Source organism: Sphaerodactylus townsendi, linkage group LG08 (assembly GCF_021028975.2).
Source record: "Sphaerodactylus townsendi isolate TG3544 linkage group LG08, MPM_Stown_v2.3, whole genome shotgun sequence".
Classification (NCBI taxonomy): Eukaryota; Metazoa; Chordata; class Lepidosauria; order Squamata; family Sphaerodactylidae; genus Sphaerodactylus; species Sphaerodactylus townsendi.
In genome coordinates this window covers 15,335,031-15,615,771 of record NC_059432.1, presented here as the reverse complement: position 1 = coordinate 15,615,771, position 280,741 = coordinate 15,335,031, and the positions used below count along the sequence as shown (strand labels likewise).

The 280,741-nt window shown below is 51.0% G+C and overlaps 4 protein-coding genes across 8 annotated transcripts; 2 read left to right on the top strand and 2 right to left on the bottom strand.

Moving 5' to 3' along the window:
* Positions 1-3,554: 3,554 nt before the first annotated feature.
* On the bottom strand, positions 3,555-42,140 carry MMRN2 (multimerin 2). Of its 2 annotated transcripts, none has more exons than XM_048506818.1 (7): positions 41,767-42,140; positions 18,130-18,252; positions 17,199-17,305; positions 13,264-13,338; positions 12,087-12,257; positions 9,391-11,298; positions 3,555-3,982 (listed from the first exon to the last, which is right to left on the bottom strand). In XM_048506818.1, exons 1-7 carry the CDS (start codon positions 42,006-42,008, stop codon positions 3,606-3,608), a joined length of 3,003 nt encoding a protein of 1,000 aa, XP_048362775.1. In that variant the 5' UTR covers positions 42,009-42,140; the 3' UTR covers positions 3,555-3,605. The 2 variants fall into 2 exon arrangements, with proteins under 2 accessions (XP_048362775.1, XP_048362774.1); XM_048506817.1 differs by having other exon boundaries at positions 12,087-12,260; positions 41,767-42,139.
* Positions 42,141-132,590: 90,450 nt separating this feature from the next.
* LOC125437411 (adipogenesis regulatory factor-like) lies at positions 132,591-145,875 on the top strand. Its single transcript, XM_048504889.1, has 3 exons — positions 132,591-132,824; positions 143,261-143,323; positions 145,586-145,875. Exons 1-3 carry the CDS (start codon positions 132,764-132,766, stop codon positions 145,711-145,713), a joined length of 252 nt encoding a protein of 83 aa, XP_048360846.1. The 5' UTR covers positions 132,591-132,763; the 3' UTR covers positions 145,714-145,875.
* A 6,218-nt stretch (positions 145,876-152,093) lies between these two features.
* Positions 152,094-203,104, bottom strand: GLUD1 (glutamate dehydrogenase 1). Of its 2 annotated transcripts, none has more exons than XM_048505066.1 (13): positions 202,455-203,104; positions 182,021-182,101; positions 180,197-180,252; positions 175,095-175,158; positions 171,971-172,065; positions 165,586-165,765; positions 161,483-161,620; positions 160,033-160,170; positions 159,422-159,502; positions 157,394-157,517; positions 156,201-156,292; positions 154,455-154,517; positions 152,094-153,877 (listed from the first exon to the last, which is right to left on the bottom strand). In XM_048505066.1, exons 1-13 carry the CDS (start codon positions 202,876-202,878, stop codon positions 153,758-153,760), a joined length of 1,656 nt encoding a protein of 551 aa, XP_048361023.1. In that variant the 5' UTR covers positions 202,879-203,104; the 3' UTR covers positions 152,094-153,757. The 2 variants fall into 2 exon arrangements, with proteins under 2 accessions (XP_048361023.1, XP_048361024.1); XM_048505067.1 differs by lacking the exon at positions 202,455-203,104 and adding an exon at positions 195,102-195,108.
* Positions 202,732-269,412, top strand: SHLD2 (shieldin complex subunit 2). 3 transcript variants are annotated; one of them, XM_048505062.1, is made up of 9 exons: positions 202,732-202,872; positions 229,320-231,727; positions 231,862-231,969; positions 239,811-240,005; positions 241,712-241,846; positions 245,674-245,880; positions 247,706-247,940; positions 266,658-266,773; positions 269,161-269,412. In XM_048505062.1, exons 2-9 carry the CDS (start codon positions 230,065-230,067, stop codon positions 269,331-269,333), a joined length of 2,832 nt encoding a protein of 943 aa, XP_048361019.1. In that variant the 5' UTR covers positions 202,732-202,872; positions 229,320-230,064; the 3' UTR covers positions 269,334-269,412. The 3 variants fall into 3 exon arrangements, with proteins under 3 accessions (XP_048361019.1, XP_048361020.1, XP_048361022.1); XM_048505063.1 differs by lacking the exon at positions 202,732-202,872 and adding an exon at positions 203,185-203,306; XM_048505065.1 differs by lacking the exon at positions 202,732-202,872 and adding an exon at positions 203,437-203,548.
* The last annotated feature ends 11,329 nt before the right edge of the window (positions 269,413-280,741 follow it).

Genomic DNA, 280,741 nt, shown 5'->3' with positions numbered 1-280,741 from the left:
TAGGCCATTTCCGCACGGCCAAATAATAGCGCCCTAGGGATGGAAAAAACGCTGACCCTAGGGTGCTGTTCGCACAGGAGGCGCTGCTGCATTGCAGCAGCACCGTCCTCACCTCCCCCAAGTGGCGTGAAGATGCCTCTTTCAACCCTCACTCCCTGAGTGAGGTTTTTGAAAAGCGGCGTTTTCCCGCCGGCGCAGTGCAAACCGCACTGGCATGAGGGCGCTGCTTTTGGCTCCCACTCACCTCTCGGTCCCGCGCAGCTCCGCAGGGCTGGAGGGACACGCCTATGCTGCCCTCCGACCCCTGGAGGTCGGAGGGTAGCTTGGGCGTGTCCCTCCAGCCCTGCAGAGCTGTGCTGAATGGAGAGGTGAGTGAGCTGGATGAACTGGGGACGGCTCCATGTGGAGCCGCCTCTCCGGTTCATCACATCTTCAGGGCCGCACGCACGCTACCGTGTGAACGGCCTCCGAGCTTCCACCGGCACAATTCATGCCAGTGGAGCTGTGTTTACGCCACCGTGTGGAAACAGCCTTCGCATAACATGCTTCTGAAGTTCCAACCATAGATGCTGGCAAAATGTTCGGAGCAAAAACTACCAGGCCACAGCCACACACCTTGAAAAATAGACAACAGCTGCTTACCATTTCTGTGCATCTGAAAGGGAAAAGAGAAAGTGATGTTTGGAAAATGTGCAGTGGCTTTGATGTTTGTGGTACTTCGCACATTTGTCCCTGGATATCCAAACCAGACTATGAAATACCTTATGGGAAGCTGTCATATTCTATCTTGACGAGAGACGGAAGACCACTGACTCCCTGTGCAAAGCAGTGCAATATTGAGCTTCTGCTCACAACAGCATCCTTCTGTGAAGTGTTCTCTTTTTTTCATAGCGTCTAGAATGATTTCCCCCTGTTTACGACATCTTGCTGTCCTTTTCCTCCACCTCTCCCCAACAGCAGTCAGCACGGAGCAAAGGCAAGACGCAGATTGATCACAACTCAGCATGGATCCTTCTGGTTACAGGGGGCAGGGGAAGAAACAGCGCTAGGAGTGTAATTTTTGTGATGCTTTTATATTGCGGGCTCTGCCAAAGTGGTTGGAGCCTCGATGGTATTACACAGTGATGGTCAAGCTTTCCACCTTCAGAGGTTTTTCCATGTTGATTTGTCAAGCAATGTGAAATATCTAGCCGGGGAGACCCAATGTGTTGCACACTCCCTTTCCACACTAGAAGGCCCAGGCCGACTGGACCTTACTGTGTTAAGAGTTTGACCTATAACACAACTTCCCCTGTTCTCCCCTGACCCGGAGGATACCTTGTGGGTGTTTCCCACCATGCAATTAGGGAGGCAGGAAATGATTTCAAACTTCCTCTTCCCATTGGACTGGGAATGCCCCCCTTTGTTAAGTCCTTTTCCGTCCTCAAGAGGAGAAGAAACTAACAAGGGTGCCTGTACTTCTGTTCTCCTACTGCTAGACCTTTTCGGCATACAAGAAGAAGAAGAAGAAGAAGAAGAAGAAGAAGAGTTTGGATTTATATCCCCCCTTTCTCTCCTGCAGGAGACTCAAAGGGGCTTACAATCTCCTTGCCCTTCCCCCCTCACAACAAACACCCTGTGAGGTGGGTGGGGCTGAGAGAGAGCTCAGAGAAGCTGTGACTAGCCCAAGGTCACCCAGCTGGCGTGTGTGGGAGTGTACAGGCTAATCTGAATTCCCCAGATAAGCCTCCACAGCTCAGGTGGCAGAGCTGGGAATCAAACCCGGTTCCTCCAGATTAGATACGCGAGCTCTTAACCTCCTACACCAACAGTTGGTAGAGTCCAAACCATCCACTAGGCTTTATGCACTAAATTTTCAGGAGTTTATTCCAGTTCCTGGGTAAACATGGGTTTGGGAGGAGCAGATGGAGGTGTCTACCTGCTTCTCTGACATATACATCAGCCAGAATTCAATTCATAGATGCCCGTAAGCCCAATGGAATGAATGAGTTTAAGCACAGCAAACTCTTGTGTAGGACGGTGGCCTGTTTCTTTAAAGAAAGTGTAGAGGTAAAACTGCTAAAGCAAAAACGGAGCCTCAGGAATCAATATGAAACAGAAGCCTTTATTAAAAAATAAGGAATAGTTTAATTTTCTAAAAGTATATGTTGATGTTAAACTACTGATCACAGTGGACAGGGTTTAGCTTTATGTGTTACTAAAAATGAGCTTGGAAGCATGTCCTGTAAGGATTTGAAGTTTAATAATTCCTCCTAAAGGGGTCTAGAAGTCAGTATTTGAGGCTGAAAGTTTTCTGTGCCCGTAGGGAACAGCCTAAATATTTATAAGAGGAGAGGGCAATGGAAGCCTTTATGAATTGGATGAGACACTACGAAGCAAACCACAGTCTGGATATATAAGGAGGGTATCAAATATGTATTATAAGTTCTATTACTCTCAACATGTAATTGGGTTCTGTGATGCTACAGCATACACTTGTTAGGAATGAGAATGACTTTTTTAGTTTGCTTGAAAGGTTAAATTGGTAATTCTGTATTTGTACACTGATCATGTGGCCAAAGAATTTTAATCCCCCACCCCCACCCCGCCCATGGCAGGTCCCTTAGCAAATGTCTGAAACTCAATGACGTGCCTTTGTGTTAGCTTAGTTTTTTTGCTGTCGTCCCAGTATCCAATTAATAGTACTTCGGTTAGTAGTTAAGCCGCTTGCAGTACCAGTTCACACGGTCAGGGAGTTTCAGCCTCGCGTGGGTCAGGGAATGTGGATATCCTGGCAGCTGCCTGGCGCGTCAAACTTTGTGCCATCCATCCGTTCCTCGTTCGGTGAATGAGTACCTCCAGCACAAGGCGTTAGGGGGTAAAGAAATAATGGGAAAGCAATGGCAAACTACCCCACAAAAACGGCTTGCCTATGAAATCTCTGCTCGCAGTGGTACCCCAGGATCAAACCCGACTGAAGGGGAAACTTCACCTTTTTAATATATCTAATTAATGAAGTTTATTGCCATGTGAAGACACACAGTTCAAATACTTGATAGGTTCAGCCTCCCTTTTAATAGCATCCTAAGTAGTCATTGACTAGCCATGGATTTTTCTAGCGCTAGGTCTTACAGGGTTGCTAGTCTTTCAGTTACTCATTAAGATGTTCCACTGGATTAAGAAGCCAGGAAAATTGTATGAAGACACTTAGGATAGTTCCATTAGCACCAGTCACCCCACCTGTGGTATGCTGGTAGGGAAAGGAAGTTAGGCGCCTGTGCTGAATTACATAAAAATGCATCTGCTTGCAATTGTCTTTCTATTAAAAACGATTGTTTCCTTTTCTGCAAAGCGTCGATAGCAGTTGTCCTAAGGCCGGGGGACCTCTAGAACGGAAGATATGGTCAATTGCTGGAACCTACGCTTTCTTAGGTGTTTGGAAGAAATGTCGGAAGTTCCATCGCCTCTTTCTAACGCTGCACAACAACATTAAGCAACTGCTGAGCTATTTCTAGAAAGCAGAACATTGTCCAATCGAGGGCAGGTCTATCTTTAAAAATATGCACACTCAGTAGTAGTGTATGGCTTATGGGGAAAATCATGTTTATTACCTTAGTGGCCCTTTTTCAAGTTTTGAATATCAGAAATCCAACCATGCTCATCCCGGCTGGGTTCCGTGTCACCGTGGAGCCCTGCAGCAGCTCAAACCACATGTGCTCTTCCTTTTTGAGCTCCACTAATGCAAAAGCGGTCATGGTGCCTCCTCCGTAGCCCTTTTTCTTCTTGCTGCCCGTGACTGTCATTCTGTGCCCGTTGCTAAAAACCAGCTGGGCAGTTCCTGGGCTAAATTCCATGCTGACGGCAACCATGTAAACACCACTGAGAGGAGACTTGAAGTAGCCGTGTTCGGGAAAATACCCGTCTCCGTAATTGAGATACGTTCTGTTGAGGCTCAGTCCTTCTCTTCCTTCTGGGTACTTCACATAAAATGCCACTGGTGAGTCTGGGAGGGGGAAAAGGAAATGGTTACACAGGGCAACAACATGATGCTGTAAGATCCCTGGACCCTTCCCAAGTGATCAGCACATTATGGCTGACAGACAGTAGGAAAGTTCCACAGGGCCTGCAAGACCAAGCTGTTCCACCGGGCCTTCGGAGAAGCCAGCCGCTGATGGCGCCCCTTCCCTCCCTCTTTCAACTTCTGCGGCCCTTATTACACCTATGGGCCCTTCCGTCTCCCTCTCAAGTGGGGTTTTTAAATTGTCTGGACGCTGTATTTTGTACACTGTATTTTAAATGGTCTTTATTATTTTAACGTTTTAGAGACCATATTTATATTATATTTCGATTTAAAATTATGAGAGTGCTCTACTTGTTAAGTTATGTTATTTATGTTGCACAGTGCTCTGAGCCCTTCGGGGGTGGGCTGTATAAAAGTTTAATAAATAATAATAATAAAGACACTGGGACCTGATATTGCCAACTCCAGTTTGGAAAATTCCTGGAGGTTTTGGGGTGGAGCCTGGGGAGTCTGGGATCAGGGAAGGGGAGAGACCTCTACAGCATAGGTGTCAAATTCGCGGCCCTCCAGATGTTAAGGACTACAGTTCCCATCATCCCCTGCCAGCATGATGCTGGCAGGGGATGGTGGCAACTGTAGTCCATAACATCTGGAGGGCCACGAGTTTGACACCTGTGCTCTACAGGGGTCACTCCAAAGCAGCAGCCATTTTCTCCAGGGGATTTGATCTGAAGGTTAGCTGAAATTCCGGGTGGCCTCCAGTTCCCACCTGAAAATATGGTTACCAACTCTCTGATGGGAAATTTCTGAGGATTTGGAGGTAGATCTTGAAGTCAGCAAGGTTTGAAGAGGGGAGGTATAATTGGCAAGGTATAATTCCATGAAGTCCTTCCTCCAAAGCAGTGGCTCTCAACCTTCCCAATGCCACAACCCTTTAATACAGTTCCTCATGTTGTGGTGACCCCCAACCCTAACATTTATCCATTTTACAGATGGAGAACACTGATGCAGAGAGTCTTAGGCAACCCCTGTGAAAGGGTCGTTCGACCCCCAAAGGGGTTGCTACTCACAGGTTGAGAACCGCTGCTCCAAGGAACCATTTTCTCTAGGGATAGTGATAAGCTCTCCAGGTGGCAGCTAGAGGTCTCCCAGAATTACAGCTGATCTCCAGACTGCATCAATCACCAATTATTATTTCCCTATATAAAACATTCTATTTCCCCTGGAGAAAACTGCTTCCTTCCCTAAAACCACTTTCCCAGACTCCCATCATCAAATCTCCAGGTACTTCTGAACACAAAGTTAGCCAAAGTTAGTTAACTACTGATACCTGACAGGTTATAATTCTGGGATCTCCAGGTCTCCCCTGGAAGTTAGGAACCCTAGAAGCAGCAATCATTGTCTAGGTTGCCCGGCAATTTCCCAGGAGCTTGTTTGTCACTGAGGTTTCTCCTCAACAACGTTTATTCATGTAGCCTGAGCCACTGCTGAAGTTTGGGAGAATCTCCAAGTCCGCTTGTGGTGCAGGAATGGCACAGAAGGAGAACTGGATGAAAATTTCCTACCAGTAGGTGGTGCTACAATGCAATACAAGACAGCAAAAAAAATTATCCAAGCTCCTTTGAGAAACAAACTTCCATGGAATCATAGAGTTGGAAGAGTCCCCAAGGGCCATCAAGTCCAACCCCCTGCAATGCAGGAACTCATGATCAAAGCACTCCTGACAGATGGCCATCCAGCCTCTGTTTAAAAACCTCCAAAGAAGAAGGAGAAGAGGAGGAGGAGTTTGGATTTATATCCCCCCTTTCTCTCCTGTAGGAGACTCAAAGGGGTTGACAATTTCCTTGCCCTTCCCCCCCCTCACAACAAACAGCCTGTGAGGTAGGTGGGGCTGAGAGAGCTCTGAAAAACTATGACTAGCCCAAGGTCACCCAGCTGGCGTGTGTGGGAGTGCACAGGCTAATCTGAATTCCCCAGATAAGCCTCCACAGCTCAGGCGGCAGAGCAGGGAATCAAACCGGGTTCCTTCAGATTAGAATGCACCTGCTCTTAACCACTATACCACTGCTGCCCACCCACCTCCTAGGTAGTGCAACTTTCTCAAAACAGATGTCCCCAAGTTCTGCTTAAAGCAGCATTGCCTGTTTTGGGTCATATGTGACCACCAGTCATTACCACCTTGTTCAATACATACTATTTTTTGAAAGTTTTACATTACAGTGCCAGGCTTTTCCTTGGGGCCAAAGTGTCCCTGAGGTTTCTTAAGGTGGCAGTGGCGTCGGAGGTGAAGAGCTCGTGTATCTAATCTGGAGGAACCGGGTTTGATTCCCCGCTCTGCCGCCTGAGCTGTGGAGGCTTCTCTGGGGAATTCAGATTAGCCTGTACACTCCCACACACGCCAGCTGGGTGACCTGGGGCTAGTCACAGCTTCTCGGAGCCCCACCCACCTCACAGGGTGTTTGTTGTGAGGGGGGAAGGGCAAGGAGATTGTCAGCCCCTTTGAGTCTCCTGCAGGAGAGAAAGGGGGGATATAAATCCAAACTCTTCTTCTTTTAAACCTCCCTCCTTTTCTTCTTCTGGCTTGCTTCCTGTTTCTCTTGCAGCAGGCTGCTTCTCAAACGTCATTAATCATTTGTAAATTACCAGTTCCTGTTTGGTGGGGCTTCTTTAGGCATCCTATTTAAGTGCTGTACCTTATGATTCTTGACAAATGTATTTTCTTTTATGTACACTGAGAGCATATGCACCGGAGACAAATTCCTTGTGTGTCCAATCACACTTGGCCAATAAAGATTCTATTCTATTCTATTCTATTCTATTCTATTTTTCTACAGCCAAAACTGCTGTTCATTTTAAAAATATTTTCGATGATATTTTTCACAGTTTCATCATTACGACCATCGTTTCAGAAGGGCAGCTGCGTTAGTCTGCAGTAGAAGAGTTGGATTCAAGTCCAAAAGCGCCTTACAAACCAATACAATTGTGGAGGTGCAAGCTTTTGAGAGTTAAAACTACCTTTGCAGTCATAAAACAAAATTATGACCAGTGATATTGGCTAGCTGTGCTTAACCCCTTCCCTGAGAAAACCGGGGTTGCTAATTACTACTGATTTATGATGGTGGAAATTGCTGTGAAGTCACAGGGCGGCTTCTCACAGGGTTTTCAAGGCAAGGGACGGAGGTGGTTTTGCCTGCCTCTGTGTAGAGACATTGGACTCCCATCCAAAAACTAACCTGGGCCTACCCTGCTTAGCTTCCAAGATGTGACAAGATGGGGCTAGGCTGGACTTTAAGAACATAAGAACATAAGAATTAGCCTGCTGGATCAGACCAGAGTCCATCTAGTCCAGCATTCTGCTACTCGCAGTGGCCCACCAGGTGCCTTTGGGAGCTCACATGCAGGATATGAAAGCAATGGCCTGCTGCTGCTCCTGAGCACCTGGTCTGCTAAGGCATTTGCAATCTGAGATCAAGGAGGATCAAGATTGGTAGCCATAAATCGACTTCTCCTCCATAAATCTGTCCAAGCCCTTTTTAAAGCTATCCAGGTTAGTGGCCATCACCACCTCCTGTGGCAGCATATTCCAAACACCAATCACACGTTGCATGAAAAAACGTTTCTTTTTATTAGTCCTAATTCTTCCCCCCAGCATTTTCAATGGATGCCCCCTGGTTCTAGTATTGTGAGAAAGAGAGAAAAATATCTCTCTGTCAACATTTTGTACCCCATGCATAATTTTATAGACTTCAATCATATCCCCCCTCTGACGTCTCCTCTCCAAACTAAAGAGTCCCAAACGCTGCAGCCTCTCCTCATAAGGAAGGTGCTCCAATCCTTCAATCATCCCTTTGTTGCCTCCCTTCTCTGCACTTTTTCATTCTCTTCGATATCCTTTTTGAGATGTGGCGACCAGAACCGAACATTGCACTCCAAGTGCTGCTCGCACTACACTGCTTTCATATATAAGGGCACGACAATCTTTGCAGCTCTTATTATCAACTCCCTTCCTAATGATCCCCAGCATAGAGTTTGCTCTTTTTTCATTAGCTGCCATGCATTGAGTTGACATTCCTATTGAACTAATTATCCATCAATTAAGACTTAAATCCCTCTTCCTCTACTAGACTGATAGCAACGTTCCACCCTCGTAGCGTGTATGTGAAGTTTGGATTTTTTGCCCCTATGTGCATCACTTTCCAGGTCAGGGTACTTGTCCATGAGTGCCCCCCCTCCCCCAAACATACTCCTGTAACAGGAAAGAATTGTAGGGAGATAATGGACTTCCAACAGCCCAAAAAGATCCTCAATGGAACTGCTCCAAATCCAGCTTCTCAAAGTGCTTTCATTATAAAGGCATAATGTCTTTATAAGGGGGATGCGTTCTGTTCAGAATGTTGTCAAAGAGCAGACTGCTTGAGACGGGAAGCGTCAAAGTCGACAGGCTTCAGTGGTTCAGAGGAGGAGGCGGAATTTTGAGACAGAGACTAAAAGTGCTGCTGTAGAGTTCCATCAGCCTGAAACTGACAGGCTGTAACTGATCGAGCTAAATTATATTTTCATTAAATCTGGACACGCGCAGTGTCTTTTGCTTAACTGCCAGGCAAAGAGATTCTCTGTTGTCCTAGTCGCTCACACGTTGCTGTTGCTTTCCCAAACGGCCTCCCCATAAATACAATAAAATATTCTTTCCCTCACGATGACATCTGGAAATACTTGTTTTGACTTCCTTCAGCTCTGAGCCAGGCTGCATAACAATGAATGATGCGTAAGCTTTCCAAATATTCTTGACAATCGTGAATTTTTCAGTTTAGGTACAGCCACCCTGTTAACAAACAGCAGACTTGGTTTTGATTACTTATACACTTGCGTATAAGTCGGCCCGAATATAAGTCGAGGCACCTAATTTTACCACAAAAAACTGGGAAACTTATTGTCTCGAGTATAAGTCTAGGGTGGGAAATGCAGCAGCTACAAGTGCAATGGAATCTCTCTCCAAGAGGATGCCATGCCTGTCAGAACACAGATTTCAAGGGCACAGAGGTACCTAACACGGCAATCAGAGCCAATGGAGCAACTCTAATTGCAAAGACTATGGCTTTATCAAAGCTGGAGGATTTACAAACCTAGCTTTGCATAAAAACACAAAAGGGAATGGTGAATTTAATACTCAAAGTTGGATGCAGGCAAAATGCTTCTGCCACAGTTGGTATGATCTCCTTTCTCTGTGTGCCTCAGCTCCGGCGGCCATCTTGGAATTACCATATATACTCGAGTATAAGCCGAAGGGGCTTTTTCAGCATTAAAAATGTGCTGGAAAAGTCGACTTATACTTGAATATATACGGGTAGTTACTATCTGAATGTGCAGAAACGATATTTGAGAGCACTCACCTGTCTCCAAGCTCTCTGTCTGTATCTTGTTTCTTCCATTCAAAGTTCCTTCTCCGTGGTGGTTGGCTTCATTCCTGTCCCTCGTTTTTTGCCGCTCCTGAACTTTAAGCTGCTTTCTCATTTGTCTGCCCATCATCGACTGAATCTTTGCCACATCCAAACTTACGTTAGTGGAAGCTAACTCTTGGTTACTTCCAAACAGCTTTTGGAATATCTGCAGATGCTCATCAAAGGTTTTCTTGGTCAATTCTAGTTCTTCCCTCAAGTTCTCCAATGAAACATTGAGTGGATCCACCATGTTGACCACAGTGTGATTACAGCAAGGATTGGCCCGATCCCTTTGGAATTCATATTTCTTCATTTCCCTGCTAAGGTGTCCAATCTCCTTCTTTAGGATCATGATGTCATGGTATGCCGGATTATCCGGGATGTCCTCCATGGCAGCTTCATGGTTTGGCTCCATATGTTCCACACTGCCATGTTGAACACTGTCTTCTTTCACTGTGTTCTCTATTTGTTTTTCAGGGGTGGGATGCATATGAAGTTTATAGTCATTGGGGATGGTCCCTCGAGCCATCTCTAAAGAGTGCATTTTCTTCATAAGGGATTCCATGGTGATATTCTCTTTCTCAAGGTTGTCCAAAATTAGTCTGAAAACCTCCTGAAGTTGATCTAGAGAGGATATTAAGGAGCTAGGATCTTCTTCGGTCAAACGTTCCATAATTTCTTCTCCAAGCAAGGCCTCTAGTGCTGTTTCATGTCTCATGGCATCGACCAACAAAGAGTTGAAAGAGCTGTTGAGATACTTGACTTGCCAGTGCACCCTCTCGTCCGTTTTCCTCAGGACACCGATATCCTCAGACAGAGCTTCAGTCTGGGCCTTAAGAAGAGAGACTTCACCTTCCAGCTCTCGGCTTAGTTTTTGCTGGAAATCGAGAGGTTGATGAAAAAGGCGGAAAGCAGTCGCGAGATCGTCGATTTCATTTTTGAGAGCTTTTAGACGTGCCTCAAATTGCTTCATTTCCTCTCTGATTGCGCGGGTGGCGTTCGCGTGCTCTTCACTGTCAAGGTCTGAAGGTAGCTTTATGCAATGGCATGCTCTCGTAGACCTCTCTAGATCCAAGTGGCTCTCTCTGATGTTTTCCAGACTATCGTTGAGGGCCAGGATCTTCCTTTCCAAGTCTTCCTTGTATTCCTCGATAATGAGACTTTTCTCGATCAAGGCCACTCTAAGCTCTTCCATTTCGCTCTTTGAACTGGCTTTGAACGCATTCATGGAAACCTGTAACTTGTTCATATCATCGTAGAACTCATCAGTTTCTTCATAGAGCTCCTTTAGCTGTTGTGTATGCCCTGCTAGGGTCTGGTTTAGTATCTGAACGCCAGTCTGGGTGGTCTCCTCATTCTGGTTGCTGTGTTGCGCTGGGAATCCGGCCAAGTTTCTGTTCAGGGTCTCCAGGTCATTACGAAGATAGTCTTGTTCTTGTCTCATGTCTGCCAGGCTGTTGTTTAAGGCTAACAAGGAAGAGTGTTGTATCTTGTGGTATCTCTTCAGCTTCGTGTCCGTGTCTGCTTTGATCATGGTAAGATTGTAATGCATCGCTGTCCGTTGCAAGTGTAAATGAGCGTCTATGTCTCTCTTCATCTGGTCCACTCGCCATACGTTTTCCTGAATTTTGGATTCAAACTTAGTTCCAAGTTCTTGGAAATCTTTCTTTGGCACAGTGCTTTCTTGGAATTTCTCAATGCTTTTCCGATTGGCCTCAACATCCTGTGAGAGATTTTTCAACATAATGGAAAGATCCTGTAGACTTTTATTGAAGCTGGACCAGACCGGGTTGAAATGTTCCTTTAAGAAACTCTCTACGTGGGAAGCAACTATTTGCTGGAGGAATTGTTCCTGTGCTCCTGAAACAGCATAAAATCAAAAGAATACAAGCAAACATTTATTATGGGTAATGATCCAGATAACAGATGGATCCCAAAATTGCACAGGAAAAAATAACCCAGGAAGAGCATACAGGAAAATAAAATACCACATTAAAAGTCACATAAATATTCCTTTCCTTTGGCAATGCATATATCAACCTCAAAGGTCACCACAACATATATTTTACCATGGTTGCTAAAGGTGCTGAGCTTTGACCCTCTGCTACTTTTGGAGTAGATGGGGAATGAGAGGTCCACTTTGTGATCTTCACAAGCTGTGCTCCACATGTCGATGTCACTGGAGAAAAGTCATGGTCTCTGCTCTAATGCCGCCCTGCAATTAGGCTGAAAGACTACCAAGATCTCCCAATAAGTTTCTTAACTAACACAGGTCTCCCCATTCAAACTCATCTACATTCTGCTCCCAGCATCTGAGTGTAGAACACACAAGTTTTATTTATCGTAACTGATAGCTTTGAAGAATTGGCCTCCGTCAACTTAAAAGTCATATATGTTAGGATCCTCTCAAGACATCAAGGCACCCTACAGAAGAGTTCAAGGACCAACCCATCGTATCTTTCATAATGCATTTGTATGCTTAGGGCAGGGCAGGAGATGGAGAGATAGCATGATATGATTTATGGGATAATGAGATCCCGATGGGTCTAATCCCAGCTGTCCAGCCGCATCATAAACATTCATTCCTTTCCACTTAGTCCCATGTCATTGATTTGTTTGCACATATTTTTCTCTGGCTGAATTCTCACCTGTTTGGTTGCGACTCGCTTCAACTCGTGGGCGACTGATGTTGTAGTGAAATGCCTTCTGCAAGATGCCCAAGTTGCTCGTTGCCTGGTGGATATCGTTCTGCAGATCCTCCAGCTGTGCTTCGTGGCTCTGGTGAGCTTCCAGGAGGTCTTGGGATTCCAGTGTTGTGACTGCTAGTTGCAAACATACCCATTTAAAAAAAGCCCAAACAAAATAGCAAGTGATAAAACAGTTTCTGATAGACCTCAGTGTGGAAGGCAGTCTTTCCAATGAGGATAATTATAGTTAAAAATAAAGTAATCTCAAACCACAAGCGGGTGGCATGGTGACCTCTCACGGCGTTTTCAAGGCAAGAGAAGAGCAGAGGTTGTCTGCCGTTGCCTTCCTTTGCATAGCAACCCCGGTCTTCTTAACGGTCTCCCATGCAGGTGTTACCCTCTAAAGCCCTAAATGATCTGTACCTACAGAACCATCTCTCTCACTATAACCCAGTGATGGTGAACCTTTTCGAGGCCGAGTGCCCAAATTGCAACCTAATACCCACTTTTTTATTGCAAAGTGCCAGCACGGCAATTTAACCTGAATACTGAGGTTTTAGTTTATTACAAAGATCAGGTCCCCTTAAGGCACAGGTGTCAAACTCGCGGCCCTCCAGACGTTATGGACTACAGTTCCCATCATCCCCTGCCGGCATCATGCTGGCAGGGGGTGATGGGAACTGTAGTGCATAACATCTGGAGGGCCACGAGTTTGACACCTGTGCCTTAAGGTAATGGCAGTTTCAGATGGCAGACTCCTTGGCATTATATCCTGTTGAGGTCCATCCTCTTCCCAAATCCTGCCTTCCCAGCCCCAAATCTCCAGGAATCCCCTTCCCTGGAATGGGCAGCCATCACTGCAGATCTCAATTTGCAAAGCACTGGATCCAACCCACACGGTTTTGATTTTCCACTGAACTATTCACTACTGTGACTTGCGTACGGAAAGCTATGTTGTATGAATAAATAATGTATTAATGTTAAAATACCGGGCATGTCTTTTAGCCTAATGGGCCTTCCACATTAGGAAAGCTTTCCGTCAAGAAGCAGGGGAGAGTGGAGAAGAATAAACATGAGGTATAATTGTCAGCAAGAGGGGAAGAGTGTTGTTCAAAGAGCAGGGAGAATTTAAACCTACTTTGGCTCGAGAATGCTTCTTTTGCTGCTTCCCAGCCTCCTGGCTTAGTGGTAGGCGCTGGAAAGAAATTAGGGTCTGCAAACAAAAAATGGATAAATCAGCGGATTTTTTTTCCCCTGTAGAACATTTCAGAAATGGAACGCTCCAGAAATTTTTTTATTTATTTTATTTATTTATTAGATTTTTATACCGCCCTATCCCCGAGGGGCTCCGGCGGTGTACAACAATAAACATAATATAACATAAAATGGCTAAATCTTTAAAAGCAGTGATAAAACAGTAAAAGCTAAATCTTATAAATACAATACAATAAAATACAATAAAAATACAATAATAAATATAAATGGCGTCCAGCAGCTCCATATTCAAAATCCTCTCCCCAAGAGGGAGGAATGGCAGGTCCCAGATGTAGAGGGCCATGAGGTAGAGGGCCATGAAAGGGGGGGAGGGGGCACCATCAGCGGCCGGTTCCTCCAAAGGCCCAGCGGAACAGCTCCGTCTTACAGGCCCTGCGGAACTCACCAAGGTCCCACAGGGCCCGGACAGTTGGAGGAAGAGCGTTCCACCAGGCCGGGGCCAGAGCACATGTTGCACATGGATGATGAACAGTATTACATAAAAAGAATCTCGTAAGCAATAGTAGCGTTTCTGGGTGCTCAAGATACATTACTTCGCTTTCAGTAATCCTCAATGATGATATACTGCTGGACTTCAATGTGGGTCATGGCCAGGGGAGGGGAGGATACAGGCTATAACTCACAGATTCTGTTGTTCGCAGTGGAACTTCCTTCTGAGTAAATATGCATAAAATGCTATTACACCATATTTACCTGTGTAACGGCATGAGACAGATTTCTTGAATGTTCAGTCTGGCCTTCAAATTGGAATCACACATTAGAATCTAAAAGGGGGACTTCCTTCAGTTCGCAGTCTGCAATCATCAACAGCACCCATAAGGACAAGTCTGCTGGATCAGACCAGAGTCCATCTAGTCCAGCACTCTGCAACTCGCAGTGGCCCACCAGGTGCCTTTGGGAGCTCACATGCAGGATGTGAAAGCAATGGCCTTCTGCTGCTGCTGCTCCCGAGCACCTGGTCTGCTAAGGCATTTGCAATCTCAGATCAAGGAGGATCAAGATTGGTAGCCATAGACCGACTTCTCCTCCATAAATCTGTCCAAGCCCTTTTTTAAAGCTATCCAGGTTAGTGGCCATTACAACCTCCTGTGGCAGCATATTCCAAACACCAATCACACACTGCGTGAAGAAGTGTTTCCTTTTATTAGTCCTTATTCTTCCCCCCAGCATTTTCAATGGATGCCCCCTGGTTCTAGTATTGTGAGAAAGAGAGAAAAATTTCTCTCTGTCAACATTTTCTACCCCATGCATAATTTTATAGACTTCAATCATATCCCCCCTCAGACGTCTCCTCTCCAAACTAAAGAGTCCCAAACGCTGCAGCTTCTCCTCATAAGGAAGGTACTCCAATCCCTCAATCATCCTCATTGCCCCTCTCTGCACTTTTTCTATCTCTTCGATATCCTTTTTGATAACTCTTCAATCTACCCAATAAGATAGCTGGGTATTGTTTTTATTTGTTTGTTTATTTCTACCTTGTTTTTATTTATTCATTTATTTTTGCAGAACTCCTGGAGGCTTGCAAATGTAAGTAAAACAACAATGATAAAAAATATATAGATCACAGTTTAAAATGGCAATTAGGACTGCCAATAAATTAAAAAAAACCTAAATGAGTCCAATGTGGCCCTACTTAAAATGTAAAGATTGAAAGTGAGGGGGCCAGACAGACAAACTTTTCTGGGGAGGTTATTCCATAATCACAGGACTGCCCATGAAAAGGTCCTTTCTCATGTGTCCAACAGATGATATTCTTTGGTTGATAGGATGGTTAGGAGGGTCTCTCCCTGTGGTCTTGATTCCTGGGCAGGAACATTTGGGAAACACCAGGTCCAGGCCATACAGAGCTTTGAAGGACAAAGCCAGCACCTTGAATTAGGCTTGGGAGTGGGTTGAATGTCGGTGTAATTGCTGTAATATTAGGGGTGGGGGTGATCTCCTTCCAGTAGCTGGCCCCGAGCTACAGTCTATCTACAGCAGGGGTTCTCAACCTGTGGGTCGCGATCCCTTTGGGGTCACAGTTTAAACTGTGATTTTAAACTGTGGTTCTCAACCTGTGGGTCACGACCCCTTTGGGGGTCGAACGATGCTTTCACAGGGGTCGCCTAAGATAATCAGAAAACACATATTTCCAATGGTCTTAGGAACCGAGATGTGTGTTTACAATGTATAATGATATATAGATGGATAGTGCTGGGATACAGGAGAGAGATCTGCATTCTTATTTTGTTGTAGATATTTTTACTAAATTGGAGATTTGTAATATATTTGGTCATTAACTGTAAATAAAGTCTTCTTCTAGGAACCGAGACACAAATAATTTTATGGTTGGGGGGTCACCACAACATGAAGAACTCTATTAAAGGGTCACGGCATTAGGAAGGTTGAGAACCACTGATCTACAGCATTTTGCACTAGCTGCAGCCCCAAACACTCTTCAAGGGCACCCCCCTACGGCAGTTTGCCCAATTTCACCCTGGTGGCGAAGATGAGCCAAAATCTTCCTGCTCTACAACTCAGCCAGCACACTTTGCTAGGCTACCACATCTTGTCCTTCTCCCTGCTTTATAAAGATGTGATTAAGGTTTCCCTTTTTAATTTTTTTAATGACATTAAATAGATACACATGCATGGCAAAAAAAAAACCCCAACTACACTCCAAAGCAAACAAAGAACTGTGTAACTTCACATCCAATATGACATGATACCATCAAGTTATGGTAAGGGAAAACATGCACACACATATAAAAACATTTTAAAAGAGCGGGGAAAGGAGGTACGGGCTTTCCTCTAAAATGGCTGAGACATTTCATGTCAATTTCAAAATCCTTCCAAGGTCGGTAAAATAAGTACCCAGCTGGCTGGGGGGTAAAGTGTAGATGACTGGCAAAGGCAGTGGCAAACCACCCCATTAACATAGTCTGCCTAGTAAATGTTGTGATGTGACGTCATCCCATAGGTCAGTCACAATCTGGTATAAGGGATTACTCTTGTGCGTAACACACACACACACAACTATTCAATGCCTTTTCAAAAATGTACATGTAAGCAGTGGTGGGATCCAAAAAATTTTAGTAACAGGTTCCCATGGTGGTGGGATTCAAACTGTGGCGTAGCGCCAATGGGACTGGGCGGGGCACGACGGGGGCGTGGATGGGCATTCCGGGGGCGGGGCATTCCTGGGCAGGGCTGTGGCAAGGATGCAGCCGCTGCGCTGGTCCTTGTGTGGGAAACGAATGCACGCAGGCGCAGGCTGTCATGCACGCCGGTGCACCTCCTGCTAGACTGCTTCAAGTTCTGCGCGCTACTGCTGAGAGGAGGGGCATAACTAAGGCAAAAATCACGTGGCAAAATCACCAATTAGTAACCCCCTCTCGGCACACACAAATAATTAGTAACCTACTCTCGGGAACCTGTGAGAACCTGCTGGATCCCACCTCTGCATGTAAGGCCCTCCAACCATTAAAGAAATTATTTAATGAGCTATGTTCTTGAAATCCTATTCAGTAAATTATAAAACTATTCCAAATCATCTTAACGTCCCTTTTAGCCCCTGAATGAATCTAATCCTATTTGTTACACTTTCAAGGGCCACTATATTCCTTAATGTATCCCACCACCTGTCTAAGGAAATCCCACTGGCATTTTTCCAACACGGGGCAATAAGCATTCTAGCGGCATCTAATAAACAGTTAATAAGTGCATTTTATGTTTGCACAGACTGAAAAGCATCCTTGCACAAACTGAGAGGGTGCCCTCGAGCTCTTACGTTCTTTTCCCATGCCAAGGTTTCCTTACCGTAGTGTTCACAGTTCTTGCCAGTGTATCCTGGGCAACACTTCCAATGCACCGAGCTTTGTACTTTTTGCTTTATCTGATAGATTGGCCTTACAGCTGTTCTATACCTAGCGAATAAACAATATTTAAAAAAACCTTTAGAAATTACAGATCAGCAACATTTTCGACATTGACAGAAGAAGAAGAAGAAGAAGAAGAAGAAGAAGAAGAGGAGGAGGAGGAGGAGGAGGAGGAGGAGTTTGGATTTGTATCTCCCCTTTCTCTCCTGCAGGAGACTCAAAGGGGCTTACAATCTCCTTGCCCTTCCCCCCTCACAACAAACACCCTGTGAGATAGATGGGGCTGAGAGAGCTCCGAGAAGCTGTGACTAGCCCCACGTCACCCAGCTGGCATGTGTGGGAGTGTACAGGCTAATCTGAATTCCCCAGATAAGCCTCCACAGCTCAGGCGGCAGAGCGGAGAATCAAACCCGGTTCCTCCAGATTAGATACAGGAGCTCTTAACTTCCTACACCACTGCTGCAAGGGCATTTCTTTGGCACTGAAGTTGGTTTCATAATCTGTCCTTCTTGCCAGGGAATCCCACAAACGACAATTCTCAGGATTCCTTTGGGGAAGCCCTGATGAGCCAACTAAAACTAGTAGGGTATATAAGCAGGGCCTCTATCAAGAAACCTTAAGGCTTTATTGAAACCAAGAGCCAGTGTGGGGCAATGACTGGAGTGTCAGACTGTGACAGGATTTGAAGCCGTACTCTACCATGAAAGCTTGTTGGGTGGCCTTGGTTCCAGACACACGCTCTCCACTTAACCTACCCCAGAGGGTTGTTGTGACGATAAAGCCGAGGAAAGGAGAACAGTGTAAATCAGTGTAATTTCCTTTTTGGAACAAAGGTGGGTTTAAATGAAGTAAGCAAATAAACAAATACTTACATGATCTTCTGGCAGTCCGGAGTCCCATGTGGACACGGTTGCTGCGATTTGATTACGTATTTCTCTGTAGTGCAAACACCGACATATGTCACCAGCCGGGACTGCGTGTAAGAGCACCAGTTTCTAGTAGGGAAGAGAGAAGCTATGAAACTATCCACCATCAATCTCTATTCCACTGTAGCACCATTTTTCAAGCAGACACGCTGTACCTTCAGTGAGAATATAAGAGGCAGAAATCCACAAAGGAAGCTTTTTGCTATCTGCATATTTGTGGTTTTCCTTGCTGATTGCTGACAAGCACAGCAGACAGAACAGCACTATGACTCTAGCCACCTTCTGTACCCGCTGCCAAGCCAGGTATATGTAACACCCTTTTAGCATTAGGTTTACCAACTGGTATTAAACTGATCTAGTAAGAAAAACTGTGCTCTATCAGGTCTCCAGCACTAGAGAAGCTAGTGACTGCTGGATTCTGCTCTTTTATTATTAGTTTATTTTGCTCTACCATAGTTAGGTTGTCCTGACCTGGATAGGCTAAGCTCATCAGAAGGAAGCTTATACAGGTTCTCAATAAAATAATCCATAAAGTACAGCTTTTGGGACTCACTCAAGCTAAGTCCTTTAGTAGCATACAGTATGCAAATAAACACAACTCAGAACCAAAAGTTTACATACTAAAAGGATGGAACAGTCTAAACATTAACTTCAAAAAAGTATGCCTGTTATTCGAATTAGATCAGTCCTGAACCCATTCATTCAGAATAGTTCCAGGACTGGATCGTGGTGTTTTAGCACCCATGAGATGAACGTTGCTGCTGTTTCTCACTTTAATATGCAACTTATCCCTGAAATCAGGCTCTATCCCTGAAGACTGGAAGATGGCCAATGTAACACCAATTTTTAAGAAAGGATCTAGAAAGGACCCGGGAAATTACAGGCCAGTCAGTTTGACATCTGTTCCTGGTAAATTAGTAGAATCTATCATTAAAGATAAAATTATCAAACATGTAGAAAAGCAAGACCTGCTGAGAAAGAGTCAGCATGGCTTTTGCAGAGGCAAATCCTGTCTTACAAACTTACTAGAGTTCTTTGAGGATGTAAACAGGCATGTGGATAAGGGGGAACCAGTGGACATAGTCTACTTGGATTTCCAAAAGACAAAGTTCCTCACCAGAGACTATTGAGAAAACTCAGCAATCAAGGAATAAGAGGGGAAGTCCTCCTATGGATTAAAAACTGGTTGAGAAACAGGAAGCAAAGAGTGGGTGTAAATGGGAAGTTCTCACAATGGAGAGATGTAGGGAGTGGTGTCCCCCAAGGATCCGTTTTGGGACCAGTGCTCTTTAACCTATTCATAAATGACCTGGAAGTAGGGGTGGGTAGCGTGGTGGCCAAGTTTGCAGATGATACCAAATTATGTAGGGTGGTGAGAACCACAAAGGATTGCAAAGAGCTCCAAGCGGACCTTGATAAATTAGGTGAGTGGGCTAAGAAATGGCAAATGCCGTTCAATGTAGCTAAATGCAAAGTGATGCACATAGGGGCAAAAAATCCAAACTTCACATACAAGCTACAAGGGTCAGTGCTATCAGTCACAGACCAGGAAAGGGATTTGGGCGTTTTGGTTGATAGTTCCATGGGAATGTCAACTCAATGCATGGCAGCTGTGAAAAAGGCAAACTCTATGCTGGGGATCATTGGGAAAGGAATTGATAATAAAACTGCAAGGATTGTCGTGCCCTTATATAAAGCAGTGGTGCAACCGCACTTGGAGTACTGTGTCCAGTTCTGGTCGCCGCATCTCAAAAAGGATATTGAGGAGATAGAAAAAGTGCAGAGAAGGGCAACAAGGATGATTGAGGGACAGGAGCACCTTCCCTATGAGGAGAGGCTGCAGCGTTTGGGACTCTTTAGTTTGGAGAGGAGACGTCTGAGGGGGGATATGATTGAAGTCTATAAAGTTATGCATGGGGTAGAAAATGTTGACAGAGAGAAATTTTTCTCTCTTTCTCACAATACTAGAACCAGGGGGCATTCATTGAAAATGCTGGGGGGAAGAATTAGGACTAATAAAAGGAAACACTTCTTCACGCAGCGTGTGATTGGTGTTTGGAATATGCTGCCACAGGAGGTGGTGATGGCCACTAACCGGGATAGCTTTAAAAGTAGCTTGGACAGATTTATGGAGGAGAAGTCGGTCTATGGCTACCAATCTTGATCCTCCTTGATCTGAGATTGCAAATGCCTTAACAGACCAGGTGCTCGGGAGCAACAGCCGCAGAAGGCCATTGCTTTCACATCCTGCATGTGAGCTCCCAAAGGCACCTGGTGGGCCACTGCGAGTAGCAGAGAGCTGGACTAGATGGACTCTGGTCTGATCCAGCTGGCTTGTTCTTATGTTCTTATGTTCTATCATCCTGTTGTCTGAGCCTAAAATGACAGCAGGTAATCCGCTGAGTAGGCTGGGAACTTGTTAGCTCTTTGCTTACAGGAAAACAAAATGTGTAATAAATTCAACAGTCTGACTTCCAGAGGGTCATAACCTCTGCTCATGTAGGATTCCCCTAAATCTACCACTTAGCTCTGTGAAAGGGAACATGTTAAAACAGGCTGAAGAGAACAATTTACTATAAGCAGGACCCATGTAGGAGAAGGGATCATGAAGGCACAAAACCCAGATAAATAAGGCCCCGTCTATGTTTTGATTGTAAAAGGGGGGTACTTCACTCACCATATGGTTTTGTGCTTTTGTGAACATAGGAAAGCCGTCCCTGCACAAAGTGTTACAAGACAAAGTCTCCCATCTATTTCAGCAAATAATTGTGTTGGTAATGCATCAGTCACTAACTATGACCAATCCATTCTTTCAAGGGATGGGAGCGGGAATGTTGCTCCCTTCATATTATGTGGACATAAATACATGTTTCTCAGAGAAAGGCAGGTTCACAAACAACATAATAAAACATAAAAAGTCTCACAATGTCACTCGCGTCATGTGGGGAATTTGGAAAGGTCATGATGCTTTTCTATTCTGATAGTTTCATTAGATTGCATTGAAATAGGGTGGGGTTTGCCGGGAGCTCGGCTTGCACTTTCAAAAGAGTGGCCAGACTTTCTGAAATCTTTGTCTGAGTGAGAACAGAGGAACTGAAATGCAGATAACCACCATTCAGGGGGACTTTTTGTTTCTTGTTTTGGAGACCCAGAGAGAAACAATGGAAAAGCAAGGGAAATACTCAGAAAGCTAAGCTGGAGTCTGAGGTTAGCAGAGTTGATGGGGTAGGGGGAAGCATAATGACAAGCGTGGGAGGAAATTAATGAGAAAAATCACCCAGATAGCCAAAGCATGGGATATTTAGTTACAGGGGGAAAAAACCCATCAAAGATAAATTCAGAGAAGTGCAAGCGAGTTTATTGTTATTTATCTATTTATTCTATTTATATGCTGCCCTTTCCCGTGGCGGGCTCAAGGCGGCTTACAGAAACCAGTTTCAAAATCCCATTTCAGTCCTTAATAGTGCCACAAAAACATTCTAACTAAGAGGGCTGAAGGTGAATAGGAGATGAAAGCTGAATGAACAGGGAAAGGGAGGCCAGATCGGTGCCTATTTATAGTTTGTCAATAAGTAAGGTGACCAGACGTCCCGCTTTTAGCGGGACAGTCCCGCCTTAAACCAATCTGTCCTGTGTCCCGCGGGGTTTTTTAATTGTCCCGATTTTGCCTTCTGGGGCGCTCCCGTTTCCCTCCCTGTCACAGGGCGGGAAACCGGGGAGCGCCCCAAAAGGCAGTGTGCTCCCACAGCTGCCGCATGCGCGCACCCCCCATCCCAGTTTAAGAAGGTGACAATCTGGTCACCTTATCAATAAGCCAGATCCACATATCTCAGTAGCTAAGCATCACTTGTTTTGTTCAGAGTTAAACCTTCCAGTAGCACCTTCAAGACGAACAAGATAAGCTTTCGAGCAACGTCCCTGTTAGCTGCATGGCCAGGCAGATGCTGTGTTGGGGCTGTGCAGATTGGGCAGCTGCTGTCAGTGGGAGCTCCTGCAGCCGACTCGGCTCCACGCAGCAGTAGTGTGGTGCCCAATATTTCTTTACCAAATATCAAGTCTACAGAAAAGAGTTTTAAGTAGCTTTATTTGCAAAGAAAGGGAAGCTATCCCCACCTGGGCAGAGTCCACCAAAACAGTACAGTGGAACCTCGGTTTTCGTTGGCAATCCGTCCGAAAAGAATCGATGAAAGCCGAAACCGATGAAAACCGAGGCAAACTTTTCCATAGGAATCAATGTACATCCAATTAATCTGTTCTAGGCACTCCAAAAAACATTCCAAAAACACATTTTTGGGTGAATAAACATAGTGTTCAATGCTGAAAACAGTAACAAACAATAACACTAGGACCAGCTTCAGAGCCAGTGGACCAATGTCGCCCCAGAAAGCTGTCCAAAGAGGTCTGTTTCTGACGCCTCTTTAAGATTTGTCTGAAATGGGGCAAGATATTGTCATTAAACAAGTTGCAGACATGGCCTGCAACAGCATTGTCCGGGTGATTTTTCTCCACAAACCCCTGCACCTTACTGCAAATCAATGTAAACCGAGGCAAATCGATGAAAACCGAGACAAATTTTTCACTGAAAAAATCGATGAAAACCGAAACCGATGAAAACCGAAACCGATGAAAACTGAGGTTCCACTGTATATCCACCGCATGTTTATCCCCCATCTTCTGAATTCACCACACCCTCTCTGTTCCCCCATTGGCTAAAGGTACTTAAAGTCACAACTTTCTGGTCTGACTATTTACATGTTCTTCCTTAATATTTGGCCTCCTCCCATAGTCTTCCTGTATGTTCATTATCGACGCCCCTTATTCAAGCTGGGGCATAAAAGTTAATATGCATTAGCTCATTAAGCATGTGTACAATCTGATGCAAGCCTTGCCCTTCGGCCTAGTCATCCAGCGGTCTTATCTTGTCCTGCCACAAGCATCCTCCCTTATGACTCATCTCCTCATTCCTAGCAGAAAACACATTTCTCGTCTATCACAGTAGGGAACTTTGGTGCAGTTCCTACCACTATTAGAGAGACCATTGCTTTCAAGAGTTAAAGCTCCCTTCTTTACCTCCAAAATCTTGTGGGTCTCCAGGGTACTACTGGATAGTCTCAGAGGGTAGCTATGTTGGTCTGCAGTAGAAAAGCTAGATTTAAGTCCGGTAGTGCCTTAGAACACTGATTTGGGATCTCCTGGCATTACAATGGATCTCCTGGCTACAGAGATCAGTTCCTTTGGAGAAAATGGACACTTTGGAGGGTAGACCCTATGATATTGTACCGCACTGAGATCTCTCTCCTTCCCAAATGCCACCCCCCCCCAAAAAAAACTCCACCCCAAATTTTCAGGAATTTTTCAACCCAGAGTTGGAAACCCTAAGACAGAATGGAATGTACTGGCTTTGGAAATGGTAGCAGAAACACTTCTTTATAAAAAAAGGGTCCACAGGGAAAAATTCTACCAGCGCCAAAGGCGCCGTTTCTGAAACATTAACAAAACCAGAGTTCGTAAGACAGCAGACAGAAATGGATTTTTAAAAATTTCTGACATGAGTCCAAGCTTCCACAGCACCAGAACGCTCCCATTATCAGCCTCCCTCTTCTGAAAGCATCTTTAGTTCCCGTTTAATTCACATTATCATCACCACAGTGGAAAAGTGGCAGCCAATTCAAAGAAGCATTCTGCTTTCATTTCTATATGAAGGGCCAATCCCCCAGAGTAACCCTGCGGCTTATATTTCAGATGTTCCTTACGTAAACCACAGACAAATGTGTTCCAGGGCCCCTTTTTGTATGAATCGAGCAAGTTCATTTTCCCTTCTAAGTCAAGTGAACTTGCATCTCTGCTGTGTTTGCCAAGTTCTAGAATGCCATGCTGACACAGTAGCAACATTTCTGGTAGTTCCCTGGAACATTAGTCCTCATACTCCCCCCGCCCCTGGGTCTCTGCTGGTAGCTGGTACTGCTGCCTCACATCATGGCGCAAGTCCAGGGCTGTCAATCCCTGGATGGGAAATACCTGGAATTTTGGAGGGGGCACCTGGGGGTGTATGGACCAGAGCAAGCAAGGGGGGGGGGAGGAATCTCTGCTGGGTATAATTATCAGCAGAGTTTAAAGCGGAGTCACTCTGGTAAGATGAGAAGGTTTAGTAGTCCTCTTGCACTCACTGCAACCTTCTACCACACTTGGAAAAGAATACTCTCCATGCAAGATGTTCTTTCCATAGGAAGGTTTTACTTTAGCAGTTGCAAGGTTACACAAGTCTATTCTATGTAAGACTATAAGACTATACAGAACTCTTAAGTAAGAATAAAGTTCAACACACACAGAACTCAAACTCTCTATCTCTATCTCAACTTAGCATAGCATATACAATACATTGTTTATACATCCAACAAAGATACTTTTCCCGCACCCAGGCAACAGCCTCTCATTGGTCTAGAGCAGGGGTCTGCAACCTGTGGCTCTCCAGATGTTCATGGACTACAATTCCAGCTGGCAGGGGCTAATGGGAATTGTAGTCCATGAACATCTGGAGAGCCTCAGGTTGCAGACCCCTGCTCTAGCGTCACAGTTGAATTCACCAATCATGTTAAAGGTTAACTGTCATTACTTCTTGCCGCTAGACTGACTGTCTCCAGCCTTGGGTTTGCAAACTTCTGCTAACTTAGAAGATGACCTTTTTGTGAACCTTTACTCTCTTTTGTATATATCATGACAATAATGCCATGGAGTCTGCCCTCCAAAGCAACCATTTTCTCCAAAGGAACTGATCTCAGTTGTTTGAAGATCACTTGAAATTCCAGAAGACTGCCTACCTGGAAACTGACCATCCTACCTTTGTCTGAATCGGACCACTATGCATGTGATGAAATATTAAAAATGGAGCTCTACATGCATCTTCCAATTGAAGCATACAATTAGGCCAGGGGTCTTCAAACCATGGCCCTCCAGATGTTCATGGACTACAATTCCCATCAGCCCCTGCCAGCATGGCTAAGTGGCAGGGCTGATGGGAATTGTAGTTCATGAACATCTGGGGGGCCATAGTTTGAAGACCCCTGAATTAAGCCTTCTGAGTGGTGGTGATTCCATTTTTCTTATAACATCTCATCTGACAAACAATATTTGCTTATTTGCTTCTTCTGGTCCGTATATACACTCATGTCAGTTTTGCCTTGGAGCCAACCCCTTTGGCAGTTTTTTACATGTCACCAGAGAGACAAAATTAGTAGCAGAAGAAGAGTTTGGATTTATACCCCGCTTTTCTCAACTGTAAGGAGTCTCAAAGAGGCCTACTAACTCCTTTCCCTTCTTCTCCCTGTAACAGGCATCCTGTGAGGTAGGTGGGGCCGAGAGAGTTCTGAGAGAACTGTGACTAGCCCAAGGTCACTCAGCAGGCTTCATGTGTAGGAGTGGAGAACCAAACCCAGTTCTCCAGATTAGAGTCCACCTGCTCTTAACCACTACATAATGCTGGTGTACACCCCTCCCTCAGCCAACTCTGCTTAAAAAGTCTAAAAACAATTTGGGCCTATCTGCACTTCTGTTTATACAATTTCCACTGTATTATCCCAGAATTAATTGCTGACCCTGCCTACAATATTCCAGCCACAAACTAGGCAGCATGAAGCTATCGCCTGATAAGAGCAGAGAGTGTTTTCCGGCACAAATCAAGCAAGGCAAACAAGCTGCTAAGGCTGAACATTGTTCTGATTTCCTCTGAGGGTGTCGGGGGTTTGTCACACTGCTTTTATCTGCTTCCAACACCGTGGTGAGTTCTTCCATCCTCCATTTTTCACCCAAGCAGAGCAGTCAGGAAAAGGTGGCTGAGTGGCCTGCCAGGGATGTGGAAGCGTGCGTGATTTGGGAGATATCAACAGCACACCAGAAATAAATCTTCACTTCCATGAGCAATGGGAAGCTTGGGGCTAGTTGCCACAGGGTCCAATGTACTAGAGGCTTTGCTGCCATGTTAATTGACATGCAGATAGACAGTATTAATATGCACAACACCATCAGCTCCCCAAAAGCAAGTGATTAAGACAATTTGAGCTGTATCAATTCACACAAAGAGAAAATAAAAACTAGGTGTCTAAAGCCCTTGTGGATGGAGCGGCATATAAACCGAATTAAACAAATAAGACATGGAATACAACTTTATTTTTAACAGTTGTGTGACCTGATTCAAGCTGCTGCTGTAAGATGCTCAAAGAATATAATTATCAATTGAACAAGGAACTATACAGTGAATAACATGTTCCCAAAGAGTGCAAAGCCTGACCTGGCTTTAAGCCCCGGTTGGCTGAGCCCTGGTTGACATTTGGATGGAAGACCACCAAAGGATAGTGTGACCAGATGTCCCGCTTTTGGCGGGACAGTCCTGCTTTTGACTGATTTGTCCTGCGTCCTGTGGGGTTTTTTAAATGTCCCGATTTTTGGAAGGCTGCCGCACTGCCTTCTGGGGCGCTCCCCTTTTCCCGTCCCACTTTAAAAAGGTGAAAATCCTGTCACCTTACCAAAAGAGTCCAGAATTGCTACACTGAGGCAGGTGATGGCAAACCACCTCTGAATGTCTCTTGCCTTGAACACCGTGGGATTGTTCTGAGCTGCAACTTGACAGCCAAAAGAAGGGATCAGAGCTACTGATTAATCCTCAGATGATTGCTTTTCCCAGTAAGAATCCTGTTCTGTTCTAAACACTCTGTCCTAATATGTGTTTTTAACTCTTATTTTTAGCACCCTTGGGAAAAACAGTGGCTCAAAACATACATTTCAGACATAAAGGTATTCTGTACGACACTTCTGAATATATCCCTTTATTTCCCCCCCCCTTAAGGAGTCATGAGTGGCTGCAAAAACTTGAACATCTGCCTCGCAGACTGGCATGCCCTGTTTCTAAGCAGTCCCTTCTGCACAAATCAGCAACGAAATGCCCGTGGAGACAGACTGATTATTATTACCAGTTAATAATGTTGGCCTGTTAACATTGTCTTACAGAATCAGGCAGTGGAACAGTTTAACATTGGCCCCCATGTTATAGTGCTAAAGGCAGGCTGGCTCTGAAAGTGGCAGAGGGCTAGAAGAAGAAGAAGAAGAAGAGTTTGGATTTCTACCCCCCCTTTCTCTCCTGCAGGAGACTCAAAGGGGCTGACAATCTCCTTGCCCTTCCCCCCCCTCACAACAAACACCCTGTGAGGCAGGCGGGGCTGAGAGAGCTCCGAGAAGCTGTGACTAGCCCAAGGTCACCCAGCTGGCGTGTGTGGGAGTGCACAGGCTAATCTGAGTTCCCCAGAGAAGCCTCCACAGCTCAGGCGGCAGAGCTGGGACTCAAACCCGGTTCCTCCAGATTAGATACACGAGCTCTTAACCTCCTACGCCACTGCTGCTCCTGAGTGCCGAGAAGGGGTTACTAAAGCAACCTCCCTGCCCAATAGGGACTGGAGGTGCGTGTGTGTGGTGGCGCCACTGTTTGAATCCCACCACCACCGGAACCTGTTATTAAAATTTTTGGATCCCACCACTGCCTTGAGGCTCTTTAGTGTGGCTGTTCCATAAGACAGGAACGGTCACTGAAATACCTGAGCTGAGGCTGAAGTGATCCTTGCTGCTGCAGGTGGAAGAACAATTATCATTCCCTTGCAGCGTCCCCAACCTCTTCCTTCTCTCCAGCTCTCTGTACCTGTCAGAGGCCTTTGTGCTGGCTCTGAAGAACGCAGAAGAAACTCAAGCAACACGGCTACTTGTATCCTTTACAAAAGCCCTGTGTCAGATGAGATCTGGATGAATGATCCCCAAGGTGCTTGTGGGGGATCCCCAGTGCCTGATGATTCTTTTCTGAGGCCCGCTTGATCCTGCTCCAAAGCAAAGAAGCAGCTGCTGTTTTATGTGGAGTAAAAGATGCTTCTGAAGGTCTGAACATACATAAACATAACAAGCCAGCTGGATCAGACCAGAGTCCATCTAGTCCAGCACTCTGCTACTCGCAGTGGCCCACCAGGTGCCATTGGGAGCTCACATGCAGGATGTGAAAGCAATGGCCTTCTGCGGCTGCTGCTCCTGAGCAACTGGTCTGCTAAGGCATTTGCAATCTCAGATCAAGGAGGATCAAGATTGGTAGCCATAAATGTTGAAAGGTCCCATGGGAACACATCTTTCCCCAAAGTTTTAGTTTCTTCCTTAGTTGGTGCCGTTGCTAATATCCAATGGGATCGGGGTTCACGTGGCTTGCATTGAGCCACATCTGCACTTACTGGAGTCATCATCACATGTGGTTCCATTATCATAACAACTGGATTGACACATCCCAACGTTTTGTGCTCCTCCCTTTCCCAATTTGTCTTGTCTTCCCTGACAGCTATTTTGGGGTGGCTTCCAGTTCCTTTTCTCAAAATTCCAAGAATGCTGAACAAGTTTGGAGATCCCCCCCCCCCCAGCTCACTCTTCCTCCTTCGGAATGTAGGGGATTTGGAAGAGAGATAGGGTTTTCTTACACCACCCTAACACCTTTGTGACAGAAGAAGAACGGGAGGGAGACTTGTCCTGTCTCTGATAAGGAAAGGAGATCCATTCTTCTCTTGAGTCCTCCACAATTCCATTCACACATGACGACAGGGTTTGGGAGAAGCAACTACTTCCAAGGAGGGCAGTCCTTAGAGACTTGGGGAGGGAATTTGGTTCTACGTTGGCAAATCTACAATACAGACTTTGACTGGTTGTAAACCCAGGGGGTGCCAACTCTGGTATGGGAAATTCATGGAGACTTGGAAGTGCAATTTGGGGGAAGGAAGGGTTGGAGGAAGAGAGGGACCACTGCAGATTATAATGTCATGGTGGTCGTAGACTCCGCCCTCCAAAGCAGCCATTTTCTCCAAGGAAACAGACCACTGACACCTGGAGAGCAGGTGTAATTCAGGAGACCTTCAGGCCCCACCTTGACATAAGAAGAAGAAGAAGGAGGAGGAGGAGGAGGAGGAGGAGTCGTTTGGATTTATATCCCCTCTTTCTCTCCTATAGGAGACTCAAAGGGGCTTACAATCTCCTTGCCCTTCCCCCCTCACAACAAACACCCTGTGAGGTAGGTGGGGCAGAGAGAGCTCCGAAGAACTTGTGCAATCTGAGCACTGCTCATGTGTAGGAGAGAACAACGGTGAGATATTTGTGACTGAATGAACATCCTGGCTAATGTGGATTTTTACATCTGAATTACTAAACAAAATAAAAGATCAAGATGCCCTTTGTGCAATACCGGGGGGCCCTCCCCACCTTTCTTCTGAAGATTTCCTATTCTTAGAACTCCCTCATATCCGGCCACGTCACCCCCGTTGCTTTTGTGAGTCTTCCTTGTCGCTAGACGAATACAGGAAACCTGATAGAAATAGCAGACCACCCTGCTTCTCTTCCAGACATACATCGAACCACCTGTTGTGAGAATACAGCAAATGCTGTATAGAAGGCACGACCCTGTACGGGAAATTGTCCAAAGATGGGCATTTGTTTTATATATAGACAAATAATGTCTCCATCTGGCGACTGGATGGTTTCCTCCGACTCTACTCTCATGCCTATACTTGGGCCTGTTTTAGATATTAGGTATTTCTGACATAGAAGTCATTTCCATGTGGGAGACATGGTGACACAGATACCACATGAAGATCACTTCGTGTGACAGCCAGTGGTGGGATTCAGCAGGTTCGCACCACTTCAGCAGAACTGGTTGTTAAAATAGCGCTGGTAAACAACCAGTTGTTAAATTATTTGAATCTCACCACCGGAACCGGTTGTTAAATTATTTGCATCCCACAACTGGTGACAGCCGTACATGCACATACATGTACTGGAAAACTGTGCTTGGTTAAGGTTTCCTTTAAAAAAAACAAAACACCCTTTGGTGTTGTCTACCTCTAACCACAGACAACAGAATGTGTGTAACAAATCATGATGTAGGTTGGACATGCACATTCCCAAACATGGCATGCATGCATGCATGCATGCATGCATGCATGCATTCATTCATTCATTCATTCATTCATTCATTCATTCATTCATTCATTCATTCATTCATTCATTCATTGGACTTGTACCCCGTTCTCCCGCACAGGGCTCAGAGCGGGTAACAACCAACAAAACAGAATAACAGAATCAAATATGAACACTAAATAAATATGAACAGCAACAAGTACCCCAAAACCATAGTCCCAGCTTATCAAACATCAAACATCACTAAACATAGCATATCAACAATGTTAACATTTCTTAACGGAATAACAAATAGCAAAAACATATTAGCATGTAGCATAAAATATAACTGGATCATACACATCATAATATAATAATCAGAGAACAGCTTGGCCTCATCAGCAATCATATAGCAACAAGTATGAAATACCAGCAAGACATATCACCACAGCATAATACTATTCCTGCATCTTACCCCTCTTTTAAAGGAAGTCCAATATGTTAAAGTTCGGAACATTCATTCTTAAAAGATGGCTTTCTTGTCACTCAATACAATCACAAAATCACAATCCAAATCCCACTAACTAGCCAATAACCTGAAAACAATATAACACAATACAAACCTAACTCAGTAACTAATACTAAATCCTATATGCTAAGTTAAGCTAATTCCATCTTTAAGCTAGCACTACCATTCGATGTTTATTTCTCCCTTATGAGATAGGAAAGCGTTTTTTAAAAAGTAAACCATTACAAGGCAGAGAAGGCAGCATGGTATAGCTCGAATTTGTCAGATTTCGGAAGCTAAGCAGGTTCAATACTTGGATGTGGGATCACCAAGCAAGACTCTGTAGAGGAAGGCAATGGCAAACCACCTGCGGTTCTCACTTGCCTTGCTGCTTTGGACACCTCCCAACAGGGCTACTGTAGTGCATTCTGTATAGTGCTGCCCTTGAATGTCATTCAGATGCTTCAGATATTGCAGAATGCCCCGATCAGAATACTTTCTGGCATTAGCCATGGACAACCTGTAACAGTGATTCTTGTAGGAGTTTCTCTGGGGCAATTTTTCCTCCCTGAGCCCAACTCCTGGGGCTGGTATCTATCTTTAGGGCCTGATATGGACATATAGTTTATGATGTTTTAAGCCATTGTATTTAATCATACAAGTTATATTAGAGTAATTCACTGGGTACCAAGCACTTCGAAAACTTACTTTCGTTGGAAGAAACGAAACTCATAGAGCAGCCTGACACTGAGCTTTGATTTGTGAAAACAGGGCCCCACCAAGGAGATAAGGAATTAGCAGAAGCTCACAAATACAGATAAGGGTGAAGTAAAACTGGGTTGATATAGCAACCAAGATCTCTGAACGGGGCAAGATGACATAAAGAATACACGCCCAATTGTAGACAGCAAGGTGGGCTTTGGAGAGGAGTGGAGATTCAAATGGCAATGTGTACGTATTCCAAATCTAGCCAATGGTCAGAAGACAAGGAGGGATGTTTGTAAGAGGGTATAAATTATGTTACACAAGCAACAGCCCCTTGAACCTCTTCCCTGTTGCTAACAGAGGAGAGTTCCCTCTTCTGCGCAGAATTGAATGAAAACAATACATCTCTGAACACTGAAGAAGCTTTTGGATGGTTATTTTTGTAACCGGTCAGAGTCTTTGCTCTGTGGACAGGGCCTTGCCCTGTGCCTATCAGGCCTAAGACTAGGAACCTTGAAGGAACTTAACCGGGGCTAACCCTGCCAAGATGGGACTAGCCAAGACCATCCAGGTCAGGGCAAAAACAGGTCATAGAGACCTTTGTTTAAAAAAGGATGAACATTGGGCAATCACTATGTCTTGATTCTGATTTATATCAGCTAATGTACAGTCTTCTCTTCGATGTGTTCTTTAACGACCTTTTGACATTGTTGAGTCACATTTTGTTTTATTTATTGTGCCCTACCCTCAGAGCCCTTTCACTGAAGGCATGGTATACATTTGCCAAATAAATCAAGTTTTCCATCTGATTGAATAAAGTGTCTCTTGACTGCAAAGATGACATTTTTGGTTCATGGAAAAGGCCTAAAAGCATCGTATAATGTACTGGTTGAAGGGACTTTTTAAAAAAAATAAAATCTGGCTCTGGTCCTGTGAACATTAATTAGGTTTAAACTCTACTCCTGATGAGACACGTTTAATGCAATGTATTGATTTTTAGTGGGACAAGTATTTTATCACATGCCCCCAGTAGCACAGAGACCCCATTCTGTTTGTGCTATTGCATCAGATATCTGCTGTGGTTGTTGACTACGGGAAATAAAACGATGCATGGCATAACTGAACTTTTGACTGTTGTATCAGAAAAAGTCAGGAGCAGCACTAGATGAGTAATTTTTGGTCGTTCTTCCTCCAATCCTGACCCAAATCCACCTTCTCCATCAAGACTTTATCCTAACCTCATAGAATCATAGAGTTGGAAAAGACCACAAGGCCATCAAGTCCCATCCCCTGCAATGCAGGAACACACAATCAAAGCACTCCTGACATACGTTCATCCAACCTCTGTTTAAAAACCTCCAAAGAAGGAGACTCCACCACTCTCTGAGGCAGTGAATTCCACTGTCGAACAGTCCTGACGGTCAGGAAGTTCTTCCTAATGTTTAGGTGGAATCTCTTTTCCGGCACCTTGAATCCATTACTTCATGTCCTAGTCTCTGAGGCAGCAGAAAACAAACTTTCTCCCTCTTCGACATGGCATCCTTTCAAATATTTAAACATAGCTACCGTGTTTCCCCGAAAATAAGACAGTGTCTTATATTAATTTTTGCTCCCCAAGATGCGCTATGTCTTATTTTCAGGGGATGTCTTATTTTTCCGCTCCACAGCTGCATGCTCTGGTGTTCTGTTCGACGGGCATGCTTCCAAACAAAAACTTTGCTACGTCTTACTTTCGGGGGATGCTTTATATTTAGCACTTCAGCAAAACCTCTACTACGTCTTATTTTCAGGGGATGTCTTATTTTCGGGGAAACAGGGTATCATGTCCCCCCTTAATCTATGCTTCTCCAGACTAAACATCCCCAGCTCCCTAAGCCTCTCTTCATAGGTCATGGACTCCAGACCTTTTGCCATTTTTGTTGCCCTCCTCTGGACCTGTTCCAGCTTATCAATATCCTTTTTGAATTGCAGTGCCCAGAACTGTACACAGTATTCCAGGTGAGAGATAACCAATGCAGAATAGAGAGGTACAATTACATCCCTTGATCTTGACTCTGTACTCCTATTGATACAGCCCAAAATCGCATTGGCTTTCTTGGCTGCTGCATCACACTGCCGACTCATGTTTAGTTTATGGCCTACTTACTAAGACTCCCAGATCCCTTTCTGGGATGTTGTCAAGGCAGGTGTCACCCATCCTATATCAGTGCATTTCATTTTTTCTGCCTAAGTGGAGTATCTTACATTTATCTCTGTTGATCATCTCTTAGTCATGCCCACAGTAGCTAAGCTTAAGGACCTGTAGTCATTCATATCATCTATCATTTCTGATCCTGGTCTCTCTTTCCCAACTCTTAAAGGTAAAGGTTGTCCTCTGTGCAAGCACCAGATTGTTACTGACCCATGGGGTAGTATCACATCACAATGTTTACTAGGCAAATTCTATTTACAGAGTGATTTGCCATTCCCCAGTCATCTACACTTCACTCCTAGCAACCTTGGAAGAATAGAAGGCTGAGTCAGTGGCGTAGCGCTCACAGGGAAAAGGGGTGCAATGCCCCAGGTGCGCTCCAATGTGGAGGTATGGCAGGGTGTTCCGGGACGTTCTGGGGGCGTTCCAGGGTGGGGACAGGGGTGGGTTGTGCTGCGGCAGGGGTGCAGGGCACGTGCCCCGGGCGCACGTGCCCCGGGCGCAGTTCCCCCTCACTCTGCCTCTGGGCTGAGTCAACCTTGAGCCAGCTACCTGAACCTGACTTCCATCGGGACCGAACTCAGGTTGCGAGCAGAGCTTTGACTGATGTACTGGGGGTCTTGCACACTGTCAAAAGTCACCTGTATTTATTTTCCTCATTTGTACCTTTCCTTTTCCCCCATCGAGGCCTCAAAGTGGCTTCCATTCCTCTCTTCCATTTTATCATCATAGCAACCCTAAGGGGCCTAGGTTGTGGGATAGGCCCAAGGTTGCCCAGAGGGGGATTCAAACCTGGGTCTCCCAGATCCTAATCCGACACTCTATCCACTACAAACTTCCAAAACTATATAAAGAACTGTGTATATCAGTGGTTCTGCACAGAAAGATTGAGGCCATCAGCATGTATCCTACTACTCCAGTGACCAAAATTCGGAGCCTTCCTCCAGCCTTAAGCAGTCTTCCTACAACTTGAGTGGCTCTTCTTCCAATGGAGGAATAGGACAGATATGATGGTGATGGTGGTGATGGTGGTTGTTTGGGGTTTTATGGGATGACCCCTGGAAAACATTGCAGGGCAGAAGACCGAAGCCCCTCTTCCATCACTGTTGAAGAGTTTGGATTTATATCCCCCCTTTCTCTCCTGCAGGAGACTCAAAGGGGCTTACAATCTCCTTGCCCTTCCCCCCTCACAACAAACACCCTGTGAGGTAGGTGGGGCTGAGAGAGCTCCGAAAAGCTGTGACTAGCCCAAGGTCACCCAGCTGGCATGTGTGGGAGTGCACAGGCTAATCTGAATTCCCCAGATAAGCCTCCACAGCTCAGGCAGCAGAGCGGGGAATCAAACCCGGTTCCTCCAGATTAGATACATGAGCTCTTAACCTCCTACGCCACTGCTGCTCCCGAACGACATTGTACAACAGAGTACTTTGGAAGGTGAATTCCCCATAGCTGGGACTGCAAGTTGGGACAGGGGACCCCAACTTGACTCATGTTACCTGTGACTTTAAGTCTGACCCTGAGTAGTTGCTAGCTCCATAACCAAGCACATGACCCTCTCTCTGAACGCATGGTTTGATTGCCACAGTTGTAGAAGAGGGCGGTGAGAAGGCTGCCGCAGTTTTGGGGAAGTCAACAGGTTCTGATCTGTCCCATCAGCTTGCAAGGACAGCGTTGAGGTGTGTCAGCTACTCTCTGCTTTTCAGGAAGGATTATCCCAAATGCTCTGTCATGGTGATTTAGATGTCAACACTGCTAAGAGGCACATTCATCATGCTGCATAGATTAGCAAGGATCACTGCTATGATTTACAGCTCCTCGTATGCACAGCCAAGTGAAATATCACCAACATCATTCAGGTTTGTAGCATCAATGCAACCGTGAATGTGTTCCACAGACATCGCTGGGCCAACGTAATTGAGGCACGTGTTTAATATGCTGCATGCAGAGGACACACCCCCCCCCCCGGCATCTCCATTTCAAAATGGAGTCTGAGTCAACCTTGAGCCAGCTACCTGAACCCGACTTCCATCAGGACCGAACTCAGGTTGCGAGCAGAGCTTTGACTGATGTACTGACTGCCCAGAGCCCCTTGGGGATGGGGCGGTCTATAAATCGAATGAATGAATGAATGAATGAATGAATGAATAAATAAATAAATAAATAAATAAATAAATAAATAAATAAATAAAAGAATCTAGGTAGCAAAACCTCTGGGTGTGACCTTAGAGAGCTGCACCTGGTTACCTGTATGAACAGGTGGACTAACTCAGTATCAGACAACTCCATAGGTTTGTGGGTGAACCAAGCCAATGAGTAGAACTTGTTATGCAAAGATGTGGTTGATAGTATTGTATTGCAGGTGGGGCTTATCAGTTCAGGGAGCGATACAATACTATCAACAATACAATGCTATCAACCACATCTTTGCATAACAAGTTCCACCCAAACACTTACTGATTGGTTCCCCGCCCTGGGACATGGACAATATATACCCCAAACATTCCCTTCTCACTGGACACAGGGTGTAACAGACTTCCTTCTGTGCTACACCTCTGAAGATGCCAGCCACAGATGCAGGTGAAACGTTAGGAACAAGATCCACCAGACCACGGCCACACAGCCCGGAAAACCCACCACAACCAGTATTCTTCCTATAGTCTTTACTAGAAGAAGAAGAAGAGTTTGGATTTATATCCCCCCTTTCTCTCCTGTAGGAGACTCGAAGGGACTTACAATCTCCTTGCCCTTCCCCCCTCACAACAAACACCCTGTGAGGTAGGTGGGGCTGAGAGAGCTCCGAGAAGCTGTGACTAGCCCAAGGTCACCCAGCTGGCGTGTGTGGGAGTGTACAGGCTAATCTGAATTCCCCAGATAAGCCTCCACAGCTCAGGCGGCAGAGCGGAGAATCAAACCCGGTTCCTCCAGATTAGATACATGAGCTCTTAACCTCCTACGCCACTGCTGCTCCTACCAGTGAAACCTTCTTTCTCTTTAAGCCATAGGTGTATTTTCTAAATATTCCACACAGCAGACACTGGTCACTATCCAATGGAGGTAAAGCAGAGAAAGGAGGAATGCCGTCTCCAGAAGAGAAGCAAATAGGCCATCAGGTTGCCAGCAAGATATCACTTCCAGGTAAAATCAGGAGATGACGGGATGCCTCTCCAGTTATTGCCAGAAACTGTATATTGAAACCAAAGAGTTTCTGATGATTCCTAGAGAGGTCAGAAGCTGGGGGTAGAGGACTCCCCATTCCCAGAGTGCTGACAAACCTGTGCAAAGTAAAGTTGTGATTTGGCCAGGAAAAAAAAGGAATCCCTGTCATTCAGGTTTAATATGCGCAGATCTAGAGTGACTTTGTTCACGGCAGGGAGCTAAACGACATCACCAGATAATTGCAGGATAATAAAATGATATTAAGGGGTCAGTCAGATGTGCCAGTTTGAAATCTGGCAATCCCAACTAGAAGATGAAAAGGACAACCAGCTGGCAGCAGATGGTTGGAAGACTCCCTGCCCATCCTTGGCAAATGACATCCTCTCCCATCTGTGGTTGATGGTGATGCCGGGGCTGTGGCTCAATGAATAAAGCATCTGTTTCACATGCAGAAGGTCGTAAGTTCAATCCCTGGTTTCTGCTGTTAAAAGGATCGGGTCTGACTCAATATAACACAGGACTGTGTGTTTACGTGATGCACTCCAGAGGAAATGGCGGCACTTATTGTCACATGCAATACTGAACTTATGAGCGAGCCAGTTCTTTCAATGCTCCTAATGAATAAAAGGGACACAACCTCAAGCAAGGCTGAATGAGAAGGGGCAACAGTTTCGTTCCTCTGGACAGGTGGCAATTGCCCAAAATGCAAGAACATATTTCTAAAACAGCCCCCCCAAAGACAGAGATCCAGCAGACATTTCTATTTGAGCTAGCACTGCTTTGAAGAAGAAGAAGAAGAAGAAGAAGAAGAGTTTGGATTTATATCCCCCCTTTCTCTCCTGCAGGAGACTCAAAGGGGCTTACCATCTCCTTGCCCTTCCCCCCTCACAACAAACACCCTGTGAGGTGGGTGGGGCTGAGAGAGCTCCGACAAGCTGTGACTAGCCCAAGGTCACCCACCTGGCGTGTGTGGGAGTGCACAGGCTAATCTGAATTCCCCAGAGAAGCCTCCACAGCTCAGGCGGCAGAGCTGGGAATCAACCCCGGTTCCTCCAGATTAGATATATGAGCTCTTAACCTCCTACGCCACTGCTGCTCCTTTGCAAGTAGAAGTACACGGAAAAGACCACTTGTATCCCCTCTTGCATTCAATCTTGTGCAATGACATTTCTGGACATTATAATGGATGGGGAGGAAAATGTTGGGTGTTACATAAGATCTTATACAACCAGAACTCCACTAAGAATGTTTGTTTACCTGCGCTGCTGCGCGTCTCTGGATCCAAGCAGTGATGGGATTCAAACAATTTAACAACTGATTGTTTACAAGCACCATTTTAACAACCGGTTCCGCTGAAGTGGTGCGAACCTGCCGAATCCCACCACTGGATCCAAGTCACTGGGCCTCCCACCAAGACCCACCTCAAACACACTACTTGAAGTGGGGTAGTGGTTAGTGTTATGGAGTAGGACTTGGAGAATACAACTCTCCAGTCTGTCATGAAGGTCACAGAGTTTCCTTGGATGGCTCTTTCTCTCTCTTAGACTAATCTACCTTACAGGAGCAGCAGTGGCGTGGGAGGTTAAGAGCTCGTATATCTAATCTGGAGGAACCGGGTTTGATTCCCAGCTCTGCCGCCTGAGCTGTGGAGGCTTATCTGGGGAATTCAGATTAGCCTGTGCACTCCCACACACGCCAGCTGGGTGACCTTGGGCTAGTCACAGCTTCTCGGAGCTCTCTCAGCCCCACCTACCTCACAGGGTTTTTGTTGTGAGGGGGGAAGGGTAAGGAGATTGTCAGCCCCTTTGAGTCTCCTGCAGGAGAGAAAGGGGGGATATAAATCCAAACTCTTCTACTCTTCTTCTTCTTCTTACAGGTAGTGAAGATAAAATGGAGGAGTTGCCAGAACCACGTGTAGTCCCTGAAGTTCCTGTGGGAAGCACAGGATAAAAAGGTGCTAAATACTTCAACATGAATGCAAATTACAGGACTTCCCCAGCTCTGAAGTGACTAAGGCACCCCAGGATTTTGTCCTCCTTGTAACTCCCCTAGACAATCCTGGAAAAGAGCCCCCCACCCTTCTCCCAAGTCTGCTGGAGGATGCTCCTTGGGAGCATGAGACTTCCAAAGAGGAGGAACAAAACATCAGGAGCTGAAAAGGCCAAAGACTGGCCGGCTGCTGCTGCTGCTCAGCTGTAAGAGGTTCTGCTATAAAAAAATCATTAACCTGTCTACTGGCATTTTAAGATTTTCCCAGTTTGACCTACTTACAGGCCGGCTGTGCCTGAAATGCATGGTCTTTGGGGACCTTGAGAAGAGACATCTCTCACACTGTTCGGCCTTCTTTCCTTGGTTTGTTTATGAAAAATCAACTCTTGCAAATCCTAGCTCAGTCTACACTCTGGCCCCTTCCGCACACGCAAAATAATGTGTTTTCAAACCACTCTCACAACCGTTTGCAAGTGGATGTTGCCATTCCGCACAGCTTCAAAGAGCTCTGAAAGCAGTTTGGAAGTGCATTATTCTGCATGTGCGGAATGAGCCTCTGTCTCAGATAAAGATGCCAGTACGGTCAGTTGAAGCACGGCAGTTGAGCAAATGGTATGCTTCCGCATTGGATTATAGTCCCAAATGAATATGAGGACTTTGATTCATTTTGATTTGCTGCCTTTGTCAAAACCATTTTGTGTATTATTGAGCATGATACTTTGCTAAACGTGCATTTATAGTTCATTGAACAACTGCCACCAACACTTGCCTTTTGCAAACCAAGTAGGGCTAGGTAGGCACTAAGATCCAGGTGGAGCATTCTACAATGAAGACTGTACAGCCCTACTAACATCTTTTTGTGAGACGGAGTGTAGTCTCGCAGCTGGAATTCAGGAGACACAGACGCACACACATACATATACATATATTTTATTAAATTATATACCATATAAACTTAAAGGATAATGATGAAGAAGTTGAAATTGTTGAAGATTTTCTGTTCCTTGGCTCCAACATCAACCAAAAGGGAGACTGCTATCAAGAAACCAAGGCCCCTTCCGCACACACAAAATAATGCATTTTCAAACCACTTTCACAACTGTTTGCAAGTGGATTTTGCCATTCCGCACAGCTTCAAAGAGCACTGAAAGCAGTTTGAAAGTGCATTATTCTGCATGTGCGGAATGAGCCCAAGAGACTGAGACAGGGAAGGCAGCTATGAAGGAGCTAGTCAAAATACTTGTGTGTAAAGATGATGTTGCTGGCAACCAAGATCAAGATAATTCATACCATAGTATTCCCCGTTATTATATATGGGTGTGAAAGGGACAGCGAAGAAAATGGAAAGGACAAAAGTGGGTTCATCTGAAATACAGTGTTGTAAGAGAGTTTTACGGATACTGTGGACCACCCAAAAGGCAAATAAGTGGGATTCCAGATCAAATCAAGCCTGAACTGTCTCTAGCAACTAAAATGACCAAACGGAGATTATCGTACTTAGGTCACATTACGGGAAGACAAGAGTTCCTGGAAAAGACCACAATTCTAAGAAAAGTCAAAGGCAGCAGGACAAGAGGAAACCCCGGCATGCAGACATGTATTCATTGGGGGGGGGGGGACAGAGGGGGCTGATGCCAGAAGCACCACTTGTGTATGTTATGTGGGATGCATTTGGTTGCCCCTTCCCCCCCAGTTGTGTTTATTCCAGATTCATTCCCGGGTTTGGAAAGGTTGCAACACATTGGGATAAAGTTGCAACTCTGTCAAGGAAGTTTATCTGGAATTCTCAGCTATCCCTTGGGATTTAGAAGAAGAAGAAGAAGAAGAAGGAGGAGGAGGAGGAGGAGGAGGAGGAGGAGGAGGAAGAGGAAGAAAAAGAGGAAGAAAAAGAGGAAGAAAAAGGAAGGAGGGGGAGGGGGAGGGGGAGGAGTTTGGATTTATATCCCCCCTTTCTCTCCTATAGGAGACTCAAAGGAGCTTACAATCTCCTCACCCTTCCCCCCTCACAACAAACACCCTGTGCAAGGTAGGTGGGGCTGAGAGAGCTCCGGAAAGCTGTGACTAGCCCAAGGTCACCCAGCTGGCGTGTGTGGGAGTGCACAGGCTAATCTGAATTCCCCAGAGAAGCCTCCACAGCTCAGGCGGCCCAGCTGTTAATCAAACCTGGTTCCTCCAGATTAGATACACGAGCTCTTAACCTCCTACGCCACTGCTTCTTAGGATTGCCAGGTTTCCTCAGCCTCTTGCAGGGTAACCAAATCCAGTCTGGGAAATGCCTGGAAATTTGGGGATGCAGCCTGGGGATGACAGGGACCTCCGTGGGGTACAATTCCACAGAGCCCATCCTCACAAGCATCCCTTTCCCCCCAGCGGAACGGATCTCTGTAGTCTGGAGATGAGCCGTAATTCCAGGGGATTCCCGGGTCCCACCCTGGAGGCTGGCGTTCCCACCTGGGATGTAAGTCAACAATTTCCTTTTCTCTCTTTCCCCCTCTATAGACAGCACTTTACGGAAGACTAAGTATTAGTTGTTTCTTTTATGTATAGATAATATGTATTGATGTATGTATTGATGTAACAACCCTTATTCAACTTCAAATTATTAAGGAGGAAATATTAGATTTAAGGAACAAAGACGAAGTATATCGATATGATGGACTAGTTTATATGTATCTCAGGTCATCTAGTTAGAATTTAATATACAAATCTCTTTCTGTATAAAACAGCAACAAGTATATATACTAAATAGATAAATCAAAATTGAATTGACTTATATGTGTTAGATTATATGTATCCTAGCTGGAAGTATATTAGTTTAAAAACTGTAATGCATAAGTTAGAATGAGTTGTTTTTAAATGGATAGATTTTTTCGTGCGATAACTTTATGTAAAAACTTATATGCAACAATTTCTGTTAATGCTGCAATAACTGAAATTCAAATTGTCAATTTTTCTTACTCAATAAAATTTAATTTAATTTTTTTAAAAACCAATTTCCTTTCAGGGACATTTTTGGGAGTCATCTGCAAATCCTAGGATTGAAACCTTGATCCACAGTGAACAGTGCCATACTTACTCTTGTCTGAACTGTTGGGTGACCGCTTCATAATCATCTGCCTCTCCCTGGCGTGACGTTGGAGGGGTGGAAGCTTGGTCCCAGGTCTCCGCGTGGAGAAACTCTCTTGGCCTGTGGTGCTCATGCCATGAGTTTGTTGGCAATCTGTGCTCCGGAGTCCCGTGGCGCAGATGTCTTAGGTGCGCAGTGTCTGACTGCACCAATCCAATCGTTCCGCAAAGAAGCAAAACGGCAGCTATCATCGTGTGTTCCTTTGAGCTGCTTACACCTCCCAGGACTTCAAACTGTGTCACTCCTAGAACTCCCCTCACACCGTTCCTTCCCTTAAAACTTGGAAGGAGGACTGTTAACAAAGAGCGGAAGTGGAGTGCTCGGCTCTCCCAGCTCCAGTGGAAATGTCAGAGGCCATCAGACAATGAGGAGGGGGTTCCTGTGGGCCCAGAGGACCACAGCGGGGGAGCTGGGGAGGGGAGGGTCGGTCAAAAGGGTCATGCTTTATTTAAGGGAGAACAAGAATTCTGATCTTCGCCTGCCTTGTGAACTTATCGGCGGGCAGGAACCAGGGCTTTTATCAGCAGCCTTCTTGCTGGGCTGCAGGAAAAGGATGTTAGTTTTAGTAAGAAGGCGAGGAAAAAGAAAGGAAAATATTGAGTGATGCAGACGGTTCTCAGGCCGTATGTCACACTAGCCCTCGTGATTTGGAAGCATGGGATATGCTGATATTGGATTGCAAGGGACAGAGGGGCTGGCAGTGTGTTTTTCCTGGGGTGGTGGCCACATCGGACAGAGAGGCATCTTCTGAAGGCCCCTACCACCCAGAGGCACTTAAATATAATTTGGGTTGGTATCATGGCATTCACAGTGGTTTCGATCACCCTCTGCTGTTTTTCTTGACCTGAAAGAAGTCTGGGGCATTTGCCCCACGGTTGAGGCACGACATGTAGCCCAACAATGGGACAAAATAGTAACCTCCAGGACTGCTCCACTCTGGGGAAATGTTTGTTATGAAGAGGGGGTCTAAAGTTTTCAAAGAAACCTGGAAATACCCACTTAAGCTACTTCAGTTTATTTTCAGGAAGGGGAGATCAGCAAATTGCTTAGTTAAAAGCAGAAGGGAAATTGTGGTGAGGAATGGGCCTCCCCCCCCCCCGCATGCCGATGATCCCAATGACCTGAGGTTGTCCAGCTGTCCTTGACAAGGGCCAAGGCCTTTCCATCATTCCATCCGTTTGACTTCCCCTTATTCCTCCCCTCATTCTTCTCTTCCCTTGTGGTCCTTTTCCTTTCTCCCGGAATGAAAGTGGCTGACGGGGGTTAGTACCTATTTTAATTATCCTCTCTTAGGTCGATTCCGCACTTGCGTCATCGACCTAAGTTCGAGCTGCGTTCGACCTAAGTGCTCTGCACAACCACTGGGATCGACGTGGTTTTGTACCAGCTTCGCCCCGTGTAACGGTCAAATTTCCGACTCCAGTTGGGAACTACTACTTTTTCAGGGAACCACGCTCGAACTCAGCTCGATTCCAGTAAAGCCTCTGGTGCCAGGAGTCCCCCATTCAGCCAATCACAGCTGAGTGTTTCGGGCATGCGTATAGCTGGCCAATCAAAAAATGCCACATTCATCCCTCCATTCCTGTGGCAGTTTTTTAATAACGTGTGTGGGGATAGACGGAACATGGCCGTAGAACAGTAGCCAATCGGAATGGAGCGGCGAAGAGGCACAGGATGATTCCGCCCTCCGAGCTGGGATCAAGCTGGTTGCAGTGGGGAACAACAATGGCTTCGACCTAGGTTAGTACCCTTCTCAGGGAACTGGGTTGGACCTATTTTACTCATGTGCGGAATCGCCCTTAGTAGATTGTATTGGCACTATTGTATTCGTCTCTAGATTTTATTGGATTTGCCCCCTCTCCCCAACCCTTCCCTTTCCCTCCCTCTCTCCCTCCCGAAGCCTTCCTCCAGGGTGGGTGGGCCCTGACTGGATGACAGACATCTTCCCTCCTCCCCTTCCCCCCTCCCCCACCCTCCCCCCAGTGTGAGTGGGCCATGACCAGATGATGGGGTCTTTCCCCTGCACCTTCCCTAACTCTCCCTGCAGGGTGGTTGTACAGTGCCCTCCTTGGGGGAAGGGGCTCTTATAAATTGAACAAATGAATAAATAAATGAATAAATAAATGAAATCATCCCTCCCAGTCAGGAATGGTTTTCCTGTTGATCAACAAGGGTGTCTCTCTGTGATCACCGCCGTTAACCCCTCTGTTGATAAGGATGGAGAAAAATGTTGATAGGGCCAAACCCATCTGAATTTCAGTTACACAGCCGGTGACTTTGTGTGCCAATCAAAACAGAAGAGCACCAATCAAAACAGAATTCTCACTTTATTTATTCAAAAGCTTGCACAAGGGGCTTTCCCCACTACAGAAGGGAGCTAAGGTCGACTCGGTTCCCTTCAGTGGAGGGCGATTCCAGCATGTCCCCACAGCAACTGAGTTGGCTCCCTGGAACCGAGCTAAGTGGGTGGGATCATCTTGGTGCCTGTTTCGCTCCTCGATCGTGATTGGTGCTTGTGTTACCGTGGGAAACGGGAGCATTCTTTTTTTTTACAGTTTACAGTTACATGCGCTTTCTGCCTGCCATGACTCTCCCGTTCTGCACATGCCACAAAAGCGGCTCGTGATTGGTTGAACGGATGAGGTGTCGTTTCAATGCTTCCCCACTTCGAAGCTTTGAAGCGGTATCGACCTTGTTCCAGCAGAAAAGTGTAGTTCATAACTGCGACAAGGATGTCGCAGTTCTGGGGGGGGGGGGGCTGAGACAAAACAATGTTGAGCTCGGTGGCAGTGGGGATTCACTGAGGCGAACCTAGGTAGAAACCAGTTCAACTCTGTCAGTGGGGAAAGCCCCCAAGACAGAGGTGGGAGGGGCAGTTTCCAGCCAGTTCTTCCTCCTGCCTATGTTTTTAAATGTATTTTTATTAGTTTCATAGTATGATACGTAACACATAAACTACACATTAACAATCTATTCCTGACATCCATTTGAAAGAGAAGAATCAAAGAAGAAAAAAGAGGGAAGGAATAAAAGAAGGGAGACATAAGATATGGTGATGCTAAAAATAAGTAAAAAATATTTATGTGAAAGAAAAAAGAAAAAGAAGGGAAAAGAGAAAAGAGAAAAGAGGACTAATTTTCATATATTTTTAAGGGGGGGCTTCCTCAACCTAACCAAAGAATCTCCAATCAGTTTCCCGAGTTACTAAGGTAGAACTTAAGAATCATTATGATTATTCTTCTGGTATGATTCTTATTTTATAACTTACCTGTAAATATCATTCTTGCAACATTTTCATAATCAATTGTTCATTGTTATTGTTTCCCAAATATATTACGAAGTCCTTCCAAGTCTTTCGAAATTTACTAAAAGGTAGGTCTTAAATTCTTGTGGATAGTTTATCGGTATAGAAAGAATCCATGATTCGAAGAAGAAGAAGAAGAAGAAGAGGAGGAGGAGGAGGAGGAGGAGGAGGAGGAGGAGGAGGAGTTTGGATTTATATCCCCCCTGTAGGAGACTCAAAGGGGCTTACAATCTCCTTGCCCTTCCCCCCTCACAACAAACACCCTGTGAGGTGGGTGGGGCTGAGAGGGCTCTGAGAAGCTGTGACTAGCCCAAGGTCACCCAGCTGGCCTTCCTCCTGCCTATGGTTGCCAACCACCAGGTGGGGCCTGGAGTTCTCCCAATTGCAACTGATATCCAGATATGCCTGTGGTGGCGAACCTTTGGCACTCCAGATGTTATGGACTACAGTTCCCATCAGCCCCTGCCAGCATGGTCGAGGTGGCCCATGCTGGCAGAGCTGTCTTAGTCCTGGAGAGTATTATAGGCTCCTACTGAGTCTGGCAGGGATCAGTTCTCCTGGAGAAAATTTCAGCTCCAGAGGGCGAAGTGCATGGGATCATGTCTGCTGAGATTCCATTACTCCCCAAACTCTGCTCTCTTTGGACACCACCTTCAACTTCCCAGGAATTTCTCGGTCCATAATTGAGAGTTCATGCCAGGTCAGGCACAACTCTCCCTACGCACCGTCTTACACCATTCCTCAGGGGTCCCTAACCCTCACAAGCACTTTCTCAAGAGGAAGTGCCCAGAGTGTGAGGCGTTAGCGGGGAGGAGGGGGGAAGGAATCCCTCCATGTACCCTGCTCTCTGAGATCCAAGGATCCCAACCTACATTCATAATGAGACTTCAGAACTGACCATGTGGAATACCATGTCAGAAAACCCACGTGACTTTTCTTAAGGTACCAGGAGAAAAAATCACTTTTTACGCTAATGGACATCTAGTCAATAGCAATATGGCAATGATGGAAATTGCAACCCCAGCATGGGCTGATATTTTATTTATTCCGCTCTCTGTGCTGATCACCCAGGGCTGCTTGCCTCTGAAGCCTGGAAACAGATTGTGCAGCATTCTGGGGGCTAAAAACAAAGAGGTTTCCCAAGAAATCCACATCTCGGTGGCTGCAATTAAAAAACCTTCAGTATGTACAGACTGAGTAGCGTGCCCATTCTTATGCACATGGAAAGGAAGAAGAAGCAAGCCTTTATTGGCACAGACAGCAGTACAACAATAATAAAAACAGATTAAAAAGCATATACAATACAGGATATACATGTGTTAGGACAGAAGGGGAAATCTACTGGCGTTTAGTAATTTCCAGGGAGAAAAGTCTGCCCCCTATCCTACAGAGAGAAGGATCAGGGTTGTCCAACAAGTAGTGTAATCCTAAATAAATCGAGAGTGAATGGGGTAAATGTGAGGAGTAGAGATTCACGTACTCGGATCTGATTCCCTTGAATCTGAGACAGTGAAGTGAGTAGGTGGAGGCCAGAGATTCAACTGAGCCGTCGTTACATGGGCACAATCTTTTAGCCTTTTTCTTGCTTATTAAATCTGCCATGTAACAAGGCAGAAGGCATAACATTAAACCTGGCAAGCATTATGGCTCTCATTTGAACAGGGTTTATTAAGCAATGCAGGTAGTGTGCCAAGTGGCCCTGTTCAAATGGGAGAGGAAAATACAGGGGACATGGAAAGGAAGAGGTTGCTTCATTCTCTTTACCCCTGAAATGAGTGTTTAGCCAACTTAGGAATTTTTATTGTTTTTATATTTTCTTGGTGTTTGCCTCATAGGCGTAGCTACCACGCAGGAGGGGGGATCGACACTCCAAGAGACCACCTTTGGGGTCACGATTTTCCACCCCCCACCCCCCTCGCCCCACCCAGCCAGGCTTGGCAGAGGCCACTGTTGGGCACCCCTGCCCAATCCCACCAGAGCCAGTGGAGGCCACTGCATGTGCCCCTGCCCCCTGCCCAGCCGTCCCCTGCCAGGCCCTGCTGCTGGCTCAGGTAAGTGGGGCACAGGAGGGCTAGGAGGGGGTGAGGTGAGAGTGGTGCAATGGAGGGCTGGGGGAGTGGAATATGGAGTCTGCCCCGGGCTCCACTTTCCCCAGCTACGCCTCTGGTTTGCCTTGTACCTTGTGCCTTTGAGCCAGCATGGTGTAGTGGTTAGGAGCAGGTGCGCTCTAATCTGGAGAACCGGGTTTGATTCCCCATTCTGCCACTTGAGCTGTGGAGGCTTATCTGGGGAACTAGGTTAGCTTGTGCACTCCAACACACGCCAGGTGGGTGACCCTGGGCTAGTCACAGTTCTTCTGAGCTCTCTCAGCCCCACCTATCTCACAGGGTGTTTGTTGTGGGGGTTGGGGAAGGGAAAGGAGACTGTAAGCCTCTTTGAATCTCCTTACAGGAGAGAAAGGGGGGACTATAAATCCAAACTCTTCTTTTTCTTCTGTGCTGGTGTTAGCTGATGTTGGATCGCAGTAAATGAGATGATGATGATGATGATGATGATGATGATGATGATGATGATGATGATGATGATGATGATGATGATGATGATGATGATGATGATGATGATATGGAAACATGTTCATTGCCGCTGTTCATACTCAATGGTGATTACAACTTTGGGCAGACGTACAGATAGAGTGTGCTTCCACTAGACATGGTTGATAGACTTCTGGTATTGTGATTGTAGTAATGCTATTTGTCCAGTAAGGCAAATGTCTCTACTTCCATCCCCTGCCAGTGCTCAATGGAGACTCAGGGGAAATGGGGGGGAGGGGGGATGATGATGTTCAATGTGGCAATATCACTTCCTGGTAACCTCCAGGAATTTTCACAATCTCTCTGCTTTTTACCATAGAAACTGTGAAAATTCCTAGAGCATCATTGGAAGTGGTGAAGTTGCCATGTTGCATTATACTCCCCAAGCCCCTCCTCCCACAATTCCCACAAGGCTAAGCATGCCTCTGGCATACCTATGTGGTTGCAACATCTGTAAAAACACTAGACCAGTTAGGGTGTCTAGTGTGTGGGAGAAAAGCCTTTACAGAGTCATGACATTGGGAAATAGGGAATAGCATGTCTAGCTCACCACATGAAGATGTGACATGGAGAGTTCACTGCGCAAATGGGATTGTTGAACCACTAAGCATACCAAAATGCAGTTAAACGATACAGAAGTCCTTTTCCCTTTGGAATGAGCCTCCCAGAGCAACTCCTTCACCCAGCCTTGTTCTCAAGGGCAGGTAAACATCACCAGCGGGCCATCCCTTGAATCCCGGAGCACCTCTTAATACATTATCAAAAGCCAAATCATAGTTTCTGAAGAAACAGCATTGTGGAAAATTTCATTTGAATGCTGATATAGACCTTTTTCTACCGATATAGTCAATCAGTCATCACTTAATGCAGGTAGCCAAAGGCCATTACAATTTAAAAACAACACATACATGCATGCATATATAGAAAACAAGAAACGCATATAAAACTGACAGTTCCATGTGTATATAACTGCAAAAATCTTAGTCTCTTAGGGTCACGATTTTCTGCCCCCACCCCAATACACACACACACACACATGTATGTGTGTATGTGTGTTATTATGATATTGATAATTCTTCTTCAATATATATATAGATGTATGTATGTATATGTATATGTGTGTGTGTGTATATATGTGTGTGTGTGTGTGTGTGTGTGTGTGTGTGTGTGTGTGTGTGTGTGTGTGTGTGTGTGTGTGTGTGTGTGTGTGTGTGTGTGTGTGTGTGTGTGTGTGTGTGTGTGTGTATGATGCAGCATTTTGGGGTTGGGGGCAGAATATATATATGTGCATTCTAATTATATATATTGGGGTGGGGGCAGAAAATCGTGACCCCAAGAGGCTAAGATGTATATATATATATGTATGTATGTATATGTATATATGTATGTATATATGTATGTATATGTATATGTATATGTGTATATATATGTATGTATATGTATATATATGTGTGTGTGTGTGTATATATATGTGTATATATGTGTATATATGTATATATATATATAAACTGAAAACAGCATAGCAACAATGTATAGATAAAATTGCCCTCTAAAACTGTTAAAAAAGGAAGTCGTGCCTTCTTTACTTGCATTATGTAGCCGTAATCTTTTTTTTGCAGGCAGAGCAAAACGTGGTATCTTGTGTCAGGGTCAGTATCGGACAGAATACATTATCCTTCATCTCTTCTTCATGAAAAAGAAGAAGCAAAGAATCTGGACAGGACGCTCTCCCCAAAAGGAAAGAATCGTCCGTCTTTACCCGCATAATTTTCATTCAGCTCGTTTTTCAACATCGTTTTTCATTCAACTCTTGTCAAGAAACAGTGGTGGACTGGCTAGCAAGTGAGCATCGCTCCTATTGCGTTTTTTACTGCACAAGTGATTTTCGGGCCCTCGTTCACTTTGCTGCAGCATTTTCTCCTTAGCTGGCCTTTCTGCTAATGCCTCCAATTTCTGTCATCCCAAAAAGACGTCAGCCAGAAACGTATTTATGGAGACTGATGATTTATTTTGCTCCTAAGCAAATATAATAAAAGAGACCTGGCATTTCTTATAATCCCTGCACTTCTACTTTGTGTGGGGATTCAGCATACTGGTGGCTGTCCACCTTGTTCACTTTTATTTGATGCAGCATCTCTCATGAGCAGTTGGGGGGGGGAGGGGGATGTGCAATTTAAAAGACAACAGACAGCTGCTGCCCAATCGGCTGCTGCCAAATCAACAGCCATGCTGATGAGTCGACCTGTCTCTGCTCCTTTCCCCTGTTCCGTGAAGAACCCTACAATGGGTGGTAGAAAGTGCAGTCAATTCTCAACTGTTGGGATCTGCCAGTGTCTGTCACAATTCAGACATAAAAGGGTTAACTATGTGCATGCTAATTAGTTACTGAGGTCAGAGTTTTATGACCAGTTCATTGATTAAGCTATTGGGTCATCCCACAACCCCGCCCTCCGGCATTGCTTATGTGAGACAAGTCACCTAGTCAGAGGTTATAAAGTTAAGTATGTTTCTTTGTCTCCCAGACACTACAGACACATGTTCTTTGCTACAACAAGATTCCCCTTAAGAGGTGAATCTCTGCCTTGCTAGATGGGCACCACGTGGGCTCACATGCAGTGGTGGGATCCAAAAATTTTAGTAACAGGTTCCCATGGTGGTGGGATTCAAACTGTGGTGTAGCACCAATGGGGCTGGGTGGGGAACACGATGGGGAAGTGGCTGGGCATTCCAGAGGTGGGAAGGGCATTCCTGGGCGGGGCTGTGGCAAGGGCCTTGGCAGCTGCTCATGAGATCCTTGAAGGGGGGCTTGAATGCAGTAGGCGCGAGGCGCCTGCAGGCTGCCGCATACCGTGCACCTCCTGCTAGACTTCGCTTCAAGTTCTGCGGCGTTACTGCTGAGGAAGGAGGGGCATAACTAAGGCAAAAAATCACGTGGCAAAATCACCAATTAGTAACCCCCTCTCAGCACACACAAATAATTAGTAACCTACTCTCGGGAACCTGTGAGAACCTGCTGGATCCCACCTCTGCTCACGTGGTCCTAAGCAATGTAACCAAGTTAGTTCCAGAATAGAAAGTTGTTCTTTTATTTTCTTCCATGTAAAGCCTTCCCTTATTAGTAAGTAAACTCTATTATATAATAACAGCAACTGTCTCATGGTCTCTTATTCCACACTCTGCTAAATATCAAGTTTAACAATCCAACAACAACCAACCAACGTTGGCGGCAGAGTGTTTTCAAGGCAAGAGAGGAACAGAGGTGATTTGGCCTTGCCTGCCTCTGTGTAGCCATCCTGGACTTTCTAGTTCGTCTCCCATCTAAGCACTGACCAGAGCCAACTTTGCTTAACTTCCAAGATCTGATCAGATCAGGCTAGCCTGGGCAGTTCAGGTTAGGGACAGCTCCCATCAACTGTGCGGGAAAGTGCCGTCAAAGCCACAGCTGACTTATGGTGATTCCGTAGGGTCTTCAAGGCATGAGATGTTCAGAGCTAGGTTGCCATTGCCTGCCTGTGTGTGGGAATCCTAGATTTCCACAAGTACTAACAAGAACCAACCCTGTTTAGCATCCAAGAGCTGACAAAATCAAGCTAGCCAGCCAGCTCCGGCCAGGTTAGCTGCATTTACCTTGCAGAATTCCACCCTCACCCATGGGCCCAGGCAGACAAGTGAGCAAATCCAAGTTGTGACCCAAACAATCGTGTTGGCACATCTGAGACTCTTGAACATGAAGCACTATCTTAAGGAGATAAGCCCCATATTATTTAAAAAAAATCAATGGATATTGATTTCCCCCCTGCTCAGCCTTAAGTTGGCAGATGTCGTTTGCTACCTGCACTGAATAAAGGAAAGCAGAGTACAAAATCTCAATCAAGGAATAGTTGAGGGAAGACTGCAGCTTGGCTGACCTTGAGGTTATTCTCTAACGCCAAGCCAAGTTGCCACTGAAGTTTCCACTTGGAATGAAACAGGAAGCTAATTTGGGGGTTCCCCCTCAGGCAAAACAAGAATTCCAAAAGAACTCAAGAGCAACTTTGGTTCATGAGGTTCTCCAAGTGGAGCCACCCATCTGTAGACTGTTGCTTGATTTCACCTCAAGTGCCAGTGGAATAGACACGGGGCAGGGGGCAGGGTCCTCGTGGCAAAGGCCATGCCTGGCAATGACTCTCTTTACCCCATACACTGGAATATCCAGAGGTAGCTTTCCTACAAAGATCTCAGCAGTCCAGCGGATTCGGTAGGAGGTACCGTAGCTTCCTTTAGATCTTCTTAAAGTTGAATAGTCCAAGTATATGAAATGAAGCTTGGAGTAGCTTTAATCTTCTTAAAGATTCCTCAGCGGGAGTTTAGCAAAGAGATGGCAGTCTGTCTCGGGCCTTCAGCCCTGGGGCGAGGAAAAAGAGCCCTCCGGCTCTTCTTCCTCTCGAGGAAACCCCTCCCTGAGAGACGTGGGTTACCATAACTCCCCTCCTTAATCTGGAGGTGACAAGTCAGGTCTGATAGCCCCCAGACCTGAAAAAAACCCCTGTTTGGATCCTCTGTTTCCACAGAGGATGTTCAGCTGCTCCAAGTTCTGGACCGGACTTCCTGGCAAAAGGCTTCCTGAAATAGTACTTGTGGGGGACATGGGACCCCCTCTGGGGCCAGCATGAGAGGGTATTGAAAATTGTGCTACAGGAGGCAGCATCCTAAAAAATTGCTCCTGTTTCAAAGGAAATTCCCATTGGATCTAACCCTCCTGGGTCCCAATCTACTTTTTAGGTCAAAGCCAGCCCAGAAACAAACCGTTCCAATGCTGCCAAGATACATTCATTCCTGTATTGTTGAAGGCTTTCATGGCCGGAATCACTGGAGTGCTGTGTGGTTTCCGGGCTGCATGGCCGTGTTCTAGCAGCATTCTCTCCTGATGTTTTGCCTGCATTTGTGGCTGGCATCTTCAGAGGATCTGATAGTAGGAAAGGAAAGCAAGTGGAGTATACATACCTGTGAGTAACAATGAAGATAGCAAGGTCAATAGGTGAGGGCATCTGAATAGAAGTAGCCTGGCATGTGAGGTAATATTGAAATTATGTCTTAGCATGTGAGTAACAATGAAGATAGCAAGGTCAATAGGTGAGGGCATCTGAATAGAAGTAGCCTGGCCTTTGTTCCCTTTGATTGTTTATTGTCTACAGCCGTGGTGGTGAACCTTTGGCACTCTAGATGTTGTGGACTACAATTCCCATCAGCCCCTGCCAGCATGGCCAATTGGCCATGCTGGCAGGAGGAACTGATGTATGATCCAAACTCTGGAGTGGAGACCACCACTGATCTATCGAATCATCACTGTGTTTATTAGTGGAGCTGATTCATTCCTGTTTGTTCTACATTCATTCCTGTTTGTTCTGCAGCTGAATTTGGGATCACTGGATATTTCCCCCCAAAAGTCTCAGAATCTGTCACCCAGTACCAGGATCTAGCCTTGACATGTGGAGCATTAATGGATGATGATGATGATGATGATGATGATTGTTATTATTATTGTTTGTTATTATTATTATTATTATTATTATTATTATTATTATTATTATTATTATTATTATTATTATTATTATTATTATTATTATTATTATTATTATTATTATTATTATTGTGGTGGTGGTGGTGGTGGTGGTGGTGGTGGTGGTTATCGATCGATCGATCGATCGATCGTTCGTTCGTTCGTTCGTTCGTTCGTTCGTTCGTTCGTTCGTTCGATTTATTTATTTAACTTAATATACCACCGCATCCCCGAAGGGCTCTGGGCGGTGTACAACATAAAAACCATACATAAAATCATCATACAGAGCTTCCATAAATATAATATACCCTCATATCATACCCTCATATCAAATATCTCACATTCTCTGCCAGTCCACTTTCCCACACTCTCCTGGCTCTCTTGTTCTTTGTATCTAAACAGCAATATGGAATACAATCTACTTTCACTATAGCTGGTCTGCCTCCAGGGAAACATAATACATTCTCTGCCAGGAGGTCTAGGAGCCAAGTGGTTTGGGTGCTTAATTTTTGCTGGGCGTCAGGCACTGGGATCACGAACCAGATGGCTTGAAGCCCTAGTTTCCCATTTATCACACAAGAGGAATATTTATTCTTCCTCATCTGCAGACTAGTAGAACAGGAAGAGACTCTTTGAACACCTGCTGTGCGCTTATCCTTCGCCGCTAAAAATACATCTAGGATCGACGGCACGTCGCTGTTCAGGATTTTCTACTTTCTATATTAAGCATCAGTGAAATCTCATGCCCAAGAAACCATCATTTGTTGAAAATACTTAGTTTTGTTTCTGTTAACGATAATTGCCGATCTGCTCATTGTGGAGCACACAAGTTGGGTCTGGGGTCTTCCATCCTGCGTAACAGTCAAATGTGAGTTGCAGGTTCTTCCCAGTTCCAGCACGTGCTGTGTCCCTTCTGGATCTGGGCCTTAAGCTATATAGAGAATGGGCGTCAACTTCCTTGGTCGTGCCATTTTCCTTACTTGAAATTATCCCCCAGAGGGCTCTTTGGCCTCCTGGGGAAATCTTTACGCCCCCTGAGATGCACATGGCTGAATTACTGTGTTGACCCCGATGGCAGACAATCTCTCATGCCAGCCCTCCCTCAGTGGAGCTGCAGGAACAAAAAGGGATGGGAGGAAACATGGCGCTGCACAGTGCTAATTCTCCGTCATCCTTCCACAAAAGCTCCTGTCTCAAGACTATCCTGGCTGGGAAACCTCAAACTGATTCATATCAGGAAAACAGTGCAGGGTGAGGCAAAACACTCCATGGACACTCTTAATTGGGCATTATACAAGTGGGGACTGGGGAAAGTCACTACCAACCCCTAATTGTTATACAGGCAATCCACATCGACATCCTGACCTTTTTGTTGCTGTTTCATCACTCGAGATCATTCACACATCACAAGGTTGTTGTGGATGTTCTTGTTGCTTCAGAAACCCCTTGGTTTTGCATTGCCCTGGAATGCAGTACAAACAAGAGTTCCGATGTGACGTGACAACGTGATAACGACATTCCAGTGTTCCCATTGGCTAACGTTACCTCGAGACATCTTGCAGTGAGTGTGGCGGGATCTCGTTACCATTGGCGACTGCGAGGAGGGGCGGGAAGAGAGTGAGATGGAAACGAAACAGTGAAATGTGCGTGTGCAACTGTCCAGCTCTACTGCATCTTGATTGGTTGGAGGAAATCACATCACACAGTGGGCGTGATCCCTCGCAGTCGCTTGTTCGAGTTGCGTTTTGCACCTAGGCACCAGATTGTGGGTGGAATCTGTTTTATCCAAAAAAGTTGCACAATTATCAAGCGACAGGAAAAATGTGAGACAAAGGCTGAAATGAGCGACAGATTAGGGGTCAGGGCACATTACGGCTCAAGTGTGTGTGAAAAAAAGGCAGAAACCGTGACGACCTCATATATTAAATCAAGAACAAACCGTGTATGCGAAAAAGCCCACAGTAAGGTTGCCAAATTCCTAGTGGGAGCTGGTGGAGATACTCAGGAATTACAACTAATCTCCAGATTACATAGGCAGCTTATCCTTCCTTCCTTCCTTCCTTCCTTCCTTCCTTCCTTCCTTCCTTCCTTCCTTCCTTCCTTCCTTCCTTCCTTCCTTCCTTCCTTCCTTCCTTCCTTCCTTCCTTCCTTCCTTCCTTCCTTCCTTCCTTCCTTCCTTCCCTTCCTTTCCCTTCCTTCCTTCCTTCCTTCCTTCCTTCCTTCCTTCCTTCCTTCCTTCCTTCCTTCCTTCCTTCCTTCCTTCCTTCCTTCCTTCCTTCCTTCCTTCCTTCCTTCCTTCCTTCCTTCCTTCCTTGAGAAAATGGCCATTTTGGAAGGTGGACTGATAAGCATTGTATCCTACTGAGGCCCTGCCTATCCCTAAGCCCCACCCTCCCAGGCTCCACCTTCAAATCTCCAGGTATTTCCTCACTCACAACTGGCAGCCCTGTGCCAGAGTGGGAACCCCAGAGTCAATGTTCCCTAAGCCATTTTGGTGCCGTGCAAGTCAGGGGGTCGTCCAGTAGGGGGAGCTCTCACTGTGACTCAGTTCCACGGTGAGAGCTAACTTCTGCGCAGCCCTACGGAAGCCTTAGAGCAGTGGTTCTCAACCTTCCTAATGCCGCGACCCTTTAATACAGTTCCTCATGTTGTAATGACCCCCAACCCTAACATTTATCCATTTTACAGATGGAGAACACAGATGCAGAGAGTTTTAGGTGACCCCTGTGAAAGGGTCGTTTGACCCCCAAAGGGGTCACGACCCACAGGTTGAGAACCACTGCCTTAGAGGGACCATTGCCCAGAACCAACCTTTGCCCTTCATATAAGAATTAAGCATATCCATGTCCTTCCTTGGCTCAGATCTCCATTTCAGCAGGGGTGGGCAATTATTTTTTCCATGGAGCCGCATAAGAAACAGAAAATATTGTGGAGGGCCGGGCCCTCCTCCTGTCCAGAAGGGGCGTGCTCAGGTCAGCCCTTACCACTCCTTGCCCTTTGGCAGCAGTTCTCATAGCAACAGTCACTCGCTCTCGCCACCCTCCCCACCTTTTCCTCTCACGGCGCTTGCGCAATGTGGTGGGGCTCTGAGGGTGGGGAGAGAAGTACAGCTTTTGTTTAACTCTCTCGCGATCATCCCCATCTGTTGCTGACACCGCGCCTGCGTAAGAAGGCGGGGCTCCCAAGAGGGGGAAGTGCGCACGCGCGCGTGAATGACCGAGAGAGGCTTTTTAAAATAATCCCAGTCTCGCGCCACTTTTCCCGGCCGCCATTTTGACGACGGGTTCTTCTAAAGCAGGGGCCAGTCAGGGTCATCTGGCGGGCCAGATGTGGCCTGCGGGCCATATAATGCCCAGGTCTGAACTAGACCCTCAGAAAAGCCCTGCTGGAGAGTCCAATAAATTGCCACGAAGGGCTGAGGCCTTCCCTTGTTGTTGCCTATTAGCCCTGGACTTCAGAGGTTTACTGCCTCTGCATATGGAACCCTGAACTGGATAGCCTGATCTCATCAGATCTCAGAAGCTACACTTGGTCAGCCCTGGCTAGTATTTGAATGGGAGTCCTCCAAGGAAGACCAGGGTCGTGATGTGGAAACAAGGAACGGAAAACAACCTCTCCACTTCTCTTGCCTTGGAAACCCCACCTGGGGCCGCCGTAAGTCAGCTATGACTTGACAGGGGGAAAATGGCGGCATTGAGAAGGGCTGGGTCAGTGATGGTGAACCTTTTCGCGACCGAGTGCCCAAACTGCAACCCAAAACCCACTTATTTATCTCAAAGTTCCAACACGGCCATTTAACCTGAATACTGAGGTTTTCGTTTAGAAAAAATGGTTGGTTCCAAGGCACGCAGTACTCGGGAGTAAGCTTGGTGGTACTTGGTGGGGTTGCTTTGAAGCAACCGTGCAACGCTTTGGATGGGTGAATCACGACCCTAGGAGGGTTTAGAAGCAAGCCCCATTGCCAGCAACTGAGTTTACTGTCAGGTCAAGGATTGTGCTTTAGTTCTTCCCATGAAAATCAGTGGGGTTTAACAGCACTTAACAGGGTTACCTGCATGTCGTGCCCAGTGGCCCAGGCCAGCCTAGATGTGAGTGTCTGGGGGGAGATTTTCTCCCCCCCCCCCGATAAACTCTGTGCACACGTGCCCACAGAGAAGGCTCTGAGTGCCACCTCTGGCACCCGTGCCATAGGTTCGCCACCACTGGGCTGGGTCTTCAGGCCTGCCTATATATCATGCTCTGTGTTGTGAGCCCCTGGCATGTCCCGCACCCAGCACTATTTTCCTTCACAGACCTCAGAACGGAAAGCTAATTTAGCAGCACCGGCAGGCTCTGGCTCCGATGAATCCCTAATTGAAAGAGGACCTTTTTCCCCCCCTCATCGCTGTTGAGAAAAGGAGGGCAGCCGACTTGCCGCCCTTCCAGGCCTTTCAGGCCTTTCCATTTGTGTGTGCCGTGACCACAGCGTTCGACATCTTGGCTTTTCAAAAAGGTCTTGGCGGCTCCCTGGAGCTGGGCGGCTGAAACCTCCCTCTCTTGTCTGAAAGCATCCAGAGCGCGTCCTTGAGAGAGCACTGCAGCGCATCTTTACAGGCTACTGTCTGGCTGCTTTCCAAAAAATCTCTCTCTCTGACTTCTCCATCCTCTCTCTCTCTCTCCCTCTCCCAATCACTCTCTCTCTCCCTCTAAAATCCTACCAGGCAAATCCAGTGCATGAATATTTCAGCATCAGCCGCAGGAGCGCATTGGCTACGCGGCAAGGTACCTCATCAATAAGAGCAGGCACAGGCGGTGCGCTCCGCCAGAACACGGCTTGCGCCCAGCAGAGGACTCAGAGAGACCTCGCGAGCTCTCCCCTGCAGGGCCAGACTGCAGCAAAAGAAGCAGCAGCACCTGCCCCCGTCCAGAGGTCTCAGCCGAAAGCCCCATCTGCAGGCAAGACTCTTGCAAGCCAGCCAGCCAGCATGGATGTCTTTAAGAAGGGCTTCTCCATTGCCAAGGAGGGAGTGGTGGCTGCGGCCGAGAAGACCAAGCAGGGGGTGACGGAAGCTGCCGAGAAGACCAAGGAAGGGGTAATGTATGTCGGTGAGTGACCTTCTCTTTCCTAGGCCGCTGACGCCGTGGTGCAAAGAAAAGCCGTGTTTTGCTGTGTGACCTTGTGCGGAGGACGGGGCTGCTAGGGGTTTTCCGGGAGGCAGAAGTGAGGGTGACAAAGTACATTGCATGGCTAGGATCGGGGCCCCACCCCACCCCCCAAGACCTGCTTCTGGGTTTTGAAGCGTTTCCCGATGACACTGCAGATGTTGGGGCTGCAGGCAGGACTCAGGGAGTGTTTCCCTGAAAGGCTGTTTTCTGAACGCGCCCCCCCCCCCCCCGGGGACCGCTTCCAACCCAACACAGAGGATGAGGCTGCATGGAGCCAAAGCTGGTGCTGAGCTCGGTGCCAACCCTGCGCTACACCTGCGGCCAAGCCTGTGGTTCAAGGCAGGGGGAAAGGGAGGGGAACAGGTGATAGCTCCAGGTAGCTTGTTGGCGGTTTGCTTTGAGGTAGAGCTTGGTGTCTCGGCGGCACTGGGTTGCAAGGATGTTGCTCTGTTTAGAATTGCATTCTCACTCACCTGCGTCATGATTCTTGGCTCCCCATCATTTTTTCCTGGAGGTCCCCTGGAATCCCAGCTCATTTCCAGACAACAGAGGTCAGCTCTCCAGGAGAACACGGCGGCTTTGGACGCTGGACTCTGTGGCATTGAGCCCCTCTGAGGTCCCTGCCTTCCCCTGGCTCTATCCCAGGAGTCTTCAAACGATGGCCCTCCAGATGTTCATGGACTACAATTCCCATCAGCCCCTGCCAGCATGGCCAAGTGGTAGGGCTCATGGGAATTGTAGTCTATGAACATCTGGAGGGCCATCGTTTGAAGACCCCTGCTCTATCCCCAAATCCCTGGAGTTTCCCAACCCGGATCTGGCCATCCTATTCCCCTCCATCTCCCAATGGTGGCCAAGGGGGTCCTGGCAGCCTATCTCTACCAAAGAAGTAGATGAAGAGTAAATCACAATTGGGGAATCCAGCAGCTTCCCTTCCTTCACCTAGAAGAAGAAGAAGAAGAGTTTGGATTTATATCCCCCTTTTCTCTCCTGCAGGAGACTCAAAGGGGCTTACAATCTCCTTGCCCTTCCCCCCTCACAACAAACACCCTGTGAGGTGTGTGAGGCTGAGAGAGCCCCGAGGAGCTGTGACTAGCCCAAGGTCACCCAGCTGGCGTGTGTGGGAGTGCACAGGCTAATCTGAATTCCCCAGATAAGCCTCCACAACTCAGGCGGCAAAGCTGGGAATCAAACCCAGTTCCTCCAGATTAGATACACGAGCTCTTAACCTCCTACGCCACTGCTGCTCCTACTGAGAGATACTCACAAAACTTTGTGCACGTCAATTGTACCAGGGAAGGGGTGGCCAATCTATGGTGCTCCAGATGTTCATGGACTACAATCCCCATCAGCCCCTGCCAGCACGGCCAATTGGTTACTGAAAACGCAATTGGCAGTGCTGGCAGGGGCTGATGAGAATTGTAGTCCATGACCATCAGGAGCACCATAGGTTGGCCAACCCCGTACTAAGGGTGGCCAACTCTGAACTGGAAAATTCCAGGAGGTTCAGGGTCAGAGTAGGGATGCCAGCCTCCAGGTTTGGTCTGGAGATCTCCTGGAATTACAACTGACCTCCAGGCTACAGAGATCAGTTGCCCTGGAAGAAATAGCTGCTCCACAGAATTATACCCTGCTGAGGTCTCTCCTAATCCCAAATCCCACTTTCTCCAGCTTTCACCCACAATTGTTCAGGAATTCCCCAACTCAGAATGGGCAACCTTAGGGCAGAGCCTGACGAAGGTGGAGTTTGGGGTCGGGAGCTCAGCAGGGATTGTGATGCCGTGGAGTCCGTCCCTCAGAGCAGCCATTTTCTCCGAAAAACTGATCTCTGTCGTTTGGACATCAGTTGTCATTCCAGAAGATCTCCAGCCCCCACCTGGAGGTTGGCAATGCTCCTGATGCTCCTGGGTTCATTCTCTCTCTCCACTCGTTCAGTTGACCATCAGTCTTCTTGCTGAAGGAGCTTGGGAGGAGACTGACATGTGTCAAATCTCTCTTGGGTGACCGCCATGGCTTAGGTCCGTGGTGGCGAACCTTTGGCACTCCAGATGTTATGGACTACAACTCCCATCAGCCCCTGCTAGCATGGCCAATTGGTCATGCTGGCAGGGGCTGATGGGAGTTGCAGTCCATAACATCTGGAGTGCCAAAGGTTTGCCACCACTGGTTAGGTGATGCCATTAATTACCAGTCGCTGAAGAGTTCTTAGCACTGCCTGAAAACACAAAAGGTGTCTGTTTCCACTGGGGGGGGGGGGGGGATCCAAGATGTCCTTGAAGCATAAGAACAAGTGGAACGGTGTTTATGAACCTCACCATTCACTTGATTCTTTTCTTGTTTTCAAAGTCCGTCCCTCTGTTGTCTCCCAGTCTTGCAGGGTTTATGACCCTCGCTAGATACGTGCTGCAGTTTTTAATTAAAAACATTGGCACATGCCCTGCACTGACAGCCGGTGTTCACTGTCAGAATGCTCCTTGACATGTTTCCAGTGGTGGGATCCAAAAATTGTAATAACAGGTTCTGATGGTGGTGGGATTCAAACAGCGCCGCCGCCGCACACACGCACCTCCAGTCCCTATTGGGCAGGGAGGTTGCTTTAGTAACCCCTTCTCGGCACTCAGAAAAAAATTACTAACCACTTCTAGAGAAGTGGTGAGAACTGGCTGGATCCCACCAATGCATGTTTCAGTCTTTTCCCAAGCTCCTGTAGCAAGGAGAGCCAGCATGGTGTAGTGGTTAAGAATGCTGGACTCTAATCTGGAGAACTGGGTTTGATTCCCCACTCTTCCACACGAACGGTGGACTCTTATTTGGTGAACTGGGTTTGTTTCCCCTCTCCTCTGCATAAAGCCTGCTGGCGGACCTTGGGCAAGTCACAGTTCTCTCAGAACTCTCTCAGCCCCACCTATGTCACAAGGTGTCTATCGTGGGGAGAGGAAGGGAAAAGGAGTTTGTAAGCTATGTTGAGTCTCCTTACAGGAGAGAAAGAGAGGGTATAATTCCAAACTCTTCTTCTTCCCGGTTTCTGTGAGGAGCCAGTAGTTTGTTATGGTTGAAGCCGTTAGAAATCTTTTTTGGTAGCAATCTTAGCAGGCTTTCTGATTCCAGCAGCGGAGGCTGCAGTGGGATTCAGCCGGTTCGCACCACTTCGGCAGAGCCTGTTGTTAAAATGATGCTTGTAAACAACCAGTTGTTAAATTATTTGAATCCCACTACCAGAACCGGTTGTTACATTATTTGAATCCCACCACTGAGCGGAGGTAGTTCCTTTTCAGTTCCTTTGGGGCAACGTCATGTCTGAAGATTCCCAAAATGAAACTGAGCATTGAATATGGGCCCTTTCCCCACTCACTGTTTGCTGCGCGCTACTCTCGCCGAGTAGCGCGGGGTCCAACTGCACTCCCCACTACAGGGGCGGCTACAACGCAGCCACCCCGACTCTGCTGCTCTTGCGCCCCCTCAGCGCAGGTCATTCTGGCGCTGCTCATTCTGGCGCCTTTTGATGACCCCGCGCAGGGCGCAGGGCAGTGGGGAAGCCCGGGGAACACGACCCTTGCGCTAAAAAGGTCCTGGACCAGACAAAAAGGTCCTGGACCAGACGTCATTTTAAAAGTGGGGAAACGGCCATGTTCTTCAAGGTAGCATCTTCTTTAAAGACCCCAGCAATTAAACTGAGATTTGTGTCCCATCCCACCCTGTTCGTAAGTCCAAGTTGCCAAGTTCAGGATCTTCATTTAATTCTATCACCAGAGTTGTGTTAGTTTAAAAAAGTGCCAATAGGCATATATAAGACTGCACCAGTTCCCATCAACTCTCACCTCAAGACTTGGGGGAGGCTCCCCAGGGTGACCAGTTTCCGGGGGGTAGCTGGAGATCCCCCTGGACTTCAACTGGCCTCCAGGTCACAGAGGTCAGCTCCTCCAGATGAAGCTGCCGTTTTGGAGGGTGAACTCTATGGCATTACACCTCACTCATGTTCCTCCACTATCCAAACCCCAATCTTCTCAGGCTTTATCCTCAAAATGTCTACTCTCAATTTTCAGGTTTCTCTAGAACAGGGGTCTTCAAACTATGGCCCTCCAGATGTTCATGAACTACAATTCCCATCAGCCCCTGCCAGCATGGCCAAGTGGTAGGGCTCATGGGAATTGTAGTCTATGAACATCTGGAGGGCCATCGTTTGAAGACCCCAGCTCTAGAAGTAGGGCTACCAGCTATGGTGGAGAAATTCCTGGAGGTTTTGTGGGTGGAGCCTAATAGTAGGGCAGGGTTTGGGGGGAGGGGCTTCACCGGGGTATAATGCCCCAGAGTCCACCTTCTAGAGGGGCCATTTCTCCAGGGGAACTGACCCCCCTCGCCTGGAGATCAGCTGTAATTCCAGGAAATCTCCAGCCACCATTGGGCAGTTGGCATCCCTGTCCCTTCCCCAAATTCTGACCTTCCCAGGCTCCACCCCAAAGCTCCAGGAATTTCTCAACCCGGAGCTGGCAACCGACCCCCATACGTGCCAGAACTGGTGAGGGACAGCCACAAAAACCAGATCACTCAACATACTTTGACCTCTCTCCTGCAAATCTGTCCATCTTTTCCCCTCTCCCCTCTGCTTTTCTCACTTCCTCTTAGGGCACAACTGCAGATTACCTTGGAAAAATACCCCCCATAGACTTGTGCGGGTGGCCCCAAGGCTGCCCCCCCACTGGCCACTGGAAGGGGATGTTGGGTGGAGCAGAGGGGTAGGAATTCATGTGTGGGTCAGATAGGAGGCCAGGAGAGTATCGCATTTTCAACTCCCTAGCCCCGTGGTGGCGAACCTTTGGCACTCCAGATGTTATGGACTACAATTCCCATCAGTCCCTGCCAGCATGGCCGCCATGCTGGCAGGGGCTGATGGGAATTGTAGTCCATAACATCTGGAGTGCCAAAGGTTCACCACCACTGCCCTAGACTTACAACTGATCTCCAGACAACAGATATTAGTTCCCCTGCAGAAAACCGCAGCTTCAAAGGCAAACTCTATGGCATACCATAGAGTTTATCTGAAGTCCCCCAAATTCTCTCTTCCATAGGCTCCGTCTGCCAAATCTCCAGGAATTTCGCTGTCCAGAATTGGCAGTTCTAGTTATGCCCGCCTGAGTCCATGGAAGCCAATGGGCTTAGAAGGGTAGGTCAACGTCTAGAATGGCACTGGATCCCCACCACTGCTCTCGATGCACCTGACCTAAAACCACTCTCGGATCATGATGGCTGGAGCCAGTTTGTGAAAATCACACGGAGGAGCACGTTGTCGAGAATTTTTTTGAAAGGGCCGTTTCTGCGGCCAGAATAGCAGAATTGAGGTTTGCAAGAGATGTTGAAACTGCATTTAGGAAATTAATACAAGATCGGCACGATATGTTTTATGGCCATGCATGTCCTTCCTCTAGAATTTCCAGCTTCCAAGTGTTGGTTGGAGATCTTCCACTATTACAACAGATCTCCAGACACCAAAGATCAATTCCCTTGGAGAAAATGGGCATTTTGGAAGCAGGATGGTATGGCATTATACCCTCCTAGGATCCTTTTCCTCCCCAAATCCCATTTTCCCAAGGTCCCACCCACAAAATATCTGCGTATTTCCAAATCTGGAGCAGGCAATGTTAGCAGTTCCTGGTGGGATTCAAATCATTTAACAACTGGTTCCGGTGGTGGGACTCAAATCATTTCACAACTGGTTGTTTACAGGAACTATTTTAACAACTGGTTTCTGCCGGTGCGAACCGGCTGGATCCCACCACTGAACTCCACCCTTCTCTGTCATGCACAGTAGTCTGCTTTTCTGACTACCGGCACCCATTTGATTCTTTGGTGATGGCGGGTGAATCGCTTTGAGAAAAGCATACCCCTTGACTAGTCTTGTGTAGCTGCCGGAGTTTATCTGTGTTAATTTAATGAGCCAAATTTGCTCATTTTAACATAATCTCTCTCTCTCTCTCTGTGTGTGTGTGTGGAGGGGTTAACGTAGCATTCTTGATACCATATTTCCTTTTGCAGTGGCGTAGGAGGTTAAGAGCTCGTGTATCTAATCTGGAGGAACCGGGTTTGATTCCCAGCTCTGCCGCTTGAGTTGTGGAGGCTTATCTGGGGAATTCAGATTAGCCTGTGCACTCCCACACATGCCAGCTGGGTGACCTTGGGCTAGTCACAGCTCTTTGGAGCTCTCTCAGCCCCACCTACCTCACAGGGTGTTTGTTGTGAGGGGGGAAGGGCAAGGAGATTGTAAGCCCCTTTGAGTCTCCTACCGGAGAGAAAGGGGGGATATAAATCCAAACTCTTCTTCTTCTTCTTCTTCTTCTTCTTCTTTGACCATCATAAACAATTTCTTCCTCCGTTCCTTCAACGGCAAACCCATACTTCATTTGCGATGACTAGTCTTGAATCCGCCAACTCATTGGTGCATACAAAACCTCTCCTTAGCTGTATCTCTGAAGGTATTGCGAAGCATAGTCACTTCCTCATCCTTTATTGAGAAGGACGGAGCCTGTTTTAGTTCCTATTCATACAAAACAATGAATGATAGATAGCAGGTATGACTCTTTGACCTTCTGAAGGGCAAGCTGTACTTAACGCTGGCCGTTTCCCCACTTTTAAAATGACGTCAGTTTCGTCTGGTCCAGGACCTTTTTAGCCCGAGGGTCATGTTACCCGGGCTTCCCCACTGCCCCACGCCCTGTGCGGGCCATCAAAAGGCGCCGTTTTGAGCAGCGCCAGAATGACCCGCGCTGAGGGTGGGGGGGGGGGGGGGTGCGGGGGGGGGGGGGTGGGGGGGGGGGGGGGTGGGGGGGGGGGGGGGTGGGGGGGGGGGGGGGTGGGGGGGGGGGGGGGTGGGGGGGGGGGGGGGTGGGGGGGGGGGGGGGTGGGGGGGGGGGGGGGTGGGGGGGGGGGGGGGTGGGGGGGGGGGGGGGTGGGGGGGGGGGGGGGTGGGGGGGGGGGGGGGTGGGGGGGGGGGGGGGTGGGGGGGGGGGGGGGTGGGGGGGGGGGGGGGTGGGGGGGGGGGGGGGTGGGGGGGGGGGGGGGTGGGGGGGGGGGGGGGTGGGGGGGGGGGGGGGTGGGGGGGGGGGGGGGTGGGGGGGGGGGGGGGTGGGGGGGGGGGGGGGTGGGGGGGGGGGGGGGTGGGGGGGGGGGGGGGTGGGGGGGGGGGGGGGTGGGGGGGGGGGGGGGTGGGGGGGGGGGGGGGTGGGGGGGGGGGGGGGTGGGGGGGGGGGGGGGTGGGGGGGGGGGGGGGTGGGGGGGGGGGGGGGTGGGGGGGGGGGGGGGTGGGGGGGGGGGGGGGTGGGGGGGGGGGGGGGTGGGGGGGGGGGGGGGTGGGGGGGGGGGGGGGTGGGGGGGGGGGGGGGTGGGGGGGGGGGGGGGTGGGGGGGGGGGGGGGTGGGGGGGGGGGGGGGTGGGGGGGGGGGGGGGTGGGGGGGGGGGGGGGTGGGGGGGGGGGGGGGTGGGGGGGGGGGGGGGTGGGGGGGGGGGGGGGTGGGGGGGGGGGGGGGTGGGGGGGGGGGGGGGTGGGGGGGGGGGGGGGTGGGGGGGGGGGGGGGTGGGGGGGGGGGGGGGTGGGGGGGGGGGGGGGTGGGGGGGGGGGGGGGTGGGGGGGGGGGGGGGTGGGGGGGGGGGGGGGTGGGGGGGGGGGGGGGTGGGGGGGGGGGGGGGTGGGGGGGGGGGGGGGTGGGGGGGGGGGGGGGTGGGGGGGGGGGGGGGTGGGGGGGGGGGGGGGTGGGGGGGGGGGGGGGTGGGGGGGGGGGGGGGTGGGGGGGGGGGGGGGTGGGGGGGGGGGGGGGTGGGGGGGGGGGGGGGTGGGGGGGGGGGGGGGTGGGGGGGGGGGGGGGTGGGGGGGGGGGGGGGTGGGGGGGGGGGGGGGTGGGGGGGGGGGGGGGTGGGGGGGGGGGGGGGTGGGGGGGGGGGGGGGTGGGGGGGGGGGGGGGTGGGGGGGGGGGGGGGTGGGGGGGGGGGGGGGTGGGGGGGGGGGGGGGTGGGGGGGGGGGGGGGTGGGGGGGGGGGGGGGTGGGGGGGGGGGGGGGTGGGGGGGGGGGGGGGTGGGGGGGGGGGGGGGTGGGGGGGGGGGGGGGTGGGGGGGGGGGGGGGTGGGGGGGGGGGGGGGTGGGGGGGGGGGGGGGTGGGGGGGGGGGGGGGTGGGGGGGGGGGGGGGTGGGGGGGGGGGGGGGTGGGGGGGGGGGGGGGTGGGGGGGGGGGGGGGTGGGGGGGGGGGGGGGTGGGGGGGGGGGGGGGTGGGGGGGGGGGGGGGTGGGGGGGGGGGGGGGTGGGGGGGGGGGGGGGTGGGGGGGGGGGGGGGTGGGGGGGGGGGGGGGTGGGGGGGGGGGGGGGTGGGGGGGGGGGGGGGTGGGGGGGGGGGGGGGTGGGGGGGGGGGGGGGTGGGGGGGGGGGGGGGTGGGGGGGGGGGGGGGTGGGGGGGGGGGGGGGTGGGGGGGGGGGGGGGTGGGGGGGGGGGGGGGTGGGGGGGGGGGGGGGTGGGGGGGGGGGGGGGTGGGGGGGGGGGGGGGTGGGGGGGGGGGGGGGTGGGGGGGGGGGGGGGTGGGGGGGGGGGGGGGTGGGGGGGGGGGGGGGTGGGGGGGGGGGGGGGTGGGGGGGGGGGGGGGTGGGGGGGGGGGGGGGTGGGGGGGGGGGGGGGTGGGGGGGGGGGGGGGTGGGGGGGGGGGGGGGTGGGGGGGGGGGGGGGTGGGGGGGGGGGGGGGTGGGGGGGGGGGGGGGTGGGGGGGGGGGGGGGTGGGGGGGGGGGGGGGTGGGGGGGGGGGGGGGTGGGGGGGGGGGGGGGTGGGGGGGGGGGGGGGTGGGGGGGGGGGGGGGTGGGGGGGGGGGGGGGTGGGGGGGGGGGGGGGTGGGGGGGGGGGGGGGTGGGGGGGGGGGGGGGTGGGGGGGGGGGGGGGTGGGGGGGGGGGGGGGTGGGGGGGGGGGGGGGTGGGGGGGGGGGGGGGTGGGGGGGGGGGGGGGTGGGGGGGGGGGGGGGTGGGGGGGGGGGGGGGTGGGGGGGGGGGGGGGTGGGGGGGGGGGGGGGTGGGGGGGGGGGGGGGTGGGGGGGGGGGGGGGTGGGGGGGGGGGGGGGTGGGGGGGGGGGGGGGTGGGGGGGGGGGGGGGTGGGGGGGGGGGGGGGTGGGGGGGGGGGGGGGTGGGGGGGGGGGGGGGTGGGGGGGGGGGGGGGTGGGGGGGGGGGGGGGTGGGGGGGGGGGGGGGTGGGGGGGGGGGGGGGTGGGGGGGGGGGGGGGTGGGGGGGGGGGGGGGTGGGGGGGGGGGGGGGTGGGGGGGGGGGGGGGTGGGGGGGGGGGGGGGTGGGGGGGGGGGGGGGTGGGGGGGGGGGGGGGTGGGGGGGGGGGGGGGTGGGGGGGGGGGGGGGTGGGGGGGGGGGGGGGTGGGGGGGGGGGGGGGTGGGGGGGGGGGGGGGTGGGGGGGGGGGGGGGTGGGGGGGGGGGGGGGTGGGGGGGGGGGGGGGTGGGGGGGGGGGGGGGTGGGGGGGGGGGGGGGTGGGGGGGGGGGGGGGTGGGGGGGGGGGGGGGTGGGGGGGGGGGGGGGTGGGGGGGGGGGGGGGTGGGGGGGGGGGGGGGTGGGGGGGGGGGGGGGTGGGGGGGGGGGGGGGTGGGGGGGGGGGGGGGTGGGGGGGGGGGGGGGTGGGGGGGGGGGGGGGTGGGGGGGGGGGGGGGTGGGGGGGGGGGGGGGTGGGGGGGGGGGGGGGTGGGGGGGGGGGGGGGTGGGGGGGGGGGGGGGTGGGGGGGGGGGGGGGTGGGGGGGGGGGGGGGTGGGGGGGGGGGGGGGTGGGGGGGGGGGGGGGTGGGGGGGGGGGGGGGTGGGGGGGGGGGGGGGTGGGGGGGGGGGGGGGTGGGGGGGGGGGGGGGTGGGGGGGGGGGGGGGTGGGGGGGGGGGGGGGTGGGGGGGGGGGGGGGTGGGGGGGGGGGGGGGTGGGGGGGGGGGGGGGTGGGGGGGGGGGGGGGTGGGGGGGGGGGGGGGTGGGGGGGGGGGGGGGTGGGGGGGGGGGGGGGTGGGGGGGGGGGGGGGTGGGGGGGGGGGGGGGTGGGGGGGGGGGGGGGTGGGGGGGGGGGGGGGTGGGGGGGGGGGGGGGTGGGGGGGGGGGGGGGTGGGGGGGGGGGGGGGTGGGGGGGGGGGGGGGTGGGGGGGGGGGGGGGTGGGGGGGGGGGGGGGTGGGGGGGGGGGGGGGTGGGGGGGGGGGGGGGTGGGGGGGGGGGGGGGTGGGGGGGGGGGGGGGTGGGGGGGGGGGGGGGTGGGGGGGGGGGGGGGTGGGGGGGGGGGGGGGTGGGGGGGGGGGGGGGTGGGGGGGGGGGGGGGTGGGGGGGGGGGGGGGTGGGGGGGGGGGGGGGTGGGGGGGGGGGGGGGTGGGGGGGGGGGGGGGTGGGGGGGGGGGGGGGTGGGGGGGGGGGGGGGTGGGGGGGGGGGGGGGTGGGGGGGGGGGGGGGTGGGGGGGGGGGGGGGTGGGGGGGGGGGGGGGTGGGGGGGGGGGGGGGTGGGGGGGGGGGGGGGTGGGGGGGGGGGGGGGTGGGGGGGGGGGGGGGTGGGGGGGGGGGGGGGTGGGGGGGGGGGGGGGTGGGGGGGGGGGGGGGTGGGGGGGGGGGGGGGTGGGGGGGGGGGGGGGTGGGGGGGGGGGGGGGTGGGGGGGGGGGGGGGTGGGGGGGGGGGGGGGTGGGGGGGGGGGGGGGTGGGGGGGGGGGGGGGTGGGGGGGGGGGGGGGTGGGGGGGGGGGGGGGTGGGGGGGGGGGGGGGTGGGGGGGGGGGGGGGTGGGGGGGGGGGGGGGTGGGGGGGGGGGGGGGTGGGGGGGGGGGGGGGTGGGGGGGGGGGGGGGTGGGGGGGGGGGGGGGTGGGGGGGGGGGGGGGTGGGGGGGGGGGGGGGTGGGGGGGGGGGGGGGTGGGGGGGGGGGGGGGTGGGGGGGGGGGGGGGTGGGGGGGGGGGGGGGTGGGGGGGGGGGGGGGTGGGGGGGGGGGGGGGTGGGGGGGGGGGGGGGTGGGGGGGGGGGGGGGTGGGGGGGGGGGGGGGTGGGGGGGGGGGGGGGTGGGGGGGGGGGGGGGTGGGGGGGGGGGGGGGTGGGGGGGGGGGGGGGTGGGGGGGGGGGGGGGTGGGGGGGGGGGGGGGTGGGGGGGGGGGGGGGTGGGGGGGGGGGGGGGTGGGGGGGGGGGGGGGTGGGGGGGGGGGGGGGTGGGGGGGGGGGGGGGTGGGGGGGGGGGGGGGTGGGGGGGGGGGGGGGTGGGGGGGGGGGGGGGTGGGGGGGGGGGGGGGTGGGGGGGGGGGGGGGTGGGGGGGGGGGGGGGTGGGGGGGGGGGGGGGTGGGGGGGGGGGGGGGTGGGGGGGGGGGGGGGTGGGGGGGGGGGGGGGTGGGGGGGGGGGGGGGTGGGGGGGGGGGGGGGTGGGGGGGGGGGGGGGTGGGGGGGGGGGGGGGTGGGGGGGGGGGGGGGTGGGGGGGGGGGGGGGTGGGGGGGGGGGGGGGTGGGGGGGGGGGGGGGTGGGGGGGGGGGGGGGTGGGGGGGGGGGGGGGTGGGGGGGGGGGGGGGTGGGGGGGGGGGGGGGTGGGGGGGGGGGGGGGTGGGGGGGGGGGGGGGTGGGGGGGGGGGGGGGTGGGGGGGGGGGGGGGTGGGGGGGGGGGGGGGTGGGGGGGGGGGGGGGTGGGGGGGGGGGGGGGTGGGGGGGGGGGGGGGTGGGGGGGGGGGGGGGTGGGGGGGGGGGGGGGTGGGGGGGGGGGGGGGTGGGGGGGGGGGGGGGTGGGGGGGGGGGGGGGTGGGGGGGGGGGGGGGTGGGGGGGGGGGGGGGTGGGGGGGGGGGGGGGTGGGGGGGGGGGGGGGTGGGGGGGGGGGGGGGTGGGGGGGGGGGGGGGTGGGGGGGGGGGGGGGTGGGGGGGGGGGGGGGTGGGGGGGGGGGGGGGTGGGGGGGGGGGGGGGTGGGGGGGGGGGGGGGTGGGGGGGGGGGGGGGTGGGGGGGGGGGGGGGTGGGGGGGGGGGGGGGTGGGGGGGGGGGGGGGTGGGGGGGGGGGGGGGTGGGGGGGGGGGGGGGTGGGGGGGGGGGGGGGTGGGGGGGGGGGGGGGTGGGGGGGGGGGGGGGTGGGGGGGGGGGGGGGTGGGGGGGGGGGGGGGTGGGGGGGGGGGGGGGTGGGGGGGGGGGGGGGTGGGGGGGGGGGGGGGTGGGGGGGGGGGGGGGTGGGGGGGGGGGGGGGTGGGGGGGGGGGGGGGTGGGGGGGGGGGGGGGTGGGGGGGGGGGGGGGTGGGGGGGGGGGGGGGTGGGGGGGGGGGGGGGTGGGGGGGGGGGGGGGTGGGGGGGGGGGGGGGTGGGGGGGGGGGGGGGTGGGGGGGGGGGGGGGTGGGGGGGGGGGGGGGTGGGGGGGGGGGGGGGTGGGGGGGGGGGGGGGTGGGGGGGGGGGGGGGTGGGGGGGGGGGGGGGTGGGGGGGGGGGGGGGTGGGGGGGGGGGGGGGTGGGGGGGGGGGGGGGTGGGGGGGGGGGGGGGTGGGGGGGGGGGGGGGTGGGGGGGGGGGGGGGTGGGGGGGGGGGGGGGTGGGGGGGGGGGGGGGTGGGGGGGGGGGGGGGTGGGGGGGGGGGGGGGTGGGGGGGGGGGGGGGTGGGGGGGGGGGGGGGTGGGGGGGGGGGGGGGTGGGGGGGGGGGGGGGTGGGGGGGGGGGGGGGTGGGGGGGGGGGGGGGTGGGGGGGGGGGGGGGTGGGGGGGGGGGGGGGTGGGGGGGGGGGGGGGTGGGGGGGGGGGGGGGTGGGGGGGGGGGGGGGTGGGGGGGGGGGGGGGTGGGGGGGGGGGGGGGTGGGGGGGGGGGGGGGTGGGGGGGGGGGGGGGTGGGGGGGGGGGGGGGTGGGGGGGGGGGGGGGTGGGGGGGGGGGGGGGTGGGGGGGGGGGGGGGTGGGGGGGGGGGGGGGTGGGGGGGGGGGGGGGTGGGGGGGGGGGGGGGTGGGGGGGGGGGGGGGTGGGGGGGGGGGGGGGTGGGGGGGGGGGGGGGTGGGGGGGGGGGGGGGTGGGGGGGGGGGGGGGTGGGGGGGGGGGGGGGTGGGGGGGGGGGGGGGTGGGGGGGGGGGGGGGTGGGGGGGGGGGGGGGTGGGGGGGGGGGGGGGTGGGGGGGGGGGGGGGTGGGGGGGGGGGGGGGTGGGGGGGGGGGGGGGTGGGGGGGGGGGGGGGTGGGGGGGGGGGGGGGTGGGGGGGGGGGGGGGTGGGGGGGGGGGGGGGTGGGGGGGGGGGGGGGTGGGGGGGGGGGGGGGTGGGGGGGGGGGGGGGTGGGGGGGGGGGGGGGTGGGGGGGGGGGGGGGTGGGGGGGGGGGGGGGTGGGGGGGGGGGGGGGTGGGGGGGGGGGGGGGTGGGGGGGGGGGGGGGTGGGGGGGGGGGGGGGTGGGGGGGGGGGGGGGTGGGGGGGGGGGGGGGTGGGGGGGGGGGGGGGTGGGGGGGGGGGGGGGTGGGGGGGGGGGGGGGTGGGGGGGGGGGGGGGTGGGGGGGGGGGGGGGTGGGGGGGGGGGGGGGTGGGGGGGGGGGGGGGTGGGGGGGGGGGGGGGTGGGGGGGGGGGGGGGTGGGGGGGGGGGGGGGTGGGGGGGGGGGGGGGTGGGGGGGGGGGGGGGTGGGGGGGGGGGGGGGTGGGGGGGGGGGGGGGTGGGGGGGGGGGGGGGTGGGGGGGGGGGGGGGTGGGGGGGGGGGGGGGTGGGGGGGGGGGGGGGTGGGGGGGGGGGGGGGTGGGGGGGGGGGGGGGTGGGGGGGGGGGGGGGTGGGGGGGGGGGGGGGTGGGGGGGGGGGGGGGTGGGGGGGGGGGGGGGTGGGGGGGGGGGGGGGTGGGGGGGGGGGGGGGTGGGGGGGGGGGGGGGTGGGGGGGGGGGGGGGTGGGGGGGGGGGGGGGTGGGGGGGGGGGGGGGTGGGGGGGGGGGGGGGTGGGGGGGGGGGGGGGTGGGGGGGGGGGGGGGTGGGGGGGGGGGGGGGTGGGGGGGGGGGGGGGTGGGGGGGGGGGGGGGTGGGGGGGGGGGGGGGTGGGGGGGGGGGGGGGTGGGGGGGGGGGGGGGTGGGGGGGGGGGGGGGTGGGGGGGGGGGGGGGTGGGGGGGGGGGGGGGTGGGGGGGGGGGGGGGTGGGGGGGGGGGGGGGTGGGGGGGGGGGGGGGTGGGGGGGGGGGGGGGTGGGGGGGGGGGGGGGTGGGGGGGGGGGGGGGTGGGGGGGGGGGGGGGTGGGGGGGGGGGGGGGTGGGGGGGGGGGGGGGTGGGGGGGGGGGGGGGTGGGGGGGGGGGGGGGTGGGGGGGGGGGGGGGTGGGGGGGGGGGGGGGTGGGGGGGGGGGGGGGTGGGGGGGGGGGGGGGTGGGGGGGGGGGGGGGTGGGGGGGGGGGGGGGTGGGGGGGGGGGGGGGTGGGGGGGGGGGGGGGTGGGGGGGGGGGGGGGTGGGGGGGGGGGGGGGTGGGGGGGGGGGGGGGTGGGGGGGGGGGGGGGTGGGGGGGGGGGGGGGTGGGGGGGGGGGGGGGTGGGGGGGGGGGGGGGTGGGGGGGGGGGGGGGTGGGGGGGGGGGGGGGTGGGGGGGGGGGGGGGTGGGGGGGGGGGGGGGTGGGGGGGGGGGGGGGTGGGGGGGGGGGGGGGTGGGGGGGGGGGGGGGTGGGGGGGGGGGGGGGTGGGGGGGGGGGGGGGTGGGGGGGGGGGGGGGTGGGGGGGGGGGGGGGTGGGGGGGGGGGGGGGTGGGGGGGGGGGGGGGTGGGGGGGGGGGGGGGTGGGGGGGGGGGGGGGTGGGGGGGGGGGGGGGTGGGGGGGGGGGGGGGTGGGGGGGGGGGGGGGTGGGGGGGGGGGGGGGTGGGGGGGGGGGGGGGTGGGGGGGGGGGGGGGTGGGGGGGGGGGGGGGTGGGGGGGGGGGGGGGTGGGGGGGGGGGGGGGTGGGGGGGGGGGGGGGTGGGGGGGGGGGGGGGTGGGGGGGGGGGGGGGTGGGGGGGGGGGGGGGTGGGGGGGGGGGGGGGTGGGGGGGGGGGGGGGTGGGGGGGGGGGGGGGTGGGGGGGGGGGGGGGTGGGGGGGGGGGGGGGTGGGGGGGGGGGGGGGTGGGGGGGGGGGGGGGTGGGGGGGGGGGGGGGTGGGGGGGGGGGGGGGTGGGGGGGGGGGGGGGTGGGGGGGGGGGGGGGTGGGGGGGGGGGGGGGTGGGGGGGGGGGGGGGTGGGGGGGGGGGGGGGTGGGGGGGGGGGGGGGTGGGGGGGGGGGGGGGTGGGGGGGGGGGGGGGTGGGGGGGGGGGGGGGTGGGGGGGGGGGGGGGTGGGGGGGGGGGGGGGTGGGGGGGGGGGGGGGTGGGGGGGGGGGGGGGTGGGGGGGGGGGGGGGTGGGGGGGGGGGGGGGTGGGGGGGGGGGGGGGTGGGGGGGGGGGGGGGTGGGGGGGGGGGGGGGTGGGGGGGGGGGGGGGTGGGGGGGGGGGGGGGTGGGGGGGGGGGGGGGTGGGGGGGGGGGGGGGTGGGGGGGGGGGGGGGTGGGGGGGGGGGGGGGTGGGGGGGGGGGGGGGTGGGGGGGGGGGGGGGTGGGGGGGGGGGGGGGTGGGGGGGGGGGGGGGTGGGGGGGGGGGGGGGTGGGGGGGGGGGGGGGTGGGGGGGGGGGGGGGTGGGGGGGGGGGGGGGTGGGGGGGGGGGGGGGTGGGGGGGGGGGGGGGTGGGGGGGGGGGGGGGTGGGGGGGGGGGGGGGTGGGGGGGGGGGGGGGTGGGGGGGGGGGGGGGTGGGGGGGGGGGGGGGTGGGGGGGGGGGGGGGTGGGGGGGGGGGGGGGTGGGGGGGGGGGGGGGTGGGGGGGGGGGGGGGTGGGGGGGGGGGGGGGTGGGGGGGGGGGGGGGTGGGGGGGGGGGGGGGTGGGGGGGGGGGGGGGTGGGGGGGGGGGGGGGTGGGGGGGGGGGGGGGTGGGGGGGGGGGGGGGTGGGGGGGGGGGGGGGTGGGGGGGGGGGGGGGTGGGGGGGGGGGGGGGTGGGGGGGGGGGGGGGTGGGGGGGGGGGGGGGTGGGGGGGGGGGGGGGTGGGGGGGGGGGGGGGTGGGGGGGGGGGGGGGTGGGGGGGGGGGGGGGTGGGGGGGGGGGGGGGTGGGGGGGGGGGGGGGTGGGGGGGGGGGGGGGTGGGGGGGGGGGGGGGTGGGGGGGGGGGGGGGTGGGGGGGGGGGGGGGTGGGGGGGGGGGGGGGTGGGGGGGGGGGGGGGTGGGGGGGGGGGGGGGTGGGGGGGGGGGGGGGTGGGGGGGGGGGGGGGTGGGGGGGGGGGGGGGTGGGGGGGGGGGGGGGTGGGGGGGGGGGGGGGTGGGGGGGGGGGGGGGTGGGGGGGGGGGGGGGTGGGGGGGGGGGGGGGTGGGGGGGGGGGGGGGTGGGGGGGGGGGGGGGTGGGGGGGGGGGGGGGTGGGGGGGGGGGGGGGTGGGGGGGGGGGGGGGTGGGGGGGGGGGGGGGTGGGGGGGGGGGGGGGTGGGGGGGGGGGGGGGTGGGGGGGGGGGGGGGTGGGGGGGGGGGGGGGTGGGGGGGGGGGGGGGTGGGGGGGGGGGGGGGTGGGGGGGGGGGGGGGTGGGGGGGGGGGGGGGTGGGGGGGGGGGGGGGTGGGGGGGGGGGGGGGTGGGGGGGGGGGGGGGTGGGGGGGGGGGGGGGTGGGGGGGGGGGGGGGTGGGGGGGGGGGGGGGTGGGGGGGGGGGGGGGTGGGGGGGGGGGGGGGTGGGGGGGGGGGGGGGTGGGGGGGGGGGGGGGTGGGGGGGGGGGGGGGTGGGGGGGGGGGGGGGTGGGGGGGGGGGGGGGTGGGGGGGGGGGGGGGTGGGGGGGGGGGGGGGTGGGGGGGGGGGGGGGTGGGGGGGGGGGGGGGTGGGGGGGGGGGGGGGTGGGGGGGGGGGGGGGTGGGGGGGGGGGGGGGTGGGGGGGGGGGGGGGTGGGGGGGGGGGGGGGTGGGGGGGGGGGGGGGTGGGGGGGGGGGGGGGTGGGGGGGGGGGGGGGTGGGGGGGGGGGGGGGTGGGGGGGGGGGGGGGTGGGGGGGGGGGGGGGTGGGGGGGGGGGGGGGTGGGGGGGGGGGGGGGTGGGGGGGGGGGGGGGTGGGGGGGGGGGGGGGTGGGGGGGGGGGGGGGTGGGGGGGGGGGGGGGTGGGGGGGGGGGGGGGTGGGGGGGGGGGGGGGTGGGGGGGGGGGGGGGTGGGGGGGGGGGGGGGTGGGGGGGGGGGGGGGTGGGGGGGGGGGGGGGTGGGGGGGGGGGGGGGTGGGGGGGGGGGGGGGTGGGGGGGGGGGGGGGTGGGGGGGGGGGGGGGTGGGGGGGGGGGGGGGTGGGGGGGGGGGGGGGTGGGGGGGGGGGGGGGTGGGGGGGGGGGGGGGTGGGGGGGGGGGGGGGTGGGGGGGGGGGGGGGTGGGGGGGGGGGGGGGTGGGGGGGGGGGGGGGTGGGGGGGGGGGGGGGTGGGGGGGGGGGGGGGTGGGGGGGGGGGGGGGTGGGGGGGGGGGGGGGTGGGGGGGGGGGGGGGTGGGGGGGGGGGGGGGTGGGGGGGGGGGGGGGTGGGGGGGGGGGGGGGTGGGGGGGGGGGGGGGTGGGGGGGGGGGGGGGTGGGGGGGGGGGGGGGTGGGGGGGGGGGGGGGTGGGGGGGGGGGGGGGTGGGGGGGGGGGGGGGTGGGGGGGGGGGGGGGTGGGGGGGGGGGGGGGTGGGGGGGGGGGGGGGTGGGGGGGGGGGGGGGTGGGGGGGGGGGGGGGTGGGGGGGGGGGGGGGTGGGGGGGGGGGGGGGTGGGGGGGGGGGGGGGTGGGGGGGGGGGGGGGTGGGGGGGGGGGGGGGTGGGGGGGGGGGGGGGTGGGGGGGGGGGGGGGTGGGGGGGGGGGGGGGTGGGGGGGGGGGGGGGTGGGGGGGGGGGGGGGTGGGGGGGGGGGGGGGTGGGGGGGGGGGGGGGTGGGGGGGGGGGGGGGTGGGGGGGGGGGGGGGTGGGGGGGGGGGGGGGTGGGGGGGGGGGGGGGTGGGGGGGGGGGGGGGTGGGGGGGGGGGGGGGTGGGGGGGGGGGGGGGTGGGGGGGGGGGGGGGTGGGGGGGGGGGGGGGTGGGGGGGGGGGGGGGTGGGGGGGGGGGGGGGTGGGGGGGGGGGGGGGTGGGGGGGGGGGGGGGTGGGGGGGGGGGGGGGTGGGGGGGGGGGGGGGTGGGGGGGGGGGGGGGTGGGGGGGGGGGGGGGTGGGGGGGGGGGGGGGTGGGGGGGGGGGGGGGTGGGGGGGGGGGGGGGTGGGGGGGGGGGGGGGTGGGGGGGGGGGGGGGTGGGGGGGGGGGGGGGTGGGGGGGGGGGGGGGTGGGGGGGGGGGGGGGTGGGGGGGGGGGGGGGTGGGGGGGGGGGGGGGTGGGGGGGGGGGGGGGTGGGGGGGGGGGGGGGTGGGGGGGGGGGGGGGTGGGGGGGGGGGGGGGTGGGGGGGGGGGGGGGTGGGGGGGGGGGGGGGTGGGGGGGGGGGGGGGTGGGGGGGGGGGGGGGTGGGGGGGGGGGGGGGTGGGGGGGGGGGGGGGTGGGGGGGGGGGGGGGTGGGGGGGGGGGGGGGTGGGGGGGGGGGGGGGTGGGGGGGGGGGGGGGTGGGGGGGGGGGGGGGTGGGGGGGGGGGGGGGTGGGGGGGGGGGGGGGTGGGGGGGGGGGGGGGTGGGGGGGGGGGGGGGTGGGGGGGGGGGGGGGTGGGGGGGGGGGGGGGTGGGGGGGGGGGGGGGTGGGGGGGGGGGGGGGTGGGGGGGGGGGGGGGTGGGGGGGGGGGGGGGTGGGGGGGGGGGGGGGTGGGGGGGGGGGGGGGTGGGGGGGGGGGGGGGTGGGGGGGGGGGGGGGTGGGGGGGGGGGGGGGTGGGGGGGGGGGGGGGTGGGGGGGGGGGGGGGTGGGGGGGGGGGGGGGTGGGGGGGGGGGGGGGTGGGGGGGGGGGGGGGTGGGGGGGGGGGGGGGTGGGGGGGGGGGGGGGTGGGGGGGGGGGGGGGTGGGGGGGGGGGGGGGTGGGGGGGGGGGGGGGTGGGGGGGGGGGGGGGTGGGGGGGGGGGGGGGTGGGGGGGGGGGGGGGTGGGGGGGGGGGGGGGTGGGGGGGGGGGGGGGTGGGGGGGGGGGGGGGTGGGGGGGGGGGGGGGTGGGGGGGGGGGGGGGTGGGGGGGGGGGGGGGTGGGGGGGGGGGGGGGTGGGGGGGGGGGGGGGTGGGGGGGGGGGGGGGTGGGGGGGGGGGGGGGTGGGGGGGGGGGGGGGTGGGGGGGGGGGGGGGTGGGGGGGGGGGGGGGTGGGGGGGGGGGGGGGTGGGGGGGGGGGGGGGTGGGGGGGGGGGGGGGTGGGGGGGGGGGGGGGTGGGGGGGGGGGGGGGTGGGGGGGGGGGGGGGTGGGGGGGGGGGGGGGTGGGGGGGGGGGGGGGTGGGGGGGGGGGGGGGTGGGGGGGGGGGGGGGTGGGGGGGGGGGGGGGTGGGGGGGGGGGGGGGTGGGGGGGGGGGGGGGTGGGGGGGGGGGGGGGTGGGGGGGGGGGGGGGTGGGGGGGGGGGGGGGTGGGGGGGGGGGGGGGTGGGGGGGGGGGGGGGTGGGGGGGGGGGGGGGTGGGGGGGGGGGGGGGTGGGGGGGGGGGGGGGTGGGGGGGGGGGGGGGTGGGGGGGGGGGGGGGTGGGGGGGGGGGGGGGTGGGGGGGGGGGGGGGTGGGGGGGGGGGGGGGTGGGGGGGGGGGGGGGTGGGGGGGGGGGGGGGTGGGGGGGGGGGGGGGTGGGGGGGGGGGGGGGTGGGGGGGGGGGGGGGTGGGGGGGGGGGGGGGTGGGGGGGGGGGGGGGTGGGGGGGGGGGGGGGTGGGGGGGGGGGGGGGTGGGGGGGGGGGGGGGTGGGGGGGGGGGGGGGTGGGGGGGGGGGGGGGTGGGGGGGGGGGGGGGTGGGGGGGGGGGGGGGTGGGGGGGGGGGGGGGTGGGGGGGGGGGGGGGTGGGGGGGGGGGGGGGTGGGGGGGGGGGGGGGTGGGGGGGGGGGGGGGTGGGGGGGGGGGGGGGTGGGGGGGGGGGGGGGTGGGGGGGGGGGGGGGTGGGGGGGGGGGGGGGTGGGGGGGGGGGGGGGTGGGGGGGGGGGGGGGTGGGGGGGGGGGGGGGTGGGGGGGGGGGGGGGTGGGGGGGGGGGGGGGTGGGGGGGGGGGGGGGTGGGGGGGGGGGGGGGTGGGGGGGGGGGGGGGTGGGGGGGGGGGGGGGTGGGGGGGGGGGGGGGTGGGGGGGGGGGGGGGTGGGGGGGGGGGGGGGTGGGGGGGGGGGGGGGTGGGGGGGGGGGGGGGTGGGGGGGGGGGGGGGTGGGGGGGGGGGGGGGTGGGGGGGGGGGGGGGTGGGGGGGGGGGGGGGTGGGGGGGGGGGGGGGTGGGGGGGGGGGGGGGTGGGGGGGGGGGGGGGTGGGGGGGGGGGGGGGTGGGGGGGGGGGGGGGTGGGGGGGGGGGGGGGTGGGGGGGGGGGGGGGTGGGGGGGGGGGGGGGTGGGGGGGGGGGGGGGTGGGGGGGGGGGGGGGTGGGGGGGGGGGGGGGTGGGGGGGGGGGGGGGTGGGGGGGGGGGGGGGTGGGGGGGGGGGGGGGTGGGGGGGGGGGGGGGTGGGGGGGGGGGGGGGTGGGGGGGGGGGGGGGTGGGGGGGGGGGGGGGTGGGGGGGGGGGGGGGTGGGGGGGGGGGGGGGTGGGGGGGGGGGGGGGTGGGGGGGGGGGGGGGTGGGGGGGGGGGGGGGTGGGGGGGGGGGGGGGTGGGGGGGGGGGGGGGTGGGGGGGGGGGGGGGTGGGGGGGGGGGGGGGTGGGGGGGGGGGGGGGTGGGGGGGGGGGGGGGTGGGGGGGGGGGGGGGTGGGGGGGGGGGGGGGTGGGGGGGGGGGGGGGTGGGGGGGGGGGGGGGTGGGGGGGGGGGGGGGTGGGGGGGGGGGGGGGTGGGGGGGGGGGGGGGTGGGGGGGGGGGGGGGTGGGGGGGGGGGGGGGTGGGGGGGGGGGGGGGTGGGGGGGGGGGGGGGTGGGGGGGGGGGGGGGTGGGGGGGGGGGGGGGTGGGGGGGGGGGGGGGTGGGGGGGGGGGGGGGTGGGGGGGGGGGGGGGTGGGGGGGGGGGGGGGTGGGGGGGGGGGGGGGTGGGGGGGGGGGGGGGTGGGGGGGGGGGGGGGTGGGGGGGGGGGGGGGTGGGGGGGGGGGGGGGTGGGGGGGGGGGGGGGTGGGGGGGGGGGGGGGTGGGGGGGGGGGGGGGTGGGGGGGGGGGGGGGTGGGGGGGGGGGGGGGTGGGGGGGGGGGGGGGTGGGGGGGGGGGGGGGTGGGGGGGGGGGGGGGTGGGGGGGGGGGGGGGTGGGGGGGGGGGGGGGTGGGGGGGGGGGGGGGTGGGGGGGGGGGGGGGTGGGGGGGGGGGGGGGTGGGGGGGGGGGGGGGTGGGGGGGGGGGGGGGTGGGGGGGGGGGGGGGTGGGGGGGGGGGGGGGTGGGGGGGGGGGGGGGTGGGGGGGGGGGGGGGTGGGGGGGGGGGGGGGTGGGGGGGGGGGGGGGTGGGGGGGGGGGGGGGTGGGGGGGGGGGGGGGTGGGGGGGGGGGGGGGTGGGGGGGGGGGGGGGTGGGGGGGGGGGGGGGTGGGGGGGGGGGGGGGTGGGGGGGGGGGGGGGTGGGGGGGGGGGGGGGTGGGGGGGGGGGGGGGTGGGGGGGGGGGGGGGTGGGGGGGGGGGGGGGTGGGGGGGGGGGGGGGTGGGGGGGGGGGGGGGTGGGGGGGGGGGGGGGTGGGGGGGGGGGGGGGTGGGGGGGGGGGGGGGTGGGGGGGGGGGGGGGTGGGGGGGGGGGGGGGTGGGGGGGGGGGGGGGTGGGGGGGGGGGGGGGTGGGGGGGGGGGGGGGTGGGGGGGGGGGGGGGTGGGGGGGGGGGGGGGTGGGGGGGGGGGGGGGTGGGGGGGGGGGGGGGTGGGGGGGGGGGGGGGTGGGGGGGGGGGGGGGTGGGGGGGGGGGGGGGTGGGGGGGGGGGGGGGTGGGGGGGGGGGGGGGTGGGGGGGGGGGGGGGTGGGGGGGGGGGGGGGTGGGGGGGGGGGGGGGTGGGGGGGGGGGGGGGTGGGGGGGGGGGGGGGTGGGGGGGGGGGGGGGTGGGGGGGGGGGGGGGTGGGGGGGGGGGGGGGTGGGGGGGGGGGGGGGTGGGGGGGGGGGGGGGTGGGGGGGGGGGGGGGTGGGGGGGGGGGGGGGTGGGGGGGGGGGGGGGTGGGGGGGGGGGGGGGTGGGGGGGGGGGGGGGTGGGGGGGGGGGGGGGTGGGGGGGGGGGGGGGTGGGGGGGGGGGGGGGTGGGGGGGGGGGGGGGTGGGGGGGGGGGGGGGTGGGGGGGGGGGGGGGTGGGGGGGGGGGGGGGTGGGGGGGGGGGGGGGTGGGGGGGGGGGGGGGTGGGGGGGGGGGGGGGTGGGGGGGGGGGGGGGTGGGGGGGGGGGGGGGTGGGGGGGGGGGGGGGTGGGGGGGGGGGGGGGTGGGGGGGGGGGGGGGTGGGGGGGGGGGGGGGTGGGGGGGGGGGGGGGTGGGGGGGGGGGGGGGTGGGGGGGGGGGGGGGTGGGGGGGGGGGGGGGTGGGGGGGGGGGGGGGTGGGGGGGGGGGGGGGTGGGGGGGGGGGGGGGTGGGGGGGGGGGGGGGTGGGGGGGGGGGGGGGTGGGGGGGGGGGGGGGTGGGGGGGGGGGGGGGTGGGGGGGGGGGGGGGTGGGGGGGGGGGGGGGTGGGGGGGGGGGGGGGTGGGGGGGGGGGGGGGTGGGGGGGGGGGGGGGTGGGGGGGGGGGGGGGTGGGGGGGGGGGGGGGTGGGGGGGGGGGGGGGTGGGGGGGGGGGGGGGTGGGGGGGGGGGGGGGTGGGGGGGGGGGGGGGTGGGGGGGGGGGGGGGTGGGGGGGGGGGGGGGTGGGGGGGGGGGGGGGTGGGGGGGGGGGGGGGTGGGGGGGGGGGGGGGTGGGGGGGGGGGGGGGTGGGGGGGGGGGGGGGTGGGGGGGGGGGGGGGTGGGGGGGGGGGGGGGTGGGGGGGGGGGGGGGTGGGGGGGGGGGGGGGTGGGGGGGGGGGGGGGTGGGGGGGGGGGGGGGTGGGGGGGGGGGGGGGTGGGGGGGGGGGGGGGTGGGGGGGGGGGGGGGTGGGGGGGGGGGGGGGTGGGGGGGGGGGGGGGTGGGGGGGGGGGGGGGTGGGGGGGGGGGGGGGTGGGGGGGGGGGGGGGTGGGGGGGGGGGGGGGTGGGGGGGGGGGGGGGTGGGGGGGGGGGGGGGTGGGGGGGGGGGGGGGTGGGGGGGGGGGGGGGTGGGGGGGGGGGGGGGTGGGGGGGGGGGGGGGTGGGGGGGGGGGGGGGTGGGGGGGGGGGGGGGTGGGGGGGGGGGGGGGTGGGGGGGGGGGGGGGTGGGGGGGGGGGGGGGTGGGGGGGGGGGGGGGTGGGGGGGGGGGGGGGTGGGGGGGGGGGGGGGTGGGGGGGGGGGGGGGTGGGGGGGGGGGGGGGTGGGGGGGGGGGGGGGTGGGGGGGGGGGGGGGTGGGGGGGGGGGGGGGTGGGGGGGGGGGGGGGTGGGGGGGGGGGGGGGTGGGGGGGGGGGGGGGTGGGGGGGGGGGGGGGTGGGGGGGGGGGGGGGTGGGGGGGGGGGGGGGTGGGGGGGGGGGGGGGTGGGGGGGGGGGGGGGTGGGGGGGGGGGGGGGTGGGGGGGGGGGGGGGTGGGGGGGGGGGGGGGTGGGGGGGGGGGGGGGTGGGGGGGGGGGGGGGTGGGGGGGGGGGGGGGTGGGGGGGGGGGGGGGTGGGGGGGGGGGGGGGTGGGGGGGGGGGGGGGTGGGGGGGGGGGGGGGTGGGGGGGGGGGGGGGTGGGGGGGGGGGGGGGTGGGGGGGGGGGGGGGTGGGGGGGGGGGGGGGTGGGGGGGGGGGGGGGTGGGGGGGGGGGGGGGTGGGGGGGGGGGGGGGTGGGGGGGGGGGGGGGTGGGGGGGGGGGGGGGTGGGGGGGGGGGGGGGTGGGGGGGGGGGGGGGTGGGGGGGGGGGGGGGTGGGGGGGGGGGGGGGTGGGGGGGGGGGGGGGTGGGGGGGGGGGGGGGTGGGGGGGGGGGGGGGTGGGGGGGGGGGGGGGTGGGGGGGGGGGGGGGTGGGGGGGGGGGGGGGTGGGGGGGGGGGGGGGTGGGGGGGGGGGGGGGTGGGGGGGGGGGGGGGTGGGGGGGGGGGGGGGTGGGGGGGGGGGGGGGTGGGGGGGGGGGGGGGTGGGGGGGGGGGGGGGTGGGGGGGGGGGGGGGTGGGGGGGGGGGGGGGTGGGGGGGGGGGGGGGTGGGGGGGGGGGGGGGTGGGGGGGGGGGGGGGTGGGGGGGGGGGGGGGTGGGGGGGGGGGGGGGTGGGGGGGGGGGGGGGTGGGGGGGGGGGGGGGTGGGGGGGGGGGGGGGTGGGGGGGGGGGGGGGTGGGGGGGGGGGGGGGTGGGGGGGGGGGGGGGTGGGGGGGGGGGGGGGTGGGGGGGGGGGGGGGTGGGGGGGGGGGGGGGTGGGGGGGGGGGGGGGTGGGGGGGGGGGGGGGTGGGGGGGGGGGGGGGTGGGGGGGGGGGGGGGTGGGGGGGGGGGGGGGTGGGGGGGGGGGGGGGTGGGGGGGGGGGGGGGTGGGGGGGGGGGGGGGTGGGGGGGGGGGGGGGTGGGGGGGGGGGGGGGTGGGGGGGGGGGGGGGTGGGGGGGGGGGGGGGTGGGGGGGGGGGGGGGTGGGGGGGGGGGGGGGTGGGGGGGGGGGGGGGTGGGGGGGGGGGGGGGTGGGGGGGGGGGGGGGTGGGGGGGGGGGGGGGTGGGGGGGGGGGGGGGTGGGGGGGGGGGGGGGTGGGGGGGGGGGGGGGTGGGGGGGGGGGGGGGTGGGGGGGGGGGGGGGTGGGGGGGGGGGGGGGTGGGGGGGGGGGGGGGTGGGGGGGGGGGGGGGTGGGGGGGGGGGGGGGTGGGGGGGGGGGGGGGTGGGGGGGGGGGGGGGTGGGGGGGGGGGGGGGTGGGGGGGGGGGGGGGTGGGGGGGGGGGGGGGTGGGGGGGGGGGGGGGTGGGGGGGGGGGGGGGTGGGGGGGGGGGGGGGTGGGGGGGGGGGGGGGTGGGGGGGGGGGGGGGTGGGGGGGGGGGGGGGTGGGGGGGGGGGGGGGTGGGGGGGGGGGGGGGTGGGGGGGGGGGGGGGTGGGGGGGGGGGGGGGTGGGGGGGGGGGGGGGTGGGGGGGGGGGGGGGTGGGGGGGGGGGGGGGTGGGGGGGGGGGGGGGTGGGGGGGGGGGGGGGTGGGGGGGGGGGGGGGTGGGGGGGGGGGGGGGTGGGGGGGGGGGGGGGTGGGGGGGGGGGGGGGTGGGGGGGGGGGGGGGTGGGGGGGGGGGGGGGTGGGGGGGGGGGGGGGTGGGGGGGGGGGGGGGTGGGGGGGGGGGGGGGTGGGGGGGGGGGGGGGTGGGGGGGGGGGGGGGTGGGGGGGGGGGGGGGTGGGGGGGGGGGGGGGTGGGGGGGGGGGGGGGTGGGGGGGGGGGGGGGTGGGGGGGGGGGGGGGTGGGGGGGGGGGGGGGTGGGGGGGGGGGGGGGTGGGGGGGGGGGGGGGTGGGGGGGGGGGGGGGTGGGGGGGGGGGGGGGTGGGGGGGGGGGGGGGTGGGGGGGGGGGGGGGTGGGGGGGGGGGGGGGTGGGGGGGGGGGGGGGTGGGGGGGGGGGGGGGTGGGGGGGGGGGGGGGTGGGGGGGGGGGGGGGTGGGGGGGGGGGGGGGTGGGGGGGGGGGGGGGTGGGGGGGGGGGGGGGTGGGGGGGGGGGGGGGTGGGGGGGGGGGGGGGTGGGGGGGGGGGGGGGTGGGGGGGGGGGGGGGTGGGGGGGGGGGGGGGTGGGGGGGGGGGGGGGTGGGGGGGGGGGGGGGTGGGGGGGGGGGGGGGTGGGGGGGGGGGGGGGTGGGGGGGGGGGGGGGTGGGGGGGGGGGGGGGTGGGGGGGGGGGGGGGTGGGGGGGGGGGGGGGTGGGGGGGGGGGGGGGTGGGGGGGGGGGGGGGTGGGGGGGGGGGGGGGTGGGGGGGGGGGGGGGTGGGGGGGGGGGGGGGTGGGGGGGGGGGGGGGTGGGGGGGGGGGGGGGTGGGGGGGGGGGGGGGTGGGGGGGGGGGGGGGTGGGGGGGGGGGGGGGTGGGGGGGGGGGGGGGTGGGGGGGGGGGGGGGTGGGGGGGGGGGGGGGTGGGGGGGGGGGGGGGTGGGGGGGGGGGGGGGTGGGGGGGGGGGGGGGTGGGGGGGGGGGGGGGTGGGGGGGGGGGGGGGTGGGGGGGGGGGGGGGTGGGGGGGGGGGGGGGTGGGGGGGGGGGGGGGTGGGGGGGGGGGGGGGTGGGGGGGGGGGGGGGTGGGGGGGGGGGGGGGTGGGGGGGGGGGGGGGTGGGGGGGGGGGGGGGTGGGGGGGGGGGGGGGTGGGGGGGGGGGGGGGTGGGGGGGGGGGGGGGTGGGGGGGGGGGGGGGTGGGGGGGGGGGGGGGTGGGGGGGGGGGGGGGTGGGGGGGGGGGGGGGTGGGGGGGGGGGGGGGTGGGGGGGGGGGGGGGTGGGGGGGGGGGGGGGTGGGGGGGGGGGGGGGTGGGGGGGGGGGGGGGTGGGGGGGGGGGGGGGTGGGGGGGGGGGGGGGTGGGGGGGGGGGGGGGTGGGGGGGGGGGGGGGTGGGGGGGGGGGGGGGTGGGGGGGGGGGGGGGTGGGGGGGGGGGGGGGTGGGGGGGGGGGGGGGTGGGGGGGGGGGGGGGTGGGGGGGGGGGGGGGTGGGGGGGGGGGGGGGTGGGGGGGGGGGGGGGTGGGGGGGGGGGGGGGTGGGGGGGGGGGGGGGTGGGGGGGGGGGGGGGTGGGGGGGGGGGGGGGTGGGGGGGGGGGGGGGTGGGGGGGGGGGGGGGTGGGGGGGGGGGGGGGTGGGGGGGGGGGGGGGTGGGGGGGGGGGGGGGTGGGGGGGGGGGGGGGTGGGGGGGGGGGGGGGTGGGGGGGGGGGGGGGTGGGGGGGGGGGGGGGTGGGGGGGGGGGGGGGTGGGGGGGGGGGGGGGTGGGGGGGGGGGGGGGTGGGGGGGGGGGGGGGTGGGGGGGGGGGGGGGTGGGGGGGGGGGGGGGTGGGGGGGGGGGGGGGTGGGGGGGGGGGGGGGTGGGGGGGGGGGGGGGTGGGGGGGGGGGGGGGTGGGGGGGGGGGGGGGTGGGGGGGGGGGGGGGTGGGGGGGGGGGGGGGTGGGGGGGGGGGGGGGTGGGGGGGGGGGGGGGTGGGGGGGGGGGGGGGTGGGGGGGGGGGGGGGTGGGGGGGGGGGGGGGTGGGGGGGGGGGGGGGTGGGGGGGGGGGGGGGTGGGGGGGGGGGGGGGTGGGGGGGGGGGGGGGTGGGGGGGGGGGGGGGTGGGGGGGGGGGGGGGTGGGGGGGGGGGGGGGTGGGGGGGGGGGGGGGTGGGGGGGGGGGGGGGTGGGGGGGGGGGGGGGTGGGGGGGGGGGGGGGTGGGGGGGGGGGGGGGTGGGGGGGGGGGGGGGTGGGGGGGGGGGGGGGTGGGGGGGGGGGGGGGTGGGGGGGGGGGGGGGTGGGGGGGGGGGGGGGTGGGGGGGGGGGGGGGTGGGGGGGGGGGGGGGTGGGGGGGGGGGGGGGTGGGGGGGGGGGGGGGTGGGGGGGGGGGGGGGTGGGGGGGGGGGGGGGTGGGGGGGGGGGGGGGTGGGGGGGGGGGGGGGTGGGGGGGGGGGGGGGTGGGGGGGGGGGGGGGTGGGGGGGGGGGGGGGTGGGGGGGGGGGGGGGTGGGGGGGGGGGGGGGTGGGGGGGGGGGGGGGTGGGGGGGGGGGGGGGTGGGGGGGGGGGGGGGTGGGGGGGGGGGGGGGTGGGGGGGGGGGGGGGTGGGGGGGGGGGGGGGTGGGGGGGGGGGGGGGTGGGGGGGGGGGGGGGTGGGGGGGGGGGGGGGTGGGGGGGGGGGGGGGTGGGGGGGGGGGGGGGTGGGGGGGGGGGGGGGTGGGGGGGGGGGGGGGTGGGGGGGGGGGGGGGTGGGGGGGGGGGGGGGTGGGGGGGGGGGGGGGTGGGGGGGGGGGGGGGTGGGGGGGGGGGGGGGTGGGGGGGGGGGGGGGTGGGGGGGGGGGGGGGTGGGGGGGGGGGGGGGTGGGGGGGGGGGGGGGTGGGGGGGGGGGGGGGTGGGGGGGGGGGGGGGTGGGGGGGGGGGGGGGTGGGGGGGGGGGGGGGTGGGGGGGGGGGGGGGTGGGGGGGGGGGGGGGTGGGGGGGGGGGGGGGTGGGGGGGGGGGGGGGTGGGGGGGGGGGGGGGTGGGGGGGGGGGGGGGTGGGGGGGGGGGGGGGTGGGGGGGGGGGGGGGTGGGGGGGGGGGGGGGTGGGGGGGGGGGGGGGTGGGGGGGGGGGGGGGTGGGGGGGGGGGGGGGTGGGGGGGGGGGGGGGTGGGGGGGGGGGGGGGTGGGGGGGGGGGGGGGTGGGGGGGGGGGGGGGTGGGGGGGGGGGGGGGTGGGGGGGGGGGGGGGTGGGGGGGGGGGGGGGTGGGGGGGGGGGGGGGTGGGGGGGGGGGGGGGTGGGGGGGGGGGGGGGTGGGGGGGGGGGGGGGTGGGGGGGGGGGGGGGTGGGGGGGGGGGGGGGTGGGGGGGGGGGGGGGTGGGGGGGGGGGGGGGTGGGGGGGGGGGGGGGTGGGGGGGGGGGGGGGTGGGGGGGGGGGGGGGTGGGGGGGGGGGGGGGTGGGGGGGGGGGGGGGTGGGGGGGGGGGGGGGTGGGGGGGGGGGGGGGTGGGGGGGGGGGGGGGTGGGGGGGGGGGGGGGTGGGGGGGGGGGGGGGTGGGGGGGGGGGGGGGTGGGGGGGGGGGGGGGTGGGGGGGGGGGGGGGTGGGGGGGGGGGGGGGTGGGGGGGGGGGGGGGTGGGGGGGGGGGGGGGTGGGGGGGGGGGGGGGTGGGGGGGGGGGGGGGTGGGGGGGGGGGGGGGTGGGGGGGGGGGGGGGTGGGGGGGGGGGGGGGTGGGGGGGGGGGGGGGTGGGGGGGGGGGGGGGTGGGGGGGGGGGGGGGTGGGGGGGGGGGGGGGTGGGGGGGGGGGGGGGTGGGGGGGGGGGGGGGTGGGGGGGGGGGGGGGTGGGGGGGGGGGGGGGTGGGGGGGGGGGGGGGTGGGGGGGGGGGGGGGTGGGGGGGGGGGGGGGTGGGGGGGGGGGGGGGTGGGGGGGGGGGGGGGTGGGGGGGGGGGGGGGTGGGGGGGGGGGGGGGTGGGGGGGGGGGGGGGTGGGGGGGGGGGGGGGTGGGGGGGGGGGGGGGTGGGGGGGGGGGGGGGTGGGGGGGGGGGGGGGTGGGGGGGGGGGGGGGTGGGGGGGGGGGGGGGTGGGGGGGGGGGGGGGTGGGGGGGGGGGGGGGTGGGGGGGGGGGGGGGTGGGGGGGGGGGGGGGTGGGGGGGGGGGGGGGTGGGGGGGGGGGGGGGTGGGGGGGGGGGGGGGTGGGGGGGGGGGGGGGTGGGGGGGGGGGGGGGTGGGGGGGGGGGGGGGTGGGGGGGGGGGGGGGTGGGGGGGGGGGGGGGTGGGGGGGGGGGGGGGTGGGGGGGGGGGGGGGTGGGGGGGGGGGGGGGTGGGGGGGGGGGGGGGTGGGGGGGGGGGGGGGTGGGGGGGGGGGGGGGTGGGGGGGGGGGGGGGTGGGGGGGGGGGGGGGTGGGGGGGGGGGGGGGTGGGGGGGGGGGGGGGTGGGGGGGGGGGGGGGTGGGGGGGGGGGGGGGTGGGGGGGGGGGGGGGTGGGGGGGGGGGGGGGTGGGGGGGGGGGGGGGTGGGGGGGGGGGGGGGTGGGGGGGGGGGGGGGTGGGGGGGGGGGGGGGTGGGGGGGGGGGGGGGTGGGGGGGGGGGGGGGTGGGGGGGGGGGGGGGTGGGGGGGGGGGGGGGTGGGGGGGGGGGGGGGTGGGGGGGGGGGGGGGTGGGGGGGGGGGGGGGTGGGGGGGGGGGGGGGTGGGGGGGGGGGGGGGTGGGGGGGGGGGGGGGTGGGGGGGGGGGGGGGTGGGGGGGGGGGGGGGTGGGGGGGGGGGGGGGTGGGGGGGGGGGGGGGTGGGGGGGGGGGGGGGTGGGGGGGGGGGGGGGTGGGGGGGGGGGGGGGTGGGGGGGGGGGGGGGTGGGGGGGGGGGGGGGTGGGGGGGGGGGGGGGTGGGGGGGGGGGGGGGTGGGGGGGGGGGGGGGTGGGGGGGGGGGGGGGTGGGGGGGGGGGGGGGTGGGGGGGGGGGGGGGTGGGGGGGGGGGGGGGTGGGGGGGGGGGGGGGTGGGGGGGGGGGGGGGTGGGGGGGGGGGGGGGTGGGGGGGGGGGGGGGTGGGGGGGGGGGGGGGTGGGGGGGGGGGGGGGTGGGGGGGGGGGGGGGTGGGGGGGGGGGGGGGTGGGGGGGGGGGGGGGTGGGGGGGGGGGGGGGTGGGGGGGGGGGGGGGTGGGGGGGGGGGGGGGTGGGGGGGGGGGGGGGTGGGGGGGGGGGGGGGTGGGGGGGGGGGGGGGTGGGGGGGGGGGGGGGTGGGGGGGGGGGGGGGTGGGGGGGGGGGGGGGTGGGGGGGGGGGGGGGTGGGGGGGGGGGGGGGTGGGGGGGGGGGGGGGTGGGGGGGGGGGGGGGTGGGGGGGGGGGGGGGTGGGGGGGGGGGGGGGTGGGGGGGGGGGGGGGTGGGGGGGGGGGGGGGTGGGGGGGGGGGGGGGTGGGGGGGGGGGGGGGTGGGGGGGGGGGGGGGTGGGGGGGGGGGGGGGTGGGGGGGGGGGGGGGTGGGGGGGGGGGGGGGTGGGGGGGGGGGGGGGTGGGGGGGGGGGGGGGTGGGGGGGGGGGGGGGTGGGGGGGGGGGGGGGTGGGGGGGGGGGGGGGTGGGGGGGGGGGGGGGTGGGGGGGGGGGGGGGTGGGGGGGGGGGGGGGTGGGGGGGGGGGGGGGTGGGGGGGGGGGGGGGTGGGGGGGGGGGGGGGTGGGGGGGGGGGGGGGTGGGGGGGGGGGGGGGTGGGGGGGGGGGGGGGTGGGGGGGGGGGGGGGTGGGGGGGGGGGGGGGTGGGGGGGGGGGGGGGTGGGGGGGGGGGGGGGTGGGGGGGGGGGGGGGTGGGGGGGGGGGGGGGTGGGGGGGGGGGGGGGTGGGGGGGGGGGGGGGTGGGGGGGGGGGGGGGTGGGGGGGGGGGGGGGTGGGGGGGGGGGGGGGTGGGGGGGGGGGGGGGTGGGGGGGGGGGGGGGTGGGGGGGGGGGGGGGTGGGGGGGGGGGGGGGTGGGGGGGGGGGGGGGTGGGGGGGGGGGGGGGTGGGGGGGGGGGGGGGTGGGGGGGGGGGGGGGTGGGGGGGGGGGGGGGTGGGGGGGGGGGGGGGTGGGGGGGGGGGGGGGTGGGGGGGGGGGGGGGTGGGGGGGGGGGGGGGTGGGGGGGGGGGGGGGTGGGGGGGGGGGGGGGTGGGGGGGGGGGGGGGTGGGGGGGGGGGGGGGTGGGGGGGGGGGGGGGTGGGGGGGGGGGGGGGTGGGGGGGGGGGGGGGTGGGGGGGGGGGGGGGTGGGGGGGGGGGGGGGTGGGGGGGGGGGGGGGTGGGGGGGGGGGGGGGTGGGGGGGGGGGGGGGTGGGGGGGGGGGGGGGTGGGGGGGGGGGGGGGTGGGGGGGGGGGGGGGTGGGGGGGGGGGGGGGTGGGGGGGGGGGGGGGTGGGGGGGGGGGGGGGTGGGGGGGGGGGGGGGTGGGGGGGGGGGGGGGTGGGGGGGGGGGGGGGTGGGGGGGGGGGGGGGTGGGGGGGGGGGGGGGTGGGGGGGGGGGGGGGTGGGGGGGGGGGGGGGTGGGGGGGGGGGGGGGTGGGGGGGGGGGGGGGTGGGGGGGGGGGGGGGTGGGGGGGGGGGGGGGTGGGGGGGGGGGGGGGTGGGGGGGGGGGGGGGTGGGGGGGGGGGGGGGTGGGGGGGGGGGGGGGTGGGGGGGGGGGGGGGTGGGGGGGGGGGGGGGTGGGGGGGGGGGGGGGTGGGGGGGGGGGGGGGTGGGGGGGGGGGGGGGTGGGGGGGGGGGGGGGTGGGGGGGGGGGGGGGTGGGGGGGGGGGGGGGTGGGGGGGGGGGGGGGTGGGGGGGGGGGGGGGTGGGGGGGGGGGGGGGTGGGGGGGGGGGGGGGTGGGGGGGGGGGGGGGTGGGGGGGGGGGGGGGTGGGGGGGGGGGGGGGTGGGGGGGGGGGGGGGTGGGGGGGGGGGGGGGTGGGGGGGGGGGGGGGTGGGGGGGGGGGGGGGTGGGGGGGGGGGGGGGTGGGGGGGGGGGGGGGTGGGGGGGGGGGGGGGTGGGGGGGGGGGGGGGTGGGGGGGGGGGGGGGTGGGGGGGGGGGGGGGTGGGGGGGGGGGGGGGTGGGGGGGGGGGGGGGTGGGGGGGGGGGGGGGTGGGGGGGGGGGGGGGTGGGGGGGGGGGGGGGTGGGGGGGGGGGGGGGTGGGGGGGGGGGGGGGTGGGGGGGGGGGGGGGTGGGGGGGGGGGGGGGTGGGGGGGGGGGGGGGTGGGGGGGGGGGGGGGTGGGGGGGGGGGGGGGTGGGGGGGGGGGGGGGTGGGGGGGGGGGGGGGTGGGGGGGGGGGGGGGTGGGGGGGGGGGGGGGTGGGGGGGGGGGGGGGTGGGGGGGGGGGGGGGTGGGGGGGGGGGGGGGTGGGGGGGGGGGGGGGTGGGGGGGGGGGGGGGTGGGGGGGGGGGGGGGTGGGGGGGGGGGGGGGTGGGGGGGGGGGGGGGTGGGGGGGGGGGGGGGTGGGGGGGGGGGGGGGTGGGGGGGGGGGGGGGTGGGGGGGGGGGGGGGTGGGGGGGGGGGGGGGTGGGGGGGGGGGGGGGTGGGGGGGGGGGGGGGTGGGGGGGGGGGGGGGTGGGGGGGGGGGGGGGTGGGGGGGGGGGGGGGTGGGGGGGGGGGGGGGTGGGGGGGGGGGGGGGTGGGGGGGGGGGGGGGTGGGGGGGGGGGGGGGTGGGGGGGGGGGGGGGTGGGGGGGGGGGGGGGTGGGGGGGGGGGGGGGTGGGGGGGGGGGGGGGTGGGGGGGGGGGGGGGTGGGGGGGGGGGGGGGTGGGGGGGGGGGGGGGTGGGGGGGGGGGGGGGTGGGGGGGGGGGGGGGTGGGGGGGGGGGGGGGTGGGGGGGGGGGGGGGTGGGGGGGGGGGGGGGTGGGGGGGGGGGGGGGTGGGGGGGGGGGGGGGTGGGGGGGGGGGGGGGTGGGGGGGGGGGGGGGTGGGGGGGGGGGGGGGTGGGGGGGGGGGGGGGTGGGGGGGGGGGGGGGTGGGGGGGGGGGGGGGTGGGGGGGGGGGGGGGTGGGGGGGGGGGGGGGTGGGGGGGGGGGGGGGTGGGGGGGGGGGGGGGTGGGGGGGGGGGGGGGTGGGGGGGGGGGGGGGTGGGGGGGGGGGGGGGTGGGGGGGGGGGGGGGTGGGGGGGGGGGGGGGTGGGGGGGGGGGGGGGTGGGGGGGGGGGGGGGTGGGGGGGGGGGGGGGTGGGGGGGGGGGGGGGTGGGGGGGGGGGGGGGTGGGGGGGGGGGGGGGTGGGGGGGGGGGGGGGTGGGGGGGGGGGGGGGTGGGGGGGGGGGGGGGTGGGGGGGGGGGGGGGTGGGGGGGGGGGGGGGTGGGGGGGGGGGGGGGTGGGGGGGGGGGGGGGTGGGGGGGGGGGGGGGTGGGGGGGGGGGGGGGTGGGGGGGGGGGGGGGTGGGGGGGGGGGGGGGTGGGGGGGGGGGGGGGTGGGGGGGGGGGGGGGTGGGGGGGGGGGGGGGTGGGGGGGGGGGGGGGTGGGGGGGGGGGGGGGTGGGGGGGGGGGGGGGTGGGGGGGGGGGGGGGTGGGGGGGGGGGGGGGTGGGGGGGGGGGGGGGTGGGGGGGGGGGGGGGTGGGGGGGGGGGGGGGTGGGGGGGGGGGGGGGTGGGGGGGGGGGGGGGTGGGGGGGGGGGGGGGTGGGGGGGGGGGGGGGTGGGGGGGGGGGGGGGTGGGGGGGGGGGGGGGTGGGGGGGGGGGGGGGTGGGGGGGGGGGGGGGTGGGGGGGGGGGGGGGTGGGGGGGGGGGGGGGTGGGGGGGGGGGGGGGTGGGGGGGGGGGGGGGTGGGGGGGGGGGGGGGTGGGGGGGGGGGGGGGTGGGGGGGGGGGGGGGTGGGGGGGGGGGGGGGTGGGGGGGGGGGGGGGTGGGGGGGGGGGGGGGTGGGGGGGGGGGGGGGTGGGGGGGGGGGGGGGTGGGGGGGGGGGGGGGTGGGGGGGGGGGGGGGTGGGGGGGGGGGGGGGTGGGGGGGGGGGGGGGTGGGGGGGGGGGGGGGTGGGGGGGGGGGGGGGTGGGGGGGGGGGGGGGTGGGGGGGGGGGGGGGTGGGGGGGGGGGGGGGTGGGGGGGGGGGGGGGTGGGGGGGGGGGGGGGTGGGGGGGGGGGGGGGTGGGGGGGGGGGGGGGTGGGGGGGGGGGGGGGTGGGGGGGGGGGGGGGTGGGGGGGGGGGGGGGTGGGGGGGGGGGGGGGTGGGGGGGGGGGGGGGTGGGGGGGGGGGGGGGTGGGGGGGGGGGGGGGTGGGGGGGGGGGGGGGTGGGGGGGGGGGGGGGTGGGGGGGGGGGGGGGTGGGGGGGGGGGGGGGTGGGGGGGGGGGGGGGTGGGGGGGGGGGGGGGTGGGGGGGGGGGGGGGTGGGGGGGGGGGGGGGTGGGGGGGGGGGGGGGTGGGGGGGGGGGGGGGTGGGGGGGGGGGGGGGTGGGGGGGGGGGGGGGTGGGGGGGGGGGGGGGTGGGGGGGGGGGGGGGTGGGGGGGGGGGGGGGTGGGGGGGGGGGGGGGTGGGGGGGGGGGGGGGTGGGGGGGGGGGGGGGTGGGGGGGGGGGGGGGTGGGGGGGGGGGGGGGTGGGGGGGGGGGGGGGTGGGGGGGGGGGGGGGTGGGGGGGGGGGGGGGTGGGGGGGGGGGGGGGTGGGGGGGGGGGGGGGTGGGGGGGGGGGGGGGTGGGGGGGGGGGGGGGTGGGGGGGGGGGGGGGTGGGGGGGGGGGGGGGTGGGGGGGGGGGGGGGTGGGGGGGGGGGGGGGTGGGGGGGGGGGGGGGTGGGGGGGGGGGGGGGTGGGGGGGGGGGGGGGTGGGGGGGGGGGGGGGTGGGGGGGGGGGGGGGTGGGGGGGGGGGGGGGTGGGGGGGGGGGGGGGTGGGGGGGGGGGGGGGTGGGGGGGGGGGGGGGTGGGGGGGGGGGGGGGTGGGGGGGGGGGGGGGTGGGGGGGGGGGGGGGTGGGGGGGGGGGGGGGTGGGGGGGGGGGGGGGTGGGGGGGGGGGGGGGTGGGGGGGGGGGGGGGTGGGGGGGGGGGGGGGTGGGGGGGGGGGGGGGTGGGGGGGGGGGGGGGTGGGGGGGGGGGGGGGTGGGGGGGGGGGGGGGTGGGGGGGGGGGGGGGTGGGGGGGGGGGGGGGTGGGGGGGGGGGGGGGTGGGGGGGGGGGGGGGTGGGGGGGGGGGGGGGTGGGGGGGGGGGGGGGTGGGGGGGGGGGGGGGTGGGGGGGGGGGGGGGTGGGGGGGGGGGGGGGTGGGGGGGGGGGGGGGTGGGGGGGGGGGGGGGTGGGGGGGGGGGGGGGTGGGGGGGGGGGGGGGTGGGGGGGGGGGGGGGTGGGGGGGGGGGGGGGTGGGGGGGGGGGGGGGTGGGGGGGGGGGGGGGTGGGGGGGGGGGGGGGTGGGGGGGGGGGGGGGTGGGGGGGGGGGGGGGTGGGGGGGGGGGGGGGTGGGGGGGGGGGGGGGTGGGGGGGGGGGGGGGTGGGGGGGGGGGGGGGTGGGGGGGGGGGGGGGTGGGGGGGGGGGGGGGTGGGGGGGGGGGGGGGTGGGGGGGGGGGGGGGTGGGGGGGGGGGGGGGTGGGGGGGGGGGGGGGTGGGGGGGGGGGGGGGTGGGGGGGGGGGGGGGTGGGGGGGGGGGGGGGTGGGGGGGGGGGGGGGTGGGGGGGGGGGGGGGTGGGGGGGGGGGGGGGTGGGGGGGGGGGGGGGTGGGGGGGGGGGGGGGTGGGGGGGGGGGGGGGTGGGGGGGGGGGGGGGTGGGGGGGGGGGGGGGTGGGGGGGGGGGGGGGTGGGGGGGGGGGGGGGTGGGGGGGGGGGGGGGTGGGGGGGGGGGGGGGTGGGGGGGGGGGGGGGTGGGGGGGGGGGGGGGTGGGGGGGGGGGGGGGTGGGGGGGGGGGGGGGTGGGGGGGGGGGGGGGTGGGGGGGGGGGGGGGTGGGGGGGGGGGGGGGTGGGGGGGGGGGGGGGTGGGGGGGGGGGGGGGTGGGGGGGGGGGGGGGTGGGGGGGGGGGGGGGTGGGGGGGGGGGGGGGTGGGGGGGGGGGGGGGTGGGGGGGGGGGGGGGTGGGGGGGGGGGGGGGTGGGGGGGGGGGGGGGTGGGGGGGGGGGGGGGTGGGGGGGGGGGGGGGTGGGGGGGGGGGGGGGTGGGGGGGGGGGGGGGTGGGGGGGGGGGGGGGTGGGGGGGGGGGGGGGTGGGGGGGGGGGGGGGTGGGGGGGGGGGGGGGTGGGGGGGGGGGGGGGTGGGGGGGGGGGGGGGTGGGGGGGGGGGGGGGTGGGGGGGGGGGGGGGTGGGGGGGGGGGGGGGTGGGGGGGGGGGGGGGTGGGGGGGGGGGGGGGTGGGGGGGGGGGGGGGTGGGGGGGGGGGGGGGTGGGGGGGGGGGGGGGTGGGGGGGGGGGGGGGTGGGGGGGGGGGGGGGTGGGGGGGGGGGGGGGTGGGGGGGGGGGGGGGTGGGGGGGGGGGGGGGTGGGGGGGGGGGGGGGTGGGGGGGGGGGGGGGTGGGGGGGGGGGGGGGTGGGGGGGGGGGGGGGTGGGGGGGGGGGGGGGTGGGGGGGGGGGGGGGTGGGGGGGGGGGGGGGTGGGGGGGGGGGGGGGTGGGGGGGGGGGGGGGTGGGGGGGGGGGGGGGTGGGGGGGGGGGGGGGTGGGGGGGGGGGGGGGTGGGGGGGGGGGGGGGGGGGGGGGGGGGGGGTTGGGGGGGGGGGGGGGGGGGGGGGGGGGGGGGGGGGGGGGGGGGGGGGGGGGGGGGGGGGGGGGTGGGGGGCGGGGGCGAGGGTGCGAGTGTGCGGGCGGGGGCGGGGGGGGGGGGGAGCCGGGGGGGGGGGGGGTGCGGGGGGGGGGGGGCGGGGGGGGGGGGGGTTTAAAGCTATCCAGGTTAGTGGCCATCACCACCTCCTGTGGCAGCATATTCCATTGACCTGTGGAACGTTATAGAATCCCTACGATTCATTTTCATACAGATCTATGCTGAACAAGCAGTAATTATGTTTAAAAACTGAGAAGTTGCAAGGCACTCTTGTAACCAACTGAGATTTGTTTTGAGTCAATGGGGGAGGGGAGGTGGTGGGCCAATAGCACGCTAGTGTCAGGGTTGTGATGTCATGTCACCCCCTCCCTTATTACACCTCCTTGAGCAATACAGTCTAGTCATTAACTTGATTGCGTGTGCTTGAGTGTTCCCATGCACAGTTAAGGCCAGCCAAAATAGTTATTATTTATATTTTTTTTTTCAAAAGGACAAATGGCCAACATGTACAAACACAAGTCAGGATTTTGAAAGAGAAAAGGAAGAACAATTGTGCTGGGAGAAAAGAGGTCAGCAGACTTGCAGTATATATTGCAGCTGGGTATCAGTGTTGGCATGAATATTGAAAGTGTGAATGATGGCATAAGAATGCACTCTGCTTCCCAAATGTCTGAAAGCCTAGGGACCAGGAATGGGTAAATGTGGCTTTGGATCCCCTCCACTATGTACTTTTTTTTCAACCAGAGTCTTTGTTGGCGACCATCTTGGAGGAAATGAACTTCATGACCCTCTACACATGTTCCCCCAGTGACTTCACATTGTCCTTCAAACTCTCACGACTGGGAATAGCCAACATTTAAAGACACGGGCCTATAGTTCTTGATATGATTGCATGCAAGCACTAGTTTTGTCTGCTGAAAGGTTGGTACAAAAATGGAGTCTATCATTTAGAATTGTTAGCTGGCTGTAAAGATGAGTATCCACTTTCAGAATGTCCCTCAAGCGAAATCCTACTGTTTGGAGATTTCAACGCCAGAGTGGGCTCTGACCTACTAACCCTCCTAGCACACGAGGGGCTCGACGATGCCTCCTCCACCTCCCTCCTACTTCCCGCTGCTCGCAAGTCAAAGGACTCTTGCATAAATGCAGCTGGCAAGAAACTAACAGAACTGGCAATCAACCACAACAAACTGTGGTTAAACGGCTTGACAACTTACGAACATTCTCAGGACTTTACTTTTGTTTCCTCTATAGACCATAGTGTGGTTGACTACTGTCTGATCTCTCCATACATGTAATCTAAAGTGCATTCTTTTCAAATCGGAGACCTTCTGCTAGGCGACCATCTCCCAATCCATCTTATATTATCCCTTAACCAGGAGGTCTGTGGAGAGGAAATGCCATCAAATGAGTATCTACCCCGGTTGACTTGGTCCCACAAGCTGGCGTCTTCTCTTGAGGTCCTGCTTGGCTCCCTCAACCAATCTAGACTTGTTTCCCTTGTTACCAATGCTGACTTCCCAGTTGAGATGGTCACCAACTTTGAACAACTAATCAAGCATGTAGTTAACTCCTTACTAAAATATGATACAAAGAAATTTAAGCCAGCCAGCAACAAGTCCTCCTGGTTCGACTTTCAGAATGCAGGATTAGCAACATGCAACCAAGAACATGACATATATTAAGGAGAAGGACATCAGTGCAAAAGATAGGAACGGGAATGGTTTGGGAGAAGTTGATTCTAGGTGAACATAGGCCATGAAAAACCTGGAGCAAACCAGAGCACCATTTTGCAAAAATTCAGACCAAGCTGCACTAGCCCAGTTTTTGGAGAATGGTGAGTTTGGATGCTCAAAACCTGGGTTTAACCCTGAAGCTTGCTGGATGACTTCCAGAGGGACACTAGCCATCGCTTAACCTACTTTGCACTGTGGTTAGGGTAATGTGGGACAACACATCTTGTCTCTTTCCCTGGGCTTCTTCAGAGAAAGGCAGGGCAGAAATGTGATAAGTTTCAGCAAAAATATCCTAATTTAGCCATTAGGAATCTCGCTATCAAAGATAACAAACTCCACTTCAGTGGATTATAGGAACTATAAAACTGGAAGAGACTTAAATGTGCATTCTAAACTAAGGTGACCAGATTTTCATCTTTCTAAACAGGGACACAGGCGCGTGCATGCGGCCGCAAGAGCGCACTGCCTTTTGGGGTGCTCCCCGGTTTCGGGCCTGTTTCTGGGGAGTGCCCCAAAAAGCAGTGCGCTCCTGTGGCCGCGTGCGCGGGAGGCTGCCGCACTGCCTTTTGGGGCGCTCCCCTGTTTCCCGCCCTGTGACAGGGTGGGAACCGGGAGCACCCCAGAAGGCAGTGCAGCAGCGCGGAAGGCTGCCGCACTGCCTTCTGGGGCACTCCCTGGCGGGAAAAGGGGAGCGCCCCAGGAGGCAGTGCGGCAGCCTTCCAAAAATCGGGACAGTTAAAAAACCCCGCGGGACGCGGGACAAATTGGTTTAAGGCGGGACTGTCCCGCCAAAAGCGGGACGTCTGGTCACCTTATTCTAAACGCAAATTCATACATCAGCAGTCGGACAAATCAATTTCACTAGGCCTAGCCTGAAGCAAATCACCACAGAGGCCAGTTAGGCTGTTCTGCTAGAAGAATGAGGATGCAAAAGAAAGTAATTCCTATGAGTGCAATTTTGCAGTGTTAGTTAACCCTGCCTTGGAATGCCTCTGGAGCACCCTGGAACACCCCTGCCATGCCCCCTCCATAGCCTGCCCACGCCTCTGCTGCAGCTCCACCCTGGGGTGTCATGCCCCCCCCCCATGGGCGCTATGCCACTGAGTTACTTGTTTCTTTAAAATATTCACACACTATTTACCGCAATCCTGTTAAAATGTATATCGTACTAAAAATAGTATTAACTGTATGTAGTCAAGTCACAGTGGGATTTTCAAGCAAAGAGATGTGCAAAGGTGGTTTGCCATCTCCTGCCTTTGAGTAGCAGCCCTGGACCTCCTTGGTGGTCTCCCATTCACAGACTAGCCATGGCTAACCTTGCTTGAGCTCAGCTGGGCTGTTCAGTCTTCTGTCACCATTTCAGAGCCTGAAATAATTACACTGAAGTGGCAATAAGTCCTCGCGAACAAACCGCACATGTTCAACAGATCCTCGCGGACAAACCGCAAATGCTCAACGTTGTTCAACGTTGGCCAAACCAACGTTCAAAAGCCATCTGAACGAAAAGTAAGTTTCACATGGCTGCCAGTGTTATCTTACTTTCTATTTCACTGAAAGGCTTCGTGCCATTGCAACAGAAATTCTGTCCCAGCAACAGAGTTTAGCAGGAGAAAAACAAAATTGTCCTTGTGAACCAAATCTCTAGATTTAAAGCTATTCTATCAGTGTCATAGCCAGACAAGATTTGCATGGTGAGTCATCCCAATCATAAATGCACTCACAGTTTTCGTAAGAGAATTAACAGAGATCTCTCTCTTTTTTTGTGGTTAAGAATAGCTAGGAATGAGGGGCTTGCAAGAGACACTCATACAGCAGAGAATGATAAAAATATCAGTATAGTTTGAGCATAGCGAAATGAGAGAAAGGATTGCAGAGAAAGGATTTAAAACTCTTGTTTCGGCATTGGTGTGTGAGATGGTATGGTTTCCCATTTGTTTCCCGCCCAAGGACCGGCGCAGCGGCTGCATCCTTGCCACAGCCCCGCCCAGGAATACCCTGCCCCCAGAATGCCTGGCCATGCCCCCATTGTGCCCCGCCCAGCCCCATTGGCCCTATGCCACAGTTTGAATCCCACCACCATGGGAACCTGTTACTAATTTTTTTTGATCCCACCACTGGGTACACCTGATCTTGTCAGATCTCGGAAGCTAAGCAGTGTTAGTACTTGTGGGAGAGACCACCAAGGAAGACTCTGCAGAGGGTGGCAATGGCAAACTACCTCTGCTAGTCTCTTGTCTTGAATGCCTGCTGCTGCGGTCACTATAGGTCAGCTGCAACTGTACAGTGCTTAAATACATGTTTAAACATTTGTGTTGCTTTGATCTGGCATCCAAACAGGAGTGGGTGTTTCAAAAGAACATGTGGATGACATTGCCCCTCATTTCTCTATTTTTCCAGCTTCCCTTTTATTGTTCCAGTCTTTTCCAGAGTTGGTTTGATGTGATCCTTTTCAGAAAGAATGCAGTCCAAGTGTGTTTGGTACCTGTGCAGGCAGGAAGGAGCATGTTTTAATATCAGTGTCATTTTCATGCCCTGGCCCCACCTCTTCAGCCCATTGTTCCCCTCCCCTTAGTACCAGAGGTCTTTGAAAAAAAAGTAATTGCTAGTTTGCTATTGCATTATAATGTTTTAACAACCTACTGCCATGTTCTAATAGTTCCTCTGAATTTCCAGTTTTTATTTATTTTAAAAAGCTACTAGCCCATTTCATTGTAGAAATCCATCTTTCTATTTACAGGCCCAGTTACTTATATATGTGTGTGTGTATATATATGTGTTTATGTGTGTGTGTGTGTGTGTATGAGTGTGTGTGTGTGTGTGTGTGTATCAAGGTGACCAGACGTCCTGCTTTTGGTAGGACAGTCCCGCCTTAAACTAATTTGTCCCACGTCCCGCAGGTTTTGAGTTTTTTACTGTCCTCGGATTTTTTTGAAGGCTGCTGCACTGTCTTCCTTGGGCGCCTCCCCTTTTCCCGCCACCTGTCACAGGGTGTCAGGGGAGCGCCCCAGAAGGCAGTGCGGCAGCCTCCCACGCACGCGGCCGCAGGAGCGCACTGCCTTTGGGGTGCTCCCCGGTTTCCCGCCCTGTCACCCGCCCACCCTGGTCCCGGTTAAAAAATGTGACAATCTGGTCACCTTAGAGTATATATATATATATATATATATATATATATATATATATATATATATATATATATATATATATGGTAGGTATGGTATGGTTATATATATATATATACACACACTGAGAAATCAAGAGAACTAGTGGATTGTGACAATAGATTGTCATAATGATACAACGCTATAGTGCAGTTACTGACTTCTTAAAAAAAAAGCTCTCTGGGGGTGATGGCAAGAAATGCAGGAGAAATTATGGCCAATGGAGGAATGTGTGCATGAAACTCTGGTGTGGATATTCTACTACCAATACAAATATGTCTGCATTTGCAGTGTTGATGACAGAGAAACTGAGAATCCTCACCATGGCTAACACTGGCCCAGGTGACCCGGGTTAGCTTAATCTTTTTTCAGATCTCAAAAACTAAGCAGGTTTGGCCCTCATTAGTTCTTGGATGGGTGATCACCACAGAAGGCCACGGTTCCTACTCAGAGTACGGTAATGGTTAACCACCTCTGAATCTCTCTTGCCTTCAATATCCTATAGGGTTGCCCTAAATCATCAGCGAGCGGATGGCATTTTCCACTATCACCACATGACTAACACATTCAAGACATAGCAAAATTGTTAGACAACTTTCGAAACAGACAGAAAGCTGCCCTTTAGTTGGACAACATAACAAAATACAAGGCGGGTCTGAAACTGGGGCAACGTTATGTCAAACGATGGCGGATTCCGCATGGGCCAAAACCAGCGGTCTGAAAACGGTGTAAAAGGGTTTAAAACGGTGTAAAAGGGTTTTTTGGCCCATGCGGAATTCACCTACGAGAACCAAAGTAGCATTCCCGTGCAGAACAAACCAACCCATACTGGGAAAGATTATAGATGAAGGGGTGGCGGCAGCGGCCATTTTATACTTTGCCAATCCTCAAATTGATAGAAGTGGGATTTCCGAGACACCTAGAATTCAAGCACTGTGCACCAATGCAGGACAAATTCAAATCCACACGTTTGTCGGCGATCTTCTCTTTGTATTCTGAACGTGAGCGCGGTTTGCCATTTTCCTGGGCGAGATTGATTTAAAATGTTCCATCCCTTTCCGATGAAAGGCGCGTGACATCCACAACAAGCGGCGCTGCAAAGGTCTTTCGACATCGTGCATTTCAGTTTCAGGATTCGCTGATTCGCTGTGTTTTGTACAGAGGACGTTGGGCGGAGCCAAGCTTTTCATTGAAGAAAGCCAACAATCCAGAACACACACCGCAGATCACAGTGAATCATTCATTTTCCCTGACTGTAACTTCACAACAAAATACCTTTAAATACTACTTCAGCCTGCTATGTGGAAAGCCCTGGGTGTGGCAAGAAAAATCCGCACACACACACCCCCCCCAACATATTGTAATGTTACCCACTTATTTCTAGACCACACAGTTGAGTCCCTTGGGAGAAAATGGCATCAGAAGGGTGGTCTTGTCACAAGCTACCTCCCCTCCCCAAACTCCTCCTTACGCTAGGAGCTGTGCCTAAATCTCCAGGAATGTCCCAAGGCAGAGTTGGCAACCCAAAGTCATAGGTGGAAGGTGTCTACCTCATCTGATCCTTTGATGTAAAGATTACAGGGACTGAATCTGGGATCTTCTGCATGGAAAAACTGATGCTGTACACAGTGTGTAACAGACTTCCCTCTGTGATACACCTCTGAAGATGCCAGCCACAGATGCCAGCTGCAGGTGAAACGTTAGGAACAAGAGCTACCAGATCATGGCCACACAGCCTGGAAAACCCACCACAACCAGCTGATGCTGTATTATCCCTGAGTTGGGGTCTGAGAATCTGAGAGCCAGCATGGTGCTGTGGTTAAGAGCAGGTGCAGAGGTGGGATCCAGCAGGTTCTCACAGGTTCCCGAGAGTAGGTTACTAATTATTTGTGTGTGCCGAGAGGGGTTAGCTAATTGGTGATTTTGCCACGTGATTTTTGCCTTAGTTACGCCCCTCCTCTCAGCAGTATGCTATAAACCCCAAGCAGCTCATGGCAGGAGGTGCACTGAAGGCATGCAGCAAAGCCTGGGCGCTCAGCAAGGTGGCATTCTGGTTTCCCACCCAAGGACTGGAGCAGTGGCTGCGTCCTTGCCACAGCCCTGCCCAGGAATGGCCCACCCCAGGAATGCCCGGCCACGCTTCCATCGTGCACCACCCAGCCCCATTGGTGCTATGCCACAGTTTGAATCCCACTACCATGGGAACCTGTTACTAAAATTTTTGGATCCCACCACTGAGCAGGTGCACTCAAATCTGGAAAACCGGGTTTGATTCCCCACTCTGCCACTTGAGCTGTGCAGCTTATCTGGTGAACTAAATTAGCCTGTGCACTCCAACACATGCCAGCTGGGTGACCTTGGGCTAGTCACAGTTCTTTGGAGCACAGTTCTTCTCAGCCCCACCTGCCTTACAGGGTGTTTGTTGTGATGGGTGGGGAGGGAAAGGAGTTTGTAAGCCCCTTTGAGTTTCCTTACAAGAGAGAAACAGGGGGAAACACATCCAATTCTTCTTCTTCCCAAACACTTAAGATTCACTGAGGGGATATATAAGAAATTCCCTTTCTTTTGTTAGGTGCTGGTTTCTCAAAAGCACGCCCATTCACTGAAACCGCACACTCTAGCTGTGCAATATCTCTGGCAAGATCCAAATGATTTCATCGCTCTCCAGCACTCTACCATGTCTCATCTCGAGAGGGATTAACTAGAGATATGTAAGGGAGGGGAGTGAGTGAGGGGTGGCATGCAAGGGAGGGGAGGGGGCCTGGCATCTGGACCTGGCCCACCCACCCTAGTGAAGGGAGGGAGAGGGGAGGGAGGGGTGACATGCAAGGGAAGGGAAGGGGAGGGAGGGGTGGCATGCAAGGGAGGGGAGGGAGGGGTGGCATGCAAGGGAGGGAAGGGGGCCCGGCATCTGGACCTGGCCCACCCACCCTAGTGAAGGGAGGGAGAGGGGAGGGAGGGGTGACATGCAAGGGAAGGAGAGGGAGGGGTGGCATGCAAGGGAGGGGTGGCATGCCATGTCTCATCTCGAGAGGGATTAATCTTATCTGCTTATCTTCCTCTATAAAGCTCCTCAACCCCATTTCATCGTTGTGTGTCCCAAACATATAGTTTTTTGGGTAGGTTCGTAGTTACACACTGCAGTGCCCAAGTTCCATGTCCCAAATCCAGTTCCTGAGGTTAGGGGGCAGTGATATGGGGTGCTACTGCTCCAACAATGGCATCAATGGCATGCCATCGTTTCTGGGGCTACCCTGGAAGGAACATCATGTCACTGTAAGATTGTGGTCGTTTCCCCACTTACCATTGACCACCCTTGCTGCGCGCTACTCTCAGCACGCGTCATTTCTGGCGCGCTCCCCGGGCTTCCCCACGACCCCGTGCTCTGCATGGGGTCATCAAAAGGCGCCGTTTTGAGGGGCGCCAGGAATGACGCGCCTGAGGGGGGCGCGAGAGCGGCAGCGTCGGGGCGGCTGCGTTGTCGCTGCCCCTGTAGTGGGGAGTGCCGCGGGACCCTGCGCTACTTGGCGAGAGTAGCGCGCAGCAGATGGTAAGTGGGGAATCGACCTCAGTGGAAAATATGGGGCTCTATATGCTTGAGAACAGCGTGCTGCAGTGGTGAAGAGTGACAGACTGTCATCTGGGTTTGATTCCTCACTCCTCCATATGAAGCCTGTGGGGCCAGGCTCACCCCCACCTACCTCACAAGGTCCCTGCTGCAGAGAGAGGAAGGGGATGTGACTGAAAAATCCTTTGAGATTCCTTTAGAGAAAAGTGGGGCATAAAAACCTACTCTTCTTCTTTTACCATCAAGTTTCCGCTGAATCCTAGAGTGACACAACCTCATTTCAAGTTTTGTTTTGGAAATGATGCCGTGCCCTTGGCGGGATGGTGGTGGGAAGGGGCAGCTACTGGTGGGAAATCTCCCTTTACCGTGTGAGACCTGGCAGCCCTACCCCTAAACGGTCCTCTTTTCCAAGCAACTTCTGTATCAGAAGGTCAACCTGAGAATCGTCTGCCACAGTGACGCCTTTTCAACTCTGAGCCAGAAGAGGGCGCTGTTTCTTGTCTCTTATTCGAAGCGAACAGGTTGCCTTCCAAGCTCTTCTGTTTGCTCCCTCCAGACTGTATCCTCAAAAGCTCATCATGTGTATTTGCCGGCTGCTGGTGTCTGTTTGCTGTCTTCACTTTTTAAAAGCCAAACTCAAGAGATAAGAGACATTAGCAGCCAGTCCCATGCTGAGCAAAGAAAGCACGCCTCATTGGTTCAAATGCAGCCGTTCCACAATGCAACACCATGGTGAATACGAGTCATGTCGCAACAGCAGGAAGCGAACGTAAATGTTGACATAAACTCCACAGGCTGCATGACTGGATTGTAAGAAACTGGACAGAAATCTGAACTCACCAGCATATAGATCAGTGGTTCTCAACCTTCCAAATGCCGCGACCCTTTAATACAATTCCTCATGTTGTGGTGACCCCCAACCCTAACATTTATCCATTTTACAGATGGAGAACGCTGATGCAGAGAGTCTTAGGCGACCCCTGGGAAAGGGTCGTTCGACCCCCAAAGGGGTCCTGACCCACAGGTTGAGAACCGCTGCCTTAGAGGGTTTTCTCTGTGATACACCTCTGAAGATGCCAGCCACAGATGCAGGCGAAACGTTAGGAACAAAATCCACCAGACCACGGCCACACAGCCCGGAAAACCCACCAGAACCAGTTGAATCTGGTCGTGAAAGCCTTCGACAATACATTTAATATGAAACTCTCCAACTCAAAGTAGCTGTTTCAGTCAACAAACCTGCAGCAACAATTTTTTGATGGGTACACTCAGTCAGTTTCAAATGAAGCCAACGGAGCAGAAACTGCTGACGTAACATCCATGGTGTGCATTCAAATAAGAACGCTACACTTACAAAAATAATCCCCCCTTTCCTCACTGTTAGATACAACAGCTAAGTTCAAACATGATGCAAAAATATGACATTCACCCAGACCATAGATTCCTACCCTGACTTGGCTGATCTGGCCATGTGGATCTCTGCCATAATGACCTCAAGGCTAGACTACTGTAATGTACTCTTACGTGGGTCTGCCCTTGACGTCAACTCAGAAACTCCAGTCGGTACAGAATATTGCAGCTCGGTTACTATCCGGCGCTAAGCAGAGTATGCTTCTTCTGCCCATTCTTCAATGACTCCATTGGTGACATATCAGTGATAGGGTTCATTTCAAGGTAAAGTACAAAATAAATAACGAAACTAACTTTGCTGAGAATTTAATAAAGGGCATTAAGGCTAAAATAAAGTACACAAAGATAAATAAAGTACAAAATAAATAATGAAATAAAGTACACACATCAAAATAAATAATGATGCTAACTTTGACTGTTGTGATTTTAATAAAGGGCATTAAGAATGTAGTATAATGGAATCATAGAGTTAGAAGAGACCCCGAGGGCCATCAAGTCCAACCCCCTGCAATGCAGGAACACATAATCAAAGCACTGCTGACATATGTTCATCCAGCCTCTGTTTAAAAACCTCCAAGGAAGGGAGACTCCACAACTCTCTGAGGCAGTGAATTTAGGGTATTTTTCTATCAGGAATGTGAATTAGGGTTGCCAACCTCCAGGTCGGGTTTGAAGATCTCCCAGAGTGACCACTGATCTCCAGACAACAAAGATTAGATCCCCTGGAGGAAATGGGTGAAATCACATCATATCCCTGCTAAACTCCACCCCCCCTTCCCAAGCACCCCCCTTCCATATCCCAGGAATTTCCCAATCCAGAGTTGGCAACTCTAATATATGATTGTGATCTGTTGTGCTCTATTATCTTGCTCTTACTACATTTCCTTCTACTTCTGCAATTCCATTCTTATTTTCCCCTTGTGTACGACATATCAGTGGCTATTTAAAAACATTGTTTGCGATCCTAGTCCTGTTTCATGGGCAGGTGACTCATGCTGTTTGCATTGTGTTACTGTATATAATTTGCCTTGAGTTTCAGTTTCAGTGAGAATGACAGGCTATAAATAATGGACATGAATAAAAATAAATCAGTAAACCAATTTTGGCTGCTGCAACTGTCTGAAAGTAGAGCATTCCACTAACCATGGTTTGTTAGTATCTGGTCGAATCCCCACTACCATCTTAGCCAGGTTTCAGAACACAAACTAGCCAGGTTTGAGGGACAGCCTCCCCGGTCGAATCCCCACTACCGTCTTAGCCAGGTTTCAGAACACAAATGACCTCAAACCTGGCTAGTTTGTGTTCTGAAACCTGGCTAAGATGGCAGTGGGGATTCGACCTCTGTTAACCAAGGAACTGAAGATATTGTTTGAAGCTGGTTTATTATCCACTGTTAATCTTAACTATGGCTTATTCGTGGCTTGTTCTCCGCACACAACGGTCATGTACTTCTGGCTATAGAGACTCCTGATGCGGGTGATGAACCGACATATGTGAAAGCAAACCAGGGCTTGTTCATAAATAGAATGCTGGTTTCACAAATTAACTGTAGTTTAGCTGTAGTTAAAGCATAATATGATTTTGGTGTTATATCAGAAGTGAACCAATCTCTTCCAGTTGATAAGATACACACTGAATAGGCAAAATTTGTGTTCTTCTTGACAGTGAACCAACTAGTGCAGTGATGGCGAACCTATGGCACGGGTGCCAGAGGTGGCACTCTGAGCCCTCTCTGTGGGCACACGCACACAGAGTTCGTCATGTGGGGGGCAGAAAATCACCCCCCCACACACACCCACACACCTAGGCTGGCCTGGGCCACTGAGCACGATGTGCACGCACTGTAGTGAGCAGGGAGGACTCAGCTGGTGAGTTTGGTGCCTGTGCTCCAGGTGGTTGCTGCCCAAGGGGGGGGGGGCACAGAGGAGGCAGAGATGCTAGAGAGGCACAGAGCGGAGCGCGCGGGACTTGCTGGAGGCTAGAGCAGGCTGGCCCCTGCTCGAGCGGGTGGGGAAGAGGAAGAGGGAGCCAACTGATTTTTTCTAAACGAAAACCTCAACATTCAGGTTAAATTGTCGGGTTGGCACTTTCCGATAAATAAGTGAGGTTTGGGTTGCAATTTGGGCACTCGGTCTCAAAAAGGTTCGCCATCACTGATCTACGGTAACTTTATTTCCTGCTCTGCTTTACTATCTCTGCCTCCCCAACCTTTACCTCAAAAAACTGCAGTATTTCGCCACAGTGGGGACCAAAGCAACTTACATTAGTCTCCTTTCTTTCTTTGCATCCACCCAACAACCCTATGAGGTAGGTTAGGCTGAAAGTTTGTGACTGATCCATGTTCACCCAGTGGGCTTCCAAAGCAAGACCCTGCTCGATAGCTCTAACAGGTGCGCCACACTGGCTTTCCTAGGGTGGCTACTGTTGGACAGCAACAAGCAGCCAGGCTTGGTGGAGTCGTTAAAGCTGGGTGGTATCAAGTCATCCACAGGTTGCTGCCAGGCCTAGGGATGCCAACCTCCAGGTGGGACCTGGAGATCTCCACAAAACAACGGAGCCCCAGACAACAGAGATCTGTCTTCCTGCAGAAAATGTCTGCTTTGGAGAGTGGACTTTATAGCATGATATTCAGCTGCAGATTCTTCCCTCCCCAAACCCTACCCTCCTCAGACTGCACCAAAAGATGTCCAGGAATTTCCCAAACCTGAAGCTGGAAACCCTAGTCAGGTCTGTTCCCCATGAGTCCTCTCTCAAAGGTAAAAATAGGCCTGGAAATGTCCCTGAGTTTTATGTACCTGGAATCTTTGGTTGCCTAGGAACAGTCACTGAGAGGGCCACTCCCCACTCACCATAAGCCGCGGGGTCACCTCTTTAAAAGACATGAGGATCCTGGACGTTCCCCACGTCACCAGCGCCCACTGAGCAGCTGCCCAGAATTTGCCGCTCTCCCACCTCCTTGCCCGTGGTGGCAGTGGAATTAGGTCTCTCCTCTGCAAAAGAGCAACATTTTTTCAAAAAACCCCGCTGCGCCGCTTGGTCAGTGAGGAACCGTTCAGCTGTTAACGCAGCGGCTCATTAAGCTGTGATGCACAGCTTCCAGCTTCCAATCAGTGGGGAAGCAGGAAACCACCGGCATTTTGTTTAGCAGGAGGTGTCCCCATCGAAAGTGGGGCGACATGGAAGCTGGCCGTTGATGATGCTAGACATCGTAGGTGACATCCTCTTTTACACTGCACGCTCGCGGAAATTGAGACGTGTGCACAACGCGATGTGCCAACATTGCTCCCTTTGCTGGAGCTTTACGGCTTTGCGGGCGAGCCTATCAAAAACAACTTCTCGTGTCAGCCAATCAAAATGGAGGCCTGCCTTCAGCTGGCGTGGCCACTTCCATCGCGGTCCATGACGACATCGTGTGCCAGCCGCCAAATCAGAACAGCTCGGGATTGTGCCACGGAACTCCTCCTCTTGCTCCCCCGCGTTATTTCCTGAATGGCAAATTAGTGGGGAACAAATGTCTCCGTGGTCAAAAGCCGCAGAGGCTTTTCTACACGGGGTCGCTGCGGCGTTGCACTTAGAAGAGGTAAGTGGGGAGTGGCCCAGAGATTCTGTTGCTTAAAGCTACGGTGATCCTTTTATTATTTTTGGCTTTTTAAAACTCCCCAACATTTTTTTTAAAGATTTCAAATTTTCCTGCAAACCTGGGACCCTTTTCAGGTTTGTTTAGTTAAGTTATTTCAGTTTATTTCAGTCACCAGATTTAAGTATCTAAAGATTTGCCAACTTTGCTATTAGAAATATAGATTAAATACTCATGGTGGAAGGTCACAGACGGCTTATGGCAATCCTGTAGGGTATTCACGGCATGAGGTGTTCTCACAGCAATGGCAAAATTGACAAGCTTGGCCAACAAAAGATCTAATCAAGAATTTCAAGACAAATGGAAAATGTACTTCTCATATTATTCAAACATGTAGAAAAATGAATGAAATGTAAATAAAGAAATGTGTTTCTTTATAGAATCATTAGTAGGTGTCAGTATCATTTGACACTTGCGCTGTAGCGTAAATGAAATGTATAACTGGATTCCATAATTTGGGGTAATCATGGGAGTATAGTAATAATTGCAATTAATATCAGTTGTTTCATCTATGTCTTTATAGGACATCACCAGCATACATTCCATTGATGCTCTCTTTAGATACTTAGAATTGTGATTAGGCCATGTTTCATTCTCATTTTCCATTCTTTTGTTGTTCAATTGTTCCGGTATTGTGGTTGTGAAAAATAAATATATATTCATATATATATTTAAAAGGCATGAGATGTTCAGAGGCTTCTGCAGAGCAGCCCTGGACTCCATCCATGGTTTCCCACCCATGGTTTCCCATCCAAGTACTAACCAGGGCCAATCTTGCTTAGCTTCCAAGATCTGATGATCCCTCTAGCCCAGTGATGGCGAACCTTTTCGAGACCGAGTGCCCAAATTGCAACCCAAAACCCACTTATTTATCGCAAAGTGCCAACACGGCAATTTAACCTGAATACTGAGGTTTCAGTTTAGAAAAAACGGTTGGCTCCAAGGCGTGCGTTACACGGGAATAAGCTTGGTGGTAGTCGATGGCTTTGCTTTGAAGCAACCGGCAACTCTTCCAACGGGTGAATCACGACCCTAGGAGGGTTTACTCAGAAGCAAGCCCCATTGCCAGCAACCGAGCTTCCTCCCAGATAAAGGATCGCGCTTTAGTTCTTCACATGAAAATCAGTGGGGTATAACAGCGCTTAACAGGGTTACCTACACTGCTTCCCCAAAACTAGGTCTTAGGTTTAATGCTAATAGAGCCCAGCGGCCCAGGCCAGCCGGGGGGGGGGGGGGCAACTCTGTTTGCGCATTCCCACAGAGAGGGCTCTGAGTGCCACCTCTGGCACCCGTGCCATAGGTTCGCCACCACTGCTCTAGCCTGAGCTGTCCAGGTCAAGATCAACAATACAGAACACAAACTTTTATGCTTCTTTATCTTTGCGTGTGGAGGATAGCAACGGTGCCTCTGCCACAAATCTTTGGCTGACCTCCTAGCCTTAGTTTGCTCAGTTATTTTCCACTCAGAAATTACTCAAAGCTGTCCAACTGTAATGGCATCGAGGCAAAAAGGAAAACGCCAACTGAGATACACCCTTTGCTTGGGAAAACGGAAGAGTTCATCAGTTCAGCGCACACCTTTCAGATTCCGTTGAGAAGGTTAATCCCTGCTGGAGCTCCACCCCTTGAAAATATCTGCCATCTGGGCATGAGGCAGAGCCCTGAGGATTTGTATAAAACCAGCACGCCGTAGAGAACCCCCACCTGTGTTTTCAGACAGCAGTCACTTTGTCGAAGATCCACTGAAAGGCACTGAACGGAACTATGTCTGGAATAAATTTTCAGAATATTGCTCAGCAAACTCAGGAGAAGTTGAAGGAGGATGGTAAGTCGGCCTTAAGATTCTTTCCATTTTGAAGATGTTGTTCTTGTTGAACTATTTCCATACAGATCAGAAATAATGCATATAGGTCTTCCTGGACTACCTCATAGGAGGCTGTCAGAAGGTAGGGTAGTTTGCAAAATGGAATGTCTGTACCCCACCCTGGAAACATTTATTTGCACATGGGAAGCTGGTACACCAGAAGAAGGCAACATACAACCCCCCCCCCCCGCCCCCAAGTGTGCTTGTTTTCTGTATGCAAGGAGATTTCTTAGAATATTACCCAAGGGGACACTGAAATGGAAGGGGCCGCCTTGGCATGCAGATACTTCCAGGTTCAATTCCCGGTGTCTCCAGTTAAAAGGACAAGGCAGATGTGAAAGACCTCTCTACCTGAGACTTTGTAGAGCTGCAGCCGATCTGAGTAGATCAGTGGTTCTCAACCTTCCTAATGCCACGACCCTTTAATACAGTTCCTCATGTTGTGGTGACCCCCAACATTTATCCATTTTACAGATGGAGGACACTGATGCAGAGAGTCTTAGGCGACTCCTGTGAAAGGGTCGTTCGACCCCCAAAGGGGTCCTGACCCACAGATTGAGAACCACTGGAGTAGATGGACTTTGATGGACCAAGGATCTGACTAGTAAAGGCAACTTTATGTGTGAAATGTGTGAAGCCGCTTAAGTAAAGCCACTTAACTTGAAGCCACTTAAATAAAATCTATAGAGACTGGCAGGAGCTGATGGGAATTGTAGTCCATAAACATCTGGAGAAAATGGAGCCCGGTGCAAAATCTGAGTTTTGCGGGGGGGGGGCGGGGCATGGGCAGCCACTGTGATGCTGGAATCCACCCCCAAACAGCATCACTTTCAATGGTGTTTAAACTAAAGAGCCTTAATTCTCCTTTTAAATCCTCCTTAAAGGGAAAATCTGGGGTCCCCAGTTAAAACAAAATTTAAAGTGATGCTCTTTTGGGGTGGATTATCCCCCACCCTTAAACAGCATCACTTTCAATGTTTAAACTGGGGACTTCAGATTCTACCTTTAAATCTATGCTGAAGGGGGTGGATTTAAAAGAAGAATCTGGGGAAATTTGGAGGGTGCCTGCTGTCAGGAGTGCAATTGTTAAGATAGCAGCACCAAACTTTCAGGTTATCTTTAGGAGACTCTCCTAATGATACCACCCAGGTTTGGTGAAGTTTTGTTCAGTGGGTCCAAAGGTATGGACCCTCAAAGGTGTAGCCCCCATCTTCTATTAGCTCCCATTGGAAACAATGGGAGATGGGGCACCCCCTTTGGGAGCCCATAGCTTTGGACCCCCTGAACCAAACCTCACCAAACATGGGGAGTATCATCAGGAGAGTCTTCCAACAAATCCCTGAAATGTTGGTGTTGCTAGCCTAAAAGATGCACCCCCTGCAGGCCAAAAACCAAAAATTAAAAAATACAAAAACCACACAAACAGGGGGCGGAGCTTCGGACATGCAATGGGGGGGGGGTTGAACCCGAGAACCCCCTCCTTACCTACGTCCTTGCAGGCTTCCATCCTTTCAAGGTGGGTTAAATTACACCACTGGGAAGGGCAGTGGCAAACCACCCTGTAAATATAGTTGGCCTAGTAAACATCTGGATATGTCAGCTCCCCACGTATTGACCTGGTGTTTGCATGGAATATTTGGCCTTTGTCTGCTGCTATGTAGTTCATATCTTACCATTTGCACTCTGTATAGCTTCTACGCTGCTTGTGACCCACCAAGCTAAATGTAAGTATGGGAAGCATTCAGCTTGTCTGACCAGGAGTTGTGCAAGTCTATTGTGATGGTTTCTCCTCCCTTCCATTGTTCATTTTCTTTCCTCCTGCCTGCATCCCTTCCTGTTTTGTACAATCCACTGACCAACTCTGATTTTCCTGAATTCAGCAACCAAGGTGGAATGTGCCATAAAGGATGCCGCGGATCAAGCCACACAAGCGTGTAAAGACGGTAGGTGAGAAACAGGATGGTGTTCACATTGTACCTGTTAAGAGAACAAGCTTGGTAATCTACGCTGCATGCAAAATAACAGCTAATTGGTTTGGGCCAGGGGTCCCCAAACTACGGCCCGGGGGCCAAATGTGGCCCCCTGAAGGCATTTATCTGGCCCGCCAGGCATGGCGGCGATGGCTCCATTCATGTGCAGTGGGGGCTCGAGGGAGAGGAGGAACCGGCCCCAACGGCTGTTGATTGCAGTTACATGATGGCACCCCCAAATCTCCATGAATTTTCTGACCCAGAGTTGGAAACCTTACATGTGGCAACACCTGCTCCGCCCTTCCCTCTCAGCTACTCCATGTGTTGCTCTCAGGCTTTCTGTTCCACCTCACTCCCACTGGCATCAGCCAGGCTGGCGAATCACTCACTGGCTGCTAGGGAGGAAGAACCCAGGAAGATACCTGATCCTGGGTTAGATGGGATGCTTCATTGGGAAAGTTCTGCTTTTTTTTTTTTTACAGGGGAAGGTATTCCACAGCCTCCCCAACAATATTTGGAGCCCACCCTGTACTTGACATACTTTGGTCACTGTTCTAAAAATAGACCATGACAGAAAGGCTGAAAGGTGAAATCAAACATTTTACAATCATTTGTGCATAGGAATTTGTTCATAGTTTTTTTTAGTCCGGCCCTCCAACAGTCTGAGGGACAGTGAACTGGACCCCTGTTTAAAAAGTTTGTGGACCCCTGGTTTGGGCCATACTTAGTCGTTCCTGCCTGCTCGGTTTGTAATCTTCCTATATAGCTTTTGATTCCAGACAGACATTTGTGCAGCCCCACAGGGTGCTGGCAAGGTACCCATCATGTTCAAATCCTCATACTTTGAACAGGGTGGGGAAAGATAGGTTGTTTCCCCACTTACCATCGACCACCCTTGCTGCGCGCTACTCTCAGCGCACGTCATTTCTGGCGTGCTCCCGGGCTTCCCCACGACCCCGCGCTCTGCACAGGGTCATCAAAAGGCGCCGTTTTGAGGAACGCCAGGAATGATGCGCGCTGAGGAGCTGCAAGAGCGGCAGCATCGGGGCGGTTGCATTGTCACCGCCCCTGTAGTGGGGAGTGCCGCAGGACCCCGTGCTGCTTGGTGAGAGTAGTGCGCAGCAGATGGTAAGTGGGGAAACGACCATAATCAACATTGGAAGTACAAATACCAGACAAAGAACCCAAAGGAAGCCACAAAGATGGACTGCAAATGAACGACTAGATCTGTAGCCAGTCATGCCCGGAACGTGTCTGAGGAAGATTCAAAACAGGAGGGCAGCCAAGCATCTTGTGGTGTTTTAATGCACAGGGGGTGCATTCATCAGATAGCATGTTTTAATATCTTAGTTATATCGGTATATTTTAGCCAACCAGCTGTGTATTTCACATGGAATACATGTATGCTGCGGTATTTACTCAAATGCAAGGGTAGACTCTCCCCCCCCCATAGGCTGACAAAAGAAAAGGGGGCCATCTTCAACTCACATACATGTTGTCAATATGTCCAGCAATAACATTTGTGTGTTTGTACTATTTTTAAGTGGGCTGCTGTACATTTAGGGTTATCTTCTTTTGGATCAAAAATGGCATTTGGTCTAAGGCCTTGCTAAAAAAAGGACCTCAGTTAGTTGCAGAATCAGAATGGGAATAATTTGTGCTTGAGATACTAGAGATCCACAGCCATTTGGAGTCATCAGCTGGATTAACTAGCTTTATCATATACGAGAACATCATGTATGCATAGAGTCTTGAAGCAACTGGTATTTAGCAAAGAATTCAGAAACAGGGGCGAATTTCCAGTCCTCCTGTGTCTAGCAGATGCTTCATATCTTCCATTTTAATTCTGTCTTGTTTTTCAAAGCAAATACTTTTAGGAGATAGCTAGTAATAGGTCCAGCAAGAGCCCCCTTAGACAGAACTGACACAGTTGGTCCTTGGTGGTATAATTTGGGCCATCCAGTGACAGGGCTTTGGGGCAGGAACCCCATAATAAAGTTTAATTCGCAAGAGGCAGATTTAGCTTAAACCAGTGATACTTAGAGGTTTGGGAGCTATATTGGCTCTTCTGAGCACCGTTCTCCCAGCACCTGTCTGATGTTCCAGGAAAGTGGGCATTGAATAATTTCATCACCACTGGGTCCAAGGTAAAATTGTTTAATTTTTAAAAAGCAACACAACTTGCTCATGATAATTATATCAAGGTTGTATAGAGGAAGGGATTTTGTGAGTCAACATATGTAGTGGAATGGGAAGTGGGTTAACATGTACAGCTAAATAAGGCAGAGGAATGGGGCAAACAAACCCCTATTGAATGCTAGTCCATGAAGCAAAACTCCCACTAGTGGGGAAAGGCAAGTCTATATTCTCAGAGGCACTCTGGTTATTGAGAGGGTTGTTAAATAATATTGTTTGTGCACATTTGAGGCGGTGCCCAGGGCACACGGTAGTCTCATCATTTTTGTTTGTTTGTGGGAACTATCAACGTGACTCTGTGATCTGCAGAGTATCTCTTGGTTAAACATTTGGACAAGGCCTCAGACTTTGAGTGGTGGGGTAGGATATAGACCATTAGCCTGAGAGGGGAAGTGAAGAACCTGTGGAAAGAGTCTTCTGACCAAGCTCATACTATTTGTGGGAGGACCTCTGAAACGTCTTTGCTCAGAAGGAGGTTTTGGGATTGGAACCTGAAGAGGGTGGAGTCTGGGGAAGGGAAGAACTTCAGTGGGGTATCATGCCACAGAGTCCAACTTTCAAAGCGGCCATTTTCTCCAGATTTACTAATCTCTGTTCCCTGGAGATCAGCTGTAGCAATGGGCAGTGCTACAGGCTTGGCAAACTGAAGCCGAGGGCCTCAAAATCTAGGGGGGCTTCAGCCAAGGTGTGTAATATTTTTGACACCACCATAGGCCTTTCTTACACATGCTGTCATACCAAACTGTGGTCACTAAACCACCCTTCAGGAATTTTCCTTGCACTCCATTTCAGAATAATACTGTCTCAGGATAACTTGACTCTAGCATTGATTTCCGTATTGATTTTGCCCTTCCAGGGGGATTGGGAGGGGCCTCACAAGTGGAATAGCCTAGGGCCTGTTTTCATCTAAATCCGGCATTGGCGGCGGGAGATCTCCAGTTTTCACCTGGAGGTTGGCACCTGTACTAAAAATCACAGATTGCCAATCCCAAACTGGAAAATCCCTGGAGATTTGGGGGTGAAGTTTGGCGAAGACAGGGTTTAGGGAAGAGAGGCATCCCAGTGCAGTATAATGCCAAGGAATCCACTCTCCAAAGCAACCCTTTTCTCTAGTCTAGGGACACTGATCTAGGTAATCTGGAGCTCCATTGTAATTCAGGAAGATCTCCAGGCCCTAACTGGAGGCTTAGTCCCATCCCTGAAGCCTAACTGATTTGCAAAACTGAACCCTAATACTGCAAAGAGAAAAAGGAGGAACGCCAGGAGGAAATCGCTGTGTGCTACCCAAGGGAGGAGACGTCTGAGGGGGGATATGATTGAAGTCTATATAAAATTATGCATGGGGTAGAAAATGTTGACAGAGAGAAATTTTTCTCTCTTTCTCACAATACTAGAACCAGGGGGCATTCATTGAAAATGCTGGGGGGAAGAATTAGGACTCATAAAAGGAAACACTTCTTCACGCAACATGTGATTGGTGTTTGGAATATGCTGCCACAGGAGGTGGTGATGGCCACTAACCTGGATAGCTTTAAAAGGGGCTTGGACAGATTTATGGGAGTGGAGAAGTTGGATCCATGGCTTCCAATCTTGATCCTTCTTGATCTGAGATTGCAAAATGCCTTAGCAGACCAGGGTGCTGCCGGGAGCAACAGCCGCAGAAGGCCCTTGCTTTCACATCCCGGCAAGGTGAGCTCCCAAAGGCACCTGGTGGGCCACTGCGAGTAGCAGAGAGCTGGACTAGATGGACTCTGGTCTGATCCAGCTGGCTTGTTCTTATGTTCTTATGTTCTTATGAGGGCTAGACAGAAGTACAGACGAAGGGTTGGAGGGCGTATGTGCAAAACAGTGCACAAAACACACGCGCAAACTGGCATCAGTGGGGAACACTGGTTTATAGACCCCTTTCTTTTTTCAGGCTTCAACAAGGTCTGCACGCAGGCTGAAGAGGGTTATGCCAAAGCAGCTGAACAGACCACAAAGGCGACATCTGACCTGCAGAAAAAATTTCAGCTTTAGAAATGGTGGCCCTCAGAGCTGAGAAGCACCACCGGACGTCAAGAGTCTTCCTCTTCCCACCCTTTCGTTTTGTCACTAATCATCACCTTTGCGGGAATTAACCTTTTCTTCCATTTCTGAAATTTGCATTTCAGGGCGGCGGCCGGGAGTTGGGATCATTTAATTGTTCCCATCAGGTTGGGATCACTTAAATGTTCATTGCAAACCTGTTCAGTTTGGGTGTATTTCAGCACCTAGCTAAGGCGGGGCCATTCTGCAGAACGGAGGGTTTTTGTTGGTTTGTTTTTGCATAATAAGGGCAAAAAGCACCACTGCCCTCTCTGCAGAACCCAGCTGTCAATCACTCCTGCCCTCTCCATTTTGAAAATGCCCCAGTCCACTTCACTACATCAGGGTCACGGTAAAAGCCTACATGATTTGTCTGACTGCGCCAAGTCCCCAAACGCCGAAACTCAGAGTCAGCGACAAGGAGCCCCTGGCCCGAATCTGGCCCCGTCATGGAAGGGTGTCCGTGAGCAGTGAATGTGCAGTGAAATTTGGGAGCAGATCTTTTGGTTGAGCAGAACACGATGCTTTGACTCACCGTCCCTAGTTCAAATAGCCCTTTGAAGAAATGTTTTTCCGGGTTCTTTTTTCCTTACTCAAACTGGTTTCCTCTGCCCTGTGAGTGCCTTTTCTTGAGAAGGTTCCAATTCCAGAATTGTGGACCGGCTTCCCAAGTAACTAAAATGGTGCAAGCCAACAATGCGACACAGCACTCTGCGCTTCCACATGAACAGGGTCAACGTATAACCCGCAGCGATGCCTATATCGACCTGTAATGCAACATGGCTAATGCATAAATAATATTGGCAGCCTGGTTTGAGTTTGCCTTTCCGAAATCTGGACAATCACCCTGCTCCCTGCCAACCTGCATTGTTTGTGTGCCATTCAGCATATCTTTTTTTTATTTCAACCATTAAACCGGAGTGTTTAATGGGATATTTAGACAGGTCTTTCCTTTGCCTTAAGGATCAATCCTGTGAGATTGAGAGATTGTATTGGACTTGAAAGAGCAGTCTGATGGGATTGAACTCCACAGAGGTATAATGCATCAATAATCCCACTGTGGGGTAAGAAGGGGGCAAACTGGCAGTGTCACACAGAATTGTTCACTCTCCCACCAAACAGTGATCAGCCAGGGTCAAACTGCAGCCATTTCTGTAACTCACCATCACTAAGGCACAAATAACCATTATTGCCTTACTTTTTGAGAACGGAACAATTGCTTTGCTGGTGCCAATTTATTCCAAGTGCAGCTTTGCGCAATTGATGCAATCAAAGGCATATCAATAAACCAGTAGTGGGGTTTTTTTGTATGTTTTGATCGATGTAGTTCAAAAGGCCTTCTTTTGCTAAAAAGATGTCTTAGTTTTTTTGAGTGCTGTAGGAGTGGAACGGCGGGGACCGTTACAAGACTACAGAGCTTGCTCAGAGGTGGGCAGGTGGGCAGGGAAATGTGAGATTGTTAGCTCTGCTCCAAACCAGCAGGATCAACCAACCAACAGGCAAACTGTGACTGTATGTGGAATTCACCCTTGTTAATGGGCACACGCTCTTTGTTGCTGTAGCTTTTTGTTGATTTGCATTAAAAAAATTTAAAAATACATGAAAATCTCAGTGTCGTCAGCAGTTTCAAAGAGTATTACTACTGCATTCATTGGGGGCATTCATTGAAAATGCTGGGGGGAAGAATTAGGACCAATAAAAGGAAACACTTCTTCACGCAACGTGTGATTGGCGTTTGGAATATGCTGCCACAGGAGGTGGTGATGGCCACTAACCTGGATAGCTTTAAACAGGGCTTGGACAGATTTATGGAGGAGAAGTCGATCTATGGCTACCAATCCTGATCCTCCTTGATCTCAGATTGCAAATGCCTTAGCAGACCAGGTGCTCGGGAGCAGCAGCAGCAGCAGGCCCTTGCTTTCACATCCTGCGTGTGAGCTCCCAAAGGCACCTGGTGGGCCACTGCGAGTAGCAGAGAGCTGGACTAGATAGACTCTGGTCTGATCCAGCAGGCTAGTTCTTATGTTCTTATGTTCTTATGTTAGGTGCCTTTCTTGTGGGCGGAATCAAAGATGCTGTCATGGATGACAGATTGTCCAAGATACTCTATCCCAGTGATGGCGAACCTATGGCACAGGTGCCAGAGGTGGCACTCGGAGCCCTCTCTGTGGGCACGCGCACACAGAGTTCATCATGGGGATGTGTGGAAAATCACCCCCCCACACACACACACACACACATCTAAGCTGGCCTAGGCCACTGAGCATGACGTGCGTGCACCGTGGTGAGCAGGGAGGACTCGGCTGGCTGGCTGTGCTCCGGGTGGCTGCTGCCCGAGGGGGGGTGGCAGAGGAGGCAGAAATGCTAGCGAGACACAGAGCGGTGCGTGCGGGACTTGCTGGAGGCTAGAGCAGGCTGGCCCCTGCTCGAGCGGGTGGGGCAGGGGAAGAGGGAGCCAACCGGTTTTTTCTGAACTAAAACCTCAGCATTCAGGTTAAATTGCCAGGTTGGCACTTTGCGATAAATAAATGGGGTTTGAGTTGCAATTTGGGCACTCGGTCTCAAAAAGGTTCGCCATCACTGCTCTATCCTGTCCCATTGCCCAAGACACCCTAATTATTGTCACCATCTTCTTTGTTTCATGTGTGCCCCGTCTTTCTCTCCAACGGAGACCCCAAACCCCTGACATGATTCTCCCCATCTCCATTTTATTCTCACAGCAACCCTGTGAGGTAGGTTAGGCTGAGACTGTATGACTGGTGCTAGGTCATCTAGCTAAATTCCACAAGAGAGTGGGCATTCAAACCTGGGTCTTCCAGATACTAGTTCAGCACTCCCTATAGTTCAGTGGCAAGAACAGGAGTTGCCAAGTCACCCTGGTCACCCTGGTGTGTGGGTGTGTGGTTACCAGATCCAGGCTGGGAAACTCCTGAAGGTTTGGAGGCAGAGTCAGGGGAGGGTGGGGGCATCTGTGGGGTACCATTTCGCAAAGTCCATCCTCACAAGCACCCCTTTTTCCCCAGGGGAACTGATCTCTGTAGTCTGGAGATGAGCTGTAATTCCATGGGATCCCCAGGTCCCCCCCTGGAAAATGGCACCCCTAGCTGAGAGCTCGTGTAATGTGCAGAACTAGGAACAGCCTGGTTCAAATCTCACCTTGGACAGCGACTCACTAAGACTGAATGGTCGAATCCCCACTTGAAATTTGCACACAGATCCAAACCTGTTCGTTGTGAAACCGTGTCCTCTTCATCGGAGTTTCTCCCTCCCCACTGCAGCAAGCACACAGCAGACACACCCAGCTGCAGAACTCTTAGCAATCCCCAACACCAGGCGAGCTCGCTTCGCCGGTCTCCCCTGATTGGCTGGCGTGCCTTGTTGGGGCGGGACCTTTTCCCACTGCGGAAGCGTGTAAAAGTTTAACGTTTGACTGTTTAACTGTGCAAACAGTTAATCGTTACCTGTGTAAACCATGAATGATTCAAAGTTACGCGTTTGACTGTTTAACATTTGCGTCCTCTTCTGCTGGCTGATCGCAAAAGCAGAAACGAAACTAAGGAAAGGCTGCGTGAGCATCGCAGTGCTGATTGGTTGCCCAAATTCCACGTCACACTCCAGGGCGGGAAACGAGTCAGGGTTTCAACCCTCATCCCTCCCTTCGGATCAGCTCTGAACCATGTTAATGGGGTCTGTGCCACTTGCAACCAGGTCCTGCCGGAACGCGGATTAACGGGGAGAACGAGCACCAGAAACGGAATCTGCCACGCAAACAATGGGGAGGTCGTCCCTCATACCTGGTTAGTTTGTGTTCTGAAACCTGGCTAAGACGGTAGTGGGGATTTGACCAATATTGTTGTTTCACAGCGTTCATTTGCAACTGGATTTTCTTGTGTCATAAAAGATTGCTATTGTAGATCTTTAGTACATTGTCTGGTGATGGTAGGATGCAGCTTCAACAGTTTTAAACAAGCTACTATCTCTTCGCCTCAACCTATCATCAGCAGTATGGTGATAATGTTGGCCAACCTTATAACCTCAAGAGTTGGTGTAAGGATGGCTAATATAAATTACGTGATTTGGTAGCATATGGAAATGTACATACATACATACATACATAAGCCTTTATTGGCATAGTAAGAAAGAAATACATAAATCAGGAGCAAATGCATGAATACATGATGGATAAAAAGGCCCCACGGGGAGCACAACAAGTATGTTCTACTGAGAACTCTCAACTATCTCCACAATGAAATTGGCGACCTCTTCACAAAGACCAGGGTCCAAGTTGTTTAACAATAGAGATAACCTAGTCAGGCATATGGAAATGAGGATTCGATAAGTCTTAATCCAGAACACACTATAGAATCACAGAATTGGAAGAGACCACAAGGGCCATCCAGTCCAACCCCCTGCCATGCAGGAATACACAATCAAAGTACTCCTGACAGATGGCCATCCAGTCTTTGTTTAAAAGCCTCCACAGAAGGAGACTCCACCACACTCCGAGGCAGGGTATTCCACTGTTGAACAACCACTGAAGAAACTGACCTGTGTAGTTTGGAGATCAGTTGTAATTCTGGAATAGCTGCAAGACTTACCTGGAGTTTGGTCACATTGCCAAAAGCAGCCATTTTGAATGCAAGATCTGCTATCAGTAGAATCAACAGAGCCCCATAATAAGTCAAAATTCTGCTCGCAACCTGAGTTTGACCCTGACGGAAGTCTGTTTCAGGTAGCTGGTTCAAGGTTGACTCAGCTGATTCAAGGTTGACTCAGCCAGGTCAGTAAAAGGAGTACCCATCTTGCTGAAGGTAAAGTGTCAACATCTGGGGGAGGCAATTGTAAACCGCCCTGTAAACGGCCTGCCGAGCAAACGTTATGATGCAACATCACCTCATGGGCCAGTAATGACCCGGGCAACATTTTTCTCTAAGAAAAACGTCACCAACTGAATCCTGCATGTCAAGCTACTACGAAAGACATGGTGGGAAGCCCCCTCAAGCCCTTTACTATGTTTTTAGGTCTTCAGTAGATGGGGGCAATCATCACTCCCCACGCCAAATCAACCATCTTGTTGCCACCCAGTGCATCCAGCTGACTAAGACAGGGGTCTACAACCTGTGGCTCTCCAGATGTTCATGGACTACAAATCCCATCAGCCCCTGCCAATTGGCCATGCTGGCAGGGACTGATGGTAATTGTAGTCCATGAACATCCAGAGAGCTGCAGGTTGCAGACTACTTGACTAAGAGAACAGAAGCACCAGGGAAGTTATTTAGTAGGGTCTCCATGCGGCTCCAGATTAGGAATTCATACTCATCAGTTTTCTCACCAGCATGGCCAATTGGCCATGCTGACAGAGGCTGATGGGAATTGTAGTTCCTGAATATCTGGAGAGCCGCAGGTTCCCTACCCCTGATTTGGGGGAATAGGAGAGCAGCTAGCTCTGAAGGGGCTGGGTAGCTTTAGTCTTTTGCCTGTTGCCTTGTTCAGCAGTCCTTTATTGGCATAACAAGCAAATAAAACAGAACATCTAGAAAAGGAATCACATCACACAAAACACACAAACATAAACCATCAGCATAGAAGTAAAATAACACTAAATAAATCCGGATAGACATAAGGGATCACACCAAGACCCTATGAGATCACAGCTGCATGGTCTCCTTTGCTTTCAATGTACATTCCCTTTGGGTTGGATCCTTGGTTGCACACATGTTTCCCCCTCTTCAGGACTCCCTGCGCTTCAAATTAGACTCTACACAGTTTCTGAAACCAGTTGAAGTGTGACTTTTTGTCTCCCTTCACAGGGACAGCAAAGGGGATCAGTACCTGTGCAGCTTCCATCAGGTTTTCCCTTCTCCCTGCCTTCCCCACCCACCCACCCACCCTCCCACTTCACCCCTGCCTTCCCCACCCACCCACCCAGTTCCACCCACTCCTTTGGCTGGCATTTCAAGAAGAGCGCTGGGGTTTCTTTGTTTTGTTTTTATTTGAGCGTTGTAGGTCTATTGCAGAAGTGATAGAAGACTGAAATGTCTCCCCTTGCCAAAGGCAGCAGGAAATCTGTTCCATTGGAGACTGCAGAGGTGCAGGGAGGAGGGTGGACAAAATGGCGGCTCAGCTCAGCAGAAATACTATGCAAATGAAAAAACACTGGAAAGCCCCACTGTGGAACAAACAGCCTCGGGGAAGTTTTGCAAGTATAGAGCCTCTGACTCTTGCAATCTTCCCCTGTCATTGAGGCAGGAGACCCGCACAGTCCTTCTCTTCCAATAGTTTTCTCATAATGTGACCAAATTACAATGGCTTAATCATGCTTCTTCTAGGAAGAGTTCAAGCTTTATTTGATCAAGAACCCACGGATTTGCCTTTTTGGTGGTCCACAGTATCCAATAGAGCACAGGTGTCAAACTCGCGGCCCTCCAGATGTTATGGACTACAGTTCCCATCATCTCCTGCCACCATGATACTGGCAGGGGATGATGGGAACTATAGTCCATACCATCTGGAGGGCCGCGAGTTTGACACCTGTGCAATAGAGGTTTCAGAGAATGTTATTTACCAGGTGATGGTCTTTACCTCCATTTGCAGACATTAAGTCTCTGCGGAAACAACAACAACAACAACAACAACAACAACAAAACAACAACTACTACTACTACTACTACTACTACTACTACTACTACTAGTAGTAGTAGTAGTAGTAGTAGTAGTAGTAGTAGTAGTAGTAGTAGTAGTAGTAGTAGTAGTAGTAGTAGTAATTTTGGATTTATATCCCATCTTTCTCTCCTGTAAGGAGACTCACGGTGGCTTACAAACTCCTTTCCCATCCTCTCCCCACAACAGCCACCAAGGTGGGGCTGAGAGAGTTCTGAGAGAACTGTGACTAGCCCAAGGTCACCCTGCAGGAATTCAGGAGTGCAGAAACACATCTGGTTCACCAGATAAGCCTCTGCCACTCAGGTGGAGAAGTGGGGAATCAAACCCGGTTCTCCAGGTTAGAATTCACCTTATCTTAACCACTACACCACGCTGGACAGAGCTTTCTTCTCTAGGCCTTGTGGGCAACGCTAGTATGCATTTATGCAGTTTTTTAAAAAATAAAAAACACACACATACATTAACACATTTTCCATGCAAGAATGCAGATTGGTCCATTTTTAATCATCCTGGGTTGCATGATTGTATCTATTTGGTTAACAGCCATATCATAGTTTTGCCAGCAGATGGAGACAGTTCTGAGATCTCGCGTTTCATGGCATAAACTCAGTAAACTTCTGGCAACAGACCACCAAGTGGTTGGTTATAATTTGTCCCAGATGTTTCCAGAGCAACTGTGGCTGAAGCATACGTATTTGGAAGTAGGCTTCTCTGCAGACAGATCTACAGGGAAATGAATTACAGGGTTCCTTTGAACTGAGTCATTTTTTTTACATATTTCATTTGGAGAGAGATTTCAGGTTGCTGTAGAAAGCAGGAAGAGATCTCAGCAGAGAATCTTGCCTAGCCCCATTTATGCAAGGGGGATGATGCAGTCAAGTACAATCAACAGGACGGGATGTCCAGTGAATAATGCAATAGGACTTGGACTGGAAATCTCAAAACAAACAGAATGTTGAAATGTGAAAACAGAGCTGAAAACAAAGCATAAGCGTTTAAACAGGTTATGCGGAACGATTCAGGAATCACCTGGTCTGAAGCATCCTTACAGTGATAGTAGTATAGCCACAGACCCATGGGTAAGCTCCCTTATTTTGTCCCTACTCTGGCTTCTTACACTCCTCCGCCACATTTCTCTACCATTTCCACTGCCACCTCACGTTCTCTTCTGACCATTGGTAGTCGACAAACCACACTTGAAGGAAGCCTCTGCCTAAAGAGACCCCCACCTCAGTCATAAAACAACTTCCTGGAATAAACCCCCACCTCAGTCATAAAACAACTTCCTGGAATATGAGAGCAGCAGTGGCGTAGTGGCAAAGAGCAGTGGCTAAGAGCAGGTGCACTCTGATCTGGAGGAACCAGGTTTGATTCCCAGCTCTGCCGCTTGAGTTGTGGAGGCTTATCTGGGGAATTCAGATTAGCCTGTACACTCCCACACACACCAGCTGGGTGACCTTGGGCTACTCACAGTTCCTTGGAGCTCTCTCAGCCCCACCTACCTCACAGGGTGTTTGTTGTGAGGGGGGAAGGGCAAGGAGATTGTAAGCCCCTTTGAGTCTCTTACAGGAGAGAAAGGGGGGATATAAATCCAAACTCTTCTTCTTCTAAACGTCGAGTAAGTGTGAGTAGGAATCTGAGTAGATCTCCATAGGATTGTTCTCTCAGTGTTTGCTGAGCACGGATGACATGGAAGATGTCCTCTCCTACAACCCCATTTGTGGATATTTTATATTCCATCACATGGTCTCCATAGGCTCTCAGAAGAGCTTTGTGACAATGGAATAATTCTATTAAAAATCAGGAAAGTGGAAAAATGAAAGGTTATCTTAGGGTGATTCCCCACTGGCAGAGTCGACTCAGTTTAGTACTAGCTTCAACCCAGCAACTCCCCACTACCACTGAGTTTGTCCTTGTTCTGTACCAGTTTTGTCCCCCTCAGAACTGGAATATCAGATTGCAGTTATGAACTACTACTTTTTCCCTGTAACTGAGTTGAACTCAGTTGTAGAAAGTCAATGGGGAATCGTCAGTGAGGCGACTCTCTGTTTAGCCAATCAAATCCTGGTTTGTGAGCATGTGCAGAACGATTGCCTTTTGCCCGCCATTTTTTCAAGCTACGCTGCTATGCAACGGTAAAATGCCTTTCAGCCAATCAATTGCGTTGGCACGCCATTGAGCTACAGCTAATGCAGCTGCAGGGACATACAAAGACGTAAAAAAAAAAAGGACGACGCCACGCTTCCCGCCATAAAACGGAGCTACCGGGAAAACGACACGCAGCACCCGCACCACAGACTACCTCACTCTCTTGTCACAGTGCCATTGTCACAGTATTGTCAGAACACAGTGGCTGTGGGAGGACTGGAGTCACTCTCTTATGTACAGGAACTGAGTTTTAACCTAGCTGTTCAGTGGGGAATCACCCTTACTCGGCAACATCCAGCGCTCTTTGTTTGCACAATTTGGTGTTTTAGGGATATGGTATGTCACATATCTGAAAAAAGTGTTCAGATCCTCAGCCTACACAGGAAATAAGCTCTGCTGAAATCGATATATAATACATTCATAGAACAAAATACATTTTTGTAGAATTTTAGAATACTTTACATCGTTTAATTCAAATTTTTTTGTTTATTTTGTTTTTTAACTGAACAATGTTCAAGGCAGCGTGGATGTAGTTTTTATACATGCATTTATTTCAATATTTTTATTTAGAACAAATGAGAAAATGTCCAAAGAACATTATCTACATTGAATCTTGAGCTCAGTGGTTTCTGAATGTTTGAAAAATCTTTTGGTACATATTCAATTAGCTTTACCATTTCTGCATCTTTAAACTTTAATTAGATTTATCATGTCTTCCCCTCACACCAAAGATTAAGAGAAACAATTGCATTCTCAAAATAAAATGGAGTAATTGAAACTTTTTAAGGCTTGGGTTCACTTTTACTTCCAATATGGAACATACTTTTTCATTTTTTACTGTGCATGCCAGCTTTCCTCTTCTTCTATTTTTCTTGTTTTATTTCCTATTTATTTTTCTTCATCTCCCATTTTCTCCTTCTCTAAGGAAACCCTAACTGAAAAAGGACTGAACTTATTTCCAGTCTGATAACTGTCACAAGATTTTTTTAATGAGTGAACAGTGGGTAACTAAAATCTTGGGCTACATTAAGTTTCTAAAATTGATATAAGAGTAAACATGGCTGGGACAGGAATTTTAGGAAAAGTGGAAAGAGATTATTATAGTTGGAATAAATCCCAGAATAACATGATCATTATACGGTTACAATTAACTTCACGTCAAAGAAGATAGTTACTGTTTATACTTTTATAAGAACTGTATTGTTTGTTGTTGTTTTCGTTTGTTTTTTCGTTACTATCAAATTATCAAAAAGTTACAACAATAAAGAGAAAATGATTATACATTATAACAAACCAAAAGACGTGGCTGACTTCCAACTTGAAATATTCTGTTTTAAAACATATCATTATTAATTAAGCCTTTGGTTATCAAGCACCTTTGAGGTCTTATATAACATGGTGATTGTATCATTCATTTTTCTCATATTTTGAACACCATTCTATAATCAAAGGCGGTATTGCTTTTTTCCAATTGTTCGCAACACCAGAAGTTTGTCTTCCCAACCACCACTTTGAGGTCAATCTCCTCGTGAGACCCTTCAGAATAGAATATGATTATCTTAGGAAATTATACCAATAAGTAATTGGTTATAAACTGTTCCTATAAAATTGGACCCAAGACATTTCCATTGGTTGACACCACCAAAATACGTGCCCCAGTCGGCTCTACTTGCTGGACCTCTCCAGCAACAGTCTAAAAAACTGGAGCATTTTCTAAAAAGGTGGGAAGTTCGAAAATACTGTCCTTTCCGAGTGTTTTCCTTTAAACCAGTGGTGGCGAACCTATGGCACGGGTGCCAGAGGTGGCACTCAGAGCCCTCTCTGTGGGCACGCGTGCAGAGTTCGTCATATGAAAATAGTGTAATATTTCAGGGAGATTATTAGCATTAAACCTGAGACCAAGTTTTGGGGAAGCAGTGTAGGTAACCCTGTTAAGCGCTGTTAAACCCCACTGATTTTCATGGGAAGAACGAACGTGTGATCCTTTACCTGGGAGTAAGCTCGGTTGCTGGCAATGGGGTTTGCTTCTGAGTAAACCTTCCTAGGTTCGTGATCCACCCGTTTGAAGTGTTGCACAGTTGCTTCAAATCAAAGCCACCGACTACCACCAAGCTTCCTCCCAAGTAATGCGCGCCTCGGAGCCAACCAGTTTTTTTATACTAAAACCTCAGTATTCAGGTTAAATTGCCACGTTGGCACTTTGCGATAAATAAGTGGGTTTTGGGTTGCCATTTGGGCACTCGGTCTCAAAAAGGTTCACCATCACGGCTTTAAAAGGATAGAAGTCAAATTCCCCATCCTGGATTGCCTCTGGAATCATCTGATGGATGTAAATCCAGGAACAATCTAAAGTAAGAGTGACTGCACCATAGGACTGTTCATTTTTATTATTGTTTAATTGATATTTATGTAGATTGTATGTACTAATGTGTGCAGCATATTCTTATAGAAACAGTGGCATATATTCAACCATGAAGTTCTTTGGATATAGCGACATTTGCAGAAGAAGAGCTGGAGATTTCAATCAATGTTTCCCTTTCCACGCAGAATCCCACTTTGCCCCCTGTGCATTTCTAGCTTGCCATATTGCCCCCCAGGAACAAAATTTTGGGACTAGGGTAGAGTGGAAGAAGCCTCATTTTGCAAAGTCCCGGGATGGCTAGATACATCCCTAGCTATTTTTTAAAACCAGTTTTGTGCCTGTCTTAACCCATTAACTGCACGATTTTATGCGCCGAGTCATTTCTCTCATTCAATTTTTGCTATTGTTTTCAGATCATGAAGCACAAAAATGAAGTGATAGATAATTAAAACGGGCCATTTCGATTTGAAAACTAAACCAGAAAGGAAGAGACGGCGAAGTCCATTGCATTCAAACATGGAACTTCTCTGCTGAAACCACTAGCTTAATCCCAGCTGCTGAAAAACGATCTATCTAGAAACTGTGTGTTAATGGAAGGAAAAGGAAATGACTATGAAATACTTTCCAGCCTTTGAGAACAGTGTGTGTTTTAATGTCTAGTGCAGGAAAAACAGTCTTGTATCCTGTTGATTTTGCCAGTGGATGGTGGTTGGTATAGGCCACGGTATAGAATCAGGGATGCGTTGTTGTTTTTCTTTTTCTTTTTTAATTTTTTATTGATATTTTGGATCTTTTTACATTTCTAATTTCAACATTATAATACCTCCATAATATCATTTCACGCCTTTTTTCCCACCCTCCCCCTCAATCTTTTTTCTCCTTTTCTTTTAAGCGTGCAGCAGCAGGTTCCTTCTTTCCATTCTCCTTTCCCAATATTCTTCTTTGATTCCAACTTCACTTAACCATTCTGTAAAGTCAGCCTAAATCCTCATCATGTCCATTTGTTTTTCTTGCCATGTTTGCTTTCTTGACATGATTCCAACATTTTTAGTTGTACTTGTTCCCATACGTATTCCAACCACTTCTGTATATCTTTCCATCCCAACGCTATTAAAGCGTGGGCTGCTCTTATCATTTAAAAAAATGTCCTCGTCCTTTGTTCTATTTGTTTGTTTTCCATTATACCTATAAGTGATAGATCTATATTTACCGTTATTTTAACTTTGACATATTTCTCTATATACAATATAATTTGTTGCCACAATTGTTTAACCCAGAGGTGGGATCCAGCAGGTTCTCACAGGTTCCCGAGAGCAGGTTACTTATTATTTGTGTGTGCCAAGAGGGGGTTACTATTTGGTGATTTGGCCATGTGATTTTTGCCTTAGTTACGCCCCTCCTCTCAGCAGTAGCGCGCAGAACTTGAAGCAGTCTAGCAGGAGGTGCACTGCGGCGGCAAAGCCTGCCTGTGTGCATCCGCTTCTCGGCCCATGACGCGAGCGGCCGCGCCCCCCCTGCTACGCCCCCGCCCAGGAATGTTCACCGAATGCCCCACCACTTCTGAATGCCCCTCCATCCCCATTGGCACTACGCCACAGTTTGAATCCCACCACCATGGGAAGAACCTGTTACTAAAAATTTTGGATCCCACCACTGGTTTAACCTCTTTGCATTCCAACCACATATGTATGTAAATTGCATTTTTTTCACCACAGTGCCAACATTTTGGACTGCATCCACTTATCATATATGCCAGCTGCTTCGGGGTTCTATACCATTTTAACATTAGTTTCCTCTCTAGTGATGCATATTTTTATCTTATTTATACTGTCTATTATTTTTGGGATAGAATCCTGGTCTTTTACACCATCCTGTTCTTATCATGAACTCTTTCTCATCCGCCATATATTTATATGAATCCCCCAAAATCCTCCCCTCCATCTTGTCATATTTTGTCATGCATTTTCCCATTATACTTTCTCCTTTTATACTTTACGGGTTGCGTTTTTTTGGGTAGGAATTGTGAGCATGAGGTCTTAATGGGCTTTGTTTTGGGATTTGCTCCGGACTTGTAGGTCTACAGCCGAAATCAGAAAAGTGACGTGGAGTCTCCCTTCCATTCCTAACGCCATGGCCCTTTCCGCACCGCAACGGTGCGGGGGCGCGTCAGCATAAACAATGCGGATGCACCCTCCTGGGACCATTCGCATGGACGGTCCCAGGAGGGCGGCAGGCAGCGGCACAGCCTTCGCACAGGGCTGCGCCATCGCCGAATGCCTAACTTGTCTCCTGGCTTCCAGCTCATTACAGAAGCCAGGGGACACGCCCCGCAGCCTGGAGCAGCAGCTCTGGAGTTACAGGTCAGGGGGGCGTGTCCCCTGGCCTCTGCAATAAGCTGGAAGCCAGGAGACAAGGTAGGCGTTCAGGAAAGGGGGGGGGAAATGGCGCCTTCCAGTTGCTGCTGTTTGCACGGCAGCGTTTGGAAGTCGCTGGCCAAATAATACCTCGCCAGGGAGCTTGTGGTTTGAAACAGCAGCTCGCCATCGGGTTGCGCTGTTGCAATGGCGGCGCAGCCACGTGGAACCTCCCCAGGGACACTGTTTTAGCACCCTGTCATAGGTATTCAATCTGCATGAAATAGCCCATGTTTCAGCGGGTGCCACCCGTCATAGCTATAGGGCCAAACCAAACACAACCCAACAGGAGATCCAGGTATGTTGGAGGAATAATTAACTTCCCCCAGGTAATCGCCCCAGCCATTCCATGATCTGAATTCACATTCCTCATTGTGATTCTTTTGCCAGCAAGTCACACAAGCGAGCTTGTGGCAATCCCATAGAGTTTTCAAGGAAAGTGACATTTGGAAGTGGTTTGACAATGCCTGCCTCCATGTCACACCCCTGGGGTTCCCATCCCAAATATATGGCAAGGCCAAAGCTGACACCATATGACTGGCCTGCAAGCTTCCATGGCAGAGGTGGGATTCAAACTTGGTTTTAACAGACCCTGGTCTGGCTCTTTAACCACTATACCTGTGGTGGCAAACCTATGGCACTCCAGATGTTCATGGACTACAATTCCCATCAGCCCCTGCCAGCTTGGCCAATTGGCCATGCTGGCAGGGGCTGATGGGAATTGTAGTCCATTGGCACCTGGAGTGCCATAGGTTCGCCACCACTGCACAATACTATGCTGGCTCTTGCATCTGATTCTCATGCCACTTGTTCTTGCCTTTGAAGGCACCTCATCAAAAATCCCCCCCCCCAAAAAAAACACTAAATATTGCTGGAATTGGCAGGAAATGCTGAGTTGAATCAGGTACGCGCAGTGATCTCTGCAGAGCAAACATCCTGAGGCAGCTTTAGCAAATGGCAGGCAGACCGGAGGAGTCAAGAGGCAGAAAATGGGAGGCGCGAGGAAGAGAGAAACCAAAAGTGGGTGAGGGGAAAAACCTGCTGTCTCCTCCGATGCTTTTTCTTTTTGTCTGTGCTGTCTGGACAAAAAACGAGGTGACAGGTTTTTTGAGATGTCCCCAGAACATCTTATTTTGTTTGGGCAGAAAAGACCTACGAGTACTTTTAGCCACACAAGAAAAGTTCACCCGATCTCCCAGGACTAGTCATCTTCTGCCTTCAACTTCACAGGGCTAAAGTTTAAGCTGCGCTACTTTTGCCAGCAGCACGGGTCTCAGCGGCATTCCCTCACTACAGGGCAGCGAGCAACACAGCCGCCGGGACTCTGCCGCTTCCGCTGCCTCAGCGCTACGGGCCATTTCTGGCGCTAAGCAAAACGGGCGCTTTGATGACCCCGCGGCAGAGCGTGGCAGTGGGGAAGCCGTGGGGAACACAAGGCCAACTCACTGAAAGGTCCATGCCGGATGAAACCGACGTCATTTTTAAAAGTGGGGAAACGGCCATAGTAAAAATATTGCCCTCAACCAACATCCTGATCTCTGTCTGTTTATTGTGACCTGTATGTGTGCATTCTTCCTGGTCTGCCAATGCAGAATTCCTAGCCACTATGTGTCTTCACTTTTTAATAATCCCCTTTTTCTATCCAAAGGGCAAACATAATAATAATAAAAACGAGCATAATTTGGAATCCCCCACAAACCAAGGGCCGCTCCCTCCTGCCTTTGAATTTCCAGACAGCCATAAAAAATGAAGTGGTGCTCAGCAGCTTGAATAGTTCCCTCTAGCCTTGTCTGAGCTTGCAAGCTAAGCAGTTGCTGGTGTCAGTACATGGATCGGAGACCTCCAAGAAAGCCCAGAGTTGCCTTCTTGAGGCAGGCAATGACAAACTGCCCCGGCCTATCTCTTGCCTTGACAATCCTTCGAGGGGTTGTCGGAAGTCGGTTGCGACTTGACAGCTCTTTATTATTGTTATTATCATCGTCGTCACAGTTGGCCACCGTGGACTAGATTCCGCTTCATGGGCCCAAATGTTTTTGGCTGAAACATTTAGGCACTCTGTCAAACGGAGCAGTTATAAACCATGTCTGAATCATGGATCGCCCTCCCTGGGCCCCTCCGGCAGATTTTTTTTTTCCTGCTCCACAGGCTAGAGGACTGTTATTTTGCTGTGATCTTACTCATCCGAGCTATTCTGTGAGTACTCATTATAAAAATGTTTTGTAACTTGACCCGTCATTCCATGCAAAACAAAAGCTTTCCCTGTGCAGCAATGGAAAAATACTCAGGATCCTTAGAAAGCCAAAACCACACCTTCCCCTAGGGAGGGGGCTACAGTGATTCTAAACATCCTTCCATTGCTTTTGAAGTCCGGAGTTAGTTGCACACAACTGTTTTGTTGGGTTTTTCTGGGTCCCAGCTGGGAGGAGTTTTGCCTATAAAAGCCAACACGCCGTGATTCAGTTAAACAGAACATTGTTTATCCATAGAGGAGGAGAATCATCTACACACGATCCAAGATGTTTAAATTGAATCTTGCAGAGGACACAAAAGTGATTGGAAACAAAGCACAAGAAGCAGGTAAAGGACCTTTATTCTCCTTTTCCTTATTACCTTTTAAACTACCTTTTAAACCAGAGCAGCAGCGGCGTAGGAGGTTAAGAGCTCGTGTATCTGATCTGGAGGAACCGGGTTTGATTCCCAGCTCTGCTGCCTGAGCTGTGGAGGCTTATCTGGGGAATTCAGATTAGCCTATGCACTCCCACACATGCCAGCTGGGTGACCTTGGGCTAGTCACAGCTTCTCGGAGCTCTCTCAGCCCCACCCACCTCACAGGGTGTTTGTTGTGAGGGGGGAAGGGCAAGGAGATTGTCAGCCCCTTTGAGTCTCCTGCAGGAGAGAAAGGGGGGATATAAATCCAAACTCTTCTCTTCTTCTTCTTCTTCTAACCCTCTGCCACTTTCAGATCCAGCCTGCCTTTAGCACTATAACATGGGGGCCAATGTTAGCGACTTTTTAACTGTTCCACTGCCTGATTCTGTAAGACAATGTTAACAGGCCAACATTATTAACTGGTAATAATAATCAGTCTGTCTCCACGGGCTTTTCGTTGCTGATTTGTGCAGAAGGAACTGCTTAGAAACAGGGCATGCCAGTTTCTAAAAAATATCAGCAGCTCAACTTTTCTTTTTACCATATATATTCATCTTCTGTTTCTTAAGGTCTTCAGACGCAAAAGAGGGATGGGATTCTATTGCCAAAAAGCTGATTTATCGTTGTTAGTGGTTTGAGCTGTGTGGCCATGATCGGTAACCATATCACAGCCACACAGCCCAGTAAACCCACAACAGCCAAGAATAGAATTTGTTGCATCTATAATAGGTATATAGAAGGGATTTGTGAAGTTGCTGATGGTTGCGCAGGGTTGTGAAAAGTTGCAGTTGCTGATATTTCCTCTGGCACCAGCGGTAAAAGAGCTCTCTACTGCCTCGGGTCTGTACACCTTGTCCTTTGTTTTTCTTACACAAATGTAGTGATGTTTACTGGGGACTGAACTTAAAATGAGGCAAAGATCAGTTTTCTGGGATGGTAAAGTCATCGAGATTTGTGGGTGAAGTCTAGAGAGAACAGGGTCTGGGGAGGGATTTCAGTGGGGTACAATGCCATAGAGCAGTGATGGCGAACCTATGGCATGGGTGCCAGAGGTGGCACTCAAAACCCTCTCTGTGGGCACGCACAAACAGAGTGCCTCCCCACACATCTAGACTCACGCTGGGCTTGGTTTGATTATTAGCATTAAAACCAAGACCTACTTTGAGGAAGCAGTGTAGGTAACCCTGTTAAGCGCTGTTAAACTAAAGCGCAATCCTTTACCTGGGAGTAAGCTTGGTTGCTGGCAATGGGGCTTGCTTCTGAGTAAACCCTCCTAGGATCGTGATTCACTCAATGGAAGAGTTGCACGGTTGCTTCAAAGCAAAGCCACTGACTACCACCAAGCTTACTCCTGAGTAAAGCACACCTTGGAGCCAACCGTTTTTTCTAAACAAAAACCTCAGTATTCAGGTTAAATTACTGTGTTGGCACTTTGCGAAAAATAAGTGGGTTTTGGGTTGCAGTTTGGGCACTCGGTCTCAAAAAGGTTCGCCATCACTGCCATAGAGTCCACCTCCTGGAGCTAAACCATTTGTCCCAGGGAAAAAATATTCTCGCCCACTCTGGGAGATCAGGCCCTCCTGGAGTAAGTTGGCGCATCCTATATAGAGCCTCAAAATTCCTCTCCAGCCCTTTTTGTTTGCATGTTTCCAGGTAACGCTTCAAACACAGACGGAGTCACAACTTTAGGAATCTTAGATACCGAAATACCTACGAAGGAGCCCGAGGCCCACCATTACACGCTTTTATGGCAGTGAATAGGCTCTCACCAGGAGCTCTGGGGTTGGAAATACCTGGAGATTTTGAGGGCAAACCCTGAAGATGGAGGGTTGTGGAGGGAAGGGGTTGTGGAGGGATAGAATGCCATAGATCAGTGATGGCGAACCTTTTTCGGAAAGTCCTGGAAGCTCCGCTCTAGGCAACCCAAAACCCACTTATTTATTGCAAATAAATCGGGGATGGGGCAATATAAAAGCCTAAAATATAAATAAAAATAAATAAAAATACGGCAATTTAACCTGAATGCTGAGGTTTTAGTATAGAAAAAAACAGTTGGCTCCAAGACAAGTGTTACTCGGGACTAAGCTTGGTGGTAGTCAGTGGCTTTGCTTTGAAGCAACCGTGCAACTCTTCCAATGGGTGAATCATGACCCTAGGAGGGTTTACTCAGAAGCAAAGCTCCCATTGTCAAAGGCAAACTGCTTACTCCCAAAAGTAAAGGATAATGCTTTAGTCCTTCCCATGAAAAATCAGTGGGTTTAACAGCACTTAACAGGATTACCACACTTCCAATGTTCAGGCTTAGGCTTAATGCTAATTGCTCCAGCCCAGCCTAGATGGGGGGTGGGTGGGTGTGTGACTCTGCCCACAGAGAGGACTCCTGAGTGCCACCGTGCCATAGGTCCACCACCACTGCCATAGAGTCCGCTTCCAACTAACCATTTTCTCTGTAGTAGCCTGGAACTGGGTTGTAATCCCAGGAGATCTCCGCCACCTTCTAGAATCAGTGGAGGCGATTTTACATCTAGATAAAGGGACTGTTGCCACTCCCATCAGCCCCTGCCAGCATGGTCAATTGGGCTGATGGGAATTGTAGTCCATAACGTCTGGAGTGCCAAAGGTTCACCACCACCGCTCTAGAAGTTGGCAACTCCTACTATGAAGGGCAGAGTCTAGAGCAGGTGCCCTAACTCTGAGAAGCCAGATTATGGATCAGACTCCCATCAGGCCACGTCAGCTGGTAGGCCTAGATGGGAATTGTAGTCCATGAACATCTGAAGTGCCGGTTGGACACCCCTGGTCTAGAGGAATCATCTGAAAGCGTGGAAGGGGTGGCATCCTTCCCAGTTGCCCTCTTCCCAGTTTTCACCTCGCCTTTTGCTGTCTGCGCATCATTTGGTTCTATGTGCCTGAGGAGACGGTAGGGTACTTACTGCAAGCTGTAGTAAATGAAGGGCAGGATTGCCCATTGGGAACGTGGGGAGAAGCTTGAGGGCACCTTGGCTACAATGAGAGCCAGGAATGCCGGTTGACCTGCCTGGACACCACTGAAATGAATGACAACACAAAAGCAGTTGAAATGAAAATATGGAAAGGGTTTTGGATGAAGTCGTGTGGGCCCAGATAAGACTGGTCTGCCACTGGAATGACAACCTCTGGAAGCAGCAGAAGAGTTCTGGGCCTGGAATTATGGTCTCTGGGGGTAGCATGAGCCTGGAATTACAGCCCTCATCGTATCAATGAAGATGAGGAGGCTGCACTTCTGGATAAAACTTCTACGCCTACCATGCTAGTTTTGCCAGAGTTGATATCTATTGTTGTTGTCCAAGGATGTCCCTTTAGAAAGCTACGGTCATCACTCTGTTGTCACCTGGTGCAAGGATGTCAGCTTCCACAAGGGTGGTGGAGGTGACCTGCACCCCAGACCTTAATAGGATATATAATGTTTATAGATATGGTGTGGCGACCTTTTGGTAATTCAGGTGTTAAGGGATACTATCATTGCCTCCCGCCAGCATGCTTTCAGCGGCCAACACGCAGGGGCTGATGGGAATTGTAGTCCATAACACCTGGAGTGCCAAAGGTTCGCCACCACGGCCATAGGATCTATCTTCTGAGGCAAATTCTGTCACCTGGAGATCAGTTCAATTGTGGGAGATCTCTCAGCTTCACTTGAAAGTTGCATTCTTGAACGACAGCCCAAGAGTAGAAGTACTACCACCGACTCCTCGAATAATGATAGCCCAGACTGTTCATCACGCAGCCCGGCATGGAAAATCCTACGCTGATTCTTACCCAGAGTCCCTCCAGGGTAGGGCTGTATAATTAAATCACAATAATAATACTCTTAAGTTTGGCGACATGGTCACAAATGGCAGACGGGCCAACACCATTCTACCCATGGACCTGTCATTCCACTTCTGCTACTGCCAGAGTCTGTCACTCCACTTTGGGGACTGTCATCCCAGACCCAAAATGCTTCTTCCTGCTCCCCGGGGCTGTCATTCCACTCTGTGCTGGTAAAGACCAGGAATTCAGGCACCACTGCCTATATGCCTTTGATACTGAAGAGCTGACACAGAGCTGCGATGGCTCAGCACCATTTGGTGACTCTCCAAGATTTGCGTCCAAAAAGGATAACAGAAGTTCTCCTCGGGCGGCAAGACATTTTCATTTCTAAAAACGAGAAGGGTTTTAAGCTTCCCAACTCAACAGCTTTTTTTTTTTTCAAAATACACTGAGAAAGAACACTCTGCCCGTTGAAGTTTCCTTTGCTTCACGAGCTGTTGCCAGCACAAACCGTTTCGCTAGAAAAACATGTTGCTGACCTGAGAATGTCCTTTTGAAAACGCTAGGAATGAAGATTGGCCTGACCTCCCACTGCCGAGAGGAATTCTTGGCTCGCGCAAAAACGTTATGAAAGACTTGGATGGCACCGCAACCATCTTCCCTTGTAAATATGACCCCCACCGAAAGAGGAATAAAACCCCCATGTTTGCATAACTCTTGCAGAACATAGGGTTATGGCAGACCCAAATGGTAGGAATTGCTTCACATATGGCGTAGTACACCTTAAACATACTTAAGTCATTGATATGCTATAATGCATTCCTGCATCTCAGATAGGTTGCCAGCTTCAACGCGAAATCTTGAGATCTCCTGGGATTGCAACTGATCTCCAGACAACTGACATCAGTTCACAGGGATCATTAGAAAAGGAATTGATAATAAAACTGCAAAGATTGTCATGCCCTTATATAAAGCAGTGGTGCCACCGCACTTGGGAGTACTGTGTTCAGTTCTGGTCGCCACATCCCAAACAGGATATTAGCTTATTAGGAAAAAAAGTGCAGAGAAGGGCAACGGTGATGATTTAGGGGACTTCGAGCAACTTCCGTAAGGAGGAGAGGCCGCAAACGCTTGGGACTCCTTTTTTTTTTAGTTTGGAGAGGAGACGCCCTGTATGGGGATGCATGATTTGAAGTCTATAAAATTATGCCCGGGGTAGAAAATGTTGACAGAGAGAAATTTTTCTCTCTTTCTCACAATACTAGGTCCAGGGTATCCATTGGAAAATGCTGGGGGAAGTATTACGCACCAATAAAAAAGGAAAACACTTCTTCATGCAACGACGGTGATTGGTGTGCTTGGAATATGCTGCCACAGGAGGTGGTGTGATGGCCTACTAACCTGGATAGCTTTAAAGTGCCTTGGACAGGATTTATGGAGGAGAATACGGCAAGCTACTCATATGCATACCACCCGGTCCTTTTTGATCTGAGATTGCAAAATGCCTTAACAGACCAAGCGACCGGAGCAACAGCCGCAGAAGACCATTGCTTTCACATCCCGGTGCATGTATTCCTTAAAGGTGTGCTCTTGTGGGCCACTGCTAGCAGCGGTGAGAGCCGACCAGATGGACTCTGGTCTGATCCAACTGGTTTGTTCTATGTTCTTAGGGGAGATTAATGTGGGGCACCAAAGGCGCACTTGAGCATTATATACCACCGGAAGTTCCTCCCCAAACCCCACTCCTACAGCGCTCCACTCCACAAAAAAAAAAATCTCTAGATGTAATTGACTCGATTTCCTGTGGGAAGCCACAAGGACAGATATATGTCTCTGTGAGTTACCTTCTTCTATCAGCTACCCTCTTGGACATTGTGTAGCTCTAGTGAGCATTCTCATTCGCTCCTTTCATAGCTGGGATGAGTTACAAAATTCAGGTTTAAAGCACAACTGGTGTCATGAGTTTGGCAGAAGAGCTATACGAAGCTGCTGAACGTTGGACTGCCTTTCACGCTTTACACCGGGCAGAATTTCGGGTCTGTTAGGCAAGATGGTCATCCCTAAGTGTGCCATATGTAGTGGCTCAAAAATACTATCAGAAAGACACTTTCAGTTGGGCGCTTTTGAACTTGTTGTGACCCTTTGGTGGGAGGAGAGGAAACGTCTTCCATTCTGGAAAGGCCAGCCACCATTTTATACTTAACAGGCGCGGAAAAGAAAGCTCTCCGCACTGCAGGAAACAGCAAAATGAATTTGGTTAAGCAGAAACAAAACCAAGAAGCTAATTTAGGACATATGACCGCGATCTAAACTGACTTCATTGTTTGACAAAAGACTCCATTTCTGCCTTCTACAGCAGAAAATGCACCATTCCCTACTAATTATCCTGGACCTTCGGTAAGAAAGGCAGAGAACTGAAGGAAAACTTGACTCTTAGGTTTTGAGGCATTTGATATTTCAAGCTGCCTGGAATTCGGCACCAAGTTTAGCTTTAGCTGCTCTAGTACCGGTTAAATCTTTACTTAATGGAAGTCATTCCCATCCAAACCCATGTTCCATTTTTTTTGGTAGATTAGGGCTGCCAAATTGCCCATGTAAACTTGGTTTCTGTGTCAGATCAGCCTGGTTCACGTTCTTTTCTTTTTATTGACTTCTTGAAAATTGGCTAAGGCTGTGTCCAGCATCGAGATCTCCAAGAGCCAGCATACGATTCTCTAATGCGAGAATTCAGGAGTACCCCTGCATAATCCAAAACACTTTGCTGGGATCTCATAGTTAGGAAGTACGTTTGAAAGTGTGGAAAACTTTCTTATGAATCTATATACATAAAGCAACAGTGACTTTGTTAGTCACTCTCTAACGCTTCAAAACGGGTTGGACGGATCAGCCTCTAAATTTTCTCACATGATGTTCTTCCTGCTGCGGCAGGCAATGGAACTCCTCTCAAATCGCCTCATACCTGAGCCAGGTGGAAACGCCTTTTTTTCCCAGCCATCTGGTGCCATGAAGCTGGCTGTGTTTAACTGTCACCCTTGGCACACAGCAGCCTGTCTGTTCGTGGCTCGAGTGGGCCTTTTAGCCCGTGCAGATGGGCAGAGATGAGCAGTGAAACCAGTGAATAGGCAATACTGTTAGGTGTTTATGGAGGCATGGAACACGGGATACACACTTCGTTGTGTGAGAGACGCCAGGTAAACCTCCCCCCCCTCACAGGCAGGTAACTTTCACTCCTCTGTGCCTCTTCACCAATACTACCACGCAACACACATCCAGCCTCTTCCTCACACACACCTCACTCTGCCCCTCCCCTACATCCAACCACCCTTCACTTACCCACTTCCTCACCCATATTCGCTTACAGCTCTCTTTTCTACTAAAAAAAGCGAAGCTGGAGTTTGCCTTTTTTTCTTTCTTAAGAAAAAATCCATGGGTGGGGCTTAACCACCACTCACCGGCTCTGTGCTTCTTTTGCACATGGGCCCCTGCAGAACCCAGGAGCTGGCCTCCAATCGGAGCATCTCACCACCCCTGCCTCTGCTGCCTGACTGGAATAGCTTCCTTGCCCCCAGTTCTGCCTCTTTACCGGCCAGACTGTGCATGTCAACCAGCCTCATGGACAGTGGGATTCGACTCTGGACACGCCTGCCATAGGGAATGGAAAGGGTTACCTTTTAAATCCAAAAACACAAGGCACCCACCATATAACCATGCATTGAAAAAGGGAAAGAGGATTCCATTTGACCACTCCCAAAAAGGCTATGCTGTGGATCATTGGACCTGCATGACACATCTGTGTAAGCAATAAGTGGACTGTGATGAGAAGGACAATTGCCACAGCAACGCTGGCTGGGCCCCCACTCAGTAGTCTGCTAACAAACTGAAATGCTTGATAGGCTGCCACAGGAGGTGGTGATGGCCACTAACCTGGATAGCTTTAAAAGGGGCTTGGACAGATTTATGGAGGAGAAGTCGATGTATGGCTACCAATCTTGATCCTCTTTGATCTGAGATTGCAAATGCCTTAACAGACCAAGTGATCGGGAGCAACAGCCGCAGAAGACCATTGCTTTCACATCCTGCATGTGAGCTCCCAAAGGTGCCTGGTGGGCCACTGCGAGTAGCAGAGAGCTGGACTAGATGGACTCTGGTCTGATCCAACTGGCTTGTTCTTATGTTCTTAGGGAGACAATGGGTAATTTGGAAGGTGGACTCTAGGGCATTATATGTCACTGAAGTTCCTCCCCAAACCCCACCCTACAAAGGCTCCACTCCACAAAATCTCTAGATGTACTGACTCGATTTCCTGTGGGAAGCCATGACAGATATATGTCTCTGTGAGTTACCTTCTCTATCAGCTACCCTCTTTGACAGTAGCCTAGTGAGCATTCTCATCTGCTCCTTTCATAGCTGGGATGAGAAGACAAAATTGGCTGAAGTACAACTGGTGTCATGAGTTTAAGTAGCTATACGCAGTTGTTGAATGTTGGACTGCCTTTACGCTTACACCGGCAGAATTTCGGTCTGTTAGGAAGATGGTCATCCCCTAAGTGTGCCATGTAGTGGCCTTGCACAATATCAGAAAGACACGCTCTTCAGTTGCGTTTGGAACTGTTGTGACCCTTTGGTGGGGAGGAGAGAAACGTCTCCATTCTTGGTGCGCCGCCACCATTTTATACGAACAGAAAGTGCGGAAAAGAAAGCTCTCCGGCACTGCAGGAACACAAAATGAATTTGTTACAGAAACAAAACCAAGAAGCAATTTAGAACAGAGGATCAAGATCAAACTGACTTATTGTTTGACAAAAGACTCATTTTGCCTCTTCTATGGCAGAAAAATGCACAGCCCCCATAATTATCCTGACCTTCAAGTAAGAAAGGCAGAGAACTGAAGGAAAACTTGATTCTTAGGTTTTGAGGCATTTGATATTTCAAGCGTCTGGAATCTTGGCACCAAGCGTAGCTTTAGCTGCTCCAGGAAAATTGTTAAATCTTACTTAATGGAAGTCAGTCCTCGGATCCAAACCCACGCTCTTTTGGTAGATTAGGGCTGCCAAATGCCCAGATAAACTTGCTCTTGTGTCAGATCAGCCTGGTTCACGTTCTTTTCTTTTTATTGACTCTTTGCACCAAGGCTGTGTCCACATCGAGATCTGGAAGAGCCAGAATATGATTCTACGCAGAATTCAGAGCACCTCAGCAATCCAAACACTTTGCTGGATCTCATAGTTAGGAAGTAATGCTTGAAAGTGTGGAAACGCCTATGAATCTATATATATAAAAAGCAAACAGTGACTTTGTTAGTCACTCTCTAACGCCAAAACGGCTGGACGGATCGCCCCCAAATTTTCACATGATGTTCCTCCCTGTTGCGGGCAGGTAATGGGACCTTCAAATCGTCCATACCTGAGCCAGGTAAAACGTCTTTTTCCTGGCGCACCAGGCTATGAAGCTGGCTGTGTTTAACTGTCACCCTTGGTATGTTTGTGCAGCCTGTCTGTCTGTGGCCTGAGGGCTTAGTTCGTGCAGATGGGCAGAGATGAGCAGTGAAAACAGTAAATAGGTAATACTGTTAGGTAATATGAGTGGAAGTGAAACACATACACACTTTGCTGTGTGAGACGTCAGGTGGGGCTCCCCCCCCCCTCACAGGCAGGTAACTTTCACTCTCTGTGCCTCACCCAATACTACCACACAACACACATCCAGCTCTTCCTCACACACCTCACTCTGCCCTCCCTCACATCCAACCACCACTTACCCACTTCCTCACCCATATTAAGCACAGCTCTCTTTTTTTACTAAAAGCGAAGCTGGAGTTTGCCTTTTCTTCTAAGAAAATCCACGCAGGAATTGAGGCGAAACCAACACTACTGGCTCTGCTTCTTTTTGCACATGGCCCCCCAAGAACCCAGGGAGCTACAGCCTCCAATCAGAGCATCTCACCACTCCTGCCTCTGCTGCCTGACTGGAATAGCTTCCTTGCCCCAGTTCTGCCTTACCGAAGCCAGGACTGTGCATGTCAACCAGCCTCATGGACAGCGGGATTCGCACTCTGGACAGTTCTGTTGTGGAATGGAAAGGGTTACCTTAAACTAAAAACACAAGGCACCACCATATAACGATGTGCATTGAAAAGGGAAAGAGGGATTCCATTTGACCACCCCAAAAGGCTATGCTGTGGATCATTGGACCTGCATGGACATCTGTGTGGGTTGCGGACTGTGATGAGAAGGACAATTGCCACAGCAACGCGTGGCTGGGCCCCACTAGTAGTTCAATAAAACTGAAATGCTGAGGTGGGAACTGATGCCCAAGAAAATCAGGTTTTGCACTAAGTAGCAAACATTGTGAAATTCCACAAGAGGCCTCTGTGGACATTTACTCAAGCTGCACGATTTATGATTGTTGCAGAACTGATTTGCAAAGGGCAGTGTGATCATCGTGTACCTTATTTTCATGTTAAATGACCACCTTTTTCCAAAGAGCTTCATTATTACAATATGTTTTATAAAAGTGATCTTTGGAATCAGAACTATTTTTTAAATTCGCTTCTCTTTTTTTTTGTCTAATTGCAGTTAATTCGGCAGGGGAGGCCATACAGCAAGCCATAGACCAGGCAACAGAAGCTGGTCAAAAAGGTAAGAACAAGATACCTTACTAGAAAATTTGCAGCATGTTTGCAAGGTATGAAAGACATAAGAACATAAGAACATAAGAACAAGCCAGCTGGATCAGACCAAAGTCCATCTAGTCCAGCTCTCTGCTACTCGCAGTGGCCCACCAGGTGCCTTTGGGAGCTCACATGCAGGAGGTGAAAGCAATGGCCTGCTGCTGCTGCTGCTTCCGAGCACCTGGTCCGTTAAGGCATTTGCAATCTCAGATCAAAGAGGATCAAGATTGGTATCCATAAATCGACTTCTCCTCCATAAATCTGTCCAAGCCCCTTTTAAAGCTATCCAGGTTAGTGGCCATCACCACCTCCTGTGGCAGCATATTCCGAACACCAATCACACGTTGCGTGAAGAAGTGTTTCCTTTTATTAGTCCTAATTCTTCCCCCCAGCATTTTCAATGAATGCCCCCTGGTTCTAGTAGTGTGAGAAAGAGAGAAAAAAAATCTCTCTGTCAACATTTTCTACCCCATGCATAATTTTATAGACTTCAATCATATCCCCCCTCAGCCGTCTCCTCTCCAAACTAAAAGAATCCCCAAACGCTGCAGCCTCTCCTCCTCGGAAAATTAACTCAAGTCCCTCAATCATCCTTGTTACCCTCTCTCTGCTACTTCTCTTTTTTTTCTATCTCCTCAATATCCCTTTTTTGGAGATGTGGCAACCAGAGCTGAACACAGTACTCGAAGTCTTGTCGCCTACTTCACCGTTTCTTTATATAAGTGCATGACAATCTTGTGCACCAATTCAATCATCAATTCCTTTCCTAATATCGATCCCTGCAGTATAGAGTTTGCCTTTTTTTCACAGCTGCCATGCATTTGAGGTTGGCATTCCCATGGAACTATCGAACTAAGGCGGCTCCAAATCCCCTTTCTGGTCTGTGACTGATAGCACTGACCCCTGTAGAATGTATGTGAAGTTTGGATTTTTTGCCCCTATGTGCATCACTTTACATTTTGCTACATTGAACTGCATTTGCCATTTCTGAGCCCACTCACCTAATTTATCAAGGTCTGCTTGGAGCTCTTCACAATCCTTTGTGGTTCTCACCACCCTACATAATTTGGTAAACTAAATTTGGTAAACTACACTAAACAGCCCTAAATATCAAGCGGAGGGGAAGGGAGCAGTTTGCTTCCTTCCAAAGTCCAGGCCTCTTTTCCTAATAAGAGCATATCATGTTTGGAATAGAGTCTAACTAGAGAAATCAGTTTTATCAATCTGAGCAGTAAACCTGTGTTCAAGTAACCAGTGCTAGGAGGCCAAAGACCCAGTGAACTTCAGATTTTACTCCTGCCAAGTTCAGGAGAACTAACAAGTTGGATGCAGCTAGCATTTCCTCTCTTCCCCACATTCTCCTTCAATTGCATTGTTTAGTGCAGTGACGGCGAACCTTTTCGAGACCGTGTGCCCAAATTGCAACCCAAAACCCACTTATTTATTGCAAAGTGCCAACACGGCAATTTAACCTGAATACTGAGGTTTTAGTTTAGAAAAACCGGTTGGCTCCGAGGCGTGCGTTACTCGGGAGTAAGCTTGGTGGTAGTCGGTGGCTTTGCTTTGAAGCAACCGTGCAACTCTTCCAACGGGTGAATCACGACCCTAGGAGGGTTGACTCAGAAGCAAGCCCCATTGCCAGCAACCGAACTTACTGCCAGGTAAAGGATTGCACTTTAGTTCTTTGCATGAAAATCAGTGGGGTTTAACTGCGCTTAACAGGGTTGCCTACACTGCTTCCCCAAAACTAGGTCTTAGGTTTAATGCTACATGTCGAGTTGGCAGCGCTCAGGCCAGCCTAGATATTATTGTGTGGGGGGGGGGGGGTTCGACTCTGTTTGCATGTGCCCACAGAGAGGGCTCTGAGTGCCACTTCTGGCACCCGTGCCATAGGTTCGCCACCACTGGTTTAGTGGATGTCCTTTTCTATATGACTATTTTTCCTTCTGCAACCCATCTCGAGCGTGAGAAAGATAGGTTATATAACTATGTTATGATCCCCCAGTCTTTTTTGAGGGACTAAGGAGAACCACACAACTATTTTTAGTAGCAGAAAAGCCGTTTGGATCCAGGCCAACATTTCCGAAAGAGCGAGCAGCCCCCTTTCATGCTTTCCACACTAGTTTCTTCTAGACACTGGGCCGTTTTGCTACGTAGTTCTCTCCATGCAGACTGCAGCTGAAATGCTGTTTCACTGTTGGATCAATCTCTGTTTCTCTTTGTTTTGAAGCTCTGGATGACGCCTGCAAATCTGCTCAGGATGCTGGTGACAAGGCTGTGCAAAATGTAACAAGTCAGGTCTCTGCCTGGGGCAAGAGCTTTGGAAAGAGCGAGGAGAAGAAGGAGGTTCCAAAATAACCACGTGTGTGATCTTTTTGTTCCATTGTGTAACTTTGTACAGACACGTACGTACACCAATGCATCAGCTCTTTTACACACTGGAAATGCTTCTCTGAATACTGTTCAAGTATAATATGCATTTTACATACCAATTAAAAGTAAAACTGTAGATCTTCTAAAGAATGTGTGTTCAGTAGTATCTTAGAGACCAAGATTTTTGAGGGATAAACTGAGAATCAAAGTTCCATTCATCAGGTAGTTCTGACTCTCAAAAAGCTGATATGTCAAATTTTGTTCGCCTCTAATCTACTCCCGGGCTCAAATCTAACACTTCTACTGCAAACCAACACAGCTACACTTCTGAAAATATATTTTAGATAGTGACACCTGCTTTGTAAAATAACTGCATCGTACCAGTTACATGAAGATGGTTTCAATCAGCCCGGTGGCTCTGCGCAGGCAGGGGTGAGGTACAAGAGACGAGGAGGGACTGGAATTCAAACCCACATTCATATGCCTACTAGATATAGAATATGTGAACTTTATCCCATCTGCCATAAGAAATGCAGGTAGATGTGAAATGTTTTACCTCTCCATTCTATTATGAAGAGTATTATAAGGTACTATATGAAGAGTACTATAAGGTCTTATTAACAAGAGTACCAGACAGTGGTGGGATCCAAAAATTTTAGTAACAGGTTCCCATTTTGGTGGGATTCAAACTGCGGCGTAGCGCCAATGGGGTTGGGCGGGGCGTGGTCAGGCATTTCGGGGGCGGGGCATTCCTGGGCGGGGCTGTGGCAAGGACGCAGCCGCTGCACTGGCCCTTGGGCGGGAAACAAATGCACGCAGGCGCAGGCTGCCACGCACACCGGTGCACCTCCTGCTAGACTGCTTCAAGTTCTGCGCGCTACTACTGAGAGGAGGGGCGTAACTAAGGCAAAAATCACGTGGCAAAAACACCCCCTCTCAGCACACACAAATAATTAGTAACCTACTCTCGGGACCCTGTGAGAACCAGCTGGATCCCACCTCTGGTCCCAGATGAAACTCCACACTAATCATTTTGAAAAAAATCCAAGAGATTACAGTTGATCAGATGACCACTACAACACAGAGACTAGGTCTAAGCAGAGTTGTCATTGATTGACAGTGCACCTGTGTGCCAAACTAGAACAGAAACATTAAAAGGCAAAAAGAGTGCAGGGAAAGATCCCCCAAAAGGATCGTATTGGAAAGGAAGAAATCCCCATATGCATATTTGGCCATGATACCTGCAAGTATGCAAGCAAAGCAGCACTTTAGGCATGTAGGGAAACCTTACCACAGCTGCTCTTGCGAGAGGATGGGACATCATAGACTGATGTCAACCATCTGCTGGTGATTGTCTCTGAGGTGGATTCTGCACAGCATAATAATAATGGGTTACATCCACTATTTTTACACTTGGGACTATTTTATTGTTTTTGTCCTTTGTATGTGTGCCCATTTCTCAGGAAGCAATTTTCAACTTCACTTTATTACAGTCAAAGACCAGCAAATTACAGTCAGAAACCGACAAATTCTATACAGCAAATTACAGTCGAGGATCAACAAATTCTATACACACTCTCAACCTTAATTCCCCGTGTAATTGTAATATATAAATACCCTAAAAACAACACTGAGGCCTAATTTGTTTCACTTTTGTCCCTTATCATAATGATAACTTAGCTGTTAAAAAATACATTCAGTCCATAACTTAGCGTTAAAATAAATCCAATCTATAACGGCATTAAAAATAAATCCAATCCATAACTTAACGTTAAATTAGTCAATCAATAACTTAGCATTAAAATATATTCAGTCTATAACTAGCGTTAAAATGGATTCATTCCATAACTTAGCATTAAAATAGGTCACTAAAGTTAAAATTATCTCATATATGCATGGGCTTTTCTGCTCTACTGTATTGTCTTTTGGCCTGTTTGCACTCCCATTTACTCAATCCTAGATTAAAATAGTAATAATATTATTAATAATTAATAATGATTATGAGCCATATATATATATATATATATATATGTATCTCTAATACAATATCAGTTGCCTGCTCACTGGTCTGCGTTTCTTTATAACAGATGTACAAAATTTGGCAACCAATCTAGACCAGTTTGGATTTTTGTCTTCCAGGAGCTTCCTTATACATACATTTTCTGGATAGCCCCTGAAATTATTTAATATTGGGTCTAGTATTTTGGCTCTTATTTCTGTAAAGTGAGGGCAGCGAGGAGGAGGATGTGGCTCTGTAGTGTCCATTTCTTCTAAATTACAGGAACAGATCCTCCTTTCTTTTAGGTATCTTCTTATATCTCCCTTCTAGGATCACAGGCAGGGGCTTGATGCACATCTTCACCAGGGTAAATGCCCTTCTGAGTGTATGTGTATTTCAATGTTGGATACATATGGGGCTGAGTGACTGTATGTATTCACGTAGATGCCTCTAATGTAAAATCCGGATACTTATGCAGATCTTGTTGTCTAAAGCTTAATATCCTGTACCCTTTGCTTAGGGAGTGCTTTTGCTGTAAATATGGGTTGGTGCCTAAGTAAGTGATAAGCCCATCCTTATTTGCCTTCTCATTGACTTCCGAATCCATCTGGGTTGAAAGAAGTCACTGACAATAAAGTGGCCATAATCATACGATTACTACATGTGCCTCTTCAACCATAGATAGGGCTGTTTGAAGGAAGATTCTATCTTCTATCCTTGATAATCCGGCTTCTAGCCTTAAAAGGCGTTAGCCACTCCCAGATACTTCCTTGCAAAATAGCAAGCTCTTAGGAATTTCATTTTGAGTTCTCTCCAAGATCTTTATATTTGTCATGCACTGGTTTGAGTATACTCCATATGTATAAGTTGTGGAATGATTTTTAACCTGATACAATTTTAGTGAAGGCAGGAACATAAAATTTGCCCCTTGAACAAGAATTTCGCTGGCGTGCATAGTTCTTTCAGCAGCCCTTTCTGTTACTAATTTTAAATGCTTTCGCTGTTGGATCCGAGGAGATTGTATTACCACTCCCAAATATTTAAAGATGCTTTCTACTTGTTCAATTTTGTTGCCTTTTATATTCCAAGTTCTCTTCTTTTTAGTTTCACTGCCAAATTTCATAATTGCGTTTTGGAAAAATTTATGACCAGTTCTTCCTTTTCACTGTGCTCTGTGAAGCTCCAGGAGAGCTCCTCTTCTAAGTCCTACTGCTGTTCTGGACAGGGGAGAACAATATCATCTGCATATAAGAGAGTATTGCCAGATGTTGTAGAGACCAACTTGGGTGGATGGCTATCAATATTTTCCAGTTGTTTTGTGATTCCATTTATGAAAAAAAAGTTGAATAGAATTGTGGAGCTAATAAGCATCCCTGTCTGACACCCTTATTGTATGTTGAGTTAAGGTCAGTGGAATGCCCTTTAAGGATTGCATCGAATTTTTTCATTCTTGGTGCTATGCAAGGCCGCGTATCAAAAGTAAAGCCTCTTATCTATGCTAGATACCTCTAATTTCTGCCAAAGCTTGTAGGTCTGGAGATGGAATCAAAAGCGGATCTCTCAGATCAATGAATCACGGCAAATAGAGATGTTGGACCACTTCTGGCATATTTTTTTCAATCAGATGTTGTATATAATTCAGTGAATGCTCAGTAGTGGAGCGTCCCTCTCTGAAGCCAGTTTTGTGCTATATCTATTAGATCTTCTCTTTTCAGCCAGTCGTTTATTTTTCTCCAGCAGATGTCTTGAATATAATTTACTTAATACGCTAAGGAGGCTAATTGGCCTGCAGTTTTCAGGATCTTTTTATCACCTTTTTTTATGGTGTAGGGGAACAGTAATCGCCATTCCCCAATCTTTGGGGATCCGTCCCATTCTGTCAATGTAGGTAAATCGTTGGCCAGAAGTGGAAACCCACTCAATCAATGTTCCCTTTCAGGACTTCTGTTGTAATTCCGTCTAAGCCAGGGGCTTTCCCTGCTTTCAGCCTGTTAATATGGTCTTTTATTTCCCTTGTACTAACTGCAGGCCATGTCTGAATGTTTGTTAAAAAGTCCTCATGTAATGGTGGCTCTTCATAGTCATTATATAGCCTCTGGAAGAACTCAATCCATTTATTAGGTGGTATATACATTTCAAGTTGGGTCGATGTCCTTTGCTTTGCAAACAAATCATTTTCTTCCTGCCCCTTCGAATAAACCCACTATCTTTTTTTGACAATGCAGACTAGGGTTTGGGTGATTTGGCTTGGCCAAATCAACAATTCGGTCCGAATTGCCTCCAAATCGGACCGAACTAGGTCTGAATCAATGGCGTTTGGATCGGAATTGTCCGAATCAATGGCGTCCGATTCGTCGCCATTACCTAATCGGGCCTCGGATGGCCCAACTCATTTTAAAAGAAAAAAGTGCTCCAAAAAACCCCTTCCCTCCTGAGTCCCCAGCGGAAACCTTCCCTCCCTCTGCCCCAGCCACGCTTCCCACCCAGTTTCCAACCCCTGAAAAAACAGACCCCCCCCCAAAAAAACCCATTCACCCACAGTCGCTCTCATCACCTGCTTGATTGATTTGCTGGCACCCCACAGCCCTCCCCCAGAAATTTCCTATTGGCTGCAATGGAGTGAAGTCACTGCAGAGCACAGAATCTGGGGAAATGTCTTGGGTTGCCTGTCAGGAGCGCATTTTTTGAGGTAGTGGCACCAGGGTATCTGGTGGCTGTCCTGATGATACTCTCCAAGTTTGGTGAAGTTTGGTTCAGGGGGGCCAAAGTTATTGACCATCAAAGGGATAGCCCCCATCTCCTGTAAGCTCCCATTGGAAACAATGGGGGCACCCCCTTTGGGGGTCAATAACTTTGGCCCCCCTGAACCAAATCTCATTAAACTTGGGGAGAATAATCAGAACAGTCTTCGGTTGATATCCTGAAAGTTTGGTGCCGCTAACATTAAAACTGCGCCCCCTGCATGCCCAAATGTGTAAAAACACCAAAAAAATTTAAAAATTAAAACGGACCTGAATTTTTTGGATTTACCTGAATTTTCGGGAATATCCAAATTGGCTATGATTTGGATTCCAGCATACAGATAATTTTATGCCCCCCAAAAATCCGAATTTTACCGAATTTTTTGGGTTTCGACCAACTCTAATGCAGACACGCAGGCGCAAACGTCCTGCTTTGTCTGTGTTTTGACTGGCTGCTCCACCACCCAAGTCACCCTTCCACCAGCTCCCGCCCTCTGCTAAGGGAATGCTTCTGGTTGATGGAGAATCTACAGCAACCCCAGGAGCCCAAGCAGGACCTCACAGTCTCATTTCTCCAGTGTGGGAAAAAAGTTTTGGGCTTTGAAACCATGACACATGTAAATGTGAAGCATGCATCCCCCCCCCCTTAACATTGTGACAGACAAAATAATAAAATCTGCCCCAAAAGGGAGCAAAGCAATATGTCCCATCTACATCCAAAGGTGTGCATTTGCCTAGCTACCTGCTCTAAGCACCCAAAAAATAAAAAAGGAATCCATTGCTGAACACATGTAATCCATTGTGAATCCATTGCTGTACACATTTGGGAAAAATGGCGTTCACAAGTGGTGCCAAGTGGAGGAAAAGTGCTTGTGGAACGTTTCTGAAATGGTGAGCTGTCACGCTGGTCAGCAGCTCAGCAGAAACAAAACTGACATGACGTAAGGCAGGGGAACGGGTGGCAGGGCAGGGAAAATAAAGCGGGTGGGCGCCCGTGCCATTTCCTCGGTAGAGGGTTCAACCCAAGATTGTTCGAAAACATCACAATCTTGACTTTTTTTGAAAAACCCGGGTTGAGGAAAATAGAATGGGTCAATCCTGCTTTGAGGAAGGGTCCCATGCAAAGTTCTTTTCCAACCGGGATATTTCCCTTCATCAACACATTATATTTCTACCATGTGGAATCCATTTGGGGCATGTGATCATATGCAGCCAATGTCCAGTTAGGAATACTTTCCAAGGCACCCCTGTGAAGCAATTCTTATGTGCCCAAGACCCCAAAGCATTCTTGGTTCAAACAGAACTATGAATGCAGGGGCGCTTTCCAAAGCTGGAATCATGGCACGAATTATACATGCTACTAACATGGCAAGAGAACCACAGGTCATGGCGAGGGGGGGGGGAGAGAGCAATACACATAATTTGTAACAACACTCCTAGAAATGTAGACTCATAAAATGTCTGGTCATGCCTTGTTCCATGCACTCTGCCACTGCAACGGGACACTACAAATCTGTTCAGCTGAAGTCGGAACCCAATTTCATTCCATTTAGACCTAGAAGCTTCCAGCTGCCCCCTCAGACGTGTCAGGAAGAAAAGCCGCCAGAAACAGAAGCCAGCCCACGTTTGGAAAGGTCAAGTTTTAATTGCTTTCATTGCCAGGTTATAACATGAGTTACAAAGTAGTTAGAAAAAAGGGATGAGTTCCTGGGAGGGCTGCGGTTTGCTTTAAAAAACATCTAGATCCGTTACATAAATACATCTGGCACTAGAGAGGAGACCTCCAGATTGTGGACCTCGTCAAGCAGGCTTCCAGCAAACGTGTGATCCGATCTTGCTTCAAGGTCCCTCTTTATTAAACTCTGCATCCAAACTATGCAAAAACCTCCAAATGAGGAAAAAACACAAGGTCGGTGTGATAAGACACTACCAGAGGCATATGGCCTATAGGGACATGGGGTCACCCATGCCCCCAGGCGCACATCGTTGAGCCCCCCCCCCCCCCGCAGGCCAGCTCAGGAGCTGGTCTGCAGGGAGATGGGGGCGAGGCTAGGCAGCAGGCAGCCACAGCACCTGCCTGGGCTGCCTATTGCCGCCGAGCTCGGTCCTCCATGAAGGAGGCTTTTGCCCTCCTCAGGCCCTGCCAGCCTGCACGGAAGCCGCAGGGAGGGGGGGCCTCGGTTTGCATGGAGGCCTGGGGGCGAGGCTTGGCACCCCCAAGCCATACCCCTGAGCACAGGGGGAGGGCGTGGGGGGCACCTGGAGAAGGAGTTGTCTCCGGGCACCATTTCCCCCAATACGCCTCTGGACACTACACAAGGTTTGTAGCAACAGCCCGACTCCTCGTTGCCAATTACTTCTGTTGTAATTGTTCTTTGAGGCAATGGCCCACGCTGAACATGCCTTGAAAAAAAAACACACAACCAAGGCGAATAAAATGTGACACAAATTCTTTGGACAACCTGGGGGTTATGCTTAAGAACACGTTATCGTCTCTTTTAAAAAGAAGCTAACTGGATAGGCAGAGATGCAATTAAACACACTAAAGAGGTCAGTCCGATGGGTGCCTGTACAGTGATAACTGCTCCAGCTTATAAAAATATTAGTTCCTGCAACCCATTCTCTATATGAGCACCACAAAGTGCACGAGCCAAGATGCAGCAGAGTACATGATTTAAAGGCAGTCTAACAGGAGCACAGATTGTAAAAAAAAAAAGGGGGGGAGGATACATATTTGCCAAAGAGAACTAGGCCTATGGCTCTGTTATATGTAAAAATTAGAATCAAAGTTATTCCCTGCAGGGGGCCCCCATTCTGTCTTTGATAATGCCACTGCACTGTTCCTACAAGGCCTTTCCTCAAAAAAGTGCCAAAGCTAAGGTTAACATCATCTGAAACCAAAGTGCATGAACAGTTCACTGTTTGCTCCAACAGTACGCTGTATGTGTGGATCTGAAGCTTCGCTAAGATGTGTTTCACGGTAAGACCACAAGATCTTGCAACACAAAGGTACCTTTTTGAAAAAAATTTCAAGATGGGGGACACGCCATCTTCTCCTCCACCCCAAAAACAAACATTTCCTTTAGGTACGTCTCAGCAATAAGCCCTAAATCCATGGTTTTTTTCTTTTATTATAAAAAAGGCTAGCTCTGACAGAAGCTAATTGAAAATCATATCCGCTATAAGGAATCGAGAAAGAAAAGTGATTTGTGTGGCTATGTAAACTTGTGATAAGCTTGCTGAAGAGGATATGCAACAGGTATCCAGGTGGAGGCGGATGACTGTCCGTTTAGGCGAACGCCAGCCCAGCTTCATTATACACCTTGAAGACCTTCTCAATCGCGTTGACGTAGGCAGCTGTCCTCAGGTCCAGACCCAGGTTGTACTTCATGGCGGTGCGCATGATTTGCTAGAGAACACACAAAGACACACACACAAAACATGTCGCTAAGTGCTCAATATTTACTAAGCCCTTCTTTAAAAGGCACGCACAGTTACAATGAATTTTTGACTTGGAGGAGCCACTGAACCACAAATTAGCTTTGTATTCATTTTATAAAATGTACTGAGGCAGCCAGGAAAGTAGGATGCTTCAGATTTGTTAAATTCGGGGGCTCTAGCCCTTCTGCAGCAAAAATGTCTAGGTCTGGAGGCAAGAGGCTCCAAAATCTACACCACGGATGATGGTACACAGATTTCTTTCAGTAGGATAGTTGTGTAGAACTCCAGAGAGCAATTAAGAGCTTTGCATCTTCATTTCATCTCCGAGGCCCCTTCCGCACATGCAGAATAATGCACTTTCAATCCACTTTCAATGCATTTTGCAACTGCATTTTATTGTGCGAAACAGCAAAATCCACTTGCAAACAGTTGTGAAAGTGGACTGAAAGTGCATTATTCTGCATGTGCGGAAGGGGCCCAAGTTTGGCTCTTGAAAACCTTAATCCACACACCCTCTGCCACAACAGTGTTGACACAATGCATACCCTGGCAGAGCGCTCCATGGTGTAGGCCAGTCCAGAATGAACGATGTCTTTTTCAGATGCACCCTGAAAATTGAAACACAAAGAGAAACCTCATGGCAATCTTAAAGACAGACACGCTGTTGTGCTGCACGGCCTGCACACTGAAACATGCGATCTGCAGTCAACCTGAAGGAAACCATGTGCTCGGTTTTTCTGTTTGTGCACGTGTGCGTGTTCAGTGCTGGTTAGAAAAAGCAATTGAAATAAGAGTGTGGCGATCCCCCTCCCGCTCCTGTAGCTGGGGCCGACAAGCCGTCCCACCGTCCCTTTCCGAGGTGCTGGTCTCCTCGTCTGTATCCCCGGTCTTTGGGGTTCTTAATGTCATCAGCTGCCTAAACCACAGGGTGCCCAGGGGAAGGAGGGAGAGAAGCCCCCTCACTTTCCACGGGTGGCACGCCTTACTTTGGGCTTGGGCTCTCGACCCCTCTGCTGAGGATGCCGCCGTCCCTTTCCCCCTCGGGCATAACCGACCCCCTCGGTAACCACAGGTGGCGTGTCCCCGGGGTTCGCCCCCGTCTAGCCTCTCCTCCCTCTTTCCTCCTCTCCTCTTGTCTTCCTCCCTTCCCCCGTTCCACTCTTTGTTCGCCTCTCCGTTCTCTCTCTCTCTCCTCTTCCTCTCCCCACTCCGCCAAGTCACCTCCTTGCTACCCTCCAGACTCCTTTCCCCCCGCTTCCTCCTTCCTCTTGCTCCGTTCCTTCCCCTCTACCTCCCAGCTTCGACAACTCCCTCCCTTGGCCCCGTTTTGCCAAGCCTCGCCCGCCCGTCCGCCTCCGCCTTATAAGCCCTCGCCGGGGCTTCTGGGGCGTTCCCCGGCTCCGCGCTGCGCCCAGCTGACAGCTTGACGAGCCTCAGTTGTGCCGCCCCGTTGCGGCCTCCTTGCTGTTCTGGCCCCCTGCCGGCACACCCACGTCAGGGCAGGTCTTCACAGGGTTCAGCTCCCGGCTCCCGGCTGTCCCTGCCCCCCGGCAGACCGAGTCCGGGGTGAGCCGTCGCGGCGACCCCCGGACAAAGAGAGTGGCTATTTACGGGTTTCACAGTTGTTTAGACTGTGAGTCAAACAGTAGCTTCATACACGAGGCAAATACTTTGCGTGGAATGTAAGAACACATGAAACTGCCTTGTACTGAATCAATCAAGGTCAGTATTGTCTTCACAGACTTATGGTGGCTTTCCAGGGTCTCAGGCGGGGGTCTTTCCCATCACCTACTGCGTAGTCCTTGTCAGCAAGAGATGCCTGGGACCAATAGTTCCTCCAACCATGGTAGGGAACTGCGTGGAAGTTCCCTACCACTGAGCGGAACAGAGCCGCCTGCAAGAGCTCTTCAAGAGCTCCCGCTATTGGCTGCAGCCCGATCTGCATGACGCCAATACGGTGTCTGCGCAACTTACAGGGAACGTTGCTTGCCACCAGCCTGCCCTGCAGTGCTGCTAAAGGACACTATGTTGCTAAATATACACTGTTTGGAGCGGAAATTTAAGGGTTGCCATAATTGCAGTCCCAAGTGAGAACTATAATCTAGCCAAAGAGGCTGCTGAGTACTACCTTACTCTATCATTGCCTTGCTCGCTTCTATAAATATCAGGGTATATTTAGATGAGCTTGATAGTCATTCACTTGTTTCACAGAAACGTTTCTTTTGGTAACAGGTTTTTTTGCCATTTTTATGCTGTACATAATGCTGGGCAAAACTTCTCCAACGACTTACAGATATCCTATCCTGGAATTCAGCAGTGGGCACAACTGGAATAGCTCCTCCGTGTTTCCCGAACTTCCTTTCCAAGCTCTCCTGGACTGACACTGGAAGGAGAAGCAACGAAAGCAGTTAACCTCAAAGATGGCAAAATTCGTTTTAGTCTTTTTTAAGCCTTAAAACAAACACCAGCTGTGATATTTAGAGTTCAAATCCTACCCACTTTAACTCTGGAATAAGTGTATTCCATATGATTTGCCAGAAGTGCGCAGTTAGACTTGCTCAGAAACTCAACAGAAGCAGAAACTCTGCCATTTCTAACATATTGCTTAAAAATGTTTCCTGTATATGGATCCTAAGTTCCTATACTGTTGGCACGGTAACAGCTTCTCCTGCAGTACAATATTTCTATTTGAGAAGGGAGATAAATTTTCACCAGCCCCCTGTTCCTGTTGGTCATCTGACATGTAGGGGTCACAATTTCGGGAGATGCAAAAGGCTACAGAGCAAAGTGGGAAAGTCACCTTCATTTAGAACAGGGGTCTGCAACTTGCGGCTCTCCAGATGTTCATGGACTACAATTCCCATCAGCCCCGTCAGCATGGCCAATTGGCCATGCTGATGGGGCTGATGGGATTTGTAGTCCATGAACATCTGGAGAGCCGCAGGTTGCAGACCCCAGATCTAGAATATCACCTGTGCCACCTATGATCCAAATCTATGTTTCCAGACACAAGAGCAAATGCCAGGAACACACCAAACCTAACCAAAGAGATGGCAGCAAAGTCAGAATTGGCATAGGACTTCAGCAGCATCCAATACAAAGGCTAGCAGACATCTAGGCTCATTCACTTCAAATTTTCTTGCCCAAATATGAAGACCACCACATGTGAAAGTGGAACTTTGAAAAAAAACAAAAACAGATGCTTGCTATTGCCTGTTAGAGTATCAAATAACATCTCACTGGAGAATAACATTTTCATTCTTCAGGGTTTTTAAACTTACAGCTATTATTGCATTATTCCATACAAGAATGCATTAGAAATAAACCAAAAGAGAAGTTTGAGGTGTCGGCCTAGATTACCGAACATCCCACGGAATCAAGGCCTCTTCAGGTTTTAGCGTAGCCTGGCAGCTTCAGAAATAATGTAAATCAACAGGGTGTGGTGCCTTTTCTCCAGATGAAATAAAGCTGTCGTTCAACTTACTGAGCAAGTGGTAGTTTGAATCCCTTTCGTATTTAAATGTCAAGCGTCCATAGCTGACGTGGTTCAGGTTCTTCAGCCACTCGAAATAAGACACTGTTACACCACCAGCATTTAAATACAGATCCTGCGCAGAAACAAAATCACGTGTCTTGAAACTGAATTAACACACCTAATCATGCGCTTTATCGCTTCTAAAACAATCTGCGAATGATGAGATTTGGAAAAGCAAAATACAAGAGAGAAATTATTGCCACTGTGACTCTAGAAGGGTCCAGTGTGCTCAAGAGTAAAATGGAGGAGGGGAATAGAGTGTATGCCACTTTGGTTCCCCATTTGGGGGAAAAGTGGAATATAATGAAGTAAAATAAAATAACAGCAAAGTGGCTGAAAATTAATTCAATGCATGTGCATATGTGGGATCCAAAAATTTTAATAACAGGTTCCGATGGTGGTGGGATTCAAACAGTGGCACCGCCACACACACGCACCTCCAGTCCCTATTGGGCAGGGAGGTTGCTTTAGTAACCCCTTCTTGGCACTCAGAAAAAATTAATAACCACTTCTAGAGAAGTGATGAAAACTGGTTGGATCGAACCTCTGTGCATGTGACATCATTTATCACTGAGTAATGGTTGTAACTCAGAGTGTGCACCACACTTCAATTCAGGTCCTACTACTGGGTAGTAAGGTAAGTATTTCTAGATACCCTCTATACCAGTCTGACTACACCATAATCCAATCAGCAGTCAGTGGACTTATCTGGGACTCAAAGCAATAGGGATCATGGGTGTTCATGAAGAGGTGGCAGTTAGGAGGAAAGGGAGAAATCAAGATGGCAGCCACCAGACCAATTTTCCTAAGGATTAGGGATCCCTTTTAAATGTACATTCCTCTGCTTATAGCCACTTCAGCCATTCAAACTATAAATGCAACTGAGCAACTTAAGATGTAATCCCATTTTGAATGTACCTGCTTACACCACCCTGCACATATTTGTGTGTGTTTTTCTGAGCAGGTAGTACTACCACCCACAGTCCATTTGCTGCTGCTATTCTGGAATTTAATACAGGGCAAACCTGTGAAGTAACCTGGCGGCCAAGTTAAAAGAGCTTCTTGATGGTGAAGAAGAAGAAGAAGAAGAAGAAGAAGAAGAGGAGGAGGAGGAGGAGGAGGAGGAGGAGGAGGAGAAGGAGGAGGAGGAGTTTGGATTTATATCCCCCCTTTCTCTCCTGCAGGAGACTCAAAGGGGCTTACAATCTCCTTGCCCTTCCCCCCTCACAACAAACACCCTGTGGGGTAGGTGGGGCTGAGAGAACTCCGAGAAGCTGCCGACTAGCCCAAGGTCACCCAGCTGGCGTGTGTGGGAGTGCCCAGGCTAATCTGAATTCCCCAGATAAGCCTCCACAGCTCAGGCGGCAGAGCTGGGAATCAAACCCGGTTCCTCCAGATTAGATACACAAGCTCTTAGCCTCCTACGCCACTGTTCATGTCTAGTCTGAACTGTGAGCCAGTGCATCATCTGTACAAACCAAGTTTTATTTTAAAGTGGGAATAAGTCAGATCCTCTTCTCTACTGAAAGTTTGGCACGCTTCCATAAACTGTTACATAGCAGCTGACAGGACAAATTCTTCCACAGAAGCAGTTTTCTCCATAAAAGCTTGATATGTGTCTGCACACCAAATGAACGATCATGGGAATTTGGTAGATGTAGCCCAGCTCCAACGGGAGTTTTTTGCCTCTCCCTTTGGTAGGTTCTGGATTTCAGACATTGGCTTGAATGCGACAAAGGATTTCCACACATGGAAGGACTGACGCCTGCCGAGTACAATTTCTCACCTTCCCTCCCGCTAAAGCCCAAATTGCCCCACCCACATTCAAGCCACTGTTCAGTATGTCGCTTTTTATACTGAAGAGCTTTTGTCCTCTGAAAGCATTTGTCCTCTTTGAAGAGCATTTGTCCTCTTAAGGTATGTTTCAATTTTAACAAGAACCTCTGCTGAAAATTATTGTACGTAAGGGAGCCTTACTGGAATAACCATGATATTCCGTTCCAAGAAGATTTTATCCGCTTCAGGGGTTGTGGGCCCATTTGCACCTTCAGCAATGATCTGAGAAAAAGAAGAAAAAAAAATCAGAATACTACAGGTTCAGCAACAGAAAGTTTACGTGAATATGCCGTAACTCCTCCAAACTTATGAAGGAAGGCATCCACAATTTACGCTCCCATTTAAAAAGGTAAGCTCCGAGTCATACCGATCCACATCACAATTTACGCTCCCATTTAAAAAGGTAAGCTCCGAGTCATACCGATCCACATCACAATTTACGCTCCCATTTAAAAAGGTAAGCTCCGAGTCATACCGATGTCACATCACACTGTTTACTAGGCAGACTGTGTTTACGGGGTGGTTTGCCACTGCCTTCCCCAGTTGCCTACACTTTACCCCTAGCAAGCTGGGTCCTTCTTTTGCCGACCTCGGAAGGATGGAATGCTGAGTGAAGCGTGGGCTGGCTGCCTGAGTCTGACTTCTATCAGATCATGAGTAGAACTCTGACTACAGTGCTGAGGCTTCCCACTCTGCGCCACACGGCTCCCAAGGCCCTGTTACCAAATGTTTCATGCGTGCGTTCCTCTTACTTTTGCTTTGACTTTATGAGCGTTGGCTTTTGTTAGCTGTTTTTCACTGGCGGCTGGGATCAGGATGTCACAGTCGGCTTCCAGGATGTGGCAGTCCAGGGCCTGGGCCTTCGGGTAGGTGAGAATCGATCCATGTTGCTGTTTTGACACGAACAAAGAACATTGATGCGACGTATTTCAAAAGGTATTGAAAATACAAGAGGCTTCAATTTGAGGTAAATGACCCTGATGGATACGAATCCAGGAACAATCTAAAGTAAGAGTGACTGCATCATAGGACTGTTCATTTTTATTATTGTTTAACTGCTATTTATGTAGATTGTATGTACTAATGTGTGCAGCATATTCTTAAAGAAACAGTGGCATATATTCAACCATGAAGTTCCTTGGATATAGCGACATTTGCAGAAGAAGAGCTGGAGATTTCAATCAATGTTTCCCTTTCCACACAGAATCCCACTTTGCATTTCTAGCTTGCCGTATTGCCCCCCAGGAACAAAATTTTGGAACTAGGGTAGAGTGGAAGAAGCCCCATTTTGCAAAGTCCTGCGATGGCTAGATACATCCCTAGCTATTTTTTAAAACCAGTTTTGTGCCTGTCTTAACCCATTAACTGCACGATTTTATGTGCAGAGTCATTTCTCTCATTCAATTTTTGCTATTGTTTCCAGATCTTGAAGCACAAAAAGGAAGTGACAGATAATTAAAACGGGCCGTTTCTATTTGAAAACTGAACCAGAAAGGAAGAGACGGTGAAGTCCATTGCATTCAAACATGGAACTTCTCTGCTGAAACCACTAACTTAATCCCAGCTGCTGAAAAACGATCTAACTAGAAACTGTGTGTGAAACTGTACGGTGAAACTTCATATTCTTTCAGAGCTTCATTGGAGGAAGCTGAACTTGGTGACAGTGTTCAAAATGCACATCAAATGTTTACTGCAATTCTACGAGAATGCTACATTCAGAATCATGTTAAGCTCTCCCCCTTCCTTTCAACCTTTTTAGCAGCACTGGGAAGGGAGATCAGCAGCTATATCTCATTCCTCAAAAACAGGAAATGTTCCGACGCTGCTGTTTTAAAATGCTGAAGGTATCAAGAAGCAAGGCTTTAAAGAAAAAATGCTGGCTATGTTTGGATAGAGACTAAATATTAACTAACAAGCACTGGTCACATTAATACCAGCCACAGTTTTCTTAATGTGCTTGCATTCAAAACATTCCTAATCAAAAAATACAAATCATCATCTCTATAAGGTGGAAAGACAGTCACGGGATACTACAAACCAATTTGCCCAACCTTACTCAGTGCACAGTTATGCTTTAGTTTGATTAACTACAAAACACAACTTAAATGCTTTAGCCTAATAGCATTCTTACTGGCAAGATTTTACATACCAATTTTGCAAAACTTTGCAATAAAACAAATTCTCAACTGACAATTTGCGTACCAGTTTGTAATCTTCCAACTCCTTGGGGTCAAGCCCGTCGGGATTCCATATAGCACCATCCTTTTCCCCAATGGCAACACATTTCGCCCCGTACCGATGCAGATACCTCATCGAATGCAGGCCCACGTTGCCAAATCCCTGTTTAAAACAACAAAGAGAAGGTACTTAAACTCAGCACAGCTCCAAAACTGCTCCACAAGGACACGAAAAAGATAAGGTGTACGAAGTACTCTTGCCAGTTACAGGCACTTGCGTGGTTTGCAGTATCAACAGAATGACACGCATCTGGGTCTTTACAGAAGGCGACATAATTCCAATATCACTAGCTTATGGATACAGCCAGACAGCTGGCTTTCGTAAAGTTAATATCTCGGTACCTTGGTGTTCGCCGGTAATCTGTCCGAGGTTTGCGTAGCCTCGGAAGTCAGCGGAAACCGAGGCTACTGACGACTTCCGAGTGCAGAAGACATCGGCCGGCACTTGGCGAACACTGAAACCCGAAGGCAACGAAACCCGAGGTATGACTGTAATTCTATTCATGATCCCACAAGAGCCTGAAACACTCTTTAAACTGGAAGCTGGGTCCTGCCTGGCCCAGCTCTTTAAGCTGGGTCCTGCCTGGCCCCACTGGCTCACCACCTGCTTGAGATACATCCCACTGGAATGCCTGAGCTCAACAGACAACAGCACTGAGGGTCAAATATTTGCCCAGAACTGCCAGTTAGCTATCCTAGGTTAGAAAATCATGAAACTGCTCCAACTGTACAAAGAACTGGCAAGTAATCTCCCCACGGTCAAAGTCTATGTACAGCTGGGATTGAAATCCGACAGAGAGAACAATGGCATTTTATAGAAGTGTTCATGTTGGGAGAGCATACACTGTTTCTGACCACCATCCAGATATAGTATAGTATCACTGTACCGTTGTACTGGACTTCCCATCTTCAGGAACTTTAAAAGAAATAAAAGAACTCAAAATAAAAAGGCCTGCTTATGCTTATAAGACCGCTTATTATGTCTTCATGTTTCTTTGATCACTTTTCTGAACTTTTTGTCCAAGATTTCCATTTGCCATTTAAATTTGGGCAAGGGCCTAACCCAGTCCAGCTCTGCCAACGCTAACAGTCCAAACAGTGACCGTACTGGCTTCCTATTGCTTTCCCACAGGGTCAGTGTGGGTCTCAGCTCAATTAATTGGACAAACATACAATAGGTTTTAGACAGCTCCCTCATTAGTATAATTTTAGTTGCGACAACTGTCAACACAGCCATAGTTCCAAATAGAACATTGCATCTACAAGTAATATTCTGGGCATAAGACTGAAAGATCACTCTGGCCATGTGCGTGCGCATTACGTGCCGTCAACTCCCTTTGAACTCAGGGCGACCCTATGAATCAATGTCCTCTAAAACATCCTATCATTAACAGCCTTGCTCGGGTCTTGAAAACTGAAGACTGCGGCTTCCTTCATAGAATCTGCTCATAGTGAGATTCAAAAAGCTCTTGGATGAAGAGTGATTGATCAGAAATGTACTTTAAGGTCGCACTGACAACATGGTACTTTCTGCCTTATGAAACCGGAAGGGTCAGTGAAAAGACACATGTTTGTGAAAGTTCTGCTAAGGAGCTGAAAGCATAAACTGGCCAGGGTAGGAAACTGGTAACTGTAAAAATGAAAACAAGAATTCACTTGTTAGCAAGGCACTATGTTTTGCCCATACAAAGACTATAACTATTGCCCAAACTGGAATTTCCTTATATGGGTGGATGGAATTGGACCATCTTTGATAAGCCAACAGGGTTTTCTACTGGAACTTAAAACAGTGTCCAGATCTGCAGAAAATAACTATGGAACAAATCAATGTGATTGCTTTGAATGAAAGAGTACAAGATTTTGAATTTTGAATTGCGTTCTAAAAGATGTCACAATCAAACTAGTCTGAAATTAAGATCTTTGAACTGAGATGTTAAAGACATCTAAGTGGATTGTCAGTGTGTTTCTTGAACCATGAAAGAAGAAATTCAGTGGCTAAGGTTGGAAAAATGGTAAGGATCTTGCCATATATTTATATTCAGCCCAATGAGGGCCAAAATGACTCAGAAGAAAGCTATCAAGAGAAGTTTGGGGGAGGTGTTAACTTCACAGAAGCCCATCCCATGTCCCAAACTGGCTGACACTTGGAGCTGTAATATGCAGAACATCTCAAGCCCCTACAACAGTGATGGCAAACCTTTTCGAGACCGAGTGCCCAAATTGCAACCCAAAACCCACTTATTTATCGCAAAGTGCCAATACAGCAATTTAACCTGAATACTGAGGTTTTAGTTTAGAAAAAACGGTGGGCTCTGAGGCATGCGTTACTCAGGAGTAGGCTTGGTGGCAGTCGGTGGCTTTGCTTTGAAACAACCGTGCAACTCGTCCAATGGGTGAATCACGACTCTAGGAGGGTTTTCTCAGAAGCAAGCCCCATTGCCAGCAACCGAGCTTACTCCTGGGTAAAGGATCATGCTTTAGTTCTTCGCATGAAAATCAGTGCGGTTTAACAGTGCTTAACAGGGTTACCTACACTGCTTCCCCAAAACTGGGTCTTAGGTTTAATGCTAATAATCGAGCCCAGCAGCCCAGGCCAGCCTAGATGTGGGGGGGGGGGGGGTACTCTGTTTGCGTGTGCCCACGAGAGGGCTCTGAGTGCCACCTCTGGCACCCGTGCCATAGGTTCGCCACCACTGCCCTACAACTATATTTAAACATGGGCTTTGAAGGCAGGGTATCCCCAGAGACCATGGAAAGGGCACCTGAAGTTGCTGAGGTTTAACAAGGGGTAGAGCACAGGAAAGAGTATGAAAAAGCCTGAAATTCAAGCCAACATCAGCAGTGGCATATAAGCCAACCTTGAGTGTTTGCAATGCCTGTGGCTTCCTGACAGCTACTGGGGCTTTAGAAGTGCCTCATTTTCATACTTCGTGAAATTCATTGTTCTACATCCGTGATGGCGAACCTATGGCATGGGTGCCAGAGGTGGCACTCGGAGCCCTCTCTGTGGGCATGCACACACAGAGTTCGTTATGTGGGGGGGTGGAAAATCACACACCCCCACACACATCTAGGCTGGCCTTGGCCACTGAGCACAACATGCGTGCACTGTGGTGACCAGGGAGGACTCGGCTGGTGGGCCTGGGGCCTGTGTTCCAGGTGGCTTATGCCCAAGGGGGGGGGGGGGGCGCAGAGGAGGCAGAGATGCTAGAGAGGCACAGAGGGGTGCATGCAGGACTTGCTGGAGACTAGAGCAGGCTGGCCCCTGCTCGAGCGGGTGGGGCAGAGGAAGAGGGAGCCAACCGTTTTTTTCTAAACTAAAACCTCAGCATTCAGGTTAAATTGCCGGGTTGGCACTTTGCGATACATAACTGAGGTTTGGGTTGCAATTTGGGCACTCGGTCTTAAAAAGGTTCGCCATCACTGTTCTACATACAACCGCCCAACGAACAGGGAAACTGGGTCAGCCTTCACCTGACGCCCATGTACTGGAGCAGGCCCTATTTATACCATCAAAACTGAGCTGCGAAGATTGACCTTTGAACCTTGTGCCTGCATAACTCCCATCACCTGCACGGGACCTGAACGCTCAAGTGTTTAATGAATTAACCTTTTCTCCAATACCCTATCAGACCTATAAGGTAACAAATCACTGAATATGGTATGTTAGAATGCCTATCTTCCTTGCTGGGTGAACATGGACCATTAAAACACAAACACACGAACAGACACACAGACCGAGTTACACATGATGTTCTTGCAAGGATAAAATGGAGAAGAAGAGAAGGTTGCAAGCCAAATTGGGTCCTTTTTGAGGAGAGAAGTGGAGTATAAGTGAAGTAAATACTTTGGTGAAACCTTAATTCTACAGAGTGCTAGAACATATTCACCAGCATGAACTACTGAGAAATTATGGGCAACTCATAGTATAAAACATAGCTCTGTTGGCTGAAGGGTTTCAAAGTGTCTGTCTGACAAGCATCAGTTAGGAATATATCACACTGCAAAGGTTAGCAGTAAAGCAAGATGCATTTTGCACTTTTCTCCCCAATAGGGTGATTGTTCTACCTGAATAGCAAATGTCTTATCTGCAAATCCTGGAGTCATTCCCAAGAGGCTCATATAGGACGCTTCATTGATGAAGTTCTCAATTCCATGGAAGACACCACGGCCTGTGGCAGATATACGCCCATGGATGCCACCTTGGCTGATTGGCTTTCCGGTGACACAGGCATGCGCATTGATATCCTGCAAGACAGTGAAGGACATTAAGAGTTTTCAGTAGGACATTTTGACTATGCCAATGAATTTTCATCAGTTAAGGACCTGCCAAATGAAGTTCAGCTCCACTAGAGGTAACGAAATACCCAGGTATCTCTTGCTCAGTTCACTGACAATACTGTATTTTAATTTTTTTTAATTTCTCTATCAAGGTAAAATGCACTTAACTAATAATCAGAAGAATGATTAACAGAATGAAAAATTCCAATCAGTCAGAACTTAATCCTGAAATCACTGTAAGGCTTTTTAAAAAATGCATTTCCCATCAAAATAATCTCCTGCCAAAGGCAGCAATGACAGGTGGATTAGATACAGAGCACACTTTTCCAAGTAGAAGAAGAAGAAGAGTTTGGATTTATATCCCCCCTTTCTCTCCTATAGGAGACTCAAAGGGGTTTACAATCTCCTTGCCCTTCCCCCCTCACAACAAACACCCTGTGAGGTGGGTGGGGTTGAGAGAGCTCCGAGAAGCTGTGACTAGCCCAAGGTCACCCAGCTGGCATGTGTAGGAGTGCATATGCTAATCTGAATTCCCCAGATAAGCCTCCACAGCTCAAGCGGCAGAGCTGGGAATCGAACCCGGTTCCTCCAGATCAGAGTGCACCTGCTCTTAGCCACTATGCCACTGTAATTTCAGTGAATGGAAATGCTATTTGCTTGTCAGTTACACCATTAACTTAGCTGGCACTAAATACTTAGTGGTACATCCAATATATTTCATTCGCATTACAGTGTTAAGTTGCAAAAATATTTTTTTGCACACAGAACTAGTTAATACTCCATAGGAATCAAGATGTGATATCCTACACTGGTTTTAAAAATGACAAGAAACAAAAGGGCTGGGTCTTGCATGCCCTTTCTGTTAGCAGAGGCACTTCCTGCCAGTGGTGGGAGCTTTCCCACGAGGCAAGAAGAAGAGACTCTTGCATCAGAGGAAGGCTGTTACTGCCAGAGAAAAGCCCCTCTGATAGTGAAATAGACCCACAGCATCCAAGTCCAATTCGTGAAGGGTTCGTATACAATAATAGGAACCTCCATGGACAGAGTCAGTACAGCTGTGAAGATCAGATATTGGCTTGGATGCACCATAGGGTTTGCCCTGCGGAAATTATTCCCTTCAGCAGAACATGGTGTCCCTGCTTCCCGATCCTACTCAAACAGGTGTTTCTGCAGGACCCCCAGGAAGTACATGAAAAGGAAGTCTGTGAAATCCCCACCCCCTCCATTCACAAAAATACTCCAGTGGATCCAAGCCACAAGCATTAGAGCAGAAAATGGTCTTCACGTCCTATCTGTGAGCTTACGGAACTGTGTCTTCATGACTCCTCTTGAAGCCAAGACTGAATGGATCTGGGTCCAATTTAATAAGGCAACTCTGAGCCCTCCATGGCAGGGCAGAACAGGGTAATAAGTCAGATTTTTAAAAAAATGCAAAAACAAGTTCTGATGTTATTGGAGATGCATAATTGATATCTGTGCATGGTCACAATCTTGTGTTGTTACAGACGAAATGCTGAGGCCACGTATAAGGACTGGACAGTGGAACTGTTCCATACACTTGTGTCACTCCTTCCTTCAAGATATTATCCTGTGTGCTCCTTCCACCCAGCCTCCGCTTCTTAAACCTTACAGGAGCTGGGTGAGAGATCAGAGTAAGTGACCACCTCACAACCCAGGAAACAACTGGCTTAATATTAGTTTAATATATTTTAAACAGGGTATTAACCTTAACAGTGTATTTGCTAACCCTTTTCAAGTTTAAACCAGATTATATGGGAATTTAAGAAATCCCTATTAACTGCACTTAAGGTATTTGCTCCAACTAGATTGTACGTGCTTTGCCATAAAACATATAAGAGGATTTAAAGCTAAAGCTATTTAGCCACTTTTGAAATAATCTGGCAACAGAAACTCTGAATATATTTGAAAACATTGGCACAATCTTGCTAAGAATAGTAACTAGCTGACTCTAGAAGAGACGCTATTCCTCTTTTTCAGATAACTGCAAAACTAAGCAGCAAGCTTCTTAACCAACTTGCTCCATCTTGCTCATTTTTACAAGAATGCTATTTGACTTCGTAATAATCTACTGAATCGATTCTTTTGTTGTAAACTTCTAGTTCTCCACAAAACCTCTAAGTACGCACAGGAACACGAAGCAATGGACAAGAAAGTTCATACGAGGCGATCGTTTCCCATCTAAGCGACACAAGCAACGTTGGTTGCTCCAAGAACTTGAGTCGCCATCAGGGCAAAGCCAACTCACTGGAAGCTAGAAATCAATTGGGCTGGTCCAGAAACTTACTGAGAGTTTCTCCTTGAAGGATAAACCTTGCCATTAGTTGCTGAGCAAGAGGTTTTGCTACCTCCAACTGATGCTTTAAAATATGAACGCCTCCAGCAAAGTTTAAGCGGAGTGAACACAATAATGAAGAGCTGCCTATTCTGGACATTGGATGCCTGGAAAAAATACGCAACACCACCCTCACCCCACCTCCCCAACGGAGAAAGAAAAACGGCACAGAAACTCTGGCTTGCTGGCCTGAATACTGAAGAGTTTAGTGCATTGGAACTGAACTCATCACTGTAACATGTTTAGAGACCGCGAAAGTGCCCTAGCCCTCTTCACAGTTTATTTTTCATAGGCTGCCTTTATTGCTTCGTACCCCAAACTGTCCCCACCCCTCTTTTTTCTTTTGGCAAACAAATCTAGATTTAATACAGCGGGCCTCAAGAAGGGTGCAAAGAGACCCCATCAAGCTGCTCAGGAAACTGTTTCCATAGACACCCTGAACAACCAAAGTGCTAACTCCAGCTCAGCCGAGCCAAAGCGCGGTGGAATTATTCAAAAGCTTTCCCATGCTTGAATAATTAACTGTGCTCAGAGCAGGCTGAGAAGCAAAACACCACCTATTGTTTTATAAACCCTGACAAGAGGAGTCTGAGAAAGTTTGCCAAGAGGGAGACAGAAGCGGGGACTGCCTTTTGAAGACTTGGGCCCCGCTAGTGAGCGATGAGCATGCATTGAAATGGAAGCAGGCACCCACAGCAGCCCTACGGGACTTATCACCCCCCCACACACCCCGCTTTTTTACAGAAACAAAACTTTAACATCAGTGACATAAGAACAAGCCAGCTGGATCAGACCAGAGTCCATCTAGTCCAGCTCTCTGCTACTCGCAGTGGCCCACCAGGTGCCTTTGGGAGCTCACATGCAGGATGTGAAAGCAATGGCCTTCTGCGGCTGTTGCTCCCGATCACCTGGTCTGTTAAGGCATTTGCAATCTCAGATCAAAGAGGATCAAGATTGGTAGCCATAAATCGACTTCTCCTCCATAAATCTGTCCCAGCCCCTTTTAAAGCTATCCAGGTTAGTGGCCATCACCACCTCCTGTGGCAGCATATTCCAAACACCAATCACACGTTGTGTGAAGAAGTGTTTCCTTTTATTAATCCTAATTCTTCCCCCCAGCATTTTCAATGAATGCCCCCTGGTTCTAGTATTGTGAGAAAGAGAGAAAAATTTCTCTCTGTCAACATTTTCTACCCCATGCATAATTTTACAGACTTCAATCATATCCCCCCTCAGACGTCTCCTCTCCAAACTAAAGAGTCCCAAACGCTGCAGCCTCTCCTCATAAGGAAGGTGCTCCAGTCCCTCAATCATCCTCGTTGCTCTTCTCTGCACTTTTTCTATCTCCTCAATATCCTTTTTGAGACACTACGATATACGACCATGATAACTCCAGATAGGTAGCCATCTCAGCTTGTAGCAATAATCGGAGACAAGTGGCACCTCACTGGCTAACAACATTTATCCCAGAATAAGCTGTTGAGTCTCAAACCTCGCTTCATTGTCTAGCTTGCTTTCCGACAGCACATTTCTGAGTGATAGTAATGCAAGTGAAGTGGAAGGAATTACTGAAAGGGACCACGGGAAAATTCTTCTCCTATACCTAGCACCATACAGGGAGACCGGAATGAATTAGGAGCTTCTTGCACATCTAGCTCTGAAGCTCAGCAAACACAGTGCTATAGCGCCATTGTCCTAAAGCAGTGGTGGCGAACCTTTGGCACTCCAGATGTTATGGATTACAATTCCCATCAGCCCCTGCCAGCATGGCCAATTGGCTATGCTGGCAGGGGCTGATGGGAATTGTAGTCCATAACATCTGGAGTGCCAAAGGTTCGCCACCACGGTCCTAAAGTGATAACTTCAGATAATGTGAGCAGGAAGCTGTTTACTAGTCCCAAGATAAAGTGAGCAGGAAGCTGTTTACTAGTCCCAAATCTGTGCAGTGTAGTGTGAGATCTGAGAGAGTTTCACCTCCTGCTTTCTGTGCGGCATGGGAATGGGGGCGGGGGGAGGAAGAACGCCTCATGGCATGTATCCACTAAGCCTATTTATACTCCCTGGTCTAGGATACTTCAAGCTGTTTAGGGGGGATCAGCTGAAAGGACCCCGTGGCTGCGCATGCATCTACTATTAATTAGGAATAAAGGAAGGACTTCCCTTCCAATCCTAATTAATTCTTTCCCTTTGAATCTTTTAGCTTCAGTGGCGAGAGCCAATACAAGCTTATAATGAGGTGGCCAAGGGCCCGAGGGAGCGGCCACAAGCATGCCAAACAGCACTGTTTCCTTATTCTACTGAAAGAAGCAGCGGGAAGGTTCCAACTTCAATTTCTCACATGACTTAGTCAACCAGGACAAACGAGTAGAAGAGTTTATATGGAAGACGAACCAGAAAGGTCAGTCTAATTCAGTTGTATATCTCTGGAAACAAGCATTTTTCTAACTTCTTCCTACACTTCCTTTTAGCCTGTTACTCTCTCTTGCGATAAACAATTTATTTCAGTTGAATCTGTGACGTTCGTCTTCCTTACTAGTCCAGCAACTGTCTACCAAGCCAATAGAAGGACCTCCCTTTCATGAAGTCTCTCCCACTTACTGAAGATGTTGGTGCTCAAATCTGTATATCTGTGCACACAAGTAAGTAGTTGCATTAACTTGTGGCTCATTTTTTAAGGGACGGCTGTGATTATTTGTGCTATACAGAGGTGTGACGCAAAGTCCTAAGCAGCCTTAATCTTCTTTTTCATTTTAAAACTAGGAACTAAGCCCCGAAACTTACTAAAGTAGCTAGAAAATCACCCTTTCTCTGTGTAATATACATACATTCAACAAGTACCACATGGAACAACTTTCTCCCACTTGTACATTTCCAATAGAAACCTGCCATCCTGCGCCCACGCACCAGACAGCAAGCTCCAATTAGCAAGAGCCATTTTCAAGCATGCACAGCACAGAATCAGGTGGAAATCTGGCTGAAATACAATTGCCATCATTGCTCTGTCCTGCATACACAAACCCATTAGACATATAAACACACGAAGCCACTTTATACTGAATCGGACCATTTGTCCCTTGAGGTCACTACTGTCTACTGCAAAAGGGCAATGGCTCTCAAGCAGAAGTCTTTCACACCGCCTCCCACCCGGTTCTTTTAACTGGATTGTTCAACAACACAAGCCTTTATTGGCATACAAAACAGGACAAAATTTGAAAACAAAACAAGGTTAAGAAATACAGTTAAAATTACTGATTTCCAGTATAAAATTTGCAACAGTTTCACAAAAGAGTACATCAGAGCTGTTCAGGAGGTTGGGTATCTTATAACACTCGTGCCACTGAGAGCATTGCAAGAAAATGGAATCCATGTATTTCGTGCGTATCTTATTGTATTTAGGGCATAGAAACAGAGAACAGTCAAGTGTTTCGACCGTAGTCATATCACATGAACAAACTCTTTCAGCACGTTCCATATTCTTAAATCTTCCCTCCAGCAGAGCTGATGGCAGCACATTACATCTTGCAGTAGCCAAGGCTCTCCTCCGGGTGGGATTAATCAGCAGACGAAGATATGCTGCCATAATTCCACGCTCGCATGGGATTAACAGTGTAGTCGGAGAATCTGGATTGAACAGGGACTGGACTTGGGATTTTCTGCCTGCCAAGTAGGTTCTTTGCCACTGAGCCACAGTCCAGCCTACCATTTCAGGCTCAGTGGACTGAATTAGAACTATGGTAATAGTACACTCTGCTCAGCTGGAAGACTTGAGCTGGCTATGCCCGTGTCTCTGTCCTGAAACCTTCACTCGGAACAACTTACGTGGTGGCCGATGGTGGTGGCATAGGTGTCGGCAATCCAGGACATCTCCCGCTCTCCCGTGCTCATGTCAGGAGCAGGCACGTCAATGCCGGGACCTGTGGGCAAGATCGAGAACGTTCACAGGATGCAATTATCTGTCTGGGTTATCTCCGCTGACTGCTAAGCTCTGAATTCAAGTGGCACAGCAGCTTTTAAAACTCTGGGTTCTGCTGGGCCGGTTTGCCCTTTACAACTTCCTTTCATTCTAGCCGCCATGCCAAGAGGCGGCCTGAAGGGCTTCTGAACTCTCCCTGCATGCTGATGCTGCTTTACTAGGCAGCGCGGCCACAACCACAAAGGGAAAATTGGTCTGCGACACTGAGAAGTATGTCATTTAAGACCCTGCTATTCAAGGCTGAGCTTTCTTTCAGTGCTCATCACCATTTGCTCTGGGAAATTATTATTATTATTATTATTATTATTATTATTATTATTATTATTATTATTATTATTAATAATAATAATAATAATAATAATAATAATAATTTAATATACCGGCCTATCCCTGAGGGGCTCAGGGCGGTGTACAATATAAAACTTCATATAAAATCATATACATACAGTTTAAAACAACTATTAAATCCTAAAACAGCGTCCCACACAACCCTTACCTAACCCTTCCAGAACAGAATAATGGGTCCCGGTGGCATTAGGGACCCATATGGAGCCAGTGGGGAGGGCGGGGGGGTTTGGAGGCACCATCAACGGCTCATCTCTCCAAAGGCCCGGTGGAACAACTCGGTCTTGCAGGCCCTGCGGAATTCTCCAAGGTCCCGCAGGGCCCGGACAGTAGGTGGTAGAGTGTTCCACCAGGCCGGTGCCAGAGCCGTGAAGGCCCTGGCCCGAGTGGAGGCCAGCCGCGTCATCGAGGGGCCTTTATTCTGAACACAGTTTCTGGGACTATCTGGAATTATATGCAGAACAACCACCATCACTGTATTACAAGCGTCCTTAAAAATACTTTTTTCAAATAATGGAGCGAAACAAAGACAACTTTATATTCATTTCTAAAAAAATATTTTCCCCTAGGCATTTGGACAGCCCCAGAAGCTGTAAAAGTACTCCATAATTTGGAGTTGAATTTCTTTTAATGCGACATACTTATGGATATTTTATTCAGATCACGAGATGAGACATAAACCCACCACTTTCATTCTGCCCGTGAGATCCAAAGAATATTTTTCTGGGCGCCACCGGATCTCAATAAAGGGTTTTTTTGCAAGTGGTCATTAAAACAAATTGAAGCTTTAGTACAAGTTAATATGGGACAGGGAAGGCTGGAAAGAACATGCACAATATAAAGTTTAAGATCCGTTTAGTGCCGCGCATTTATTCTGGAAAGCTATTATAAAAAATTGTTCTGGGGATGCTACAAGGGGGAGGTTGAGATTTCTTTCCTCAGCTTTCAACAGAATAAAAAAAAAAATCAACGGAGAAGCAAAACTGCTATGAAGATCCACCTGACCAGTTTTAGGAGGACAACACTATTAAAGGAACAGGGTCAGGGTCACAGTCGTGTGCAAACAAAGCAAGTTTGTTTTGGACATCAGGAAAGGGAGCCAGGGCACTATAGAAACCAATGCTATATCCACATAGTGAATACATGAAATCCTCAACTTGGCAAAAAATGTATAGCGGAATTGAGGAATATACAAAAAAAGAAATATCCTGGGCAATCCAAGAAGTACGCTTCAGACTACAAGGTACGCTTCAGGCTTAATATCATCAGAGACAAATGGGGCTGCCAACCCAAGCAAGGAAAATTCCTGGGCATCGGAGGGTGTTCACTGGGGAGAGAGCGCAACAGAAACCTGATACCATAGAACAGAGGTGTCCAACTCTGGCGCTTCAGATGTTCATGTCCAACTGGACATGCCAACAGGGGCTGATGGGAATTGCAGTCCATGAACACCTGACACGCCAGAGTTGGACACCCCTGCCACAGAATATGTTCTCCAAAGCTGCCATTTTCCCGGAGCAACTGATCTCTGCAGGCTGGAGACCAGTCGTCATCCCAGGAGAATTCACCTGAAATTCCAGGAGACCTAACCAGGAGAATTCACCTGGAGGTTGGTCACCCTAGCAGCAAATAAGGCTCAAAATGACCTGCATAGGAAATGCGTTGGAATAAAAAGATTGTAAAGCACTCCTGTACAGAGAAGAAGAAGAAGAAGAAGAAGAAGAAGAAGAAGAAGAAGAAGAAGAAGAAGAAGAAGAAGAAGAAGAAGAAGAAGAAGAAGAAGAAGAAGAAGAAGAAGAAGAAGAAGAAGAAGAAGAAGAAGAAGAAGAAGAAGAAGAAGAAGAAGAAGAAGAAGAAATATTTGTTGTGAGGGGGGAAGGGGAAGAAGAAGAAGAAGAAGAAGAAGAAGAACAAGAACAAGAAGAAGAGTAAGAAGAGGAGGAGGAGGAGGAGGAGGAGTTTGGATTTATATCCCCCTTTTCTCTCCTGTAGGAGACTCAAAGGGGCTTACAATCTCCTTGCCCTTCCCCCCTCACAACAAACACCCTGTGAGGTAGGTGGGGCTGAGAGAGCTCCGAGAAGCTGTGACGAGCCCAAGGTCACCCAGCTGGCATGTGTGGGAGTGCACAGGCTACTCTGAATTCTCCAGATAAGCCTCCACAGCTCAGGCGGCAGAGCGGGGAATCAAACCCGGTTCCCCCAGATTAGATACACGAGCTCTTAACCACAGAGGCAATACATACAGTGATTACAATAAAGGCTGCTACTTTTATTTTCTTAGCAACCCTTTAAGGAGGAAAAGAAATACAGGCCAAAATTTTAATGCTAACTTGTAAACGTAACCTGTCATGCTTGAATTTTATTGTTTTATATTGATTTGTTGGTAGAGATATTGTACCAGTGTATGCAGGGGATTGCACTGTGTTATGATATTTTATGTGATTGTGATGGCCGGTGGTTTGCAATAAATTACAGTACTGCTCCTACAATGGTTACAGGATGGTCTATGAGTTGCTGAAAGCATGCCAAGCCACCACTACAACTTCTTGGGAGGGGCAAAAACGGAGGATATTATTTTACCATGTCTTACAGAATGTTTGGTTCCACAGCTGCCACATTACATACCGATAAAGCCCTTCTTTGCTAGCTCTATGGTAAATCGCCTCGTGATTTTTTCCAACTCGTTATCCTGTGAAAAAAGTAATCAGAGAAATTCTCATTACTATACCATAACCGCTCATTTCCTATTCTTCTTCGGTCGTTCTGTATTCTCATTGTTTTAATTCACTATACGTCTTGTTTTATTTGTTCATATTGCATAGTAATAGATGCAAGCTGCCACGAGCGCCATATTGGTGGATGAAAGGCAGTATGTACATTTTTCTCAAGGAACATATTTTAGTGTTGTGCATGTAGAGCAGGTATTTCCACACTCACAACTGGCAGCCCTGTGCCAGAGTGGGAACCCCAGAGTCAATGTTCCCTAAGCCATGTTGGTGCCATGCAAGTCAGGGGGTCGTCCAGTAGGGGGAGCTCTCACTGTGACTCAGTTCCACGGTGAGAGCTAACTTCTGCGCAGCCCTACGGAAGCCTTAGAGCAGTGGTTCTCAACCTTCCTAATGCCGCAATCCTTTAATACAGTTCCTCATGTTGTAATGACCCCCAACCCTAACATTTATCCATTTTACAGATGGAGAACACTGATGCAGAGAGTCTTAGGCTACCCCTGTGAAAGGGTCGTTCGACCCCAAAGGGGTCGTGACCCACAGGTTGAGAACCACTGATGTACAAGAATGCAGCAGCAGCTTCTACGTGTTCTGTATGTAACGGGCAGGTACCTGGGCATTTTAATGTACTGCAAATGCCAGGATACAAAAATAATAATAAGAAGTGTGTACACATACAGTTAGAGACAGATGCCAACACGGTTTATTGCTTCTGCACAACAAACTCAGTTTTCCTCTGCTGAACGATGAAATTAGGAAAAATTACATGAGTGCTATTTGAGGTTCGCTCACTACACCAACCCCAATGGTTCAAAAAACAATTCCCCCATTTCTGTTACTGAAATGGCATTGTCAAGATCCAGCCTGACATATCTTGGGTAGCAAAATGTCAAACAACATCTGCTTGTGGTGGCAAGTGGCAGTGCTTCACAATGGCCAGAGACTGTTCATGAACATCTGTAACTGTCACTAATATTTTTGCATTAGCAGAAAAACTGGAGAAAGCAATGTTCGTTTTTGAAAACAATGCATCTCCCAGAGAAGAAAAACTGTTAAAGAATAGAAGTGACATGGGGGGAAAACACAGTACAACTTCTATACGAAGAGGCGTAAGGGCATTAAACAGCACCTAGGGACAAGGCCTTTTTTTTGCTCCTGGCTCACCGCCCGCTGCTGCTCAGCACCCCCCCACCTGCATCAGAGGCCACAAGCGGGGGGGGGGGGGCAGCACCCTGGCATGGGGCCAGCCACCGGGTGCCCCATCCCACATGACAAAATGGTGTGCACCCAGGAACATGGGATACCCCACGTCCCCACTGACATTACGCAACTGTTTCTTGGTTACAGTAATTACTTAGACCAGGGGTCGGGAACCTGCGGCTCGCGAGCCGCATGCGGCTCCTTCCCGCTTGTACTGTGGCTCCTGGCACGGCTGCCCCTTCCAGAGGTGTACCAGGTCCAAATGGTGCCCGGAGACCAAAAAACCCTCCGGGCACCCCCCCTGCGGAGCCCCGCTTACTCACGAGTAAGCGCGGCTCCTTACTCACGAGTAAGCACTGCAGCGCTTACTCGCGCAGCCTGGCCTCCTCAGCAGCCACCCCGACTTACCCAGGCTAGTTCCAAGCTGCTGTTCCAGGCAGCCAGCCAGCCTCTATGACTTTCTTAAAGAGGCAATTCCCCAAAAGATTGCTTAAAGGGGAAAGCAATCTTTAATCAATCTTTGGAGAATTGCCCTTTTAAGAAAGTCACATAGAGGCTGGCTGCCAGAAGCCGAGCCTCAGAGCCTGCAGTGGGAGGGTGAGGGGAGGAGGGGAATGACGGCTGGCTTGCCAGTTGGTGGGGGTGGGGGGTAAGGGTGGGGGGTAAGGGTGGGGGGCAGGAGCCTGCTGGGGAGGAGGCACTCTCCCCCTGTTCTGGAAGGGGGGAGGAGGTGCTCTGCCGTCGGCGGCAGCTGGAGCTGCAGAGCTAGGGCTGGCTGGGGGTGGGGCAGGGTGGAGCAGCACCGCGAGGCGGGGGTAAGGCTCCCCAGCTGCTGCCACCGGGTCCAAATGGCTCTTTGGGTAGCAAAGGTTCCCGACCCCTGACTTAGACCAATCATTCAGTTTGATTCCTTGATAAAATGGGAGAAAGAGAAGAAACTACGGGCATTAACCATGCCCACTTGATTAAAGTTTCAATACAGCTATTGAGTACAGCTAAGTATCCTTCTATAGTACGGCAGAAGCTGCAGTGTTCGAAGCAGCAGCGAATTTGAACACTGTTTTAAATATCACTAGCTTAATCGCACTGATGGCACACTTCATCCTCATAAAATCACTATCACTAGCATTTGGGGAATCTGCACTTTTTTTTCTATCCTAAGCACCCACCCACCTGTGCCTGTTACTTTTTAAACTTTATTTTGGGCTTGTATTCTCCGCAGCCCAGCCAAAGGCTGAGCTCAGGGCGGTTCACATACAAACAATATACGATAAAATCCAATCCGATTTTAATTAAATTCCAACTCTTAATATAGCATTTAAAAAGTTTTGGTGCCAGTAAAATTTCCAAGTAAATTTTCCAATGGGTGGAGACCATGTAGTAGAAAACCCAACCAAGCTGAAAACCAACAGCCCATTTCCAATGGGGGGGGGGGGTTTGCATCTTGGAGGCCGCACAAGTCTGTGCTGGTGTGTTTGCCCCCTCTGCTGGAGCAAGTCCACGCTGCTGAGGAGTTGTGATGTCATCTTATTAGATGCCTCCTGCTGTGGGTGGCGCAGGGCGTTCCTGTGGATGTTAGTCAGCTTCCACCTTGGTGGCCCGGGGCTTGGAGGGAAAGCCCTCTGGAGGTAGTAGTGTGGAACTGCAGTGGCACCATCCCCGGCCGCCTTGGGGTGAGGACTGGGCTGTAAGTCTCCCCCCACACCCAGAACCTACTTATGCAATAAAAAGGAGGGGGAAGGGGGGAAAGGGAGGGAAGAAAAGGGAGGGGAGGAGAGGGGATGGGCTGACGATTCCAATGAAGCTCATTATTCATGCCAACGTACATACAATTGTAGCACTTCGATACTGGATCAGTTTTTCTTTGCAAAAGCAAATGGGTCGTTTTAAAATCCCAACATGTTACATTTGCTGGGATGAAAAAAGGGTTTTGAGGGGTTATTTAATGGGCAGTGTTTTTCTGTTTAGAGAAAGACAACTAAGTGGCTGTATCTTGGGGACAAAGTCACCCGCACATTAGTCAACAAGTCCTCAAAGCTGAGCTATATCTCTATATGTTCCGCCAAGAAAAAACGTCACTGGCCTGACATTATACCCTAGAATGCTTACTTAAGGATTTAACACACTTACCTGCATTCTCTGAAACTGTGAATCTCATGCCAGTTTCCTCCTCCTTTCAATGCATCTGAGGAACACCCCCTCCGCCATATTGGGAATCTAGGACACCGATCCGGACATGCCCCTTTGGAAACCTACTCTAAAATGGGACATTTTACATCTAGGTCAGGGCTTCCCCTGGTGCCTGCCGAGTCTTTCTGAAAGTGAGCATGGCCGTTGCCTGGCCCTTTCCTTTTCTCCCTTGGCTTGCCTTTATTTGCTTTTATTTTCCTTCTGCATCCCTTTTGTAAAGCGAAGAAGGAGAGATGGTCTCTGGCTCTGCCTCCTGTGCCAGCCACTCTGAGTTTGTCTCTACCTCCTGCAGCTGGCATTTTAGGGTGAGGATATGATTGAAGTCTATAAAATTATGCATGGGGTAGAAAATGTTGACAGAGAGAAACTGTTCTCTCTTTCTCACAATACTAGGACCAGGGGGTATCCATTGAAAATGCTGGGGGGAAGAATTAGGATTAATAAAAGGAAACACTTCTTCACACAACGTGTGATTGGTGTTTGGAATGTGCTGCCACAGGAGGTGGTGATGGCCACTAACCTGGATAGCTTTAAAAGGGGCTTGGACAGATTTATGGAGGAGAAGTCGATTTATGGCTACCAATCTTGATCCTCTTTGATCTGAGATTGCAAATGCCTTAACAGACCAGGTGATCGGGAGCAACAGAAGCAGAAGGCCATTGCTTTCACATCCTGCACGTGAGCTCCCAAAGGCACCTGGTGGGCCACTGCGAGTAGCAGAGAGCTGGACTAGATGGACTCTGGTCTGATCCGGCAGGGTCGTTCTTATGTTCTTATGTGGTGCTTGCTCCCCCCCTCTCAAAACTCCACAGGCACAACCATTTCAAAGTGCTAATTTATTCCCATTTTATTACTTTTAACTGTATTTTTTTAAAAAAATATATTATACCAGTACATTAAACCAAATTGGTTCATTATTATTTGGCACAGACTCAAATTTCTAAATATCAAATATGATACATAAAACAAACGTAGAACTTCTTACAAAAGATAGGTATCTTCTCCAATCTGTCTAATATTCGGCATGGTAGGATGCCCATTGCTGTATTATTTTGCTTTTAACTCGCCAAACAGATCTATTTTTATTGCAATTTTATATCAGATTGTATTTTTACATTGATGTGTCGGGGTATTTACTGTCATTTGCTCTGGCTATTTCTTTTTTTTAAAAAAAACCTGAAGTGATTTGAATCCCTCGAACTCATCCGTCAAGTTATGTGGACTATTTCCTTGCTACTGAACTATACTTGAGACTGCAGAATGTGTCTGTGTAAATCTTGGCCATGCTGGTAGGGGCTGATGGGAATTGTAGTTCCTGAACATCTGGAGAGCCGCAAGTTCCCTACCCCTGATCTATGCCTATTAAAGGTTAATAAAGATAAAGATAAAGAACTCCACAGTCACCCACAAGGCTCAGGAAGGTTGGAGACGCCCCGCCAAGATGTCTGGAAACTGCAGATGTCGAATGAGTTGCTGTTCAATCTCTCCATTGCTCTCAGTGCACAGACGACTATTCTCTTAATATGATCTCACTACAACAGAACAGGTTCCGAAAAACAAGCAGCCTCAGCACCCCGGTTAAAAGCAGAGCTCTATGAAGTTTAGACTTACTGTATAATTCCTAGGATTGATCTTAACACCAGCCTTTGCACCACCAAATGGCACATCTGAAAACAAAATTTTCATCTTCAGTTTTGGAAAGTTGACAAACGCGCTAAATTATTAAAACAACAGACGTTCCTGATCGCAGGGGTAGAGCTGGTGAGCACACAGTTCATCCGCACGCGGGTTCCGTGACCACAGCTGGGGGGAAAGAATGTGCGGGGGAAGAAAAGGCCAACGCATTTGATGACGAGCTGGCAGCAGAAAAGAGCCAGTACAGGGTGGTGTGTGGTTTCCGGGCTGCATGGCCGTGTTCTAGCAGCGTTCTCTCCTGACGTTTCGCCTGCATCTGTGGCTGGCCTCTTCAGAGGATCTTGCCATAAGAACATAAGAACATAAGAACAAGCCAGCTGGATCAGACCAGAGTCCATCTAGTCCAGCTCTCTGCTACTCGCAGTGGCCCACCAGGTGCCTTTGGGAGCTCACGTGCAGGAGGTGGAAGCAATGGCCTTCTGCGGCTGTTGCTCCCGAGCACCTGGACTGTTAAGGCATTTGCAATCTCAGATCAAAGAGGATCAAGATTGGGAGCCATAGATCGACTTCTCCTCCATAAATCTGTCCCAGAACCTTTTAAAGCTATCCAGGTGAGTGGCCATCACCACCTCCTGTGGCAGCATATTCCAAACACCAATCACACGTTGCGTGAAGAAGTGTTTCCTTTTATTAGTCCTAATTCTTCCCCCCAGCATTTTCAATGGATGCCCCCTGGTTCTAGTATTGTGAGAAAGAGAGAAATATTTCTCTCTGTCAACATTTTCTACCCCATGCATAATTTTATAGACTTCAATCATATCCCCCCCTCAGACGTCTCCTCTCCAAACTAAAGAGTCCCAAACGCTGCAGCCTCTCCTCATAAGGAAGGTGCTCCAGTCCCTCAATCATCCTCTTTGCCCTTCTCTGCACTTTTTCTATCTCTTCAATATCCTTTTTGAGATGTGGCGACCAGAACTGAACACAGTACTCCAAGTGCGGTCGCACCACTGCTTTATATAAGGGCATGACAATCTTTGCAGTTTTATTCTCAATTCCTTTCCTAATTATTCCCAGCACAGAGTTTGCCTTTTTCACAGTAATAAAAGCTCAGCCACAGATGCAGGCGAAACGTCAGGAGAGAATGCTGCTAGAACACGGCCATACAGCCCGGAAACCACACACCACCCCAGTGATTCCGGCCGTGAAAGCCTTCAACAATACAATAGCCAGTATGTTCACAACTGTTCTCCCCCCTGTGCACACTCGCTTGTCCTGCCACGTCCCGTGTGTACGTGGTTGCTGAAAACAAAATATGACTTCAGTCAGCTCTGAAAAACTGGTGAGTTGGATATACTTTAGGAGTTACCGGTACTTTGATTTTGCTTAATTTTCAAAAATGCTCGTAATTTCTGCTCCTTTGCCTTCCAGAAAGAAAGCTTTTTAAGACCAGCTTCAGGAAGCATTTCTTCATGGATCAAAACCAACATGTACCTAAATGGCTTCTTTTCAAAACTTGCCAGCTAAGGATTTTTGGTTCCAAAGAACTCTCGACTCTTGATCACTACTGACTGATTCACTGCTAAGTGTTAATTTGTTCTCCTCTGAAGCAGAACACCGCTTCACTTTTTTAAAAAAATAATCACATGAAGCAGGGAACAGAATTTCAATATTTTGTGCAGGGTGAATTTCGTTCTGGACTCCGAAGAAGTAATCTTTTGAAGATTTTAAACAAGCTCAATTCCAGATTCAGTTATCAGCATCGACTGAGTCTGCAGGGGTAACTTTATAAGTATTACTTACCGACCACGGCACATTTATATGTCATTAAAGAAGCTAAGGCCTTGACCTCGTCAACACTCACATCTGTGCTGAAACGAATACCTGTTGAGAGAAAAAGAGAAAGATGGGCCACTGATGGTCTACCACGTAACTGACGCTTTCATCTAGTCATAGGATTAATCCTCAGAACTTCAGAACAAATTATTTGATTAGGAAGCCCTGCAGAGGATTTCCTCTCTGGGCAGAGTTCCCTGCAACTGATTTTTCAAGCTTTTCCGGAGACAAAAGAGCCCCCAGATTGGTATGCAGAACAGTAATCCCAGGGCTACATTTGAATAGCCATGGTTGATTGAGTAGCAATTAGTGGCAAGCACTTCACAAACGTAATAGGTCTAAGTACCTGTGCCAGCAGGCATATCCACAGTGCCACCCCTGAAACTCCAGGTTTTGTTTTGCAGAGTTACACAGGCACAGCAATTGGTAAGTCCAAGCATTTATGTGCCAGTGGACCAGATATTAGGACTGGGCTACTAGCGGTTTGTCTGCAGACAGTTCTGATGCTCTACTTGATGGTCCATTACCTCCAACCACAAAGTAAATGGACCACTTTGCATGCCTGTAGATTAGAAGGCTGCCTTGCTGGCAAGTGGTGGCAAACCACTACAGGGTCTGCAACCTGTGGCTCTCCAGATGTTCATGGACTACAATTCCCATCAGCCCCTGTTGTAGTCCACGAACATCTGGAGAGCCACAGGATGCAGACTCCTGCACTATTCAAAAACATAGGATACTTAGAAAGCTTCATGCACTTGTAAGATGCTTCAGTGGCCTTGAAAATGAAAAAGCACCCCAGATTGATACGGCAGATGTCTACTTGTATTAGTTTGTAATGTCCATATTGTGGCTTCTACTGAACATAGGACAGGAGCTCAGGCAGACCCACACCTCGTTCCTTGAATCCAGAGATCAAGGAGGTTTATCGCCTCTCGCTTTCCGTGAAAAGTGTTCACGAGTAACATGAAAACGCCTTGATTTATTAAAATGTTGGTTGTTGGAAAGAAAGAAAGAAAGAAACTGGCACTTTCCTCAAGATAAACTACTGAACTTCATATCTATTCTTGGAAGTCTTTTCAGAGGATTTATGCTTACAAAGGATGTTTGTCTAAATTAGGTAAAGTTCTGAGCCGGAACTGTTCCTACTGAATCATTTCTGGATATTCCAAGGACAAAAAACCCCCCTGATCGCATGATTTCTTATCCACTTTCCTTTCCTTTCTTGATATGGTTTGGTATCAGTCAGAGAAAGCAAGGCTGGTCTGACTTCTTTCAGAGAAGAACCTCCCCTCCCCCCCCCCACCCCATTTCAAGTCAAGTTGCAAAGTTCTGCCTATTAGTATGTAAAGCTGGCTATTTGCAATTTACTACAGAGGCTGTTTTTAAGTATTTTAATATCTTTGGTATTTTTAATGTTCCCATCCTTGCTGTCTCGGTTTATGGCTCATTTAGAATGTTATTTTTATCTGCTGGTTAAAGACCATAATAACAAATAACAACAACAATAAGAGTTCATGCAACTATCAGGAAGTTTTTCCCAAGGTAACTATGAAATTGAACTGCATTACAGAGTTTCTATAATACTCTCCCAGCTCCCGCTTTTAAAATGCAAATCACTGAAAGACAGTATTATGAAGTAAGACATCCAGATGACTGGGTACGGCTGCTACCCCTTCTCAAAATGTATTCTTCAGCACAATGTCAAACTCGTGGCCCTCCAGATGTTATGGACTATAGGTCCCATCATCTCCTGCCAGCATCATGCTAGCAGGGGATGATGGGAACTGTAGTCCATAACATCTGGAGGGCCACGAGTTTGACACCTATGCAAGGGCAATCTGGCAATTCAGATGCAGGAATAACAGTGCTCAGCTTACATCACAGGTGTCAAACTCGTGGCCCTCCAGATGTTATGGACTACAGTTCCCATCACCCCCTGCTAGCATCATGCTGGCAGGAGATGATGGGAACTGTAGTCCATAACATCTGGAGGGCCACGAATTTGACACCTACAGCTTACATCCTCACCCATTTCTCTGGTCAAGCCAGCAACTGCTTGTGTGGAAAGATGAACAGGATTTGGACTGTCACACTCCTGAAATATACAAAAGCGTATAACAAAGTCTGCCATTGATGGTACCTGTATTTCAGCCTTACAGACGCCTTGGGAATGCAAAGAATGCCAGCGCTGAGTTAACTTTCTTGGGAATCGCCAAATCATGAACAGCTAAAGCAGGTGGGAACCTGTCAATAACTGCCACGATACTTTTTTTTATTAATATGTCATCCCAGGATCCATAAGGAAACTTTCAGGATATTCTTTTGCACCTGCAATGCCTTTTGCAGAACTTTAAAAAGCAAAAGCAGCAACTCACTACTTCTTAACTGGGGCTCTTTCCGCACATGCAGAATAATACACTTTTAAACTGCTTTCAGTGCTCTTTGAAGCTGTGCGGAATAGCAAAATCCACTTGCAAACAGTTGTGAAAGTGGTTTGAAAACACATTATTTTTGACTGTATAATATACTTAATGCAACTCCAGTACCTTCCAGTTAAAAATACAGACTAACCTGAGTTTATTGAATGAATAGAGAACTGCTCAGCTTTAGAGAGGAAAAGGAAGAAACTGAAATTGTTCAAGACTTCCTATTCCTTGGCTTCATCATCAACCGAAAAGGAGACTGAAACTAAGAAATCAGAAGGAAATTGAGACTAGGAAAGGCAACCATGAGGGAGGCAGAAAAAATTCTAAACTGTAAGGATGTGTCACTGGCAACCCAGATCAAGTTAATCCATGAAATAGCATTCTTTATTATTGTACAGTATATACTCGTGTATAAGCCGAGACACCTGATTTTACTGCCCAAACCTGGGAAAACATATTGATTGGGGCAGTGACATCAGGGGGAGTCACTGCCCAAATAAGGAGCTCCCTCTGCCTCCCAGGGTGCCTCCCTGCCAGCCAGGGTGCCTCGGGGTTCCCCCTTCACTCTCCGAGGAGGGCAGCAACAAGCAGCTTCCAGGTGGCAGGGAGGTTGTCCTGGCCCTGCCCCCAGCCTCCTTGTGATGGATAGAAAATGGTGACTCCCTATCTTTGTCCAACCCTGACAGCGTTTAAGAGAAGAAGTCAAGAAAGCTACAGGGCTAATTGAAGACCTTGAATTGGGGGAAGTGCTGCTTTGGATCCTAGCCAAGGGCTGAAATAATGTCTCCAGTTCTGAACTTTAGCACAAAGCATTTAGGTGCAGATTCTTGCAGAGTAGAAGGGGAGGGGGAGCCTTTCAGGTACCTCAGCTTGCTGGAGTCTGTTCAAAACTTTTAAAAAACCCAGTTAAGTCAGACTACTTGATGAACTGCACTTTGAAAAGGAATCACTTCAACAGCTTTTAACTGCACATTTTTCATTTGCTGCTGGATGCCTACGAAGCTTCTGTCTTTGCAGTTTTTGTCAGCCACCGTGAAGGAGATAAGGCAGGATATACATCAAATAACAAATCTCTTGGCCATCTAAAAGGAAGCTCACTAATATCCTATGGTACACAGAAGAATGGGCCAGACTGAAGTTGGGGTGGGGAGGAGAGGAGAGGAACACGATGACATGGAAAACGTTTCCTCTCCGGATTTTCCTAAGGGCCTTTTTTTTCAATGCAAGAATCACAAAGTTTTGGAAAGTACTAAAATCTCGTATGGAATGTTTTCTGTTAGAATGGGTGAAATGTTGAAGACAAGAGCAGCTTCCACTTGGAGACTCTGGCTCTTTTGGTTGCTGAGGTGCAGAAGCGTACCAGGGGTAAATGGTGCCCGGAGACAACTTGTCTCCAGGATGCCCTTCAGGCCCTGCCCCCCACCACCCTAGCTCCGCCCCCTGATGCCCCAGGCTCCACCCCCACTGCCCTTGACCCTGCCCATGATACCATGGACATGGGCAAGGTCTAGGGTCCCCACCTCCCCCCACAGACTCCCTGCTCCCCCAGCCCCACCCCAGCCTCAGTGCTTATAAAAGAAGGTCTGCTCGGCCGGGACTGCAGTCTCTTCTGGCCAGCCGGCAGGGGGCGTTGAGGGCGCTTGGAGGTAGCAGGAAGTTCTGCTGCCTTGTCATTTTTTGCGTGCCTCGGGCTGGTGGAGGCACTCGAAAACAATGAGACAGCAGGACTTCCTGGTCACGTGGGGGCCCGATTTTGCCAGAAGAGTGGCGCCCGGGGACAAGGGGTACCCCTTGTCCCTCGGCAGATACGCCACTGCTGAGGTGTAAAGGTACAGACTGCACCTTTCCCTTTATATCTTTTGGACTAGTCTCCATGTAGCTCTTGCCACAGCTGGGAATTAAGAGGTATTAGTAGCAGCAACAAAACATCCACAGGGAATCTCTCCCTCTCGCACGTTCTTTCACCTCAGCCTTCTGCAGCTGCTACCCCTTGACTGACCACAGGATGACTTCTTAATAATTAGAAATTGCTAGATTGCTATTATTAGAAATGGCTTCTTCTTAACAATTAGAACTTCTTAATAATTAGAAATTGCTAGACTGCTATAACATAGTAATGATCTTGTTCCCAGCTTTCATTTTTTTTAGAAGTCTCTGGCTCTTTTGGTTGCTGATGTGGAAAGGGAAAGGTACAGACTGCACCTTTCCCTTTAGATCTTTTCAATCAAAAGTGCTGCAGATCTACGCCAGAAAAAAAACAGCTAATGGGGAAATGGCAGCCATTGGCACTGGGCCACAGAAGTCAGCGGCCTACGTTCAGTCTGATTTCTTCCATTAGGCTCAGAGGTCTTCCCCCGGCGGTTGTGATCATGCAGCGCACTGGGGTTTAGAAAAGTGGAGTGTGACAAAAAATGCCCAACATTGATTACATTCATGAGCAAAATTAGTACCAATATCCTTATCAACAGTTTACGATTAAACAAGCAAGGATACTATGTCTGTTGGTCGTCCATCGCTATTTTATGTTTTCAGCTGAATCGCCCAGAAATGAAAAATGGTTTTATGGAACTGAGACAAAGTGCCATTAGAAAACTGCGAGAAGTAAGAGGGAAGTTTCAAAACAAGGCTGGCTTTTCATTTTAAATTGTAGACAGTATGGCTCTTTAAAATCCTTATACAAACTCAGATGCTTTTTTATTATAAAAGCCTTTGATTACAAAATGACTCATAGCTGTGTCAAATACTTTCCACTAGTACAGGCAGAGAATCTAGTTTAAGCGGGGGGTTTTCTTTTCCCCTGCCACACCCAAAAATGCAAGTTTATTCAATGTTTTTATAGATCTCCCTGTTTCTCTGTGCATTCTACGTCCCAGCGCTCACGGATCCATAGACCCACATACATGGAACCATTCGGAGCTTTTGTTTCTTCTTTAAGGACAGACTGCTCCAGACCAGTCAGGTCTTCATCCCTTAAAAAAGTCTGCGTGCATTTGCAAGGAAGACCAAGATCCCCATATCCTCTCCTCAGACAAACAAGTTATTGCAAGCATACAATGGCAGCTCATGGGAGAGAGCTAACCCAGAAAGTCCCTCAATGCCAAAACACAAACTGCCACAGGTCTAGTATCCACTGACTCTCCGCTGGGCTGATAAGCCACTGTGGCAGCTTGCAAAAATCTATGACAATCCTACTCCCACCCCTCCACCCCATGCTAAAGTGATGTTCTCACCTCTATGAACGCAGGAAGAATGTGAAACCCGTGTTATTAACAAGAAAAACAGTTGCTAATTTAGTAACTTTCATTCAACCCAGGTTCAGGCAAAAAGAATGGGTCAGAAGCATTTGGTAGAGAGTTCTGTGGAACATCCCCCCCCCCCCCCAAAAAAATGCTTTAAAAAAGGTTCTATTTGGCCTGTGCAGAATCACCGAAATAGGAGTCTTGTAGCACCTTATCAACTAACATCTTGTTAATTTTTAAGGTGTTTCAAGATTCCTATTTTAGTTCACTGTGGTGGTTCTCTTGCTGTGAAATAAACCTTACTTTTTAAACTCTCTGCCAAGAGAACATGATTGTAGATCCCATTCGTCCAAACTCAAAACTACAGTATTTAAACTACTTTCCTACTCCCGTTCCGTTAAAATGAAACACAAGATCTGAGAATTGTTCTCAGACAAGAGAATTTTCTTTAAAAAAAGAGAGAAGGGCCAAATAAATCAAGTCAAATAAATCAGTTGAGTCAGATCTATTGAGATGAGTAATTTCAAAGTCGCTCCTCAGTTTGCAAGTGGGGATGAATGACAATGATGCAAACAAAACAAGTTTTCTAGTTGCCACAGCAACGGTACAACACAGCCCATCCACTGAAACCAGCAAACCAAAACTCGGGGGGGGGGGGGGGGGACTCTTTGAGCATCAACAAAAGAGTTCTTCTTCTCCCCAAGCTTGAAAAACTGCTCCAAAGCTTTGATACTCATTTTCTTCAGTTTTTCAAATAACTGGAAAAACACTTCATGATAAGCTGCAGGTCACCCCAGGTGGTTCAGTACACACTTGATGGTATGAACCTTTTCTCCAACAAAGGCAGGGATTACCCAGCCTTGTTATGTACCAGGCCTATGATTCATGTTTATGAGCAATTGGGAGGAATCCCTGGGGTTGACAAAAGAATGTTAATGCAGATAAGCTGGCACAAGATACACAATGAGATCGGTCCAGGAGTTTTTAAAGGCAAGGAGTTGCTTTGCAGGGTCCTGGGTTGTATCATGGGCACAGGCTCGCACAGGGTGTGTGTGTGTGGGAGGGGGGAATTTAATGCTTCCAACCAGTGGTGGGATCCACAAATTTTAGAAACAGGTTCCCATGGTGGTGGGATTCAAACTGTGGCGTAGCGCCAAAGGGGCTGGGCGGGGCATTCCGGGGTGTGGTCGGGCATTCCTGGGCGGGGCTGTGGCAAGGACGCAGCAGCTGCACCGGTCCTTGGGCGGGAAACGAATGCACGCAGGGGCAGGCTGCCACGCATGCTGGTGCACCTCCTGCTAGACTGCTTCAAGTTCTGCGCCTACTGCTGGGAGGAGAGTGCTAAGGCAAAAATCACGTGGCAAAATCACCAATTAGTAACCCCCTCTCGGCACACACAAATAATTAGTAACCTACTCTCGGGAACTTGTGAGAACCTGCTGGATCCCACCTCTGCTTCTAACTATGCAACTTGGCCAATCAAAACGAACGCTCCCCAGAACAATGTTATTAGCTGAAAGAAAGAGAGGGGGGAGACAGGAACCCCCTCCGGCCACGCCCCTTGGCAGTTTTAACACTGTGGAGGGGGGTGTTCGTTTTGTTTGCTGAAACTGCAAAGAGGTTGTAAGTGTAAAAAACCCTTCTGCCCCAAATCAGAGTCCTTTATATTGAGTGTCAACCATTCAAAAACACCTCTCAGAATTATGACTGTTTGGGCTCTTTGTTTTACTTTTTAAAAATCCCTTTGTGTGTGTGTGTGTTGTGCCATCAAGTTGCCTCCCACCTATGGTGACCCTATGAATTAATGTCCTCCAAAACTTCCCATCATTAACAGCTTTTAAAAAGTGTGGCTGGGCATGGAGACTTGAACTCCAGACTAACTCAGGTTCTAGAATTTTTAAAGACCATCTTTTTTGGAGATGGAAAGCAATAGGGTAATTTCAATACAAGCAAAATTACTAGCATTACGAACTGTATTACTCTCAGAAACAAGGCTATTCAGTTGGAAACACAGGAACAGATCATGGCTTCAATTAGCTTTTCCATTTCCCGCAAACTGGTTCTTTTAATACATTTATTTTAAAATGGTTCTTGGCACAAACACTCACAAGTCTGCTCAGAAAGACTCTCACGGACCACATGACTGAGGTAGTGTTCGTGATTTAATATGAGCTCTTTCTATCATTCCCAGAGATACCAGTTGTATGTGGGTGAAAACACTGGAACTGTTAGTTCAAATCCTTTAGGAGAATCCATTTTCCTGTGCCAACTCACTAAGTCCTGCTTGTTGAGCCTGATCTTAACAATGCTAGTTAATACTGCGTTAATTGGACATTATCAGTTACTAGCAACTCACTGCCAGTTGTTTTAATAAAGGAATGTTACATGGAAAAGTCCAAAAATAAGTGTCATGTGAAACGTGACTTTTTACACTCAGCTGTGCTCTCTGTCCATAAGTGATATCAGCTATGACCACACGAACATATGAAGCCACCACTCAACCAAAGCAAAGAATTGGGATCCAGCAGGTTCTCACAGGTTCCCGAGAGTAGGTTACTAATTATTTGTGTGTGCCGAGAGGGGGTTACTAATTGGTGATTTTGCCATGTGATTTTTGCCTTAGTTACGCCCCTCCTCTCGGCAGTAGCGGCCAGAACTTGAAGCAGTCTAGCAGGAGGTGCACCGGCGTGCGTGGCAGCCTGCCCCTGCGTGCATTCATTTCCCACCCAAGGACCGGCGCAGTGGCTGCATCCTTGCCACAGCCCCGCCCAGGAATGCCTCGCCCCTGGAATGCCTGGCCACGCCCCGTCGTGCCCCGCCCAGCCCCATACAGTTTGAATCTCACCACCATGGGAACCTGTTACTAAAATTTTTGGATCCCACCACTGGTCTATTTAGGTCAGTTTCATTTATGCTGACTTGCAGAGAGCTCTCCAGGTCTGAGGATGGACCAAAAATGTTAACTGGCTGTGTCACACAATTCTGCTTAGTTCTAGCCCTATTTGAAAGACAGCCATCTTGAAGATAACTGATAGAAGCCAGAAAGGAACTGTTCAAAATATGGAGGCAGGGACGTCAGAAACGCCTCTTAACAGAATGGCTGCTGTAGTATGTTTATTAGACTAAACCTAATACAGGTTAGAGAAGAGAAATAGGACAATTTGTTCATTGAAACACTAAATATTTTAATACAAGAGAATAAAGATACAATGTGCAACCATGTGCTTTGTTAAAAACCACTGTTCCATCTCTGCAGGTTCTTTTTGATTATACAATTCTGAGTCAGTAATGCTTTCTCCAATTTTAAATTTAAATATAAAACACACCTTAATCCTCTATTTAAACCTGACTAAGGGTGGGCATGTATCCCAGATGGACTGCAAAGGAGGGGGACCTGGATTTGAGGAAAATCCTCTCTGGTTATGGTTTGCTGAAAGGTGGGCACTCACCATTGATAAATTCTTATTAAAATACTTGTTACCTTTAAGAGGTTATATAAATGCGATGGTATTTACAAGATTTTTCTATACCAGTGATGGCGAACCTTTTCAAGACAGAGTGCCCAAATTGCAACCGAAAAGCCACTTATTTATTGCAAAGTGCCAACACAGAAATTTAGCCTGAATACTGAGGTTTTAGTTTAGAGAAAACGGTTGGCTCAGAGGCATGCGTTACGCGGGAGTAAGCTTGGTGGTGGTCGTTGGCTTTGCTTTGAAGCAACTATGCAATTCTTCGAACGGGTGAATCATGAACTTAGGAGGGTTACTCAGAAGCAAGCCCCATTGCCAGCAACCACGCTTACTCCCAGGTAAAGGATCATGCTTTAGTTCTTTGAATGAAAATCAGTGGGGTTTAGCAGCACTTAACAGGGTTGCCTACACTGCTTCCCCAAAATTAGGTCTTAGGTTTAATTCTAATAATCGAGCCCAGTAGCCCAGGCCAGCCTGGGGGGGCAATCGGACGAGACTCTGTTTGCACGTGCTTACAGAGAGGCTCAGAGTTACCACTGGCACCGATGCCATGGGATTACGCCACCACTGTTCTATACCATCTTATCAACCTCCTGGAGAGTTTTAGCCCAGGGCACACAACTGCTCATTCATAGTGGCAGACCATTCACTGGTTTGTTCAGCTGTTTAGCACCAATTCAACAAACAAAACAGCTGAAACAACTATATCAGTGGCGTCTATCTCCCTATAAAATTAGCAAAAATTATCAAGAGGCTAAGGGGGGCTGTTGGGTATTTGTCGCTACCAACGCCAATTTATACTCAACGCAGCGAGAATTTTGAAATATGATAGCTATAGCTATTTCTAAAGCCATAACGATACCATTATCCCGAGAAATTTTTTGCTAAATTATGCAGATCTCGTTTCTAAAGATGTTTATGAGTTTGTGCTCATAACATCTGCAATGCTAATTTTTGTTCAGAATAAGATCATAACCCTAAAGGAGGATTGGTTAGACAAATTAACAGAATACATTTGTCGATATGTAAACTAACTTGTTTACTACATAGCCAAATGTCTGATAAATGTGGAAAATGGAATGCTTTCCTGTTTCAAGTGAGAAATTTATCCTGAGAGTATATACTTGATGTTTCACAATAGTTCTGCAGTTTGTATCTTACGATTGTGTTTGTGTCGGTTGCATGCCTACATTTGAACTGAAACAAATAATGCTTTTGCTAAGGGAAGTTTTGTAAGGGCCCAGCCAAGTGAGTTGTATGCTGCTAACTCCCATTTCTTGTACCCTACTTGGAAACATTTAGTTCCCTAGGCAGCTGCTGATTCATATGATGAACAAGAGCAGCTGTGGTTTCCTGTTGGGAGCGCCTCTAGGCACACACAGTCAAGTTGTGGGAGGGTTCCTGGGGAAGCGCTCAGCAGCAGATTTTCACATGTACTCAAACGGATTCATTCTTTCATCCCCTAAACTGCAGAGAATTTGCAATTCCTGTTCCTCATCTTTCATTCCCTTCTGTAGAAAGAGGCCATTTTCTATCAACTGTAAGCACCACGCTTTAGAACAGCAACTCACAGGCTGAAACAACTGAACTGGGAGGAGAGAGATTACAATGTTTGCTTAGATTATGGAAACTACAGGAAAAAACCTAACTGAGAAGGAAAATCAAGTTCTGGTTTTCTTTGAAAAGCCTGTGTTTTTGAGCCGCTGCCATGAGTTGGTTGCAACTCAACATGCTTTCCCTATATTTTCCCGAAGTCGGCATGTGAAAGGATAAACCCCCATGCTGCCCGCGTTACATGCTTGCAATCTGCCATGAAAAACAGTACCTCAAAGTGAAATCAAATAACTGATTTAGTTGAGCAGCCACATGGAATTCTACTTCCACAGCAAATGAGGGCAAGCAGTTTTCAGGCTAGAAAACTGAGTTCAGAAAAAGGTTTATTCAGGAAGGGTCAAAATCAAATGCAGTTATCGTTAACACAAGTTCAAGTTTCACCCCCAAAATAGGAAAGGCTTAATAAAGTTTCAATTCCAATTATCAGAACACATTAAATAAAGCTCTTTATTCACGGCAGGCAAGCATTTCTTCATCAGTCAAAAGTAAAATAAAATAAACTGTGTTTACCATTGACTGGCAGAGTACACAACTGTGGCTGTTGTGCCCCTGACTACAGCAAATACTGAATCCACCATTGTAACACTGTGATCAACACCAGATGTTAGAAGCAGAACAGTTAGGAATCACAGTTAGGAATCCTTTTGCTAGACATGTTTCCCTTCAGTGTCGGTTCAGAGGAATCTGGGCAGAGGGACTACCAATACCCTTTCCACAACAACCGCATGGCTCATGCAAATAGCCTACTTGAGCCTATAAGGCCGTGGTGGCGAACCTTTGGCACTCCAGATGTTATGGACTACAATTCCCATCAGCCCCTGCCAGCATGGCCAATTATCCATGCTGGCAGGGCTGATGGGAATTGTAGTCCATAACATCTGGAGTGCCAAAGGTTCGCCACCACTGCTATAAGGAGTGGTGTAATGGATAAAAGAAGCAGACTCAAGTCTGGAGAACTAGGTTTGATTCTCCTCTCCGCCATCAAAAGCCTGCAGGGTGACTTTGAGTTTGTCACAGTTCTCTCAGAACTCGATCAGCCTATGTGCAGGCAGGTAACGGCAACCCACCTCTGAACGTCTCTTGCCTTGAAAACCTTACAGGGTCACTGTAAAGTCAGCTGAAACTTGACGGCGCAGACACAACTAATGCAAGACTACAGGGACTGCTCAAAGAAAACTATTTGTGCTTCTAATAAATTGCTGCTTTCAAAATAGGCAGTACAGTCCTTGGGAAGAACCCTTACCACACCCTAGAACCGTGGTGGCGAACCTTTGGCACTCCAGATGTTATGGACTACAATTCCCATCAGCCCGTCAATTGGCCATGCTGGCAGGGGCTGATGGGAATTGTAGTCCATAACATCTGGAGTGCCAAAGGTTCACCACCACTGCCCTAGAACTGAAACGAGCACCGTGAAGGCTGAATCATGCCACTTTCCCCCAAAATTCATCCCCATACCCAGAAAAGCCACATATAACAGTGGTGGCGAACCTATGGCACGGGTGCCAGAGGTGGCACTCAGAGCCCTCTCTGTGGGCACGCGCAAACAGAGTGTCCCCCACACACATTTAGGCTAGTCTGGGTCGCTGGGTTCGATTATTAGCATTAAACCTAAGACCTAGTTTTGGGGAAGCAGTGTAGGTAACCCTGTTAAGCACTGTTAAACCCCACTGATTTTCATGCGAAGGACTAAAGCGTGATCCTTTACCTGGGAGTAAGCTCGGTTGCTGGCAATGGGGCTTTCTTCTGAGTAAACCCTCTTAGGGTCGTGATTCACCCGTTGGAAGAGACGCATGGTTGCTTCAAAGCAAAGCCAACGACGACCACCAAGCTTACTCCCGAGTAATGCATGCCTCAGAGCCAACCATTTTTTCTAAACTAAAACCTCAGTATTCAGGTTAAATTTCCGTGTTGGCACTTTGCGATAAATAAGCGGGTTTGGGGTGGCAATTTGGGCACTCGGTCTCAAAAAGGTTCGCCATCACTGACGTATAACATGATGAACAGCAGCGTGCTTTTTTAAAGATTCCAACTCACACACATGCCAGATTGGTGTAATGGTCAGAGTTCGAATTTTGATTCTACCACAGCAGCTCACACACACTCAAGTCTAACCTACTTCTCAGGGCTTTCATGAGGGTAAAATGGAAGAGAGAACAATGTAAGCTGCTCTGGGTCCCCATCACGGAAAAGGAAGATTATAAATAAATTAATCGACTCTAAACCTGAGCTCAAATCTTCCCTTAACCAATGAACTCTTGGTCTCAGAACGCCACCAGCAATATTGCTTTAACACTACCTCCCTTACAGGGCTGTCATAATGTTGATCAATGTATTTAAAGTACGTTGAGCATCCTTAAAGCACTACACAAATGATAAGATAAGTTAATGCTCAAGATAAGAGCCTTAACGGTTATCTCAGAGCATTCGCTTTGCATGTAGAAGCGACTACAATTAAATGTTTCTGTGCAGCAAGACTAGGAAAAGGAACAGTGAGTTGGAAATATGGTATGGGGCACACTGTAAATTGCATAGTAATTCTGACAGAAGTCAAACATGTTGAGAAATGAAGGACGACTTTGCGAACCACAATCTGATGCTGTTCAATGAATGTAAATCCTTAAAAACACCCACCACTTTGACCTAATGCCTTTAATCTGAAGGAGCATAAAACAGTCATCCTAGTAAACAGCAGGCCTTATCTTTCAGCTTAGCAGTTATAACATCCTAGATTAATGATTTCTTTCAGCTATGCTGAATGCAAACAGGCAAGGTCAAATGTTATTTACTATGTCTGCATTTACTTAAAGCTCAAATGTTTACTCTATTCTACCCACTTCAAGAGAGCCAGCACGGCACGGTGGTTAACAGCGGTGGACTCTAATCCGAAGAACTGGGTTCGATTGCCCACTCTTCCACATGAAGCCTGCTGGGTGACCTTGGGCCAGTCACAGTTCTCTCAGAACCCGCTCAGCCCACAAGGGAATGGCAAACCACTTCCAAATCATTTCAAAAACCCTACAGGGTCACCGTAAGTCAGCTGTGACTTGATGACATTTCCCACCATTACACTCACTCCAAAGGCTCAGGGTGTGTTTTAAAAACCAAATGTACAAGTTGGGTCCAATTCCAGTATCAAAAACAGAGCCTGCTTTAAGTTGAAAATGTCTTCGACACCATTTTATTTAGCAAGGAGTCTTCACTTGATCATCTTTTGAAGCACGAAATGGCGATCTGAATACAGCAGTGACATTACCACGGAATGATACAAGTGCTTGCAGTTGCTCAAAGTAAAGTTTCTTGTTCATCAAGGAAGTATTTCGGCCAGGATCTGAACAACTCTTGACTCAATACAGCTGTGAAGACAATGGACATGCTGGGTATTGTGGGTTTTAAAAAAACGTTTGGGCTTCAAGAGGTGTTTGTTCAAGGAGGTATTTGCTCAAAGATGATGGCCAAAACCTGACAGTACAGATGCCTAAAATACTTTTCTGGATCAAAACCTTAACCTATAATGCCAAGAACCCAGCTCAGGGATGCAAGTAATTTCTCTCTTAGGTGATCACAGAACAGGATGATGTGTCTGCTTTTCCAGGAATCTGCCAGCAGTACCTAACTTTTGTGATCTGTGCATCAAAAGTCCAAAGTCTGAAACGGTGCACTCTGGTCCACTTAAAACTGTCACCCACTTGCCTACAGTGCTGGGAAGCAACACAGGGCGGAAGAGACAGGCAGGGGACTTAACTATTTTATTTATTTCATTTCTACCCCATGTTCCTTCCCAATGGAGCCCAAGTCGTCATTCTCATCACCTCCATTTTCTCCTCACAACAACCGTGTGAGGTAGATTAGGCTGAGAAAGTGTGACTGCCCCAAGGTGACTCAGTGGGCTTCCTTGGCACAACCTGGGTCTTTCCAGTCCTAGCCTGACATACTTAACCCCTACATGACTTCTGGACTCCTGTGGCTCAAACAAAGCAAATCATGAAACAGTGAAGCTTAATGGACAGAATGGCAGGCTGGAATATAATTTCTGGGGTCTAAATCGTCATCCTTTTTTTGTAAAAGGACACTTGTAAAAGGACACTTTTACATCTTTCTTCGGGGCTTCTTCAAGTCCTAATCCCCGTGGACTATCCCCCCCCCCTCCCTTTAGGTGGAGAATGAGAACAAACTAGTTGGGGGTCTGCGGAGAGCGGGTGGAATTGGTGGAAACACACCCTGAGTTTCTTGTGGCAAATGGGTTAAAACCACCAGCAATCACTACAAAGGAGAATCTGTACAAAGTATACAATGTCAATTCTTTCATAGCTATTTTGCCCCCCTAGCGGAAAACAGACTATTTAGGGATGGGCTAACCATAAATAAAACTGGGACAGATGTGGAGACGGTGTGGTACTGGTGTCATTTTGAGGAATACATATTAAGATATCAGAATCCAGGTTCCACTCAATAACAGTTCTCTTTTCAAATAAGACCACCCAAAGTGGTTTTGTAGTGTCATCCTAAATCAAGTTACAACCTTCTAAGCCCCAGTGACTTCAATGTTAGAAGGCTGTAACTCTGCTTAGGAGAGCAAAGTCAGATTCTCAGCTGCCAGACTGGGTAACAAGGACAACTTCAGCTAACTCAATAAGATCAAGTGTTAAACTGGTAATTCAAGAGCTGTGACACAATAGCTTTTTAAAGTAAAGGCAGTCCGCTATCCGAGCACCAGGTCAACGATGTTTATAAGGCAGGCTGCTTGCAGGGTGGTTTGCCATCGCCTCCCCCACTCATCTACATTTTACCCCACGCCAGTTGGGTACTCATTTTACCAACTTTTGAAGGATGAAAGGCTGAGACAACCTTGAGGGGGGGTACCTGAAACTGACTTCTGCCGGGACTGAACTTGGATCATGAGCAGAGCTTTGACTGCAGTGCTGCGGCTGACCATTCTGCATCACGGGGCTTTTTTTATCGGTGTTCTAATGCTGCAAAATTGCTGTGTCAGGGAGCATGCCGGCAGCAAGACACAGAAACAATTCAATTTACAAAAGACTAACTGTGAGCAGAGAGCAGCGGGATCTTAACATCACACCTCTGGGAAGTTTTGCTTCATCGTAAAGTTTGATCGCTCCAAAACATGTCACTCCAAAGGAGCGTTGATTTCTCAGAAACGACCCTTCAGACAAGCATTTCGACTGATTTGATTTAAAGCTTTGTCAAAGGTGGTTTTGCTAACATGGAAACACTTCAGTATTTCACTTCAATGTATTAGTTTCATGGAACAACTGTGCTTCTTTTGGTTAGTGCCACTAGCAGGGGGGAAAACTCAGAGTTTTGCATTCCTAACAGTACTGTATAAACCTGGGAAACCAAGTAGCTCTTTTGCTCATATCAGAGACTGATTCAGCATATTGAGGCAAACTGAAAAGTGGCTTAAAGGAACAGAAACTCACCAAGTTAACTGACTTCAGCAACTGCAAAAGTTTTGAAACAATTTGTGCACCGCCGATGAGTCACGCTTTTAACACCACCACAAAAGCACAACTTAAACAAGAAATAATTCAGCGTGGGATGCAGCTGAATATTTTATAACTGTTGCAGAAAACTTGTAGATGGGATAAGAGAGAGGTGGAACTGTCCTTTTGTGCAGAGGATGATGAGAACTGTTTGAACTGTATGAATGCTGAGACCAACAATTTTCGCAGGAGTGCAGGAAACCAGCAACACCTCAGAAAGGATGTTTTCAAGTTTCCTATTTCTTTTGCAGGATTTGCCCTTAAGCAAGCATGGACTGGCAACTGCAAGATATGAGTCATACAGTGTCTGCACATTTCTCTTCCTTTGCACCTTTCCCCGTTCTTCTTAAAGTATCTGGGGGCAGGGGGAATGAAGGTCGATATAACCCTACCTCCACATTCTTTGTGTGAATTCTCATTTTCTAAGACCTGCATGGAGACACAAATTTAAATGCCTGAAAGGAAACTGTATGGTTAAAGTAGTATAGCGGGATCCTTTCCTATTTGACTCTCAGGGCATCTTTGGGCATCTCAGGGCATCTTTGGGATTCTGAACACAGGGTGGTCGGCACATCACAAAACAGCTGTCACGTGAGTATGGTTATATGAAACTCTAACAGGTAACAATTTGACATTTCAGGCACAAGCTCTAACACCCCCCCCAACCCCTCCCACTTTCTAAAAGTACCTGCCAGGCATTAAGAAATGTGTCAGCGGGCACCGTGATGGCCCCGGGCACCAATCTGGGGATGACTGAAATGTCATGCCTGTTTTCGTGGGAGTAAGTCCGCTGAACTCAAGCAGGAGTTATTTTTGAGTTAAGGTGCAAACAGAAGCAAGGCACCTGCTGACTTACAGCGCTCTGCTCTTTTGCCTGTTTGCGGATTTCAACATGAGATGCAAAGCAAGCACCGAAACACCTTATGCAAAAGTAATGCAACAGGCTACTTTTTTACACCATAGGTGAGAAATGCTGACTCTGAGGAAGAAGGATATCTGATCATCAAGCATCACACACTTGCCTAATATTTAACACTACTAAACACTGGTCATGTAAATGCAGCCACTTTGATAAGCCACACAGCTGTTTTTGCCCATGAAGTCCATGCTACTCAACTTTAACGCACCTCAGTTTGCAAGTCTTGTGAAAGCTGGGCCGTTCATTTAACGCAGCTTGCCATATTGCTGCAATCCACTTTTGGAAAACCTTTCAGTAGGCTTTCAACAGAAATCTACAAGCACTTACAAGTCCAGCTATGCAAACTTAACTAAAAAGACTTAACGACAATGCTGGAATTGTTTGCACATCCTCATTGTGTACAGGGAGACAAAAAGAAACAGATATGTTTCATGTGTGGGAATATGGTAGTAAAGGCAACAGAACAGAAAAGAAGATGATATATCTAGCTTACACAATGCCTCTAGGGCAAGGATGTCAAACATGTGGTCTGTGGCCCGCATCCGGACCCTTGGAAAGGCGTATGAGGCCCACAAGTTAGCTGAGGCAACCCCCCCTCTCAATCTGGCATGGTGAGGCTGCTGTGGCCTCATCAATTCAGAAACTTACCTACCCCTCACTCCAGATCTGGCCTGCCAAGCCTCCCCAACCCCTACGCCAACCACTTCCCCCAGTGCTGTTCTGGGCCGGTGAGCTTACTGTGGGCTCTCCAGCCCAAGTAGCCTGCTCCCCAGTGCTGATCTAGGTGGCTCAAACAGCCCCCCACCCCACCCCTCAGTGCTGATCTGGGCTGGCAAGCATACTGGGAGTTTGCCAGCTGAACCAGCCCCCCACCACTACCCAAGCCCAGACCAACCAACTCACATTTATGTCATATCTGGACCCTGTACCAAGAGAGTTTGACATCCCTGCTCTAGGACACGGGACCATGTCTAGCATAAGCCAATGCCCAGGTTTGTAGCTCAATATGGAAATGATTTTTGTATACAATGGTAGGCAAGGATCACTTGCAAGTAGAGATACCAGCATTTTCTTCTGGCTGGCAGTTTATGCCTTGGGGGTCCATTAAAGAAACTCAGCATGTGAAGTTTCCCCCTCTAATGGAAAAATTACATCGGCTACAAAGGCTGGCTTACACCTTCCATCACTTAATGAATGCTGCATGAAGGAATGATTTGCAAGCATGATGGGAACTCTGCAGATCAATCAGACAGAACTTCTTATTTCACAACAGAGCCATTACGGGATGGCCCCAGAAAACATGCAATTCACCAAGTAATCGTAGATCAGTTCCCCAGGCTACACTACCTCTCGTGACTATTGTGAAGCCACAAACACAACAGAGTGAGCAGAATGAATAAACACAATGGGCACTACTATATCTTCATACTGCTCCAAACGCTGCCAGCTCATACACAGCTGAGTCATCAACCACAGAGCCAAATCAAATAGCACACGAAGCAGCCTTATACAGACTACTGGTCCCATCTATTCCGCCCCAGGCCAAGGTCCTTCCTATCACTTATACTTCACCCTTTTGGCTGGACTGAATCCATGACCCTCTGCATGCAAAGTAGATGCTGTTGCACTGAACTAGTCTCCAGATGTACATGTAGCTGGATCCTATAACCAGGTCGATGGGATTCAACCAGGGCTTATCTCACCAAGCAAGCAGCTACAGGACTGAAGCTTTTATTTTCCATAGCTGGGGCGAGGTTGGCAGACCCTGTACATAACAGAAAAGGGAAGCAAATGGGGCAGCCACACCTATACTCTCAAAGAGCTGTTTATCCTGGTGGAGGAAGTGCTGACAAGCTGCAACCAACTTATGCCATAATTGTAGGGGTGGCCAACCTATGGTGCTCCAGATGTTCATGGACTACAATTCCCATCAGCCCAGTCCAGATGTTCATGGACTACAATTCCCATCACCCCTGCCAGCATGGCCAATGCAAGAGGCATTCAGAGACAGTCTGGCCTGCCCCTGTGTCACAACCCTGGACTTCCTTGGAGATCTCCCATCCACATAACAACCATGGTCCTCCCTACCTAGCCTCTGAGATCTGACCTGATCGGACTAGCTTGGACAGTCCAGCCAGGGTGCCCTTAATTCTACAAGTATCCTGGTGTTTTTGCTGTCAACTCAGTTGACTTATAGCAACCTTGTAGGGTTTTCAAAGAAAGACTGTTCAGAGGTGGTCTGCCATTGCCTGCCTCTATATAGCAACCCTGGACTTCCTTGGAGTCTCTCAAGAGTTCTCCCTGTTTAGCTTCTGAGATCTGACCAGATTGGCCTAGGCTGGACCACCTAGGTCAAGAAGCAGTTTACTCTAACAGTATCCTGGTTGGGTTTTTTTTGCCTCCAACTCATACTTGACTTAACAGCAACCACATAGGGTTTTCACAGCAAGAAACATTCAGAGTTGGCTTTGGTGGAGCCAAAACTTGCCAGTGCTTCTAAACTGGCTTTCCTGCGTGAGGTTTTGTAGAAGAAAATAGTGCCGCGTGGGAGATGCCAGGAGCCCACAACATGGAGCATGATATATAGGCAGGCCTCAAGACCCAGCACTTCTCAATGCCGCCGCCGCCGCCCCCCCCCATCCCCCGTAAAGTCATATCTGACTGATGGCGACCCCAGGTAGTGTTTTCAAGGCAAGAGATGTTCCGAGATGGTCTGCCATTCCCTGTTTCCACATCACGACCCTGGTATTCCTCGGAGGTCTCCCATCCAAATATTAACCAGGGTCGTTCCTGCTTAGCTTCTGAGATCTGACCAGACTGGGCTAGCCTGGACCACATAAGTCAGGTGCAATCAACTGACAGCTGACTTAGAGCAACCCAGTAGGGTTGTCAACCCAAGAGAGGTTCAGAAGTGGTTTGCCACTGCCTGCCTTCCTTGGTACTCCTTGGAGGTCTCCCATCCAAATATTATTCAGGGTCCTTCCTGGTTAGCTTCCGAGATCTGCAACTGTGCAGGTCAGGGAAGCCATGTACTTGAGCTTTTTCCTCTTTACAGAAGCGCAGAGCCGGAATTCACCCTAGAGGCCATCCAATCGAGCCCCCTGCTCAATGCAGATCACCCTAGGGTAAAGCAATGGAAGGGGCGGCTCAGCTTTGCTGCACTGCTGCTTGGCCAGGGCAGGTGTCTTTAGGAACCGGCGCAAAGGGCGGGAGGGGTCCTGCCGCTCACCTCCCTTGCAGGGGGTGCGGTGCTGGCTGTGCTGGGCCCGGTAGCCCTCGACGACCTCCCACTCGCCGCTCTCGCGCCGGATGGGGAAGGAGACGCTGAGCACGTGGTTGCAGGGCTTGATGATGCGCAGGATGCCGCGCACGCGGTGCCGCTTCTCCTCCGCGCTCTCGCGGGTGCGCAGCCCGGACACGAGCTGGTCCTCCACGATGCCGGCGCCGCGGTCGAAGAAGCCCTCCACCATCTTAAAGAAGTTCGGGTCGTCCTCCTGCTCCACCGCCTGGCTGTAGCGGCGCCGGCTCGGCGGGACCCTCCCGGGTCCGCTCCCCGCCAGCAGGGCCGAGCCGGGCTCCGCGCCGCAGAGGGACGACGTGGCAGCACCGACGGCGCGGGCGGGCGCCAGAAGCTCCCCCACACAACGGTACATGGCGGCGGCGGCGGCGGCGGCGGTTACCTCAGCCGCAAACGGGACAGGGCGACGACGCTCCGAGGGCGCTCGGGAGGGCGGAGGGGAGCGGAAGGGCGGCGGCGCTGCCGGGAAGGAACGGCCGGTGCCCGCGCGGCCAGACGCCACAAAAACACGCGCGGGCGGGCCCCCGACGCTGCCTTTAAAAGGCCGGGAAACGGCGGGCGCGGCGCTGCCGAGACCGCCCTCCTGTCATTGCGCAGGCGCGTCCCTCGCGGCTGTCTATTTTTTCTCGTCCCCCTTTTTTTTTTCAAGTGCGCAGGCGGGGAAAGGTGGGAGTGCGGGAGGAGGCGGGGAGCTTTCTGATTGGGTAATCTCTTTTCCTCCGGTGTGGGAGCGCGCGGAGCGGCGGTAGAGGTCCGGCCCCGCCTCCATCCCGCTCCAGGAAGGTACGTTGCCGGGGGTGGCGGGGTGGCAAGAGAAGATGGAGCCTCCATGGGGGATCTGATGGTCCCGCACAATATGGTAGCTCTTCTCCAGACTGTGGACACCAGCTTCTCTGGAGAAAATGGCTGCTTTGGAGGGTGCGCTCCATGGCATCGTAACTCACTGAGGTCCTTGTCCTCCCCAAACCTTCAGGACTACCTTCAGCCTTCAACAGTGGCCAAGAGGGACCCTGCACCATTAGCTGGTCCGTATTTTGCAGTCATAACCCTTGTGGAGACCACAGGTCGTGTTGGTCGGTGACAGAACGATGATTATGAATTTCAACTTCAACCTCCTAGATTATTATCATTTCACTTATTTACATCCTGCTTTTTTTCCCCAAATGGGAACCCAAAGTGTCTTAGGTTGTGTGTTTTATCCTCACACAACCCTGTGACGTAGATTAGGCTGAGAGTGTGTCACCGGCCCAGTGTCACCCAGCAAGCTTCAGTGGCAGGAGTGGGGATTCCGGGTCTGCCAGATCTTAGTCCAGTGGTGGCGAACCTATGGAACTCCAGATGCTCATGGACTACAATTCCCATCAGCTCCTGCCAGCATGGCTAATTGACCATGCTGGCAGGGGCTGATGGGAATTGTAGTCCATGAACATCTGGAGTGCCAAAGATTCACCACCACTGTCCTACTCTGACACTCCAGCCACTCCAGTGCACTGGTTATAGAAGTTTTTAATGCCTTTTTAAAAAAAAATCGGTGGTTTTAGATGAGTGTCCTGTGATAAAGGTTATTGTTGGCCTTTTCAGAATAAATACAGTTCAATTAAGCATGTGGAAAATGGAGTCTCCCGTGGTACCATAAAGACTAACAAGATTTGTTTAAAAAAGGATCCAACTGCAGTGGCTGATCATATAGCGCAAATGTTACTACTACTACTCAGGAAGGAAATCTACTGCCATTTAGTAATTTCCAGGAGAAAGTCTGCCACTATCATACAGAAAGAAAGATCAGGATTGTCCAGCGTGTGATCTAAATAAATCGGGGAGATCGGGTAAGTGTAAAGTAGTAAGATTCACATACTTGCAAGATCATCATGTCTGGCAAGACTTCTTCAGTGTTCTTTAAGGAGATATTTTGTAATTTGTAAGTCGACACAGTTCCCAGAAGTCTTTGAGAAGAGCCGTGATAATTACTTTGCTCAACGTTGTCCAACTTTCAGACAAGCGCTGCATAGCCTCGTACTATAACAGAGTAATCATACTAGCTTGCTTGCATAAAAAGAAATCTTTACCCCTGTGAAGTTTGTATAGCCTTCTGCATAAATTTAAATAGAAACAGCATGCCAGTCACTCATGCTTAGAATTCATGTAGATTCACTATCATTAGTTCCATGTTACATGTGGAGATCTGAGTTTGAGAAACAGTGATTCGGCCAGGATTGTAGAACAAATGTATATTACAGGTGTGCATGTGAAGTTACAATGCAATCCTGTGATAAATTATTCCAATCTAAGCCCATTGAAATCAGTGAGACTGGAGTAACTCTCCATAGGATTGCATTGTTAGTTCTCTGAATCCATACTTTACTTCCTACCAACCAGTTCAGCATCAGCTTCCCATATTATCTTTAGAAGGAAGCATTGTAAACGACATGCAAATGGTAGCACTTACCATGGTAAGACCATTGTAAAACTGGTTGTGTGGCCATGGCCGGGTAGTTTTTGCTCCTAACGCTTCACCAGCATCTATACTTGGCATCTATAGAGGCATGTCATGGTAAGATGTGTTTCTTTCCTTGACATTGTACAATTCCTTAGGGCTGATTTTTTCAGTGTTTAATGCCCTTGCTAAAGCTCAGATGTTTAACCTGTACTTTAAAGGTTGTAATGAACGATGTTCTAGGTAAGTTGTAATGAACGATGTTCCCATGCTTCCATATGACAAATGTGGGATACCTTCATTGACCAGGAGAAACTGGCTGCCCACACTCTGTACTTCCTGACTGAATCTAGTCTGCTGTGGCCTTATGGCCACCTGTAAAAGGTGTTGTTTACAAGAATCCTGATTCTTCCAGTCCTTTGAACTATGCTGTGGGTTGTTGCCACATCAAGAGTCTACAGGTTTAGAAACAAAGCAGAAAGAACAGTGTGCACATAGGTGAATAAATAACTATTTTAGAGAGGAATAGCATTCAAATTTCTTTTTGGAAAAACAGCAAAAAATATGCTTTGTTGCATGCGAAAGCTGTGAATCAAAGCATATTGGAGTATGAGGCTGTAGCATGTGTGCCGCAGCCGTTCAATACAAATGCAGGCAGCGTTGTCTTTTAGGAGAAGGAAAAGTGTGGTGAGTTTTTCTGGTCCTTTCTTAAGCGGTGTGTTTAAGTGTACGGAGAATTTGCAGAGGAGTTTTCTTCAATAAACAAACTAATGTGAGGTAGACCTGCGGCTCAGTGGTAGAGCATCTCCTTTGCATCCTGAAGCTTTGCACTCTGGCATATCCAGTTAAAATGATCAGGAAGCAGATGATGTGGAAGATCTCTGCTGTATCCTTGAAGACCTGCTGTCTGTCAGAGTAGACAACACTAACCTCGAGAAATCGGGGACCTGACTTGGCCTGAGACAGCTTCATGCATCCAACTGAATCACATTGTACTGTAGAGATAAAGCAACCACCAGACAGATAACGAAACCATCTTGTGACAGTTACTTTTCTGCCCCTTGGGGTCCTAAAGAACATTGGCCATTTCAGGTGAAGCCATAGCAGTATGAAAAATAATGGAGTTCCTCCTCTGTTTTCAAAGGCCATCTTTGTTCGTTTGTTTGTTTGATTTTTATACCACTCTCCCTTTTCCCCAGTCTCAGAGTGGTTTCCAACATAGGTTTACAATAAATATATAAAATACTACAATATAAATACTATAAAATACACTAAAAAGTACACTAAAACCAATTATGATACTTATGATACAATTATGATACCAGTAAAGGATGGTCTAGTCAACTTAGTCAAATCATTTGGTTTTCAGTCAACTGGTAAAAGAAAATAACTTGTAAAAAAACAGGAAGCACCTTTCAAATAATGTGATGGTTTGTTTTGTTAGTGTGAAGGATTTTATGTTGTTTGTTAGAATGTTCTGGTTACGCATGGAGTTACTTTCAAGCGAGCTTCTTTATACTGAATTTAACAAATGAAGTAAGATAAAGTAGCTGTCTTGGTCCATACCAAAATCCAGGAACAAAATCCTTCTAATACCTTTTGCTATGACCAACCAAAATAATAAAATACACTGTACAAATTCCTCTCCCCACAACAGGCACCTTGTGAGGTAGGTGGGGCTGAGAGAGTTCTGAAGAACTGGGACTAGCCCAGAGTTACCTAGCAGGCTTCATGTGTAGGAGCAGGGAAGCAAACTCACTTCACCAGATAAGAGTCCACCGCTCATGTGTAGGAGTGGGGAATCAAATCCAGTTTTCTAGATTTAGAGTCCCCCCAGTCTTAACCACTGCACCACACTGTACTCATACAACCATAACTTTATTTCAGAACATGCATACTTACCGTATATACTCGTGCATAAGTCAACCCGCAAATAAGTCGAGGCACCTAATTTTATCACAAAAAAATGGGAAAACTCGCATATAAGTCGAGGGTGGGAAATGCAGCAGCTACTGGTAAATTTCAAAAATAAAAATAGATACCAATAAAATTACATTAATTGAGGCATCAATAGGTTAAACGTTTTTGAATGTTTATTTCAAAGAAAAACAGTAAACTAGCTCTGTAAGTGGAACAGGGAGTCAACAAAAACAATATGGTCTCAACAATAACTTTAAAAGTACAAAAACCTTAGCTCAACCAGCAACCAAGCTAAAACACGAGTTAAAATCCTTTAAAACTGGATTTTTGGTCAGGGGAGGAATGTTTATGTTAGCAGTACCAACATTTCAGAGTATCTTTAGGAGGCCCTCCTGATGATACCACCCAGGTTTGGTGAAGTTTGGTTCAGGGGATCAAAAGTTATGGACCCTCAAAATGTAGCCCCATCTACTATTAGCTCCCATTGGAAACAAAGGGGGATGGGGGCACCCATTTGGGGATCCATAACTTTGGATCCCCTGACCCAAACTTCACCAAACCTGGCTGGTATCAGCAAGAGACTATCCTGATGGTACCACCCAGGTTTGGTGAAGTTTGGTTCAAGGGGTCGAAAGTTATGGACCCTCAAAATGTAGCCCCATCTACTATTAGCTCCCATTGGAAACAATGGGGGATGGGGGCACCCTCTTTGGGGGTCCATAACTTTGGACCCTTTGAATCAAACTTTACCAAACTTGGATAGTATCATTAGGAGTGTCACCTGATGATATCCTGAAATTGTGGTGCCGCTCGCTTAAAAACTGCGCCCCCTGGCGGCCGACAAAGTAAAACCCCTAAAATATTTTTTAAAATTCAGCTGACTCGTGTATAAGCTGAGAGGGGCTTTTTCAGCACAAAAAATGTGCTGAAAAACTCGACTTATACATGAGTATTTACGGTAGTTGAATCATCTCTATACGGTGAAGAAGTTGTATTTGTAGCTATCGAAATTATGGTGTTTCAAAATATGAGTGATTATGTTCAATGGCTACAGGAATGTCAGGTTATCCTGATAACAACGTTTGGGTTTTTTAAGGTTCAGAATACTGCTAAAATGAACCGTTTCCTCCCCTTCCACAAGTAACAGAAATAATCACGAAATATGTACATCATCTCAGAAGGACCATCAAATGTAGTGCAGATGAACGTATCTCTTTCCTACAAGATATCTGGATAGCCCAGGCTAGCCTGGTCTTGTCAGATCTCAGAAGCTAAGCGGTATTGACCCTGACTAGTATTTGGATGGGAGACCTCCAAGGAATCCCAAGGGTATGACATGGAGGGAACCAATGGCAAACTATCTCTGAGTGTCTGTTGTCTTGAAAACTCTATGGGGATAGCCGTAAGTCAGCTATGACTCGATGGCAAAAAAAGAAAAAAAATGTGGACAAAAAAAAGAGCAAGATTCTTAGGCACTTGCCTTTCAATTCAAGAAGGATATTGACAAGCTGAAACAATCCAGAGGAGGGCAGCTGAAATGGTTAAAGATCTGGATTCCATGCCCTGTGAGGAGCAGCTGAGGGAGCTAGGTATGCTTAGTCTGGGAAAGAGAAGGTTGAGGGCTGACATGATAGCCATGTTTCAGTATTTGAAGGGATGTCATGTGGAAGGTGGAGCAAGCTTGTTTTCTGCTGCTCCAGAGGCTAGGACAAGGAGTAATGGATTCAAGGTGCAGGAAAAGAGATTTCACCTAAACATTAGGAAGAACTTCCTGACGGTAAGGGCTGTTCGACAGTGGAATTCACTGCCTTGAAGGGTGGTGGAGCCTCCTCCTTAGAAGGTTTTTAAACTGAGGCTGGATGACCATTTGCCAAGGGTGCTTTGATTATATCTTCCTGCATGGCAGGGGAATTGGACTTGATGGCCCTATGATTCTGTGATGTGCAGACTTCCCTCTTCCACTTGCTCAACAGTCTCAGGCAGTCCAGCTCCTCAGGATTTGTCTGCCTGAAGGCATATTTTGTGTTGCAGTTCCTGAGGCAGGAATACATTCATGAAATCCTGGTTACTTCCATACATGGCAATAAGATTGTAAAAGGCTGCTAAATGCCTTCTCCCAGCTGTGGTGACGTAGCAGAATGGATTGCACACTGTGGTTTGCAGGTCTGTCAGTTTCCACGTGCGAATTGCCCAGCCCCTACCGTGTTTTAGCATTGCATTGGCGTGAATATGGTTTGTAAGCCTACTTCAAGCCACAGTTTGAAAAGAGAACTGTGTTTGCCTTTCACCAGCTCCGTGCTGTGTCAGTGCTATTTTAAATCTTCATTAACGCAAAACATAGATTGGGAATTGGTATGTGAAAGAGTTGGGAAGTCATTGAGGCTGCATCTTTGCAAACTGTGGTCTCCAAACTGCCTACTATTGCCAGATAACAAATAACAGGAGATGTACCGGTATATCTCATCCGTAACCCTGCTGGAATCTATAGCAGTGGAGTTATAAATAAGTGTACCAAGTGTGAACATGTGTGTGGAGCAATTGGCATAGACCGTGTCCCATGCCCCAAGCACATTTGGGAATAGAAGAAAGGGTTTACGAGTTTGAGCTATTGCAGTGGTTCTCAACCTTCCTAATGCCGTGGCCCTTTAATACAGTTCCTCATGTTGTGGTGCCCCCAACCCTAACATTTATCCATTTTACAGATGGAGAACACTGATGCAGAGAGTCTTAGGCGACCCCTGTGAAAGGGTCGTTCGACCCCCAAAGGGGTCCCGACCCCCAGGTTGAGAACCACTGAGCTATTGGGATGATACTAGAACTCAACAGGGCAAAGAATCACTTTTCTAACCCTTTCCATAGATCCAACCTGCCCAGGGAACATCTCTCCACAAAGTGTGAAGTAGGAAGATAATCTGTCTTGGGTACCATAACTTGTAACACATGTTGAAGTTTAGTCAAACCACTGGTTATTCTGTGCTAAAATAAATGTAGGCTTAGAAAATCCAGATAGCGATTTGCAGTTTGAACAGGAGATGAGAATTCTTGGAATACAGTTTGCCATAGTTTGCATTTTAGAGCTGAGGCCAAAATAGGGGTTTTTTCTGTTCAGGAAGAGGAGATAATCTTGTTCACTGTGACAGTTGTTTATGGGAAACTGCTAAGCTCCAAGAATTCATTTTCTCTCATGCTGTTTGCATACATCAGTCTGCTCAGAGTTTTTACCACTAAGTATGCTGACGGTATATAAATCTGTCCCTCCCGGCAGCTCCTCCTTCATTCTCCGTCTTCCCTGTCTCAAAGTTGTCTGTTATAGTAACGTGGTAAGGATGGTGTCCGTTACAGATTGAACTTCTACGTATCTGGTTGTTCCCATTTGTGGTGGTAATCGAATAATGAGAGAGGTTCCAGGTTTTTTCCCTTTCTAAGCTATTTAATACAACATCCGCAAGACCGCTTGATGATAAGCAGATCAGCAATGTAGTTTTAAAGGAACGCCCATTCACTCAGCAGCAAAAATAGCAACTACCAAAATGCTTGTCATTTTAATGGGGAGGGCTGAAAGGAATCGGTAAATTCTGGGAATCTCTTGTGACAGGGGTCACATACATGGTGTTTCTGTTGCTTTCTTGCCCTTAACTGCAGGGGTGTCCCCAAGTTCAGTGCTTTGTTCCTTACGGGAAACATAACAGCCATTCTCCCTTTAAAGCAGTGATGGCGAACCTATGGCACGGGTGCCAGAGGTGGCACTCAGAGCCCTATCTGTGGGCACGCACAAACAGAGTTCATCATGTAGGGGGGAAATCGCCCCCCACACACACACATCTAGGCTGGGCTCAATTATTAGCATTAAACCTAAGACCTAGTTTTGGGGAAGCAGTATAGGTAACCCTGTTAAGCACTGTTAAACCCCACTGATTTTCATGCAAAGAACTAAAGTGTGATCCTTTACCTGGGAATAAGCTTGGTTGCTGGCAATGGGGCTTGCTTCTGAGTAAACCCTCCTAGGGTCGTGATTCACCCGTTTGAAGAGTTGCATGGTTGCTTCAAAGCAAAGCCACCGACTACCACCAAGCTTATTCCCGAGTAACGCACGCCTCAGAGCCAACCATTTTTTCTTAACTAAAACCTCAGTATTCAGGTTAAATTGCCATGTTGGCACTTTGCGATAAATAAGCTGGTTTTGGGTTGCAGTTTGGGCACTCGGTCTCAAAAAGGTTCGCCATCACTGCTTTAAAGTATGCACTTAAATACATCACTGGGCTAGCAAGGACATGCTTTTTCTGTATGTTCCTGGCCACCCCAATCTGCATAGCAGGTTTTGGTCTTTTCTTGCCCATCATCTTGCCTCCTGTCATGAAAAATTAAGGTCATGTTCAGTGACGCAGTCTCTGTGCCATCGGGGTTACCTCCCCCCACCCAAAATTCCAGGGCTTGGATGTGCTGGTCTTGCATGGGACGCTGAGGCTCTTTCGGCCCTGGCCCCAACCTGGTGGAACGCTCTGTCCCATGAGACCAGACCCCTGGAGACCTGATGCAGTTCTGCAGGGCCTGTAAGACAGAGCAGTTCTACCAAGCATACAGTTGAGGCAGCTACAGTTTTACATCAGTCTGTTCTCACCTTCCCGCACCCCAATACTGCCTTCCTGTTGCCATAAAGTTGGAAGGCTTTAATAATTTTTAAATGTTTGAGGCCCCTTCTGCACATACAGAATAAGGCACTTTCAATGCACTTTGCAGCTGGATTTTACTGTGCAGAATGGCAAAACGGCAAACAATTGTGAAAGTGGATTGAAAGTGTATTGTCGAAGGCTTTCACGGCCGGAATCACTTTGGTGCTGTGTGGTTTCTGGGCTGTGTGGCCGTGTTCTAGCAGCATTCTCTCCTGACGTTTCGCCTGCATCTGTGGCTGGCATCTTCAGAGGATCTGATGTTGGGAAAGCAAGTGGAGTATATATATACCTATTGGAGTGTCCAAGGTGGGTGAAGAAACATTGTCTGTGAGTAACAAAGAAGACAGCCAGGTCAATAGGTGAGGGCATCTGAATAGAAGTATCTGTAACAGTGAAGTCTATAGCATGGGAGTAACAATGAAGATAGCAAGGTCAATAGGTGGGAGCATCTGAATAGAAGTATCCTGGCCTTTGTTTCCTTTGCCTATAGTCATCCTATGTTTGTGTGGAGCTGATTAGTCACTGTCTTGACTCTAGTATTTTTCAACACTGGCAGCCAAGTTCTGTTCATATATACTCCATTTGCTTTCCCAACATCAGATCCTCTGAAGATGCCAGCCACAGATGCAGGCGAAACGTCAGGAGAGAATGCTGCTAGAACACCGCCATACAGCCCGGAAACCACACAGCACCCAAAGGATTGAAAGTGCATTATTCTGCATGTGTGGAAGGGGCCTTAAACAATCTTAATGTTTTTAATGTATTTATGCTGTTCTAAATGTGTTTATATTAGCTATGTTTTAAATGATTTTATCATGTGTTATGGAAATGTTGTGAACCACCCTGAGCCCGTTGGGGAAGGCTGCCTTTGTAAATAATATAGTAGTGCCGGAGGCTAGGCGCATGGGGTGTGCCAACCTCTGACACTCCAGATGTTCATGGGAGGCTGCCGAATTCCATCAGATCCCTGCACTTGGGCATGGCGAGGGGAGCTGATGGGAGTATCCATCCTGGATTCATCTCTGCCATAGGTTGACCACCCCTGGGCTAGAGGATGAAGGAATCTTGTGACCTCTTACACAGAGATTCGAATGCTTGATCCTGCTTCCTGGCCACAATCCACTGATATTAATCCATGCATAGTGGGGAGGTTTATTGGAGGCATGGAGAGCAGCTGAAGTAGTCAAGATGCCTAAGATCTAACCACATGGAGATCTGCAGTGTACCATCCCTGCGAGCTGCATCCTGTAATGGGACAATGTTGTGATGATGAAATGTTGCATTTACTGTTGTTTAAGTAGATGCTCCATGGATTTCATCGCATGCAACTTGCATCGTTTGCTCTCAGAAAGTGCAAATGAAACTGCATGCGGCTATATTTCGACGTGAACTGGGATGAGTACAATCTAAAATGTTTTTAAGCAGTGAGTAGGATATTACCACCGTGTGTGTGGAAGGGACAGCTTTCCTGTGTTCCTGTGCACTGATGCAGCTCTTTCTGACCCCTGGAGGTTTCACTCCCAGGACTGTGAGATGAACATGAAGAAACAACCAGGCGGGTGGGTCAGGGCTGGAATGAGGGAAGGCAAGTTGTTGAAACGGCTCCTCCTTCCCATTCCTCAAGTGCAGTCCTGCTGACGGGAGGGGCAATTTCATCTCCCTTTCCCTGCACGCATCAACCCACTTATCTTTACAGCCATTCTCCTGCAGGGATCCTGCAACCCTTGAAGTGATTTTCACAGGGCTTCAAAGGGCAGCTCAGCAATGGAGGGGAAAGTGGGGAAACACTGTGCCCCCCGCCTGTGAATAGGTGCTAAAAATGTGGTGATCTTGAGCTAAATGAAACAAATGTGTAGCGATCAGTGCACTTTTCCGGAGCCGGCGTCCAGAATGCCACTTGGTTTATCTGTGCTAGGACTTGTGAAACAAGTTGCTTCTTGCTGTGGCCTTCGTAACTACCCCAAAAAGCTGTTGCTTTTCCTCCATAAAATGTACCTTGTTTCTTTTGCAGCGTGAGAAAACAGGGCAACTGATGGCAATTCAGATTCAATTTGACGGCCGTGCGAGTCAGCGTTTCTAAATCACGTTCATTGTCTGTGCTGTGCTGGACGCCGTATGACTCACTATATTTTAACTGCATCAGGGAGCCTGAAAAGGACATGGTGTCTACCAAGCCATGCAAGACGATGGAAAGCATCCTTCTGACCAGGACAGAGGCCTGCAACCTGCGGCTCTCCAGATGTTCATGGACTACATCAATGATGGTGAACCTTTTCGAGGCCGAGTGCCCAAATTGCAACCCAAAACCCACTTATTTATCCCAAAGTGCCAACACAGCAATTTAATTTGAATACTGAGGTTTTAATTTAAAAAAAACCAGTTGGCTCCGAGGCACACATTACTTGGGAGTAAGCTTGGTGGTAGTCGGTGGCTTTGCTTTTAAGCAACCATGCAATGCTTTGAATGGGTGAATCACGACCCTAGGAGGGTTTAGAAGCAAGCCCCATTGCCAGCAACCGAGCTTACTCCCAGGTAAAGGATTGCATTTTAGTTCTTCCCATGAAAATCAGTGGGGTTTAACAGCACTTTACAGGGTTACCTACATGTCATGCCCAGCGGCCCAGGACAGTCGAGATATGTGTGGGGGGATTTTCATTCCCCCCCTCATGACGAACTCTGTGTGCGCGTGCCCATAGAGAGGGCTCTGAGTGCCACCTCTGGCACCCATGCCATAGGTTCGCCACCACTGGACTACATGATGGCAGGGGCTGATGGGAACTGTAGTCCATGAACATCTGGAGAGCCACAGGTTGCAGACCCCTGGACTAGGAGAACTGTGAATCGTGCCGTCTCTGGGGCAGTTGACAGAGCTGTTGAAGCTGCTGCATTCTGAATCAGGCCACTGGTCCATCAAAGTCAGTACTGCCTACTCAGACACGCAGCAGCTCTCTAGGATCTCAAGCAGAGGTCATTCCCATCACTTCCTACCCTATCCTTTTAGCTGGAGATGCTGGGGATTGAACCTGGGACCTCTGCATGCCAGGCAGATTTTCTAACCACTGAGCTATGCTACCTCCCTTGCTATCGTAAGGTGTGATCCATAGATCATTAGGATGAATTAGGGTGGCATATCAAGTAAATGACACACTAACGACCTTAATGAGTTTGGGGTGCTGTTTGGTTTCCGGGCTGTATGGCCGTGTTCTAGCAGCATTCTCTCCTGACGTTTCGCCTGCATCTGTGGCTGGCATCTTCAGAGGATCTGATGGTAGGAATGGAAATCAAGTGGAGTATATATACTGTGAGGTCAAAAGGTGAGGCCATCTGAATAGAGTAGCCTGGCATGTGAGTCACAGAGAAGTCTGTAGCATGGGAGTAACAATAGAAGATAGCAAGGGTCAATAAAGGTGAGATGGATCTGAATAGAAGCTATCCTGAGGATCTTTGTTTCCTTTGGAGTGCGCTGCATAGTCTATAGTTGTCCTGTGTTTGTGTGGAGCTGATCAGTCACTGTCTTGATTCTAGAGTTTTTCAACACTGGCAGCCAAATTCTGTTCATTTTCATGGTTTCTTCCTTCCTGTTGAAATTGTCCATGTGCTTGTGGATTTCAATGGCTTCTCTGTGTAGTCTGACGTAGTGGTTGTCAGAGTGGTCCAGAATTTCTGTGTTTTCAAATAATATTCTGTGTCCAGGTTGGTTTATCAAGTGTTCTGCTATTGCTGATTTTTCTGGCTGAAATAGTCTGCAGTGCCTTTCGTGTTCTTTAATTCGTGTCTGAGCGCTGCATTTGGTGGTTCCAAACGCAGCAAGTTTGTTTTTACTTAATGAGTTTTTACTTAATGAGTTTGTTTTTACTTATTTAAAAGCATTCAGAGCCATTTACAGAAAACTCAGTAATTTCTAATAAAAATGTATATTTTCAGTGGAACTCCATCCTTTGTTTCTCCCCAGTTTCATTTTAAGAATGTTAAAAGGTCTCTTTTTAAGAGAGAGCCATGAAAGTAATTATATTTGTCTTTCTGAAAGTTATGCAGGACTAGCGCCCGGGTGTCTCCCGTTTTGGAGATCAGTGGCATTTAACCCAGAAGTAACATGACCGCCCGACATTGGTGGCTGCAAACCAGTTTCCTTCCTGGTTTTAACAATCTACAGAACTGTTTATATAGTCAGGGAACATTTTGTTTAAACTATGACCGTTTAACATTCTATTAAGTATGCGAGTAATTGAGTTTTTCATGTTTATAGTGGAAACAACACTTTTGAAATTTTGATCTTAGCTTGATCTTAAGAATACAAGAGGAACCTTGCTGGATCATACCAGTTGTCCACTTAGTCCAGCACTGGGGCCAGTTAGCTACCCTTGAGTGCCAACGGACAGGACATAGAGGCAGAGACCTTCCCTTGATGTTTCCTCCTAAAATGGTTATTCAGTTGTTTATTGCCTATAAATTTTGGGGTTCATTTTGATCACTATTCCTAGTAGCCACTGATAGACATCTCTTCCATGGATCTGTCTGATCCCCTTTTAAAGCCATCTATGCTCATGGTCATCATTCCACAATGAAATTACTCATTGATTTTAAAAGTTCCTTTGGCGTTGGAGAAGGGTTTTATGGATACCATGGTCTGCTAAAGTGAGTGGAGTCTAAATCAAATCAAGCCTGCCTAAACTGAAGCTACCATGGTTTTTAAGAAGCAAGCCTTTATTGGCATAGACAGCAGTACAACAATAATAAAAAACGGATTAAAAAGCATATACAATACAAAATACATGTTAGGTCGAAGGAAATCTACTGGCATTTAGTAATTTCCAGGAGAAAGTCTGCCACTATCATACAGAGAGAAGGATCAGGGTTGTCCAACAAGTAGTGTAATCTAATTAAATCGGGGAGATCGGGTAAATGTAAAGGAATAAGATTCACATACTTGGATCTGATTTCCTTGAATCTGAGACAGTGAAGTAATTGGTGGGCCAGAGATTCAACTGAGCCATCGTTACATGGGCACAATCTTTTAGCCTTTTCTTGCTTATTAAATCTGCCATGTAACAAGGCAGAAGGCATAACATTAAACCTGGCAAGCATTATGGCTCTGCTACCATGGTTTGGTCACATCATGAGAAGGCAAGATTCACTAGAAAAGACAATAATGCTAGGAATCGTTGAGGGCAGCTGGAAGAGTGGAAGATACAATATGAGGTGGATGGATTCAATCAAGAAAGCCATAGGCCATAGGTTTGTAAAACGTGAGCAAAGCTGTTAAGAATAGGGTGTTTCAGAGGTCATTAATTCATAGAATCACCATAAGGGAAAAGCAGTTCATTGGTACACACATACTTTGTCAGAGGTGGCAGCGATAGCACTTATACCATGAAACATACCTGTGCTTGCCCTACAAAATATTATTGAGCCCCCTCACATAGCTGGACCTCGGTTATGGAGCTCCTTTGGAAAGGTTCAGCTAGTTCAATCTTTGGGACACTTTAGGATAGACTTAAACATTTCAAAAAACATCACTATAGTCTAAAATTCCTACTTGGTACCATTTGTGTAGGAGCCAAAAATCTTGTGCAGTCTAGAACTTTTACAAGAAGCTGTAACCTGCCCCTGGCCTCTGTGGAGAAAGGCAGCCTGTAAATAGATAAATATACTCTATTGTGGAAGATCAGCTGTTTTGAACCATTTCATACCATTATTAGCTTGATAATTAATACAGATGGTACCAATTTCTTTATATTGTATGTTGCACACAGTTCACTTGAACTTAAGAGAGAATTAGTATTATAAATTGGGGAAATTCAGGAATATTCTGCATAGAATTTTTGCTTTCTATCACTTTGTTCTCCTATTTTCTAATTAATTCTCTTTGAACTTTGAGTGCAACTTCTTAAATGAGTCATTTTATCTGAAATCACTGACTTCGGGGCACAGTGTTCAAATACCTCTTTGATGATAAAATGAGGAAATAGTTTACCTGTTTCCAGTCTTCTAGAACAAAATAGGTGCTTGCAAATTATTTTTGACCTCACTTGGCACACAGTCAGGCTTTCCATCTTCCTTATATCTCTCCTACTGAACTAACCCAAAATCCCTTAAATGCCTCACCAAAAGTTTCACCTAAAGTTTATGAGGCCAAAAGAAATTTAATTAGGTTGAGCATGGCTTGTAGTATGGTAGCTCTGATGATTGCCACAAGTGAGTGAAGGGTCTAATTTTCTTTATTGGAGGGTATGTCGTTCAACTTATGACATGTGATCCCCATAGAAATTAGGTAATGAGAAATAGCAGAAGTCAAAGATAATGAGGCCTTCTACTGGCATTCAGATTTCAGTCAAAGAGGCTAAGCAAATAAATCAAGTTATGGTGTAACAAAACCTAACACAAAAGTTCTTGTCTCTGGTACTCTTAAGCCAGTGATGGTCAATTTCTTTGTGTCTTAAATAGCCAGATTCCTGTTGCCTAAAGATAAAGTTAAAAAAATTGTTACCTGTTCTCACTTAGAATCATAGAGTTGGAATGGCCCTCTCCTTTCAAACCCTGCCTCTTTGGTAGGTAGAAATCAAGTCAAGCCATCCAGTCCACAAGCAGAGAAGAAGGAACACCTGTCCACAGAACACATTCCTCACTTAAGAAAAAAAGTTTGCAGATATCCAAGGTTACAACAGTAGGTGTGTGGGATTCCGTCCTAACTCCAAGCAAAACACTTCAGTACATCCCAACTGATAGAGCAGAGACCTGTGGCTCCCAAGCAAACCCCACTGCAAGCAGGATTGCTTTATCCTATGTGCCATCTTCCTGCCACAACCATAGGCCAAGATTGCACAAGGGCCCTTTTGGATCGGGAAAGAGTCAGGTCCACCACCCACACTTTGTGACCCATCAAAGAGCTGTTGGAATGGACCATGCTTTGTTCAACGCCCTCTTGTTTTTAGTCCCAAGCAGGGCACAGTGGTTCAACTTTTACTTTTCAAATGGTAATGGCTCTTGTGACCATCACCAGATCAGACTGCTGAACTTATAAGTGATATTTTCTTGTCTCTATTCCTCTTGCATGCAAGTAGTGGATTGCTCCTGATAAAGAATAGCCCTGAATTCATCAATCTCCATTACTGCAGAACAAGCACTGTGGCTTACATGAGACGATATCTGCATAAGGATTTCTGGAGAGCTCATGTCTCATAATTCAGTGCATCAGATCCTTGAAAACCGTGGGAACTCCTTTGCAGGCAAACACTATCTGAAGAAGATCAACAACAGTTGAAACAAGAGAAGCACATAGGGAACACTGTTGAGGGTAAGTGAGCATGAAAGGCAGGTTCCTTTCGCTTCTAAGTTCACATTAAAATATTGAGCTTGTACCACAGAATCCTCCAGTTGAAAGAGAGCAGGCCCCACGTTTGGTCTGGACACCACCATAGAACCTGAAGGAGATAAAAACTTCTAAAACGATCAAGAACAGGAGTAATGGCGAAAACAGTTTTTGGAAAAGGAAAACTCTGTGAATAGTTAACATAAGTAAAAAGATGATGATTTGATATCATGATATACATTTTGGAAGAAATATGTTCAGAAACTTGTTGGCTTAGGCTTATTAGAATAAAAACTTGGGCTTATTAGAATTTGCTTAAGGTTTTTTTAGATTAAATTAGATTTTTTATTTAAACGTATTGGTTCTCTGGTGTGAAAATATCTTTTCTACTTTTTAAAATATCCCTTTGTTATTATTAAAAAAACGTTAAGAATAGTGAATGAAACTCAGTGATAAAACCCTTGACTCAGTCTGTCCATTCTTCTTTGGCACTGTGCTCAGTTAACTGGTATTCTTCTCTGGCACACCTGTTTGTCTTTGTAGTCCTTGAAGGCCTGCTATGGACATTGACCTCTTAAAACCGTTGTAACTACCTTGCTGCACACAGTTTGTGTAGAATTCTTCCTGCTCAGTAATATCAGACATTGCTTGGGTTTAAGGGGCAGCTTCAACATCTTTGCAGGTTCTTTTTCTCCTTGAAAGTGTCATTGCCTTGAAAGTTGGCACTCAGTGTGAATGCATCCAGGTAGCCCCGTTGAACCTGCTAGAACTACCGTTTCCACAAGTCCAGTTAAATAAAAAGACACAAGACTTCCAGTATTGTAAATACATTTAGGTAGCCCAGTTGAGCTTGCTAGAATTGTTTCTGCAAGTCTGGTAAAAAAATTTTTTTTTAAAGATAGAATACTTCCAGCAATCAAAACACGTTAAATAAAATGAGTTTCCTTTTATTCATGCAGGGGGTGTTGAGATACATATATACCTCTGAATATCACTCTGTTTCATTAACAGACGTGCTTATAAGAAGCTTTGGGTGGCTATATTCCAGTGGTGGCGAACCTCTGGCACTCCAGATGTTAGGGACTACAATTCCCATTAGCCCCAATTGGCCATGCTGGCAGGGGCTGATGGGAATTGTAGTCTTTAACATCTGGAGTGCCAAAGGTTCGCCACCACGGCTATATTCAGTAGCTTAGTAATTAAGGTAAAAATATTCTAGGTGTGTTTCTGGTCATTTTGCCAATCGATGTGTCTTCCTGCTTTTCTCTTCCCCTTCTTCCAGCAGAGGGGGAAAGGCCCTAATTCTGAAGGTTCCCTTATTGTTATGGCCCTTTTGCCTGACGACGCACAGAGTTTTGAAAATTAATTGCCGTCCAGCAGTTAGAGCAAACCACTTCAAGACTCACCTTCAGGAATGATGGCAGTTTTCCATTTGCAGTTACCTAGGCTGTAGTTAACTGGGTTATGAAAAGAGAGTGCTAATTTGTAATAGTTCTTGGACTGAAGTCAAACAAAGTGCAGTAATTGGTGGAATCCCCCCATGCGTTGTTCCTTCTGTCAGCCCATATAATTGGGGTTGAAATATTTGTGAATTGCACAAGTGTCTACTAAAATGCCTGCAAAGCCAATGGAATCAAGTGGTCGAAGCAAAAGAGCCGGTCTACATCTCTCGAGGAAAGAGAGAATGCACAGTTTGGTTGTTGTGGGTTCTCCAGGCTGTGTGGCCATGGTCTGGTAGAACTTGTTCCTGACATTTTACGTGCATCTGTGGCCGGCATCCTCAGAGGTGTATCATGGAGAGAAGTGTGGCACACTTCTCTCTGTGATATACCTCTGAAGATGCCGACCACAGATGCAGGCGAAACGCTAGGAACAGGATCTACCAGACCACTGCAACACAGCCCAGAAAACCCACAGCAACCAGTTGAATCCGGCCATGAAAGCCTTCGACAATACATAAGAACATAAGAACTAGCCTGCTGGATCAGACCAGAGTCCATCTAGTCCAGCACTCTGCTACTCGCAGTGGCCCACCAGGTGCCTTTGGGAGCTCACGTGCAGGATGTGAAAGCAATGGCCTGCTGCTGCTGCTGCTGCTGCTCCTGAGCACCTGGTCTGCTAAGGCATTTGCAATCTGAGATCAAGGAGGATCAAGATTGGTAGCCATAGATCGACTTCTCCTCCATAAATCTGTCCAAGCCCCTTTTAAAGCTATCCATGTTAGTGGCCATCACCACCTCCTGTGGGAGCATATTGCATGAAGAAGTGTTTCCTTTTATTAGTCCTAATTCTTCCCCCCAGCATTTTCAATGAATGCCCCCTGGTTCTACACTAAGCAGTTTGTCTTTTCTGTCTTGTGACAGAAAATCCAAATGATAGCCCACTTCCAGAGTTGCAGAATTACATCGAACAAGTTAACCTGTTCTCACTTCATGCTGCCCTACTGTTTGCTACCTGAGAAGCAACCTTATCCTGGCCCCACTGAGGGGAACACTTTTGTAATTCGAAATTAGGTGTTCAGGTAAATATTAAAATTCTATCCACTGTTTCTAAAAGAAAATGTTGTGGCAGGGACTGATTGCACTTCACATCTTGTGAATGGAGAATGCTTTGAGTAAGATAGAAATATGCTTTTTTAAATGAAATTTAAGTCAAATTGGTCATTTCTTGCCAGGGAGAACTTGACCCAGTATATGAGTAAGCAGCACCTGACTGTACCATTATTGGTAGATCACAGATTTCTAGGAAATGTGCAGTCTGTTCTTCCCAGTCAGCGTTCTGCAAGTCCCTACTTTCTCTTTATCAGTTTCAATTAGTTAGCCAGCTGCACTCTTTCCTTTAAAAAAAAAAAGATCTGGCAGGTTTACTGTGCCATACATTTTCAGAGATTCAAAATCCAAAACCTTTATTAGGCATAAAACCAGTGTGTGAGGCATAAAACCAGTGTGTGATTTTTTTTCAGGGATTATATCTACTTCTTAAGGTGCTTGAAGTTCGTGGGGTAGAAAAATTCACAAGGGGCATAGTTGGTTGTTGTTTTTTAATGGGGCCCAAAGGACATGCCATGAATTAGAATATTTAAAACATTGAGAGGGCATTTAAAATGTACGTATAAATATTTAACAGTACAATAAAAACATGTAGACATACAAATGTAACACTTCCTGGGAGAAAGGTTAGTATGAGTTTACTGTGGGGATTGGGGGGGGGGGGCGTGCAACTGCCAAATGAAGCAAAGAAAGTCTTTACTTGCTTGCAATGTCAGGAAGACCGATGGAGCTCCATGGGGAGTAAATTCCAAAGTTTTGGTACCATGATGGAGAAGACCCTTTCACGGGTTGCCACCCATCTAGTCTCAGATAATTGGGCACCCCAAGCTAGGGCTCATTCCACACATGCAGAATAATGCACTTTCAAACTGCTTTCAGTGCTCTTTGAATCTGTGCGGAATAGCAAAATCCACTTGCAAACAGTTGTGAAAGTGGTTTGAAAACGCATTATTTTGCACATGCGGAAGGGGCCTAGGTCTCCAAAGATGACCACAGCGGTCATTTTGGCATAAGTTTTGTTGTTACTGCTTTATTATTGGGCTGGAACTCCCAAGCCTTCCTGGTCTGTATCCCTTCTTGTGTCTCACCTTATCTCCTCAGACCCAGGGTAACAATAAAGTGCAGAAGATTCCAGAACAACATAACAATACATTGATAGGAGAAAAACAGCCTGCGAGGGAGAAATAATGCACAAGGTTTGCCAAAAAGTTTCCTTTCCACTGAATGATTTCTGAGATAGAAACTGTCCTGCGTGCATTATTTAAGAACATTTTTGGCTTGTGGTTCCACTCCCACCTTAACACCTTGGCCAAAGGATTTCCTTCCTATCCAAGATACATGATTTACTAGCTTAGGTGGGAGTGGAAACTGATTAATTTTGTAGAATATCGAGTCTGCCCTTTTCTTTTCCACCTGTCCACTTTTTGGAATACAGATCTATAGGAGAGTTTGAGTAGAAATTGGTGTGTGAGTTGGTTTCAAGACATATTTCCAAGAATTGACTTTGTCTTCAGATTATTCACCGGCTGTATTAATGAACCCAGGCTAAACAAAACCTCCATTGATGGCAGAAAGTGCTGATTTCAGGCGACACCATAGAGTTTTCAAGGCAAGAGCCGTTCAGAGGTGATTTGCTGCTGCCTGCATCTGCATGGGCTGAGAGAGTTCTGAGAGAACTGTGACTGGCCCAAGGTCACCCAGCAGGCTTCCTGTGGAAGAGTGGGGACTCCAACTCCTTTCTCCAGGTTAGAGTCTGGCGCACTTAACCATTACACCACACTGGCTCTTCATTGCAGTACCTTTTCATGTACCATTCTGGGTTGTATGTGTGAGATGAATATATTATTACAATTAATTTACTCTAATAAGTTTTTTTGTATTCATTTGGGTGCATCGGAACCTGCTGAATTCAGTTGACTTAACTCTTCACAGAAATAGCTGCTCTACCCAGATGCTCTACCAAGACTGGTTTTTAGTTGCTACTAGCTGGTTCCTAAGCAAGGACTCCCAAGTAATGAGCTACTTGACGATTGTTCTGTTCTGGATAGCCCAGTCTAGCCTGATGTCGGCAAATCCTGGAAGCTAAGCAGGGTGGACCCTGGTTAGTATTTGGATGGGAGACCTCCAAGGAACTCCAGGGTTGCCATGCTGAGGAAGGCAATGGCAAACCACCTCTGAACATCTCTTGCCTTGAAAACCCTGTGAGGTTGTCATAAGCCTGCTAAAACTTGATGACGAATCTCCCCTGGGTAATCAGAGCCTGATTGTAACACTGGGACAGGTGACAGATGTCCACATGTAGAAACTGCAGAAACATAATGTGTGCACAGTGTTTTCATGGGTATAAAAATATGGCCCCAGTGGTAGGTGTAGTATGCAATGAGAATGATGAACCACTGAATTAGTTGCTAAAGTGCTGAACACGACAAGGTTACTCCTGTTGTGTTCTGTAGCTTGTGCAACCCTGCTCCCCCTTCCCCCTCCATGTGTTCTAACAGTTTGGTAAGCGTAGTTGCAACAAACCCTTATAGCTCATTGCAACGCACAAATCCTGCTGATGCAGTTAGTCGCATTTTAATAGATCATTGACCCATCTGTAAGACTCTGACCGCTTTGGAGATAAAAATCAAAGGCTTGATTGGCCACTCAGAGCAGGACATATTGAGAAATGGTATAATAATTAACAATCGTAATGGGAATGGCTTTTGAGTTCTAACCAGTTGCAAGTTTTATCTTTAGCGGCGTTTAACCCTTTTTGTACCATACTACAAAACTGAAAAGTGTACTCCTGTAGAAATACAGACCAGGGGGCATAATGTTCTGTTTTTTTTCTTAATGTCAAGTTATGTTCTGGATTCTTGTAATGTATATGGCAGTGGTGGCGAACCTTTGGCACTCCAGATGTTATGGACTACAATTCCCAGCAGCCCCTGCCAGCATGGCCAATTGGCTGATGGGAATTGTAGTCCATAATATCAGGAGTGCCAAAGGTTCGCCACCACGGGTATATGGCATTAAAAGCAACTGGCCTGATTTAGATGGCCCGGGCTAGCCCAGTTTGCCATTTGGCTTCACTGCCCTACAGGACCAGCCATGGCTTCACCTGCCCAGCATTGCTTCACCTTCACTTGCCTGGCTTCATTTGCCCATGGCTTCACCTGCCTTGCAGCTATCCCACAGGACCAACCATGGCAGGTAGCTGCATAGCAATTCAGATCTGCCCTGCCCCATGCACTCCCAGGAACAAAAAAATAGACTGATCTTGGCTCCTTTCACCATTCCTTTTGTCCCTTGTCTTCAAAAAGTCACACTAAGAATAAGGTGCTCGTATTAAAGAACCAGGGTGCATGTGCTAACAATTAGCTGGATTTGCATGACAGATCGATGCTGACTTCTCACGTGCAGATTCTTGAGTAAGACTCTGGGTGTGGAAAAGGAATTGTGTTGAGACCGTTACTTTTAATATCTGCTGTGCAGCATGATGCCCCATGTATGTTTTTAAGAGAGGTTACCAAGGCATTCCCACAGTCTTCACTGGTGGCACTCTTTCGTCACATACCAGTACTAGCAGGGGAAAGAGAATTAGCCTTTGGTTTTCTGGCTGAAGACCCAGCACAGGAAAATGCAGCTAGAACAGTCTTTAATATTTTTAGAGTTTACGTACATGCAAGTTGTTTTTCTACTGTATTGTCGAAGGCTTTCACGGCCGGAATCACTGGGGTTCTGTGTGGTTTCTGGGCTGTATGGCCGTGTTCTAGCAGCATTCTCTCATGGCGTTTCGCCTGCATCTGTGGCTGGCATCTTCAGAGGATCTGATAGTAGGAATGGAAAGCAGGTGGAGTATATCTGAAGATGCCAGCCACAGGTGGAGTATATCTGAAGATGCCAGCCACAGATGCTGGCGAAACATCAGGAGAGAATGCTGCTAGAACACGGCCATACAGCCCGGAAAACACACAGCACCCGACTGTTTTTCTACTTTCTAGCAGAAGACGTATTAAAACTGTGCTCTGAAAGGAGTTCAGCATGATTTGTTTAAGAAGGAGAAGAGTTTGGATTTATATCCCCCCTTTCTCTCCTGCAGGAGACTCAAAGGGGCTTACAATATCCTTGCCCTCCCCCCCTCACAACAAACACCCTGTGAGGTAGGTGGGGCTGAGAGAGCTCTGAGAAGCTGTGACTAGCCCAAGGTCACCCAGCTGGCTTGTGTGAGCGTGCACAGGCTAATCTGAATTCCCCAGATAAGCCTCCACAGCTCAGGCGGCAGAGCTGGGAATCAAACCCGGTTCCTCCAGATTAGATACACGAGCTCTTAACCTCCTATGCCACTGCTGCTCACAGGGGCGTTTGGCACAGGACACATCAGATCTTTCAGGGCAAGTAGTTAACAAGTACAACAGGAAATGTGAAGACCTTGAATGGGTCACCAGCTGTCAAGAAGATCCTCAGTAAAAGCTGATGGTAATTTAGAAGGATTTGAGGACAGCAAGGCTGATTCCGCATGGGCCAAAAATAGTGGTGTGAAAACGCTGTGAAAACAGTATAAACCCTTTTACACCATTTTAAACTCTTTTACACCATTTCCACACTGTTTTCACACTTCTGTTTTTGGCCCATGCGGAATCAGCCCAAGTTAAATGAAAAGTGAAAGGTCACTTTAAGATTTATTGTGACATTGAGACTCTTCATTTTACTTGAGGTAAAGCTGGGGGAACAAACTGAGTAGACCAGCTGATTATGTAGAGAGCATTTCATCAAAGAAGATCTGGAGAGATCAGAATAAAATGTTTGTTAAGATCAATTTTGTTACTAGAGTTCTTGCTGTTTTTGAATGAATGAAAAGTGTTTAATGCTTTCCATAGTGGATTTCCCTGGCTTTATAATTGGTGCTGAGGAAATTTTCCTTTTAATTATGTGTCCAGGGAAAACTCATGCTCTGAAAGAAATGGTAAGAATCTAGTTAATTCGTTTAATTCCTTTTGAACATAATGGAGGTCACATTACTTTGCTTAAGATTTTTAGACTTTTCTGTAAGATGACAGCGAGGTTCAAACAAACGGTGGCAAGTGAGGGAGTATAAAGATACCTGGGGGGTTATTGTGGATGTTGCATACTAGTTTGGCTGATCGCACACAGAAAATGTGTACGGTTGCAAGATGGACTGTGTTAGTAGTTGAAGTTGCAAGCTGTGAATAACAAACAGCAGGGAAGCAGAGTATGAACCATATGTTCTGCAGCACCATGGAGAGCTCTTTGAGTGCAGAAGTTGCTCTGCTAAGACTATAACTTAGTTTGAGCATTAGTTTATCCTATGGCCTCTAGATATCTTACAAGGTTTCTCAAAAAATAAATTGCATATGTGTTGGTGGGTAGGTGTTTTTTCTGTGTCCTTTCCTTAATCCTCAATGTCAATAGGAGCAGCAGTGGCTAAGAGCAGGTGCACTCTGATCTGGAGGAACCGGGTTTGATTCCCAGCTCTGCCGCTTGAGTTGTGGAGGCTTATCTGGGGAATTCAGATTAGCCTCTACACTCCCACACACACCAGCTGGGCTAGTCACAGCTTCTCGGAGCTCTCTCAGTCCCACCCACCTCACAGGGTGTTTGTTGTGAGGGGGGGAAGGGCAAGGAGATTGTAAGTCCCTTTGAGTCTCCTGCAGGAGAGAAAGGGGGGATATAAATCCAAACTCTTCTTCTTCTTCTTCCTGCTACTACAGCGTGGTGTAGTGGTTAAGAGCTAGTTGCTCTTAAATCCTCAATGTCTTCCTGCTACTGCAGCGTGGTACAGTGGTTAAGAGGAGGTACACTCTAATCTGGAGAACCGGGTTTGATTCCCCGCTCTGCCACTTGAGCTGTGGAGGCTTACCTGGTGAACTAGATTAGCTTGTTCTTTGATTGCACACTTCATTTTGTCATTTTTGTCTCCTGACTTTTGCACATTATTTTTGTGAGCTTCCTGATTGTGGTAGTCTCGGTGCGGTAGAAGTTTGTTTTCTTTTTTGCAGCTCTCCACCACACCTCTTGGCCATGCCTAGCGATTCTGCCTAGTGAAGCATATATTCTTGTCAGCTTCTTTAAAATGCTCGCTTGGTGAGATAAATAAATGTAAAGGATCTATGGCTGTTGTCTGTGTTAAATGTGCCACGTGCATGAATGAGTAGACACCCCCCCCCCCAAAGGGTTCGTGTTCAGTGTGCAGAACGTGAGCAAATTATTGACTATTGACATTTTTGAACATTGGAACTCAAAGGTAACAAATTCCCTCTTTTTTTGGTCGGTCCCTAAAACTCTATCTTACCTTTTGTTAAACGCTGCACAAGCTTTAAGCCCTGCTTTGGCACTGCAGTTTCCTGCAGTATTTCATCTTTTCCAGATATGGTGATTCAGTATTACCTTGACTGATCTTCCTTTTTTCCATTACCCGCTCCTTATCCCTATTGCTGAGTGGGGTTCTCCGTCTCTGTTAGCTTGTCTCTGATCACAATCACCAAGACTATAAAGCACATTAATAGTGTATGCCTACCTGGGTGGTATTAAAGGTTAAAACTGTTTCTGTTTGAATGGCCCAAAGTAGGCTTGCTCCATATTTTTCAAATGTTAACAAACTTTGGCCAAGATCCGTTCAGTTAATCCTGCATCTCTGGACCTGACCTTTTGTTATTGTCACCCAGGAAGTTGTGATGTTATCTTTGTGGAAGGGAAAAAAATGTTTAGCCAGCTGGAGAGCCAGGACCAGACTTTTGAAAGGAATATTGACAGTCATGTTTTAATCTGGGGCCTTGGATTGCTGGCATTTAAAATCTAAAATTCAATCTAAATTAAGCAACCAAGAAGTCCTAGTGACTATGGCCATGCGGCCGTGGCAGCGGAGGAGGAGGAGGAGGAGGAGGAGGAGGAGGAGGAGGAGGAGGAGGAGGAGGAGGAGGAATTATTTTGGCTATGTCTTTGCATCAGATGAGATTGGGCCATCAATCCCCTGAGCAGCAGTGGCGTAGTGGTTAAGAGCAGGTGTACTCTAATCTGGAGGAACTGGGTTTGATTCCCCGCTCTGTCACTTGAACTATGGAGGCTTATCTGGGGAATTCAGATTAGCCTGTACATTCCAACACATGCCAGCTGGGTGACCTTGGGCTAGTCACAGTTCTTCTGAGCTCTCTCAGCCCCACCTACTCACAGGGTGTTTGTTGTGAGGGGGAAAGGGCAAAGAAATTGTAAGCCCCTTTGAGTCTCCTACAGGAGAGAAAGGCGGGATATAAATCCAACTCTTCTTCTTCTTCTTCTTTGACTGATCTGTCTCTGTATAAATCATTGCTTTATGTTTCCCCCTTTCCAATCAGGAAGCAGGCCCATTCCCCCAGATTCAGTATGACTTGGGGAGGGGAAGGGGGGCTGGAATTATATGAGCAATGCACGAAGAAATACTAAGCATCCATGAGGAATGAACATTCTTCCTCTTGCAGCCAGTTGCCAGAGTAGGTATCCAGTTCTGCAGTCAGGAAGAAAAAAATTGCTTCAGAAGTTTGGGGAAATCTTTTCTGGGGCTTAAAGCTTCGGTGGGAAAGTTGAGAGATATACTAAATTCTCTTTCCTGTGGAAATCAGCGCTAGAAGTCTTCGCTGCAGCTCTATCGTGCCTTAACTTGACTCTGCTGGTTCCTTGAAGTTGTTTACAAAATGTCTAAACAGCTATCTTGACATTTACATCTTGCGTGCTTTGTGCTGAGATGGTTGGGCGACCTCTAATGGGCAGCTCAGAATCTGCATTAATGGTTTCTAATAGAATTAGGGGAAAGCATTTGAACATCATCGGACTCTGGAATTATCGCTGCAACTTGCTTTGAATTCTTCTTGTGGTAACAGCTGGATTTAAACAAGCAGCAATATTCTTCAGTGTGTTCATTCTTTTCTTGTTTTGCAGCTGGATCGGAACTGAACTTCCTGCCCTGAGACGTCGAGGTCCAAATTTCATGGCTTTGCAGGGGACGTGATCTACACTTTATTTTTTGCCTTCGTTTCCAAAACCGTCTGATGTGAACAAGTATTCTTTGGCACTTTGTATGTTAGCGCCAAGATTTGCACAACAGCAGAGCCATTTGGACAGTTTCATCGGTGATTTTTTAATCCTTTTTCTTTTCTTTTTTTTTTGCTTCTTTATTTAATTCATCAAACTGAAGATTTTGTTCTTCATCCAGATCAGATGCAGCTTATTTTCCAAGTCACATAAACACATGTCCTGTGATGGAGTCGTGTTTCCGTTGTGTTATAAAATACTAAAAAGTTCTACCAGAATATTTTTAAACAGTGTTAATTTTCAAGGCAACTGGATTGACAAGTCAACAAACAATATGCCATGGACTACTAAAATTTCAAATAACATAACAATGCAAGTGACTATTTTGTAATAATTTCGCCGCAAATAAGAAAGACTTGCAAGGTGTCCCCAGTTGTCGCAGACTAATCTATTAGATGCTGATTCCTACAATCTATTTTAAACTAGCGAACAATGGAATTGAAACGAGTGGATTTTAAATGAATGAGCCCTCCTCCCCCCAGTTCAGTGAGTGTCCTTTTGTGGCTTTGCGTATTTTAGGAAATAATCTTCTATGAATTATTTGAGAAGAATTAAATAGAACAATGGCAGTGCAGGCACTGCAGGTGAAAACATGAATTGTATTTATTACATAAAGCTATATTTTCTTCATAATCAAATACCCCAGAAGAAAAATATGGCCGGAGCATCTCAGGTCTATATTTTCTTTGGTGCACCTATTCTTTCAACTTCACTAAAGGCAGCTAATAAAGAGAGTTTTTTATCCACCACTGCTGAACCCTGGAGAAAGCTCCATCTTTCATTTACGGAAGACACCGTTAAGCCTTGTACTAGAAAATACAAGGATCCTGAGCAGATAAAATATCCTATAACCAATGATGCAGCGTTGTCTTCCTGCACACCAAGCTTTGAAAAGAAACATGGGTCAGTTGATGGTTTTTTGGTGGACCGGGTGAATAATGCTATGAACAATGAAAGTAAGGAGACCGATAAGTCACCTAGCCGAATTCACCACGTCTGTGGAGATACAGACACAGACAACCATGTGAAGCATGTTAGGTATCAGCAGTTTCCCACTGATGGAAGAACAGATGAGCAATGTGTCAAACTACTGCAAGAGCCTGAAGGAGATACCATAATACATAACCATCTTGATATTTCTCCTCTGGTTGACAGTCCCCCAAAAGATCCTCTGAAGATGCCAGCCACAAAAGCAGGCAAAACGTCAGGAGAACATGCTAGTGGAACACGGCCATACAGCCTGGAAACCCCACGACACCCCAGTCCCCAAAAAGTTAGCAGAGGTGTTTCGTCTGTACAGCAGAAGGATGAGTTATCACACTTACAGGGTGATCATGACAAGTTGTGGGAGACATGTTGCCCCGACATAGAGTCAAAGAAACTACCGGGTCCATGTCCAAGGATTGCCTTATCAACACACAATGAATTTCTCAGCATTCTGACCTCAAGTCAAGTTGCTCTCCTTTCAAGAAGGCCTGCTGTAGGACTCAATGAAATGGACATTGACTCAGCAGAGGTTAAGGGGATGGACTTGGTTGGATCTTGTAAGGAGAGTGGAGAAGCTGCGGATATAGCAGTTCAATTAAATGAGAAAGATGGTGCGTGTTCTAAGGCGCCTGTGAGGAATCTCAATCAAGACTACGAGAGTTCTCCTGAACTCTTCAGTTCCGATAGTGCTTCAAAAGACGGCAGCCTGACATTGCTGACGAGAGAAAGTAGCTTTGAGAGAAATTCCAGGGTGTCAGCTGGTCTTTCGTGTTCCCCAGCTGATAGTATTAACAATGGGGTACACATTCAGCCATGGAAGAGTGGGATTCTGTGTTCACAAGGGAGCAACTCACAAAAAGGGTCCTCTAAAAGATCTCGAGTATCTGAAGATGTCTTACCTGCAACGAACTTTGCAGCTGCAGACCAACAGCGATCAAAGAAAACTAAACTGATTTATTCTTCAGTTTTCTCTGTTCCGCAAATGGAGCAACTGAAAATATCGTCATCGAAGAAAGTTCAGAAGCAGCCATCGTTGCTTAAAGACTGTGACCGCAAAGGGCGCAAGTATAATGTCTTGGTCACAGTGCTACATCCATGCCATATCAAGGAAATACAACTGAAGTCAGGAGCGAAATTATCCCCCAATGTCCCCTTGGCTACTATAGTGGTATTTGATCAGTCAGAAATCCAACGGAAGGTTGTACTGTGGAGATCAGCTGCATTTTGGTCACTGACAGTATTTCCCGGAGATATCGTTCTGCTCACAGGTAAGGAATCTTTGTTCCTTTCAGAATATATTTATTTGTCACTGTTTAATTCTCCCCCATGAACAAACCCAAGTCAGTTCACAGTAGGATATGTTTTTAAAGACCTGGATCATATTTTTTTTTCTCTGTTGCAGATGTTGGCGTGTATGAAAATCGCTGGGCTGAGGAGATAATGTTGCAATCAACATTTACTAGTCAGTTAATGAACCTTGGGAGCTGCTTAACGATTCGTCCAAATGAATGTGAGAATTAATAACGGGATTAAGGTTTTCTCCTCATTTGCTTTAGCAGTTCAAATTGAGTATTCCTGAAAATGGTATCAAAATAGAAGAAGAAGGGTTCGGATTTATACCCCACCTTTGTATCCTGTAAGAACTCTCAATGTGGCTTACAAACGTCTTCTCCTGGGGGCGAGGCTTGGGCATCCTGATTGGGTGATTCCCAACTCATTCTCAGGGAGGCAGGACGAAGTTTGTTGTCACTTCCTGTAGATGGGTTGGGCACACCCCTTCTGGCGTCAGTATTGTTCCTGCCTCAGGACAGGGAGGTCAGGTCTTGGAGTCTCTCCAAGCCCGCCTAGGATTTCTTCCTAAAAAACCTCTTCGTATCTATTATCTTCCTACTGTAAGTGTTTGTCTTCCTTGTTTGTCTACCTCCCAAGCCCTACGCCCAAAAAAGGAGCAGTTAAATCGGGCCCTCTTAGCAATGGCCTCTCTACGCTCCTTCTCACCACCCCCATCCGAAACCTTTGCTAGGGCCACGGCAGAGGGCACACGAGCCTCCACTCGTGCCGGATCAAAGCGTCCCGGCCAGGCCCGCTGCAACGCCAGCCCCGACAACCCTAAGAAGGGAAGCAGCAAAGCTCCTTCCAAAACGGCCGCAGAAAAGGCGCGCAAAAAAGCCGCGAAAGAGGGACCCGGTGCGCATGCGGCCAAACGAACGCACAGCGCAGACGCGGCTCCCGCTAAGCGCCCGCGGCGCCAGGACAACACCGATCCTTCGCCCTCCCCAAGGAGCACCACCGTCCCTCGGGACGAGGCTGGTGTAGCTCCGTCGCAACCTCCGCGCTCCCCTCCAAACACCAACGATGGCCCAGGCAGAGAGCGTTCCGGCTCGTCTGCGGAGAGGGGGGGCGGAGCCAGTTCAGGCAACGAGGAGGATGCTCTCAACCTCAATGCTGACATCAACCAACCAACAGATGGCCTAGGCGGAGCTGCTTCCACCAGGCAAGATCGGGAAGAGAGGGGAGGGGGGCCCTCACTCTTTGATATGAGCTCTTGGGCAAATTCTTCTCCTGCATCCTTAATGAAAGCCTTCAATCAGCATATTAGGCAGGAAATGTCCTTGCGTGAGAAAGAGAAAAAGAAATCCAAGCGCAGGGGGCGACACAGATCTCACAACAGAGATAAGCATAGAAGACATCACAGGTCTAGGTCTTCCTCCAATTCTCACAGCCCCATATCTTCCGCATATTCGCGCAGGGACCCCCTCAATGCAGAAGAAGAAGAAGAAGAAGTAGATAGCAGTGAGGGAGAAATTGTAGACTCCTCAGATCATTTCTCAGAGGGAGAGGAAACCGATTTAGAACCTCAGGAACAGTGCCAAAGATTCTTTAAACAAGAAAACCTGGCGCTCATGATGGCGAAAGCTATATCGGCCCTCGAACTCCATGACACCCCAGAAGCGGAGGAACCATCCACCTCCTCTGGGCCCAAAAAACCAGTAAAAGGGGTCCCCAAGGGGAAGAAAGGGATCTTCCCCCAGACAGTGGAAACCCCGAGAGCTCTCCCACTACCCGAATACTTTGAGAAAAAAATGAAAAAGGAATGGCTCCACTTAGACATTAACAAGAGCTACCCCTCAATTCTGAAAAAACTATATATTCTGCCCGATCATGTCCAATCCATGATCCAAACTCCCCTTGTAGACGCCCCAGTGGTCGCCCTACAGTCAGGAGGCCTAGTTACCAAGGACGGGCAAGGCACCCTTAAAGATGCCTCCGACAGAAAGGGAGATGTCACCCTCAAAAGATTACATGACAGGTTAGCCCTCTCCACCAGAGCATTAGCTTCCTCAGCCACTATGGCTAGGGCCGCCATCGTCTGGGCACGTCGCATCCTAGAGATAATCCCAGCCGAACACAGAGGTATCAGGGAGGGCATGGAAAGGATGCTTATGGCGGTCTCATACTGGGCAGATTCCACCTTTGACGCCTTCTTGTTGACATCCCGAGCCCTAGCCCTGGGAGTCGTCATCAGAAGGCAAGCCTGGCTCCGTGCATGGCAAGCAGACTTTCAGTCCAAACAGGTCGTGGCCACCTATGACTATCATGGCTCTCGCTTATTCGGAAAAGAACTAGATGCAGTCCTAGTGGAATCAAAAGGACACAAAAAATCTATGCCCAGGTATGTCAGACCTGACCAGGGTTCTTCCTTTAAACCCTACACCTCCTTCCGCTCACAAAAGACACTAGCCAGAGCCCCTAGGGATGGTAAAAGATGGTCTTCTTCCAACACTTTCCGCAGACGAAACAACACTAACAACAATTTCAGCGGCAATAACTCTTCCTTTCGTAACTCCAACTACAGACAGGGCAGGGGCGGAAAATCCTTCCAACCCGATCGCTCCTCCAAACCATGACTATCACGACATCCCGGTCGGCGCCCGCCTACAACATTTCCGGCACATATGGACGGGAATCCACGTCGACCGCTGGACCTCAGAGGTAGTCTCCACCGGCTACCTAATAGAGTTCTCCTGCATTCCAAAACCGCGCTTTCAAACCTTCCCGGTACATCGCAACCAACTAAAGAGGCTCAGAACCCAACGGGCCATACAACACCTACTCAAAATCCAGGCCATCGAGCCAGTGCCGACCTCAGAACGTGGATCCGGAGTATACTCCCACTTCTTTACCGTGCCAAAGAGAAACGGGGACTGGAGAGCCATCCTAAACCTTCGGTATGTAAACAGACATATCCGTCTTCGGCGTTTCAAAATGGAGACCCTCAGATCCATTGTAGAGAACCTCCGGCCGGGGGACTTCCTCACCTCTCTGGACCTCACCGAAGCGTATCTGCACATCCCCATCAACCCACGGCACAGATCCTTCCTGAGATTCGCGGTAGGAGAACTACACTTCCAATACAAAGCTCTACCCTTCGGCCTTGCCACCTCGCCCCGCGTGTTCACAAAAGTCCTCCTTGCACCCATCATGCGCCTCCGAGAACAAGCCATACACGTCCACCCTTACTTGGACGACATTCTAGTCCATTCAGAGTCCAAGACAAGAGCAAAGACAGATCTGACCACCGTCATGGAGTGTCTCAACTCGCATGGTTTCTTGGTAAACTTGCAAAAAAGCTCCACCGTCCCCTCAACACGCATGGAACATCTCGGGGCAGTGATAGATACCAATCTGAACACTCTCTTCATCCCTCATGCCAAGGCCCTAAAGATCCAACGCCTGACGGTATCCATTCTCTCGGCCAAAACAGTTGCGCTACTTCAACTGGCAAAACTGATGGGACTTTTATATCGATCATAGATATGTTACAATGGGGCCGTCTACACGCCAGAACTCTCCAGAAGTTCCTGCGACCTTACCAAGGACTCATAATGCGGAAGACCAACAGAATGCTAACTATTCCCCCAGACCTTCGGCGCAGCTTAAGGTGGTGGTCACATCTCAAGAATCTACTAACAGGCAAAGTCTACCTACATGGAGACAGAATCCAAATCTTCTCAGATGCCAGCCTCAGAGGCTGGGGAGCACATCTCCAGGACAACATTGCCCAGGGCACTTGGTCTCCTACCCAGGCCAAACTCCCTATCAACCTCCTAGAGATGAGGGCGGCACGCCTGGCTCTCCTCCACTTCCGGTCCCTCATCCAGGGCCGGCATGTCTTGCTGAGAACGGACAATGTAGCGACCAAAGCCCACATCAACAATCAGGGAGGGTCGCGATCCCGTCGTCTCTACCAGGAGTCTCTCCACATACTCAACTGGAAGTGGGAACTCCAACCTCCAGCCTCCCTCTCCTCAGAACACATCAAGGGGAACCTGAATGTCGAGGCCGACTGGCTAAGCAGACAAACTATCCTGGAAGCGGAATGGATGCTACATCCATCAATCTTCCAACTTATAACCCAAAGATTCGGGACCCCAGAGGTCGATCTGTTCTCCTCAGAAAAGAACCACCAGTTGCCAACGTTCTTCACCAGGTATTACCATCAAAGGGCAGCAGCAACAGATGCCTTGACCTCTCCGTGGCCTCAGACCCTTCTTTATGCCTTCCCTCCACTTCCCGTCATCCCCAAGCTCCTGAGGAAAATATGGAGGGAGAAAGCAGAGGTCATACTAGTGGCGCCATGGTGGCCGAGACGACCATGGTTTTCATCCATTCTACAACTCTCCAGCCAACCCCCGTTCCGACTTCCAACACCTCAGAACATGCTGTCTCAGGGCCCGATCACCCATCCAGATCCCAGATGGTTTTGCTTAACCGCTTGGCACTTGAGCGCACTGCCCTAAAAAAGAAAGGCTACTCCAAAGAAGTAATAGACACCATAGTGGCCTCACGTCGTCCCTCCACCTTACGCATCTATGATTCTTCATGGAGATCATTCGTAAGGTGGGCCAAGTCAAACAATACAGACCCGGTACGTCCCAGGGTAGCACAAGTGCTATCATTCCTCCAGGATGGCTTTAAGAGGGGCCTCAGAAGCTCAACACTCAAAAGACAAGTGTCTGCCTTAACGACGGTCTGGGGTAGACTGCAGGGGGTACCGGCTTCTAAACACCCAGACGTCGTGCGCTTCCTAAAAGGAGTACGTCAAAGTCAGCCACCAGTCTCTCACCACTTCCCGTCTTGGAAACTGAACATCGTCCTAAACGCACTCACAAAATCCCCATTCGAACCAATCCAATCGGTTCACATCAAATGGCTCCGCATGAAACTAATCTTTTTAGTGGCCATCACTTCCGCCAGAAGAATTTCCGAGCTAAGGGCTCTATCGGTGAACTCACAACTGTGTGTGTTCCATAAAAGTAAGGTGGTGATGCGCCTAGACCCGACATTCACGCCAAAAGTAGGCTCTCCTTTTCATCTAAAACAAGAAATTGTACTTCCCACTTTCTTTCCTTCACCAAAACACCCCAAGGAAATACTATGGCATTCCTTAGATGTTAGGAGATCACTAAAAGCCTACATCATCCGCACAGAACATATCAGAAGGACAGAATCACTTCTAATTAACGTGTCCGCCCCTAACTTAGGAGCACAAATGTCACTGCGCTGCTGTCAGTACCCAGCTTAATCAGATCTTGCATTGTGGAAGCTTACAGAACAGATAACATACCCATACCTCCAGGAACTACAGCACATTCCACAAGGAGCAGGACAGCAAGCGCAGCACTGGACGGCTCATACCAGTGGAGGACATATGAAGAGCAGCGACTTGGTCCTCTGACACAACATTGATAAAACAATACAAGATTCAATCACTAGCGGAAAATGGCACCGCTATTGGGCACAGGGTCCTAGGAGCATATTTTGGTGAATAATCCCACCCTACAGGGACACCAAGCTCTGGGAGGTTCCCAATCCAGGATGCCCTGGAGCCTGTAGCCCCCTGTGAGAGAACGGTCCATTGGTATACTTACCCTGAAGGGGCCTTCTCCTGGCGGGCGACGAGGGCATCCTGGCCCTCCCTCAACATTCACCAATCTCATCTAGGACACAGCATACCTTTTTTAATTTTGACAGAGTCCCCCAGTGTGGGACAGTACACACCGCTGCTTACAAAAACAGCGCATTTCAGCCACTTAGGCTCCGTGTAGTTCAGGTTAGATACCGTTAGTATCAGTTCCTTCACTGTTATCCTATGTTATGGTTGTTGCTTCCTGTTATTCTCACATGTTGTACAGTTTTCTTCTCTCTCTATACTACTATGTTACTCCAATACTGACGCCAGAAGGCGTGTGCCCAACCCATCTACAGGAAGTGACAACAAACTTCGTCCTGCCTCCCTGAGAATGAGTTGGGAATCACCCAATCAGGATGCCCTCGTCGCCCGCCAGGAGAAGGCCCCTTCAGGGTAAGTATACCAATGGACCGTTCCCTTCCTCCCTCCACAACAGGCACCTTGTGAGGTAGGTGGCGTAGTAGGTGGTAGGAGCAGCAGTGGAGTCGTGGCTAAGAGCAGGTGCACTGTGATCTGGAGGAACCGGGTTTGATTCCCAGCTCTGCCACTTGAGTTGTGGAGGCTTATCTGAGGAATTCAGATTAGCCTGTACACTCCCACACACGCCAGCTGGGTGACCTTGGGCTAGTCACAGCTTCTTGGAACTCTCTCAGCCCCACCCACCTCACAGGGTGTTTGTTGTGAGGGGGGAAGGGCAAGGAGATTGTCAGCCCCTTTGAGTCTCCTGCAGGAGAGAAAGGGGGGATATAAATCCAAACTCTTCTTCTTCTTCCTAGGTGGGGCTGAGAGAGTTCTGAATGAACTGTGACTAGCCCAAGGTCACCCACCAAGCTTCATGTGTGGGAGCAGGAAAACAAATCCAGCTCACCAGATAAGAGTCTGCCACTCAGGTGGAGAAGCGGGGAATCAAATTCAGTTCTCCAGATTAGAGTCCACCACTCCTAACCACTACACCACAACTGGACAGTAGTTGGACCAGTTACTTTCTAGTAATGTGCAGATTCTTCTAAAGAAATGAAGCATAGCATATAGGGAGAACCCCAGAAAATAGAAAACATATCTGGTCAGTTGGTCTAATAAGCTATATGACCCTTTAATGGCCTGTTTGAAACATTTCCCCTTCATAGCATTAGAAGTATGGAGTCCGGGATTCCCATTTGTTGCCCAGCCATTCCTTGCCTTGATCACACCAGTAATGTATATAGTTGCAACATTTTGTTAAGCCTTAATAGATGCTTAACGGCCTGTTGTTTACCAGGCCAGGTTAATTATCTCCAAACGGAAAAAAAAAAGCTCAAATACCCATTTCCGTGCATTGTCTCTATTAAAGAAATGGGACATTTTTCTCCAGGCCATTTGGCAACATCCGTAATGTATTCCCTGGCACAATATCAGGTTTGTTTTTGTCCCTGGATCTTTCTGAAGCCACTGTCCTTATTGTTCGCTCAGTGATACCAACTTTTAAGACATCGTGTGGACAGAGATGATGTGTTCAGATGAATTCAGTACTCCAATGGATCATGCATCTTTTATATCGTGTGTTAAGAGCAGGACTGCCTCGGGCACGATAGGGGGGAAATGCCTGAATTGGACCAATGTGATTGCAATAACATTTCAGCATTTTCCTTGGTAAATATTACTATTTAAAATGTGGATCACGACATGCATGGTTTCTGAGATTATCTTTGTATTCAAGAAAGCATAACTTTCGTATCTGTATTTCACAGTAAGAGTTGGCTGTGCTTGCAAGAAATTATTTACTCTCAGATTTATTGCGTGTCAAAAATAGCATGTCACAGTCTGTGGTCAAATATAAATGAGACTTTTAAGGAAGCAACAACTGGATGGAAAACTCCTGGTGTCTTTTTACCGCTGTGCTATAGAGAGTGTCTTAACCTACTGCATCTGTGTATGGTTCTCCAGTTGCACAGTGGCAGATAGGAAGGCGCTCCAAAGGGTGATCACTACTGCACAGAGGGTTATCGGCTGCCCTCTCCCCTCCTTGGAAGAACTCTATAATTCCCGAAGCCTAAAGAAAGCCCCAAATATTCTGAGAGACCCGTCTCATCCAGCACACTCTCTTTTTGAACTGTTACCATCCGGCAGACGATACAGGTCTATCAAAACTAGGACAAAGAGGCTTAGAGACAGCTTCTACTCTAGAGAATGCTACTCTAGGCTATGCTAAACTCCGCGGCTTCGTGCTGATGTGTTTGGGGCTGTGTAGGGATGGGTGGAGGAAGGGGAAAGTGAGGATGATGTATGAGTCTGAAATTGTGTGCATTGAGGAATGCTGCTGTAAATTTCGTTGTGCGTGCACAATGACAATAAAATGCTTATGCTTATATAAATGATGGTTTTCGTTTATTCTTTTCAAGTCTCCAACGTAGTAGACATTACGGTTCTCCAAGAATTGCTGGTGTATGTATCTTCCAAGCATGCCTGTTTTCAAGCTCTTCCCCCAAGGGAGCCGCAGACACTCAGCGGCATACGAAATGTTCTCCTAGATCAGCTCCAGGCAGATACGTTGCTCCACTCCATAGTGAAAATTGTCAACATCACTGTGCTAACAGGTCAGTTGAAATTCTAAATGGTATCATTCAGTGTTTGTGTTCCAGGATATATATACTGGGGTTGAAAGTGGGGGGGGCGGTGGGCGGTGGGCAGTAGGAGATAATTGAAAAAGAGTCGATAAACAGACCTCTGGCTGCAGATTTCACAAACAGAAGATGGAACTTTCAAAGGGGATTTCCCTTCATATTCCCTTAACTGACAGTAATAAACACTCTTGAATACACTTAAAAGAACCAAAAGAGGATGTCCTAGCCTAGATAGCTGCAACAAACACGTTCTTCAGATGGAGCCATTGAGGTTATTGGAAATCTTTTGGGTAGGAGAAAAAGCATGACATTCTCAAATTATGAGTTTACCTGATACTTTCTTACAAAATTGTTTTGATTCTGTACTGCATGGTGTGCTCATCTGGGCCAAATGCTTTATCCAGTGCACAATGTAGTGGTAACAGTAAGACAACCTTACATGGCTAGATGCAGAACGTGAGCACAGAATTAGAACCTTCCGCATTGACATTTGACGTAAAGCTGGGATGACTCTTGACTTGCTGCAGTTAGTGTTTGGCCAGAGTTACTTACTGGCATAAAGTGGCTGTTTCCCAGCACAATCCTAACAGAGTTACATCTGTTGAAATCAATAGGCTTAGAAGATTGTGACTCCACTTAGGTTTTCTCCATTAGTGAGCATGTGGTAGCAGGTTTCCTTTGCCTACCATGTTTCCCTGAAAATAAGACAGTGTCTTATATTAATTTTTGCTCCCAAAGATGCACTATGTCTTATTTTCAGGGGATGTCTTATTTTTCTGTGTTCTGTTTGTCAGGCATGCTTCCAAACAAAAACTTTGCTATGTCTTACTTTCGGGGGATGCCTTATATTTCGCACTTCAGCGAAACCTCTACTATGTCTTATTTTTAGGGGATGTCTTATATTCGGGGAAACAGGGTAGTTATGTCTGACAGTCTAAAACCGAGGTGTTCTGTTTTAAACAGACTGAAGACTGATGATAACTAAATGCTGATTTTAAAATCTGATTGGGTCGTATTGCCCATGCAAAGATGTGGGAGGTATTGGCACAGGATTCTGCTCCATTGGTCTGTTTGTAATACCCAATTCCCTGTCCAGGATCCAGTGTGCCACCCATTGTCCCTTGCAGCCGAAGCTGTGTGGGCTTTGGTCTCTCAAACAGCAACACTTCTCCTTTAGGAGAGGGACCGTGGCTCAGTGGTAGAGCATCCGCTTGGCACACTGAAGGCTCCATTCCCCACATCTCCAGTTAAAAGAACCAGGCAGTAAGTGATATGAAAGACCACTGCCTGAGACCCTGGAGCACTGCAGCCAGTCTGAGCAGACAACAGTGACCTTGATGGACCACGGGCCTGACTTGGTAGAAGGCAGCTTCACCTGTGTCCATGTCCCACGTAGCCATCCACTTCTGAAATAGGGTGGCTGAAAGCTGTGTGTGATCTGGTGTGGTGGCCTGCTGTTCAAAAAGGAGGAGAGGGCGGGCGTAAAGTATAAAACTGAATAGGACCGAGCCTTTGGGCACGCCCTTGAAATCGTAGCTGAAACCAGTGTACTGACACAAGGCAATTGAAGACGATTATTCCCCTGTGTGTTTGGGGAAAAAGCTGAGCGACTGTTAGCTTTCATAGTCTCTGAACTTGGTACAGTCCTAAATGATGCTTGTCTGCTTTTTTTTTTTAAGAATCTACATATAGTTACAGAGGAGCAAAGCAAACAAAAATTATTCTAACGGTGGAGCAGGTCAAAGATCAGCACTATGCCTTAGTGCTATGGGGAACTGCTGCATCCTACGGTCCTCAGCTTCGAGGGAAAAAAGGTAACAAGTAACAAGGGGTTTTACTATGTTTGATGAGTTGCGTGTTAAATTGGCAAAGGGAAGCCCCCGGTAGGGACTTTCTGGCAGCAGGCGGGCTTTTTGGTGCATTTAGCCTCCTCACACCACAGGAAAGCCTCCTTGGGCACGGTGGGTTTCTGTGAAACAAAGTAGTCCCTCTCCTGCTTGAGCAAAAAATAAAATAATGTGGAAGCTGACGGGCGTCGGCTTCTAACCCAGCCATGCCCCCACTATGGTGGCAGCGGGGGTGCAGGGATGCTGGCACAGCATTCAGCGCTGAGTCCCACCACTGTGGAGAGCTGTGGTGGATGTCTCCTGGCGGCCAACCCACCCATGAAGCCCCAAAGCGGACCCCCCCCCCCCAATTTTGGATGGGGTCTTAAATTAGTCATCTTTATGTCATTCTTAGGAGGAAAAATGACTCAAATGGAAAAAACATCAGGGTGAAACCAACCACTTCTAACAAAGAGTAGTGTGATATTCGATTTGAAAGCATGGAAATTTTTTTATATTCTCCCAGATAGTTATGGATTCGTTACAATTCCCATCAGCCCCTGCCAGCATGGCCAATTGGCAGGGGCTGATGGGAATTGTAGTCCATAACATCTGGAGTGCCAAAGGTTCGCCACCACTGCACTAGAAGGAGGAGGAGGAGGATTTATATCCCCCTTTCTCTCCTGCAGGAGACTCAAAGGGGCTTACAAATTCCTTTCCCTTCCCCCCCCCCAACAAACACCCTGTGAGGTGGGTGGGGCTGAAAGAGCTCAGAAAACCTGTGACTAGCCCAAGGTCACCCCGCTGGCGTGTGTTCGAGTGCATAGGCTAATCTGAATTCCCCAGATGAGCCTTCACAGCTCAAGCGGCAGAGTGGGGAATCAAACCCGGTTCCTCCAGATTAGAGTGCACCTGCTCTTAACCACTACGCCACTGCTGCTAGGATGAGTATATGATGCAAAGATCATGCAAAGAGTGTCCCTGCCCCATCAAAGCCTTCTTGCTGCATGTGTACATGATCGCAGGCCCTTTTGCTAGGTTCCAGAATAAGATAATGTGGCAAGCTGGATTTTTTTTTATGAGCACCGTTTACTAGGAAGTTGTGAGCTACACCACCGAAAAGATGGCATAAATCCCAGTGACTGGTGCAATAAGAGCAACTGCCAGGCAGAACTTGATTCTTCATTATTTTATAAAGCACCAGATGCTATTTATGAAGTATATTAACTGGAAAAAAAACTATTAAGCTTTCTGCTCTTTGTTTAAACAGTCTTAGGCAACAGGAAATCATATCAAAAGCCTTTTTTTTGGTAGTAGATAAATTCATTCTCTGATTTCTTCAGACAAAAAGATATACCAGCAATGTGCTTAGAGAGGTAGATGTTCCATTCTTTATCACAAAACTTGCACCTTGTTCCAAAGTTGGGATTTTGTGAGCAATTAGAACCTACCTGCTTTGGCTGGCTGATAATCCATGTCTAATCATTAAAAGACTATCTCCGGAATGCCCGATAAAAACTGTGTTCCTAACTGTCCAAACATCCCTCTCTGTGAGATAAGCCCAAAAGTTTTGATCCTCTCAGGACAACCAGAGTCGGGAGTTCAGTTCACGCCAGCCGGGGCTTTGAGCCATGACAGCTGTGCGGCATGTGATTGCCATGCAGGGCCCCAGGCAGGGGGAAGCAGCTCTGCATGTGATGGTCATGCCTGCCCGAAATCTAAGCATTCACGTGGTTTCCTTTCAAATGAAAGAGCTTTGTCTTAGGGTGGGGTGGGAGCAGTGGTGGGATTCAAATAATTTAACAACAGGTTGTTTACAAGCACCATTTTAACAATCGGTTCTGCCGAAGTGGTGCGAACCTGCTGAATCCCACCAGAAGAAGAAGAAGTTTGGATTTATATCCCCCCTTTCTCTCCTGCAGGAGACTCAAAGGGGCTTACAATCTCCTTGCCCTTCCCCCCTCACAACAAATACCCTGTGAGGTGGGTGGGGCTGAGAGAGCTCCGAAAAGCTGTGTGGGAGTCCTTAGAACAGTGATGGCAAACCTTTTTGAGACCGTGCCCAAATTGCAACCCAAACCCCGCTTATTTATCACAAAGTGCCAACCCGGCAATTTAACCTGAATGCTGAGGTTTTCGTTTAGAAAAAAAGGTTGGCTTCCTCTTCCTCCGCCCCACCCGCTCGAGCAGGGGCCAGCCTGCTCTAGCCTCCTTCCAGCAAGTCCTGCGCCAAGCATGCTGTTCTTCTGTGCCTCTCTAGCACCTATGTCTTCTCTGCACCCCCACCCCCCACCCTCAGGCAGCAGCTACCCAGAGCACAGGCACCAGGCCCACCAGCCGAGTCCTCCCTGCTCACTGCGGAGCGCGCACGTCGCGGCTCAGTGGCCCAGGCCAGCCTAGATGTGTGTGTGTGTGGGGGGGGGGGGGTGATTTTCCAACCCCCTCATGATGAACTCTGTGTGTGCGTGCCCACAGAGAGGGCTTCAAGTGCCACTTCTGGCACCCGTGCCATAGGTTCGCCATCACTGCCTTAGAAGGAAGCAGCATTCGCTGTAAACATAACGAAGTTGGATGATGTATCGTTAGCGACGTATCCCAAATGATTTCATAGTATCAAAATTGGGAAGAGATTGTCTTATTCCACAGAGAAGTGCAAAATGGAGAGTGCATAGCCATTTGTAGACAGGCTTCTGTCTGTGTTTCAGTGGATAGCCATTTGTGGCTGAGAAGTGATATATATACAGAAGAGATATACAGTGGCTATACCTGTATATGTTAAGTGCCATCAAATTAATTCTGACTTATGGCAGCCCTGTGAATTAATGACCGCCAACAGCTTCTATTGTTTACAGCCTTGCTCAGGACTTGGAAACAGAGGGTTGTGGCTTCGTTGATCGAGTCAGTCCGTCTCATGTTGGGTCTTCCTCTCTCCTGCTGCCTTCTGCATTTCCTATCGTTATTATCTTTTCCAGGGCCTCTTGTCTTCTCATAATTTGACCAAAGTATGGTCGTTTTTAGCTTCCAGGCAGTGTTCAGGCTTGGTTTATTTGTCTTTCTGGTCCATGTATCCGCAAAACTCTCCTGCAACACCACATTTCAAATGAATGGCTGTATTTACGAGATGGAAAATCTCTTATTAATATCTCACCCCAAGCAGGCACTGAGCGACTTGTTCTCTCAACCTGAACCTCATGAGATATAGCTGAGACTGAGAGAACAACAGCCGACTAGTGGGCTAGACTTAAATGGTGCTGTCCGTGTGCTTTTGATTTTACAGGCATAGACCATATGCAAGCTTTACATGGATATATCTAATAGAGCAAGAGCTGCAATTTCACCTTACCTTTGCATAATGTCCTCCCAGTCCTATAGATGTGAATCACATTTAAATACTCAAAATACTTCTGTAATGCAATTTTATTATTTGCTCACAGCTATTGAAGAAGAGTTTGGGTTTATATCCCACCTTCCTCTCCTGTAAGGAGTCTCAAAGCGGCTGACACATTTTTTCCCTTCTTCTCCCCACCACAGACACCTTGTGAGGTAGGTGGGGCTGAGAGAGTTCTGAAGAACTGTGACTAGTCCAAGGTCACCCAGCAGAAACACATCTGCTTCACCAGATAAGCCTCTGCCACTCAGGTGGAGGAGTGGGGAATCAAACCTGGTTCTCCAGATTAGAATCCACCTGCTCTTAACCACTACTTCCTGCTTTTATCAAAGAGGGGAAGATCTCTTTCAAAACAGGCAAGGGCTCCTACAAATAAAAACAGCACGCTGGAACTTGCAGTCTTACATTCTATTTTATTTTTCCTTAGATCACATATGGCAACTTAAGTATCTGTTTGCAAGACACAACCCTGTCTCGGGGGTTCTTGAATTGCACACAACCCCGTGGTCCTCCTTCGAGTGTCTCTTTGATGATGACAAAAGAGCCATTGAGTTCAAAGAGAAGTTTGACAAGAGTATCAAATCACTGGTGAGAATGACCAGCCTTCCTGCGTGCCTAGAGGAGAAACGTTCTGGTAGGTTGTCGTGTTTCAGCTTGAGGTGGGTTTTAGTCTTTAACTTGTGTCTGTGTGAAGTGCCATCAAGTCACAGCCAACTTAGGGGAACCCCAGCAAGGGGCTTTCAGTGCCAGAGAGAAGCAGAGGGGTCTTGCCATTGTTTTTCTCTGCAGAGTCTTCCTTGGCAGGCTCCTTTTTAAGTACCAACCCGGCTTAGTTCACAAGATCTGAAGAGATGGGGTTATATCAGGCCACCTTTCCTCCTTCTAGTCTACAGGGTTTTTTTTGGTTGGCTGGTTTTGCTGTCGTCACAGCTGACTAACGACAACCCTGTAAGGATTCCAAGGCAAGAGATGTTCAGAGGTGGTTTGCCATTGCCTACCTCTGGTATTGCTTGGTGGTCTCGTATCCAAATATTAGCTGGGGTCAGGACTGAGAGTGTGTGGCCCAAGGTCACCCGGCAGGGTGGGGATTCGAACCTGGGTTTTCCAGACCCTCATCCAACAACTTAACCAGTGGTGGGATCCAAAAATTTTAGTAACAGGTTCCCATGGTGGTGGGATTCAAACTGTGGCATAGCGCCAATGGGGCTGGGCGGGGCACGACGGGGGCGTGGCCAGGCATTCTGGGAACGGGGCATTCCTGGGCGGGGCTGTGGCAAGGACGCAGCCACTGCACCGGTCCTTGGGCGGGAAACGAATGCACGCAGGCTGCCACCCACGCCGGTGCACCTCCTTCTAGACTGCTTCAAGTTCTGCGTGCTACTGCTGAGAGGAGGGGCGTAACTAAGGCAAAAATCACGTGGCAAAATCCCCAATTAGTCACCCCCTCTCGGCACACACAAATAATTAGTAACCTACTCTCGGGAACCTGTGAGAACCTGCTGGATCCCACCTCTGACCTTAACCATTACTCTATGCTTGCTCTCTGCTGGTTACTAGGAGGGGCAAAGATTAACCGCAACACAGGCATCCGTACTGCATTTTTTGACTGTGCAATTTAAATTGGAGCATACTCAAATTCAAACTTGACTGCCAATTTTATCCACTGCTCTGCAACCAAAGCACCAGCTGCTGTCAAGCGGCGAAGGGGTGTCCTCGTATGAACCACGTGATGTTTTCTCACAGAAGTGAACATCCGCCACTCATTTCTTGATGCGGATAGTCTGATTCTAGAATGAGTAACAGTATATGTTGAAAAGCACCAGGGAGGGGGCAGACTCGTAAAAACCTACTTCACTTTGCATTTAAGAAGAAGAAGAGTTGGGTTTATAACCTCACTTTCTCTCCTATTGGAGACTCAAAGGGGCTTACAAACTCCTTCCCCCCTCACAACAAACACCCTGTGAGGTAGGTGGGACTGAGAGAGCTCAGAAGAACTGTGACTAAAACAAAGTTTTGCTCGTGCACTGAAATCCAGCTTTGAAATGGATGGCGGTGGGGGGGAAATCACAGTTAAAGTCCTTGGAGAAAACATGTTAAAACAAACAAAGAGGAAGTGTTTGGAACACCAAACAGAGGAAAACCTGTGCAGAAATGAAAAAAAATATAATGAGGCATTTGACAGTGTAGAAAAATGTAAACCTCTTGTGTGAAAAAGGCTACAAATTGGGAGTCAGCAGATGGAACAGGGTTGAAGTGATATTGTTCCCACAACGAACTCCAGTCAGCACTCTGGCTGCAGCATTCTGTGCCAGTTGTAGCTCCTGGTCAGTCTTCAAGCGCAACCCCATGCAAAGCACGTTGCAGCAGTCTAGTCTAGATGTTAGCAAGGCAGGCACCACAGTGGCACGGAAGTCTACAAAAATTGCACTGCGTGATGTGATCTTTTCTGTTTTGAACAGGAATCATCCAAGTGAGAGCCCACATCTCGGAACTGAAATTTGCCATTGCTTCCTCTCCATGTGGACAGCTTGTTTTCAACGCGTGCACTTCACTCCAGCACATCTTTGGTTCTCTTTCTCAAATCACCTACGCAGGCTGTGCAAAATGTGGGCTTGAACTTCAAGTGGATGACAATCTGATCTACCAACAGTGCTTTAGCTGCTTGCCCTTGAACAAAGTGAAAATATTCTACAGGTAAAAAAAAAAAAAAACAGCCTTAAGAAAATAAAGTGAGCGAACTGCCAGTTAACAGATCCATTTAAAGACAAGCATTTGTTTCAATACTGCCATGGAAAAGAATATGTATAACAACAACAACCACCTTTATTTGGCATTTAAAAATAGGTTCTGGAGCGTTGCCAGACATTTTTGAACTACAAATCAAGAGTACATTCAAAACGCAGACAGGAAGACTGTGTATAGCAGTATACATTACTTAGAAAGTTCTGTCACTTGTAAAAGAAATTTTGCTCCTTTTTCCAAGAGCATGACACCTGTGTTGTTTAACAGAAGCTCCGCAACAGAACAGTCAGAGTCACGTTCAGATTTGTCCAGGGCCAGCCTGGGGGAGAAATTCCTGATGCCCACATATCTCAGACAGTCAAGAATAATGTGAGCAAGAGTCTCCACTTGATTTTTTACAGTGTGGACAAACCCGATCCTGGAGAGGGGTGGGTAAGTGGCGACCCTTTGTCATGGCCGATGGGAAGGGATTGGAGAAAAGAATATGTCTGATTCATATTTTTAAATTATCTTCTCTCTGCAATTTATTTTAAATCGCTTTTGGAAAGAGAGACCTTTCTGGTTATTTTCCAGTGGAATGCGCACACAGGCAGAATTTCGAGATTTGCTCAACTAAAATGAAAAAACCAGGAGAAAGCGATCTAGCAAGAGTTCGAGGTAGCCGGCGTTAAGCAACGATATCAGCACTTCTTTCAAGCTGTACATCTTTTGTCACAAAGTGCCCTATGCAATCCTGAGCGTTTATACTCAGAAGTAAATCCCCACTTCCAAGCTGTGCGCTCAGAACCGCGGTCAGAATCTCTGTTTTGATGCTACTTTAGTGCGAATGACAATATAGCAGCGGGCAGGCGAAACGGCAGGTTTCTGTATAAAAACCTAATCTGGAGGCCTCTGGAAAACTGTTGGACGATGACGCTGTTCGCTCTAAGTTTGAAATTGTGAATGGCTTCTTTTCTTCAGGAGCAGAGGAGAGCAAAGCAAAGCCTTTATTGGCATTAGGCCTTGCGCGGCCTGGGACCTCCGTACCTACGGGACCGTCTTGCCCCACATGTCCCAAATTGGCCTCTGGGCTCAGCAGAGGCAAATTTGCTGGTGATCCCTGGCCCCTCAATGATGCGGCTGGCCTCCACCGGGCCAGAGCTTTTACAGCTCTGGCCCCTGCCTGGTGGAACGCTCTACCTCCAGCTACGCGGGCCCTGCGGGATCTTAATGAATTTCGCAGGGCCTGCAAGACGGAGCTGTTCCACCGGGCTTTTGGGGAGTCCGGCCGCTGATGCCCCCCCTCCTCCTTTTCATAACAGCTGTGGACCCTGCTGTTCCCTCTCTCCCCTTCCCCTCCCCCCCTTTTTTAGGGGATTTCTAACAGGACGCCATCAGTATATTTGATTAGGATGCTGCATTTTAATGGGGTTGATTTTAACATATAGAGCCATATTTAATTATTTACTGATTTTATCTGTGCTCTATCTATTTGTTTTGTTCACCGCCCCGAGCCCTTCGGGGAAGGGCGGTTTACAAACAATACAACAACAACAACAACAACAACAATAATAATAATACATAGAACAACAGCAACAAAACACAGCAAACATAAAAATTTTAAAAGGCAAAAAGGATAACCTCAGATACATACATATTATTACTGGCTCTGAATTATTTCCATAACAAAGCTTGCAACCTCTTCACAAAACACAGAATCAGAATTGTTCAACAAGAGAAATGATCTAATCGAATCTGTTCACTCAGATTGGAAGAGAGGGTGTAGATTGACATATTTAGATCTAATTTCAGCAAATGTAGTGCAATGTAATAGCTGGTGAGCCAATGTTTCGACTACCTTAGAATTAGCAGAGGAGAGGAACAGTGATGATCAGGAGCCTATGAGGAAAGGCTGAGGGGCTTGGGAATATTTAGTCTGGAGTCAAGGAGGTTGAGGAGGGACGTGATTGGTCTCTTCAAGTATTTGAAGGTCTGTCACTCACAGGAGGGCAAGGAGCTGTTCCTGTTGGCAGAAGTGGAGAGGACCCGCAATAATGGGAATAAATTACAGGCAAAAAAGGTACGGGCTGGACATTAGGGAAAAAATTACAGGAAGAGTCGTGGAATCAGTTGTCTAGTGGTGGTGAGTTCGTCCTCACTGGCAGTCTTCAAGCAATGGCTGGACAAACACTCATCAGGGATGCTTTAGGCCAGCGATAGTGAACCTTTTAGAGACCAAGTGCCCAAATTCCAACCCAATTTATCGCAAAGTACCAACACGACAATTTAACCCGAATACTGAGGTTTTAGTCTAGAAAAAACGGTTGGCTCCAAGGCGCAGGTTACCTAGAGGCAAGCTTGGTGGTAGTCAGGTGGTTTTGTTTTCAAGCTGTAACCGCGGCAGTCTCCTTCCAACGGGTGAATCACGACCCTAGGAGGGTTTACTCAGAAGCAAGCCCCATTGCCAGCAACCGAGCTTACTCCCAGGTAAAGGATTGCACTTTAGTTCTTCGCATGAAAATCAGTGGGGTTTAACAGCGCTTGACAGGGTTACCTACGATGCTTCCCCAAAACTAGGTCTTAGGTTTAACGCTAATAATTGAGCCCAGTGTCCTAGGCCAGCCTAGATGTGGAGGGGGGACTCTGTTTGCGCGTGCCCACAGAGAGAGCTCTGAGTGCCACCTCTGGCACCCGTGCCTTAGGTTCGCCACCACTGCTTTAGGCTGTTCCTACATTGGGCCGGAGGTTGAATTAGATGGCCTGCCTGTCTCTTTCCAACTCTGTGATTCTAGACGTGGCATCCGACTTTTGAAACCACCACCTGTTGAATTGTTTCAGCACTATTTTGGGGGAAATGAAACTTATTTCTAGCAAACACTAGGTGGCAACAGAAGATAAGCTGACGCTGAGTTCTGGGTGTGAAGAAAGCAAATCCTTTCAAAGGTATCCAGCTTTTGGGGTGACCACAGTGCTTGTTTTTAAGTTGCTTACCATTTTGAGTGTTCTGACCCTTTTCTAGTAGTCTCTCTCTCCATATGCACGCACGTACATGTCTCCCACTTCCATGGAAATATGGAGGCTGCCCCAATGTTTCCTTTGGCTGCAGCTTCTTGAATGGACTGTGTCGCTCTGGAGGGTCCCCTAACCTTCAGCAGCAGGTATGGGAGGGGACTTAATTGGAGGGGTTCTTCAAAATCCCTTACGAAACTACATGTAACCCACTGATTCTGTTCCCCAAATGAATAACAGACAAGTTGCAGCATCTCATTCTAATAAAAACCCTATTTAATAATATTAATATTCTTATTTAATTATTAAGAGTTATTAATAACATTATAATAGAAACCCTCTTTTATAATAATGATAGCAGATTTCCTGATGAGTGAGAATTCTGGCTCCTCAGGGCAATAGGTGTTGCAAACTTAGAAAGGGTATTCAGAAATACCTGACGTTTCTGTATCAAAGAGATGATGACGCCTGATTTTCATAACTTCAGTACTTGCTCTGACGTTCAGAAATGTACAAAGCCAACATTTGGGTCATTACAGTCAGTCCACTTTTACCTCCTAAGGCAGTGATGGCGAACCTTTTCGAGACCAAGTGCCCAAATTGCAACCCAAAACCCACTTATTTATCGCAAAGTGCCAACACGTCAATTTAACCTGAATACTGAGGTTTTAGTTTAGTTTAGTTTAGTTTTAGCTCCGAGGCGGTGGTAGTTGTTGGCTTTGCTTTGAAGCAACCGTGCAACAATTCCAATGGGTGAATCATGACCAGAGGAGGGTTTACTCAGAAGCAGGCCCCATTGCCAGCAACTGAGCTTACTCTCAGGTAAAGGATCGCGCTTTAGTTCTTCACATGAAAATCAGTGGGAGTTTAACAGCGCTTAACAGGGTTACCTACACTGCTTCCCCAAAATTAGGTTTAATGCTAATAATTGAGCCCTGGGGCCCAGACCAGCCTAGATGTGGGAGGGACAACTCTGTTTGTGGGTGCCCACAGAGAGGGCTCTGAGTGCCACCTCTGGCACCCGTGCCATAGGTTCGCCACCACTGTCTTAAGGGCTAACATAGGTCATTTCCCCACTTACCTCGACCAAAGGTTGCTGCGTGCTACTCCCAGCGTGCGTCATTTCTGGTGCGCTCCCGGGCTTCCCCACGACCCCGTGCAGTAATCAAAAGGCGCCGTTTCGAGGAGCGCCAGGAATGATGCACGCTGAGGGGGCGCGACAGCAGCAGCATCAGGGTGGCTGCATTGTCGCCGCCCCTGTAGTGGGGAGTGCCAGGGAACCCCGCACTACTTGGGGAGAGTAATGCGCAGCAGCAGGTAAGTAGGGAAACGACCATACTTGTCCTAAGACAGCGATACATTTGAAGTCTTTATAATGAAAATTCTTGTGTTTCCATACATACCAAAGTACTCCTTGAATCTCTAACCCAAATAATGCTTTCAGCGTACAATGAACACTCATGTATAACTACAATGTATGCAATACAAATATTAACTACATGCAAATAGTCAATCCTCATTCCACAATTATATTTGGGTTTGGGTTAACCAAACTCACCACATTTTCTTATAAAGAATTTTCATTATAAAGACTTAAAACGTATCACTGGCTCATTCCGCACATGCAGAATAAAGCACTTTCAAACTGCTTTCAGTGCTCTTTGAAGCTGTGCGGAATAGCAAAATCCACTTGCAAACAGTTGTGAAAGTGGTTTGAAAATGCATTATTTTGCGTGTGCGGAAGGGGCCACTGTCTTAGGACAAGTGTGTCAGGCTGTAAAAGTGGATTGGCTGTATTTACTCAGTGCACCCACCCCACAATGTTTTGACCATTTGGATCATGCCACTAGTTGGCCACCCACATGCTTGCTTAGGGTGCCAAACTGGCAGGGTCTACACAGGGGAGGATGTGACAGGTGTGCCTTGTGACTGTCATTACTTCCCAGTGCCTCTGGCTCCAACGGGTGTGTGTGTGTGTGTGTGTGTGTGTGTTTGTTTGTTTGTTTGTTTGTTGTTTGGATTTGTAGACCGCCCCATCCCCAAGGGGCTGTGGGCGGTGCACAACAACATCAACATGTATACAATGTATAACAAAGGTTCACAATAGTGACCACATAACAGTCATTACATTTACTAAAATCCATTAAAATCCATTAAAACAGCAGTCAATACAATAATAACAGGCGTCCCATAACCCAATTTATTAAAAAGCCTCCCCAAAAGGAGGGAACGGCGTAGAGGTGTGCCCTCACTTCTTCTGAGTTCTAATGAGCAGCCAATAAGAGCCGGGTAGCGTGAGTGAGGATCACGCCCTTTCTCCCCACTGGTGCTCTGCTTCATGGATCCAGTGGGAGCAAATGCAACCTCTCCCCTTATTGTCCCCCACACCTCCTTCCGTGCCAGGGTCTCGTCACTCACTGACCAGATGAGTCCAGTTGGTCCTGTTGAAGACCTTTTTTGGCCTAAACTGGCTAACCCTTAAACCGAGCTGAATTTAAATGCACATTAACAAAGCCAGCATTTGTTTAGTCCTGAAAAACAACACTCTTCCGCAACCCCTTTTATTTAGCGGCCTGCGGTGATTTGTTTTGCCTGTAATGTTGTTAAGCGAACATTACGTTTGTCCTTCCTCCTCTGCTTAATTGTCACTGCAGCAACTTCCTGCAGCAAAGATTAAGGGTAACCACCAGACGGCTGGTTCAGAAACAAAACCTGTTTTTGTTTCTATTAACTACGTGCTGGCAGTATTTTGAAAGAACTTTTCCTTTGAGAGCACGGCATTGCAAGACGTCAGCAGGACTGTGAGGGTCCATGCCAGTCTGCCTGTGGAGCTAGACAGAGAGGGCCAAATAACCCCCTCACCTTAATGCATTGTTTCCACAGACTCTGGTCGCTGCCTGCACAGAGTCATGCGAACAAGGAAACAGGAGAGTTTGCATTTTTACCTCGTCTTTCTCTCCTGTAAGAAGACTCAAGGTGGCTTACAAACTCCTTTTCCCTTCCTCTCCCTACAACAGACCCCTTGTGAGGCTGAGAGAGTTTGGAGAGAACTGTGACTAGCCCAAGGTCACCCAGCAGGCTTCACGTGGAGGAGCAGGGAAACAAAACCAGTTCACCAGATAAGAGTTCGCCACTTATGTGGAGGAATGAAGAATCAAGGCCCGTTCTCCAGAGTAGAGTCCACCTGCTCTTAACCACTACATCTCGCTGCAAGGCAAAGAACAAACCAAGTCTGTAAATAAATCTGTAAACCTCCCAAAACAGAGGCAGTGGAATGGTTCCCTACTTGTTACTTGATCCCTTTGTCAGGATGCTTCACAGCGGTGCCTGGCCTTGCCCTGTTAATGTCCCAGCTGTTTGTTGTGTAGTTCCTCCTATTTTTGTGAGATTAGCCACTTGATACCTCTGGTTGACCTTGTGGGAGGTCCCTTGCTGAGATCTTCATGGGAATTTCACACCACATAATGCAAATCCAGTGGAGCAGGGTACATTCCAACCGTGGGATAAAGCAGTCTTCTAGCAGAAGAGTCAAGGGACTTTGTTGTCAAAGGAAATATTGGCAACTTGAGTCTAAAGCAGCCTAGCAGAATAGATAGGCTCCAAGCCTTGTGTTTTCTATGTGCTTCCTTTATCTTCTGAAGTCCTGGTTTCAGACATCCGGTGGATTGCCCAAGACTTGAGTCAGGCCCAAGGTGTTTGAAGAAAGAAATCTGCCCATGTCTATTAACCCACATGTTCCCTCAGAGTACAAAGCATTCTTTAACTGTTGTTACGTAGTTCACCACATAAGCTAAGCAAGCCAATCTATTGCCTTTGAAAACCAACATATGAAGTCTTTGCCACTTTTTAGCTGATCAGGAGGAACAACTAGAGACAATTCAAACTTAACTTAGAAGAAGTCCTGAAGGCCTCCATGTATGGATGGTCAATCCCTGGTATGACATTTGGAGATATTTTTGAAAGCTTTCTCCATTAGGCTCATGAGGGGTATTCTTCCCATCTCAGAATATTTCTCATAGATTTCCTCCTTAATTGAGAAGAATCATATTATGGCATGTGGTTTAATTTTTTCTCAGTCCTCTAAAGGGACAACTAAGACTCCCCAAAGAGGGTACAAAACTTCACAGAGAGATCTGCCTAAGAGTGGATGGATAGAAGGCAACAGTCTCTGTAGACGTTGAAAGAGTCAACACACCAAGAGCAATACCTTCAGAGGGTGCTGCAGGGAGGCCCAGCAAACCCAATTGCCTTCTAAGGAGCAGCAGTGGCGAAGGAGGTTAAGAGCTCGTGTATCTAATCTGGAGGAACCGGGTTTGATTCCCAGCTCTGCCGCCTGAGCTGCGGAGGCTTATCTGGGGAATTCAGATTAGCCTGTACACCCCCACACACGCCAGCCGGGTGACCTTGGGCTAGTCACAGCTTCTCGGAGCTCTCTCAGCCCCACCTACCTCACAGGGTGTTTGTTGTGAGGGGGGAAGGGCAAGGAGATTGTCAGCCCCTTTGAGTCTCCTGCAGGAGAGAAAAGGGGGATATAAATCCAAACTCTTCTTCTTCTTCTAAAAAGATCTGGCATCATGCACTCAAAAAGGTGCAAGATGGTGTCCCCAGTACTGTGATGCCTCTGCAACAGTAGGTACCTGTACAGGTCAGTGGGAGAGCCAGCATAGTGTAGTGGTTAAGGTGTTGGAGTAGGACCTGGGAAAACCAGGTTTGAATCTCCACTCACACCACGGAAGGCTGCTGGGTGACCTTGGGCTAGTCATACACTCTCAGGTGTGACCCTGGCTAGTATTTGGATGGGAGACCTCCAAGGAATACCAGGGGTATGATGTGGAGGTAGGCAGTGGAAAACCACCTCTGAACATCTCTTGCCCTGAAAACCCTACCTACAAGGCCACCATAAGGCAGCTGTGACTTGACGGCAAAGAAGCCTTCCCCTCTTATTTGAACTGTACCTTGAGCACACTGAAAATACAATCTCAAGGAACAGATTTGTCCATGATACGACTAATTGTCCCAATTTGAATTCAAATTAGATTAAATTGCAAAGTTTACAACGCAGTACAGGAGTCTGTGTTGTGGTTAATCTTTATGTCTCCTAACAACCCAACAGAGAGCCTGCAAGATGTAGTGGTCAACGTGTTGATCTCGGATTTGGAAAACCCAGGTTTGAGTCCCCACTCTGCCATGGAATCTTGCTGGGTGATCTTGGGCGAGTCACACATTCTCAGCCTCAACCCTGGCTAGGATTTGGATGGGAGACCTCCAAAGACTATCAGGGTTGTGATGTGGAGGCAGGCAGTGGCAAACCAAAGGTCTCTAGCCTTGAAAATCCTGCAGAGTTGCCATAAGTCAGCTGCGACTTGACCACAAAGAAGAAAAGTCAGTGAGCTAGCATGGTTAATAAAACAAGGTAATGTAGGTCTACCAGTCACATGCACCATTCTGAGTCAGAAAGAACTGGAGAGGAGAGCAACATAACCATCCTTCACTAAAACTTGCCATCTGTCCAGACTGTTTTGGACTGTGGGACAAGGAGAATGGAATTCATTTGTGGTTTCGGCCTCACTCCTCCTGATTATAACTCAACTGCACTGTTTTTACACCCTGCCTTTCTTCTCCATGAACTGAAGCCAGCTTAAGTAAATTAGAATGCTCATATCCCATTTATTTAGGTGTATGCTTCATTTTCAATGCAGATGTTCTTAAAGCCGCTTGTGCAAAAGAAGGTAAAAACATTTAGCCATTCACTACCTGGGATGCACTGAATTTTTCCTCAGACCTCATTCCATTGTACTTCCTCATCTCTGTCCAAATTGGCTGAAACTAAACTCTTCCCCTGCAATGCAGGTACAAAGAAGGAATGGTCTTACCTTCTTATAGTTAGCGCAAATACTGCTCTTTCAAAAATCTGTTAGTCACAACGGACAAAGGCTCATTCCGCACATGCAGAATAATGCACTTTCAAACTGCTTTCAGTGCTCTTTGAAGCTGTGCAGAATGGCAAAATCCACATTCAAACAGTTGTGAAAGTGGTTTCAAAACGCATTATTTTGCGTGTGCGGAAGGGGCCAAAGAGTATGAAAGAACTTGTTACAACCTGTTATCATTTGTCTAGCCTGAAGAAGAGAAGGGAAGGCCACAGTGGTTTGAGGGGCAGCAGTAGTAGTCGGCGACAACCGAATATTCGTCAAGATATTCGTAACTGCTGCTTAAGTTTTTAATGGGTTTAAGTTATATTTTTGTATTGATTTGCTGTCTTAAGAGAACAGCCATATTGTGAGCCGCCTCGAGCCCTTCGGGGGTGAGGCGGCTTATAAATCAAATAAATAAATAAAGATGGGGTCTGCGCTTTGCTTTCACCCAACAGCTTCATCAGTTTTTACAAAGGACACCTTTCTTGGTGACATTAACACAATCCAATAGGACTATAATTAGAAGAGGCCCTCCTGTGTTAATTATTGAATGTGCTCCAGAATGAAACCCGTGAGCCTGCTTCTCTTTGAAATGGCTGTTTCGTTGTTGTCAATCTGGAAGTATTCGGGGAGAATGGAAAAAGCCTCCTAGGGCGTCCATCGCTTCTGCTCACGTTAATTGCTTGCACAGCAAGGGCGAGTTGATTAGGCTCCCATGAGTCAAGTGTCCGGGACTTCAAAGCTGAGAATGCCCTTGACTCGAGCACTGGTGGTGGCGAGATACCCTTGAGTATATTTGCTTTTTGCTTTAATTTGTTCTGAATCATGAGATCAGCTTGATGGTTCAGACACACATAGTCTGGAAATGCTTCATTTTTATAATTCTACTTATTTTTTGAAGCTTAGTTTGAGCTTACCCCCAGAATGTGTTTTCCATTCTAGGGGTTAGCAGTATGCACAGTTCACACATTTATAGTTCTTGGGTGTGGGTGGTATGTTTTGAAAAGATACTCCGAATGTCACCAACAAACTAAATGGAGGGAGAAGTCAGTCTGCCCCTCCATGGTGCTTTTCAACAAAGACTGTTACTTATTCCAGAATCAGACTGCCACATCAACATCAGTCACAGACCAGGAAAGGGATTTAAGCGTCTTAGTTGATAGTTCCATGGGAATGTCAACTCAATGCATGGCAGCTGTGAAAAAGGCAAACTCTATGCTGGGGATAATTAGGAAAGGAGTTGATAATAAAACTGCAAGGATTGTCATGCCCTTATATAAAGTCATCGCGGAAGCGACCGCGACTTTGGAGGTTACTGTGTTCAGTTCTTGGTCACCTAGATTCTCAAAAAAAAGCGATATCGGCGAGATAGAAAAAGTGCAGAGAAGGGCAACGAGGATGGATTGAAGGATTGATAATCTTCCTTATGAGTGAGACGCTGCATGCTTTGGGACTCTTTTAGTTTGGAGAGGAGGACGCCTGAGGGGATATGATTGAAGCCCATGTACCATGCATGGTGGTAGAATCGCTGACAGAGAGAAATTTTTCTCTGCTCACAATACTTAGAAATCCAGGGGCATCTATTGAAAAATGCTGGGGGGAAGAATTAGGACTAATAAAAGGAAACACTTCTTCACACAACGTGTGATTGGTTGTTTAGAATATGCTGTCACAGGAGGTGGTGATGGCCACTCACCTGGATAGCTTTAAAAGGGGCTTGGTGTAAAGGTTTCAGTGGAACTGAATCTCTTTACAGTGGTTTGGCCTTGACTGAGTTCTTGGGCTCGGGCGATGAGCCAGTCACAGCAGCACCCACGCTGCTGGAGAGCTTATCTTGTAGAGAGAGAAAGGAGCATCCGCTCCCATGAGAATGGGACCGGACCGACTGGGGTGGGGAAAATGGGAAAGATATTATAGTTGAGCTGAAAACTCCATTCCTGACATGCTTCTCGTATGAGCTTCTGGAGATGTCTGAATAAAGGATCTTTCGTCAAAAAAGTCTTTTTATTTCTGCTCTTCAGAATTCCTTACATTATGTCAGGAATCCATTAGTCCTTTTTTTTTTCCTACAAGTGTTGGACTTCTGGTGTGTCAACATGCAGAAGTTGGTTGCTCTTGATCATGTAGAAGGCACGGTAGCCCCCTAGAGGGTTCCTTCCTCGGTTTCTTCCAGAATCTGGAGAGGAACCACCAGAGAACGCTTCTCACTGGTGACCTCTCCGGCCCGCTCCAGAAGTTCATGCTTTGCTGCTGGGACGGCGGTTGTGGATGTGCTCATGGAGAGATCCAAGATGCTCGGGCTAATCTATGGATCGAGCGCCTGTGGATCGGATTCCCACCCATTCCGAGATGGATTACAAGCCCGAGATGCAAACCGCTCAGGAGGAACAGATCCAACTGGCGGGCACATGCTCGCGACCAGGGAGTCGCATTGAACGGGTTCCTGGACTCTACTTTGATGATCCTGATCCACAATGGTAAAGCACGGGCCCGCTCAAACCCACCTCCGAAGATTGGGACAGTGATCGGATCTGATCTCGGATTGAGAGGGCCTCCGCGTCGTTCCCCGCTCTCCGGCCCCCCAGGATTGGGCCTGCGGACATGCAGCAATGCCCCTGGGCTTATCGTGGAGGGCTTGAAGAGCTGCCGCAACCAAGAGGTGATGAACCCGGAAGAGACCTCACTATTCGATGACTTCTCCCTAAAGACAGCTGGGAAGCTGAAGTGGTCAAACTGGCGGGAGGCGAAGAAAGCTGGAACCGCTTAACCAGTACTGGGAGGGAGAGGGAGAAACTGCAGCAGGACCGCTGGGTCTGCCAAACGCCCGCTAAGAAGTACAACTGAGTTGAATCGCCAAAGATGCACTACAACGCCAGTACCACCAGAACTTATCGATCCATGACAAAACCTGATCAATCCAAGTTGACCTCGAGCCAGAGGGAAAGCATCAAGGCCATCCAAGCGCTATATGAGCTGACCGTTTCTCCCAGCCGGGATCTAACAAGCCAAACTGGCCTGCGGAAAGAAGGGCCCTACACGCTTCATCAAGACTTTGACGCTGCGAAGGAGAGGGAATTAGCTGCCTTGGAAGAAGATTTGAAAAAAAGCGACAGGCGCAGGACAACGCATCGGGATTATACTTTCACCCCCGCCTCCTGCCAGTGCTCCTCCTGCCCGTGGCTTCAACCTGCTAGACCACCTCCAGTTCCACCTCGAATGCGCCCGCCGCCCTTACTATCATGAAGGACACCGGCACCAGGTCCAGTTCTCCTGGTTCCGGGTGGTGCCTCCACCGGCTCCTCGCAGCCTCCTGTACCACCGCTAGCCACCAGTATTAGCCTCAGCGAAAAGCTCCAGGAGCTAAGCGGAGAGGGGATACTACAGATCCCCATTCCTCGCCCGCTTTGACGGTACCGCTTCCTAGACTGCCTTATTTCATCCTTCAACTGGATGCGATATGGAGGAGTTCGATGACTTATAATCGGTCTGAACGTTGAGAAAATCAGAGATATTCGGGGTCCGGCTCTTTGGATGGGGTGGCAGCCGGATTGGTTTGCATTGGAAGTTTTCGGAAAGCAACAAGATGAAGACACGCGCGACGGTGGTGGTTGATTCCTTCAAGTCTTTGGCGCTGGCCAAGCTTCAACTGCACCCAGATGCTGAAAAATGAAGCTATTCTATTGTAGTCAAAACCATTCCAGCAGGGCAACGCGCCTTTGCCGACTAAGCCGCGGAGTTTCGCGCGCGCGGGCGTTGCCAAAACTCCCCTTGGTGATTGGCCGGAACGCATGAAGTGTGAACAATTTCTTTTGGCGCAGGCTGTGAATTAGCAAACTTCTCGGAGAGACGGTGGCTTCGATCCGCATCCCAGCACTATCACGTAATCGATCGAAGGTGGGTCGCTTAGCAGCGGCCCGCCTTGACTTCACGCCAGGTTAATGGACGGGGCCTTCCGCGCCCACCACCTCACACTACCGGGTTCTCAGTAAAGTCCAGTCCGCAGCATACGCTTTCTACCTGAAACCACTTGTGAACGCCCGCCGCCCGGTTGGGATTGTGCCTCTCTACTGATGTGTGTCCGGCCACTTGGCTGCCACTTGCCCAAAGAAACCGAAAACTCTTGTCTCCGCCTCCGGCCTCGCCACCGTAAGCCCCCCCACGGGCGGTCTGGACCGGCCGCCTACAGGAGTCTACCTTCCAAAGCGGTTCCCGAGGACGACTTCGAGGAAGGAGAAGCGGCAGTCTGCCTTTTCGTCTCAAGATTCGCGGACATGGGACTCTACTCCTGACTCGGTGAGTGAAGGCAAGCGCTCCCATTAACATTCAAAGCCAGCTGGCCATAACCCCGCTTAAACATATCTGCCAAGCATTCTGGCCTTCAGCCCTCGTTGATTCCGGGTTGCTCCCACTGCTTATCATGCGCCCCAAGAGCTATTGAGGATTTCCGCTTAGACCCGGATCCTTTAGTTAGAAGTCCCATCCCGCTCACTCAAATGGACGGAGTCCGGCTGGCTGGCGTGAGGGTCCGCTTTCGGTTTAAAACGAACCTGTCCTCTCCTCCGCTGTGCTGATCACTGGGAGAGAATTAGCTTCATCCCAGTCTGCGGTTGCCAAACATTCCATTGTTTTGGGTATGCCATGGTTAAGCTGCTACATGAACCAAAATTTATTTGGAAGGAGCTGATCCTGGAATTGCACAGATCCCTCCCTGGAGAGCATATGAACTGGCGTGGAGGAACTGCCTCCTCACTAATGACCCTGCTCCGCCAGTTTCCTCGCAGCTTTAAACGCCTCAGAGCTCCACACGACTTCGCAGCCATCCCCCTCAATGTATCGGACTTGGCTAGGGTGTTTCAAGAACAGGAGGGCGATCAATTGCCTCCCCATAGGGATACTCGATTGTAAGATTTTATTATTGTAACCCGGAGCTCAGCTACCCAAAGGGCGTCAGATTCTCCACTGCAGATGAGTCCCATCGAGAGAAGGAACTCCGTGCCTTCCTAGATAAAAAAAAAAACCTAGCTCATGGAGTTTATAAGGAGAAGCAACCAAACACACGCATGCTGCCCGTTCTTTTGTTAAGAAAAAAAGATGGATCATTAAGATTGTGTACTGGATTATCGTGGATTGAATGCTGCTTCCATGTCCAACAAATATCCCTTTGCCTTTAATCAAAGACCTTTTTTAGATGCGCCAGGCAAGGGTCGGATCTTTACTAAATTGGATCTGAGAGAAGCATACTATCGAAGCCTCAGGATTATGGAGGGCTATGAACACCTGACTCCGCGCTTTAATACAAAGTTTGGGACAATATGAATATTTAATAATGCCCTTCGGGTTAAGTGGAAATTCCCCGGAGCGCTCATGGGCTTTAAATCAAATCTAGGTACCGTATGATTTACTTCATACAGTTTATAGTCGCTTATCTAGACGACGTATTAATTTATTCGGAAACTTTGAGGAACATGAATCCTTAGTTAGGGAGGTACTGCAACGCTTGTTTGACGTTATTCTCTGTTTGCCAAAGCTCAAAATGTTGTTTCCATCAACCCTCCATTGATTATCTGGGCTATCGGATCTCCTCTGATGGAGTTGGAAATGGATCCTGCAAAATAGAAGTTTTCGGTACTACAATGGCTTCAGCTCCACCACCAGGCTTTGTCCTGCAGTCTTTCCTAGGTTTTGCAAACTTTCTCTATCGTGGATTTTGTACCCCAATTTGCTGAACTGAATCTTACCTTTGACTGATCTTTACTTTACACCAAGGAAGGGATTCACAGGCAACTAAGCCTCGGGTCCCCCCTCCCTTTGGTCTCCTGATCGTCAATCCATAGCTTTCCAGCTTTAAAATCAGCATTTCTACTTCTGAGCCTATCTTAAAACATCCCGACCCTGACCTCCCTTTCCAAGCTCACGGACGATCGGACAGCATGCCGGCGCTTCGGCTGCCCTCCTGCAGAGTAGAAATAAAAGATGGAAAACTTGTGCCGTGTGCTTATTTATCAAAAGTTTCCAGGCTCTGAACTCAACTGGACTGTGGGGAGACAAGGGAGACAGCTACGATTAAAGAGGCTGCTCTTAGCTACCCTGTAAGCGTCACTGGCTTGAGGGAGCCAAACACCCCTTCCAGGTTTGGCTTCAGAATCACAAGAACTTAAATGCTCTTCTACCCCCCCTCAAGATACCTGCAAAACAGCTTCGCTTTGGGCTGACTTTTCCTCCTTCTCCTTCACAGTCCATTTCTTCCCTGGAAAAACTAATAAACTGGCCGATGCCTTGTCTCGCCTGCCGAGGGGAGAGTGTCTCTTCCCACGGGATATTCCACGCCATTCACTCCTCTCCCAACTCCAGCTTAGCCGTCCACCCGATCGCGAAACTGCTCCTCCTCCCACCGCTCCCAGCATCGCCTCCCCTTCCCTCACGGAACTTCGAGGAGGCGGTCTTCAAGGAGCCACCAGCGAGGAGGAAGGCTAGGACTTTCCCAGCCAGCGCTTGGGAGGGTGGCGCCTGGTGCTGGGTGGAGTGCTGCATGTGCCCCCCCAACCAGAAGCAGGTTCTTCTCAAGCCTGCCACGATGCCAGGGTCGGTTGGACATTTTGCTTTTCTCAAGACTTTTGCATCTGGCTAAATTAAGCCGCTGCTTGGTGGCGCCAGCTATGCGCAAGGCGACATTGAAGCCTATATCATAAGGTGTATACGGTTTGGCATGAGATATTAAACTATTCCTGCAAGCCTCATGGTCTTCTTTGAAGCCGCCCTCATGGGCATCCAGACCCTGGGAGGTTATCTCCGATGGGATTTTATTACAGATTTGCCTGAAAGCCAAGGGTAACACCGCGGTTGTGGAGTGGTGGTGGATTTATTCTCTAAACAAGCACATTTTGTTCCCTGCTCCACACCATCCCATCCGCTAATCGAAGCTGGCACGCTTGTTTATCTTCTAACATACTTTATCAGCTTCGGTAACTCCTCTCCTCGGCCAAAGGTGGTATCCTAATCGCTGGGCTCCCCCCCCAATTTTGTCTCGGAAGTTCTGGAAGGCTCTTCGAAGTTGTTGGGGTCCACCCTCGACCATTACGTCACCAACACGCTCAAAGTGACGGGAGTCAGAGAGAACTAACAGGGCACTCTAGAACAGCCCGGTATTTGGCGCTTGTTTGCACTAACTAACTACCATCAGAATAATGAAGGTGTGAATTGATCCCATTTGCAGAGTATGCTTACTACAACAACGCCATCCATAGTATGCACGCTAAAAAACTCCCTTTGAAATGCGATTGTATCACTGGTGCGTTCGTTCCCACCACTACCCCAACTCACCACAGAGCGTTGCACCCCCCCTCGAAGTTCGGGTAATGGATTTCTTCCCCGGCCGAGGGATGGAAATCGGTTCAAACCGCCTCTGCAGCAAGTTTTAGCGGGGAGTCCTAAAAGTTCAGGCGGATAAGCACATTTCGCTTCGATCTCCCCAAGGCGCTTAGGAGCTTGGGTCTATTTGTCTACTAAGAACCTTCGGACGTTCATAAATACCTTCTCAAAATTAGGCAAAAAATTGTGGGGCCTTTTAGGATTACAAAAGTGATTAATGATGTGACTGCTCTTCAGATTCGCCTCAATTCTTTAAGTAACATTCATCCCGCTTCCATTCCAGTTTACTCAAGGAGGCTCCCCGGTTCAACATGCTTACACCCACCTCCGAGATACCCCACACCATAATTGATGGTCACAAGCACTACCTAAAATTGAGCGATCCTGGACTCTCGCTTTAATCGTTAAATCGCTTGCAGTATTTGGTTTCTTGGGTGGGGTATTCATCTGGCCATAATCAATGGGTATACTTTGAAAACATAGAGGCCCTCCTCATTATGCATTCCATCGTGCCTTTCCTCAGAAGCCGGTGGGGGAGGGGTTTCGTTGTAGAGCAGAGTGTAAAGGTTTCAGTGGAACTGAATCTCTTTACAGTGGTTTGGCCTTGACTGAGTTCTTGGGCTTGGGCGATGAGCCAGTCACAGCAGCACCCACGCTGCTGGAGAGCTTATCTTGTAGAGAGAGATGAGCATTCCGTTCCCATGAGAATGGGACCGGACCGACTGGGGGTGGGGAAAATGGGAAAGATATTATAGTTGAGCTTTTCGCGGGAAAACTCCATTCCTGACATGCTTCGTGTATGAGCTTTCTGAGATGTCTGAATAAAGGATCTTTCGTCAAAAAAGTCTTTTTATTTCTGCTCTTCAGAATTCCTTACACTTGGGCAGATTTATGGAGGAGAAGTCGATCTATGGCTACCAATCTTGATCCTCCTTGGTCTGAGATTGCAAATGCCCTAGCAGACCAGGTGCTCAGGAGCAGCAGCAGCAGAAGGCCATTGCTTTCACATCCTGCATGTGAGCTCCCAAAGGCACCTGGTGGGCCATTGCGAGAAGCAGAATGCTGGACTAGATGGACTCTGGTCTGATCCAGCAGGCTAGTTCTTATGTTCTTATGTCCTTAACATTTGAGTGGCTGCTGTTCACTTCCGTGAGAAAGTATCAGGTGGTTCATGGGAGGATAACCCCTTTGTCGCTTGATAGCAGGTGGCTCTTGGGTTACGGAGCAGTGGATAAAATTAGCAGCCGAGCTTGAATCTGAATATGCTCCAGATTAAACTGCAGAGTTTTAAAAAGGCAGGGTAGAAATCTGCGTGGTGGTTAATTTTCATTCCTTCTAATAACCAGCAATAGAAGCGTGCCTCGAGAATAAGAACATAAGAACAAGCCAGCTGGATCAGTCCAGCGTCCATCTAGTCCAGCTCTCTGCTACTCACAGTGGCCCACCAGGTGCCTTTGGGAGCTCACATGCAGGATGTGAAAGCAATGGCCTTCTGCGGCTGTTGCTCCCGAGCACCTGGACTGTTAAGGCATTTGCAATCTCACATCAAAGAGGATCAAGATTGGTAGCCACATGCGGTTAGAACAATCACTTGCGGTTAGAAACATGGAGAGTTTTTTCCACCCACACTGCTTACTCCACCCCATAGTGCTTTTGGAGATCTGGGAAAAGGCTGACACGGGGTCCCTGAAACAGACAGCTCCCCGCCCAGCTGCTAGCGATCAAAGCAACAGCAGTGCATCTGAGCATGTGCAGTGTGCTGCACCATCAGTTCTGAGCCTTCGTTCTTCTGGAAGTGTTGGAATAGTGGAGAGTACACTTTCTGGATAGTGGCAAGTGACTTTCAGGCAAGCTCTTGACCTTTCTTTTTAGAAGTGCGTCACTTCTAAAGGGTGAGGAACTTGCATTGGCATGATTTGTTTTCACCCTTAAATATTTATTCATTCATTCATACCCCTCCTCCCTTCCCAGTGGGGACCCAACATAGCGTACATCAGTCCCCTCTCCTCTGCTCTATCTTTTCAACAATCTGGTAAAGGTAGATTTTCGACATCCCTGATTTTCAAGCCGCCCTTTAGATCTGGATTTGTGCTGTTTTAAAGGTCTTGTAAGCAGTAATCCTGTGTTTTCTTTTCAGCTGAAGCAGAGGTAGCAGGAAATAATACACTCCCGTTTCCATTGTTTGGAAGCATATTTTGGCCGCTAGTTCAAATCTGGCACTATCATTTGATCAAGACTAAGGAAAACGGAAAAAAAAAAAGTCCTGCTACATAAGATAGGTGACTGGAGGTTGTAATATCCATAATTGTCTTAATCGGCAAGTTTTAGAATAACAAGAAAAAACAAATGGTTATGCATGCAAGCTCTCTTAAGGCTCTCCTCCTATTTCCTTACTTAGATCTGCACTGATGACTGTAGAGGATGGGGGATATAAAGTCTCTGTGCAGGTGGTGCCGCAGCTGATGGAGAACATGTTCCTCAACATTCCAGCTGATTGGCTGAACAAGACCATAGGTAAGGCTCAGCTCTGGGAATGGCTTGCTGCAGACGAAACAAGGGACTAGGGCCGTGGTGGTGAACCTTTGGCACTCCAGATGTTATGGACTACAATTCCCACCAGCCCCTGCCAGCATAGCCAATTGGGCATCCTGGCAGGGGCTGATGGGAATTGTAGTCCATAATATCTGGAGTGCCAAAGGTTCGCCACCACTGGACTAGGGGTTGAGGACTATCTAGCTTGCTGTGGTGTGACCTAGAAGCTGTCATGCCTCTCAGTTCTTTTAAATTTTTCATTAAACAGTAAACAACAGCGGTTACGTACATGGGAGTTGTAATCATGGGGGAAAGTAACCTTGGCTACAGGCAAAGCTGACTCCCAGGTTTGGGGAGGCCTTGGAAATACTCCCCCCCCCCTTTCTTTCAGGGTGACTTTTGTGTATCCCAGCAACTCTGCAAAAGGGCCATATTCACTGCTTCTGCCCCCCCAGAGATCAACCCAGAGATCTTGAGATGTTGCCTTCAGAGGGGACAAATCTTTTCCCAGACTGTCTACCTTAATCTGACTGTGCCAATCAGACTTTAGAACACAACCATTCTGTGCTTTTCAGAGGTTAGCGCACAGTCACCCTCTCAGCCTCAGCCCTGGCAAGTGTTTGGATGGGAGACCTCCAAGGAATACCAGAGGCTGTCATGCAGAGGCAGGCTATGGCAAACCACCCTCTCTTGCCTTGAAAACCTTGCAGGGGCGTCGTAAGTCAGCTGTGATTTGAGGGCCAAAAAGCAAAAAGATAGCTGTGAAGGAACTGGCCTGTGTAGGAATGTACACGAGGTTCCCCCGTGATCATATAAAGGAAAAATATCCTTCCTCCCCTCTCATTCCCCAACGGACCTTCGTACGTTATTTAACGCTTCCTCTGAGTATTATCAAACTGAGCTCAAAAATCTAAAATAGTAATTTCCAAAGCAAAAAAAAAATGAATGTAAACGGCAAATTAATGGAAAGAAAATTGTCTGAGGTCGACAATTGGATTATCTGGGCGTTATTATTTCAAGTAAATTTATCCTGGAGATTGCACTTGAAAAACATCAAATAGAAAGCAGAATATCCAGCAATGCCTTAAGTCGCTTCTGTAATAACGGGGATGGGAATTGTATTCCTGGAGCAATTAAAAGATTTAATGCTAAAGTAATTCCCCAAATTCTATGTGGTGTTGGGTTTTCTGATGGATGTATTGCCCAGCCATGTTAGAATGTGTTTCTGGGATAGCGCTTTGAGTGGAACTAATTAGACTCCTTCGCATGGCTGAGATTTTTGTTATACCAAAAGATGATTACGGCTCACAAGGAGCTTCTAAGCTAAGAAAGGAACTCATCACTGTCTTCCTGGGAAAAGGTCATTGTAAATAGGATGCAGTTGCTTTAACTCAAATAATGCATATCAGACAAAAGTAATCAAGTCAGTTGTGATACCCTTGGATTCTAGAAGTGCGTGGGAGAGAGCATGACGTGTTCTCTACAGCCGCTCTTGGCTTAAACCCCTTGATTGCCGACCCGTGATATCTTTTGCAACTGACAGTGTTCCATTGCAAAAGGGCATTTATGCTTGCTAGGTTAAACGCCTTTCTGTCAGAGGTCACTGAGGGCTGTTATACAGATATTTCTTAATCAGATGAAATATGTTAGTGTGGGACGGTCAAATTAATATTTTTTGTTTTGTTGCTTTTGGAAGGATTTAAGGAAGAAATTTTTGGGCAGTTTACATTTTCTTAATCATGCGGCTCTTTGTAGAGATTAATTCAAATGTTGCCATTTGGTCATGACAAAAGGATTACCAGGTTCGTTGCAATTTTGTCTGCAGCAATTAAACATAAAAGGAAGCAATAAAGCATTGTTTCAGTGCGATGCTGTTTGTGGTTAGTTGGCTGCTAAAGTAATATCGTTTAAGGAAAGATTTTAAAGGGTATGGATCGCATTCTTGTTTATGATCTTCTTGCATTTCTCTGAGGAGGGGTGTCCAGAGAAAAGAAGAAGGAGAAGAAGAAGAAGAAGAGTTTAGATTTATATCCCCCCCCCCCTTTCTCTCCTGTAGGAGACTCAAAGGGGCTTACAATCTCCTTGCCCTTCCCCCCTCACAGTAAACACCCTGTGAGGTGGGTGGGGCTGAGAGAGCTCCAAGAAGCTGTGACTAGCCCAAGGTCACCTAGTTGGCGTGTGTGGGAGTGTACAGGCTAATCTGAATTCCCCAGATAAGCCTCCACAGCTCAGGCGGCAGAGTGGAGAATCAAACCCGGTTCCTCCAGATTAGATACATGAGCTCTTAACCTCCTATGCCACTGCTTCTCCTAGAACTGATCTTGAGTGTACAGCTGAATGTTGATCTTGTCACTCTTTGCCTGTTGCAGAGCCTTTCTTGGATACAACCTATGGTATGATTGTAGCAGACCTGTGCCACTCCCTGGTCACGGACACCAGAGCATCCTATCTTTTGGAAATGAGGGGTCAGTTTGTTCTGGATGAAAACAGCTGTCCTTTGGAGAAGAACTTCCACCTGCTGGGTTTTCATATTGATCTCTAAAATGACAGTTTCTGATAAGATGGCTAAGCTACCTCCCCCCCCCCAAGGAAATAAAACCCCCAGAAAATATTTTAAAATAGAGAGAATGAAATAAAATTTCTGTTTTCTTAAACACATCACATATATATGTATATATTGGTGGCCTCTGTAGTATTTATGAGTAGCAATTCTTTCTATGCAAAATCTTATCCGCAATTATTAATAAAATGAATTTTTATGACCGGAAAATTCTCTCCTTTATTCTTTAGACTCTAGAAGTTTCCTGAAAGTGAATTGATGTTAAAGTATTTGGAAAATACTGTCTGCATTTTTAGCATCTTGTCCACAAAATCTTTTCTGGCTTTCCCTGCTCCACCTCTCTGGGTCAATGCTTATTTTTATCAGACAGCCCAATGCAGAGCGGGGGGCGGGGGGGGAGCGTGTCACCCTCTGGAGCTGCTGCAGGCTAGCGCCACTGTGGATGCTCCCCCTGCCAGCACAAGTGGCAAATGCGCCAACAGAGTGTTATGTTTGGGTGCTGTGTGGTTTCCAGGCTGTATGGCCGTGTTCTAGCAGCATTCTCTCCTGACGTTTCGCCTGCATCTGTGGCTGGCATCTTCAGAGGATCTGATGTTGGGAAAGCAAGTGGAGTATATATATCTGTTGGAGTGTCCAGGGTGGGTGGAGAAACATTGTCTGTGAGTAACAAAGAAGGCAACCAGGTCAATAGTTGAGGGCATCTGAATAGAAGTATGAGTAACAATGAAGACTATAGCATGGGAGTTGGTGGGAGCATCTGAATAGGCATATCCTGGCCTTTGTTTCTTTTGTCTATGGTCATCCTGTGTTTGTGTGGAGCTGGTTAGACACTGTCTTGACTCTAGTATTTTTCAACACTGGCAGCCAAGTTCTGTTCATTTTCATAGTTTCTTCCTTTCTGTTAAAATTGTCCATGTGCTTATGGATTTCAATGGCTTCTCTGTGTAGTCTGACGTAGTGGCTTTCAGAGTGGTCCAGAATTTCTGTTTTTTCAAATAATATTCTTACCCTAGTGGCTGGATGCCATCCAGCTCCACAGCATCTGCTCTGGAAACGACTGCCGTCGCCCAGACCCATTGGTGCAAAATGCTGCGCCGGCATGCCCAGCAGCAGGCCCGACCTTTGTCAACCTCCACTGCCCGGCCAGTCCCCATGTGCCAGCAGAGACCGCAGCGGAGACATGCCACATTTTTTGCGACATATCTCTATTCTCCCCTATGGGAGATTCTCGGGGCTTTTAAAAAACTTATTTGGGCTTCCCTTATTTATTTTATTTATTTATTATTAGTTTTATATACCGCCCTCCCCCTGAGGGCTCAGGGCGGTTCACAACAGGTTAAAACAAACATTAAAACATAATTTAAATATCAATTATATAAAAACAGAACCCATTTTAAAATGTGGATGGCGTCTGGCTACTCCCCTCCCCCCTTGTGCCCACGGGAGGCCAGATGACACGGTAGATGTATTTTTTAAAAAAACTTGTTGCGGAAAAGCCCTTTGGAGAGGGCAGGGCAGGGCAGCACCAGAGCGGTGCCATCCATCTCATACAGAATTTTTAAACACTTCATATTTACTTTGAAAAGCGGACATGTATTTCACAGTGTTTTGGGGAACTTTTCAAGTACTGTAATTCCGATCATTTTTTCCTTGAAAAGCCTTTCATCTGGTGCCTGCTGACGACGGCTTCAGCTATTTTATTAACAAATCAAATAGAGCCATTGACATATCTCCTCTTCTTGGTGGAGAGTTAAGTGCCATTACAGAAGCACGTAAATATGTGTGCATATTTATTCCAAAGCAAACATTCTGTTTCTATAACAACTTTGTTCCAACCAAGGAAGAGAGCATCTTAATTCTATTTGGTTAATCGAACGAAGGGAAATGTGGTCAATAAACGGACGCAAGAAGTAGCAAATCCAATTGCTAGGCTTTCTTTTTTAGAAAGTGGAAAGGGCGCGCATCACTACACCACAGACGAAGGCCCAGAAATGTGATCATATTTCCTGACACCATTCGTGGACTTCCCTAGGAGGAAGTTTGGATTAGGACAAGGATGTAAAGGGAAGAGAAATCATAGCTCTTTAGCCTTAAACAGTTTCCCCCTCCTGAGTGGCTGTTAGCCCCAGTCGGTTGGGACGCTTTAGTTTGGAGAGGAGACGTCTGAGGGGGGATATGATTGAAGTCTATAAAATTATGCATGGGGTAGAAAATGTTGACAGATAAATTTTTCTCTCTTTCTCACAATACTAGAACCAGGGGGCATTCATTGAAAATGCTGGGGGGAAGAATTAGGACTAATAAAAGGAAACACTTCTTCACACAACGTGTGATTGGTTGTTTAGAATATGCTGTCACAGGAGGTGGTGATGGCCACTCACCTGGATAGCTTTAAAAGGGGCTTGGGCAGATTTATGGAGGAGAAGTCGATCTATGGCTACCAATCTTGATCCTCCTTGATCTCAGATTGCAAATGCCTTAGCAGACCAGGTGCTCAGGAGCAGCAGCAGCAGAAGGCCATTGCTTTCACCTCCTGCATGTGAGCTCCCAAAGGCACCTGGTGGGCCACTGCGAGTAGCAGAGAGCTGGACTAGATGGACTCTGGTCTGATCCAGCAGGCTAGTTCTTATGTTTATGTTGGCAGTGGGATAGTTTTGGACTAAGTCATTCTGGATCTAGTTCAGGACCATCATAGGAACACTCCATACAACATAGGAAACTTTATTGTATGCAGTTTCACTCTTGATGTTCCCTGGAATTCTCATTAACCACACTGGGGGGACGGGACGCTGTGGTGATTTCTTGACAAGAAAGGGGCAATAGAGAGCGCTGACATGTCTGCCCCATTGAGTTTTCATCTGAATGCACAACAAATAGTATATGGGCATAATCGCTGGACCAAACCACACCTACTCCAACTGTGAGCAACCAAATCCTTCAGCCCTGGCAGTTGGTAGGCAAAGAGGTCTCCTACCTATTAGTTGTGTGGTGATAGATACAGATACAGATACATGGCATAGTACAAAGATTTAAAATGAAATCTTGTAGGGTGCAGAGATACTGGCTTTACAGTACGGTTGATTTTATTATTGTAATATGTAACTGTTGGCAGCCGCCCTGAGCCCATTTGACTGAGAAGGGCAGCCTATAAATCAGATAAATAAGTAAAATAAAGATTTAATTCCAGGCTTAATAGCTCTCAGCCCAGGGCTGTAATGCCCATGACCAAAGTACCTGGACGCCAACTGGGGTTAAGCTAGGCTTTTCTTGCCCACTGACCTAGGCTGGCTCGGGCCTCCCCTGGACTGAAGGAGGAAAGGAATTGTTGCAGGTGTGGAGTGTGTGGAGAACCACTTCTGAGAGGGGTTTTTATCAGCGCAACCAGAAAAGAAGCTATTGCTGGACTTCTCGGAGCTTTCAACCTGCCATTTTAGCCTCCTGGTTGGTTTTGTGTTCATGGAGAGTGGGATTTCTATTTAAATGATCTGCTCTTGAGTGTTTCTGGCCCTCAGACCAATATAATTTTGAAAACGCCTGGAACAATGACGGAGGGCCTTGCGCTTGTCACACTGGCTTGCAGCTGGCCAAGCTCAGCCAAGTAGATACTTCTAGCAGAAATGCAACACTTTGGAAAGGAGCCAGCAGGAAGGCCAGAAGTGAGCAAATGGTAATTTGCTTCTGGCCCATGAGAGTGTTTTTTGGCCAATCTCTTTTGCTGCTTGGTGATTGGTTGGGAGCATTAGCCTGTTGAGTGGAAGTAAGCCAGTGTGCCATTGAAGCTAAGCAGGGTCAGTCCTGGCCAGTACGTGGATGGGAGACCACCAAGGAAGTTCAAGGTTGCGACACAGAGGCAGGCAATGGTGAAACACCTCTATGAGTCTCTTGCCTTGAAACCCCTACAGTGTTGCCTTAAGATAGTTGTGGCTTGAGTGCAACACTTTGTGGGCCAAATGCCATTAAGTGTGGCAGAGATCCCTCCTCTGAGGAAACCGCATCTGGAACTGCGTGAAGCAGCTCCCTAACTCTGCCGTCTCCTTGCAAACAGATGAGCTAGAACAGTGGTGGCGAACCTATGGCACGGGTGCCAGAGGTGGCACTCAGAGCCCTCTCTGTGGGCACGCGCAAATAGAATTCGTCATGGGGGGGGGGAATCGCCCCTCTCACACACACATCTAGGCTGGCCTGGGCCACTGGGCTCGATTATTAGCATTAAACCTAAGACCTAGTTTTGGGGAAGCAGTGTAGGTAACTCTGTTAAGCGCTGTTGAACCCCACTAATTTTCATGCGAAGAACTAAAGTGTGATCCTTACCTGGGAGTAAGCTCGGTTTCTGGCAATGGGGCTTGCTTCTGAGTAAATCCTCCTAGGGTCGTGATTCACCCGTTGGAAGAGTTGCAGGGTTGCTTCAAAGCAAAGTCACAGACTACCACAAAGCTTGCTCCCAGGTAACGCACACCTTGGAGTCAACCATTTTTTTAAACTGAAACCTCAGTATTCAGGTTAAATTGCCGTGTTGGCACTTTGCGATAAATAAGTGGGTTTTGGGTTGCAGTTTGGGCACTCAGTCTCGAAAAGGTTCGCTATCACTGAGCTAGAAGTATGGTGGCCTGCCAGCACTGGAAACAGGAAAATCTGACATTCAACTCATGAAAGCTACTGGAGGCTAGATGCTGCCTTGGGGTTTCCAGTTCCAAGTTGAGACATTCCTAGAGATTTCGGAATGGGGAGAACAGAGTTTGGGGAAGGGAAGGGAAGGGAAGGGAGCTCAAAAGGTTGGGACACCATAGAATTCACCTTCCAAAGCTGCCATAATCATCAGGGAACCTTACCCCTGTAGTCTAGAGATCAGTTGTAACTTTGGGAGATCTCCAGTCTCTGCCTGGAGGTTGGCAACCTTGTCTTCAGGCCAAACCAACTGTCACTGCCTGCCGTGTATTTGTGAGCAAATAATGCGTCGGTTCAACTTTGTTGATTCAATCACATAAGATGTACTTCCAGACGTGACACATGGTACAATCAACATGACACAAGGTACAATCAACATGAAAAGCCCACCGTACTCTGGGCCATAATAGAGCTTATTTTAAAACAAATACAGTATATTACAGACTACAGACATTCCTTCTGCTTTGTTTCCGAATGGGTTCACATTTACAATTGGATTCCTAAGGGCAGCACACAAGAAGATTAATTTTTACCTCCACCTCCTTGAAACCAGTCCCTTTCCAGGAAATCTAAGATACACAACTGGAGTTGATATTTCTAAAAATACCGTTTGAGAAAATTAAGGAAACGGGAAACGTCCTGTTTGAAATTTCCTACTCCTGTCCTTAGAGATCACTGAAAAGGTTGGCAGCGCAATCTTTTGCAAAATTACTCCAGTATAAACTGGGCATAGACAAGAATAACTCCCTACAGGATTACACTGTTAAGTAAAACCATTGTACAGCTGCACGCAGGGCCCTTCCTCTTTCCACAGCAATGTAACAATGCCTTGACTATCTTTTTCATAGTTTGATGTAGGGTTCCCAACAGTGGTGGGATCCAAATTTTTTAGTAAAAGGTTCCCATGGTGGTGGGATTCAAACTGTGGCGTAGCGCCAATGGGGCTGGGCAGGGCACGATGGGGGCGTGGCCGGGCATTCCGGGGGCGGGGCATTCCTGGGCGGGGCTGTGGCAAGGACGCAGCCGCTGCGCCGGTCCTTGGGCAGGAAACGAATGCACGCAGGCGCAGGCTGCCACGCACACCGGTGCACCTCCTGCTAGACTGCTTCAAGTTCTGCGCGTGCTACTGCTGAGAAGAGGAGCGTAACTAAGGCCAAAATCACGTGGCAAAATCACCAATTAGTAACCCCCTCTCGGCACACACAAATAATTAGTAACCTACTCTTGGGAACCTGTGAGAACCTGCTGGATCCCACCTCTGGTTCCCAACCTCAAAGTTGGGCCGAGAATGTGCCCAGAGCCATAACCGCTCTCCAAACTACAGAGCTCGGTTCCCCTGGAGAAAATAACTGCTTTGGGGGGCAGGCTCAATGGTATACAGTACAGGCTAAGAGAAATGGCAAACCTACTGGTTCTATTCAGCTATGTATAAGCATATCACTTATGTAACAGAGTATGGTTTCAGCAGATTTTGTGGGGAAACTGAGAACAATTTCTTTGAGACCTGTGTGAGCCAAAGCAGATGAAACACTACGGTTCATAAAACGGAAGCCAGTTTGGAGAGCACCTGGTCATTTCTTCTTTCTTCCCTCCTCTCCTAACATTGGGCCTTTCCCCACTTACCTTAAGCCCCGCGCTACTTGAGGAGAGTAGCGCGGGGTCCCGGGGCACTCCCCACGACAGGTGGCGACAGCGCAGCCGCCCCGAAGCTGCCGCTGTCGCGCCCCCTCAGTGCGTGGCATCCCTGGCGCTGGAGAAAACGGTGCCTTTTGATGACCCCGCACAGAGCGCGGGGTTGTGGGGATGCCCGGGCGCGAGGCATAGGGCAGATCAGGGTGAGTGGGGAAACGCCCATTAACCGTGGGTGTTGAATTGTGTCTGCGCCTGTACAAACCCTAGTCCTAATGAAGGTGCACAAATTTCTGTACAACTATCATTAGTCATCATGCGGCAATAATTAGTTATCATGGCTTATTTCTGTCCACATGTAACAAATCAGACAGGGAAGGGAGAAATCAGGCCAGGGAGCGGAAGAAATATGTACGACTGAGGCTCGGTTGGCACAGGGAGCGAACATTTTGTAAGGAAGGGGGAATGGTATGGGCCAATCTTGTCAGACCTTGGAAGCTAAGCAGGGTCAATACTTGGGTGGGAGACCACCGAGGAAGACTCTGCAGAGGAAGGCAGTGGCCAGCCACCTCTGCTTCTCATTCGCATCGGAATCTCCTTGCTGGGATCACCATAAGTCATTGGTGGCGAACCTATGGCACTCCAGATGTTCATAGACTACAATTCCCATCCAGTCCCACCATGCTCCCCAGGGCCAGTGGGTAATCGGCCTTTGAATGTCAAGTACATTCAATGCAAGATTCACAAAATCCGTAGATGGACTGTGACCCACCTGTGCAGACTTCAGTGTGGGGCAGGGGTCTGCAACCTGCGGCTCTCCAAATGTTCATGAACTACAATTGGCCATGCTGGCAGGGGCTGATGGGAATTGTAGTCCATGAACATCTGGAGTGCCATAGGTTCGCCACCACTGCCATAAGTGGTCGCAACTTGACGGCGATCACACATGTAACATTTCCTCCGCCTAGAACTGATCAGTATCCCAGATACTGCAGAACTGAGAACTTCTACTTTGTATATTTTTCCCCTTCTTTTGACCCTCAGCACATTGAAGAGGAAACCAAGCAATAAAGGCCAGGCCTCTCTGAAGAAAGCTCTTTAAATGTGGGCACATTGAATTAACAAATGCCACATCCTGTTGAAGAAGGAAGCCTGTTCTGTTTCAACTAAGCGTGTTTTTTAATTCTCTCGGTTGCTCGCTGTTGATCTGGCTGGTGATTTAAAAGGTCGTTGGTTCAAATTGCCAACGGGCGGTTGAAATAGAATTGCCTTTTCTGATTTTGTTTATACCACCCTTCATCGTATTCGCGCACATAAGAAAAAAACCCTCTTCCCAAGTCTGCCTTCTAAGTTTATTGTTACACTCACAACGTGCTGTGATTAACAATATAGGAACCAGTAATGAAATAACCTCAGCGTTAATTATGTTATAGTTTGACACTGAAGCCAATTTTAATATATACAGTCTCGTTCAGGGCTGCACTAGGCAAACTGGTCAGACAAAATCCCGAGTTTATGCCCTCGGCTCATGCATAAGGGCCACCACCCTCCCCACCATGACCAATTTGGGCATTTAGTTATTTTGCCATTGCAGGGGAGTAAAGATTTGAAGTGCTGTACCCAGATTCTCAGGACATCTGAGGATACACCACTTCAGGATACAGCCTGGGAGTTAAAAGCAGGACTCCTTGCTCATTGTGCTGGTTGGTCTCCGAGATGGGGTTACCCATCTTGAGGACACATCTGGTCCTCCTGAATATTAACTTCACCAAATTTGGTGGCATCATAAGAATAGTTAACAGATGATACCCCGAAATTTTGGTGTCACTAGCTGTAAAAAGAATTTTTCCAGGCATTCTTCTGTCTAAAGATTTCTAGCTTGTAGGTGACTTTGCCCACCGCAGCCACGAGGAATTTCCCTGAGGCATGCAATACTCTTTGGAAGATAGAGGCACCAGACTCTCAAGGTGGCTCCAGGAGGGCATCCTGCCAATTGCATCCAGGCTTAGAGACCCTTGCTTCTGTCCACTCTATGGGCCCCCAAAGGCTTATTTTGTTTCCCTCACCCCACATGAAGCCTGCTGGGTGAGTTCTCTCAGAACTTCTCAGCCTCACCCACCCCCAAAAAAGCAAAGCTCACCAAGCTTGGATGCTATTACCAAGGCCTCTGAGCCACCCTTGAAAGTTCGGCCTTTGTCTCAAAAAAATGGGGTGGGTCACTGCTTACACACTCGTGAAATTCCCCAGAATCTGCCCACATCAAGCTCTGCATGATGTGCATAGGCCTTGTGGTGGGAAGATTTTTCCACCATAGATTCTCCCACGGTTGTTATGTGCTCGCTGGCTTGTAGAGGTAAGTTTTCAATAGAGGCACCTCGTGGTAGTGCATTTTTTCTCTCAAGTGGGGGCATCTTTATTGGTTGTTGTGGTCTTCCTGAAAGGAACCAGCCACCCTTTGCGCAAGTTTACCAGGATGGCTTAATGCTGTGGGCAATCAGGTTCACCTTCAACTCGGGTGCCTCTGCCAGCATTTTCCCTCTTTCCACACACATTTTAGCAATTTGGCTGGTTCCTTTCAGAGACTCCACACCAGCAGCCCCTACAGGAAATGCCCCACCTCAGAGCAACATCCCCACCACAGTGCCTCCTGTTGAAACCTCTACCACAGAGCCATTCTGGGCATAACAGATAGCTCCCCATTGAAGTTCATGGTGGGGAAAGTAATTTTCCCACCACAGAACTTGCTGAAGAGCCTGGCAAATTCTGGGAATTTCTGAGCGTGTAAGCTGGCTGGCACATTTTGAAGATAGAGGACCAGACTTTCAAGGTGGCTCCAAGAGACCTTTGAGTAATAGCATCCAAGCTTAGTGAGCTTTGCTTCTGGAGTGGGGGGAGTTGAGAGGAGTTCTGAGAACCAGCCCACAGGCTGTCATGCAGGAGCAAGGAAACAAAATAGCCTTTGGGGCCCATAAAATTGAACCCCACGCGTGCTCCCCAAACCTGGATGCAATTAGCAGGATGCCCTCCCGGGAGCCACCCTGAAAGTCTGGTGCCTCTATCTTCAAAAAATGTGCAGCCTCAGCTCTACACACTCAGAAATTTCATTGGCTACAACAAAGTCACTGCAAAACAAAGAATCTTGGGCAATTCTTGGGGTGCCTGTAAGGGTGACCCCAAAATTTCAGGGTATCATCTGTTAACTATTTATGATGCCACCCAGGAAGTTATGTTCAGAGGACTAAAGTTATTGTCCTCAAAATGGCAGCCCCTATCTCAGGTTAGCTCCCATTGAAAACAATGGGGATGGGGTACCCCCCCCTTTGGGGGGTCCTATAACTTGTTTCCCCTGAACCAAACATCACCAAATTTGGTATCAATGTGACAGTCTCTGGGTGGTACCTCGAAATTTTGGTGCCGCTTAGCCTTAAAAATGCGCCCCCTGCAGGCCGGAACGTGAAAAAAACACTTTAAAATGTAAAAAACATACAAACGACCCTGAAATGTTGGCGCCCCCCCACGTGACCAAATGGGGGGCGCCCGGGGACAAAGGGTACCCCATGTCCCTAGGTAGGAACGCCACTGGTCTCGTTGCTATGAACAAAAAAATGAACCATGGTGCATAATCGTACTCCATAAGCCGATTAATATTATCAACCAAAGTTCAATGAAGTGCATAATCACATACTAAACATCAATCTAATTAATGTATTGTCGAAGACTTTCACGGCCGGAATCATTTGGGTGCTGTGTGGTTTCCGGGCTGTATGGATCCTCTGAAGATGCCAGCCACAGATGCAGGCGAAATGTCAGGAGAGAATGCTGCTAGAACACGGCCATACAGCCCGGAAACCACACAGCACCCATATCAATCTAATTAATGCTCAAACAATGGGGCAGAAATCTGCAAAGTGCACTAAAGCGCTTTAAGAATATCTAAAAACAACATTTGAAAGTCAAAAATAGATTTTACTGGTTGAATCCCTGTGCCAGCAGAGTCCTGTTCTTTACTGCAGCGATTTATTATGGGCAAATGTTAAACCATAATATAATGAAGGCATAGATTATGTCACCGCTGGTTCCCATATTGTTAATCACAGTACATTGGGAGTGTAACATTTTTGTCTTGATCTCTAGTTTCATAATTATCTAAGTTTATTATGACATTTTAAAAAAAAAGCTCTAGTCTCAGATAGGGGAAAATATTTCAACTTTATTCCCATTTGGTGGACACACTTACACGCACACCTATTCACACAGCCTTCTCTTTTGTACTGTGAATTAAGGGAGGATAAACTTTTTTTTTCAAGTCACAGCTGACTTGTGGCCCTGTAGGGTTTTCAAGGCAAGAGGAGTTTGGAGGTATTGCTTCCCTCTGCTCATGACCCTGATATTCCTTTGAGGTCTCCCATCCAAACACTGCCCCCTTCGCACATGCAGAATAATGTACTTTCAATCCACTTTCACAAATGTTTAAAAGTGTATTGTGCTATTCCGCACAGTAAAATCCAGCCGCAAAGTGCATTGAAAGTGGATTGAAAGTGCATTATTCTGCATGTGCAGAAGGGGCCACTACGCCTGGGGACACCCAGCAAGTTTCCATAACACGAATGAGGATCTGAACTGGAGTTTCACACTCTAACCCATACACCCCAGGCATTAAAAGAAATACCATAAAGCCTACTAGCCCACACAAAGTTAGGCATCCTGTCCTGGAAAGCTCACATTAATTTGTCAAATTGGTGGATTTCGCACAACAGCAATATAACATCCTGCAGACAGTTTAACATTTTGGCATTTTGTGTTCCAACAGCATGGGAGAACACAAGCGTTGCCAGCCAAAACTGATCTTTTTCCCTCACCTGCTGCACAGAGCTTTGGTCAGTTTCACAGTTGGTGTGCTGCTGCAGAGATTCTCCATACCTCTGCCATTTAGTGAAGGTTTTCTACAAGGGTTTCCTCTGCTTGCAGCTCATCCACACGTGGTTTCCATATGAAAAGTAGACTGAGTTTGTTTTGCCAAACAATCCTGCGCATGTGTTGTTTCTCCTTTCTTTTGTTTTGAGGGGGATGTCTGTGAAGCTATGAGGTCACAAACA

Coding starts and splice junctions, on each gene's coding strand:
- GLUD1 (XM_048505066.1), bottom strand. CDS start 202,878: ATGTACCGTTGTGTGGGGGAGCTTCTGGCGCCCGCCCGCGCCGTCGGT. Junction 175,159..180,196: donor TCAATCCTAGGAATTATACA/GTAAGTCTAAAC, acceptor CTTTTTTCACAG/GATAACGAGTTGGAAAAAAT. Junction 154,518..156,200: donor AATTCCAGGATAGGATATCT/GTAAGTCGTTGG, acceptor TTCAATTTTCAG/GGTGCATCTGAAAAAGACAT.
- SHLD2 (XM_048505062.1), top strand. CDS start 230,065: ATGAATTGTATTTATTACATAAAGCTATATTTTCTTCATAATCAAATA. Junction 247,941..266,657: donor AAAGTGAAAATATTCTACAG/GTAAAAAAAAAA, acceptor TTCCTTACTTAG/ATCTGCACTGATGACTGTAG. Junction 266,774..269,160: donor TTGGCTGAACAAGACCATAG/GTAAGGCTCAGC, acceptor TGCCTGTTGCAG/AGCCTTTCTTGGATACAACC.
- MMRN2 (XM_048506817.1), bottom strand. CDS start 42,008: ATGATAGCTGCCGTTTTGCTTCTTTGCGGAACGATTGGATTGGTGCAG. Junction 18,253..41,766: donor ACCCAACAGTTCAGACAAGA/GTAAGTATGGCA, acceptor CTTCCCTACTAG/AAACTGGTGCTCTTACACGC. Junction 12,261..13,263: donor AGAAGCATTCTCGAGCCAAA/GTAGGTTTAAAT, acceptor GTTTGCAACTAG/CAGTCACAACACTGGAATCC.
- LOC125437411 (XM_048504889.1), top strand. CDS start 132,764: ATGTTTAAATTGAATCTTGCAGAGGACACAAAAGTGATTGGAAACAAA. Junction 132,825..143,260: donor AAACAAAGCACAAGAAGCAG/GTAAAGGACCTT, acceptor GTCTAATTGCAG/TTAATTCGGCAGGGGAGGCC. Junction 143,324..145,585: donor AACAGAAGCTGGTCAAAAAG/GTAAGAACAAGA, acceptor TTTGTTTTGAAG/CTCTGGATGACGCCTGCAAA.